Below are 288,358 nucleotides of genomic sequence, written 5' to 3'. Positions count from 1 at the left end.
GGTGTTCTGGTTGATTTAGCAAGTTTCAGTTACACTTATTAAACAAAATTAAAAACACATGGTGATTTTTTATGCAGTACAAATATGTGAAAAGATTTCTTGCCAATTTCTGAAAGCAACTGAGAATGGTTTAACTTGATTCTGGATTTTATGCATGGAATGAATGAATTCAATGTGACTTCCTCATTTTTCAAAAATGTAGCTGTATGTATCTGTCCCAGCTACCCTCCCCACAAATACTGTGGCACCTTTAAGATTTAAGAGCTTTATTCCTATTTGAGTTTTCATAGATGAAGTTTGTTCTATGAAAACTAATACTGAAGTAAACTTGTTAATCTTAAAAGTGCCACAGCACTTTTGCTGAAACTTTTTTATCTAACAGGATCAACCTTTACTTTGGAATAGTTTTTATTGGAATACTAAGACATGACAATCTGGTAACATATATGTTCTTTACACTATTTGATGTGAAGGAGATTGGAGTGAAATTTGCTGAAAACCTTTAGTAAGCAACTGTTGCTGTGCCTAAAAAGCTGTGCATCTAAACATGCATTTGCTGGAAATAGTCAACTCAAAATATTAATTCCAACTCAGATTTGTGTAGTGCTTGCCTAGCTTGATTTGTATTTGTAGTCATTATATTAAAATTTATTACATAAAACAATGATGTTTCTTTAATTGTGGAAAACATTTGAACAAAAAATAGTATAAAAATTGGGATTACTTTGTTGAATGGATTTGCCTACTCAACATCAGTAATGAAGAAATTGGAGAAGTGCATCTTCTGGTGCCTGTCTGTCAGTTGTATTGCAGTTGTTAATTACTTTTGCATGGCAGATGTATGTAATTTTTGCTGTATAGCGGCCTCTGTGAAGGCTGAAGTGTCTCTGAGTTAGCAGATGTCAGGAAATATATGATATTAATTAGTTGATCCATTTGCACAGTTTTCTGTTAAATTTAATAGCCTACTATGACACTGAACGTGGTGAAACTGGCCTTTGCCAAACAATAGCAGTGTTCAGATCATGTCATGTTGATGTGATGCCTTGATTTAATTCAAGAGACACATTATTTCAAAGTTTAAAACCTAAGATGTGGATAATATCAGCTGTTCTCACCTTTCCAGGAAACAGAGTGGGCTATGGACTAGGGAAGAAAGCTGTGATGCAAAAAAAATTTACAGATTAAGGCAAAGATGTAAAAGTTAAATGACGGTTTGAAAATGCTGCTGCCTGTTGAATTAGTTGGAGAGATGTGTGGTTGTGTGGAAATTCAGCAACTTAGCAAGAATAATTAAATTTTAAATTGGGAAAGGGTAAAGAAGAATAATGGGTAATTGACAAATGAGGAAGGGGAATACAGTATAGTTTAGCACTGCACCTAATTTATTTCTGACTTACTAGCCATGGGAATAGAGTTTGTGGATCCCTGACTGCGTTCTATATATAGAACGCATATATACACAAAGGGAAGGAGCACAGAGATAGAAATTTGCAACAAGACTCAAGTAGACGATTGAGTAAAATTTTAGAGTATATTGTGGATTTAGTTACTCCCTGAAAATAAGACCTAACCTGAAAACAAGCCCTAGTATGATTTTTCAGGATGATCGTAATATAAGTCCTACCCCCAAAATAAGCCCTAGTTAAGTGAAACTCCACCCTCCACCATTGTGCAGCAACCAGAAGATGACATGAATGTATCTGAATAAATGTAGATTGTTGTATATGACAAAAAATAGAACATCTCCTGAAAATAAGCCCTAATGCGTTTTTGGAACAAAAATTAATATAAGACCCTGTCTTATTTTCGGGGAAACACTGTACTCATTAGAAGTATACTGTTCTCTTTTTACAATGTCTAAGGTTCAGTGTAGATATTCATTATATGAGGAGAGTCAACAAATCTTCTGCACGTGGAAGTCATGTTTACCAGTTTTGTGTAGCACAGGGTTTTGGAGAAAATTTGGCAATAATAAAGTAGGAAGCAAAACACATTCAGTTTTTGTTTTGGAAAAGAAGTAGAACACTTGGAACAGCACTTTAAAAATAATCACTATCTTGATTGAGTAGAGAGTTGGCCATATTTGGTGCTTTGGCAGATTATTGAAGGATAATAGACTCCAGAACAGACTGCAAAAGACTGTAGAAAGGTTTCTCTACTTGGATGAATGGTCATGAGAGTGTCAGGTTAGATTCAGGGTTAATAAATGCAAAAGTACAGTTGGAATACTGAGCTCCTTTGTCTTCTTCATTGTTCTTCTCATAGTAGAGTTCCTGTAGGCCTCCTTGTTGTCCATAGCTCTCTTTGTTGTTCTTTGGAGTTTATAGGTAAAGCAGTTACTTTGCTCCTTTTTCTTAAACTGTGTCTGTTTCCCCCAGTTTAGGCTAAGTATAAGATTGCAACACCACTGATTTCTTCCTCCCTCCTAGCCTCCCTCCTCTTTTTCTCTGTATCCTTATATCTCTCTCCCTCTCTTTTGGAATAAGCCTTCAGTCATTAACCTTCTAATTTGCCTTTTATTTTTATCCATGAAATCCCATTTAAAACAAACTTTATGTTTTCATCGTGGTCTCTATGTATTCACACAAATAGGTTGCCTGCATAAACACTATTTTGGAAACACCCAGAGCTTCTTAGAAGGATGTTTCCCTAGGCATCTCTTGTTCATGGTCCATCCATTCTCCTCAGTACTGTATTTTTTTGTTTGCTGTGGTGATTGGTGACAATATACTTGGATTACAATCAGAGTTTTGTTTCACCTAGTAAAAAAAATAATTTCTTCTCCCACTTCCTTTCTTAACGATCTGTTATTTTTGGGAATTTATGTCCTCTGTGGTCTTAATGAAAAAGTGTGGTGTTGGTGGTAGACATGGAATATCCATATTGTATTTGTATCCCTGGTGATACAAATATGAATATTGGCACAATAGGTGCCTGGGACATCCAGCCCTTTCTCCCCTGATCTGGCAAGTCCAGTTATTGGTTGCCTCGCAGCACACACAGCCAGCATCATTCCTGCCGTGCCAATCATGAGAGAAGCCCAGCTGATGTTTCCCTGCCTCCCCACCAAGGAGGCGGGATGATGAGTCTCCCACTCACGTGTTGAGTTGTTTGGCTGTGTGGGGAGGTGGGGAAGCGCTGGCCAGGGTGCTTCTGTGATTGGCGTGATGGGAATGATGCTGAATGTGTGCACCATGCAGTGACCAGTAATTGGGCTTTCTGGCTTGGGGGGGGTATGGACTGGACATCCCAGGTACCTGTAGTGCTGATATTTGTATCCCCAGGGATATGAATATGAATATCCCATGTCTAGAGTGTGGTGCTAAAATACCACTACAGTGGACCCTCGACTTACATACGGCTCGACTTACAGACTTTTCGAGTTACAGACTTCTCTGGCTGCAAAATTTAGATTCGACTTGCAGCCGGAGAATCGACTTACAGACCAGAAAAAAACCAAAATGGAACAAAAATAGAATAAAAACCGCTGGTTATGGGATTAATTGGTTTTCAATGCACTGTAGGTCAATGGAGATTCGACCTACAGACTTTTCGACTTGCACTCACCATTCCAATACGGATTAATTCCTTAAGTAGAGGGTCCACTGTAACTGATTTGGAAAATCTTTACACTGCTTAGATATCACAATGGCATTGTCTTATTATGTATACTGGAAAATTTGCTGCCAACTCCCTAATACAGTGGTGCCTTGCTTAACGATGTTAATTGGTTAAAAAAAACATCGCTAAGCGAAACACCATTTCCCATAGGAATGCATTGAAAACCAGATAATCCGTCCCAGTGGGAACAGATTACTGTCCTTAAGCGAAAATCCCCATAGAAAACATCCCTAAGCGAAACAATGTTTCCCCCATTGGAATGCATTGAAGCCTATTCAACGCATTTTAATGGTTTTGACAGGTCCGTTTTCGCTATTTTAAAAGTGTCTTAAAATGTTCAAAAACTTTTAAATGCTTGGAATCGTTAGTGCACCTTGTAAAACCTTTGCAAACTTAATTTGGCTTTGTTCTGACTCTTCGTTAATTTTTGGTGAATCCCCCCCCCCATTGAAATGCATTGAACTGTAAGTTTGACAGCTGTCAAACCTACAGCTGTCAAACCTATTCAATGCATTCCAACGGGGGGGGGGGAATTCACCAAAAATTAACGGAGAGTTAGAACAAAGCCAAATTAATTCTGCAAAGGTTTTACAAGGTGCACTAACGATTCCAAGCATTTAAGATAGGTTTCAAACATTTTAAGACACTTTAAAAATAGCGAAAACGGACCTGTCAGAACCATTGAAATGCATTGAAACCTATTCAGTGCATTTCAATGGAGGGGGGAAATTCACCAAAAATTAACAAAGAGTCAGAACAAAGCCAAATTAAGTTTGCAAAGGTGTTACAAGGCGCACTAACGATTCCAAGCATTTAAAATAGTTTTTGAACATTTTAAGACACACTCAAAATAGCGAAAACGAACATCGTTAAGCGAAACAGGGGCCCCAAAATGCAATCGCTATGCGAAGCATGGTCCCGAAATTGCTAAGCGAAAATCACCTATAGAGAACATCGTTAAACGATGCGGAAAATTCCTCAAAAAAAACACCCATCGCTAAGTGAGTACATTGTTAAACGAAGCAATCGCTAAGCGAGGCACTACTGTATTTTTCCAGTGTCTCTCAAAATGGGCGGTCAACACCATTGAACTGGCTTATGAACTCAATTAAAAAACCCTTCCAGTTAATATTCAGGGTCTTTCAACTAGGTGTCAGATATACATAGAGGCATATGACCTGGAAAAAAACATGATAGAGGTCATAAAAGATTGATTGATTGATTGATTGATTGATTGATTGATTGATTACCTGCCTTTCAGCTTAAAGTGGCATGTATATTTTTTTCTTCCACTAACTACCTGTGAGGCAACAATTACGTCTTTATAAATTGTGTAATTAATCTTTAAGACATCAGCAAAAGTTGTAGTGACCATCAGCTTCAATTTGTTTTGGAAATAATTAGATTAGGGAAAAATGTGTAAGAGTTCCAAGCTCCAGCAACTTCCATACTAACAGTGAGGTGAATAGCATTGATTATATTGTTACAGTGGCACCTTTCAAGGGATGGGAATTTAATGTGTTGGAAGCAGGAAATATGGGCAAGTGGAATGATCTGCGTGACTTTGATAAGGGTCAAGTAGTGATGGGTAGACAACTGGGTGAGAGCATCTCCAAAACGGCAAGTCTTGTGAGGTGTTCTCTGTATGCAGTGGTTAGTACCAACCAAAAGTGGTACAAGAAAGGGCAACTGGTGAACCAGCATCAGGATTGCGGGTGCCTAAGCCTCATTAATGCACGTGGGGAGCGATGGCTAGCCTATCTGGTCTAATCACACAGAAGATGTATTGTGGCTCAGAGTGCTGAAAAACTTAATGATGGCCATGATAGAAAGGTGTTAAAACACTCAGTGCACCACAGTTTGCTGTGTATGGGGCTGTGTAGCCACAGACTGGTGAGCGTGCCCATGACCCCTGTATACCACCGAAAGCACATACAATGGGAATATGAGCATTGGAACTGGACCATGGATCAGTAAAGGAAGGTTGCCTTGTGATATGAATCACATTTTCTTTTGGATCAGGTGGCTGACCAGGTTTGTGTATGTCATTTACCTGGGGAAGAGATGACAGAAGGATGCACTATGGGAAGAAGGCAGGCTGACAGAGGCAGTGTTATGCTCTGGGCAGTGCTCTGCCCCCCCAAACCCCCTGAAAGTTGGTTATAGCCACATACTAGTGAGCATCATATATTGGAATGTATGTGCTGTCTGGTCATAAAAATGCTGTAGATGAGTTGATGGGAGAAAGATGATGTTTCATCTTTATTTTTGTAAATATGATTTTTGGTCATCAGGACTTGTAGGCATGGTAGTCATTATCATTTTCCTTAATACATGAATTGCATTGGGTGGCAGGCATACAGAGATGTTGATACAGAGCTACTGGTGTTCACTTTGTTGTGGTTGGAATTGGTGGTCATTGCAACTAATGTCAGAAGACTACTGATTCCCACTCACCCAACTAACAGGGGAAAGTAGTGGTAGTTCATTCTGCAGGGATTGGAAGCAATGTGTCTGTATAGAGATGTTGGACTGAGCCTTCCCTTAGCCCCAGCCAGCCTGCTCAGTGTGAGGCTTTGTGAAAGTTCCTTTTCCCTGTTTGGTGAAAGTGTTATGGTGAGACTGCACTTTCTCCAGTAGATACACATTTTATCCTTCCTTGAGGTTTAAAAGAGTGCTGCTTCTGGTAGTTTTAAGAACGTTATTTGACAGGAAAGGTAGACAAAGGGAATCTGGAGTGCTTAAGTTTTAAATCCCAGTGCTTGCATATTCCAGAGAAAATGTGTTATTTCTCAAAGTTAATCGCTGACAGTGTTAGGCAAACATGGTTTTCAAGTGTTTCTTTAGGAAGTATGTGTGTCACAGTATATTTTTAAATACTGATTTGTAAATGAGAGTGGGGATAAAACCACAAATCATGTAATAATCAAAAGCACTATCAGGTTATTAATTCACTTTTTAGCTCTGTAGCTTAAGTCAAAGCAAAACTAAAAATTTAGTTTGTTGAAAGTTTGCTTCACTTTCAGCAGAAATGAAAATAATGTCTCTTTCTGGAACTTGGGAGGTTGAAAGTGTAAGATAATTACAAATAAAAAAGTGAAGGGAGGAAAATCTTTGCAAATGTAAATGTTGATGGCAGGAGTTTTCTAACAACATGACAAGATTGAAGAGTGCCATTTCCCTTTAAATTTGTATTCAAAACATGTGAGACTAGGATATTTTTGTGTAGAAATCTCCACATAGCTTCCAGAATTGTATTTGTTTGAATATAATGTTTAAACCATGTTGTGCTGTATTTCCCCTCCAATAATCTCATATTTCAGTTCAATTATTTACACGTGTACAGATGCAGACAACATTTTATTTAGTGAATGTAATTCAGATAAACATTACACTGGAAAACTTTCCAAAGAGAAAAAAAATTCAGTTCAGATTTTCCTGGAAACTTGTATCACACAGATACGTGGAATGTAATTTTAAAATGTAGTGCTTTTTTGTGCTGCATATGTTAGTTCATACAGAGGACTAATATGAATGTGTTAGTAATAGAATGAGTGGTAATTTGTTACTGAAAATTTGCAGCCTGAGACTTGTTTTTGTGAAGCTGTATCATTTATTGCTCCTCAAATCTGTTTCACAAGTGAACATGCGCAACAGTCACATGTCTAAATAAAGCCTTGTCTAGTTGGTGGCAGTTTTCAACAGTGAGTTGCACAGTTTAGCTCACACATGCCTCAGTCACCAGCAGGATTCTGGCCACTGTTAACGTTCTTCATTTTTCTGATTATGTAGGTTTTATATCATATTGGATCAGTTCAGATGTAATCCATTACATGGATTTTTGTTAAAATAATTCTTTTGTGTATTTGGTTAGGACACATTTGGTTGATGGATCAGATATTCTGCAGACTAATTTAAAACACCCAGTTTACCTTGGCCTATCATCCTGCCCTGTTCTCATTTTCAGTGTGTGTGTGTGTTGTTGTTTAGTTGTTAAGTCATGTCTGACTCTTCATGACCCCATGGACCAGAGCACGCCAGGCTCTCCTGTCTTCCACTGCCTCCCGCAGTTTGGTCAAATTCATGTTGGCAACTTCGATGACACTGTCTAGTAGCCATCTCATCCTCTATCGTCCCCTTCTCCTCTTTCCTTCACACTTTCTCAACATCAGGGTCTTTTCCAGGGAGTCTTCTCTTCTCATGAGATGGCCAAAGTATTGGAGCCTCAGCTCCTCAGATCACTGGAATGACCTGTCCTTCCACTGAGCACTCAGGGTTGATTTCGTTCAAAATGGATAGGTTTTGTTCTCTTTGCAGTCCAGGGCGCTCTCTAGAGTCTCATCCAGCACCACAATTCAAAAGCATCAGTTCTTCGGCAGTCAGCTTTCTTTATGCTCCAGCTTTCACTTCCATATATCTCTACTGGAAAAAACATAGCTTTGACTATGTGGACCTTTGTTGGCAAGGTGATGTCTCTGCTTTTTAAGATGCTCTCTGGATTTGTCATCGTTTTCCTCCCAAGGAGCAGTCGTCTTTTAATTTCGTGGCTGCTGTCACCATCTGCAGTGATCATGGAGCCCAAGTAAAATCTGTCACTGCCTTCATATCTTCCCCTTCTATTTTCCAGGAGGCAATGGGACCGGTGGCCATGATCTTAGTTTTTTTGATGTTGAACTTCAGACCATTTTTGTCCCTTCCTCTTTCACCCTCATTAAGAGGTTCTTTAATTCCTCCTCACTTTCTGCCATCAGAGTGGTATCATCTGCATATCTGAGGTTGTTGATATTTCTTCTGGCAATCTTAATTCCAGTTTGGGATTCTTCCAGTCCTGCCTTTCTCATGATGCATTCTGTATATAAGTTAAATAAGCAGGGAGACAATATACACCCTTGTCGTACTCCTTTCTCAATTTTGAACCAATTAGTTGTTCCAGATCCAGTTTTAAGTGTTGCTTCATGTCCCACATATACCGTATTTTTTGCACCATAAGACGCACCTTTCCATAAGACGCACCAATTTTTTAGGAGAAGAAAACAGGAAAATATAATCTGTTTTCTTCGCTCCATAAGACGCACAGACTTTCCACCCCCCTGTTTTGTGGGGGAAAAGTGCGTCTTATGGTGTGAAAAATACGGTAGTATATTTCTCAGGAGATAGGTAGGGTGGTCAGGCACTCCCCTTTCTTTAAGAACTTGCCATAGTTTGCTGTCATCAACACAGTCAAATGCTTTTGCATAGTCAATGAAGCAGAAGTGGATGTTTTTCTGGAACTCTTTGGCTTTCTCCATAATCCAACGCATGTTAGCAATTTGGTCTCTAGTTCCTGTGCCCCATCAAAATCCAGCTTGTACTTCTGGGAGTTCTTGATCCACAGACTGCTGAAATCTACCTTGGAGGATTTCGAGCATAACCTTGCTGGCGTGTGAAATGAGTTTGTGTGCAGAGATGCATAAAACTTTCTTTTGAATTTTGGAGCAAATCACAGTTCCCCTTTGCTTCCAAAATATGGAAGGTGCTTATAAATTGTACTTGTTACTTGATGAACAGCAATTTGGAGTGTTAGTAAATTGAACCATGACAAAATGGAGTCAATTAGTGGTTCCCGATCTTGAGTCCCCAGGCGGCGACTTCCAGAAGTCCTTGCCAGCACAGCTAGTGGTGGAGGCTTCTGGGAGTTGCAGTCCAAAAATGTCTAGGGACCCAAGCTTGGGAACTACTGTTGTGGATCATTCTTGTATTTTAGAGGGTGTTGTGCTGCCTTCAAAGAGCAGATTTGGCTTTTGGGAAAAACAGAAAGAAAAGTATTATAGCACTTTTAAAAATAAATTTATTACAAATTGGAAAAAAAGTATTTGTGTGGCGCACCCATAAAAGCAGATCTCGCTTTGGTAACACCTTCATTGGACTACTAAAGAGCTATAAGGTGACTTTTTAAGTTTTTTAGTACTGTGGATCAGACAAAGATGGCACAAAATTGGGGGTTAAGGTAAGTAGTCCAAATGTGAGCCGGATATGATTCCTGAGGCACCTGAAGCCATAGTTTTTTTCTTGTTGCTGCAGCAGACTAAAAGTGCCATAGAAACTCAAAGATACAAATAGCTCTAATAGATTTGGAGTGGGCAGAGGCTTCTTCTGCTGATACAACTGGAACTGCTGGCACAACCCCTGTACTGGGTAATAATGGCCAGCAGAAGAGCTGAAAAAAGGATGGGGGAATGAAGAAGGAGCCGAGTTATATGAGATCCAAACTGCTTTCAGCCTGTACAGTAGGGCACATGTATCCGTGGAATTGGTATCTGCTGATTCACTTATCTACAGTCTGGAAATATTGAATGAAAAATCCTAGAAATATGTATTTCCAAAGATGAAGTTACTAGAACTGGCCCCAGAGGGAGGCATAGGCCATACTATGTCAAGCATTCACTATTAAAATTAAAATAGATTTGTTCTAATCTGCATTTTATAAGCATCTGCAGAGGGGGGAGCTTGGAATCAATCCTCTAGAGACAGGAATTGTACTGTAGTTGCATCCTCTGTGCTGATGCAAAGTTAGGTTAGGGTAAAGTAGTTCAAAGTAATTTCCAGCATTTGTTTCATGTTTTCAATAGTTTGGAAGTGTTTTTGTCCACATAGGAACATAGAAGCAATCTAGATAAATAGTTGTTGTAGGTTTTTCGGGCTGTTTGGCCATGTTCTGGAGGTTTTTCTTCTTAATGCTTTGCCAGTTTCTATGGCCGGCGTCTTCAGAGGACAGGAGATAGAACTCTGTCTGTGTTCTGGTGTAGTGTGTGGGATTTTTGAGTATTTGCAGTTGTGGGATCAGGTTTTTGTTCTTTTCAGGAGATTGGGGACTGGGTGTTTATCGTGATCAGGGTGTTTTATGTTATGGGTGTATTGTTGTGATAAGGGGGGAGATGATCTATCACTGTGATTGATGGGTGTCATTAGCTAGTCTTTTTTTGTGCAGTAAACACCGGATAGAGTTCATTCTTGAAATCCACAAACACCAGCACAGCTTCAACAAAAAAGAAGCAAGTCTTAAAAATCAACAAAGCCTGGCTTCCAGCACTGAAAAATACAGCCTGCAAAAAGTGCCTGTAAGCCTGTAATTGCTTTTTGTACCACAGGAGTTTAATTCTGTATTCTCAGTACCATCCCTATTTGATTAGCTATTTAAAAATGTTCTTCCTATTTTTTAAGTCTCCATCAGAGTGCTGGTACTACTTTGTGATTAAAATTTAAACACAAAAATTGTTAATATCCATTATTTACTTTAAATAATCACTTGTACATTAATAGGCTATAAAGTGATTTAAATTATATTGGGATACGTCTACACATAGTTAGTCTATATGGACTTAATTGGAAAGAAATGTCCTTGTTACCCTTATTAAATACAGTGGTGTCTCGACTTGTGACCAATTCGAGTTATGACCATCTCCGGGCGCAAAATTTTGCTTTGACTTGCGACCGGAGCTTCAAGTTATGATTGGAAAAAAGACAGGGAAAAAAAGGTTTGGAATTCAAACTGCTAATCGTTGGTGGTGAAGAGGCTGCTTCTTTGTAGCTCTTTCGCCCCAGAAGTTAAGAGAGTGTGTGTTCAGAAGAGGCTTCGGACTGCCTGGTAAGGTGCTGCTTGCTGCTTTTTAAAAACTCCCTGTTCTGGGTGGGTTTTGCAGCGTGATTTTGGCCTGGGGGGTGTTATGTTTCTGTGCTGTGATGGGTCTTGCAGTCTTTGTATGTTTTTTGCGGTTTTCTTTCTTTTTCTTTCTTTCTTTTTTTTGCGTTTCTGATGGGTCTTGCAGGGTTTGTTTTTTGGGGGGCTCCCCCCATTTCTGATGGGACTTGCAGGGTTTGTTTTCTTTTTGGTTTTCTTTTTCTTTGCATTTCCAAAGGGTCTTGCAGGGTTTGTTGGGTTTTGGGTTTTTTGTTTGTTTTTTGCATTTCAGATGGGTCTTGCAAGTTTGTTTGTTTTTTGTTTCCCCCCCCCTTCGGTTGGAACGGATTAATTGCGTTTCCAATGGGTCTTGCAGTGTTTTGTTGTTGTTGTTTTGTGATTCTTCCCCCCCACCCCCACCTGGATTGGATGAATCGCATTTCAATCCATTCCTATGGGAAATGGTGCTTCAGTTTATGACACTTTCGAGTTACAACCATCTTCTGGAACAGATTAAGTTCATAAGTCGAGGCACCACTGTGTATGGCAGTATGCCTATTTACTGGAAACTTTCAAAGTGACTGAAGAGTGTCTGAAGTTGTGTAGACTGATGGAAAAAAAACACAGTACTGTTGATGTAGGAGTGAGACAAGAGAGTTATACCTTATATCCTCTTCAAATAAGTGAAAGTTTTAGACAGTATGTTGTCACTTACAAGAAAAGTAAGCATAACACGTTTTCCCCTATCATAGTACAGTGGTGCCCCTCATAGCGACGATAATCTGTTCCGGAAAAATCATTGCTATGTGGATTTGTCGCTATACAGAACAAAAAAACCCATAGGTATGCATTAAAACACATTTAATGCGTTCCTATGGGCTGTAAACTCACTGTTATGCGAAAATCCTCCATACGGCCACCATTTTCACTGCCCGGTAAGCGAGGAATGGGCGTGAAAACACAGCGGGTGGCCATTTTAATTACCCGGCGGCCATTTTGGAACCGCCAATCAGCTGTTCCAAAAACATTGCTGTGCGAAAATCGGTAAGCGAAACAGCTTACGATCATCGCAAAGTGATTTTTTACTACCTAAATATCGCAATGCGATCGCATTTGCGATCGCAAAAAAGCCATCACTATGCGGATTCATCGTTAAACAGGGCGCCCGTTATGCGGGGCACCACTGTATTTAATATTCAGTATATTTGATGAAGTACAGCTATCCTAGAAAAGGTTATGGCCAGTAAAAGAAACGATTAAAGAAGCCTTCAGAGTTAGCTTTGATGGATCCTGCAAATCAGATGAGAGCCTTGTTTCAGTTGGAGCTCTATATACTAGAAGTAAATGTATGTCTTTTCCATGTGTTAGAAATGGTATGCACAGGAGATGGGTGTAATAAATAATAGATTTTTTAGTTTATTTCTAATGAAGAAATATTTTCACAATTATTACATCTCTTATATATTTGTCTATCCTGTATATCAGTGAGTTGGTGATTTTATTAACTGATTTATGATCAAGTTAAGGTGATCAATATGACGTTCAATCAAGATTTCATTCTAAGGAAGAATATATTCTCAAAGCAGTATGATAGGTACAGGGAGCAGATATAAGGAGTAGACTGTGAAGAAGAGCTTTAAATAATAAGTTGAGTTATACTAAGCAGTGCAACATAAATTACCCTTTTGAATGTGTGGATGACGGTATATAGATTGATATGTGAAGTTATGGATGTTGAGAATGATTGCTTCAGAAATCACACTGGAGCAACTATGAGAATAGAATATTATGGAAATAGCTTAGGTATTTCCATATAACAGTAGCTCCATATGGTGATGACTTCTGAAAGGCATTCACTATGTCTTTTGCTCCTATATGTGGAGAAGGATGTGTACTGCTGACATTGAAGCTGTTCATGTGATTTAACAGTCCATGTAGTGAGAGTTTTATTCAAATTATATCTTTGTGCTGGCTATGTCATGTAATGTATTTTCATCAAATCAGCTCCATCTGAGGCTAATCAAGCTGGACCTTCTGACAGTGACACACATATTCTTTTTCATTGTGCTAGTCCAATGTAGGACCATAGTTCAGCTCACATTTTGTAGCCTGAAGGTCATTCCCTTCCATTTCCAGTGAAAAAACAGTCAGGTAGCAGTTGATGTGTGTAACATCCTAGAGCTACTCCATTCATATCAGAAAGGAAGAATTACAGCTTCTTTCTTGTCTCCCCTTCTGGTTTTCCTAATTTCTTCAACTGGCCTCAGAAATGAAGCAGGCAGGGTTAGTGCACTCTCAGTTTGTTGAATTCCCATTCAACCTAGTCTCCTAATGGCAGAGAAAATGTCTTAAATTTCTTTTCTTTTGCTTTTTGTTACTTGCAGTATAGATGAGGAAACTTGTACAGTCTTGGAAATGTTCCCTGCCTTCAGATTGCCAGCATTTCATATTTTGAATGGAATGATGAATCAAATCCTGCTACTTCGGGGTGAGAATCCCCACTCAGATCTTGATCTGCCTTGAATTTTCATCAGACATCTTGGATTGTAAGCAGAGTTACATTTCCACTATAGAGACAATCGGACCATACCATTCCCTATCACTCACTTGTAGCTCTAGATAATTTTGTAGACCCTTTAAAAGGCTCCAGACATATTCCTACCCATATCTAGGTGTCTTCTGATTTCCTCTTGTTGCTTCATGTAGCAAGTGGACAGGATCTCCACAAGGGAGATGTGGATGTTTGAACCCTGTGGGCCCTATAAGGATGTGATCCAAGGCAATATAAATAACTTTTTCCTTGAGATTGAAAGGTCAGATTGGATACAGGATGTGTTTTCTGTGTTTCTATTAATCTATAGCCATGACTTGGACATAGTCTAACTGGTGTCACTTTATGTTCACAGTGTTTGCTGCTGGCCTCTCCCCTCCCCCCACCCCACAGGATGGTATGAAATTTGAAAGAAGACGATGCATACAGGTATGTTTCTAAGCACTCATAGAAACTTTTTGGAAATGGATGCTCTTCGTTGAATGTATTTATTTATTTGCTGTGTATTTCCAGTGTTTCCCCAAAAATAAGACAAGGTCTTATATTAAGTTTCGCTCCCAAAATGCATTAGGGCTTATTTTCAGGAGATTTTTTTTCATGTAAAACAATCTACATTTATTCAAATACAATCATGTCTTTTTCTTCTGGTTGTTGCACAATGGTGGAGGGCGGGGTTTTACCTAATTAGGGCTTTTTGAGGGCTAGGGCTTATATTATGAGCATCCTGAAAAATCATACTAGGTTAGGTCTTATTTTCAGGGAAACAGGGTATTTTGTTTAAGTCCACGTTATAACCTCTTATCTTTTTTTAATTGGGTGGAACTAACACACCAGGTGGCTAGGTTAAGAAGCTATTGTTGATCATAGATTTTTCATCGTGTTATATCCAAAATCATATTTTTCCTGTTTCTCTTTGACTTTTATCTTTTTCATTTTATTTTATACAGTGGTGCCTCGCTTAACGAGCGCCCCGTTTAACGACAAATCCGCATACTGATGCAGATTTTGCAATTGCTTTTGCGATCGCATTACGATGTTGACATAGCCCAATTTTCCCCCAGCTGTGTTCGGGGCCGAACCAACTTTACTTAAAAATAAAATGAAACAGTGATGTTATGATTGTTTTTATTTTAAACTTGTTAATCTTTACAAATACTAAAAAGGTGGGTCAGACTGCAGCGACGACTGGTGGGCTGGACAGGAGTGGCTCGTGGGCCGTATGTGGCCTTTGGCCAGGTCTGCTCAAGACACTAAGAGTTCTGTTTATGATTACTATTTTGCACTTGTTGCTCAGTTGGACAGCTTTCAGATGATGAAACATTTTCTAACAGAAACATTAGGAGCATATAATGATAGAAATCCATTTAAACACAATCCTACTAAGACTCAAACATTTCATCTGAGAAACGAGCAGGCATCTCAAGAATTTCTTCCACAAGCAGGCAAAGACCTTTCTCTTCAGGCAAGCCTTTTTTCAGTAAACCAGCTAGCTGTGTGATTTTTAGATAAGTTGTATATTATTGCTTTGACTGGATATTTAGTATTCTTTGTGTTTTCTATTTCTCAGAGTGACTTTTTTGTATATTTACTAATCTTTGCCTTAATATTGCCTGTTATTGTTGCACGATGCCTCTATTAATTGTTCATAGTTTTAAATATTCTCTTTCAATTACCGTATTTTTCATTCCATAAGACGCACTTTTTCTCTCCAAAAAGGTGGGAGAGAAAGTACATGCGTCTTATGGAGTGAATGCAAATAACCCAGGGTTCAGCCACCACCACCCAAAAGCCTCCCACTGCCATGCCAGGGGGCCTCTGAACTGGCAGCAGAGACTGCTTGCTGTTCAGACCTCAGCATTCTGCACTGCTGGCTTTCCAAGATCTGCTCCCTGCAGCTGAACTGGAAAACCAGCAAGGCAAACAGGCCTATAGCAGCAAGCAATGCAAACAGCCAAGGACCAAAGGGGAAGGAGTGATTCTATAAAAACCAGGGGAAACCAGAAACACAGTCCCCCATTTAGGCAATTGATTTTCCCACATTTGGGGAAATCACAGGGGTCAGCTCATCTGAAGTGCAATAGATGAGCCTTACCCTGGGAAAACCACTCTTATAAGAATGGTATCTTCCCTGCCAGGTCTGAGTTTGAATGGACCCTAAGCCTCCTGGCCCTTTGTGTGCCCTGCCCTCAAAAGGCATGGTGACCGCCTGGCTGCACCTCCTGATAGGAACAGGGTTGCACAGCCCCAGTGCTGAAAGAGGCCAGGAGAGCTCCTCAGTGTTTTGGGGTGCCCCACAGGACCCCCATCAGGGGCTAGATGTTCCGCCCACAATCCTCCAGTGCACATATATTAGCATACCTAATATGTGGGGAAGGCGGGGAAAGCAGGGGAAATTAAAACTTTCAGTTAGTGAAGAGGCTGCTTGTCTGCTTCCTTGCTAGTCCAAGCAGTTAGAGAGCTGCTTGTTTTTCTTTAAAAGCTTGTTTTGAGTTAAACCCTGTTTGGATTAAAAGGTGCTCCATTTGAGTTGAAACCTGCTTGCCTGGGAAGAGGCTGATCAGCTGTTAGGTGGGGAAAGGGCAGGAAGGGAGAAGTGCACAAAATGGCTGCCGTCTGCAGGCTGCCTGCTGGCATTTAGCTGTTTGTGGCTCTTTTTTGGCTGTTCTGGGGTCTACCAAGGCACTGTGAAGAGTCAGGCTCAGTCTACAGTACCTGGTAAGTGAGTTTCTTTTAGGTTTTTTAAAGTTTCTGACCTTTTTCAATGTATTTCTATGGGCAATTTGGATTCAACTGGCAAACTTTTCAACTAGTTCTGGGCATCTAATAGAGAATGTATTTCCAAAGGGTGTTGCAGCAAGGAAACTAACTGTGCCTCGTGACTTCTAACTGGATTACAGTACCTGCTTCCTGATTTCAGTTACTACAGTTTGTATTCAGTTTTTTTGGCTGGTCAAGAACATTGTTCCTGGCTTTGTGTGTTGTGCCTTGCATGCTATAAACGTTCAATTATGTCAGAAAATGGAGATTTGGTCTTATGCTGAGCATGTGCTACTGCTGGTGAATGGGATCAGGTTAAGCTTTGTGTTGCTGTTCTTTTGCATAACCTAAAGTAAATAAGGAAAACCAGCTGTTAAATAGTTTAATTCCACTATTTATCCTCCACACAACTAAAAGGGACCTCTCAATGCAGTGCCCAATCAGACAAACCATTTCTAATTTAATATAGGATTGAGCTGTAGATGGGCAGAGTTGCACAACAATCTCATCTGTCATTTCTATAAGCATGGGGAGGAGGTAGATGAAAGGAAATGTAAAATATAGGTAGCGTGGTATAGGTCTTATCACTGGCTGATAATGGTCTATATGTACTTGAATTAAATTTATGGTACATGAGTACACAAATCTTTAAGTCTCTCCATTTGTTAATGACAGTGGTAATGGTTCTTAATGCCACTGTTGACTGCTGTTCACTTTACATGGTTCAAATGTTATCCTGTTATAGTGTATTAAATATTTTATTACACTATTTGGTTCAGAATATATTTTCCCTGTTTAACCCCTCTAAAAATTATGTGCGTCTTAAGATCCGGAGCGTCTTATGGAGCAAAAAATACGTTAATCACCATTGTATACTCATTCAACTTTAAATATTGTCTTCAATTGTTAGTAAGCCCCCTTGGATCCTTTTCAAGGAGCAAGGTGAGGAATGAATGAATGAATGAATGAATGAATGAATGAATGAATGAATGAATGAATGAATGAATGAATGAATGAATGAATGAATGAATGAATGAATGGGAAAAGTGTAAGCAGATGCAATAAGAAGAGGGCAATCAGCAGAATATTGGGGGGGGGGGGGGAGAGAATGTGGCCAAACAGTTTTGACTTCATCTATGAGCAAGATACCTTTTGGGATTCATGAGACAGTCAGAAGTTTGTTTTTTTCTTTGGTTGATGGTTATACAGGTGGTGGTATGCCAGTTTTATGCCCATGGAAGGTGTAACATTGCCAGAGGCACTAGTGAAATAAACTCAACAAGGTATTTAATTGGGGTCTTCTAAAAACAAAAATGAATGCCTCTTCATTGTGATTTATTTATATTGCTTATTCTCAAAAGTCAGAAATTTTGCCACTTAGTTTGTTCTTTCTCCTACATAGAAAATTAATTTTAACCATATTAGTTGAATGAGATGTTCATGGATTCAATGTTAAGATCGTAGTGTAAGCTTTAATTAATTTGTTTTGTAGCAACAATTTCAATTAATTAAATACCTCCCCATTAGTGCAGTGCACTGTTCTAGGTGATTTGCAGTTAGTATAATTTGTTGTTGTTGTTTAGTCATTAAGTCGTGTCTGACTTTTCATGACCCCATGGACCTTCGTGGATCCATGGACCAGAGCACGCCAGGCCCTCCTGTCTTCCACTGCCTCCCGGAGTTTGGACAAATTCATGTTGGTAGCTTCGATGACAAATAAACTACAAATAAACAATAAAAATTAAAAACATTAGATAGATAAAACAAATGGCACCAAAGGCAAGTTCTCAATGAGTCAGAAGGACTAGAGGTGTAAAATTAATCAGGGTCAGTGTAGAAGGTGACCCTGAAAAGCAGTGTTTTAAGTTGCCTTCTGAATGTTAATAGGGAGGGGATCAGGCATAGCTCCACTGGGAGCTGGTGTGTTAAATGCACATACAGTGGTGCCTCGCACAACGAGCGCCTCGTAGAGCGATGAATTCGCTCTACGAGGACGCTTTTGCGATCGCTAATGCGATCGCACAGCGATGGCCCCAATAGGCAAAAATCACAGAGCGAAGGTCGGTAAGCGGTTGGCTTACCGACCTTCACTTTGCGACCTGCCGATCAGCTGTTCCGCGGCTTCAAAATGGCCGCTGGAACAGCCAAAAGGCCCGGGTGCAGCGTTTTCGCGCCCTTGGTAAGCAAGGGGAGGGCACGAAAACGCTGCCGGAACAGCCGAAATGGCTGCGCGCAGCGTTTTGCGCTCTCCCCTTGCTTACCAAGGGCGTGAAAATGCTGCGCCCGGCCATTTCGGCTGTTCCGGCGGCCATTTTGGACCCCCTGATCAGCTGATCGGCGGGTCCAAAATGGCCGCCACACCCCCCAAAACGGCCGTGCGCAGCGTTTTCGCACCCTTGGTAAGCAAGGGGAGAGCGCGAAAACGCTGCCGGAACAGCGTTTTCGCGCTCTTCCCTCGCTTACCAAGGGCGCGAAAACGCTGCGCCTGGCCCTTTCAGCTGTTCCGGCGGCCATTTTGAAGCCGCGGAACAGCTGATCGCAGCCATTTTCGTGCCCTCGTTCAGCGAGGGGAGGGCGCGAAAATGGCTGCCGGAGCTTGGAAGCATCGCTGAACGGTGAGTTTTCAGCCGATTTGGAACGCATTAAACGATGTTTAATGCATTCCAATGGGCTTTTCTGCCCCGCTCAGCGATGTTTCACACAGCGAGGGTTAATCCGGGACGGATTAACTTCGCTGTGCGAGGCACCACTGTATTATTTTAAACCTCCAGAAGAAGCACTTTCCATAACTTATGCAAAATAGGGGTGAATTTCTTTATTTTACTTTTTTTTAGGAAACATTTTTACCCACCCTTTATGCAAAACAATATCTGCACTACTGCAGGGAGAAGCAAGCCTGCACAGCTCTTTTACTTTAGTCCCGAATCTTGTGTTTCATTCCCACCAGTAAATCTAAAGATATATAATTTATTATACACTAATAATTCCAACTGTTTTATTACATATTAGTGCTTTCTGTTCTACTCTTTTGTGTGTGTGTGTGTGGATAATTTTCCTTGGATTGACCGCTGAATCATTTGCAAATCCTTAGGTAGATGAAACATTGCAGTCAGCATAGATAATTAAAGTATTTTATTAAAAAAATTAAATGTGATTTGTAATAGTTATTGGTAAGTTATTTTTGTTTTAAAAACCCTTGTGTGATGATAGTTTTGATGTGAAATCCTATAGTTCAAAGCTTTCATTATGTAACAAGGATTATAAATTCTAATTCTTTATTATGAGACCATATATTTATACAGTCTTTTGAAAAGAGTTTTGCGACTAAGTTCATGGATGGTTCATGGATACAGTCTCAATATTATGAAGATTCATAGGCTTGCATAGATACAGTGGTGCCCCGCAAGACAGAATTAATCCATTCCGTGGTTAATGCCGTCTAGCAAACATTCTGTCTTGCAAAGCGTGTTTTCCCATAGGAATGCCTTGAAATTTAATTAATGCATTCCAATGGGGAAAAAAGTCAGAAACAAAAAAAAGTCAGCAAAAAGTCACTTACCAGGTACAGTAGACTGAGCCCCGCTCCTCACAGTGCCTTTGTAGCCCTGGAACAGCCAGAAAAGAGTGCCAAACAGCTGAGAGTCAGTAACCAGCAGGGAGGCGGCAACCATTTTGTGGTCGTCTCCGCTCCTGCCCCCCCTCCCTGCCTCTCAGCTGATCGGCACTGAGTCTAAGAGGCTTCCCGAGGCTTGCCTAGCACAGAAAAAGGCAGGGGGGAAAGCGGGAAATTAAAAAATGGTGCTTTTCCCCTGCCTTTTTATGTACTGGGCAAGCCCTAGGAGGCTTCTGAAAGCATCCCAGCACCATTGGAAGACTGGTGGGGGACCTCTGAAAGCAGCACTGGCTGCGAGGTGGCAGGGGAGGTGCCCCTCCATGGCAAAGATGATTTAAGGGCTTGACTCTAGTTCGAATGCCTCTTTCAGAATCCTTTCTTCTTCATGGTCTCTGTGAATGCACACTAATGGTTAATCTGCACTTGCGCAGAGGTTTCCAGAATATTCTAGAGCTTTATCACGTGTTCACCAGGAACGCCGCCCCCCCCAGTACACGTGGTCCGCCCATTCTGGCAATTGCCTCAGTTCCTTTTTGCTGCCGCCGAGGTTTCATCTCTCAACGGGCTCTCCATTCACTTTGCTTCCGATTCTTAGTAAGAACAAAAAATTACAGAGGGAAAATAGTAAGAGACTTTCAAACTGTTTCTCCCTCTCCTGACCGCCTTCCTTTCCCCTCCCACCACAACTCTCTTCCCAACTTCGCTGGTGGGACAACCCATCCATCCTACTCATGGGTCACTCTTTCTGCCATCTGCAACCCACAATATTTATTTATTTGTTTGTTTGTTTCATTTATAACCGCCTATCTAGTCAGAGATATCACCTTGCCAACAAAAGTCCGAATAGTCAAAGCTATGGTTTTTCCTATAGTGATGTATGGAAGTGAGAGCTGGACCATAAAGAAAGCTGACCGCCGAAGAATTGATGCCTTTGAATTGTGGTGCTGGAGGAGGCTCTTGAGAGTCCCCTGGACTGCAAGGAGAACAAACCTATCCATTCTAAAGGAAATCAACCCTGAGTGCTCACTGGAAGGACAGATCCTGAAGCTGAGGCTCCAATACTTTGGCCATCTCATGGGAAGAGAGGACTCCCTGGAAAAGACCTTAATGTTGGGAAAGTGTGAAGGCAAGTGGAGAAGGGGACGACAGAGGATGAGATGGTTGGACAGTGTCACCGAAGCAACCAACATGAATCTGACCCAACTCTGGGAGGCAGTGGAAGATAGGAGGGCCTGGCGTGCTCTGGTCCATGGGGTCACGAAGAGTCGGACACGACTAAACGAAACGAATCTAGTCATATAGACTACTCTGGGCAGCTAAAAACATATCATATAACAATTTAACAATTTAAAATCATAACAATATATTACTAAGTAAACAATGATCCAAGATGGAAGAAAAGCACAAGATAACAAAAATTCAAATGGTGGGTGGAGGGAAGGCTTGCTTAAACAGCCAGGTTTTCAATTGGCATTTAAAGATAACCAGCAAAGGGGCCATGCGAATCTCAGGAGGGAGGCTATTCCAAAGACGAGGAGCCACTGCCAAGAAAGCCCTGTTTCTTGTTTTTTCTTTCCGGGCCTCCCTTGGCGTTAGACTCCTCAGCCTCACCACCTGGCTAGATCGGGTGATAGATCGGGTCAGTACAGATCATGACAGGTGCAAGTATCACCTGATGGGGTGCGCACTGCAACAGCCTATGAATCCACGACAAGTGGTCAAACACAGAAAAGATGTTTCACATCGATCTACAACTCTTGGCTATTTTCAAAGCACTCAAAGCCTTCAAACCACTTGGAACCAGCAATATTGTACAAAACACAACAGACAACACAACAGCATTGTTTTACCTAAACGAGCAGGGAGGCACTCACTCCTTCCCACTCCTTTATCTGTCGGTTCACATCTAGGAATGGTGTCTGGAATATCATATCTTTCCAACGGCAGTTCCTCGAGGTTACACCAGAACTTGCGCCCCGACTACTTTGGTGGGACACACCTATCAAACACTTTGTAGGCAGGCCCTTTGCATCCCTCCAACTCACTGTTCAGGTCACCACCGATGCCAGCCCCACCGGCTGGGGGGCTCACTGCAGTGGTCTTTCCAGATACAGTGATGCCCCGCTTAACAACTATCCCGCTCCACGACAAAATCACTTAACGATGAGTATTTTGCGGTCGCTATAGCGATCGCAAAACGATGTTTTAATAGGAGAAAATCGCTTGACGATGATCGGTTCCCTGCTTCGGGAACCGATTTTTCACTTTATGACGATCAAAACAGTTGATCGTCGGGTTTCAAAATGGCTACCCGCTGTTTCAAAATGGCTCCCCGCTATGTTTAGGAAGGCTTTTTCGCTGTATAGGCACTGGAAAATGGCCGCTCTATGGAGGATCTTTGTTGGACGCTGAGGTATTTCGCCCATTGGAACGCATTGAACCGGTTTTCAGTGCATTTCAATGGGTTTTTTACTTTCGCTTGATGACGATTTCGTTCTACAGCGATTTTGCTGGAACTGATTATCCTCATCAAGCGAGGCACCACTGTACATGCTCCATGGTCACATTCCAAATGTCAGCTCCACATCAACCACCTCGAACTGCTCGCAATTCTCAAAGCTTTTCGGGCCTTCAAATCTATGATCATAGGAACAGGCGTATAGGTAACCATGGACAACACAACTGCTCTATTTTATTTCACAAACAAGGCACTCACTCTCCTTCCTTTACATTACCATCCAACCATGGGGGTGGTGTTATGAACAATACATATATCCAGTAGCTGTCCAAGCGGATTCACTGAGCAGACTCTGTACTTAAACGCACAAATGGACTCTAGACACCTCCATGTTTATTCACCTATGCGATTTATGGGGTCACCCCCACATAGACATCTTTGCCACCTTCTGCAATGCAAAGTACACCCTCTACAGTTCCAGAGCGGGAGTCGGGCCTAACTCCTTCTGGGATGCCTTCATGATACCGTGGTCCACAGAGCTACTCTACTTCTTCCCTCCCATTCCTCTACTTTTACATACCATAATCAGACTCCGTCAGGACTACTCGAGCACCATCCTCATAGTCCCTTGGTGGCCCAGACAACCATGGTTCACCATGCTCTGATCATTCTCCAGAGACTTCCTCCATCTTCCCCTCCTCCCACACCTCTTCACTCAACATCAGGGGAAGACCTTCCATCCCGATCTTCATACTCTCTACCTCACGGCATGGAAAATCCACCCTCGGTAGCTACTATCCTTGCTAATGCTCAAAAACCTTCTACAACTCGTTTCTATGCCTAAAAGTGGTCTGCCTTTCAAAAATTTGCAGGTCATCATGGCCTACCTATATCTCCAGTGACTCTTGATGCACTTTTGGCATTTCTTTTGCACTTCTTCCATCATAATCTTTCATTGTCTACCCTCAAGGTTTACATCTCTGCCATCATTGTACATAAACCATGAGACTCTGATGCTACCATGCTTTTCCAGCACACCACTCTTAAACAATTTCTCAGAGGAATTTCCAACATGCGCCTGTCAGGTTCTCTCTGATTCTGCAGTCGTTACTCCACACTGTCTTACACTGTGTTACTTTACTTGCTTTCAAACTATCGACTACATCTGTGTGCCTGCTCTCCTTTAAAACCTTATTTCTTTTTGCTGTTACCTGCTCCCGCAGGGCAAGCAAGCTCTCTGCTCTCTGAGTAGATTAAGTAGACTCCAATTCCACCTGGAGAAGGTCACGTTGTACCCAGATGTCTCCTTTCTACCAAAGGTTGTCTCTGATTTCCACCTAAAACAACGTACAGTGGTGCCTTGCATAGCGATTGCTTCGTATAACGATGAAATCACTTTGCAATGAAGATTTTGCGATCGCTTTTGCGATCACTTTGCGATATTCCCTATGGGGGAATTTCGCTTTGCGATGATCGCTTCCCTGCTTGGGGAACCGATCATGGCAAAGCAATGCTTTTTAAACAGCTGATTGGTGCCGCACACTACCCCCCAGAGCTCCTGCATAAATAGGGGATGGGGGAGCGGGGGCGCTCCAGATTGGTGCCTCGGGAGGAGGGGCAAAGGGCCTGGCCCCGATCCCCGCGTGCACCCCTGGGGCGCCGAGCTAGAGAGCCATCGTTGCGGGAGGCGCTGCAAAGGAGGAGGTGCCCGGATCAGGGCAGCAGCAGCTGGATGGGGGGCGGCGTGCCAGAGACCCCCTCCTCACCCCAGGAGAGCCCCGCCAAGGAGACGGGCTGTCCGGGGTTGGCTGGCTGGCGGTGGGTGGCGTGCCCCTTCCCGGCTGCCTGCCTCCAAGCCCTCACTGGCTGGAGAAAGCGGCACTCCCTCTCCCTCGCTCTCGGTCCCCTCTCTCGGGACTGGGATCAGGGCGGCAGCAGCTAGACGGAGGAGGCACGCCAGAGACCCCCTCCTCGCCCCAGGAGAGCCCCGCCAAGGAGACCGGGCATCCGGGGTTGGCTGGCGGTGGGTGGCGCGCCCCTTGCCACCACGGGCGGCTGCCTGCCTCCGAGCCCTCCTCCTGCCGCTTGCAGTCCAAGGAGGACTGACATCTCCCGGGCTGACTGGCGGTCGGTGGATGGGTAGCGCGCCCCATCGCACCCCGGGCGGTTGCCTCGGAGCCCTTGCTCGCCAGAGAAAGACCCTCCAGCCCGCCCGTCTGCGCCCCGGGACAGCCCCGCCAAGGAGGCCGGGCGTCATCCGAGGCTGGCTGGCGGTGCTTTGCCATGATCGGTTCCCTGCTTGGGGAACCGATCATCGCAAAGCAATGCTTTTTTTTAACAGCTGATCGGCAGTTTCAAATTGGCCGCCTGCTGTTTTCTGGGACGGATTCCTTGCTTAACAGGCAGCGGAAATGGCCGTGCTATGGAGGATCCTTGCTGAACGGTGAAGCCCCTAGGAACACATTAATCGCGTTTTAATGCATTTCTATGGGCTTTTTATTTTCGCATTGTGACATTTTCGTTTAGCAGCGATTTCGCTGGAATGAATTAACGTCGCAATGCAAGGCACCACTGTATAATCTTGCCGCCTTTCTTCCTATCACTGTCTAATGACACTGAGCAATCCCTACACTTGCTAGACGTTCAACGGGCCCTGGCATTCTACATAGGCAGAACTTCTTCTTTCTGTAAATCTAAAAGGCTTTTTATTACTCCACATCTACCTAACAAGGGATTATATGTCTCATCTCAAACCATTTCTCGTTGGATTGTTACAACAATACGTCTTGCTTATCAACTCGCTCACAAGCTTTTACTGTCACACCTCACTGCACACTCCACCAGGGCTGTCGCTACCTCCACACCCTTTCTCAGAGGTGTACCCATTCCTGACATCTGCAAAGCTGCCACCTGGTCAACTCTGTCCACATCTGCTTCACACTACTGGCTTGCTGTCAGAGCCAAGATGGATGTGGCCTTTGGCAGAGCTGTACTTTCATCTACCCTTTCATGTCATCCCTCCTCTGGTAAGTAAGCTTATCCAATAGTGTGCATTCACAGAGACCACGAAGAAGAAAGTTAGGTTACTTACCTGTAACTCCAGTTCTTTGAGTTGTCATCTGTGAATTCACACTTCACCCTGTCCTCCCCTCTGTCCATCACATCTGTCTCATTTGCACACTGGTGGGCTGTTCTTAGGAACTGAGGCAATCGCCAGGACAGGCAGACTACGTGTACTAGGGGGATGTTACTGGTGAACGCGTGATAAAGCTCTAGAATATTCTGGAAACCTCTGCGCAAGGTTAACTCATTTGTGTGAATTCACAGATGACCACTCAAAGAACCAGAGTTACAGGTAAGTAACCTCTCTGTTTCACCTACTCCTCTTAATCCATGTTGCTAAAAATAGCCGTATCGGTGGAGGCCAAATAACAAGGAATTGGGCCTTTTTGGCGGTAGCCCCCAATATGTGAAATAGGATACCAACTGAGATACACTATATTCCTTTCTGATGTTCAAGAAACTGATGAAAACAGAATTCTACAAACCTGCCTTCAATAACTAATATTAACTTTTAATTTTTTAAAATTTCTTTATTGTTTTTTGTGAATTTTAGATCTATATCAGCGAATAGCCATATTATTGAAGGCAGTGTCAAATGGAATATTTTTTAGTTTTAAATTTGTAAACTACCCAGAGTAGTTTTTGCACAAATGGGTCAGTATGTTTGTTTATTTATTTATTACATTTATATACCGCCCATCTAGAACGTGTCTAGTCTAGGCAGTTTACATATAACATAAAAATAAACTAAGATAAAATCCAAGTTAATCACAGAGTCCAAGATGGGGAAAGGAAGAGAAGAAGAAAAGAAAGAGAAAAAAGAAAAGGGGAGATAGGCTAGGTAATAGCTGTAGGAAAGGCCTATCTGTATAGCCATATATTCAAGTTAGATTTGAAGGCCCTCAGTGAGGCAGCCAGGTGTATCTCTATCAGTAAGTTGTTCCATAGGTGAGAGGCCACTGCCAAAAAGGCCTGATTTTTAGTTTTTCCCCACCAGATCTCTCTTGGCATTAGCCCCCTCAGCTTAATCAAATTCCTCCTGTTTGGCAGATTTCAACCCCATAATTCTGTCTGGAAGTTTTCTGGTTGAATTATGGGATTAGAAGTCCTCAAATTCTGAACATCCCATCCCTAGTGAGATGCAAAGTACCTGATCAGTGACAGAAGTTATTGTGTGCCTAGACCAACCCCCACACACCCAGGGCATAGAGACAGGGACAGTTTGTACAGAACAAAGTCTTTCAGGTAGCCCTGTCCCAAGCACTTTAGGACCTTATAAATCAGGTTCACCTTTTTAAATGTGGCTTGGTGGTGAATTGGCATCCTATCCAGGGCTTTTACTCCAGGATTAAATGCACATATGAAGAACCTCTAAGAAGCAGCTTTACTAGGTAAAGTCTCTGAAGTAGCCTAAGGTCACTCCAGTAGCTTGATGTAGATGTTAATAAGCAATGTGGAAAAGATTATACTTGTGATATATTACCATATAATTGCCAAGAGGAAGAAAAATTCCCCCCATATGGAATCCTTGGAAAAATGAACCTGTTAGTGGTTTGTTTTTCCGGTACTGTAGCCTCTGTGCAAGTACTATTTTAAAAAACAAAACGTGCACATGAGAGAGAGAGAAAAGGAATGAATAGGCACTTCTGAACCAGGAGTCAACAAATCTGGTTTCTGGATACAGTGAAACCTGCTTTCTCTTCTGACAAAATACAAGTCATCACCCATCTATTTTGCATAATTCTCTACTATTTTTCTCATCACCAGCCAGTATTGAACATAGGAGCTGCCAGCTCCTTATATCTACACTTCACATTTCTAAGGAATGCCTGGAGATGGAACTATCAGCCACTTTTACTAGTGTATCTGTGCCCTTTTCAGGCTAATCTGATCTGAAATCGGTGATAGGATTCTTGTGCATGTGCAAGAATGGATAGGAGTGACAGTTTGAGTGCTGAGTAATTCCTAAAAATCGAGATATATCAGAGAGGGAGGGAGAATCTTGTTGCTGATATTAAGGGAACAAGTGGCTGTCATGGAAATGATTTGATGGAACAGAAGGGGAAACAACAGTTTTCTGCTTGCCATTTCTAAATCTTCATGGAGAATAGAGGAATATCTGCATTTTCACTTAGCTCAGTTTAGCTCTGAGAGGTGTTGGAAAAAGAGGAATAGGACACAGTTTAGGCACATGTATTTTCCAGAGCTGATCTAAGTTTGTAATGGGGACGAGGTGGTTTATTACTTCGGATTGTGGTTTGGAACATTTTTTTTGGTGCTGTTAAGTATTATGTCAGGTAAAGATGACCTGGCATTGCAGATTTTGTGCTCACTGTGAAGGCTGGAAAAATCCGTGCATTCATGTGCATTTTGACACTTTCCAGAAGCCATAATGTTTGTGAACATACTATGAAACCAGGGCTAATTGTACCTACTATTTCAGCTTGAAGGTTAATAGTCTATTCCAGATTTTACCAGTTAGAAAGGTCAAGCTGGTGATTACTAAGAGCAAGTATTGTTTTAATAATGTCACCCTGTTTCTAGATATCAGTTCAGATGCAGTGCCAGGAATGGCATCAACAGTGGCAGAGTGCTGCTGATTAAATGCTTCCTTTTGCAATTTTTATGTTTACACAGCCCATACATAGTGCATCAAACTCGCATGCACCCTGAAATTGCAATAGGAAACCTCTGATGCAGAGTCATATCCAGTGCTGATGGCTAGGGATGTGCATGGCAGACAATTATATACTTCTATTGGGAAAGGATGCAATTTTCATTTTTTAAGTACTGGTCCTAAAGAATGCTTGAACTACTAAAAAACAAACAAAAAACACAAAACCGCACAAACCAATAAGCAATACCCAGAGGCAAGGCAATAGAGAATCAGTCCTCTAAAAGCAGGCCACTCACCCAGCACAAGAGATATTCTTGGGGCCTTGGCAACACAATAGAACAAAGACAAGGAAGCAACCAGAGTTATTCACCAAAGTAGTCAACAATGCAAAATCAATAACTTTGTTTGTTTATATACTGCCCTGTTAGTCCATGTATGGTATTCTGGGCAGTTTATAGGAGTAATAAATAACACATACTATAAAATACTAACACATACTAAAAAGTTAAAACATTAAGCAAATAAAAACAAATGGCATCAACAGCAAAATTCTCAATAAAAAGTGGGACTAAAGAGCTGGTGTAGAACGCCTCCCTGAAAAGCTTTATGTAAAGATTAATTTTTTTATGCTTCTCATTTAAGATTTTCAACACATATGCATGTTGTTAAATTTAAGGGGAAAGGGTAATGAAAAATACTAATGAGTATCATGTTTCCCCAAAATAAGACAGGGTCTTATACAGTGGTGCCTTGACTTACGAACATCCCTACTTACGAACATTTCGAGTTACAGCCAGCTCCTGCCGCAAAATTTTGCTTCTACCTGCAACCGGAGCTTCCCCTTATGAACAGAAAAAGGCGGGAAATTCAAATTTCTAACTGTAGGTGGTGACGAGGTTGCTTCTTTGTAGCTCTTTCACCCCAGCAGTTAGAGAGTGTACAATCGGAGGAGGCTGCCTAGTAAGGAAAGGTGCTGTGTTCTGCTTTTTAAAAACTGTTCTGGGTGGGTTTTGTAGCGTGCTTTTGGGTTGGGGGAGTTATGTTTCTGTGCTGTGATAGGTCTTGGGGGGTTTATTTGTTTTTTGGTTCCCACCCATTTCCAATGGGTCTTGAGGGGGGGTTGCTTTTTGGAGTTTTTTTCTCATTTTCAATGGGTCTTGTATGCTTCCCTTGCTTTTCCTTTGTTCTCTTTGCATTTCGGACCTGGTCCCTTTGTTTTCTGTGCATTTCTGAACTGCGTCCTTTGTTCTCTATGCATTTCTGACCTGGTCTCTTTGTTTTCTGTGCATTTCCGAACTGCATCCTTTAATTGCATTTCTAATTAGTCTTGCAGTGATTTTGTGTGTGTGTGTGTGTGATTTTTTTCTTCGGCCGGAATGGATTAATTGCATTTCAATGCATTTCAGTGGGAAATGGTGCTTTGACTTACAACCATTTAGACTTATGCACATCTTCCTGAACTAATTAATTTTTTAAGTCGAGGCACTGCTGTATTAATTTTTGCTCCAAAAATGTATTAGGGCTTATTTTCAGGGTATTTTTTAAAATGTACAACAATCTATATTTATTCAAATACAGTCATGTCATCTTCTTCTGGTTGCTACACAATGATGGAGGGGGGTTCACTTTACTAGGGCTTATTTGTGGGATAGGGCTTATATTACGAGCATTCTGAAAAATCATACTAGGGTTTATTTTCAGGCTAAGTCTTATTTTTGGGGAAACGGTAACTGCTCACCTGAAAAATAACATGGTATGTAATTTCAAACAGTTTAACTTTGTGCCTTCAATTTCAATGGGGCACCTCTAGTTTCACTCTCACTTTAGAACACTTGCCTAATGTTATATTGGCATGCATTCTTTGTAACTAATGATTTTATGAAGCAGGTTTTTTTTAATAAGCTCTAGAGAATTTCCAGTAAATATTATTGTTGTTTTTTCCATTCAATTTTGTTTACTGTCTCTCTCATAGTACAAAAACTTGTCGTGACATAGGTTTTTTGGGGGAAAATCTGCCCCACATTTTTTAGTTTATTTTCAGTTTTTTTAAATTATGCTCATTTGGTTCTTATGGTCAGAAAATTAATGAAAACTATATTCAAGAGCTTTGAATAGTTAGATGATGGTTCTTACTATTAAATTATCTGTTATATCTGCAGTATTTAGGAAGATATTGCACAGTGATTAATTAATGCGTGGTATCTGTTGGGAGGCTACATTTAATTTAATTGAGCGATTTGGTACTCTGCATATGTTCAGGTGAGTTTTGTCTGATTAGTTAATAAAAGCACCCAACTCAGGCATTCATAAGTCTGTTTTTTCAATATGCAAGGAGATAAATGCACCAACTCTTCCCTCTCAGTTATTGCTTTCCTCGCATGAAAACAATTCTGAAGAGAAAACCTTTTATATTGCTGGAGGTTTCATGTGAGCTAGGATTCAGGAACATTAAAATTTTGGATTGTGTGGAAAACCTCCATGAGAAAAATGGTCTCTCTTCAGACCCATGGTTTTTCACATGTGGAAATCAATAACTGGGGGGGGGGGCAAATTAGAGCTGTCCCCTACTTTTGTTTTCAGTAAGTCCTGAATATTGAGAGAATCCAAGGTGGGTTTCTGTTGAAAACAGGTCTTCAGAGCACTCTCAATCTTTTTTGGGATTTTGTGAGTCAAGGTTTAGTTTCATGTAATTGTGTTTCTAAAAAGGCTCTGGAAAACATATGAGACAATAGGGAAGTTCTTTTGACATGTATGAGACTGAAGTGATATTAGTTTTCATTAGGGTGCTCTAAGGGTTCGAGTCTTTTTATCTGTACTAATCTAGCAATCATAATATCTGAGTCTCTTGTATATAAGATTTTATTCAGAGTGTGTAACAGTGTTTAGATTATAACTAATGATGGAACACTGTGTGGAATGAGTGTCCGGAATGCTGAGAATTGGACATATTGGAGCAGCTGTATGACTTTTAAGCTTCTATTTTGAAACTCAGACAGCTTAATAATACAGTGGTGCCTCGCAAGACGAATGTCTCGCAGGGAAAAAAACCTCACAAGACAAAAGAGTCTTGAAAGATTTTTGGTGCCTTGTAAGACGGGCCATCATGCAATGTTTTTCGTCTTGCGAGGCGCATTTCCCGTAGGAATGCATTGAAATTTAATTAATGCGTTCCTATGGGGGGGAAAAGTCAGAAATAAAAAAAAGTTAGCAAAAAGTCACTTACCAGGTACAGTAGACTGAGCCCCGCTCCTCACAGTGCCTTTGTAGCCCCAGAACAGCTGGTAAAAGAGCGCCAAACAGCTCAGAGCCAGCAGGGAGGCGGCAACCATTTTGTGGTCGTCTCCGCTCCTGCCCCCCCGCCTCTCAGCTGATCGGCACTGGGTCTAAGAGGCTTCCATAGGCTTGCCTAGCACCCAAAAAGCCTTTTAGACCCAGCGCCGATCAGCTGAGGGGGGGGCAGGAGCGGAGACAACCACAAAATTTCTGCCACCTCCCTGATGGTTGCCGACTCTCAGCTGTTTGGCGCTCTTTTTCCGGCTGTTTGAGGGCTACAAAGGCACTATGAGGAGCGGAGCTCAGTCTACTGTACCTGGTAAATGACTTCTTGCTGACTATTTTTGTTTTTGACTTTTTCCCCCCATAGGAACACATTAATTAAATTTCAATGCATTCCTATGAGAAAATGTGCTTTGCAAGACAAAATTTTCACTAGACGGCATTAACCACGGAACGGATTCCATCTTGCGAGGCACCACTGTAGTTGGTTATTTTGACATTGATCAAGGTATGGTGGCCAGCAGGAGGAAATATGTAATAGAATGTACAATATGTATTTCCTCCATGTTTACCTAGTAAAATGTCCTTTATTGATGTGATCTGTTTTCTGTAATATCGTTTGCATGAAAGTGGTCTTCACTAGCCACATTTGTGTCCGTAAAGCTACTGTGGTTTGTTTTGGTTACATCTAATAGGCAGACTCACTAGTTGTCGTTCAGACAAAAACACCAAATCTATGTGTTTCCTAGCTTAATCCTAGTTTGGTGTATTGCTTCACTCCTGCTGCCTGTCCTCTGCCAAAACATGATGGAAGTGCAGCATGTAATTAGCGCATGCTTCTTGCACATGTAATTATCACATACACCTTGTTTCACACATAACTTTCTCATCACTATGCCCAACAACAGATCCATTTCCTGACTATTTTTATGTTGTTAAACCTTTCCTATCCTATTTGGCTTCATAGCACTACAGCAACCTTTAAAAGAAAACCCTTTTTTGAAACACACCATAAGTATGTATATTTATCCAGTTCTTCATTAGGTAGATGTTAAAAGTGTATGTTAATGTTCATAGCAAGTTATACCAACAACTTGATAGATAGTGCAGTCATAGTTTGACCTGTCACTTCTCACCAAATTCTTTCTTTATAACAACTGATTTACCCTTTTTAAAAAATTTGTTTGTTTGTTTGTTTGTTTGTTTGTTTGTTTGTTTGTTTGTTTGTTTAATTATTTATTTATTTATTTATTTATTTATTTATTTATTTATTTATTTATTTATTTGATTTTTACCCTGCCCCTCTAGACCATGTCTACTCGGGGCATGCCATAAGAACCCCAGTTATATCAATTTTGCCGTTGTATAAATTGTTTAAAAATGTTCCATTCACACAATTCATGGCTAACATTTTATATCCATGGTTTTAAATTACTGTGAAATATTAGTTTTTCATGTCCTGTTTTTGTAGCCAACTAGTGATGGAGTGTTGTGCTAGGACTTTGTCAGTTATGTGCTGTAAAGACAGTTGCTGGGAAAAATCAAAATATTTCATATTGCATTGTTAACTTCCTACACTAGAAGCCTGAAAAAGATACTTATATAGTTCAAATATTAATTATGTTCCTTCAGTATAGTTCATTTTTTGAAATGAATAAAGTTGAGTCACAACCATGTGATCTGTTTAATGGAGTACAGGATCACTTTAAAAAGAGGTATGCTGACATATGCAGAATCATTTATTAAGTGTATCCAAATTTAAAATGTCATGGAATGATGCAGCTATTTCATCATTCCTTCCATATATATACACACTTCTACTCCAAGTAGACAGATGCCTTAGTGAGATTGACGCCAGGGAGATTTTGTCTTTTGTTACTTAAATACCATAAATAGTCTTCCACAAGGTGCTACCACCCGTGACAAAAGAACCCCAATTATATCAATTTTGCTGTTATATAGATTGTTTCAAAATGTTCCATTCACACAATTTATGGCTAACATTGATTCATTTGCCCCAGCATTTGGTCTTATTTCCTTCTTGCTGGTGAGGTTATTTTAAAATTTATCATGTGTTGATTCAATTCATTTCAATTCTGCATATGTGAATGTTCCTGTTGATTTATTTACTTTGTGAAGGTGTCACGTTTTTGGGCACTGCGGCCACTTCATGGCCTCTGTGCTTGTACCCTTTAATATTTTTAAAGGCATATCAGTCAGTCACTTGTAGCAGGAGCAGCAGCCACAAAAACAACAGGAATACAGTGGTGCCTCGCTGGACGAGGATAATCCGTTCCAGCAAAATTGCTGTAGAGCGAAATCATCGTCAAGCGAGGGAAAAAACCCCATTGAAACTCATTGAAAACTGGTTCAATGCGTTCCAATAGGCAAAATATAGTGGTGCCTCGCATAGCGATCGCTCCATATAGCGACGAAATCACTTTGCCATGGTCCCTATGGGGGAAATTCGCTTTGCGATGATCGCAGGGAAGCGATCATCACAAAGCCCCCATTTTCAGCCAGCTGATCGGCGGTTTCAGAATGGCCGCCGGGTAAACAAAATGGCCGCCCGCTGTTTTCAGGCACGAATACCTCGCTTTAGAGGCACCGAAAATGGCGGCGCTATGGAGGATCTTCGCTTAAAGGTGAGTTTTTAGCCCATAGGAACACATTAATCGTGTTTTAATGCATTTCTATGGGCTTTTATTTTCGCTTAGCGATGTTATCGCTTAGCAGTGATTTTTTCTGCATGGATTAACATCGCTAAGCGAGGCACCACTGGACCTCAACATCCAGCCAAGATCCTCCATAGGGCGGCCATTTTCCGATCCCTGTTAAGCAAAAAATCTGTCCTAAAAACAGCAGGGAGCCATTTTGCACACCGGGCGGCCATTATGAAACCCAATGATCAGCTGTTTTTAGATCCTCGTAATGCGAAGAATCAGTTCCTGAAGCAGGGAACCGCTCATTGTCAAACGAAAATCACCCTTTGAAAAACCGTTTTGCAATCGCAATAGCAATCGCAAAAACATCGTAAAGCGATTTCATCCTTTAACGAGGTAATCGTAAAGCGGGGCACCACTGTACATTACTTGGGAGGAGACAACTCTTCCCCCCTTTCCTTGTGAGTGAAGAAAGGGCTTGAGCAGAGAAAGGCACATTTCCTGCTTGGGATTGTTTGAAGGGAAAAAGAAAAATGTATCAGCATTTACAGTGGTGCCCCGCATAGCGAGGTAAATCCATTCCAGGATTAACGTCGCTATCAGGAAACATCGCTAAACGGAACAAAAACCCCCATAAGAATGCATTAAACCCTGTTTAATGCGTTCCTATGGGACAAAAACTCACAGTTCAGCGAAGATCCTCCATAGGGGCGGCCATTTTTGCCGCCTCGGTAAGCTAGGAATCCCTCCAGAAAACAGCGGGTGGCCATTTTGCCATCGTCCCCGGTCCAGCCCCTCCCCCTCCGCGCCTTACAGCTGATCCGCGGCGCTCTTTGAAACTTCCCTAGCAGCTAAATAGGCAGTGTAAATGCACTGCCAAAGCCTCTGAAAGCTGCGCTTTGCTGGGGTGAGGGTGGGTGGCTGGGTGTCAGGGACAGGCCCACCACCCCCCGCACCCCTCACGCCCCCCCACGGCAAAGCGCTGCCTTTAGAGGTGCATTTTTACTGCTGAAATAGCCCGAGGAGGCTTCCGAAAGCTGCGCTTTGCCAGGGTGGGGGTGGGTGGGGGTGTGGTAGGGGTAGGCCTGCCACCCCTCCGCCACCCTCGCGCCGCTTTTGTTTCCTTTTTGTAGATTTTCACATGTTAGAAGAAATATTTCACCAGGCCTGTCACATTTCAGAGTGCCAGTAATCACATTAAATACATATCTTCTGTTTACACCACTTGTTTCAAGTATTGAAACTGCATACATTTCCCTCAGCACTGCAGTCAATTAGGTGAGCCAGGCAGCCTCATGACTACCCATCTCCTTCTTATTATTTGTTGGCTCATCAGGAGGGCTGTCAACAACCAAAATAGTACCAAAATATAAGATTCATTACAAAATTAAGCAGAAACTTGATATGACATTTTAAAAAAGGTCAAAATATGACTTTCCAGACAAAATAAAAACAATGTAATCCTACCAGATTACGCATAAACGTGTTTAAACTTACTTATACCTTCAAATATAGTTGCAGAAAAAAATAACAAGGGTTCATTGTTGAATAAATCCAAGAGCACAGTGTCCCCTGTCCACAGTGCCTGTGATGAGGTGTTCCTTGTTTCTCTGTCTTGCTTGAAATTGACACCAGCATGAATGGGTCTGCTAGGAAAAATGTACATGAGTTTTGTCACAATCCTGTTAAATAGAGAGTAACCTGAAGAGGGTTTGAAATGAAAGAATAATGCTGTAAAACTTATGAGGGTGTAGTTGCATAGCTTTAAAAAAGTGCATAGTTAGTATGAAAGAGAAGAGTGTTTGGAAGGGAAAGAGCAAGTTGTCCAGAGAAGTATGATAGTGTATACGAGAAGGACAGAACTGGATGGTAGATAGAAAAGCAGTTGTGCAGAGTATAGTAGAAACTAAGTGAGTATCACTGACTGTTTTGCAGATCAATAGCAATAAATGACAGGCATGTGACTCACTTTCCTCATGATATATTCCTGATTAACAAGTGTCAGGATTGATTGACCAGTCATTTCCAAATTGTGTTAATTGTTCTAGAGTTGCTTTCTATCTGTTGCTTGTCTAATTGGCCAGTGGATTATTCAGCAAGCCTCCTGGGAAATCAGAAACCCACCTTTCTTTAACAGCAGAACTGTGGATTATAGATATTTCTGGTTCTCTGCTTCTGTGTTTCTGGTACCCTGCTTGATCAACCTCCTTGTCTCTGTTAGTTAAATGCCAACTAGAAACAAGATACCTGTTCAACCAACTGCTTGAAATTCCAGCAGTAGAAAGTGTTTTATATAGCTCTTCAGACATTGTTCTGAGGCATGTTGGTTGTACTGTATTTGAAAATGATAGTGTACATGGATGGCTTGTGTTTGTGGTTTTGTTCTTAGGACGAACTTCATTCTCTGTTTTCTTAAAATTCCTTGAGAAGCCCTCTCACCTCAGATTCTTCAAAACTCATAGTGCATAGTAGTTTGAAATATGTTTCCGACTATGTGCTCATAAGTTTTCATAATGACTTTCTTGTGTCTTGACTTAATTTCAATATTTCATCTGTTACAATTAACAGCAGTGAATACACAGGTGAGGGTGGACTACATTGATAGGTAGCAGAAAACATTGTATTTAGTGCCTGATGCGTGAAATACTGATGTTTCTGGCTGCTGTGCACTAAATCTGTTTTTTTCCTGCCTTTATTAGTCTGTATGGCTTGCATCTTGTTCAGAAACTGCTGCAGCAATCTAACAAGGTGCCAGCTGCATGTGACCACAGCAGCTTCTGCAATTTGAAGTTGGGTGAATAGTTATTGAATAGGATACTGAGTTATGTAGATTAATTGTAAACTGTTAGTCGTCACTAGAAGGCATTGCTAAAGTGAAAGAACCAAGAACTACCAAAAACACGAGAGTGAGTCTCGTGTTACTTCAAAAACAGCAAGCTTTATTTGATGAAGATTTTCATAGATTGTAGGCTACTTCTTTGGATGCAGATAATCAGATGAAAGGAGCTGCTCTCCATGAAAGCTTCTTCCAGGTAAAATTTAGTAGCCTTGAAGATGCATCAGTACTTCTTGGCTTTGCAGCAACATACTAATACAGTTAGCCCTGTTTCCCATCGACAGCTGCCAGGTACTTTGTCTTGATTTGAGCTGCAATTGCTTCTTGAGTTGTTTCTTGATCAAGTTTTCTATGCAATTTTTCATTACATTAGTAAACATGGTGTTGTAAAGTGCAGTCTGTTGTAGTGAGGAATGTAAGCAGTGAAAAAAAGTGTTACAGAACTCTGCCTGAAACATATTTTATCTTGGTAGAATATGTGAAAAAAATAGAATAGCAGAAGAAAATTTTTTACTGAAAGAACGTCATATGTAGTTTTGGTTCTGGGTGGAATTTCCAGGATCTTAACAGCTTTACTCCAGCCTTTTGATTTTGTGTTGCACCCTACAAAGTAATGTAGAAGGTCACAGGTGTTAGGCAATGTTTGATGGTCATTGACTTCATCATAACCTACAAATGATAACTTCATTTTTGTAATGAGTGTGGGTAGTGTGGAATCATGGGACACTTAGTTCTCATTGCCCTACCCTGCTCATACACCAGACCTTCAAGATTTCTGAGAAGCTTTAATATACAAATGGTCAATGCACACTGTTACATGCGTTTTTATATGACTCACTTCCAGCAGAATTTATGTTTGAATCTAAAAATTCCCTGGAAATTTCATCAAATTTCAGTGAAGTTTCATTGAATTTAAAAGGAATGGATTTGTCATTATAATTTCTCTGTTGAGTCATTTGTGGTTATGAACATAAGAAGAACCCTGCAGGACAAGGGCCCACCTAGTCCAGCTTCCTGTATCTCTTAGTGGCCCCACCAGATGCCTCCGGGAGCACACAAGACAACTACATACATATCTCCTGATACCACTCCCCCGCATCTGGCATTTTGAAGTACATTCCTTTAAAGCCTGGAGATTGTACATCCCCATCATGACTTGTAACCTGTGATGGACGTTTCCTCCAGAAATCCGTCCAACCCCCTTTTAAAGGCATCTAAGCCAGATGCCATCACCACATCCTATGACAAGGAGTTCCACAGACTAACAACACGCTGGGTAAATAAATATTTTCTTTGGTCTGTTCTCACTCCCCCAACACTCAGTTTGAGTGGATGTCCCCTGGTTCTAGTACTGGTTGAGAAGGAAAAGAGCTTCCCTCTATCTGCTTTATCCATCCCCTGCAGAATTTTATCAATTGCCCCCCTCAGGCACATTTTCTCTAGACTAAGGAGTCCCAAGTGCTGTAGTCTTTTCTCATAAGTGAGGTGCTGCAACCCAGGCATCATTTTAGTCGCTGTCTTCTGCACCTTTTCCAGTTCCACTATGTTGTTTTTGAGGTGCGTTGACTAGAACTGTATGTAGGACTCCAGATGCGGCCTTACCATCCTTTTGTGCAATGGCATTATAAAGTTGGCTGTTTTATTTTCAGTCCCCTTTTTAATGATACCTAGAATGGAATCTGCTATCTGCAATTATTTTAAAACTGTTTATGAAAGTAAAAATAATCACAAGAGTAATTGTATCAAAGTATATTTAAGAGATAATTGTAGTAAGTAATGCATATTTGTAACTTCTTAACAGTTTTTATTTTATTGTATTTGCATTTACCTTTTTCTGAATGGATAGATGACTGAGTAATCTAGAAATCTCTTCGTAGTCTCTTCATGTGATAGACAGCAGATGCTCTCTATCACAGAAGATCACACTTTGCACATGGGGGTTGAAGATGCAACCCAGACATACTAGTGCCTTCTCCTTCATTCTGAATTCAAGTGAAGTATTGACTATGCAGCATTGCATATACTGGAACCCAAAATGTAATTGAAATCAATAAAATAATATTTGCATTACTAAACTCAGTTAACCATGAACCAGAAGAATTATAGATTGAAACCAGAAATATTATCAGGGACTGTAATGCCACCACCAAAAAAATACTCTGTTAGAAAAAAAGAAAAGCCTAGATGGATGACAGAAGGAACAATTTAAATGGTTAAGGACAGATGAGACACAAAAGCGAAAGGTGACAGAAATATGATATGAATCCTGAATCAAGCTTTCAAGACAGCCACAAGATGAAGTGGAATTATTGGAACAATCAGTGCAGAAAAACAGAACAGCAAAATTAAAGAGTAATTTAGCTCTAGATTAGGGATGCTGGAAGATCAAGTGGAAACATAATATCTGACCAGAGTAAAATAAAGAGAAGGCAGAAACAATACACTGTATAGAAAAAAATTCAAGGGTGGCATATTTCTTTGGAAAGCAATCCCGTGATGAAGAACCTGCAGTTTTAGAAAATGAAGTGAAGGCTGATCTCAAAGCACTTGGGAGAAATAAATCATCAGGAATAGATGGGATACAGATAGCACTATTCCAAGTTACGGAGACTGAATCTTAGGAAAAAACTACATAAAATAATCAAGCGTAAAAGTATGTTACTAGGGACAGTCCAAGATAATACAAATATTGTATTGCCAGTTACTATCTACAGATGTGAAAGCTGAAAAGTGACGGAAGGCAACAGGAAAAAGATTGATTCATTCAAATTGTAATGCTGGAGGGAGACTGCAGATAGCCTGGACTTCCAGAAAGACGAACAAATGAGTCCTAGATCAAATCAAGTGTGAACTTTGTCTAAATGCAAGAATGACAAATCTGAGGCTGTCCTACTTTGGGCATGAAAAGACCAAACCTGCTAGAAAAGTCAATGATGCTAAGAAAAGTTGAAGGTAGCAGGAAACGAGGAAGACCAAATATGAAGTGGATTGACTTCGTGTAAGAAGCAGCTTTGGGTATTCAAAAGCTGAGTAGACCTGTGAATGATTTTGGAAGTCACTCATTCAGTTGCCATAGGGCAGCAATGGCGAACCTATGGCACGAATGCCACAGCTGGCATGCAGAGCCCTCTGTGCAGGCACATGACCCATAAGTCTCCAGATCGCTCCTCTCCCCCCCCCCGTAGCCAAACCTGAGGAGGTGGTGGCCACTGCAGTGCTAGCGCCTCGACAGGTGGCGGGTCAAGATCCGGAGCAACTGATGCTGGGAGTGGATCCAGAGTGCAGTCTCAAGGCACCTTTGTGCCTGGGATTCCTCCTTCCACTGCCATTTCTGGTTCTGCCACCATGGCTCACCAACCACTGTGTTTTTGTTTGTTTTGTTTTTTTGTTTTCAGTTTGGGCACGCGAGCCCAAAAAGGATCGCCACCACTGCCATAGGGCATAGGCAACTTGATGGCTCATAACGAAAGCAACAAAGTAATGAACTGGAATTAGGAGCTACTGATGACCTGGGTAAAGGCCAGCAGTTAGAAGTTTAATCCAAATAACATAGCAGTGCTTGGAGTGTCAGGGTCAAATGCATGACATTTGAACAAAGTCTTAAGAGCACTGTAAGCATATAACACTCCTTTGATAGTTTGAGTGCGTCACTGCTGGCATTTATCCCTTAAAGGGTTAATTCAAGTTTGAAATCAGATAACCATGTCAAACACATCAACATGCATTTGGGTATCAAGTATAAGTACTTTAAACCATTGTTGATATGATTCCAAGCAACACTAGCTTTCCCATAAGTAAATCAGTAAAGTGACACTGAACAACTGTTCTGCATTGAGCTTCGAATCCTAACAACTTCCAGAACTTTCAGGACATTTTCAAGTCAATGAAATAGAGTCATTTCCTTTTTGTCAAAGTTTTTTTAGAAATATTTTTAAGGGAAGCTGTTGCATCCAGCTCCTTTTAATATTTTTGATCATTTGAAATGTGATTTGTAAGGTTCAAGAGCCTTACACAAGCCAGCCATTTTCTAGTTTAAATATAAGGAAAGAAATCCATGATCTCTTTGTGTTGTCTGTGTGCTGTTGTATCCTCAGCCTGCTTCATTCTTCTTGGCTTGCTCCTTAGACTTTTCAGTTCTGTAGGCCAGTGGTCCCCAACCTTGGGTCCCCAGATGTTTTTGGATCACAACTCCCAGAAATCCTGGCCAGCAGAGGTGGTGGCAAAGACTTCTGGGAGTTGTAGTCCAAGAACATCTGAAGGCCCAAGGTTGGGGACCACTGCTGTAGGCCATGTTTTGACCCCCACCCACTTCAAAAATAGTGGGCGGACATTGACAACATGGTAGCAAGTTGTAAACTTTTTGCTTTATCTTATATACATTGTAACCAAGGTAGCAATGAGCGAAAATATGGAAAAAGAACCACCTCAGGAAGTAGTTCCTCCAATTTCATCCACACCAAACTGCCCGGTACTTAGAAAGGATGATAGAGATGTGTCTGAAGCATGGCTCATAGGTAATTTACTGCAAGATTTGACCCCAAGAAAAGGATCTCAACTGCTCACCAATGAGAATGTGCTTCACTACTTTGTTTTCTCAATTGTGGACCCATGTAGTAAGATAAAAGGGATGATGTTATAAAATTTGTTATCCTGAACCCAGAACAGTTTTGGGAGCAATCTGGCATTCTTGTGACACCTATCAGAGCAGGACATTCCAAAATAAAACTCAATAAATTAATTGTGGAATACGAAAATCTTCGGAAACAAAAAACAAGGAAGAACTTTTTGCTTTCTCATATCTCTTCTACTCTTTGACATAGCACATGACAATGCCATTGCTATTATAGAACATGACAGATGTAGGACTATAGAAATGATTTTGGAAGATGTGCAGTTCTTAGAATATCAAGGATCATGCCAAAAATGGAGTTAGGTGGTCTTGATAAGAAACACTGCAAAAGTTATGAGGACATTATCTCATAATGAAAAAGAAATTGAGTGTGCTGTGAGGGTGAAGCATCACCAAGAAGAAGCTTCAACCAAGATAAACACAAGTAATAGCCTAGAACTTGATAAATTTGGTTTAGTTGGTTACCTTGATTCAAAAGGTTCAGATGGCTTGGATGCTCAGCCTGATTCAGTTGAAGATCCAGAGTTTGTATTTCCTTCAACTAGCAGTGGTGCAACAGGTACAGATACAACACTTGAAAAAGTTCATCATTTGCTTTGACACGACCCAGAAATCCATTTACAAGCAAAACCATATCAGCCATGAGAGACAGGCTTAATCTATCAGCTGGTCAACAAATAGCATTCATGGGAGCAATTCTTACAGGAGGTGGAGTTCCACTGGAAAAAGCAACTCTTTCAATTAAAAGCACATGGACAGCAGGTAAAGAAGTTAGGAAATCAACAGCGCAAGCAAATAAAATTACTGTACATTCATAGCACTGAAGCACTCGACACTACATTGGGATAGTAAACTAGTTCCAGTCTTCAAAAAAGAAAACAAAGAAAGACTAGGGATTCTGGTATCTAGTATGCCAGACTTTGAAGAAGGCAAAGTTCTTGGTATCCCAGTAATTACAAACATAATAGGAGAAGAACAAGCAAGAGCTATGTTTGCCTTCACAAACAAGTGGGAAATTTCAGATAATGTGAGATTCCCTAAATTGGAGGTTGTTTTTGCCTGGAAAACCACTTTGACAAGAAGTTGTTTATGCTGGCTTGTCGGCATCACATATTTGAAAGAATCCTGAATTGTTTGGTGCAACATCAGGTCCTGAAAACACCAATTTCATTCAATTCAGGGACTCTGTTTGGTCAACTATTAACGCAGACGCTGATTTTAAGACCCTAGAAATCAAGCACAGGTATTTGAAACTCACTAAGGAAAATTCTATACAATCGCTGAAGAGAATACTTTCTACTCCAAATAGAATGAATGCGCTGACTATCGGGAGTGTGCTGAATTGATGTTGATACTTCTGGGTGAGACACCTGAAAGAGGAATACACTGGCTGAAACCAGGAGCAGTGCATCATGCTCGATGTTGGCTTTCAGTGCTCAAGCAGGATATGACAAAGCCATGATCAGTAAATCGGAAGCACTATGCAAATTTAATGAACTATTCTACATTGAAAACTGACTTTCTTCATCCGTTGGGGCCAATGCAGTGTATAATGATCTCAAGCTATGGCATGACTTGAACAAGTATTGCAAGTATGATCCACAAGTTGCAAATGCAGCCATAAAAGCCATGGAAAGCCACTTCTGGTACTTAACTGAAGAATGTGCTCTGTTCTCTCTGTTTTCAAACTGACTTTCCTTTTCAGAACAGCAGCAGATTGCTCGAACATTGCTCCGAATTCCTGGACTAAAAGAGTTTGAAATGGGCCATCCAACTTTTCCTATTCTGAGCCACAGTACAAAACTATCATCCCTTATTGGTCCTAAATCCTGGTTCTTGTTTCACAGCATGGGAATTCTCACCGACTGGCTAGGAAAACTTGTTAGTGAATGCCATAGTGATCCCAGTTACCAAGAAGCTGAGACATATGTGCAGCATGTCAAAGTACTGAATGATCTGTCGGAATGGGCTGTGAAACTAATCCATAACTTCTCAACTAGTGTTACCAATGATGAAACAAACAAAAAAACACCCCGGTTTTATTACAAGTGGCTGATTATCACCGTAAACAAATTCCCAAACTTCAAAAAGACATTAAAGAAATTAACATTCTCCTCCACAAGACCTTAAATCCAGTAAAGTGATTTGATATGATTTTGTGTACACTATTACCAAACTTGTTAGTTACTATATAAGTAGTTTGTCTTCTCTATATAATCGTTGTTGTCTAGTCGTTGAGTCATGTCCGACTCTTCGTAACCCCATGGACCAGAGCACGCCAGGCCCTCCTGTTTTCCACTACCTCCCGCAGTTTGGTCAAATTCATGTTGGCAGCTTCGATGACACTGTTCAACCATCTCATCCTCTGTCGTCCCCTTCTCTTGCCTTCACATTTTCCCAACATCAGGGTCTTTTCCAGGGAGTCTTCTCTTCTCATGAGATGGCCAAAGTATTGGAACCTCAGCTTCAGGATCTGTCCTTCCAGTGAGCACCCAGGGTTGATTTCCTTCAGATAGTTTTGTTCTCTTTGCAGTCCAGGGGACTCTGTAGAGTCTCCTCCGGCATCACAATTCAAAGGCATCAATTCTTCGGCGGTCAGCTTTCTTTATGGTCCAGCTCTCACTTCCATACATCACTACAGGAAAAACCATAGCTTTGACTATTTGGACCTTTGTTGGCAAGGTGAGACCCCTGCTTTTTAAGATACTGTATAGGTTTGTCATCACTTTCCTCCCAAGAAGCAGGTGTCTTTTAATTTCGGGGCTGCTGTCACTATCTGCAGTTATCATGGAGCCCAAGAAAGTAAAATCTGTCACTGCCTCCATATCTTCCCCTTCTATTTGCCAGGAGGTGACCATTTTTGCACTCTTCTCTTTCACCCTCATTAAGAGGTTCTTTAATTCCTCCTCACTTTCTGCCATCAGAGTGGTATCATCTGCATTTCGGAGGTTGTTGATATTTCTTCCAGCAATCTTAATTCCAGTTTGGGATTCCTCCAGTCCAGCCTTCCGCATGATGTATTCTACATACAAGTTAAATAAGCCAGGGGACAATATACAGCCTTGTCGTACTACTTTCCCAATTTTGAACCAATCAGTTGTTCCATATCCAGTTCTAACTGTTGCTTCCTGTCCCACATATAGATTTCTCAGGAGATAGATAAGGTGGTCAGGCACTCCCATTTCTTTAAGAACTTGCCATTGTTTGCTGTGGTCCACACAGTCAAAGGTTTTTGCAGAGTCAATGAAGCAGAAGTAGATGTTTTTCTGGAACTCTCTGGCTTTCTCCATAATCCAGCGCATGTTAGCAATTTGGTCTCTAGTTCCTCTGCCCCTTCGGAATCCAGCTTGTATTTCTGGGAGTTCAAGGCCCATCAGGAGGCAACAAATGTCATCTTCATCGCCCCATGGTGGCCTCGCCAGACGTGATTCTCTGCTGTACACCTGGACTTGGTAGACCATGTTTGGCTTCCGTTGCTGCCTCACCCCTTCATGGAGGCAGGACATTCCACCCAGACTTGGAATCCCTGCATCTGACGTCCTGGAGACTGCTCCCATGGTAGCGGATGTTGTGGGCCATGCACGTAGGTGTTCCACAACCATCACATATGCCTACAATTGGAAGGTGTTCTCTGCATTCGCCACCACGCGTCACTTTCCCGTAAGACCTACCTCCTCAGATGCAGTCCTGCAATTCGTCCTCCTTCTCTTTTGCCAAGGCCTTTCGCACTCTAACCTCAAGTGGCAGTGATAGTTGCTCATCAACCATCTTCCTCTTCAGCTTGGAGCCTTTTCCGCCATCCTACTTTTAAGCAGTTCTTAAAAGGCCTGAAGAACTTATGCCCTGCCGCTTTGAAATCCAGCTTATACTTCTGGGAGTTCTCGGTCCACATACTGCTGAAGCCTACCTTGTAGGATTTTGAGGATAACCTTGCTAGTGTGTGAAATGAGTGCAATTGTATGGTAGTTGGAGCATTCTTTGGCACTATCCTTCTTTGGGATTGGGATGTAAACTGATTTTTTTCCAGTCCTCTAGCCACTGTTGAGTTAAACTGTCTTATATTGCAAATATTTATGGCATGATTTTAGTGTAGAAAAAGGATGATTTATGAACTAAATCAGTTAATCATCTTGGGCGAGGGTCTAAACATCACCAAATGACCTGAAATTTGGTGTACATTCATATTTTGCCAGTAGAAACGACATAGGAAGGGTGCACCGTATAAGTTTTTAAAATATTTTTCCCATACCTACATGCAATGGCCTAATTCACAATCATGTGAGACTACATACTTTCTTTATAAAATTGTACTTTGTTTTGCACCTCTAGTACAAGATGATGGTGAAAAGGAAGAATAAATAAAAACATATCACGGCAGATTTACATTGTTGTCTTGTGGTATGTCTTGTCACTTTCTGGCACTTATCTAATGTGTGCTTTTTTATGGATAGAATTATATTATTCTAGTGTAGTGTTGCGTGATATCTACTGAATATGGCGCCACGACAAACCACAAAAGATCCATCTTCAAGCTTCTTGCTTATTAACCAATTCACTTAATTACCTAGTTGTAGGAACATAACTCAATCATTAAGCAAGGAGTTCCTATATAGGATGCAGAAGGGCATTGCTGACAAAAGCCAGCTTGTATTATGTTGGAAGATGGCAATTATATAAAATCTGATGCTACAGTTATGATAGCAGACTAACACTTCCTTGGCCTGATTCACCTTACAGGCTTGTTCGGGGCTAAGCTGGGGAGGAGGAGAGCATTTAGATATGTGATAATTGACTATGTAAAAAAAAAATAGTAGAAACATGCACTTGAAATTTCTTGACTGGTCTATTCCATTATTTCTTTATTTTGCAAAGAAGCAAATAGTGTGTTGGAAGACTGGTGAATACCTCCAGTAAGATAGAGAACATAGAGGAGGACAGGAAATGAGCATGAGCTCCAGATGATGTAATTAGCAGCATGGTATATAATCATGCAGTGGGGAAAAGAGAGGAGTCTTTAATTTTGTGACCATATGGCTAGAATATGACAATTGGCAATACGGAAGAACCCCTGCATCGGTATAGGAGATTTGTTCCAAGTCCCCCCCCCCCAAAAAAAAAAAAGAATGCTGGAAAACGTGGATTATGGCAATCACTATTTTAATAGCAAACTGTATAAACAAAATGGTCTCTGGTGCCTTCCAGTGGCCAGTTCTGATAACTTCATATTTAGAAATATGTATTGCTAGGATTTTTCTTTTAACTTTTTTTTATATTTACAGATAAACAAATCTCTGGATACAGGGGTTCAGTAACCTACCTTAAAAATTGGGAAACAAGTAGTTAACAAAAATCCCCATTGAATGGTCTCTTCAGTGTGGAAAGACATTTCTGTTAGATCTGTTACAAAAATCTTTACTCTTTGATTAGTACCATTTTGTACAGCATGTTATCCTTTATGGTTTGCCAAAGTTTCAAACTGTGTATAAGGCAAGTACCCATAAAAAATCAGAGTCAGAGTTGTTGGGCAGTGATCATAGTGCAAACAGTTTGATTCTTATGTAGCTCACACAGGGAGGTATTCAGAATCATTTTGTACAAATGCAAGTTATCTATTTGTATTGGGGAACTGTGATTGCTTTAGGGCAATATTTTCACAGATTACTTTGCCAGTATTGAACAGGATTCCATAGCATTTATTAATGGCCGTTAATTGAAATTGTCAATGTGGAAAAGAATTAAAAATATATAGTCTTGAGAAACGAACACTGTACTCCATAATATTAATAGTTTCAAATGATTTTATTACTGTAAAATAAATACAGTGTCTTTGTAATATGATAAAGAGGCAAGCCATATCTTCAGGATCTGAATTTTATATAGAAAGTAAGTGACCTAGTTCACACTGTTAAACCTAACTTGAGGATTAGTTATGCAGACCTCTGGCTTATGTGGTTCCCCCTCCCATTTTCTCTGGGACAACTACAAGAAGCAGATTGAAACATTCTATTTATATTTTCAATTCACTATAACTTGCTTGCTTGCTTGCTTGCTTGCTTGCTTGCTTGCTTGCTTACTTACTTACTTACTTACTTACTTACTTACTTACTTACTTACTTACTTACTTACTTACTTATTCCATTTGACTTCAGTTAACTATAACTTGCTTACTTATTGTTTTAGCTTTAAATGCTATCTTTTAATGATATAAGCTACATTGCATCTTTTTAAAGTAGATAGGCAGGATAAAATATTTATATAAAATACCATAAGTAAAATAAAATAAATGAATGAATAAGTAACTTACAGTGTGTCTGAACCAACTCAGGATAGCACTAACTATGGTTTATATAATCTTACCAGGATCCTTAATCACAGTTGAAGTTGACTTATTTAAATATTAAAATTCTAATGTGATATTACAGTTCATTGGAAAAGTAAACAAAACCTTCTGAACTCCTCACAGCCATGCCAGATAAGATAGGGGATGGAGAGTGCATGATTTGCCAAGCATGCTTGTACATTAATAATATAGACGCTTGCTGGGTTTTTTTCTGTTCAGAGGTATCTTGTGTCAGTATTTATTGTGTGTTATGTGTTGTCAAGTCAGATTCTACTTAAACTCACCCTCATGGATTTTCAAGGTACAGTATATGAGATATTTGAGGAATGGTTTTACTCTTGCTTCTTACCATGTGAGTTTCCATGGCTGAGCAGGGATTTGAAACAGTACTTCCTGAGTCCTAGTCTGTCACTCTGTCTACTACTGGTACTTGATGTCTGCACTTACAAGTGATAAGTGGTTTCAAGTAATTTTTTTAAGTTGACATTTATAATATAAAAAGTCTAATTCTCCTTGTGAGCTTAGTTTAGGGAAGTTCAAAACTATTGTAATGTCATATATAATATGAAAGACATTGGCCAGAATCCTGTTGGGTAATTCAAGCAAAATCTTAAGTTTTATTCTTGTTCCTTTCTTGTAAATAAAGAACCCCCGTTGCAATTTTGGAGGATTGTGGGATGTCTCTGTTTACCTATTAGGGATAGTGTGCATGATCTCAAGTCCCTTGTGCTATGACATCCCTCAGCCAGCTTATGCAAGAGGTTTGAAGGGCCTCTTTGGCTGGTTCTAGCTGAGAACCTTTTTGAGCCTCAACCCAGATTTCCCCTTCTCCTTTACCCTTCTCCTTTCTCCTTCTCCTCTTCCTCTCCTTTTCCTCTTCCTCCTTCCTCAGCCTCCATCCCAACTACCTTTTGCCACCAATTACCCCCTTATCTGATCTCTCCCCATCTCTTTATGCCTCTTTTTTCTAGACTCTTCTGACCCCTGCACCCTGCCCTGAGCCCTTTGAGCCTTGATGTTTCCTGAAAGTTCTTTGTCCTTTGGATTCTCAGGGCAGGTTCCTTCCAAGACCCTCCAGTCCTTCACCTCCATGAGCAACTCCGGTCTGTGTGTCTCAGTGCCATTGTCTGTTGCATCACCATCTGCTGTGGGTAAGGTGGCCCTGGGGAGATCACTCAAGAATTGTTGTGGAATGCAAGGGGTCAGCCCAACACTGAGCCCATTTGAGACACTCCCACAAACAGACAATCTTTCAACTTTGTTCACATTATGTGACAGGATTTCAGTCACTGTCTTTTGTTTGCAGTGAGTGGTATTTAAGTTAAAATTAAAATTTAGAGAAGAGTTAAAGAATTTTACTATAGTAGGTTCATGCAGCATTTATAATGTACGTTATTTACACCCTGCCTGTCAAATTTGTCCACAGTGGCCCAGGTTGAACTATCCTTCCAGGTTTCATACACAGTGATTTATGAAGCTTGGAATTAGCACCAGAAGTGAATTTGCCCACTCTCATGTTCCTCTCATATGCCACCACAGTGTATTGGTGTATAGTTTGCATGAGTTCACTGTTAGTTCTCATGCATTAGGATCTTTAAAAGTTGCATTCAATAATTTTCACAGTCGTTTCTAATCCCAGTGAGAATTCCAGTGTATTTGGGGTTAGGGCTTGGGAAAAGTGTTGGGTTTCATGCATGTTTCTGGTATTTCCCCACCCTCATGAGAATTCAAGTTTCTCCACCAGACTAAGACATCCTATTATGTCACCTGTTTTCCACATCATGGTTTATTGAAAAATGACAAGGGACTTGATTTTGCTCCAATATGCTATGTTGCCCCAAACAAAAAAACAAAATGAATGATGTCTGAACCAGGAAGGTGATTTATGGCAATTAACAAGCCAAGGTAATAATGTATGCAGAACTCTGATGTAATGTGAGTCAGAAAGAAAATGCCAAAGCAGCACAGGAATGGAGAGGAAAATGGACTTTATCATGCCATGCTGTTGCTTCATCAACTCTTGATTTCAGTTCATAATACTTATCTTGATGTTTTAAAGTCATTTATGCCCTGGAACTAGTGTACCTGAAGCACTGCCTGGCTATACACATGCTTGTCTGTCCAGCAAGACTTTAAGCAGAGGTTCTTTTCTGGGTGCGCTGCCATCTGAGGTATGATACATGGTTTTATATCAAAGCAAGGAAATAAGCCAGTTAACACACACCATACCACACCCAAATAGGAAAAAGTGCATACCATGTATTCATGCTAGCTTTTGAGGTTGCTGCTTCCACCCCAGCCTTCCAGGATGCTTTCTGTCACCTTTCCCTTCTTTCTTGATTCCTTTGCACATTTCAAAATAAAATATTGGATTCCAGCTACCCAGCATTTTTATTTTCTAAAAATGCCCCTGAGGCATATGTGGGGCACCAGCAGCCTTCCAATTTAAAAAAGGAGAATAATATGAGAATAGAGAGCCTGGAGATTACTCAGAGGTCTCTTCAGACACTGTTCTAGAAATTTCGGTGGCATAGTAGGCCTGTTAAAGAGGGCTGCCTGGCCTTTTAAAAAGGTATGCTATATATAGGTCAGTGGCTCTGGTGTCAAATAGGAGTCATTCCCTCTGTTGTAGTATTAACGTCTGGAATCATCCTCTAGGAGTTGTGAAATCTACTGTGAAACCATTCTTCGAAGTCCAATCTAAGCAGGATATCGTGGAATGTTTGGTGATACCGAAAAATTATAAGATGTCTCGCATAAGCAAAAGCGGTGTCTGATTCTCCGCATAGATTGTCCACCATGACAGTCACAACCATTTTTATCCTCAAGATCTCTTTTGAGTTTTTCATCATTCAGAAATACCTGTAGCTGAGTTTTTGTTACGTTTCAACACTTCCCTTAAGAATTGAATATCGGAGAGTGATTAGAGCTATCTAATACAGTGGGGTTCTTGGTGAGGTTTTTTGGGGGGGGGGTAAAAGTCATTATGCAGTCTTTGTTAGGCATGCTGGGCTCCATCTCTCTTAGGCATGGTGGAGTTACATCATTGTAAAATATACTTGCTAACTTCACTGTCATGTAGTCAGCCTCCATATAAGTCCTAGTTAATGTTTGCTCATAACACATTCTGTGTTTTTTGCCACCGTCAGTCTAACTGTAGCCATCCTTTCCATTCTCATCATTGTTCCTTGAAAAGCAGAAAGTATTTTGCATCTATTTAGTGCTCAGAAATTATCATGTCAACCACCTGGGGTATTTCCTGTGCCACATGTCAAGTAGAACTTTGGTAAAATTTCTGCCAGTGTGACGGAAATCTCCTGGAGCAGTCATAAAATCATTAGGATTTGTCATATTTTATGGAAGACAACCATATTTATTACCCCACCCCAACAGAGTCACTTTAATCTTGTTAAATGTAAATTCCATTCAATATTAATAGGTATGTGGGTACCTGGAAGAATTGGGCACAGGGGGAAGTTTTTTCAAAGGATGATTTTTAAAGAGGAAAAAATTGAAATATTGGAGAACCTAGAAAGCACCTTGAAAATTTTTTTTCTCTTTGGGAATGAATGAAATGCTTTTTATGAAAAGATTTTTATTCAAAATGGTCCGGTCAAAATGCCAGGAGCAGCATAATGTGAATATTTATGTAAGACAGTCTACAGAATTATAAAACAATCATCCCAGTGTGTATTGTAGATATACACAACACTCAAATTCAGGCTGCATTTCTGCCCTTGATAGATACTGCCATCTTCATGAGAATAATATATAAGGAGGTCTTAATTGGTTTTGTATTCCAGTACATTATGAGACTAGGTATGGCATATATTTCTGTTTTTATTATGGATAGGAAAACCTGTGGTTTCTTCTTCGTGGCCTCTGTGAATACACACATATGGGTTTAGTCTGCGCCTGCGCTGACATTCTCGGAGCATTCTAGAGCTAAAAGTAACAATTTTATGGGATGATCCCCCATGAGGCACAAGCTCCTCCCACCCAAGATTCCCCTCAGTTCCTTTTTTCCGCCGTGCTGTAAAGTTCTACAGAGCATAGAGCTATTTCCACAGGGGTTTTTCCCCTTAGCTTATTGATCAATTCCCTCTAAATTGGATTCTTTCCCTTCTCAATTATCTAATCTATGATCCCCCATGAGTTGTTTTCTTTTCACTTGCCAGCTATTTGGCTCCCCCCCCCACACACACACATACACACACTTCAACTGTTTGCTTCTTTCTCCTTTCCCGCCTTTTTCGGCCTACTCATTTTGACTCTCAGGCACATTAATGATTTTCTGCCTGAGTAAGCTACATCTTACCCAGATAGGTGCAGGCCGCAGTAGGGGACCTGACAATGCCAAGGAGTCCTTAAAATCTAAGTCTACATCAACAGAGGAATCCTCGCCGGAGGCTAGCGAATTTGCCTCTGAGGAGACGACGTGCCAGCTCTACCTGCACAGACTTCGGGATTGCCTGATAGCCTCTGCTCCAACTGGCCATTCAGTGACTGCGCTACCGTCCAGTCCGGCCGTGGCCCTTTTTAGCCCTACATGAGGGCGGGCATTTGACGTTCCAGAGTTGGAGCTTAAGTCTCTCTATCTCATGAGGAGAAGAGAGCGAAAAGGAGGCATGTCTCACCACACCCTCTCTATGAGCAACCATGAGAGAGACTGGTGAATCATCGATGGATGATTGTTTCAAGGGGCTTGTTCAAGGGACCCTGCAGGAGTTAGGGCTCTGTTGCCCTGTCCCTAGGAGAAGAAGGGCCTCCTGTTGCCCCAGTCACCTTCCCTGACTGTCAGTGATTCCTCCTGACATGGGAAGCGCCTCTGTGTGTGAGTGCCGCACACCAACCCTCCTTCGTGCTCCTGCTCATGTAGCTGCGACTTCTCGAGGGAGCTGCACGCCGAGGCTGTAGATGTGCCAGCAACATATGGTAAGGCTTGGGTTTTCCCTTTGGGGATACAATGGGCCCCTTCAGCTCCTGCGGCTAGCCCTGCATGTCAGTGCTTTGCCTGTCTGGGGTAATGCCCTTGGGTGTTTGGTATACTGGGCCTGATTTATCAGAGGCCTTGTTCACGTGGCTGCTATTTCCAAAACCAGGTGCTGAGGCGAAAGCTTTCTGGCAGCATTTGACAGCCCTAGTTTGTCTCTGAAAGGGGGGGGTGCAGCAACTCCCACCACTAGCCCTGCTAGTCGGTGATATTCCTGCCTGGGGTAGCACCTGCAGGTGGCTGTTAATTTGGCACAAAACAGCCCTCTTTATCAATGGGCTCGCTCACAAAGTAGTCTGCGGCCCTGTCTCAGCTGCCAGTGCCCGCATAGGCTCATAAGGAAAGGACTCACAAGGGTCCACCCGAGAACCCTGCCGCTGTCTGGTAAGTCTGGATAATTTTCCTCAGGTAGGTCCTGACACACTGACAAGGTTGCGTAGGACCAGTCCCTTTTGTTTGGGATAGGAGCTATGAGCTCTCGGCCACCATCACCATCCCGCTCTACCTGGCATCATTCTGAGCCATGGGCTATGGAGTGCTTTATGCCTCCACATGCGCTTTACAGATGTAGTGCTCCCTCGAACTCGGCATCATAATGTTTGGAGCCTTGATCAAACCTGCTGTTACCCCATTCAGGTTTGAGACTCACATGAGTCGCTGGGGGGTGGAAGAGTTTCCAGCCAATCTTCCTACACCCCTCTCGGTTGTCGCAGATGGTCACATTCCTTTACTGTCAACAGATGAGTTCTTTGGTCGGCGTTGTTATTTGTTTTTGGTCGCCGTGTAGCCACGTACTCCTCTGCCATGAGGGCTTATCACCACTTATGGAGTTTGGTTCTGCCCACCCTGCAGTTAGCTCATGTGCACGCTTACAGTTCAGGCCTTCCACATCACTGGGAGGCACTGTTGCAGGTGCATCACAAGCACACTGCTGCTCGATACGCCTGAAAACCAGTGTCTAAGCAACTGACAGGTTAGGACCTGCCATTTGTTGGTGTATGGCTTTTTAGCCAGAAAAAGGTTGTTATCCTTGATAACCTGCTCAGGCTCTAGAAGGTGACACATTCATTGTGCTGTAACATCTGCAAGAGCCTGAAGATGTTCCCATCAGCCTATGGCATTTCGGGAACGTTAAAAGCCTCAACCCCAAAGTTACCAGCCGCCGCCCCTAGACATGTGGGGAGGCAGTGCCTTGACCGGCAGAACTGCTGGTAGGACTGCAAACTGAGCGGGCTCTTTACTTCTCTGTTGTTGACCAGTCAGTCCATTTGACTTCTTTCTATCGTAGCTACCAGCTTTGCCACTATCTTCGATGTACATTGAATCCATTAGGATCGACCTCAACATGGAAAAGATTTTTGTTCTTTTTCTCTACCATACAACACTTTGGCAGGAAAAGATGCTTTCCAAATTCCAATCCATCTCGTGTCAAGGCCCATTATGATCGAGCACGACCGGTCCTGGCTTCGAATCTGCCAATTCTGGACATAAGCTCGGATCTCACTCCTTGAACGAATCTCCCTCCAATATGATGCGATCCATTATCATCCTCTGTCACCTTCAGTGTGCTTCTTTTCATTCGCACAGCTCACTTCTCTGTTCACCGCTTCCCGTCTATTGGGAATGGAGGAACCGCCTTTTCCAGACCCAGCCATCACTTAGCTGAGCACTTACACTAACTATGCTCAAGCACAGTAACTATGCTCAAGCTAATAAAGGATGCTTGCACCAAGCCACTTCCTATTAAAAATCTAGGAAGAATGTATCACAGGTACAAGGTACAAGGAAATGACATAGAAATTTTGGGATGACTCCAGTCCCATTTCTATCATTGTAGAACAAATTTATCCAAAACGAGAAATGATTTCCCTGAACCCTACTAATAAGAATACGGAAACATTGATGTCTTTGGCAGGGAGACTTATTCCCTTCATTCACTTCTGCTCCATGTGACCAACTATCAATCACAATAGACGCCTACCTGGAGCAATTTTGGTCTCAAATTCTACCTCTCTTGAAATCCATTAAAACAGAGCTTAGAAATTCTTGCTCTGAGACCACGACTCTAGCAAAGCAACACAGGATTGCTGCTTGACATGCAAAGGGCTTCAACTACTGTCGCATCCTTAGTATCTATAGAAGGCTCACCTAGACATGATCCACTGGCTCATCAAGGACACATAGGACAGAATTGAATGTCTTCCATTACATGGTACCAGTCTCTTCAGTCTTAGACTGGTGACACTAGAAATATTATTATTATTTACACAGAATAAGAAAATAACTAAATTATATATGGGCCGACAGCCCTTTCATCCCTCTTTCAGTTCTACCCATAGTCCTTTCAACCATATCTGGAGTTTCAGCCTCCCAGACATTTCGGTTCATACAAGAATGTCACCACATCTCTCAAGGTTACGTTATATAATTGTCTTTGTTCCCCTTTGAGTAACGTTAGACTCACTCTTTTTGTCTATATCCTCCAGGAAGAGACCTCTGCCTCCTGGGCAAACGTACCATAATCCAAGTTCCTACATCTGGTTTATGCATGGCTTCTACTTCTGTGCTATTATATACATAGAAAGGACGGAGGCATCCGTCCCATCCTTGGTCTCAGAAATCTTTTCATGTGTATTCTACCACAAGTTTCAGATTCCAGCCTCAACACTATTATCTAATCAGTAATTCCTAAGGTTTCACTGCCATTCAATTTTTCAACATTTGCAAGGTCTTTCAGATGGTACAGGACATCAGTTTGATAATAACCTTCCCCTGCGAGATATGGACATCTACCTGTACTGGTACTATAGCGTATGTTTTTCTAAAAAAAAATCATCTCCCCAAATTCATGACCTCCACGGCTTCAGTGCTAAAGCAATCCAGACTCAGCCTCGAACCACTCCAACAGTGGTATCTTTTCTTTTTGACCAACTAGAAGATCCCTAATCCAAGTAACTGCAAGTTCGGTTCTATCACCATTGGAAAGTATCGACCTTCAATGTATTCACTGGGGTCCGTATGCCGACTACAGGTTTTATTGCTCCTGTGCAGGTGCGGACGGAAACACTGTCGGGGACATATTCATATGGCAGTGGACAGGGAATTTGCCATAACTCTTCCCTCCGATACATTTCATTCTACGGAGAATCTTCCATCACCATCATTCCTAATCAAATGCGATCCAAATACCTCCTTGAGGTACTTGGTCCTAGTTCGCCTGTCTCAGATCGATATAGACAGACACATGTCAGTTCCCTCTGGTTCCTCACCTCCTAACTTCCATGAACTTGGCAACCTGGGAAATACTCCCACTTTGGCATCAGTGCTCGATCGAGCTCAAAAACCATGAACTCGATGTCGATGTGTAAATAAATAAATCTTTATTAAATATACTGAAACAAAGAACTACCTTACCAACTTTCTTAGAAACTGTTGCCTACTTGGCTTTCTGTTTATGCTTTAAAATGTGATACATCTGCTATTGTTGCCCATTAACCAGATTATTCTGGTATGTAGGACTTTTGTCTTACTCTAGGGTCAAACATCTTTTCACAGGACTCAGTACTACCCGTCCTCCATGTAAACATATTGTTCCTCAATGGTCTATAGATTTCTAAATTCACTCATGTGCCCGCCATTCGAGCCCCTTTTCTCTTCAAATGCCAAATTACTTACTTTGAACAGCCTTCCTAGGGGCTGTCATATCTGCCAAGGGAACACGCGAAATAGCTGGATTGTGATTTGATCCACCTGTTATTCAATTTTCCTGATAAAGTGACTTCCTACTTTAATGTCTCATTCCTGATGTATTCGACTAATTTTCATGTTTATCTATGCTTCATCTTACCATCATTCTTCAGATCACTATCATCTCCTTTAGAGCACATGCTCCACAATATTTATGTAAGACGCTCACCAGCATTTTCTCTGGACACTACCAGAGCTTCGAAACAGATGACAGGCTCTTTTGATGCTTTCATTCTTTTCATTTCAAAAGTCCAGTTTCTTCCTATCCATCTCTAGATCGATGGTCCAGGCTGTATCTGTGGCTTGCCAGCGGTCAGACGAGTCACCGTCTAATTAGCTTTAGCCTCGCTCCACGGAGTGCTGTCTACCTCGGCTGCATCCAGAGTAGAATCGAGATTCTCGACATCTACCGTGCACCCATATGATCCATGCCATCTACCTTTACAGGGCAATACTGGCTACACGTAAGTACATGCAATACCACTGGATTTGGCAGAAATGTGATGCCATCCTTCCTACCGTGACGTCCCACCTGCCAATAAGTAAGCTTGCCAGTCACCCATATGTGTGTATTCACAGAGGCCACGAAGAAGAAAGAAAGGTTACTTACCTGTAACCATGGTTCTTCGAGTGGACCTCTGTGAATTCACACTACCCACCCATCCTCCCCTCTGTCGTCACGGGTATCTTATTGTTGTATAACTCTCATGCCCGGCGGACAAATTGCAGGAACTGAGGGGAATCTTGGGTGGGAGGAGCTTGTGCCTCATGGGGAATCATCCCATAAAATTGTTACTTTTAGCTCTAGAATGCTCCAAGAATGTCAGCGCAGGCGCAGACTAAACCCATATGTGTGAATTCACAGAGGTCCACTCGAAGAACCATGGTTACAGGTAAGTGACCTTTCTTTTTTTTTCCCCATGGCCTCAGAGTATCTGAAATTTTCACACATTTAGTAGTAATCTGCTCATGAAAACTGAACTATGGGTTGTTTGTGACCATATATCCACACCCAGATCACCACATTCCCTCTAAAGATAGAAGTTCAGATCCAGTACTAAATGGGTGAGAGCAGAGACCAGTTGGGACAAACTTATGGTTGCCATGGAAGCAGTGAACACCTAAACCAATCATAGCAGGATAGCTTCAATGTGACTGATGAAGATTTCCAGCACAAGTATCAGGTGGAGGAACTCCAAAATACCTCTGAAAGGGAACGTTTTAATCAAGGCATGGACAGTGCACTGGAAGAATCGCTATTCAGTCTTTTAACACTCCCCTTCAGGTACACATGCTCAAAAGCAAATGACTGTGGAATGAAGTAAGTATCTGGTCAAGGAGATTGGAGATATCCTTCAAACTTATCCTGCCAGATCTTTATGAGATTGATGGCTATTGCATTTTCATTCACCATCCTGGCAATTAGCAGAAGTACCTTCCATTCTGGGAACTGTAACAAGGACACTTAAGACTTTCTGAAATGAGAGACAGTTCAGAAGCAGTCAGTACTCTTTTGTTCTTGCTTCCTCTTGTAATGATCTGGTTCCCTCTCCATCTACCCACAATTACAGTATTACAATGACTTCTCTTTTCTTCTCTCCATATCTCCCCATTCTCCCCCATCATGGTGCCCATATCTGTCAGACCAACAGGCTCTTGATAATAAAAATGCAAAATATAGATTGGCCATCTTTTCTAAGTTACAAATTGTTGCAGAATGTAACTTCCCTTCTGCTGTATCTCTCACAATTGGGATTGAACTCACTCATTCATTTCCAGACACCCCAGAATGTCCAGTGTGAAGAAAACAGACCTTCTATTCTCTAGTTAGAGGAAGCCAGGGTGAAGTAGTGTTAGTGACAGGAGGTTTCTCCTGGAAAATGCAAGTGCAAGAATCAGAGCTCAGTCCTGTCTGAATGAGAGGTTTTGAAGTCGCATGAGTCTTGTTGGAGCATTCACTGATAGTTGGCAAATTGCAGGATGGTAAAGCACATCCAGTTTTTATAGAAGCAAAGTGGTCTGATGTTCACCTTTATTGAGGAAGCTGGGTGATAGGAATTGTCATCAAGCAGTAGCGGAAATGGTTTTCTCCTGAGCCAGTTAGAAAGAAAGCCAGTTAGTAGACCAGATAGGCGGGGTATAAATCAAATAAATAAATAAATAAATAAATAAATAAAATAAAATAAAGAAGACTCCTAGTTTAGTTCTTTCTTTCAACGTGTGCTTCTTTCCATATGTTGTTTTGGCTTTTCATTGCTGGTATGTGGTATTTGTGTAGATTAAACAGTATAGCCAGAGTAGATAGAAGAAGCAGAACAGGGTGCAGGTCACTATATTCTAGTTTCATTCTGTCTTCCCTCCACCCTAGTACCCATCTATGTTTTCATCACCTCTGCATTCTGTTTTCTCATCCTTTTTGATGCTCTACAGCAGGGGTCTCCAAACCTTTGAGTGTGAGAGCCACATTGTATATTTTCCACATTTTTGAGGGCCAAAGGAATGTGCCCACACTCCAGCGCCCCCCATGGATACCCACACACATGAATGTCTGCCTACCTGCCTGCTCCCTCGTGCGCACGAGCTGAAGGGAATGGGCCAGATAAAATGGCAAAGTCAGCCGTAGTGTGAAGACCCCTGGTCTATAGCAGTGGTTCTTAACCTTTGTTACTCGGATGCTTTTGAACTGCAACTCCCAGAAACCCCAGTCAGGACAGCTGGTGGTGAAGGCTTCTGGGAGTTGCAGTCCAAAACTCCTGAGTAACCCAAGGTTAAGAACCAGTGGTCTATAGCATGGATTCCCAACCAATAGATCCTGACCCCAGGTGGGTCACAAAGTGTTTTCTTGGGATTAATATGATTCTTGGAGGAGGAGAACATGTCATCTTAAACCCCCTCCTTCGGCAGGCCAAGCTCTCTTCATTCCCTACCTGGGGCACTTTGGCTGTGTGCTGTCCTTCTCTAGTGGTGGTGGCAGCAACTTCTGCTTGGCTCTGGTGGCTATCTGGCTTGGACAGGGGACCAGGAAAAGGAGTTAGAGGCAGGACCCAGTTGCAGCCACTGTAAGTCAGGCTAGGCACAGCGGGGCTTGAGAGTGAGGAGGCAAACACAAGCAAGGGGAAAGGGGAGAAACGATGGTGGAGAAGGTAAAGCATGTCACCGCTGCCACCAGCACCATTGACGTGATTTCACCCCCTGCTTTCTTCAGCCATGTGCTGCTACTGCCATCTTAGGGAGGATAGTTGAGGAGGCAGCTGCAGCAGATCCCACTGCTTGAAGTGAAGACAAAAAGGGCAACAGTTCCCTTCCTGAGGGAGAACTCTACCTCCCCCAGTAAAACCCAGGTTTAATCCACTTTTGTTATCTCCACTTCTGTGAGTGGCTTGAAGCTGGTTGCCCAGATGCAAGTACTACCATTGTATTAAATATTAGGTTAGAATTATTTTTTGAAAAATCTATTTTTAATGTGTTTTCTTTACCCTATTCCTTTTCATGTAAATATGGCAGGGGGGCAGGTTACTTTGTTGCAGCTCAAAAAAGGTTGGGAAACACTGGTCTGTAGTTTTTAGAGTCTAGTCTGCATATGGGAGAAATGGGGTAGGGCTGTGACTATGCAGGTGCTCTTGCTTTATTGCTCCTTTGTATTTATTTCAGTTGGTGGGGAAAATGGGATGGAGTAGGTGTTGAAACAGAAACTCATTCCCTCAGAGGCTCAGAAGCTAATTGCTGCTTTTGGAATAACAGAATGTTCCATAGAATTATGCATATAAGGCACAAAAGTGTTTGATACTCTCCCTATATCATTTGGGGAAGCTTTCTGTATGGGTTCAAAAAAGCCGTCTGATTTTAGGACTAGAAATCAGACATAAAGCAAGAGCTAAACATCTTTGAATTCCATGTCAGTGATTAGTTGTTGTTAAAATTAATGAGGTCTTTGTGTGTATATGTGTATAAAGAATGTGACAAGTTTTGGTGTTGTAACAAATACAGATTGTAACTAGAGATGGGGGTGTTTGTATTTGTATACGAATATCCCTGCACAGCTGGAGTTAACGAGGGTCTGACTCTTGGGGCTGGACCATCCACTCACACGTCCACTTCATCCTTCCAATCACTCCTGAGTGGTGTTCTCTTCCCGGTCATCTAACCACTCCTGGCAGAGGGACGGAGGATGAGTATCCCTGCAAGGCTGCTGAGTGACTAGCTGAGCAGTGCTCCGGAGCGATTGGAAGGAAGAGAGGGGCCACCGCCAGCGGATGTTAACTCCAGCTGTGCGGGGATACTCATATATTAATACCCCATCTCTAGCGGTAACTCTCATTGAATGAAACATTGCTACGTTTATGAAGGCATGTGTGAACACCTGAGATAACAAGGAAGGGCTGAAATTCTGTTTGTGCTCATTTGGAGCATAAGGATGATGACAAGCAGCAGAGACAATTTGGGGGGGGGCAATTAAAGTAATTAAAGACTTCCTCCTTCTGTCCTGTAGCCCCCTATAGATTGTTGACAGTGCAAGAGATTACTTGTGACCCATGGGGGCCAGGGGTTGGGAGGTGGAAAGGCTTAATTTCAGCCATTATTTAAGCAAGAATTTTAGGGTATTTGTGACTTTCATTCACATGTATGCAGCATTTGCTCATACTCATTTTCTTTCTTGATTTTTACATATATTGTGGGGGTCATTAGGCAACAAAGTACATGAAAGAAGGTGAGCTGTATCACATGTCACAATAAAAACTGGTTTACGGTAAATATTGAGAGAATGCTAGTCTGTTGTGAGAACTGTATACTGCTCAATCTGTTCATCTTTTAGCTTGCTTCTGTAATTGGAAAGAGCTGAAGAATCTATAGTTCTTCCATCAATAGTGTATTATTACGTATGTGCAAACCAGGACACCAATTTCTCTCTGTCCTAATAAGCCTACGATAAGCCCTTGTTTCTTGTTGGCTGATGGCTCTAACTTGGCCTAGGGAAGAGAGAAGCCAGAGTTCTCTGTTTGCATGTGAAACCAACAATGTTTAGAGGCCATTTCAGCTGGAAACATAATCAATTGGATAGCATATATGCACATACTTAATATTGCTTCTGACTCTGGCCAGTGATTGAGTAGTATTTTGACTGCATCCCATACTGTAACATATTTATTAAAGTAACCTGAAGATGTTTTGAATTTTCAGAATGATGTGGAGCTCTGCAGCTGCATTATACTTGTTCTTGTGACAAATCTCACTTAAAAAGAAGTTTCTGTTTGTATCTTGTAATATGACTTTTGGAAACACTCTCAGGGGGAAAATATATCAATTTTTCATGGTTCATGCCAGAGTCAGAACGACTCGTAGATAACCATATTTTTAATAGTCATGTACTGGTGTGCATCTTTATAGAAATACATCTACTGTATGTTTGTAGACTGATTCAAGTTTTTACTTTCAAGTGCAAGGTTTTTTTTTTCTATTTTACATCAGAGTTGGGGTTTCTTTTGCCACTGTATAAAAAAGGGAAGCTGAAAACCTAATAATGCTGAATGATAAGATTTTAATCAGAACTTTTTGTACGAAATGATTGAAGAGTTTCTGCTATTGCTTCATATTTATAGTGTCTCAATAATTCTGGATTACATGGAGGAGGGGAGAAGAGAGATGTCTTAAAGTAGCATATAGCAAGGAGTATGTATACTTCCTGACATTTTAATTACTCTCTCCCTCCACAAAACAAGCTGCTGATCTGTATTTCTTCTTTTATCTCCTAAAGCTTAAGGGTGTCATTCATCTTAGTAATTATTAGGGAACATTTTTATACCTTTGAGAGTAATTAAATGGTCCAAAATGTCCAGCAGGATTTTTAAGCAAACCTGAAGTACAGCTGTATAGAGAAATGCAATTCCTAATGCTGTACGTGTAGTATTATTGCATTACCCTGCCTATTTTTAAGGGGTGAAAGTTGGACATTATTCTAATCCAGTGCAGTTGCAGCTAATTTTGCTTTAAACTTGAAAGTGTTAACAACAACTTGAAAATGTGACAAAGCGCAATTTCATTTCTTGTTTATTGCTTGTTTTCCTATTGGACAATGGGAAGCAGCTCTACCCTGGCAACTAAAGCTTGCTATTTGCATAACCTTCTTTGATTGGCCAGCTCTCTGACTAACTCTTCCAATCATGTGGTGTCATTTTAGTGGTAGGCTATGCTAATTAGCTGCTGTTGCTGGGGTTCAGGCTGGTTTCTGTGTGCTGTTCTGCTGCATTGTGTTGCCTGGTGAGAGACATTGATAAATGAGTTTTTAATGATCTGCAGCAGTTCCCACTCACTGCAGGCAGACACAGATTTTAGAAGTAGAAACAAGGATTTAATTTCTCTTTTCTATTTACATTGAAAATATAGATATTTTAAATCTTCATACTGGGATTTTTGTTCATAAAATGTTTACTGTTAAATGTATTTTACAGGATTTTGTGCATAGGCTTTGTAGCAAGAAGATTCTTAAGCTCTTATTGTTATTAGTATTTCCATATGTCAGATAAAGAAAGTGGCTTATTGTACAGTATTTGAAAATCTTAATGTAACATTAAAACCTGTGATATTTAAAGGATAGCAGTCAGCATACATCCATGTAAAGTAGATGTTATTTTTGTATTTTTGGACAAAGTTATGGTTGGAAAATTATTAATTCCTATAATTTCATGTATATTGATAACATATTGAGTTTTCCAATGTAGTAGGAGAACTACTGTGTTTCCCCGAAAATAAGACAGAGTCTTATATTAATTTTTGCTCCAATTATTTGGAATGCTTATTTTCAGGGGATGTTTTATTTTACAGTCATGTCATCTTCTTCTGGTTGCTGCACAATGCGGTACAATGGTGGAGGGTGGGGTTTCACTTAACTGGGACTTATTTTGGGGGTAGGGCTTATGAGCATCTTGAAAAATCATACTAGGGCTCATTTTCATGGAAACAGGGAATATGATTGTTTTCTAGCACTATAGAAGTTTCTCTAAATTTTGTTCTTCTGATACCTCCAACTACCACTTCATATGTTCCAGCAAGCACATACCACATTCTTACTTGTCTTGCCTTTGATTTACATCTGCAGTCAAAACTGTCGTCTTGTGCGAATATTTCTGGTATTATTAAACATATGTGCAACAGATTCTTAATGTATAGAATGCTAACTATTATTACTTCTTTTAACAAATGTGCAAAGTGGTTTGATTAAATGGGACAGTTAAGTCCAAAATGAGTATTTATTTTACTTTCACGGTAATTGAAGCTGCATTAGTGTAAGAAGAAAATTGTGACTATGCAGATTGCTCCAGTAAGTAATATTTGCCAGCACATCTGTTCATTTTATCAGGTCCCTCAGTTTGGGGCTTTATCACAAAATTCTCAGGGAACTAGAGAACTACTAGAAAGAAAAGAATTAATGTTTGTGTTTTACCATGGAAATGCAACCATACGTTTCCTGTGTATTGGTAAAATATGGTGCTAAGTGTTAGATGACTCCCCCAAAGTGCTCTCTTTTTTTGTTCAAGAAAATTCAGGCTCTAACAGTTGAGCACTGACACTAGCAAATGCACACTTCATATTATAAGCCAGGCTTATAAAGTCTTTTTGAGCAACTGTAGCTCAGTAGGTTGGAATTCCTTCCTGTAGAGCCAATGACTAGAAGTTTGAATCACCACTGTGCCTCCTGGGAATAGGACCAGCAAAGATTACTCAGTGTGTGCATGCCTGAAGGGGCTACATGTCCTGCCATCTGTGCAGCATTGGGTGAGTTGCATGGTCCCAGAGTGCTACCAAAAGGAGGGGCTGGTAATCTACTTCTGAATACTTTGGAGGATTGTTCCCAGTTGGAATCAGCTTGATAGCACATAGTAATTGGTATTAAAGGCCATGTGGTTATTGTGTGATTAGTAAGAATTGCTTCCTAGTAGCCATGTCAGAAAGCTTTTGTCAGTTAGAAAAGTTTTAAGCTGTCAAATATGCCACAAATGACTGACAGATGTGTGTGGGCAAGTGTGCTATAAACAGACTCAGACTAAGACATTTGTAAGTTCATTTGAATTCCACTCATCTAATCTTACTTGAAATCCATTGGGTACTCCTGTGGTTCAAGTAAGAAGTTTTTGGTGGTAACATTTTGCTGTTAGATTACTTGCAGTTTGTGGCAGCCATATGAATTAGTGACCTCCAAATTGTCCTGTTATCAGCAGCCCCACACAGTTTTTGCAAACTCCAGGCAATTGCTTCCTTGCCTGAGTTAATTCATCAGTTGTTTCATTTTCCCCCTTTCCCATCAGCTTTTCCCAGCATTATTGTCTTTTTTAGTAAGTCTTTTTTTCTCATGATGCACCCAAAATGTGATATTCTCAATTTAGTCATTTTTAGTCATATCAGTTTATTCAAATCAAACTTGAACTCTAGAGAGAGTTCAAGTTTGATTTGATTGAACAGCAACTTATTTGTCTTTCCTGGTGGTCCATGATATCTGCAAAACTCTTTTTCAACATCACATTTCAGATGATTTTGGTCGTTTTTTCATTGTCCCACTTTCAAAACATTATATAGTAACTGGGAATGTTGGAGTGTAGATGGTCTTCCGGTTGATCTCCAGTGACACATCCTTACATTTGAGGATCATTTCTAGTTCCTTCATAGCTGCCCTTCCAAGTCTCATTCTTCTGATTTCTTGGATGCAGTCTCCATCTGGATTGAAGATTGAATCAAGACATAGAAAACTTTAAACAATGGCAATATCTTCATTGTCCACATTGCATTTGTGCAATATTCAACTGCATTGCTATTTTTCCACTTTCTTTCAGTTTCATCAGGAGTCATTCACATCATTACTGCCTTTTGCCCATAATATTGTCTCATCTACATATCTTAGAGTACTGTATTGATATTTCTTCACCAGTTTCCACTCCTTCATTTGAATCTCATTTGTCTTTCTACAATGTATTCTGCATTCAGATTGAACAGATAAGATAAAAAGACATCCTTGTCTGACATCTTTGCCTATAGGAAACTTTTGTTTCTTCATATTCTGTTCTGAGAGTAGTGCTTTGTCCAGAGTAAAGATTAAACATCAAGACAATCAAGCACACCTGTTTATTTTAATGTTCCACACAGTCAAAGGCTTTGCTGTGATCTGTAAAACTTTTAGCCAACACATGTTTGCAGTATGCTGTCCTGGGCCTCTTTCTTTTCTGAATCTAGCTTGAAAATTGAGATTTTTTTTTCCATATATGGTAAGGGTATTTGTTGCGACACACAAGCTGAGTTTTGTCAGTACAGTGCAAAAGAAGGCATTTGAAAACCTGAGTATTTCTTTCCTTGAAAATCCTGTAATGAGACAACAATCCACAATAAAATATATATACGTATATGTTTGTTGCATTTCATTCACACAAAGCATAGGTGGCATTTTCTTGACATTGAAAGCAAATAAGGGTTCAAGACACTTCAAGATTAGGGTAGCTGTCTTTCTCTGATTAGATAACAAGATAGTGGAATATAAAATGACCAAAGCTTATGAAGTGGAACTTCCTTCCATATTATGAAAGAGAAATTATTAAAAGAATTATTTTATTACATAGTGTTTCAAGTTTTTCTAAAACAGCTTGAATTTTGACCTTGGCAATACTACTCTAAAATACCCTATTATACCACATTTTCTGCAACCATAGCGTTAGTCAGTGTTTCTGGTATATACAGAATTTTTATCCTGTTTTATAGGTCGAAAATTGGAGCTATGATAAATCAAAGTTTGTTATTAAAAGTAGAACTGGGCTTTTAGGAAAATGAAATTACAAAGTGTATTTGATACAGGAAGTATTTTTCAAGACACATGAAAACAACAACTTTCAGCTAAGTATAAAAAATTCAACATTTGTCCTTTCCCACTTGGATTGTTCTGTTCAAAATGTCACACATTGTTTGCTGTGTGAATTTTGTTGGGTAAACCATTGCAGCCAGTTCATTTGGTGGTTCTTAACATAGCATACATGTAGCACATTGCAGCATGATATTCTTCTCTTGTAGAAATAAGGAAGCTTTTTAAAAATGTACTGCCAGGGAGTTTTTTTCTGGTGAAAACTTGGAGAAATCAGTACATGCTAACCAAAAAGGTTAACAAAAACAAATATTTTTAATGCTGGCAGGAAACTTTAAGTCAGTTGTTTATATTGTTCTTTTTGTTTTGGTGTATGATTATCAACATTGTTTCCTGAACATTAAAGTTGTTGATGTTCTGCCAGAAAGAATCTTAATATTACCTTTTGTTATAATCATCCTATGGAACTGTGGAGAGGAAGGGCTATGCGTCTTTCAGTATATACTGTATATAAAATAATATGTTTCATTATTTTTATGATTTTAAAAATAGTGCCCCTTTAATTAAGATGGGTTTGAAAGAGGAGGAAGAGGATTCCATGATGACCCTGAAAATTAAGTTGAAATGAGGAACATCTATGATCTAGTTAAAGAAATCTACAGGTGCAGCAATTTTCACACTAAAACAATAAAAATTGCCACAAATCTAGCAAATTCAAACATTTTGAAATCTGATACATTTGCATTTTTAATCCACTTTTGCGGCTGATCATTCATGTATTTCTGTTGAACATTGGGGTATTATGACCATTGTCATTTGGATTACTGTTAGTACTTCTTCTTACTTTATTTACTTCTCTTTATTATCTGTATGTTCTTGTCAGTAAATATTTTTTTGTTTCCATTAGTATTTCTGTTAAATTATCAAAATTCTATAGTGGTGCTTGTTAGGAAGCTTTTTTTTCAAAAGAAAAAAACAACTATTTAGGTAGGCTATTTTCATTTAGGTACATTAAATTTTTTTCCAAACAGGGCAATCTTACATGAGAACAGTTGAACACAGTAGGACCTGTATATATGTAGAGTAGCAACAGAACTTTTATGAATAAATGCTTGAATTAAAAAAGAAGATGGACTGTGTATTCGCGAAGGCTTTCATGACTGGGATCTAATGGTTGTTGTGGGTTTTTCGTGCTCTTTGAAGGTTGTTTTCGTGTTCTGAAGGTTGTTCTTCCTAACGTTTCGCCAGTCTCTGTGGCCGGCATCTTCAGAGTATAGCAATTGCGATTGCAAAATGATGGTCTGAATGGGGAAATTTCGCTTTGTGATGATCAGTCCCCTGCTTCGGGAACCGATTCCTCACAAAACAACGTTTTTTGAATAGCTGATCAGCGGTTTCAAAATGGCCACCAGGTGATTATAATGGCTCCCCGCTGTGTTTAGGGACGGATTCCTCGCTATACAGGCAGCGAAAATGGCCGCCGTGTGCAGGATCTTCGCTGGACGGTGAGTTTTTACCCCATTGAAACTCATTGAACGGGTTTCAATGCGTTTCAGTTGGGTTTTTATTTTCGCTTTACGATGTTTTCGCTTAACTGTGATTTTCCTGGAGCGGATTATCAAGGCACCACTGTATTTTTGCTCATAATTTTTCAGAAGCAAGAGCTGATTGCTTCTGGGCCATAAAAGAAAACATTTTGGTTGGTATACAGAATTACAAATATTCATAAGCTGAAAACAGAATAGACCTGGTCAGTCTGAAGGCACACGAGGGAATAGGGATACAATCTGTGCTAGATGGTGTTTACATTCTCCCTGAAAAATCAGGTTTGCAGCTTGGGTATACTCCTGGGTTCATCGCTGAAACTGAATGTCAAGGTTTCAGCAGCGGCCAAGAGTACTTTTCACAATTAAAACTGGTGTGCCAGCTGCATCCATTCTTTTAGTTGTCTGATTTGGCTACAGTGGCACATGCCTTCATTGCATCCTGTTTGGATTATTGTAACACATTCGGTGTAGGACTGCCTTTGGAGATGGTTCATTTCTAGGCCCAATTCAAAATGCTGGTCATTACAGTACTTATAAAGTCGTATACAGTCAACCCTTGACTTACAAACGGCCCTAGTTACAAACATTTCGACTTACAAACTGCTCTGATAGAAAAATATTGACTCGACTTGCAAACTTAGATTCAAGTTAGGAACCAAAAAAACCACGCGGGAGGTGGGGAAAGTGCGAAATTTGAACTTTCAGTTAACCGTTGGCCCGTGAAGAGGGTACCTGTCTGCTTCCTCGCTCTTCCTGGAGTTTTGAGAGTGGATTTGGAGACAGTACCTGCCTGGTATTGCCTGGTACAGTGCTGTACGGACTGTATTTTTATTTTTTGGCTTTTTTTTTTTTTTTTAAATTGATTTTTGGATTTTTAAAAGGTGTTTCCTCCAGGGATGGTGAACCATTGGCGCTCCAGATGTTTTGGACCAGAGTTCCTAGAATCCCCAGCCAACATTGTCGACCTGGGAGTTGTAGTCTAAAACATCTGGAATGCCAAAACTTGCCAGTAGTGCATTCCTAGAGCAGCTCAGGGGAATGCCAGAGGGAGAGAAAATTTACTCTTCTGGTGATTGCCAGCTTGTCACTCAATGGACATAGCTAGATTTCACTTCAGCATTCATGTCCAATCCAGCAGTTTCAGATCGAATTTCACAAAGCTTTCTAGAGTTGATGATTCCAGAGTTTTGTAAATTGAGTGTATATCTGCTATGGAAGGAAACATTAGAAAAAAGTTATTATTCTTAATTACGAATTCTTACAATTAGGTAATGTAATTGAAACACAAATTTAGTACATGTGTGCTGAATAAAGATATCTGGGGGGAAACCCACAAACTAGAATCCAGAAAGATAGTGGCACCTTAGAGACTGGCTGAGACACCAGAGAACTGAACTTGATCCGCAAAAGTTCACATGAAAATACAATATTAATGCTGAAACTGACACAATTTTTCTTTAAACCCCCCCCACCACCACCACTTTTGTCTGATAAGCTTACATAGACTAACAGTTAGTTACTTCTTTGAAAATTGAATCAAGATGTTTGTATTTGAGAACACTGGTCTCAAATAATTTCTACTGTACTCTATTTCCAATCAGGATAGATTTGACTTAAATAAAATTGATTTAAATGAAACAATTTAATTTTTTTACACTTTAAATAAAAAAATTTAAATTTAAATCATGATTTAAATCAAGTTGATTTTTAAGATTGATTTTTATCCATCCTGCTTCCAATAAACATGAGATAGTAGCCAAAGTCCTATTGATTTAAATGGGTGTACTCTAACGGCAACATATTATGCAAGAGTATTATTTATTGATTGATTGATTGATTGATTTGATTTGATATGATATGATATGATATTTGATTTGATTTGATTTGATTTGATTTGATTTGATTTTGTACCCCGCCTATCTGGACCAATGGACCAGATGAATTCCTTAAATGTTTTTAACACACTCTGGTATCTTTGCGAGATCAGAACATCTTGCAGGCAGAACTGAGATCAGCAAATGTTCACTTGCAGTTGTTTAAATTGAGAATGTTGTTGTTGTTCAGTTGCTAAGTCATGTCCAACTCTTTGTGACCCCATGGCCCAGAGCACACCAGGCCCTCCTGTCTTCCACTGCCTCCTGGAGTTTGGTGAAATTCATGTTGGTAGCTTCGATGACACTGTCCAGCCATCTCGTCCTCTGTTGTCCCTTTCTCCTATTGCCTTCTCTCTTTCCGAACATCAGGTTCTTTTCCAGGGAGATTTCTCATGAGATGGCCAAAGTATTGGAGCCTCAGCTTCAGGATTTGTCCTTCCAGTGAGCACTCATGGTTGATTTCCTTCAGAATGGATAGGTTTGTTCTCTTTGCAGTCCAGGGGACTCTCAAGAGTCTCCTCCAGCACCACAATTCAAAAGCATCAATTCTTCGGTGGTAAACCTTCTTTGTGGTCAAGCTCTCACTTCCATACATCACTAATGGAAAAACCATAGCTTTGACTATGCAGACTTTTGTCAGCAAGGTGATGTCTCTGCTTTTTAAGGTGCTGTCTAGGTTTGTTATTGCTTTCCCCCCAAGAAGCAGTTGTCTTTTAATTTCGTGGCTGCCCTCGCCATCTGCAGTGATCATGGAGCCCAAGAAAGTAAAATCTGTCACAGCCTCCATATCTTCCAGGAGGTGATGGGGCCAGTAGCCATGATCTTAGTTTTTTTGATGTTGAGCTTCAGATCATTTTTTGCACTCTCCTCTTTCACCCTCATTAAGAGGTTCTTTAATTCCTCCTCTCTTTCTTCCATCAGAGTCGTATTGTGGCGATCACCCTGCTTTGACTCAGGTAGAAGATTATTTGCATGTACCAATGAGAGCTGTTGGGAGGCGGAGCCAGAGAAACTAGAAGAGAGGGATGAGTCAGAGTCTAGGGAGTTCAGTCAGAGAGTCAGAGTTTTGAAAGAAAAAGAGTTTGGGGGTTTGAGGCAGAGATAGTGTGTTTAATGAGTGATTTGGTCAGAGTGTGACCTGTATTAATTAAGGTAGAAGAGGTTAAAGTAAAATACTGAACCTTTGTGTAACTTTGAGAATGTGCTTAAGAACTAGCCCTAAAACAACTTGTAATCAATAAACCTGTTTCTGTTTAAAAGTTCAGTACTAAATGGACCTCAGTCTTTCATAGGAAATACTGGTTGGATAGTGTCATCGAAGCTACCAACATGAAAGTAGACTAAACAACAACAAAGAGATCAATTGGTGATAGTGTGTTAAAGGGTGTGTTGGGATACTCGGGTGAGCTCTTTGTTAGGTGAAACAAGCTTGGGCCATGTCACAGGTAAACGTCACAGGTGTCATCTGCATATCTGAGGTTGTTGATATTTCTTCCAGCAATCTTAAGTCCAGTTTGAGATTCATCAAGTCCAGCCTTTCGCATGATATGTTCTGCATATAAGTTAAATAGGCAGAGAGACAATATACAGCCTTGTTGTACACCTTTCCCAATTTTGAGAATACCATCTGTAATATCTGAATTATTTTGGCAGATACAGCAATTAATCTTGTTAGGTTTGGTGGATGTGTGAATTAGGATGGAGGGCATACACGAGAGGAGTCCAGTTACATCCAAGGTAAATTGCCCATATTTTTCTGTGTCTATGACCCCCAATGTATAAAATGACCCCCTAATTTTGGCCCTTGATGGAAGTGGAAGAGCAGTTAATGGGCAACTGCTCCTCCATCTCCTGCTGCTGCTGTCTCTGCTGCCCGCCTGATCACTTCCTCCAGTGTGACAGCCAGGGCTCACCTCCAGCTCACGTCGCCACCTTGTCCCCTGCCCAAAGGAGACGATCGCTGGAGGAGGTGATCTGGTGGTGGCAGTGACAGGAAGAGGTGCCTGAGTGCTTGTTTGCCTCCTCCTCTGCCTCCACCACTTGGGGGAACATGGCGGCGACGTGAGCTGAGCCCGTCAGTCCCACTGGAGGTGGTGATCGGGTGGGCGGGGGAGGCAGCAGCAAGAGGTGCCCGAGGACGTGTGTATGCTCCTTTGCCTCTGTGTCCATCTCCTGCTGCTGCTGCATCGGCCACCGGAAGGGACAAGCCATGAGCTCTGGAAGAGGCAATTGGGCAGCGGCAGCAAGAGGCGCCCAAGCGCATGTGTGACTGCCTCCTTCCATGTATAAACAACCCTCAATTTTTCCTCTAATTATTTTAGGAAAAAGTGTTGTTTTATAAACGGAAAAATATAATTGTGATTCTAATTTACTAAGGTTTCTTAGGTATAATCAGGAGTCAGTTTTCCTGGGATACTCTGGGACTGCACAACTTGCCATAGGCTGCATGGGTTGACTCTTCTCCCAAGAGACACAGTTCAAATTCAGATTCCTAATCTCTGGTTCTAGCTACTCCAATTCACTGAGTAATGCAGCCTATCTTCGAACTCCATCATTTTGCAGTTCTGCTTTATCCAGGAGTTTATTTCAAGAACATGCGCTGGTATGATTATATTAGTGAGTGAGCTTCAGTTTTAGGAGCTGCCAGATTGTGTGGCATGTCATCATTGTATTGAATGGCAAGATCCTGTTCATGTATGGTTACACCTTGAAGGCAGGTGATGTTCTCAGCAAAGGGAATATTTAATTTAAATGAATTGAAAGCTTCCCATTTCCTGTTTCGGGTTCTTAGGTTCCCTAGGGCTCCCTTTGCCTCCTCCTTAGAGAGGCCTTTGGGAGCCTTGGGATTAGAACCACTGCTGGTATTCTGGTGACAATTTTTTTACTAGTAAAGGCTTCTTCTCTTATCATCTGGCTTCCACACCATACCTTTACGCCAGCAGAATTTTGGGCAGTGTATCAAACAGTGTTATCATAGCAAGTACAGTCTTGCACATCTGTTATCTTTAGTTCAGTTGCATTGCATTACACTTAAATGTACCACTGGGGGTTAAGCTACAATCCGGAGGCCTCCATGAATTAATAACTGACTAGGACATTATTTTAGCATTTCTACCTTTAAATAATAGTAATCAATTTAATAATTTACATTTTGCTCTCTGCTTGTTGACTGAACGGTGCTTAGTGATCTGGAGTGCTGATGCACATTCGCTCTCATTTTTAAAGCCTTTGTTTGAATGTTTAAAGTTTCATATACGGTAGTTCTGGAATGAACTCTGAAATAATATAGAATGATTAGAATTATTATTATTTATAAAATTGTTTTCTGTGTAAGTTCCTTAAATTGGCCATCTTATTTACATGTCTAAACAGTCAAGTTAATCTATTTCTCTCTTTTGAACAAATTAGCTTTGTTAGCTATGCAGTGGAATATTGAGAAGATAAAGATGGAGAGAACACAAGCATTTTAATGCTTCTGACTAATGGGATACTGGAAGCATTTGTTTTAGTTGTTAGGCATAGGATCAATAATGCAAGTGTTGTAATAACAGTGTTATTTGTTATTAACCTTATTATTTCTTAAAATATATGTACACCCTGGCCTGTACCTAAGGATCTCAGGGAGAGCACAGTAAATTAATAAAACACCAGTCGAAACCAGGGTTCTCAAACATGTGGCCCGGGGGCCATTTGCGGCCCGCTGGACAATAGTTTGTGGGCCGCACCTTGCCTGCCCCCCCGAAGCGCCCACACGTCCTCTGCTGTCAAAAGTCAAAAAAAGCCTCACCTCCCTCGCCGGCTCTTTCCCAAGACAGCGCCTCTTGCACCCTCCATCCGGAACTGCAGCCTGCCAGCCAGCCCACCTGTCTGCTGGCTGGCGGGTTGCGGTTCCAGATGGAGGGTGCACAAGGCGCGGTCTTGGGGGAGAGCTGACGAGTGAGGCATGCTGCCAGGCCTTTTCCTTGAGCGCCCAAACTGCCACCGAGTGATGCCTGAGAGTGGAGCTCACTCCCAGCCCGTCCTCAAAGAGCGCCTCCAAGCTCCCGACAGCAACTGCCGCCGCCACCTTTTCCAGGGAAGCGGCTCTCTGGCTCTCTTTCTCCCTCAGCACCCCCAGCACCAGCCTGGCCAGCAGCTGCCACAGCACCCCGGCGGTGCTTCCTCCTCTTCCTCCTCCTCTTCTTCATCCTGCTTCAGCCAGCTCGGCTCTGGAGGCTGCCTGGGCTCGCCTCGTAAAGTTTGCTCCGCTGTCGTGGTGGGGATAGCTGCTGCTGTTGAGTGCACCTTTTTTGAGGGGGGCCCACAGAGGAAGGTTGCCGGACCTCTGTGTGTGTGTGTGTTTGTGTGTGTGTGTCATGAGTTCAGCCAAAGAAGATCCGGAATCTGAGGGGTTAATTACAGCTGAGGAGAAAGCTGGGCAGTCAGAATCGCAGGCTTGCAAGTTTGTGGAAGCAACAAGTAAAACACCTTGGCTCGCGTCCACACTCCTGCTTATCCTGGACCTTGTTCTCTGGACCCCTGGCTTTGGAATCTGACTGCTTACTACCATTTGTGTTTTGGCTTTGGTTTTTTGGTATCTGCTTTGCATCTTCTGGACTTCTGATATTGGACTAGTTTATTGGACTGTTGCCTGTTGAAACTGCCTGGGAATGTGACAGTGTGCACGTGTATGCACCTGTGGGGCCCCCCGCCCCATTGTGTTTAATTTCGCAGATACCGATGGGGGCTTTTCTCTTTTGGCAAGGTGATTCTGTGAGGGTTTTTTTAAAAAATGTGTCCCGTCCCCCTGGCTAGGCGGTCGCCGACGCTCCTTCCCTTCTCCACTTCTTCGTCCCAGAGGGGGTTGTGGCTGGCGACTAGGGCTTGCGCGCCCCTCCTCCTCTTCGGAGCCCCAGCTGGGCTAAGGAAATTCCTGGGCTGCTTCCTCAGGCTCTTGCTCCGCTTGGTGGAAAATCTGATGCGGCCCAGCCTCACCCAGACTCTGCCTCCAGCGGCCCCCAGGTAAATTGAGTTTGAAACCCCTGGTCTAACCATTAATACAGTTTAAGACCATTTAAATCTCTCTGTGTTAACTACATTAAACCCAGTCAAGCTGTGATCACTAGATCTGTTTGGTGAACAGGCAGACTGGCATGCACCAAAATGATGGTAGTGGAACTGCTGGTCAGTCCAAGGAGAGGGCATTTCACAGCTAAAGTATCACATCAGGGAAGGCCCCTCTCATACCCCCAACACAGTGTATTGCTTCTAGCAGTTGGATACAGTATAGAGCCTTCCCAGAAAATCTCAACCTATGGACTGGTATACTGTAATTAATGTTAAATATATAGAAATATATTAATTCAAGTATTGCGGCCCCAAGACATTTAGGGCCCTCATCACCAGCACCTTGAATTTAGCTCAAGTTGCAAGTGCAGTTTTTTTAGTGTCATAAATGTTCCTGTTAGCAGTCACTCTACCGCATATTACGCTAGCAGTCTCTGTATCTTCTTCAAGGCCAGCTCCATGTAGAGTGCATTTTCTAGCAGGGTAAAAGGGAAATTATCAATGCGTAGACTGCTGGCACCAGGTTATCTTTATGCATGCAACAAGATCTTTTTGCTAGGGCATCTCTCTGCCCAGTTGAGGCAGACTTAATACATGCCCAAGTTCGTATTTCTGGTAATGGGAAAAATTATTTAATGTTATTTTAACATGAGCTAAAATGTTGCTAGTAATATTCCAGCGTTGCTTTTTAGGTTAGAGGGTAGAAAGGTTTTATGTTCTATGAAATTGTGGTCACTAATTTACATGATTTAGTTATGGGATCATAGCTGGTATTATGCTTACTCTTCATGAGGTTCTGATTGGTCTGTTCTGCTGGATTTTATTCATATTGTTCTTTCTTACCACATTGTGCGAAATTTTATATATTTTTAAAAATATCTTAAATAGGTTGCTTATATGTTCATAGGGTTGGAGGTGAACAATTATTTATATATTTAAAATATCTGTATTTCATTTGTCTTACATTACAAGGAGAGTACACAAAATGTAATAAAAGCCAGAAACTATGTACCGTATTTGGTGGCGTAGAAGGCGACCGGCCATACAAGATGACCCCCCCAACATTTCCACTCAAAATATAGAGTGGACGGCTCTGCGGCAGCGGCTGCCCGGGGCTCTGCCCGGGCCCGCCCTGGAAGTTCATGGCCGGCAGGGGGGAGGGCGGGGAAGAGGCTGGGCGGGCGGCGCAGGAGGAGGAGGAGAAGGAAGAGGAAGAAGAGGGGAAGCGGGCGGGTGGCGGGCGAGCGAGCGCGCAGCTGGCTCAGCAGCGAGAGGGCAAAGAAGAGGGGAAGAGGCTTGGTGGGCAGTGCAGGAGGAGGAGGAAGAGGGGAAGCGGGTGGGTGGCGGGCGAGCGAGCGCGCAGCTGGCTGAGCGGCGTAGGGCGGCGGGCAGCCCGGCGGCGGGCTCTGGCTGCTCAGGCATGGCGGGCTCTGCTTCCCTCCCTCCATCCAGACCGACTGCCTGCCTGCCTGCCTTCCTCCCCGGCCAGCGCGGCCCTGCGTCACTCACTCAGCGGTGGCGGCTCCTTCCTGGCCCAAATGAAGTGCACCTGGCGTACAAGACGCCCTCCCCCCAGTTGGAGGCATGTTTTTTGGGCCAGAAAAGTCATCTTGTATGCCAGCAAATACAGTAAATGAGTCAGATTACACTGATCAGCTTCATAAACCACTTTAAAATATCTGGTCAAGCAACTAGGCTTTCATCTAGTGCCAAAAAGCATGTAATACCGTTTCCTTGAAAATAAAATCTAACCTGAAAATAAGCCCTAGTATGATTTTTCAGGATGCTTGTAATATAAGCCCTGCCCCCAAAATAAGCCCTAGTTAAGTTAAAGCCCGCCCTCCACCATTGTGCAGCAGTCAGAAGAAAATGACATGAGTATATTTGAATAAACGTAGATTGTTGTACATGAAAAAAATAAAACATCCCCTGAAAAATAAGCCCTAATGCATTTTTGTTTTTTGGAGCGAAAATCAATACAAGATGCTGTATTATTTTTGGGAAAACACTGTATATTGTCCAGACTTACCTCCACCTCCTAGGAAGAGTGTTCCACAGTTTGAGCACATCAGAGAAGGCTGCCTGTTTTGTCACATAATCTCGACTTCCCCTAGGGAATCTTTAAGACTCCAGTAAGCTGGTACAGTTACTGGGTGTCAAGTTTTTCAGAGCTTTAAAGGTAAGCGTCAGTACCTTGGAATGAAGTGAAAACTGAAAAGATAGCACAATATTTTTAGAATATGTGGCTGTAGTGTATACAGTATTGACTGTGGAATTTTTTACTAGCTGAAGCTTCTGTGTCATCTTCAAGGGTCAGGCCACATAGCACATTTCAATAAACTAGTTAGGTGGTTGTCAGAGCATGAATTCCTATGGCCAAGCTATCTCTGCCCAGGAACAGTTATAACAAACTGTACAGAAGTAGCAAAAGACACTCAGCCGCTGAGACTATGTGCATCTCAGGAGATAAAGTTGGATCAAGGAGAAACTCTACCTACAAACTTACTCTTTTGGTGGGAATACAAACTTGTCTGGAACAAGCTGTGTTAAAGAACATTAGAACTACTTGCACATGTTTCTGTCTTGTCAGGCTTCATCTTCTATTCACAGGCCTTCATCTATCCAGTTATCAAATCTAGACACTGGTTCAATATCTGCACAGCCTCATCTGATTCAGATGACATAGAGAAATAAAGCACAGCGCTAGTGACACCTCTGAATCCCTGATAAATGTAGCCAAGTAGATATTAAAATAAGTGCTTTATAAATACCCCAGAACACATCATGTCACTCAACATCTGGAAAAATGTTAGGCTCAAGGCCTTGACCAGTCACTTCCTGTGGCCGGAAAAGGTCTCTTCTGACCTAAAGCACCTCCATGCCTGCTGAAATTACATGAAAATTGCACAGTGTCAGAGTCTTGTGGGAGGCAGTATTTGCCATTTTTAGGAAGACGTTTTCTTGCAGGTGGAGGGGAATTAAGAGGTGGTGAGATCCCAAAAAACTGGAATGAATTTACCTTGAAATAGTTTGTTCAGTTCACATATTGCCCTCCATTTAAGTGAGCAGATTTTTAAAAAAGTTTTATTTTTTTATTTATTGAAAATTCAAGTAGTAGAAACCATTTAGAACAAAGGTTTCCTGTTCTTTCTCACACAAGAGGGAATGCTATTTCTCAGTCTTACCTGATACAGCATGGACTAGATTCATCTTAAAACACAGAGAATCCCTACTCTCACACAAATATTCTGCTCTTGTAAACCATAACTGTTGAACCAGGAAATTGTGGTCCAAGAAGTTAAGATAGGTATGTTTAAGATGTATGTGCAGAGACAGAAGAGAAGCATAGGATGACATGGAAGCATGCAGCCAAATGTTCCCTTCCTTGGCTTGTAAAGAATTGGGGTTGTTATAGCTGAGCCAGTCTAGAGAGTATGAGAGTTGAGCAAACGTATGCAATTTCTTTAATTACCGTATGAGTTAAAATTCATATGATTGCTTTACTATTTCTTTAATCAAATGCAGTCCTTTTTGACATATATTTTATTTTTATTTATTTTATTTGTTTGATTTATATCCCGCCCATCTGGTATATTCTACCACTCTGAGCGGCTACATTTCTTAAAGCTGTATATCTGTGAAGATTCTCAGTCATCCAGGTGAGATTATCTAGAAGTTGAGTCATGGCAACTAGACCTCTTTCTTACTAGGTTGAAACATTTCACTACTTCTCCAAGTAGCTTCTTCAGTCTGAGGAGAGTTGGTAGGAGACCCTTGATATATCCTCCATGTTGATTTCAGTTTCTTCTGGTCTGAATAGGCTGGTTAGATGGACAAAGGACGGGGTGGGTGAATGAAAATCCCACTTCTGCAGTCCTCCTCCACCCATTGGCATGGGTCGTTAACAGTGGTCTTTCTGGTGGGTGTGGTCCTGATCTTTTTGGAGATGGATAAATGGGAAACAGATTGTATCTAAGGCCTCCGCCCCGTTGAGTGAGGGATTTTCAATATGCACATATATGTCTCCCTGACCCTTCTCTTCTTGGTCCAAAATGAGTACATCTTGGTCATCAAGTGAGTGTTCTCTGTCCTTCAAATGAAAGAACACTGCTGATTGTGGTCCTGAGCCGTTGACCCTCCTGTGCTTGGCCATTCTTCTGTTTAGTGGTTGTTTGAACACTCCTCGTCCAATGCAATCGATAGGCAAGTTGGGGGGGAAGAGAATTTATAATAAACACAATATGTAAGAAAAAAAGGATATACTGTATGTTTACGTTATATCCTATCCAGCTATCTATAAAAGCAGCCATTCAGTACATGCATGCATATATGCAATTTTTAGTTATAGCTCATTAGATATGCATACATATACTTGTAGTATCCTTAAGTTTGGGGCAATGTTTATAAATTAGAAACTTGCAGTTTAGTCTGAGGTGACAATCCTTTGATCTATTTTGTCCCCTTTGAAAAAATGGCTTGGAACAGAAATTTCTTGTCCCACTCACTCTTCAACAGATTGTTTGATATGAAGATGGAACTCAGCTGAAAGTTAAAAAGCTGTTCTAAACTCCTGTGCTGTCACTTTCAGGAGGAGAGACTTCAGCATGCAAACCTTCATCTGTTCGGCTTGCACCGTCATTTTCATTCCATGCTGCTGGCCTTCAGATGGCTGGACAGATGTCCCATTCACATCAGCAGTACAGTGATCGTCGGCAGCAGAACATAAATGACCAACAGGTTTCTGCCTTACCATATGCTGACCAGATTCAACAGCCTCTCACCAACCAGGTATGTAACATTTCGGAAATAAATATTTGTGCTTATTTATATTAGGTTATGCCAACCTCAGTTCCAGATCTTTCATTTCAAATCAGATTCTTCTGATTTTGAGTGTTTGGGACAGTAAGTTCCATGGTAACACACAATTCTAGGTACACGTAATTTTTGTAAACATTCCAGATCTCAGAGTCAGAATCCCATGTCAGGACAGCATAAATGAGGAAACTTGATTTGCTCCCTCTGTCACACCTGGCTGCCTATCCTCCAAAGCTTGGTAGGTAGCAGAGTTGTGATGAAGTGAGCAGGACAGCATGTACACCCTTGCTCTCCCATCTAAATATCACAGATATAATGCCTGAACAAGGGTAATATGACTTGGAATTTAATCTCAGACATTAATGCTTGCACATATGATTTTCCTGATTGCTTAGCTCTCTTGCAATATTGTTTCAGATCCTGGTTAAGCACAGTCTTACTCTAAGGGTAATCACTACCAACAGTAAATGTTACCACACTTATGGGCGAAGCTGATGATAGTAGTTCTGTTTCAGGACAAGTGATGGGGGAAGTACAGTTTCACTGCTCATTTTGATTTTTCAGTCATTTGTAATTGAGAGTGTTACACTGCCATTTATGCAGCCATTTATATTTGAGAGTGTTATATATACTGCCCATCACAAGCCACTACTCTGGGCAGTTTACAACAATTAAAAACTCAATTCCGATCTACTAGGAGACAGGTATCTAGTTGACTTGCGTGCTCCCAGAGGCATCTGGTGGTGCCACTGTGAGATACAGGAAGCTGGACTGGATGGGCCCTTGGCCTGATCCAGCAGGGCTCTTATGTTCTTATGTACCATGATCAAAGGAAACAACTAATTCAACAAGGTAAAAGAAAAGTTCCCCTTGACAATTTGTCCAGTCATGTCCGACTCTAGGGGGCGGTGCTCATGCAGTGATTCAGGATTCCCTGAATTGGAGTGAGCAACTTTCACTGGGCATATTTGAGTCCAATCACCTGATATATGCAGTGCCATACGCTCATTTTGACAGCCCCAGTTACAAAGCATCCCTTAATTCTGTAGAGCCCTGCAAACTGACAGAGTAGAACTTCTCTTTTCTAAGTCCTAAATGACTTTTTAAATTTTTTTAATTTATTGTGAATTTCATTGGCACAGTTCTTCAATCAACAAGAGGTGTGGGATGAGGGATCCACAAAAATGATGGGGCAACATTTGGCTGTTGTGGCACATGTCACCACTGGGCACTAGACTATAAACTACAGTGCATCTGTAGTGCTACATTGTGTTTTTAAAGAAATCACACTATTCTGCTATGTCATCTGGATGAAAATGCTGCCAATATTACTGTAACTAGAAAAACTGTTAGACTAATTATTCAGGAGTTGTTTGTTTTTAAGGTGGTTTACTGAGCAAACTTATCAAACCTCATCACTCCTGTATTTCTTGGTCATAGAGAGTGATACTGTGAATGAGTATAGTTAAAGCCATTAGATAACTTGTTTTACAGTCTATTGGCTCCATCTACTGGTCAGATAAAATTTGCTCATATTACTGCATAGAGATTGTATTTATTACAACAGTTATACTTATTTTCTCTCCATGGAGTTTTCTTGGCAAAGATACTGGAATGGCTTGCCAGTTCCTGCGGCAGGTGGGTTGCGTTTAGTCAGAACTCTCCACTATGACCTGTCCATCTTGGATGTCCCTGCATGGCACAGCCCATAGCTTCTCTGAATTACTCAAGCCTCTTTGCCACGACAAGGCAGCAATCCGTGAAAGGGGCAGCAATCTATGAAGGGGCAATACCGAAATCAGATTGATTATGTTCTCTGCAGCCAGAGATGGAGAAATTCTATACAGTCAGCAAAAGCAAGACCTCGAGCTGATTGTGGCTCTGATCATCAGCTTCTTATAGCAAAACCCAAGCTTAAACTAAAGAAAGTAGGAAAAACCACTTGACTAGTCAGGTATAATCGAAACCAAATCCTTTCTGAATACACAGTGCAAGCGAAGAACAGATTTAAGGAACTAGATTTCATTGACAGAGTGCCTGAAGAACTATGGATGGAGGCTTGTAACATTTTACAGGAAGCAGCCAAACAAACAAACAAACAAACAAACAAACCATACCAAAGAAAAGGAAATGAAAGAAAGCAAAGTGGCTGTCCAACGAGCCTTACAAATAACAGAGAAGAGAAACAAAGTGCAAGGTAGATAGGGAAAGTTACAGAAAATTGAATGCTGACTTCCAAAGAAGTCAGTGGCATTCCAGTTGAACTATTTAAAATCTTAAAAGATGATGCTGTTAAGGTGCTATGCTCAATATGCCAGCATATTGGTAAACTCAGCAGTGGCCCGAGGATTGGAAAAGATTGGTGTACATCCCAGTCCCAAAGAAGGGTAGTGCCAAAGAATGCTCCAGTACCATACAATTGCACTCATTTCACACGCTAGCAAGGTTATGCTCAATATACTCCAAGGCAGGCTTCAGCAATAAGTGCACTGGGAACTCCCAGAAGTACAAGCTGGATTTCAAAGAGGCAGAGGAACTAGAGACCAAATTGCTAACATGCGCTGGATTATGGAGAAAGCCAAAGAGTTCCAGAAAAACATCTACTTCTGCTTCATTGACTACGCAAAAGCCTTTGACAGTGTGGACCACAGCAAACTATGGCAAGTTCTTAAAGAAATGGGAGTGCCTGACCACCTTATCTATCTCCTGAGAAATCTATATGTGGGACAGGAAGCAACAGTTAGAAGTGGATATGGAAACACTGATTGGTTCAAAATTGGGAAATGAGTACAACAAGGCTGTATATTGTCCCCCTGCTTATTTAACTTATATGCAGAATGCATCATGTGAAAGGCAGGACTGGAGGAATCCCAAACTGGAATTAAGATTGCCGGAAGAAACATCGACAACCTCCGATATGCAGATGATACCACTCAGATGGCAGAAGGGAGGGGGAATTAAAGAACCTCTTAATGAGGGTGAAAGAGGAGAGCACCAAAAATGGTCTGAAGCTCAACATCAAAAAAAATACTAAGATCATGGCCACCAGTCCCTTCACCTCCTGGCAAATAGAAGGGTAAGAGATGGAGGCAGTGACAGATTTTACTTTCTTGGGCTCCATGATCACTGCAGATGGTGACAGCAGCCACGAAATTAAAAGACATCTGTTTCTTGGGAGGAAAGCAATGCCAAATCTAGACAGTATCTTAAAAAGCAGTGGCAATGTATGGAAGTGAGAGCTGGACCATAACGAAAGCTGACCGCCAAAGAATTGATGCTTTTGAAGTGTGGTGCTGGAGGAGACTTTTGAGAGTCCCCTGGACTAGAAAGAGAACAAACCTATCCATTTTGAAGGAAATCAACCATGAGTGCTCACTGGAAGGACAAGTCTGGAAACTGAGGCTCCAATACTTTGGCCATCCCAGGAAAAGCGAAGACTCCCTTGAAAAGACCCTGATGTTGGGAAAATGTGGAGGCAAGAGGAGAAGGGGACGACAAGGATGATATGATTGGACAGTGTCATTGAAGCTATAGTGGTGCGTCACTTAACAATTTTAATTGGTGGGGAAAAAAACATCACTATGGGAAAACCTCGCTAAGCGAAACACATTTTCCCATAGAGATGCATTGAAAACCGGATAATCCGTTCCAATGGGAACGGATTGCCGTCCTTAAGCAAAAATCGCCATAGGAAACATCCCTAAGCGAAACACGGTTTCCCAATTGAAATGCATTGAAACCTATTCAATGCATTTCAATGGGGGGTGGGAATTACAACAAATTCAAAAAGAGTCAGAACAAAGTCAGATTAGTTTAACAAAGGGTTTATTAATTGCACTTATGATTTCAAGCATTCTAAACCTTTTTTAAACATTTTTAAACATTTAAAAGACAGCCAACACGAGGCTGTCAAAACCATCATTAAGCGAAACAGGGGGACCCAAACTGTCATCGCTATGCGAAGCAAGGTCCCAAACATCGCTATGCGAAAATCGCCCATAGGAAACATGGTTAACGGAGTGCAAGATCACTCCGGAAAACTAATTGTTAAGCGATTACATCATTAAACGAAGGAATCACTAAGCGAGGCACCACTGTACCAACATGAATTTGACCAAACCCCAGGAGGCAGTGGAAGACAGGAGGTCCTGTTGTGTTCTGGTCCATGGAGTCACGAAGAGTCGGACACAACTTAACGACTAAACAACAACAATATACTTATTTTCTCTGATAAATGGATATAAACCTGACTTTACAAATTTGTTTAGGACCACCAGAATCCTGTTACCTGACAAATAGATTATTTTTTAAAAGCCTGGAGAGAGGTAAGATGTTCAGTAGCTTTTTTCTCAATCCAGGTAAAGTCTTTCTGCAATAAAATTTTGATTTCTTGTACTTGAGCAATTTGACACATTAAGCTCATCAAGCTTAAAATTTACAAATATGGGTAGTCTGTAGTATTTCACTTGAGAAAAGATGAAATTGAGTGGTACTGCTCAGTGTTTTCAGTCATTGATCAGTTATTGTTCTATAGCTAAAGATGGTAGATAAGACAAGTAAATAGTGATGTTAAGAGTGTTATTCACAATCCCTCAGCACCAATGCTTATGCATTTTCTTCTTGGCAAAACAGTATTTCCTGCCTCTTGATCCTATATAAAGTTTTTATGAAATTCCCACAGTGCTTTTCCCACTGGTAATACCATCGTTCATTTCAGTTAAGCTTTACTTCCATATAAACATAGGTCATAATGGAAATGCAGAAACACAATTAAAATTAGTAACATAGTATTTATATTACTGATAATGATAATAGGCAGGCAATAGGTCTATGAATATTATTTTGATTTGGATTATAGTGGTCATACCAGTAAAATGGCATTCTATAAAAACAGTGGAAGGCTAATGTTAAGGTATAACTTGCTGACTTGGATTTTATTGCCTGAGAAAAATCTTTGGAGCTTTTCTTACCAAACTAAAGTCAGGGTAGCAATTAGTACGCCAGCTACATCCATTTCTGAAGAGATCTGATCTGGCCACTATCATACACACCCTAGTTACTTCCTGTCGGGATTACTGTAATTTGCTCTATGTGGGGCTTCCAGTGGAAAGTGTCAGGAAAATTCAGCGGGTCCAAAATATAGCAGCCAGTTTATTAACTGGGGCTAGTTACAGGGATCACATACCCCCCTGTTACAGCAGCTCCACTGGCTGCCGATGGGTTTCCGGGCACAATTTTGCTTTTAACCTATAAAGTGCTGGTTTTAACCTATAAAGCCCTACATGGTCTGTTTCCAGGCTATCTCATATATAGATAGATAGATAGATAGATAGATAGATAGATAGATAGATAGATAGATAGATAGATAGATAGATAGATAGATAGATAGATAGATAGATAGATAGATAGATAGATAGATAGATAGATAGATAGATAGATAGATAGATAGATAGTGTGTTTAAGGAGTGATTAGTCAGAGTGTGACCTGTCGTAATTAAGATAGAAGAGGTTAAAGTAAAATACTGAAGCTTTGTGTAACTTTAAGAATGTGTTTAAGAACTATTCCTAAAACAATGTGTAATCAATAAACCTGTTTCTGTTTAAAAGTTCAATACTAAATGCACCTCAGTCTTTCATAGGAAATATAGGTTGATAAAGAGATCAGCTGGTAGCAGTGTGTTAATGGGTGTATTGGGATACTTGTGTGAGCTCTGTGTTTGGTGAAACAAGCCGGGGCCATGGGGTAAACGTCACACTCCCACTATGAGCCCGCTCAGGTGTTAAGATCATCAGGTGAATCCTTTCTCTTAGTCCCCCCACCTTCACAGGTGTGCCTTCTCTGCTGTTGCTCCAGACTTTGGAACTCCCTCCTACACGAGGCTGGCCCCATCTTTGCTTTCCTTCCAAAAGCAGGACCTTTCTCTTCAGGCGAGCTTTCTTTCAGTGACTGGCTACATGGCTGGCTACACGAGTGACTTTTAGATGGATTGTTATGAATTACTGCTCTGACTGGGTCTTTACCATCTCTCAGAGTGGCATTTGTTTGTTCCTTTTTAGTATTTGCTTATTTATTGCTTTAGGTTTAATGTCTTTTCACGATGTAAGCTCCCTATTTATATCCACTGTTCTTAGTTTTAAATATAATTTTTTAATGATGTGAACCATCATTGTACAATTATTGTTTTCTGCTTTAAATAATATTTTCCAAGGATTTAAGACACCTCGGGTCCTTCTTAAGGAGAAAGATGGGGTCAAAATTAATTAATTAACCGATTGGAATGAGGATATTTAAGATAATATAATAATGATGATGTGCTCTCATGTAGTTCACCATTCCCTTCTTCTAAGGGCATCCTGGGACTGTGCAGCATGCGGGCTCTTCTGGGATGCACACAGAGGGACTAAACGTATAACTAGAGATGGTGGTATTTGTATTCAAATATCCCCGTTGCAGCTGGCCTTAATGAGGGTCCGGCCTCTGAGATTGTACCATCCATTCACACATCCTGCTGCAGTGATGGTCCCACTCATCCTGCCAATGACAGCTGGAGCTCCACTCTGTTCCTTCTCAGCTGACCACTCCAGGCAGGGGGCGAGAGGACAAGTCTCCTTGCACGGCTGCTAAATGGCCAGCCAAGAAGGAAGAGAGCGGAGCTCTAGGCGCCATTGGCAGAATGAGCGGGACTATCGCCGTGGCAGGACACGTGAGTGGACGGTCTGGTCCCGGAGGCCAGACCCTCATTAGGGCCAGCTGCGACAGGAATATTCATATACGAATATGAATATTCTCATCTTTAAGCACAATCTCTAGTTCCACAGCCAGATACCTAACTTATTCTAATTTCTTCTGTAGCACCAAAACATATATGGTGCCCAACGGAATGTAGACTAGTAAACCTTTCAAAATAGCTGTCATCAGGTTAAAGTTTCTGTAGAATAAGAATTCTTTTTCATGGGATGTAATTCATATGAATAGTATTGTCTTCTTTGGTATTTGAACATGGGAAGTTATGGTATATTGTACTATGAAAACCAAATTTTGTTGGATGGAAGTATTATAGATCTTAGACCTAAACACTGATTAGGGACAAAATAGAGAGTGTGCTTAGTACATTTTTAAAATATGTACTTCCTCAAAAGATTTTGTCATAACACATTATCTTCCTTACTTTTTGTTCTTGCTTTCTTTCATCTATGGAATTCAGTTAGTCACTGAAAGATAAACACAGGTTTCCTTTGCAAATCTGATTGTTGAAGATCATATCTTTGAGGAAACCATCTTGTGAGAAGGAACAGATTAATAACTCTCTCTCTCTCTCTCTCTCTCTCTCTCTGTGTGTGTGTGTGTGTGTGTGTGTGTGTGTGTGTGTGTGTGTGTGTGTGTGTGTGTGTGTGTGTGTGTGTGTGTCGAGTCCCTCAGTAGTTCAACATTCCTTCAAATACATGACCAATCCATCCTCATAAGTCTCTAAACAACAAAACAATAAACTCTCAATCTTATTACCACTTCTTAGAGGTGCAGAAATATATGTCTTCTATATGATATTTCCCAAAGTTAAGTATGAGGAAAGTTGTATAAATTGTTTTGGATTAGAAATGAAAAATGAGTGTTGAATTCTCTTAAGTGCCTAGCATAACAAATAGTTCTGTTTCTTTGCCATGATATCCACAGTGTGAGGTGCTAAATAGTTAAGATGTATTTTGGAGAATTTGTTTTTATTTAAACTTACATATGCAGTTTCATTCCAACATGTTGGAAACCTTTCTTCATTCTATGCTGTCACCATTCCATACACACAGAAAATATCATGTCAAGAAGGCTTGGTTGAGCCTTACTCCCTAGCCCTATTCAGTCATTATGCCAATATCCATGTATGGCTAAATGGGTGGTGAGAAATGGGGTAGGAATAGAAGTTCTACATTCCCACCAGAAAGTCCTTCATGTTTTTGCACATTTTAACACAAAGGTCTGTGAAAGGAATCTGTAAGCCGATTGAATTAAATACACCTACAGTGCTCATGTAATCAGAAATGCAGAGCCTCATGATCGCAAGTGCATTCAGTTGAACATGCTTTCATGTCTTTTGCAGATCTTTGTGCACAAAAGTCTGAATGACTTTCTGGTGACATGGAGTAGAGCTCACTCATGCCCCCACTACCCAACCTGGATTGGGCTCTTGACATAATAACATTTAGATTTTTAATGTTTGTTCAGTTGGGCCAAAGAAGGAGTATTTTACGTAACATCTTTTGTGTGACAAGTGATACAGTCACTTAAAGTGTCCCATATTTTCAGGATATTTTCAGAATGTTTAAGTTCAACAAAACTTGTGTAATGTTGTTAAAGAAAGAACCCCAGCATTGATTTGATTTTCAAAAACTCTTTACTGAATTAAGGCAAAATATAAGAAGAACGGTGTTTTGTATCTATATACAAAAAATGAACAAATCTTTCTTGGATCTACGCTAATGATTAAAATGAATTTGATAGTTTTGTGGTTAAATTAAATAATGTGTTTCTAATGTTGCTTTATGATTAGACATTGGCCAAAATTCTGCTGCAGAAAAAATTCATCCAGTTGTACAAGTGGGTTTTGGAGAATGGAGCTACCTTTTGTTAGACTGGTCACACAGTCAGTTCTCACAACCACAAGAGGTGATTAGAACGTGATGAATACCCCAGAAAAAATCTCTCATTGCTTGTGTGATTTCCCTTAAATGATTGCACAGGTCACTAGAATTTTGGCGTCTTTTTTTAGATGAAGTGCTAGTTTCTCCCTATGTGCATATTATGATAATGTCTGATCTCATCATTTTACAGAGGCGGATGCCCCAGACTTTTCGTGACCCAGCAACTGCTCCTCTGAGGAAATTGTCTGTAGATTTGATCAAAACATACAAACATATTAATGAGGTAAGATTATAAAATTGATTCATCTGAGTTTTATTTTGTCTCATACAATTTTTTTTATTGAGTAGCAATAGAAAATGTTTTGTCTTTTCTCAACTTGATGCATTTAGTCATAGTAAGGTACTAATTGACTTGTGCAGTCTTAATCCACTAAAATAGTACAGTTCTGCTAGTATTAAAAATGACTAGTAAAGAGGAAAACATGTTGTTACAAACTACTGAGTAGGTTTACCCTCTGTTCTTAGAAACAATATCAGCTATTGAAAAGTAGAAACAGCCACCCTACCAAAGAAAGGTATTTATTGAAACAAACCTAAATGTTATATTTTCAGAGGTATATACAATTTCACTGTAGATCGTTTTACTCTCATGTTTCAGCGGTAAAATTCCTGCAAAGCTAATGTTATAGTTAATTAGTGAAATTTAAAGATTGCTATGTATGAAATAAACATAACTTCAATGTTTAAATTGTACAAGAGGCATCTACAACAGAATGTTGGGCATTGTTGCATATCTTTATTGGCCTCTTCCCTGAACAGAAGGACAATGCAAAATTCTCCCTCTCTTCAGATAGATGGACCAGCAAATGCCCTACCTTGCAAGGTTCTTGGAGCCTGTGTATCAGTGAGGGAGATTGCCATATCCCCCCCCCATGTCTTGAGAGCAGAAAAATCTGTCTTGCTGGTGACCAAGCTCAAAGAGTCACCAAGCCTTTGGTAGATACTTATGTGGTATCCTCCCTCTTTGACTGTAATGTCTCTTTCTGCTTACCTTCTGGTTATGTAAGATCAGTGTTCTTCCTGAGGATCAAACTGAACATTAAGAGAATGTGTATTCCATAGAATTAATGTGTATTCCTTCCAGCAATGGGATGTCCTCAGATGTATGTGCCTCAGCATTCAGCCTTTACAAATAATTTCACATTTACCTTCCAGTGGCTAGTCACATTGCTGACTGCGTGATATGAAGCTGAGGAAAAGCACATGCTATGACAAATGGTTATTAATCACTCTTTAAGGAATTACGTACTTCTCATTACACGTTAAGCATATTGTCTTATTCAACTCAGAGACAACCTGGACAGCACTATGATTCCTCTCCAGCCTTTCTACATATTGCATGGGCTATTACAGCAAGAGCTAGGAGCTGATGCTGGAAACTGAAAATGTCTGGTTTCCAGGAGAGAACAATGGCGTAATGGAGCAAAGTGGGACTTTTGCTGCTCTCTGATTTCATCTAGCTAGGATTTCACTCATTGGCCCTCTTTTGTCTTCAGAATGTTTAAAAGAATATCATTGAAGCCATTTCCCCTTTCTTTTATGTGTGGATCCTTTTATGGCTGTGTAATGTAGTATTTTAAAACAACCACAAAACATTGATGGCAAGCTAAACAATGCAACATCTGTCTACTCTGTAATATATATTATTCAGATTGGCTTCACATTATGATTATATTTTCTAACCACAGGTTTACTATGCAAAAAAGAAGCGGCGGCATCAGCAAGGCCAAGGAGACGATTCTAGTCACAAAAAGGAGCGGAAGGTTTACAACGATGGATATGATGATGATAACTATGACTACATTGTGAAAAATGGGGAAAAGTGGATGGATCGTTATGAAATTGATTCTTTAATTGGCAAGGGTTCATTTGGACAGGTAATGCATATTAACTTGAAAAAAAATAATTTGAGGTATAGACCATATGAAGAGGGAATCTGCACAAGTTATTTTAGTCATGGCAAGTTCTCGCCACAGCACAAGCTGTTTTGCCCTTTATATGTATTCTAGATCAGTGGTTCTCAAACTGAGGTGCCTAGATGTTCTTGGACTGCAATTCCCATAAGCCTTCACCACTTGCTGTGCTGGCCAGGATTTCTGTGAGTTGCAGTCCAAGAATATCTGGGGACCCAGTTTGAGAACCACTGATCTAGGTGAACTAATTGGGGGATTTAAAAAAATCTTATTAGGCTAGCTATTGATTGATCTGCAGTTACTTACTGTGCATGTAAACCTGTCAGCCATGGTCTACAAATTATTGCTGGGCTTGATAGCTAACAATTGGTTTTTACAATCTGGCTGTGGAGTCTCATCCCAACTTTAATAGTGCAACAGTATTATATGCACTTATAGAGAAAAATATTGTCTGGTGAAATTGAGAAAATTATGCAGCTTAGTCTTATATGTACTTGCCTGGGATTAAGCCTCATTTACCTTGGTGGGGTTTGTTAGTAAGTAGGCCAATAGCATATCATCAAGAAGCTTTATTTAGGTCAGTGATGGGCAAAGTGCAGCCTGTGGGTGCAATCTTTAGTGATTAATCAGAAAACAAAATGAAAAAAGAAAAAGTATTGCCTTTTGAATTAAAGTATTACCATTGCAGTCCATGCATATCTGAAATCTGTTCCAGAGTGTTCCCCAGTCCTTACTGGGGTTTTGGGGAAACGGAAAGATGTTTCATCAGGAAGGTTCACTTTATTGGTGAAGAGATAATATTACATAAAACCTGAAAGCCGTATTACCATTTCATTCATTTGTCAGTGAAAGGAAGGTCTTTTATCATAATTATTCTGTGAAATGACTCTATAGCTATTCAGAGAATGGAAGAGGGAGTGTCATTTGGTTCTTGTACATTGTTGAAGTTTTGTTACTGTGAAGCAATATTTTTTTTTAAAAAAAAATGAAATATTGTATATTTAGTTTGCCATTTTATTTTACAGGTTGTAAAGGCATATGACCGTGTAGAACAAGAGTGGGTAGCTATTAAAATTATAAAGAACAAGAAGGCTTTCCTAAATCAAGCCCAGATTGAAGTGCGACTTCTTGAGCTAATGAACAAACATGATACAGAAATGAAATATTACATAGGTATTAAAACAATTGTTTTTCCCCATCACTTCTGAAAACCTGAGAACCTAATGATTTCATGTTGCCTCATCATCACATTGATAAACCTTTGCTTCCCCCCCCCCCCCTTTTACACTAGTTAGTTTACATTCTTTAATAGAAGTAGATCAGTTGATCTTTGCAAATGTTGATTTTATGTTTAAGGATCTGTTACATAGGTTTTAAATTTCTGGAGCTCTTGTTACCTTACATGTCAGGCCTGGATCTGTATTTGCTACATAAGGAGAAAGAAATTCTAAACTGCAAAATATCTAATTGCCAATAATAAGTGGCATTCAAGAATGGTGTTTTTATATGATTTTAGCAGCCTTATTCAGAATATCACTTTGTTGAAAGTATTGAAGGTTGTTAAGCAGTATTCCCCACTGATACTCTTGCTGCAAAAATGGAAAATTGAGAGCTTGGTGGCTACATGATATCCAGCTTTTTTGGCAGTTGTCATGCCTGTTGCAATAGACCATATCTTTTGAAAACTGCTTTTAATGATAGCTGCCAAAGTTTGCCTTTTTCAAATTTGTTACTTCGCTAACTGAACTTGCTGTCACTTAAAGCTTCTCATTGGCTGGAGCTCAAAGAGGTGAAGTTTGTGCTTCAGTTGGGAACAGCTCCCATCATTTTATAAGTTTTCTCAGCAATTCATGTCCTAAATGAGAGTAATGGAGCAGGTAAGGGTGATGGAAAGAACAGCAAGCTTAGCACAGAGTGAAGGAAATGTCCCCTTCCCCAAGTACACATAATGTTTCTCATTGGCACACAGAAAACTAGAAAATGGTACAACTGTGGTCTTAAAGGCATGACTATAGCTCCCACATATTTCTCTTGCCCCTTCACATGAATAACAACCAAATTTGTCAAGTGTTATTCTTGATTGATAGGAAGGTGTGGGGTTTGGCCTGTTTTAGAGAAGGTTGTGTTTCCTCCTGAGAATCCTGTCCTTATTTTGTGATCATACTGATTTTGCTCTTAAGTAAACGAACAGGTGCCATCTGCAGTATAAAATACCCTTTATATAGTAGTTTTTGTTAGTACACCACTCACTAGCCTTCTTAAAGAAGACATTCCTAATTTATATTTTGTTATTATTTTAGTGCAGAGCATGTTTAGAAATCTCAGTTGTATCTAAAAGTACTGTCAAGCGAGCAAGCTGTATCAATAAATACATATTTTGTCCTATTAACTATGATATGGCTAGATTAAAAGCAAACAAATATTTATTTACTGTTTAATTGAAAAGATGAGTTTGGGGATGCTAAGGGCCTAGATATGTTGGGCAGCTGTTTTTGAGCTTCTGGGAACCTACATATGGTACGTAGCCAACATGTTGCTTACCCTGTTCTAAAGCTACCCACTGTTACTGAAAAGGTTTAGTAGGTTGTGATGTTTTCTTCTTTTTGATTTTTATTATACTTTGGAACTACTGTACTGTTACTTTCTCATGCAAATCCAAATTGCAGAATCAATTGATTATATATTGGCCAGTTCCAAAGTTGTATTCAGGTTTCTGAAACTTTCCCTTATGTAACCCCAAGATTATTTTGAGATCAAAATAAAAACAACCACTCTCTAGGAATGGCAGCAATGTGGCCCTCATTCTAATTACTTCTTTCAATTCTGACATTGAGCCTAATTTGCAAGTAACTTTTAAATGGAACTGTTGTCATGTTGTATAGTTTTGAAATTGCTATTTTTAAAATAAAATAAGAACTATAATTTCCTTTGGGAAGTTCCAAGCAATTTTCTTCATTTTCAAAGATCTTTCTCTCCAGTGTACATGTTCAGTATGCTCACCATGATTTATTTGGGGAACACACACTATTTATTTGAGCACACTATTATTTAGAACCTATATTCACTTAAAATGCCAAAACTTCTTGTACATGGTATACTTCTCCAATCAATTCACAGTTTTCTTTGACAGTTGATATAAAATACAGTGCTCTGGCCAAATTCATAAGTACTATACAAACAAAGCTTGAATAAGAGAGATGAGCTTTATGCCTAAAACAGATAATTGTCTTGCACATACTGCTGCATTTTTACTCTTGGCAGTAAAATGCTTGGCAGTCAGCTGACTCATCATTCATTTTGTTCTTAGCATTATCACTGAATAATACGCACTCAACAAGTACTGGAAGTTGTAGAATAACCAAGAAATGTTTTCAGTAGTAGAAATTTCTGTCAGTAAATTGCTTTTGAAATGGACGGTTTAATACTGAAATTCCTTCTCTTAATGGGGTTAAATGCTATTGGATTTTTTCCACTTTTGAGAATAAAACTGTAATTTAGCTGCTCTTTTTTTCTTTCAGTGCATTTGAAGCGTCATTTTATGTTCCGAAATCATCTCTGTTTAGTTTTTGAAATGCTCTCCTACAACCTATATGACCTTTTGCGGAACACAAACTTCAGAGGGGTGTCACTGAACTTAACACGAAAGTTTGCACAACAGATGTGCACTGCACTGCTTTTTCTTGCAACTCCTGAACTTAGCATCATTCACTGTGACCTAAAACCTGAGAATATCTTGCTCTGTAACCCCAAACGAAGCGCTATCAAGATAGTTGATTTTGGCAGTTCTTGCCAACTTGGACAGAGGGTGCGTATTAATTAAATACTAATATTGAACTAGGGCTTCTTGGAAAACAATATCAACTCAAGGCTGTTTTCATTAAATTTTTCATGTTGATTATAATCAGTTATAGCTCAACAAATAAGACTAACTTGTACCTTTAGAACTTGCACAGAAATATATAATCAGTTCTGCTCTGCAGATCTATTCTGCAGTTCTGCTTATGTTTATTTGTGTTTCTGCTGTTTATTTGTGTTTTCCCTAGTAAAACAGTTCTGCTAATGTTTATTTGTTTTCCCTATAAAACATAAAAAAGTAACACACACATCCATTTAGCTTGAGACTTATAATATCTTAATAAAATTAGTGCCTCTAGTCTGATATACAGTGAAGATGAACTCTCTTTTGCATAGTGGCTAATATGTCAATACATAATTTCCCCCCTAAAAAGAGTAGTGAATTAGTTTTGGATATGTAAACTTAAAATTGACCTTTAGTGTTATATAGTATCTTTGTTTTTGAAATTCAGATATACCAATATATCCAGAGTCGCTTTTATCGCTCACCAGAGGTGCTATTGGGAATGCCTTATGATCTTGCAATTGACATGTGGTCCCTCGGTTGTATCTTAGTAGAAATGCACACTGGAGAACCCCTCTTCAGTGGAGCAAATGAGGTATGTAATTCCAGAAAAGATAATGACAGTTTTACTGACTTCTTTGGTGAAGTAAGGAGTTGTGGAATTGACAGTATAAATGATGAAAACAACTTTTTTTCCTATATTTGTTTATCTTAACTGAGAGTAAAGAGTAACAGTAAATGTATCTCAACACATGTCTATGTTGCACTACATAGTATTTCACTTTTGTAAATTCCTCCCTTATAAGCAATTCCTCCCTTGCTTTTGAACAGGTGGATCAAATGAATAAAATTGTAGAAGTTTTGGGTATAGCACCTGCTCACATTCTTGACCAAGCACCCAAAGCAAGAAAGTTCTTTGAGAAGTTGCCTGATGGCACTTGGAACTTAAAGAAGACCAAAGATGGGAAAAGGGTAAATAAGCATTCTGAATATCAGATTAACTCATTTTTTATAGTTCACATGGATTTAAATGAAAACTGTTTCTAAAGATGCATTCCTTTGGCTATGTACTTGGAGTAAGTCCTGTTGAATTAAATGTGACTTAAATCTCAGTAGAATTTTGTACTGTCTTAAATACAAAATCTGTACTTGTAATTGTTTTAGATATAAACCTTTTAAATTCAACAGTAAAAATAGAAAATTGTCAATAATATTTTGAGAGCTAATAATAGTCATCATGCATTGCCGGATCAGTGTATGCTAAGAACTCTCCCATTCTCCACTAATTACAGAATTTTGGTTAAAGATAAGACATTCCTTATCTCTCAACAGGAGTACAAACCACCTGGAACCCGTAAACTTCATAATATACTTGGAGTTGAAACAGGAGGACCAGGGGGTCGTCGTGCTGGGGAATCGGGTCATACTGTAGCTGACTACTTGAAGTTTAAAGACCTCATCTTAAGGATGCTTGACTATGATCCGAAAACTCGAATTCAACCTTATTATGCCCTGCAGCACAGTTTCTTTAAGAAAACAGCAGATGAAGGTACAAACACAAGTAACAGTGTATCAACTAGTCCTGCTATGGAGCAGTCACAGTCTTCGGGAACCACTTCTAGTACGTCTTCAAGCTCAGGTAACTTCTAATTGTTTCTTTAGCATTTTAAACTTTAGTTAAATATTTATAAGCATATTTATTGATGGGATGAAAATATATTTCTGAAACTTTTAACCTGCCTTCTTCCCCTTCCAAAGCTTTCAGACAGATTCCTGGTATTCCTTTTCTAGTGAAGAACAAGTTCAGAAACATTTTTAGATGTACCTTTGCTTTTTGTCTTAATTTGAAAGCTTTGGAATACTATGTTTATATAGTTTTCCATATATTTGTTTGCTTATATTTAAAAGGTGGCTCTTCTGGGACAAGCAACAGTGGAAGGGCACGGTCAGATCCTACGCATCAGCACCGACATAGTGGTGGACACTTCACTGCTGCTGTGCAAGCTATGGATTGCGAAACACACAGTCCACAGGTGAAATTCTTGAAAGGAAGTCTTTGTTAAGAAGTGCAGTGACCAAAAGGCCCAGTTCAAATGTCACAGTATGAAATTACGGTATCACTTCTGCAGCTTATCATGTGGCAGAATTATCTGATTTGAAACATAGGTCTGTCTAAACTAAAAAGCCAGCGAAACTACTAAATCAAAAGCCTGTTAAACCATACACTGTAGGAAACGTGTGAACAGTGCCCTGCTAGATTTCTGAAAGCATGTGTGCTAAGCTGAGTTAGAGCTTTTGTAAAGTGGAAGGCATTACTGAACTGTGCAATGTGTGTATAATTTTTAAATGTTAATGACAAAGTTTATTTTCATTTTTTATTTTATTTTATTTTTTAATGGAAAAATAAACTATTTATTTATTTATTTTTACATTCTGTTTAAAATATTTGTCTTGCAGTGTTTAGTTTGATGAATATAACACAAAATAACAGCTATTCCCTTTTTTGTGATAGGTTCGACAGCAGTTTCCTCCTCCACTTGGTTGGACAGGCACTGAAGCTCCTACACAAGTCACTGTTGAAACCCATCCTGTTCAAGAAACCTCCTTCCACGTAACCCCTCAGCAACAGAATGCATTACATCATCATCATGGAAACACCTCCCACCACCATCATCACCACCACCATCACCACCATCATCATGGACAGCAGGCCATGGGTAGCCGGACCAGGCCAAGAGTCTACAATTCTCCAACAAATAGCTCCTCCACCCAGGATTCTATGGAGGTGGGTCATAGTCACCACTCCATGACATCCCTGTCTTCCTCAACTACGTCTTCGTCTACATCTTCCTCCTCAACTGGTAATCAAGGCAATCAAGCCTATCAGAACCGCCCAGTGGCTGCTACTACATTGGACTTTGGACAGAATGGAGCTATGGACGTCAATTTAACGGTCTACTCTAATCCACGCCAAGAAACTGGCATAGCAGGACATCCTACATACCAGTTTTCTGCTAATACAGGTCCTGCTCATTACATGACTGAAGGACACCTTGCAATGAGGCAGGGAATTGATAGGGAAGAATCTCCCATGACAGGAGTTTGTGTTCAGCAAAGTCCTGTAGCTAGCTCGTGACTAAACTGAAACAAATTTGTTTCTTGTGTGTTTTTATAGAAGTGGTGTTTTTCCAAAAAAGAAAAAAAAGAAAAAAAAAGAAAAAGAAAAAAGTGCAAAGCTGCTTGAATCAGAAGGAGATAGACTTACTGAACCGCTGCAGGAGGGCAAAGCTGACTATTTTTTTAAACTTGAACAGATTGCAAAGGGACAGTGAAGTTTTTAGAGCCATGTCCATACCTATCCTAGATAGCTTCGAGGTGATGTCTCACCTTGTTGCCCTTATTTTAATAACAACAGCCAAGTCATAATTTCCCCCCTTATTCAACAGGGGTAAATGTTCAATTGTTGGTCTTAGTTGCAAACAGAGTTTTAAAGGCACTGCCCAGGACCATATAAATGGGCTTTTTGAAGAAGCTTTTTTTAAATAGGAGAGGGTGGGGAGAGTAATAAGAGTTTTAATTTCCCAAACATACATAAGCACGAAAAGTCAGTACTGTAAGGAAGAGGGACCTTCAGATTACAAAGTATAATGTTCAGTTTGTAAAAAGGGACGGTTGTAGTGGCGTTTATGAGGCACATTAAGCATGCTAAGTGGCGGTAATCAGGACTCTCCTTATCTGAACCTACTGAGAATCAAAGCAGCAATTATAATGGGATGTTGTGTCTCTCATATTTGAGACCACAATCAGCTAGTGTTGGAGTATGACTGGTCTTGTAACTAAGGTGCACTGAGAAGCAATCAACAGGTTGGTCTTGGCCAGTCCAGGGGAAGTCTTAAGCGGTGGTCTTTGGGGATAACCTTTGGCCTTATGGATTTGGACTCTAAGTTAGAAGAGCCTACCATTTCAGATGCAATCACTTTTGGACATGCTTTTGCAGACAGTCCTTAATGCTGAAAACACAGAGAATGGGTAATTCAAGAGGCCTTTCTTTTAAAATAGACTTTTGTGACCCACTTATTGTAAGCTATTGCAAGGTCACTTTGCGTGTGTCATAAAGTTGACTTCCTTATTGGTTGAAGGTCACAGGAGTAGTAGTTTGCTTTTGATGGAAATAGCTACAACTGTGTCCCTCCCTGCTTTTTACTTTCCTCTCCTTTCTTTCTTTCTTTTCTTTCTTTCTTTCTTTTCTTTTCTTTCTTTCCTTTCTTCCTCCTTCCCTCCTTCCTTTTTCCGGGCACGTGGTTTCTCCACCATTACTTCTGCACAAAGATGTCTTCTGTTCATCCTGAACATTTTTAAAAATGCAGAATTTTATGTGACTGCTTTTTTGCCTCACAATTATGCTGTGAATTTTACAAAAATTTATTTTCTTTTTTGATAATTTATTGTACCAAAGCTGTTTTTATAGCACATAGATGTCTGTAACCAATAATGTAGCAGTTCTGCACTTTGACACAAGGTGTACCTAGACCATTTTTAAATGTCAGTTAAAAATTATGGCTGTACTATTGCTTAAACAAAACTGGAACTGTTGTTGAATTCATAGCCAATACATTTACAGCAATCTGTGTACTGAACATGATAGATTTGACATCTAATTCAAGACTATAATAACATCTGTTACATTATAAATGTGTTCAGGCTTCTGAAAGTAAAAGGGACACTAGATCCAGAAGCTATGAAACCAGCAATTGATTCTTGTATTCCATTTTAGCATAAATGTAAACTTGAAGGCAAGACCTTGAATGCATGAACAGGTCCAAAAGTAAAGCAAAAAGCTCATGTGAGACCTGAGGTTAGCAGGCTGTACTTAACAGGTGCCTAATTATGGGGTTCTGCTGCCTTAATATAACACAGTCCCTTTGGCAGTGGCTACATTTCTGGACCCATACAAAGATTTTTAAATTATGGATAGAACACAATTAAATTGAGGAAGTGGGTTAAAGAAGTGATTATCTTTCCCAGGTTAACACTGTTTGCCCTTTACACGAACAGAAGCAGTAATCTACCTCTGCCAGTAAACCAGTTAGAAAGGTCATTTAGCAGAAAACCATGTCCTTCATACTGGTCAGTTCCATGTGGCCAACTAGGTCAGTTCTTCTGGACAAAAAAGTGTTCTTTTTTATTTTTTGTAAGCAACCCTCCAAATGGCAGCAGAGAGACTGAATACAGTGCAAATGTGAAAGAATGCTTTGGGAATTAACTGTTTTTGTAAATCAATTTTTTTTAATCAAGGGATCCATATTTCTTTTATACTAAAATGTCAAGCCTGTACATTAAAGTATTTTTGAACTTTTTTAGTTCGGAAAAGTTTGGTGAGTGAAAGGCTGTCATCTTAGAAATGGAACAGTGAGCTTAGCAATACAAAAAAGGAATCCAGTACTTACTGCTAGGAATATAAGGGTAACAAATGTGGGTAACTTTTTTTTCCTGTGCTGGTTGCCACACCTTTGCAAGCACCAAAAATAAATACTGTTTTTAAACCTACATAATGAAAAGTCATAAACTCCAATGCTTCTGCATACTGTGTTATGTTACAGTCCAGTTTTGTGTGCTTTACTACACAGTTTGGTTACAGGACTTCTGTGCATTGTAAACATAAACAGCATGGAAAAGGTTAAATACCTGTGTTCAGATTGTAAGATCTAGTCCGGACTTGCTGTGTATATTGTAACGTTAAATGAAAAGACAAGCCCTTTGTATTATAGTCATGCAGTCTTATGTATGATAAACAGTTGAATAATTTGTCCTCAGACTCTTTACTGTGCTTTAAAAAAATAATTTAAGAGAAAAATGTAAACATAGTAAAATCTTCCTATGCAATTAACCTACTCCTAGGCCTGGTGTGCTAGGTATGATTATAATCAACATGTAAATATTAGATAAATTTAACACAGATTTTAAAATATTATGGAAGTAAAAGCTAGAGACATAACAGATATCTTGAGTTTTTAATTGAAATAGTGAGGTATGTATGAAAACCAGTTAATTCTCTGCTTAAAACTAATGGGAAGATAGCTTTGTATATATTTCCACATCCATTTCTTTTCAGAAATTTATTGATATTTTCAGGTATTAACTGAATAGAAGCAACCCTGGTAGCTACACAGGTTATATAAAAAGAAAAAATGCCCATATTAAGTAAGAATCCCAAAATTACAGCAGTACACTTTGCCTTCATGTTACTTGCATTTTATTTCATTTAAATAACTGACTCCATATTTTCATAACAACAGCATTTTTATTTGTTGTCATCAATTTTCAGTTTGGCTTTCCTCTCACCACTCCTGTACTGTTGGTGGCTGTGATAAGATATTAACAAAAATGAAAAAAAGATGTATGCCTGTTCAACCTTGTGCATGACCTGTAGGGACGGTTCGGCATCATAATCTTCTATCTTGTTTTTTCTTTTCTAGTTCTTAAAGAAAACCATACATGTGTTCAGTGCTCTATGTCTCAGCATTGGGGCTAATTTAAATGCACAATTTATCTCTGTATAACAAGACTGGCAAAAGCTTGATAGTTCTCTCACCCTGCTCCGTGTTATGCTGACATGATTCCTGGCAAGCAGGAAAAATACATGAATTTCATGTATTCCCAGCAAGCTTTTCCTGTTAACCCTGGTGAGCTAGATGGGGACACTGATTTTTTTAAAAATATATATTTTTATTTATTTTTAAATTAGTGTAACAAAAACATAAATGACAAATAAAATCACAACTCAAATATACAGTGTAACCCGCCACCATCAGGAATATATATTCTCATCAATATATTTTATCTTAATTTACATAGTGTGCCCAGTCGCTTTCCAAAAATATGATTCTTGTGCTGGGGTATAATTTTAAAGTTTTATAAGTACATATGCTTTATAAGGGTTCCAATTCCCATCAAAACTATTTTCCTTCAATAATCCTTTTCTAACTTCCCATTCACAAGTTAATTTATCATTAATAGCTATAGATTCCACATCTCATTATACCATTCTTCCAACATCAATTTATTATTATTTCTCCAATTCCTTGCAAATATCAGTCTAGCTGCTGTTAACATAATAAAGGATGGGTATATTGATAGTACTTACACAATTCCCATAGACATCTGTGTGTGTCAGCCAGCAAAGGAGGGTGGAACATTGTGTTGAACCTGTTGCCAGTCTTCATGCATCTATGCCCAAACAGGAATGGATCACATCTTAGTAGCTTATAACAGTAGTATGAAATCCACCACAAATACTTCATTATCTGATTTCCCTTTGTTCTAAGCTGTTCAAATACAGTAACATATTTTTCCACTTTCATTTAAGAAATATAACAGAAGCATGATTTGTTCTGGGTTTTGGAAAATAAGTTCTGAAGTAGATTTAAAACACTTCTTAAATTCTAAACAATATTTGTTAGGTCTTCAAGCAAGCCTGTGCAGTAAGTGGCTGTATCTGCACAAACTCAGGCCTGTTGACAGATTAATTTCACCCTAATTATATATACATATTGTCTTCTACCTATTAGGTAGAGTTTGGGCATAGCAAGCCAGCTATTTTGTTTTTTGTGTCACATCCAGAATGAGGTCAAAATAAGCAGCTGCTGGATAACAGTTTGTCATCTTCCTTTGGTTTCTAGGTATTAGATGTAGGCAAAAGATGACATTAAGATATGTTTTGGTACGAATTAGGAGACCATGCTCACCGGCTTAGGATTCACTGGGGAAGACAGAAGGAATGGGGAAGTATGGAACATCACTGACAATGTAAAAAAAATTGTATTACAACATTACCTCCAATAGGAAGTAGGATAGCAGAAGAATTAAACCTAATCATTACAGCATTAGTACTGGCTACATATAAGCATTCTGAATAACATGAATGCTATATGTGGAGACAAGTACGCTTGCTGGACCTTCAATATCTTTTATGTACATCTACCCTTTTAGTTCTTGGTATGGAGGGGACGTGGTGGCGCTGTGGGCTAAACCGCAGAAGCCTGTGCTGCAGGGTCAGAAGACCAGCAGTGGTAAGATCGAATCCATGCAACAGAGTGAGCTCCCATTGCTTTGTCCCAGCTCCTCGCCAACCTAGCAGTTCGAAAGCATGCAAATGCGAGTAGATAAATAGGTACCACCTCGGTGGGAAGGTAAAATGGTGTTCCCTAGTCACGCTGGCCACGTGGCAATGGAAACTGTCTCCAGACAAGCACTGGCTCTACAGCTTGAAAATGGGATGAGCACCGTCTCCTTGAGTCGGACACGACTGGACTAAAAATGTCAAGGGGAACCTTTACCTTTATGGAGTGGCCTTAATACTCAATTCTGTGAAGTCTCAAAATGGATTGTATTCATCACTTTCCCCCATAGGAGTCAAATTCCTTTCAGAAAAGTTGGTGAATGGAGAGATTAGGCTGTAAAGAATAGCCTTGTCCCCAAACCTAACCCTTATACATTCACTGTATTGTCTGCATTATGCTATTTGGAGTTTTGTTGACAGACATGAACCTGATTTAGGCTCTGGAAGATGAGACTCAATAGAAAATGTCTATTCATGTGTTGAATATTAATCGCTACATACATTCTTTGTCCCCTGACAGTCTTAAACAAAGAAACTTTCCCCCATCTAACATCTATAGGTGATCTCTTGTATTAATTTTGCCCTTGTTTTCCCTACAGTTGTTCTCCCACTTTGAGTACAACCTGTTGAGGCCTTTATTCAAGGACCAACAATGACTTACGTTTCATGGACAGCTCTCTTCTTACCCCTTTCTCAGTTGTTCACTTAGCTAGCTTTTTAAAAAGCTCCTCAAAGTTCAATTTTCTTCCCCTTTCATCAGTTCATTGCATCTCAGGATTGTTACAGTTCTGCACTGTTACTTACCTAAGACAAGGCAGAAAATCTTTCCTTTCAAAATCTTGGCTTCTCTAAGAATTTGAGCAGTTGGTTGACATTGCACTATTGGCAAGGTACAATAAAGCGTATTTGCATTATTTTTATGTGTGCATTTAGGTAGAAATATAATGCTAATTAAAGGAGTGTGTTTCACAATCTTTTGATTAAAGTAGCATTTTAAAGCATGGCTAGAAGCATAATTAGAAGCCAGTGATGTTGTCTGAGCATAGATAACATGCTTTCTTTTTAGCCAGTTTACCAGTCAGTGCAGTAGTTATGAGCTAGGACAGTTGATGTTTTTAATCTGGAATTTACCCAAGGATATACTATACAGGATAAAATTAAAAGAGATAACGGGCCACCCCCCTTAAGTTAACTTATAACAAGGTTGCCCACCCTTTATTGCTACAGTACTATATTAGAAAGGGGGGCAAGTGTGTTCTGTCAGCCAAGCAATTCCTCGCCATTCTGTCTACCTGTGTGTTTATTGACTAAAAAGAACATGCCCCTTGTGCCCAAGTGGTTTACAGAATTGAACCAGAAAATAAAGATGCAGTTAAAAAAATATTTAAAGTAACCACAAAATAGCAAACTTTATTAAAGTAGAAGTAGCCCCTAAAATGGTGGAAGCCGCACACACAGAGATCTTTGGGACACCAAAATGTAAGACTCACTTCTTGTGTTCGTCACCTAATAGATCTTAATTCAGCTCTTCAGAAAACCCTCAAGTTTATGAACGTGGAATATTCTCCTTCTAAACCAGGAAATCAGTGGATATTGCTGCACAATGTTGTTACTGCATTCAGCATAGGCATCCTTCAGTCTCGAGAGACTTTGGTAACATGCTCTGAATGGAGGACTTAGAACAGTGTCTAGTATGGCTGAGCAGGCCAATTCGAGAGTGACAATCCCTTCCACACTGAAGACAAATACAGTCTATCCCCTGTCCAGCTCCCTGATTTTGCTGGTTTCGGGACTGCCTCTTTGCCTCGGCCTGCTGCATTGCTAGCCGGGAAAAGGACGTCAAGTTTTACAAAGCAAAGCACAATCTGAATGTTGGCAACACCAGTGACAGCAGTCAAGATGGTCTACAGGATACCCACTTCTGCTCACTATCATGCACAAAGTGACATCATGTAAGGGAAAATCTGGAAGCCAACTTATTTTTTCATCAGTAAACCACTTCTCACCCAAACACAAAGCAATTGTCAGGGTTGTTTTTCAGCAATGTGTGGTTCTTCGCCCCACATTAGAAATGACTTGATGGCAAATAGTACCTTTGGGTTTTTTTTCCTTAATTTCCAAACATTTATATAGTGACAAGATTGGTGCAATAGGCACCAAAGCTCTGTAAGACTATCCCCAGCCACAAAGCAAAATATGATAATTTCACAGCTTAATGATTGAGCTCCTGAATACTTGTTCTCTATTTTGTTAAACATATTTTTTAAATATTTTACACCAGAAACAGAATCTGTTTTTAATGTCTGTTTGTTCTGAAGTGAGTTAAAAAGTTCTCCTGAGAGTTATTTCATTTGGTTTTGACTGGCAGGGTCAAAATTTCAGATCTCCTTCCCCAACTCTCCATCTGATATCATCAATGTTTGTTTAGAACTTTGGCTCTGATAACCACATAATTACAAGAGGTTTTTCCACCTTTGAAAGGGGTTTTATCAGAGTCATTATTACATCCCCTGAAGCCTGGGTTCCTTCCAAATAGTCGGCTGGGACTAACCATTCTCTTTCAAGAGGAGCAAGTTTGATCTTTTCTATGTATTTGATCTGTTGTAAATTGGCAGACCAAAAAAAAAAAAAAAAAAAAAAAGGCCAGAGTCTACATGCAGATAAAACTGTTTTACTTTTGAAAAACCATAACCCCGAAACTGTTTGACTAAACATCCTGAGATTTGGCAGAGAGCAAGACCCAACTGTCTGTTACATCTGTGCCAGTTTTGGTGCTGATGTGAGACCCAGTTTCAAAGTTATAATTTTTTTTTTGTTTGAGATGCCTCCATTTTTAGACTTGCCTTATGGAATGCTGATTTGCTCTTTTGCACAGTATGTATTGCTGTGCTCTCGTGCAACAATAATGCTGAGCAGGTGGTTTAAGCCTTTCTGGCATATTTGGAGCCTGGGTACATTTGTGTATCTGCAGACAGCCCCTTTGAATAAGCTGACATCAAGCTATTTAGGGTCTTTACAGTGGTAAGTATTATGGAAATTAAATCATTACAAAATCTTGAATAAATCGTAGAAATGTTTCAGAGCCTACAGCTCTTCTTGATCTATGTTTTCAACATTCAATACTGCATTTAGACTCAGAAGGACTGTTGGTCATACTGTAATTTATGTTGTTACGCAGGTGTGAAAATCCTGCTGAAGAATTTGCTACAGGGCAATGAAGCTAGAATTTTACACCTCATATAGCAAATAATGTGCCCTGGCAATGTTTTTAAGGGGTTCTGCTTGCCTTTAGTGATGAATATACACGCACACACACACACACACACATATATATATACATATATATATATATATATATATATATATATATATATATATATATATATATATATATATATATATATATATATATATACATATATATATATATATATATATATATATATATATATATATATATATATATATATATATATATATATACATATATATATATATATATATATATATATATATATATACACATATATATATACATATATATATACATATATATATATATATACACACATATACATATACATATACATATATACATATATACATATATACATATACATACATATATATATATATATATATATACATATATATATACATATATATATACAAATACACACACACACATACATACACATACATATATATACACACACATATACATACATACATATATACATATATGTATATATATGCATATATATACATGCATATATATATATATACATGAATATATATATATATATATATATATATATATATATTCATGTGTGTATATATATATATATATATATATATATATATATATACACATGAATATATATATATATATATATATATATATATATATATATATATATATATATATATATATATATATATATATATATATATATATATGCATGTATATATATGCATGTATATATATGCATATATATTCATGTATATGTATATATGTATGTATGTATATGTGTGTGTATATATATGCATGTATATATATGCATATATATACATATATGTATATATGTATGTATGTATATGTGTGTGTATATATATGTATGTGTATGTATATATATATATACATACATATATATATATATGAGTGAATATATATGAATATATGAGGCTGAACCCGGACAAGACGGAAGTTCTGAGGGTGGGCGCCCTCGGGGTTGGTGGCCTGGGTGGCTCTCTCACATTTGGGGGGGGTGACCCTGGCTGCTAAGAATGGGGTTCGCAGCCTGGGGGTACACCTGGACCTGACGCTCACCATGGAAACCCAAGTGGTGTCGGTAGTTCGCACCGCCTTTTTCCACCTTTGCCGGATTGCCCGGCTGCGACCCTACCTTGACATGGGGGTGCTTACTACCTTGGTACATGCGCTCGTAATCTCAAGACTAGACCACTGTAACACACTCTACGTGGGGCTACCTTTGAGGCTGATGCGGAAACTTCAGGTGGTGCAGAATGCAGCGTCCAGACTCCTTACTGGAGTGAGAAAACACCAACATATTTCTCCTGTTCTGGCCAAACTGAACTGGCTGCCCATCCGTTTCCACATTGACTTCAAAATTCTAATGCTTACCTATAAGGCCCTAAACGGTTTAGGACCTCGATACTTGGCAGAGCACCTGCTCCCACCAAGATCTACTCGGATCACCTGCATGAGTCAGGAGGTGAGGCTGAGGAGCCTGACGCCGAGGGAGGCCCAGAGGGAAAAGACACGAAGCCGGGCCTTCTCAGTGGTGGCTCCTCGCCATTGGAACAACCTTCCTCCGGAAATTCGCGAGGCCCCAATGCTGGTATTTTCAAATGCCAACTGAAAACATGGATGTACATCCAGGCCTTCCATCCTGTCAACTACTGATTTCTTTGCTTTGCTATTTATTATTTATTTATTCCTGCACTATTTGTTATTGTTGTATGGTAATGTTTTTATGTTTTTTTAATTGTTTTTGATATTCTGTAAGCCGCCCAGAGTGGTAGAATATACCAGATGGGTGGGATATAAATTGAATAAATAAATAAATAAAATAAATATCAAGTGCCAAAAAATTAGCTTACCAGTACAGCAGAGAATTAGTGCAGGAAGAGCGCCCAAAAGGGAGACCACAGCTGCGATACAAGTATATCTGCATGTGGGATCTGAAGGCCCTAGGAATGGACCTCAACAGATGGGAAACCTTGACATTTGAGTGTTCAGCCTGGAGGCAGGTGGTGCGGCATGGCCTCTCCCATTTTGAAGAGACACTTGTCCAGCAGGCTGAGGCAAAAAGGCAGTCCCAAACCCAGCAAAATCAGGGAGTTTGACAGGGGACAGATTGTATTTGTCTTCAGTGTGGAAGGGATGGTTACTCGAATTGGCCTTCTCAGCCAACACTAGACGCTGTTCCAATACCTCTATTCAGAGCATGTTACCAAAGTTTCTCGAGACTGAAGGATGCCTGCTCTAAATGCAGTGAATTATTAGAGCTTATTTACAATTACAGTGGTGCCTCGACTTAACGGAATTAATTGTATTGGAAAGGTGGCTGTACCTTGAAATTTTCATAAGTCGAAGCACCATTTCCAATAGGAATGCACTGAAAAGCGATCAATCCGTTCCGGCAGAAGAAAAAAATCACCCAAAAAAATGACCACCGCTGTCAGGGAAGCACGGGGTGCTGGTGCTTTGGAAGCCCGGGAAGGCAGCACCCGGCGCAGCGGTTGGGGCAGCTTTGGAAGCCCGGGAAGCCGGGCTTCCAAAGTCATACCCACTGCCGCTGCCTCCCATCCCTGCTGCCTCCACCTCTGCAGGAGGCAGTGGGGACAGGAGGCAGAGGACAGTGGGGATGGCTTTGGAAGCCCGGGAAGCTGGGCTTCCAAAGCCGTCCCTGGTGCCCTCTGCCTCCCATCCCCACTGTCTCATAGCGGGGACGGGAGGCAGAGGGCAGTGGGGATGGCTTTGAATTTTCCACCCTTTCCCCCTGCCTTTCGTAGGTCAAAGCTCCAGGCCGCAAGCAGAAGCAAAATTTTGTGGCCAGAGAGTTTCGTACCTTGAAATATTTGCAACTTGGGACGTTTGTAAATCAAGGCATCGCTGTATATATGCATTATAGCAGCTCAGAAGGTTCAAGCACCTAGCTGCAGAACAGATCTAGGCATTTACATTCTTGTTTTACCTCCCCAGAGGGACTAGCCGAGATCATCCAGAGCACATGCAGCTGATGCAGTTACCTGCCTTGCCACTCATGTAGCCTCAAGCAAGCATCATATTCTTAGTCATTGTCTCCATGGGTCTGCACTTAAGGAGTCTGCACCTGCACAAAACCACCCCTTCTGAAACGTTCCAGACTAAAGCATTGACTATGCACATGCACACCCACAGTGCATGCTCCAGCACACTTTCCCCTCTGTTTTATTTTGCCCATCACAGCAGCCACATCCTTGGAGATCTCTGAAATTCTGTGAAAATTCAAGGAGGTTGTTGCTGCTTTGTTCATTTACAGTGGTGTCCTGCATAGCGACGATAATCTGTGCAGCAAAAATCGTTGCTATACTGATTCGTCGCTATGCGAAATAAAAAAGCCCATAGGAATGCATTGAAACCCCTTCAATGCATTCCTATGGCCTTAAAACTTACCTTTTAAGTGAAAATCCTCCATACGGCAGCCATTTTAGCTGCCTGGTAAGTGAGGAATCCGTCCCTGTTTTACCCGGCGGCCATTTTGGAACCGCCGATCAGCTGGGGAAAAATCGCTATGCGAAAATCGGTAAGCGAAACAGCTTACCGATCATTGCAAAGGAATTTCCCCCATAGGAAACATTGTTATGCGATCGCAAAAGTGATCGCAGAAACATTGTCGCTATGGGGATTTCTCGTTAAACGGGGCACCCATTATGCGAGGCACCACTGTATTTGGTTTTCTTATTAGGTGTTACTGGAGAGTTTTAAGTGTTGAGAACATAAAGTAAACAGTTTGTCAAGTTCCCCTCTGTGTTTATGGGCTCTGTGGTGTTTTTTTAAATATTGTGGGGAGTGTTGAGGGAAGATCGCCCTAACTGACCTCCACAAAAACTGTTTTTCTAGCATTGGGTGTTGTACTGTGGATGTTTGCATGCACCTTTCTCCACCTTGCCCTAGCATGAGCAGTATGACAATGGTGTTCTGGATCAAGGATAGATAAGACTCATGTTCTTTACTGATAGTGTTGCTGGAATTGAACTCCCAGCACAACCAGGCACGTATTGCTGGATCACTATCGCTGTGTGGCTCTCTTCTTAGATTTTGTCCTGTTATTATGAGAGGTCCATTGCCCTCTCATAATAAGACAGCATATTACAAGAGGTCCATTGACTGCAACTGGACGAGATTGTTTCAAGCACTACATTGGGCAGCTTAGAGGAAAATACCTGAAGCTCCTCTGTGACCAATCCAGGAGGGCTGGAGTATCTAATCATCCCCCCGCCATTCTTCTTCTGTTCCTTTTTCTTCTTCTTTGGTAGGCTTGATGACTCAGTCCATTTAGACTTGCTCACTTGGTACTTTGGTATTGAAGTGCATAAGAAGTGGGCCTCCTTCTGCTGAGTTGAGGCTGGTGATTTGGGCATCAACCATGAATTCGAGACCTGCTGAGTTGGTATGTATGTAGCATTAAAATTACTTTTCTACAGTGGTGACAACTCTGACAGTTGGGATTGCCATCGTCAGAACCTGCAGGACCCTGGCCATTGACAGGAGGGACTTTAGTGTGGCGCTTCTGTCTGTCCTTGTCTGTGTGGAAGCCTGTCTTGTAAGAAAAAGTATTATGAGCCTTCCCTGAACAGAACATTGCTATTGAATTGGTGATTTGATTAAGTAAAATTGCTGGATTCCATTTACTCTTTTCTGTTTGCTGGATGATGTTTACTTTTTACAGTTACAGTTACCTCATGTGTCTGAAATGATTAAGAATGAGATTAATTTTTCTGACAATGTTTTTAGTAATCTTTCTTGAATTTAATGGAATCATATTTTCTACCACAGCCTATGACTTGAGCAATAAAATTTGATTAATGGGGAAAGGAGAGGGAATCTGACAAGAAATCTAGATTTAATTTGGCCACCCTTAAGATGGCATCCATTGATGCCCAGAGTGGTGTAGTGGATAGAGTAACAGGTTGGGACTTAGGAGGGCTAGGTTCAAATTCCTGCCCAGCCATGAAAACTCACTGGGAAGGTGGAACTAATAAAACCACTCCTTGAATATTTCACTTAACCTTGAAAGCCTTATTAGGGTCGCTATAACTTGGTTCTGACTTGAAGGTACATAACAACAATAAGCATCCATTGTCAGATTTAAAGGGCTAAAACTAGTGAGTTGAGCTTCAATCCTGTTGGAATAATTGTAAAAATAAAAGTTTTGTTGTTGTCACCATTGTGGGTTTTTTTTTTTTTTAAAAACACACTAGCTTAGCCTTCTGTCTACTTAAAAATATACTCGGCTCTCTTGCTGAGATCTTAATTGTTTCCTTCAAGTGTTTCGGCATGATTAATGGGGAATGAGCTTGTTATAGATCTTGTATTTTGATTCCTGCTCAGCTATATATGAAGTGTAACCTTATACACATTCACTCAGACTTTAACACAAACTGCTACCTGCCTCTTAAGTGTGCATAGGATTGCCAACTAAACCCCAGTTTCCTGTCTATTCAGCAACTGTTTCTATGACCTAGTTACTGAGATGTTGTAAGGATGACTTGGAAAGAGCTGTCTTTTGCTCTTAAAATGGAAAATGTATTTCAGAGAAAGATTTTCCAAATGAAGCTAATTTGGATCCTTCTTGACATCTACCCCTTCCAAATAAACCAACCAGCTATTGCTCTTCTGGTGTGTTGCTCCCAGCTGCCAGATCAATTCTAAAATATGAGGCACATTAGGTACTATGATGATATTATTTGATACTACAAGATTATGTTAAGTATTTTTAGATGGCAGAGTAAATTATCTGTGCAGCACAGAAAGGTGAGTTGGTCTGATTTGTAACAAATCGTTTGGGATAATTATTTGGGAAACTAAAACAATTCCTATCCCTATTCTATTCCGTTAATCCCTTATGAATTCAATCTACTTTTAATGAAGTATTCATTGGCTGAAATCCTGTTGCTTAGTGTAACAAGTTGCAACTACAGTAGGCCAATTGAATCAGTGGAACTCACAGAAGATTTGACTCAACAAATCCTATGATTCATTAAGATTACTCTAGTGCACTGGTTCCTGACCTTGGGTCCCCAGATGTTCTTGGACTACACTATCTCAAGGACTGCATCTCCCTTTATGAGCCAGCTCAGGTGTTAAGATGATCAGGAGAGGTCTTCCTCTTGGTTCCACCACCTACACAGGTCTGTTTGGTGGGGACACAAGAGAGAGCCTTCTCTGTTGCTGCCCTCAGACTCTGAAATTTTCTCCCACAGGAGGTCAGACTGGCCCCAATCTTTGCTGTCCTTCTACAAGCAGGCAAAGAGCTTTCTCTTCAGGCAAGGTTTGCCTCTGTGACTGGCTGCCTGAATGGGGTTTTTTAACAGATTGTGCACCTTACTGCAGTGATCCCCAACCTTGGTCCTATAGATGTTCTTGGACTGCAACTCCCAGAAGCCTTTACCACCACCTCTGCTAGTCAGGATTTCTGGGAGTTGAAGTCCAAGAACATCTGGAGGCCCAAGGTTGGGGACCACTGCCTTACTGCTTTGAATGTCTTTTCAGTACTGCTTTTGCTTACTGTTTCTTAAAGTGGTACGTATTTGATCCTTTTCAGTATTTGTATTCTTACTGTTTAGCTTCTTGTAATGATCTAAACCACCTTGTGTTCTTTTTAAGGAGAAAGGCGGGGTAGAAATATTTAAAATAAATCAATCAGTAAAATAAAACTCCCAGAAGCCTTCACCACTAGCTGTGCTAGCCAAGATTTCTGGGATTCTTAATCCAAGAACATCTGGGGACCCAAGGTTGGGAACCCGTTCTCTCAACTGATTTATTATGCTAAGCAACAGGATTTTAGCCATTGTGTTACTCTTTGGGGCAGAGCAATACAACCTGTGCCTTTCAGACTTCAATTTTCATCTATCAGGATAATTGATGAGTAAACATAATAGCAATTATAGTCGAATACCCAAATATCCACAGCTTTCCCATTTCTTCTTCAGCATATGTGAGAAATCCTGCAAAAAAGGGATTTGGAGGGATGGAAGGAAGCAAGCTAGCTGAAAGTTAATTAGGCAGTTTCATTACTCTTACTCATGTCTATATTTTGCCATTCTCGTCCCTTAGGTATTTATGACACTCATTTATATCCTGCTTATAAGGATACAGATTCTTCCCAGGTGAATTATATGTAATATCAAAATACAATAATCCACTATAATAACAAAATATAAAAACACATCAGAATCCTTCTCACAGGACAACTGGGGCAAGCTGTTTTACACCTGTGCGGTCGCAGACACTCCAGATGAAACAGGAACAATGTATTCTTGAAGGCTTTCATGGCCGGGATCTGATGGTTGTTGTGGATTTTTTGGGCTCTTTGGCTGTGTTCCGAAGGTTGTTCTTCCTAACATTTTGCCAGTCTCTGTAGCCAGCATCTTCAGAGGACAGGAGTCAGATCTCTCTGTGCTCTGGTGCAGTTTATTTAGATAGTTGAGTACTGTATTTATAGCTGTGGGATCAGCTTTTGTCCTTTTCAGGAACACATTTCTGGGGTTATCTGTGTCCAGAGGCCTCCTTCCCTCTCCATGATCTTGTTGTACTGCCACTCCACATCAGTGTTCGCTGGTATAGCCAACAACAGAGAATGTCTGGGTTGTAACTCAACAACATCCAGAGCCTTGTGAAGCAGTGGTTAAACTGCAGTACTGCAGTGATCAGTATGATCACCAGATGCTGAAGTGGAGGCTAGAACCCAAGAGTTGCTCTTCCATGAGCTGAAGGGCTTTTTTTACTTCTTCTAAGTGACATGGATCCAATGGAAGCCAGAGCTGGCAAAAATAACTTATTGGAATCCAAAGAGGAGAGGCAACTGCAGGGTTTAGAGAACTGGGTGTTTTTAAGAGCCAATTAAAGACTTGGCTCTTTAGGCAGGCCTTCCCTCCTGTCAATACCTGACTCTTACTCTTACTTAGTCTTTTGTTCTATTTTCCATCTTGATCAATACTAACATTGTCGATTTAATTCATGGTTTTAATTGTTTTATGAATAATTTTATTGTGAGCCGCCCTGAGTAGACATAGTCTAGAAGGGTGGGACAAAAATCTAACAAACAAACAAACAAACAAACAAACAAACAAACAAACAAACAAACAAACAAACAAACAAACAGATGATGATGATGATGATGATGATGATGATGATGATGATGATGATGATGATGATGATAATAATAATAATAATAATAATAATAATAATAATAATAATAATAATAATAATAATAATAATAATAATAATAATAATAATAATAATAATAATAATAATAATAATAATAATAATAATTCCAACCTCTGCTCAAAGCTCCCATGAGCACAAGGGGAGAAGGAAACTTTGGCACTGATTTCCCTGATTCACCCCTCACTCCACTCCAAAGCTGCCCTGACCAGAGGAGGGAGTCTCTGGAGAAGCATAGGAGGTAGCACTGGGTACTTCTGTGGGGAGGAGAAAGAAACAAAAACTGCCTCCCTAATTTCAGCTGGTGGAAGCCTTTGCCAGATCAGAGCCCCTTCCATGGGGCACATCAGCATCCCAGCCTACGTGTATAGCTTACCGTGAGTGCCGATCATGATGGCAGGTAGAATGATAGACTTCTACTAATAACTACTAGGATAAATGTATGTATCTAGCTCTCCTTTTGATGAAAAAGAAGAAATGATAGAAAAGTTACTGACAGCATTATGAGTATGTGTCAAAATATATTCAATTTCTGTTGCCTGAAGAGAATTGATTCACTAATATAATAACAGTACCTTTGCTTTTATTTCCATATTAAATTAATGCAGAAACAGACTGAAGAGGAGGAGGAGGAAGAGGAAGAAGTGAATTCCAAAGGGGTGATCCTTTCCAGGGATTTCTAGGTAGTGAGAACTCCGAAGTGGTTGACCATTCTCTTCTTCTGGGGCCACTCTGGGACTGTGCTGGTTGCCACAGGCTGGCTCTTTGCCCAGGAACTGAAGTCCCAATCTCTGGCTCCACAGCCAGATACTTAAATCACTGAACTATATAGTCAGCTAGTTTTTAGATGCACGTGCTTTATTGCCAAGTTAGCAATTTTTGTATTAATAAAAGGTATGGGTAGGATTTGAGGTCTCTAATAAGGTATTAAATACTCCGTGTGATGATGAACTAGGACTCAGGAGACCTGAGTTGAAATACAAGCACCGTAATAGAAATTTACTGAGGGAGCGGGAGGGCAGAGGTGAAACCACTCTCTAAAAACCTCACTTACCTTGAAAGCCCTATTAGACTTGCTATAAGTCCATTGGAATTGGAATGGGATCCATTCAATTCCATTCTGACTTGACAGCACATAACAAACTCACTGGGGATAATAGTGTTTGACCCTCCTTCTACAATTGCCTTTCAGCCCAAATTAACTTTAGCTCTATTCAGGTAATGTAAATACCAGTGCTGTGAACACACTTACAGGGAAGTATCCTGTATTATTCAAGGTTTCAGTGGCAAGCCTCAAGAGGAGAATAATTCAGATGACCCCTATCCAAGCATTATTGAACCAGGAACTTAGAAAAGAATGCCTAGCTGTGCTCCCCCTTTGTTATCGAATTATTCACAGATACAGTGCCACGTGTGAAGAGAAGAGTCCTGCTCACGTGAAGTCCTTACATATAAGCAAGAATTCAGATTTCCTAGGGTTCATGCATGTGTGCTTATGCCTAAGATCCAGCAACTGTAGCCATGAAGAATGCAATGATGGATGGGGTTTGGGTAGGCACCCCCTCTAAGTATGTTCACAGCACCATTTATTGCACTTGAATAGGGCTTTTGTTAATTATTTAATGTAGTTGCTCATTTAACAACTAATGCCTCTGAGTCATTAGCATCAAGAAGTTGGAATCTGACAGGTTCATTCACCAACGGGAGCAATAATGTTGCGTTTGTTGCTAGGAGCTGCAGGCACAATTCTGAAAAGCAGAAATGATCTAAGAGCAGCATGCTAAGGGAGAGGTTGTAGTTCAGTATTACAACATCTGCTCTGTGTGCAGGCATTGCAGGTGGGGTTGGAAAGAACTTCTGCCTAAACCCCCCCGGGGGGGGCTGCCACTAGTCAGTGTTGACAACATCAACCTAGTTAGATCAGTGATCTGGCTGGAGCTTAGAAACAATTACTTTTTTGCCCTACAGTTCCCATATGCTACACTAAGTACCTTAGTGCCTATTCTGACCAGAAGCTGTAGTTGAAACAAAAACATTTCCAAGATCTTCCTACATTTCAGTGGCAATCAGAAAGCATTGGGGCCACACACACAAAGCTTGCTTGCTAGGGAATAAGTCTGAAGTCCCACAAACTAAAGCTTTGTGGCAGGGATTATGTACCTTGCTTCTATCCAATATGTAGGTAAGGAAAGATTTTGCCCCTCCTCTCCCTGTCATTGTTTTTTCCATGTGGAAAACAACACATTTACACAGATGTTTCTACTCATGTATACACTGTCCAGATAAATAAGGAACCTAGAGCATGTGGGCTCTCGCTCATGCAGAAAACCAATATGCAAGCAGAAACCACTCCATGGCAGATGTGTCAGTGTTCCTGTGGACAAAACAAAAAGCACATGCTTCTCTGCCTATCTGTAGCATGGAAGCAGCCAATGATGCCTGAACAAGGCTTTAGAAGATCTTAGTTCTGAGGAAAGATGCTGCATTAGGAAAGCATTGTAAACAAGGACATGGGCTAACTCAAGCCATGTGAAACATCCATGTGATTAAAGGTGGTGTAGACCTGGGTTATTAAGCCCAGTCCTTTGCTCTACATGTTGAGGCTGGACTTCAAAGGGTGGGTAATGTGTATACTTGGACCCCAGGTATCTGAGAGACTGCTCTCTGCTCTATAAATCCATTCACTCCTTGAGAACATCTGGAAAGATATTCCTGGTAGTGCGACATGCTTCTTAGTCCTACTCTGCAGTTGTTTGAAGCAAAAAAAATTATTTTTAGGATCATGTTGAAAATGCCTGTATTTTTGCAAGCATTCTGTAGGTAGGCTTGTTCTCATGGCCCCTGTTCTAGGACAGTCATTTAGAAGAGCTAGAAATTCTTCTGCAGACGAAGAAAGAGTGAAAACTATTGACAGAATCATCAGTAACTCAAAATATGCTGATAACTTCATAATACACAAATCGGAAATGGCATGAAACAACTGCTTAGGAAGGTTAAAGTCCAAGGCAAGATTGCAGTGAAACATTAAGACGACAAAAATGATTACAGGAGAATGCTATAGTTTTAATGTTGTCAATGGAGAGATCTAATAATTAAAGATTTTCTGTACTTTGATTCAGTCTACAACCAAGAAATCAGATGTGCAACTAAGAAAAGATAGGTAAGAATAAGGATGTGTCACAGCATGACCATTTTGTATGACTGAATGTGGCAAATTCAGATGAGATTCAGAAGAAGAAATGACACAATGAGTAACATTCATAAATATTCTTTTACTCACTCTCTGGTTATTTAAGCAGATGGTGACAGCAGCCATGAAATTAAAAGACACATGCTTCTTGGGAGGAAAGCAAAGACAAACCTAGACAGCATCTTAAAAAGCAGAGACATCACCTTGCCAACAAAAATCCACATAGTCAAAGCTATGGTTTTTCCTGTAGTGACATATGGAAGTGAAAGCTGGACCATACAGAAGGCTGATGCTTTTGAATTGTGGTGCTGGAGGAGGCTCTTGAGAGTCCCCTGGACTGCAAGGAGAACAAACCTATCCATTCTAAAGGAAATCAACCCTGAGTGCTCACTAGAAGGACAGATCCTGAAGCTGAGGCTCCAATACTTTGGCCATCTCATCAGAAGAGAAGACTCCCTAGAAAAGACCCTGATGTTGGGAAAGTGTGAAGGCAAGAGGAGAAGGGGACGACAGAGGATGAGATGGTTGGACAGTGTCATCGAAGCTACCAACATGAATTTGACCCAACTCCGGGAGGCAGTGGAAAACAGGAGGGTCTGCCGTGCACTGGTTCATGGGGTCATGAAGAGGAGGACATGACTAAACGACTAAACAACAACAACAACTGGTTATTTAATAGTTATAATTTGATAAGAGAAATATATTTTATATTATAATAATACTATTATATGGTTGCGTCTGAAATTTTTATACAACTTTTAGTATACTTTAAACTAAGTTTATAGTTCAGAAAAGGATAAATATACTCTGATTATAAATATGTTGGTGAAATACTCTTATCTTCTAAATAACAATAACTTTTTATACTCTTGGAATATTTACAGTTCTGCACTTTTCTTGCACAGCAGAGTTTGCACAAAGAAGATATAATTTTCTTTATGTAAGAAATGAACTCTAAGTCTAAGCCCTACCTGGCCTTGATTAGTTAATTGTTGTGTTACCAGAACATTGCAAGCTGAATATTGCCATGGGTTGTAATGAATTGTCAACATAAACTAAAGTCCACAGGGATTCCTTTGCACAGCATCCTGTTGGGCTTGTATTCATGCTTGTAACTTAAGAATGGAATTAGACTTCAAATAAAGGCAGCTTAAAATATCATCTTAATAAAGACTTTAGGTGCTATTCCAGGGTGTATGAAGAGAATGATTTAAACTGAACATCTTACCATTCTTTCTTTAGCATAATGGTTCGTTTACCAGTCTGAATATTTTACATATGAGACGGCAACATCAGGCACCTACACTGATTAGATCATAGTTATACAGTAGCAATTGTCAGAAATAGAATCCTTTCCAAAATGCAATATTGCTTAAAAATGAATGAAAATGGAGTATGCTGTCCGTGAAGGCAATCTTCAACATATGATTTATGGGACAGATTGGGAATGTGAGAACCTCTGATTTTTTTTAAATAAATAAATAAATAAATAAATAAAAATAAATAAATAAAATAAAATAAAATAAAATAAAATAAAATAAAATAATAATAATAATAATAATAATAATAATAATAATAATAATAATAATAATAATAATAATAATAATAATAATAATAATAATAATAATAATAATAATAATAATTATTATTATTATTATTATTATTATTATTATTATTATTATTATTATTATTATTATTATTGGACTATGGTGCCCATAATGCCAGGCCACTTTCTGTGGTAGCTGGGACTGTCTATCACAAATGGAGGGCTGTGTGGTCCTATGCAAGGTCTATGGAATTGCATGGGAACTATTCAAGACAACCAGGTGAATTTCCAGATGTTACCAAAGCTTCTTTAAAAAAGAAGGTAACACAAACAATTCCATTGGAAATGAGAGTCCCTCAGAACATATTTTGGTCCTAACTCCCCTGCTCTATTTTCTTGAATGTTGATGCAATGAAGATTCTGTCATTTAAATGCCAGCCCAAATAGCTTGAAACATAATTTTCAAGTCAGAAGTTTGATAAGCTTCAGGTTAGTCTATATCAAAGTCAGACATTTCTATCTCTTGTAGTACCGATTTTTGTTTGCAGAGGTCATCAATGAACCTTCCATATTTTCCATATCAGAAGAATCCTGAACCTTATATAATTCAAGTGGCATGAGTAGCTTTATTCCAATGGAAAAATTAGCATGTCTGAAATCCATAATGAATGTACTTGGACATGGCAGTTCAATTCTGGTTCCATTTAAATCAATAATAAACCTGGATTAGTTTTCATTTCACCTGGAGTGACAAAAAGAGGAAACTCTGCACACATATCAGAAACCATGAGCATTAAATTACAGAAGGACCAAGTTTCTCTGAAGAAGATGTGCACAAGGTGACATTGACAGGAAAGATGTACACCAGTCCTACTAGACAGATTGGTCCTTCTGTGTATTGATTGTCCTTTTGCTTTTAAAAACTGCACAGGCTGATTGCAACTCATAGTGTCCAAAACAGAAACAAAATACATTTTGAAGAAATGCACACACATCAGTTTTAAGTACTATCTTGATTCCTAAACTGAGCAATTGCATGAAGCACATGTTTTGTGTTTGTAAAATTTCGGCCACATACAGTACAAAACATATGCATGTCTGCTCAGAAGCTAGACTTGACCGCTATTGATTGCCAGGTGTGCATACTGCAGTGCAAATAATATACAGACTATTTACTCTGATGTGATTACCATTAGAACAGGACTTCCCAGCTGCTCAGAAAGTCTCTTTTTCAGCACTTGAATATGTTAGTGGGCATGTTAGCAGGAAATTTTGCTAGTTTTTCAAAAATGTAACTTTTCTAAATCATGTCATTTGCCACTTTGATTTTGTTTATTCCTGTCTCAGTTCTGTGTTTTTTAAATGTCAGGCTTCTGTCTTTTAGGTTTTTACAAAATGTTCTAGTGGATTATAAATTACGCAGTTTGAATTATGAACCATATCTGAGCCATGTGAAAGTGGGATATAAGTCTTTCCATAAATGACAATAACAATAAAAAAGTTATCACATTGTCAAGTCGATGCATATATACCGAAGAATGAAAAACGCCACTCATTGTGATCAGCTTTGAAAATCCATTGTTGATTAACAGCATTCCATTCTTTTCTGTTTTTCAACATTTCAGTGGAAATAATCAGCACAAAATACATTGTTAAACTCCTTAATCAGTCATTTGTAGAAAAATAGAAGTGTGTGGGACATTCTTAGTACAAAATGTTGACGAAGCTTCCCCACTGAAAGCACTGGAAAGTCAGATTATTTTTTAAGCTTATATTACAAAAAGTGAGATTCCATAAACTTTACATTGGATGCATCATTGATAATAACAAAGACAGTTTGAGAGACACATTAAGCTTTGTGCCTCACTTGCAACATTACAGCTTACACATGCATGTGCCAGAAGATGGAGTTTATTTTTCTGTGCTGAAGGACACAAACGAAGCTTAAGAGGGCTTTCAGATCCATTTTTCACAGCACGCTTTTAAACCCCCCCCTCCCAAAAAAATCATAGCGATCTTGCCCAGATCAATGATAGAGAAAGCACTCCCAAAATTAGAAGAGCAAAAAGCTGATTATCCCAAAGATAACTTCTTTTTGTAATTATTTCCTCCTTTCATTTTCTCATGGGTTCTCAAGAACAGAGCAAACTGTCAACAGCTATGCTGGAATTCTTAACAACAGTTTTCCTCTTCTGCTTTCTAACCTGCCCTTCCTCAAAGGCTTTCATTAAAAAGGCAAATATATGCTAATGCCCTGCCATGTAATTTTAGGAAGACACTTCATTCTCAATCTTTTTAAGTCGTGCCTGGAGGTATGGGGAGACAACAGAGTTTGGAAACATTATTCCCAAACATAAGGTGTTACTCATTCTTTCTTTCTTTCTTTTTTCTTTTTTTGTTAATACAGTATGTTACTCATAAACCTATGCCTTACTCACAAGGAATAAGTAAGGTTACATGACATTTATTTATTTATTTATTTATTTATTTATTTATTTATTTATTTATTTATTTATTTTATATGCCGCCCACACTACCCAAAGGTCTCATGACATTAACATGTTACTGTTGATGTTATTTAAAATATATACTGTATAACAAAAGTTTCACTTAAAAATGGTAAAAAGCTCCAAAGGCCCTCCCAAAACAACGTTTTGCAAAACAGTTCTTTCTTCATTTGAAACTGAAACATTTACACCATTATTGTTAAAACATTAAAAAGTAACAATATGGGCCTTCTGTCCTTCCATGGTCAGTAAAATGAGTACCCAGCTTGCTGGGGGGGGGCAATGTGTAGCCTGCATATTTAACTTGTAAACCGCCCAGAGAGTGCTTGAAGTGCTATGGGGCGGTATATAAGCAGCACGCTTTGCTTTGTTACAAAAAATAAATGCATTGGGACTAACATCCTTACTTTCAACATGTAACTTCTAAGCTCTTGACCAAAGCATTTTGCTCCAAGATGACACATTTTACGCCCCAGCCACTACTCTCTGAAATGTTTGAGACATGTGCTGTATATTCACCTCTTTGTGTTTTCTGCCCCGATCTCCTTTAAATATGAACCACTGTGGTGGCTATCACAGCTCCTTTTCTATAAATCTCTGCAACCCAAGTCTTTGTTTCAGCACCCCTTGTGGCCCCAAGCACAGCCTTTAAGACATCTACATGCACAACTGATGTAGATGTGATTGGGGCCACCATCCAGTCCCCACAGAATCTAATACAGAAGTTGGATCTCGTGGAAAATGAGACTATGAACCTCCACCTCAGGCTACTAGATGCACATAACAAAGTGCTACTAGGGGTCAGGGTGAGCGGTATAAACATAAATAATTAGCATATTTTGACACCATGACAACGTACAAAGGGCATTCAATCACTTATCAACGCATCTACAATGAAACAAGTTTTATTTCATAAACAGACATGAAAGAAATAAGCAAGGTCTATATTTTCCTGACGAAACTTGTCAAACTGATCTATAAAGACACACAACCACTCCTTGGGGAACTGTCAAGATGGCAAATGCCATATAGGGGCAGAGCTTGAAAAAGTAACTTTCAGGGATGACAGTTCCCAGATGTCACTGGCCATGCTGGCTGGGAGATTCTGGCAGCTGTAATTTTTTTAAAAAGTAACTTTCCCAAAATCTGAACAGAGTTCACTTCTTTGTGAAGTGACCAGAAAAGAAGTGACCGGTTTTACAAGCATAGGTGTAGCAGGGCTTTCTCAGACCGGCTCAGTGGTTGAGCTTTTTAGTCCAGAAGTAAGCACAGCTTCTAGTGTTTGCAAATTACATACATAGTCACTTGATAAAAATGAAATAACTGGAATTGTACTGATCAAAAATCAGCAGCACGAACATGAGATTAATATGAAAGACCTATCACAGTGCAAAATTTCTGCCTGCCTTCTAGGTTCTCCTGAGTTACATATTTTAAAACATGATTTTATACAATTTTGTACAAAAGATACTTGAGATTCTTCCCAATATACTTTTTTGTCCAGATTACAAAGACCTAAGCGCAAAAATTAAGGCTATACTAATTTGTTTTCCTGTTTGAGGGCAATGTCTCATTTTATAGGTATGGGCATTTGCGCTATGGAGTCACAAAGAGTGCTTTCTGTTTATACTGTTCTTCTGCCAACCTTACTCTGACTGAGTAGTATTTTCTTTGGACACTGAATGCTACCAAATTCAGTGGGGCAAATTCAGGATGAATGTTTCTGAGCTTGGCTGCTTTGTTTCTATGTTGAGAGATTTCCACAACCACAAATAGCCTAAGGACCTGTTGCTGTCCTTAGAAAAAGTCTCTTCTCCTTTTTACTTTACCCTAGGAGGAAATTCTTGCCTTTGGGATTATAGATGTTCTATGCCCAGTACCATGTCACGTTACATGCCATTTCTCAGATCCAGTATTTTGTGACAAGTTTGGGCTATGCATCAGTATGCTGTCACCCAACATGGCTGTTCGCAGGCACATCCTTACATTGCCGTGCAGAAATGTTCAGCAGCACAGCATTGATGAGGAGAAGGCGCAAACTCTTTCTGTGGTAAAGACAAGGTATAGTGGTCTGAATGGAGTGAATATTAATGCATGGCATCATGTTGAACTAGGAAATGGGGAGCACCAGATGTTGTTGGACTCTGACTCCTATCAACTTTCCCCATTGATGGTGCTGAACTGACATGAACTGTAATCCAACAATTTTCCTATCTTGTATAACTGAGGAGAACTAATTCCATGTGCCAGAGATGTTGACTGATTATGTTGGACCAGAGTCAACAAACAACATTTGAAGTAATCTGAACGTATTTGCATTTGGGGGATGACTTCAAAAGGTAAGCCACAAATATTACATTGAAAGAAGCCTGGTGGATGCTAGTGCTGGGGCACACTTGCTACTGATGTTTTTTTGAGGTTGAGGCGCCAAAGTATGTTTTTCTTTCTTAGTGGGAGATCAATAATAATAGATCTTGGGAATGTCTAATGATTTAATTAGCATACATGTTTATGTAGAAAGGACCTTTAAGTCTGATACTATATTGGTGGGTCATCATGGAAGGGTGTCCTCTTATCCATGAATGCTTGGGCGAGCTGCCATTTTGTTGCCATTTTCGTTCTATCAGGTGAGATCAAACACCACACAAGAGGACTTTCTCCATCCCTCCTCCCTGCGGGGCCCTTCATGGACCTTATTTCTGTCCTTGAGGGTTGAGAGACTCATTGGAGCACATGGAAGAGAAAAGCTGTTTCAGCCCTTTCCCGGCTGCACAGATGGACTTCATTTCATCAGTAGGAGAGGCTAAGTGGATATTACTCATGCATTAGTCCATGATAAATGTCTTCATTGGGGCTGAAAAAGTCTAACAGAAACATATTTGCAAGTATGCATGACCCTGGAATAGTACTATATTGAAGAAAACAGGGCAAAGTCCTATGAAAAATAGCTGATCCAGGCCAGGACAATGAAGTCATTATTTAACTCGGCATGTTGTGACTTATAGCAAGAATGGAGAATATGTGGCCTTGCAGAGGTTGTTAGCTGGCCACCCATCCCATCACCCCTAGCCAGCACAGCTAGTGGTGAGAGATAAGAGAAGCTGTAGTCATACAACATGGACAGCTGTGTGTTCTCCACCCCTGCCTTTACAAGTTCAGGGACTGGGACAGATGGTCCAGTCACAGTGTATGCACTGGTGGCAGGGTGGGCAGGATTGCCTTTAGATGGGATTGTGTCTTCTCGTTGGCAGTTGTCAACCACTGTGAAAATATGACACTGAAAATCACTTAAGGCACTACTCGTTATAAGTAAAGATGGCAGAATGAGGCCTACAAAGTGTGCTTGCTAACATCACAGGAACTACATGAGTGTGAGACTAACAAGCTGGTATCTCTTAACAGATGCTTTTCTAAGGATTGCCCTGGGGTGCAAATCTTTGGGGGAATACTCAAGACATTATGAAGTACCTATTATGATAATGAAATTCAGCAGAAATTCAACTTTTTTTTCAAACAGAATTTCAGGTGAAGACAGTCTCTGCAGGATGATGTACAACATTCAAAAGTTTCCATGGCTTATATAGGTTATCTGTCTGTCTGTCTAGTTTTTTTTCCCAACTCAACGGTTTGGAAAACCAACTTTTCCAAAGTATTGCACTTAAAGGGTAGTAGCTCAACACACATACGTCTCATATAGACAAATGCCATACAGAAACATTCTCACCTTTGACACGAATCAGCCATAACTGTAACTATAGCTGCACTGCCCAAATAACCATGGTTTTACTATGTAACATTACAAATAACAAGATCATGTTGTAAACAGTTTCACAGTATAACAGGAATCATGTTGTTAATTTCTCTACCCTCATCCCCAGACCTATGGCTTTTTAGAGTTAGCTAAATCGTCGCTTGAGAAAACAGTGAGGTACTCTAAACAGCTGCCAGTCTGGTAGAATGAGGAAAATGGCATGCATTAAACAGGCCAGATATATCACGGTGCCAAATAAACTGGTATTAGAACAAAAACACTGTTTCCATAGCGAGTTTTGGATTTTTTTTGTTTGTGTGTGGGGGTTTTTTTTGCATCCTATTATTTTCTAAATTATAGATCTAAACCTACATTAATTACACACATATATACATTATTTAGAAGTCCTTTACTACAGTACTTTTGTACATGCTGGGTTTATTACTGAACTTAAAGAGAAAGAAGAAATTACATAAGGCATATGTACAGTATATAACTGAATTGCAGATCTTTCTGCTCTTCTTGGGTCTTAAAGCTGCAATGCAGGTATCTCACTCAAGTCTATCTGGGAGAATATATAAAAAGCTGGAGTTAAAGCTCAGGACATGAACATCACTTACAGTCACGCCATTGTTTTTGGCCCAGGTTAATACACATATGCCCTTTATTGTAAAAGTGAAAACCAATCCTGAACCATATAGTTGCATACCGAAATACCACTTGTTTTTTTCCTGGTTAAAAACTGAACAATGGTAACATTGTAAAATAATGGATATTGCAGCTTTAACCCAAATCTTTGCTCATTTTATGGGCAGGCAGGCAGTTTTCCACAACTTATACAGTATATGTATCCCCTTCTTTCCTCCCCTTTAAAAAGAAAGCTTGGTGGGTTTCCATCTTATTGTCAAGGTCTACACTTTGGACTCATTCTCTAGGTTGGCTACATCACCATTCCTTTCAGTTTGTTCTTCATGGATTTTGGCGGCCTCCTCCTCCTCCTCTTCCTCCTCAGGATCCATTTCAGCATGCTGGTCTAATTGACTGGATACAGACCACGTGAGGGGCAATTCGGCTCTGCTGGCCATTTCTGCGAGTTCTTTGGCACTATAAGATGGAGTGTTGGTCTCATATGTTTCATGGAAATTATTGTAATCAACTTCATAAAATCCATCCTCTAAAGTGAGGACAGGTGTAAATCGATAACCCCAAAGAATCTCACTGGTAACATAAGAACTTCGAGCTTGACATGTCATCCCTGGGAAGAAAAGAAAAGTGAAATTAGAAGTATCAAGAGTTCCCAGCAGCAGCCAAATGTACACCTCGGAAGGACATGTAGTTGAATACCCTTGTCCTTCTTAAGCAAGTAAATGTTTGCTATATGGAAGAAATATCACTCGTGAAAATGCTGAGTGAATATATTACTTAGCAGACTAACATGACCATACCCATACTTTTATTGTGCAATGGTAACAGAGTTTTTTGCTAACTGCACTTTTGTCCAATTTGAACAATATTATCTCTTTGTTCAGTACTCCTGTTGTTTAAGGACAGAGTCTTGTAGCACCTTCACCATCAACTTAATCAAGCTTGCATGTTATTGGTTTGTTTCTTCTGTCTCAAAGTTTATCAAAGAAGACATCTGAAAAGGAATTCTTTGCTTTATGTTATTATACAATAATGTCCTAAATATTTTTTAAAAAACAGAAATTTGGGAAAGCTACTCCTGGAATCCCCTAGTGCTAGCATGAGAATGTTGGTGTTGAGGATAACAAGGGTATCATAACCATTTTTAAAAAGAAAACAACCACTGAAAATATAATGAGTAAAGTTTGTGCTAGCTTTCTTGTCACTTTTTGGAGGTAAAAAATTAAAATAAAATACAAATTTCGAGGGGCATTATTAGTAACTTCAGATCTGAACTATCCTAAATTATTGTGTGACAGCCCAATTCAGCATTCCATAAGCTAACTCAAAAAATAGGGATGCCCCAAACAGAGAGTTATAAACTTGACACAAATGTAGCAGATAGTCTGCTCTTCATCTATGCCAAATTTGCTGATGTTTGGGGAAACAGTTTTTGAGTTACAATTTTTAAAAAATAAAACTATTTTACCCCCCTGCAGACATCCTTGACTATTTTTCCTGCAGATTTAAAACAGATCAAATTCACAGAAAAGATCCAACTTGCTCATCATGAAAGAGAATGATTAGTTCTGGCTAATTTTTTTTTGGAGGGGGAAAGGAATGTATTTGATTTGATTTGATTTATATCCCACCCATCTGGTCTGGTCGACCACTCTGTATGCTTTAGGAGGGGGGTAATACTAATTTTGAAAAAAGCCATTTGAGAGACAAAAAAAACCCCCTCTGAGTCTGGTTTTCTTTTCAGCATGAAATAAAGGTAACATTCTTGCAAGTTTGGGTGGGGAGTTGAACTTCTGACCCAGTTAGAACCAAATCAGGAGACTTTTAAATTCCTTCCCAGCCAAATAGACACTAAAAAGAGTTTCTATTTCTGGTATAACAATATTTTAAAAGATACTTAAAAATAGAGAATTAATATTCTGAAGCTCACTCATTTAAGCTCCGAAAGTAATGTTTGTGTTCTACAATTCTTTTGTAACTAAGAAAACAATTCAAAGATGCTATCTGCCATCAAGTCACTTCTGGTGCATATTGACTATGGGCCCGTCCAGAGTGGCTGTTTTGGGTGTCGGGTGGGTCAGGCTACAAAGGATCTGTTGGGATGTGTGTGACAGCCCATTGGGCACATCCTGTCCCCACAGCAAACAGCCCCTTGTAGCCCAACCAGCTATAAATTACACACTTTCTCTGCTCTTCTATTGAGGGACATGGAAAGCAGATTCTCTTCTCACATGCTACAGATTGATTAAAATCAAGGCTTACCAGTTTAGTTGCAAGTAAGGAGATAGCTGCAATGTGAGGGGAGAACATAGGAGTGAAGGTTATGAAGACAGAAGGAAGGTAACTCTCCCCCCCTTTCTCAGCCACAGCTCCGCTGGGCTTGTGCTACCTTGTGTGGGGCAACATAGTCAATGGAGTCAACTGAGTTAACATAGCCCCTTTCCTTACCTTTTCTTCCAGACCTTATTCAGGTAGCTGGGGTGAATGACTTTCCTTTTTGTTTGTTTGTTTAAAAAGTAAGTGGCATTGTGAAATGCCAATGCATCAATGTGGCATGGTTGTAGAATTTCATTGCCTTTGGTAGGGAAATATTGAAAAAATAAAATATGAAAATATAGGATGGGGTTTCTCCACTCTTCCTTTCAATGCCACAACCCAACTAATACATCACAAGGTTGTCTCCTCAGTTAACACCACCCCCAGTATCTTTTTACTGAAAGTACCAATCTGTGGAAGAACTATTTTGCATCCCAATGAATCATGCCAAATAAAGTGCATACCCCAGCCCTATGCCATTTTGGTGTGGGACAGCTCTTAAAGGTGACGAATGAATCATTCTGAGTAGAAACACAAGCAGACAAGGTCTTTTTTTTTGTGCCAAAGAGTGCCATCAGCTTTCCCTATACCATAACTATATGCCAGTATGGACAGGCTCTATATGAGTTATTGACTTCCAAAATGTCCTGTAATTAACAGCTCTGCTCAGATCTTCCAAACAAAGAGCATCTCATGTTGTTTTCTTTTCCTACTGCCCCCCTCACAGCAATATTGTCTTTTCCAATAAGTTCTGCTCAGATCTTGCAAACTAACCTCTGTGGCTTCCTCTAGTGAGTAAAGCCATATCATGTTAGAGCTTTCTCTTTTCCTACTGCTTTACTTCCCTTTCCCCAGCAATATAGTCTATTCTGGTCACTTATGTATCCATTACATGTGCATGGTAGGATAGGCTTAGTTGACTCATTTTTCCTTTTGTGAGAATTCAGGCTTGACTTGTCTGGAGCACTTGACTTACTGGTAAACCTCACCATCACATCAAGTACTTTAAAAAACATGTCCCCCTAAATCTTCCTACTGCCACACACACAAAACGGGAGAGGACAGTTGTTTGCTGATAACCTTCAAGATCCATACAAGTCCTCCCCCCTCGCCACAATGAGTAGCAGGTCCTGGTGATGAGAGGAGAAGTGTTACTGAAACAACTGGTGCTCCTTCCTCTCTTCCTTCAGTCTTTTGATACTTTATCATGAATTGCCCACACACTTCCGACTCTTCGGAATCTTACAGTCTAGAAACTTGCTTTTGCATCTTTAAATGAAAGAAAAAGAAATTCCAAAAGATACTGCAGTCTGCATCTAGTATCAAACATTGTGTGGGTGGTGCGCCAGCACAAAGTCAGCACACAATGTGCTGAGGCAGAATGGATTGAGCAGCGGGAGCCCCAACTCTCCAACACATCCTTGGTGTTCTCATTCCCTGTCATTCCTAGACTGACTTTATTTTGAGGACAATATGTGAAATTATAGTGATGCCTTCCAGTCACCTCATCCCCACTGCTAGGCCTACCCAGCAAGGCTATGGCTTCCAGGATTAGGATACTTTGTTGAGATCCCTCCAACCTGAAACTCTCCCTGATGATGTCAGAGCAAAATAACAAAAGCATAGCATGCCTACAACTTTGATTGTGACAGCATAAAGACTTTCACACCTGCCGACATCTGATTGGCTACTTTATATATTTCTAGAGGGTTGACCAGTTGTGTGTGTGCCATAAGCAACCTTCGTTTCCCTTTTATATCCCCAGTGGGAGCATCATTGGGTAGGATTTTACTTTTACAACAAGTGAGATTGTGTTAGAGTGGGAAAGGGAGATCTGCTCCTCAAGATCTTGTTAAATGACAGCTCCCATTATCATAGCCATGCTGTTTGGGTCTGATGGGAATTGGAATTCATCAACATCTGGAGGACCACTGGTTTTTAGAGAAAATATTAGAGAAAAGCAAGGGAATGCAGAAATGTGGAATCTTCATTCAAACTGCAATTGAGTTAACTAAATATCAGCAGCGCTATATTTTATTCAACTGTTGTTTGGTTATGTATTAAGGACATTCAAATTAAAGAAGTGCTAGTTTTGGTTCCTAATTGACTTAACAGGTGATGAGAGAGGAAAGAATAGGGGTTGGGAACAGGTGCAGAAAAGCAGCCCTCCAGACATAAACACACTCCTAATTGCCCAATTGTCGTTGCTTGAAAAGACAGGTATGTGGCACATATGGTTTATAAATTAATCTTAAAATAGAATTTTCATCCTAAAGGTTAAAATCCTAAGCATGTCTGTTTGAAGGTGAATTCTATTAAAATGTATAGGACTTGCTCTTGAGAAAATATGTTTCTCTCATTCTTTTCTCCCCTAGTGTTTCTAATGGGAGATTTCCTTTGATGGCAACATCATGTATTGTCACAAAAGAAGGTGGACACACGAGTTCTCCAGCTTCTGTATGTATATGCTTGTGAAAGCAATTGGAAAGATAGTTGTCATTCCTTCAAATCCTAGTGAATTTTAAATTGATGGCCCCTCTTGGATCCTGTCTACCCTCTCCATCTTCCCTCTTTTTGGTCTGGGATGGCTTTTTATCATCTCTCTGGTTTTAGGCATGTTTCAGCTTCTCATCAGCAATCTGGTAGGCTATAACAATTGTCTCTTTTCAACTCAGACTCAGGCCTCCTGTTCATCTCCGTCTTCTTAATGTATCTTTTCAGAATAAGAAGGACAAGAGACCTTGAGAGGCGGCAACCACAACATGGGCCAGTCTCTTCAGAAGATGACTGGGAAATGTAAGTCTGTTGCCACTGTTGTCACCTTTCTTTTATGGGAGTTATAGATAGTAATAGAGTAAAATGGGTGGTTTAAAACCAACAGAGAATCAAGCAAATAGGTTCTTCTTGCCTGCGTAGTACTATCGAGTATTTCTGGTTGTCCTGCATTCTTTTATAGAGGACAGTCTTCTATTTGAAGGAGTGGCTGACAAAGAACAGCCTTTTTCTTTTTCTTTTGGAAGCTCAGATCAATTAAAATGATAAAGAACACTAAGGAGAGAGACCAGGATCTTGATGCTGTCTATTAACAGTGAGGAACAGGACATGGAAGGAAGGAGCCTCCCTGAAGAATGTGAGTACTGTGACCGCACATGAGCATCCTCCGTCTATGGCAGACCCCGTTAGCTGGTCCTTCCACTCTGGAAGCACCACTGGATTGCTCCTGGTATGAACAAAGAAGGTAAATAGCGAGGACCCCTACAGCAGACTCACAGCAGATTAAAGTGGGCAGACAGGTCACCCAATCGCAATTTCTCACTCAGGTGAGATGTACAGCAATGCACTTCTATTTAAATTATAAAAATGTTTTCTAAGTTTGCATTTGTTTAGATATATTTGCATGTGAAATGTTGTGCCAATTGGCCTCCTATTTTGTCTTCTTCTTCAGTGATATTTAAATGGACACCCTAATGATTAGGGTACCTCTCTCTTCCTTGGAATGGAAATTACTCCTATGTGTATGTATACTAAGCCACTTCAATACTTTCATTTTTGTAGGCCCTGCACTGTCTACAGTGACACAACTGGGGTAAAATGCTGTGGCCAGACTAAAAATCTTGGAGGAGCCACCAGCCTTCAGGAGCCAGTATGGAGAGAAGAATCTGCTTTCTGCATTGAATTTGTTTTGTACAATAATTATGGTTGTGGTTTTAGTTGCATGTTTGTTTCTGAGAAGGGGGCTATAGCTAGAGGTTACTTGTCCAACTTAAAATGTTATTTTTATTTGTCACGATAAAGTCTATTATTTGCTTTTGTTTTGTGATTGGTCATCAGGAGGTAAACATGGATTTCATTTGCAAGTCTAATTGCTCAGGCATGGAGTTTTGGAATAATTCCTGGATGTGGAGGAGAAATATAATAGCAGGAAACAAGTACTTCCCTTAACATATGATCTATTCATGTATTGATAATGTTTAGATCCCACCTTTCCTCCAGTGAGGTCAGACACAGCTCTTCACTTCCCCACTTCCTTTACTTTGGCTCTATGAAAAAAAGAGAAAACCTTGCTCTGTTCATTCTGAGTGGTGTTTTTGTAGCTGCTTTGCTTTTTCTTCGTTTTCTGTGCACTTCACCACCAAGCTCCAAATAGCATTGTTCTTAATGCCAACACAAGGCAAGGAATGACACAGTTTCTTTCTCAATGCTTTTCTCACAGTTGCCAAAGCAATGCTAATTTGGGACATGTTGATACATGGATTGACATATTCAATCCCTGGCTGAACTTGTCGATGTTTCATTATCCTGACATTATCCTGTCACCACTAGATGAAAATAATAGGGCTGCAAGATTTAATAAATTGATTGGTGTAATTAATTGATTCACACATTTCTCTTTGACTAAAAATTCCTCACTATGACTTTAAAAAGCAGCTTTGTACATTATGAGGGAGGAAACCAATAATAACGTTTATAGGTTAATTCCAGATTTATTGTTTTGATAATTTCTGTGAATGTTTGATTGTTGACAGTTCTCTTCTTAGCTGTTAGAATAATTAAGAACATTTTAAAATACCAGAATAATTGAAGGTTGCTTATAGCTAAGTAACAGAAGTTTTTCCGTGGATCCAAATGTGCCTCATATAATTTCATTTCACTGAATTTTGTGGGCACTGTGTTTGCAAGATGCCAAAATGCCCTCAGAAGCCAGCAAGAGACAGAATTATTATTTTTTTCGGTGGTGGTGGGGTGTCTCCAATTTGGGATCAACCAGATATTTGGTTTATTCCCACACTTAATGAAACAGGCTGAATTATCATAGCATGAAGATTACCTTTGACATCTAAGGGAAGGAAATGTAACTGCCAGTAGTGAGAAGATAATTAGCAGACTTTTGAGAGGCAATGGGACAGATAACACATTGTTGCAAGACAATAAGTGGGAAATGATGGATAGATTGGGTTATAATAAGCATATGGTGAAACTAAACAACAAATTGCTGTGAGGTGCTCAAGTGACTATGCTAAGATTAGATGAACAGAGTGTTGGATCAGCCTTGGAAGACATGATTGTTAGGCTGATAGAGAGCATTTCTAGGATATTCCAATAATTTTATTGGTTGACTATAGCTGCCTAAATAGCTCAGTGTCTGGCTGTGGAGCCAGAGACTGGGAGTTCAATTTCTCACTGTATCTCCTGGAGAGCCAGCCTTGAGCAAATGAAAATTGACATGACGGCACACATTTATTATTTATAATTAAACAATTAAACCAATAAGTAAGTAAGTAAGACAAATCTGACATAAGTGGTCATTATTAATTGCCAACTGTTTGTGAACTGAATACCTGGTTATTTTCCTAAGTCTTTCAGAAGTTTGTCCCTAATATAGTAATTTTATGTACCCCTTCTACTACCAGCCTACTATTAATTTTCCTTTTTTTTCCTTATGTGGTTCCTATGGTTACATTTAGAACCCCTCTTTTTCACTGCTGTTTACTTGTTTTTATTATTATTGTTTATGACTGCCTTGTCCTTCTGTTAGCTTCCCAGAGTAGCAGCCTAGCTACTAGTTGGGCAGGATAGAAATGTAAATTAAATGAATGAATGAATGAATGAATGAATGAATGAATGAATGAATGAATGAATAACATTTCTTCTTGTGTAATAACCTCTTTTAGTGGCATTACCAGCTATGCAACAGATCAGTGGCTAAAGCAGACACCAAGGTAAACGACAGCATGTTGTTGAACTACTCCATACTGGCATGTTGCATTAGACGTTCTGAGGTTAAGGACGTCATTGGGGTACCTATTTAATTTGATGTTGATAATTGAGTCAGCTTCTCTTTAAGCTGAGACACAAAAGCATACAATTAAATATAGCCCATCCTGTGAACAATTGTGCCAGAATCCAACTGAATGTCTATCAGATTCCACTGATTTCACTAGTGAAAGTGACGGTATGTGATCCCTCTCGTTCCTGCACCCCACCCCATGTACCCTAACATTTTTCTCCAGTCACCTGAGAAACCCTTGGCAGTTTTTGACACCAGGGAGGACTGCTGGAGGGAGAGAAAGCAACACCCAATTTTTCTGGTGAAAAGTACACAATTATAGGTGTGGATTCTGTAGCCCTTTAGAGGTTAGTGGACTACATTTCCCACCATTCCTGACCAGTAGCTGGATTTGAGAGAGCAGCAGTTCAAGGAGCACATGCTCTCTCGTGTTCTAAGTTTGAATAATTTGAGTGTTTTTATGGACATGGTGGCCCTGTGGATTAAACCATAGAAGCCTCTGTGCTGCAGGGTCAGAAGACCAGCAGTCGTAAGATCGAATCCATGTGACAGAGTGAGCTCCCGTCACTTGTCCCAGCTCTTGCCAGCCTGGCAGTTCGAAAACATGCAAATGCAAGTAGATAAATAGGTACTACCTTGGTGGGAAGTTAACGACATTCCATGTCTAGTCATGCTGGCCATGTGACCACGGAAACTGTCTTTGGACAAACGCTGGCTCTATGGCTTGGAAACGGGGATGAGCACTGCGCCCTAGAGTCGGACATGACTGGACTAAATGTCAAGGGGAACTTTTACTTTTACCTTTAGGGGATGATGATTTTTTAAATTTAAAAATATCTCCTTTTTAATAACAGTTTCAAAGCAGACATCAATAGCATAAAACAGCCTTTAAAAGCAACCACAGTAACAGCAGCAAGATGGAACAGAAAGACAACAGCCTTAATCCTGAGTTTCTAGGAGCAGAACTCTGTTCATGAGATGCTGCCTCTCCTCCGGAAGCTTGGAGCCCCACTTGAGCAGCAGCCATGGTTTTGCAGGCAGCAGCAGTAGTGGCGGTGGTAGCACAAGCTGATCTGCTGCCTGAGGCAGAAGGAGAAATATCATGCCTGCCCACCACTTCCAGGTTCCTTTCCTGCCCCACCCCTCCTTTTGCCATGTCTTGTTGACATTTACCTAATGGAGGACAGTGGAAGTCTGGCAAACAAGTCAAGCAGTGAGAAGAAATTGGTGCCAGTGGTGGTCATATTATCATGTCCAAGCAAGGGAAGAAGGAGAAAGGGAGGGTGGAGTAGACAGCATGGCATCAAGGTAAGGTGGCATTTGTGAAGAGAGAATAGGCAGCAGTTGTGGAATCCTCCCCATCGGGGAAGGGCAAATTTGTTACTTTTGGCAGTGTGACATTGGAGATGGCTGTCTAAATCTACCTATTGATGGGCCAATGGTGTCTGCAGGGGAAGGAGGAGTCAAAGAAAATTGCCTCCCTCATTTTCACCAGTACCCATCAATCAGAGTGGGTTGCATTCTACTTACAGATGGGCAACTCAGGAAGGATCCAGGACAGTAAAATAGGCAGATAAGGAATTTATTATTTATGTGACATTGTGATTGATAGTTTCAAAGGCTAAAAATGATTCAATTGAGCCTTTGCGCTATCAATCACATACAGCTTCCTTAACGATGCCTGCTATGTAGTAAAAGCATTTATGCAAATTTCCAGAAGTGTAGGCATACTTCTCTCTCTCTCTCTCTCTCTCTCTCTCTGTGTGTGTGTGTGCATAAAGGCAGAGGAATGTCTTCATTCCTTTGTGCCAATCTGTGCAACACCCACACACTGTTCCAAAGTATATGGAATTTAACAACGTGGTTTGAAATTTGTTCATTTTCAGTTATCATGGAAATATGTAACAGTTTCTTAAGCTGTTAGAGGAGACAGTGTCATTGAAGTCGAGCCAGTCACGTGGGTGTAAGACGATTAAGGTGGATGTGATGTAGAAGAAGAAAAAGAATACTTTTTTTTTAAATTAAAGGATTCTGTTTCTAGCGCATTTATGATTTTCTTCTAAAAAGGCTTGGTTTCTTATTACAAGGGCATAGCCAATAATAATTCTAGGACTTAATTCATTGTCACACTACAGTGGGAGCATAGTTACAGTTACTGGAAATAAAAATAGTGTTTGGAAGCTAACAAATCAGATAGAAGGCATTTCACTTACTTAATTGGCACCCATTTTGCAAAAGTGCAAATTTGTGGAGAGTCTGAAAGGCAATGGGGATTTTTCTTTTGCAAGCTGGATGGTGTAAAAATAGGTATTGCTTCTTACATCTAGATATCGCTAAAGCTTACATTCTAATGATAGACAGAGATTATTATTTTCAGTCTGTACTGACTGCAAGCTATGTGCTATTGAGTGTTGGTGACTGAAGATGCTATTGCAGCTTTCAATTGTAAAGGCATAATCATTAAAATTAATTAGTGTGTTCAGGAACATAAATAACCCCAACTGCACACTCTTGTGTTCCTTTACTATGCTTGTAAAGTTTCATGTCAACTATGGAACGGGAAAACAGCTACACACATTGCCCAGTATCTTACTCCTTCTCCAACTAGAATAAATCCATTGACTTAATAGGATTAAATATGTGTTGAATTACCATTTGTTTTAATGGGTCTCTAATCTGGCGTGCTCTGGTCCATGGGGTCACGAAGAGTCGGACACGACTAAACGACTAAACACACTAATCTAGTTGGAAGTAGCAATAAGACACTATTATTTTCTTATTTTTTATTTTTCCTATTTATAGGCTGCCCTTCTCCTGATAAGAGGAGTCAAGGTGGCTCTCAGCCTTAAAAAGAATAGAATCAAAAACGCGGTAAGTTACACATTAAAAAACAAACTATAAAACTGATTAAAATACATTGAATGACTAAAACATGTAAAACATTAAAAACTACATTAACTAAGAAATGGCATCCAGGGCCCCAGTCATGGTTTTTAAAAGCCTGCCTGAAAAGGTGGGTCTTCAGGTGTCAGCAGGATAAAAGGGAGGGGCTAAGGGAGAACATTCCACAACTTGGGGGCAGCCGCAGAGAAGGCCCTCTTTTGTCTCCCCATCAACCATGCCTGAGCTGGCATTGGGACCAAGAGGAGGGCCTCTGATGATGATCTTAAGAGGAGGCTCATACGGGGAGATACAATCCTTTAGGTATCCTGGACCAAAGCTGCACAGGGCTTTATAGGTACTGATTAGCATTTCTCATTAAGGTAAAGGAAATAAAAGAATAAACATTGGGATGGTAATGAGAAACACTGGCCTACTTTAAAAAATACTTAAGTACTTAGATGAATCTCACCCGCAATTTATCCTGACCTCTTTAAGACTATGTTTGGGTCAGCAGATATTGATACCATTGATACTGTGCATGGTAAACCACTTCTGATTACTCTCTACCTGGAAAACCCTTAAAAGGATCACCAGAATTCAAAAACTGACATGATGGCATGTGGTTATTATTAAGTGACAATGGGAAATTTATGAAATCCAAGTAATAACCAGGCCAAACCCTGCTTAGCTTCCAAGAACAGACGAGACTGGGCGTGTTCAGGGTGGTATGCTTTAAGAAATCACATTTTTCCAAAGTGATAAAATCAATGTAGCAGCAAACAGCTATCTAAAAAGACTGGTTAGTGTTTATGTGCCCACCAAAATCACCTTGATTGAAATGGAAGATTTAATTTCTAGTCCAGCTTTAAATGTCAAATTCATGAGGTTCATGGGGTGTAAACGACATAGACTAAAGAGAAAAAAAAGGGAAAGGGATTTTAACAAGGTGAAGCTAAATAAATAGATCAGTCTTTTGGAAATGGACATTTTCTTTCCATTTGTACAAACTTTAACTCAATCCCCTTCATCACATATTAGGAAAAATTCAGAGTTAAACTGATCTCACAGTTAATCACAATCTGTGTTTTTCAGTCTCTTACACACCTTAGTTGTTTTTTATGTGGAGATGAAGCTGCTTGAAAGACTTTGCCAAGCAAAATAGGTTTTGCCCACCTTTGAGATATGTTTGGAAAAAAAGAGAACACAACTTTGTTTTTATGAAGGGAAAAAAATCTTCCAGATGGTGAGTTAGAACAAGATCCCAACATGATTTAATGAGCTCGGTGGATGGCTGTGCCATATTGTAACTTCCCATTTCACTATTCTTTAAAAAAAATGGATGCGGGTAATTTCTATTTTTGAGTGTTTTGGGGACCACTGCATTTACCTACTCAGGAACAGGATTCTGACACTGAAGGAAAATGATTTGCCATCAGAAGGAGATGGGATGTGATTTGTTGTTAGTACTGGTTACACATGCTCTAGCCACTATCGACCCTGTACATAGGGTATTGTCACTTAAAAGTAATCTCAGAATTTTCACACACAAAGAGTAGAGAGTTCATTCAAAATTTGCACATATCATCTGTTTTGAATTTAAGAATACTAAGTTCAGTTATGTTTGGAAAATTCCTTCTGCATTCCTTTTGGGACTGCAAACTTGGAGGCAAAAGCATCAGGCCCAGCTTCCTCCCCTCCAGCCCATCCCCTGTTGTTTAACACCCACCCTGAGGAAACAATTTGGTGAATTCAAAAGCTAATTTGGGGATATTGACAGAACTCAGAAAAGTTACTTTGATAATTAGTTGCTTACAGGTATGATTCCAAGACTTAGAAGCAGAGATGGGCACGAATCATAAAAATGCTCTCTCTCAGGATGGTGGTGGAGGCAGAGGTTGAAGAAGAGGAGGCAACAGGACTAGGCAGGGAGGTGATGGGGGTAGTGGAAAGGATGTGGAGCATCAGGCTGTGGGGGCAGGGGAGACAAACCAGGAAGTTAATTAAAGAAAGTTTGTGGTTTGGGTCGGTTCAGGTTTGTCAGCTTTGACAAACGCAAACCAACGAACCAGCAATTGTTAACTAACTTCTTGGTTCATTTTTTAGTTGGTGCCCATCTCTACTCAGAAAGCATTTAGTTACTGTTAAGTTATACCTAAAAGTAATTATCTGCATTCTTCTTTCCTAAAAGAAACTAGGATGGTTACTTTCTAGTTATTTGAAAGCATGTGATGAAATAGCACAAGCTAGCAGTTGAACTGTGCAATATCCATCCATTCACTTTTTTAGTTACACACTCTGTGGTATATACCGTATTTTTCTGTGTATAAAATGGCACGTTTTCCTAAAATCATTAGAGCAGGGGTCTCAAACTCAATTTACCTGGGGGCCACTGGAGGCAGAGTCTGGGTGAGGCTGGGCCACATCAGATTTTCCACAAGAAAAGCTTTGTTAAAGCTTTTTGTGTCTGAACAGGGAGGCTCTGTCTGCTGACTGGCCATCGTTTATCCTCCCTCCTCCTGCTGCTGCCCCCAGCACCCTCTGGTGAGAACCCTGCCCTGCAGCAGGACAAACAGGGTTGACCCAAGGAAGCAGCTCCGTTGCCCACTCAGGACGACCCACAGCCGCCGATCTTTTGCACCCTTCCTTTGCACCCTTTTGCTTCAGAAGGGGCACCAGGGTGACCAGCCTCCAGCAGATCAGACCAGCTTGCCAAGGGAAAGTGTGCCAAAAGTCATTTGCCACAGTCATAGCCTCCCTGTTCAGAAACACTATATTTGGGTGAGCATTCAAAAGCCAAGGACAGAGGCAAGGTGGAAGGGAAAAGGTGGCTGTCTTTGGCGATGGCCCGGCTTGTGCGTTGCTCACCTGGCTGTGAGCAGAAAGAGGAAAGGGGAGGTGGGAGGGAAGAGCACAAGTCCTCCTCCTTGCAGGGAACTTGCTTTCGTAAGTGTTCCCACCTGCATGTTTTGATCCAGAAGTAAAATGAGTGCAGCAAACAAGCAAGGACGACAACCCAGAGAGAGCAAGATTTCCCCCTGTGGTCTGCTCTTGCCCACGTGTTACCGTTCTCCACATAAGAAGTGTGCCCTCTTTAGATGCAGGTTGGGGACAATGGAGGGATGCTGCAGGAAGACAAGGCACCCAAGTTCTGTGGAGGGGTGGCAGTAAACCACTGGAGTTTAAATTCCACAGATTCACACACCCTTAGCAGCTGTATGCGTCCCTTTTGCAAGGCTGGCCCCATCAGCAGAGTAATCTCTCCCCTGTACCCAAGGGCTAATGGGGCTTCCTGGGGCTTCTCGACTCCCACTCTGGCAAGATGCTGTGGTCTTGCCCAGTGTGGCTCAGCAAGACCGAGGGGAGCACGCGCAAGAAGGCTGTTCTCTCGGCAGCACCCCCTCCCATGGCACATCTGGGCAGGGAGCGGAGGAGCACCAGGCAGGGGGAAGGAGAAGTGCAGAGAGGATGAGGTGACAGCAGCAGCAGCCTCACCAGGTGACCCATGAAGAGCGGGGAGGAGAGACCTAAAAGCAGAAGCCCTGGTGGTGCCAAACCAACTGAGGAAGAAGACTGCCGGGCAGGGAGAGGGCTCCCCTTCTGGATGAGTGGGTGTTTCGGGGGAGCAGGCGGGGTCCAGCCCCTACGAGGCGGAGAGGAAGCCCCGCGCTTGCCAAGTAGGTGCTGCTGCTGCTCCCGCTCCTTTAACTTTCATATTAAGGCAGGGGCCACAAACTAATTTCCCGCAAGCCGCAATTGGCCCCTGGACCACAAGTTTGAGACCCCTGCATTAGAGGAAAAATTGAGGGTCGTTTTATACATGGAAAGAGATGGAGGCAAAGGACCCAGTGCTGGAGCTCACCTCCAGCTCACAGCACCATCTTATCCCCTGCCGGATGGGAGGAGGCGATTTGGGAGGAGGAGGCGGCAGTGGCGGTGGTGCAGCAGTCAATGGGCAGCCTCGCTAGGCCACCTCTTGTGGCTGCCCATTGACTGCCACCACCGCCACAGAGTCACAGTGAATTTACGTGGACATAGGTGAAATGCACTTTTTGTAATATTCGGAGGTCATTGTTTCTCCCTCCTGGTCTCACTCCATGTTCTTGTGAGTCAAGGTGCGGCAATGCCTGCAATGCCCAGGCAAAAGGGCACCCACACTCTGCCAGCCTCAACAAGGGAGACGCTTTTTGCTGACCACGCAAGCACCTCGCTTGTTTTCTCACCAATGGAAGCAGCGTGGGGCCTCTTTAAGAGCGGGAGAGGAGGAGATCCATTTAAAAATGGCCCTGGAGAAGGATGCTCAAGGAAGAAAGTCAGGAGATTGGGGGCTCTTTGTGGTGTGTGGGTCACATGCTGGTGGGGGAGAGAGTGTTTTGGGCTTGGTTGCAGCCCATCTAGCTGGTGGGGTGGGGGCATGTATTTTTACAAACTCTTCTAGTGTTTGCGTTCCTCCATCAGAGTAGGAGGGAACTGAGGAATGGTAACCTGTTGAGCTTCTGCCTGTAGTTCCTCCTTGGGCGTGTTATCTTGGGTGGCAATAGATGAAGTGATCTGGAGGCAGTGGCAGCAGTCAATGGGCAGCTGTGAGAGGCAGCCAAGCGCAGCTGCTCCTTTGCCTTCGCCTCTCGCGGTTGCCCATTGACTGCTCCTCCGCCTCCAGCAAGGGTAAAAATTGAGGGTCGTCTTATACATGGGGGGTCATATACAGTGGTGCCCCGCATAGCGACATTAATCTGTTCTGGATTAATCGTCGCTATCCGGAAACATCGCTATACAGATAGGAAAACCCCATAGGAACGCATTAAACTCCATTTAATGTGTTCCTATGGGGTGAAAACTCACTGTTGAGCGAAGATCCTCCATAGCGCTGCCATTTTCGCCGCCTCGGTAAGCAAGGGCAGTGCACGAAAATGCTTGCGGCAGCCATTTTGGTTACCCGGCGGCCATTTTGGAACCGCCGATCAGCTGTTCTAAAAACATTGCAATGTGAAGATCGGTAAGCGAAATGCTTACCAATCATCGCGATGCGATGTTTTCCCTATCTAAACATAGCAATGCGATCACATTAGCAATCACAAAAAATAGATCACTATGCGGATTCATCGTTAAACGGTGCGCTCGTTATGCGAGGCACCACTGTACATGCAAAAATACGGTATCCTATGCTATAGGAGCTTGCTTTATGACTTCTTGCTCCTTTGCATAACAAAAGCACAATAAATTGTGTCCATTAAAATTGTGCTTAATTTGCATAATCCATATGGTCTGGATTATTTGGCGACCTGATATAGAACATGATGGCTTTTAAAAAACACCAGGTATACACAGCTCTGAGGATAAAGAATAGATGTGGCCATTTATCAGAACAGTCAACAATCAATCAGTCAACAGGGTAATAATGAGGGGGTCAGGCTAGCATCATAAAGTGGTAATCTATCTGATTGCCTCATTTAGTATCTAAATAACATTCTGTGTACACAGTTTACTGCTTTTCAAACACATTTTCCACAGCTGGTGAGCATGCTTTTTATGTAACCATAAACCATTCTGCAAACATTACTTGGGAGCTGCTTCTTCATCAGAAACATAAATGAAACTGCACACAGATTTAAATGATTACCGCTAGATAGAAAGAGGTCAATCTATCTTTACAGTGAATCTGGGTTTTCTTTTTTCTTAACCTCACATTTAAATGTTTTGTTTTTATTCAACAAAATTATTTCTCTTATTCAGAGTTTGCAAAAGTTACAAGCCGCTCTGAACACGTGATTTTACTGGTCTGAAGAAAAGGCTGTGGTTAAACAGAAGCGATCCCTGATTCCTTGTTTCATGGAGGTTATTTTCAGCCTTTAGATTTCTGAAAAACTTCTTCAATGTAAAAGTATATCAGAATAGTGAGTTGTGTAAACAAATCCAACAAGAAGTAAGAAACTGGGCCACATTGCCCATGATGTTTTGATTTGCATGTCTGTAAATACAATCCCTTGTTATGCAGACAGATTGACTCTGCTAGGAACAAGGTTTGGGTGCACCCCCTCCTGAAGATATACTTAAAGGACTACTCATTCTTGATATTTTCTGAAGCCAGCCATACAGTCCAGCATGCCCCCCAGTTGTGAACCATTACTCTGGCATAAACTATACATTATCCATTCATATACTGTATAGGGATTTAGGCATACATTTGCAACTGAGCAGTCATACTTCCAAATGCAACTTCTTATTGTCTCCTGATGGCCAACCAAAAACATAGCAATCTGATTTGCAAACTACAGGAGGTATGAATAAGATCCTATGATAACCAGCAGACACTTTCAGCACTTAAGGAATTCTGTCTTTTAATGAAGGTCTATCTATAAAGTACAGTATAGGTTGATCCTTAATATAATAACGTAAACTGTGCAGGCAAAATAAGCTAGAATCCCAGGGACGCTTCCTAGGAAGTCACTTCTACTGGAACAGGTAGTTAAGTCACACCCAGTCCTATTCTACTGGACACTTGTTACCTCTTTGCGTGGGTTTCAGTCTAGATGATAAACAGAAACTCTGTTTCTATTCTTAGCAGAATGGAATTATTTGTAAGCAGCTCCAGCAGGTACCTTGAGATTGCCCTACTTTGGCTAAAAAAACATTTACATCCCATTTCACGTGACATCTTAGTACTGAGGCTGGGCTGTCAGTCTTTTTAGTCTCCTTTAAATATGTATGATTTAAATGGATCATAAAGCATCTTGCTGTAAACTTGATTTTGTATTCATGTCTGCTCATTGCAGTGAACCAGTTAGTTGCTCCTCTTGCTTTTGAAATCATCATGATAGTGCATCATACTAATCACTATATCTGAACTATAACACTATTATACAGGATTTTACTTGTTTTATTTCTTGCCAGCCCCTTCAAAGGATCATGTCTTGCCACAAAGCTGTCTCTATTGGCCACAAATATCAGGTCTTGCTTTGGACATTTTCACAGGTTTTTGCATCTGCCATTCTTCTTCCTATGAACACACCTGGCTTATGTCATTGTTTCACTGTGCTTTGCCTTTATGAATTTTTGATGAATTGTGCTTTGAGATACATGTTTTAATTTGGGGAAAAAACAATTTGAAGTGGCCTTTTACACACCTTCTCTTATGCAATGTCAGATCCACCTATAGGTCTGGACTAGCCTGTGCCTAAATTTGTTCTGGTCATTTTGTGTTGTGTTACTTTTTGTAATGTCTGAATTTCTACAACATAACAAGGAAGTTATGGGACCAATCAAACTTAGCTTCACTGAATGGAGTTGACTCTCTTATTCTTCAAAGGAACAACTGTGATGATCTCACAATCACTGTATTTGTACCGTGGGGCTTCTAGGCTCTGAAAGTCCTTACCTTCTGGTGGACCAAAGGTTGGCACACACTGATCTATGCCTATCTGTGTATTTGGAATGGGGTCAGCAGACAGAACAGGCCTTTCTACCTGTTGGTCTCACAGTGAACTATACCCCTTTTGAAAAATAGTATGCCACAATTGGAAACCATTTGCATGGCAGAATATCACAAAGAGCAATGCCAAATGTGGAACTCTGGCTTCTCCTATGTCACAATGCTGCTCTATGATTCACCACAGTACCATGTGTTCTGACTGGCAGAAGCTGCCAATACCATAAGAAAATATTTTTCTGAAACCTATAAAGATGGAGGTATTCATATACGAATATGAATATCCCTGCACAAGTGGACATAATGAGGGTCCACTCACCGTTCTGCCACTGCTGCGACCTCTGCGAAGCCTTCCAATGGCTCCGGAGACTGCATTTGACGAGCCACTCTTCGACCTAGCAGAGAGGCTTGTCATCCCACTTCCTGCCAGGAGTGGCGAGCCAAATGTGATCTCTGGAGCCATTGGGAGGCTCCATGGAGGTTGTGGCAGCAGCAGAATGGTGAGTGGACCATCCAGCCTCATGGGGCTGGACCCTCATTATGTCCACCTGTGTGGGGGTATTTGTATTCGTATACGAATACCCCCATCTCTAGCCTAGACTTCACTTTTGACAAAACATAGATTGAATCCAGTATCTATTGTTTAAATATTTCACTGGGGGTGAAGGAGAAACAAAATAAAAACAGATCTGACATCTTAATAAATATGGAAATTTCACAACATATATCATTTTAAAAAGAAAGTAAACCAAAAGTAACTATTGAATTGAGTCGAGCTGATGATTTAAGAGAAGTGGTTTTAGATTCTAGACCTAATCAAATCAAGTGCTTAAGTCTGCAACAACCCACCTGATTCCTGTGACAATTGGAAAAAATGTAGTTAAGTACATTTAACAGTGTGGTTACATTACTGAAATACTCCTGAATATGTGGTAGTATTATTGGAATTGATGTAAAGTCATGCGGCAGTCATATGATATTTGAACTGTGTGTTCCCTTGGGGCAATGTTTAATCCAGTGTTTTTTAAAGAGCTGTACCAATGTTGGGTACTACACTCACAATTTATATCATGTTTATTCAAATTGTTGCATTTCCAAGACATCTGTGGATCTTCACTTATTTATTTTAATATTTCAAAGTGACATAGCGCTATAACAATGCAAAGATAAACAGCAGGCTAGTGGGGCAAGGGAGCCTGCCCAATGGCTGTTTGGCAGGCAGGTGGGAAGCTCACTGAACAACTAATCAGTGCACCGTGGCTGGCTGGAAGCAGGCGGGTGGAACAGCTGCTCTGTGCACTGCTGAGGGAAGGAGCTCACACTGGCTACTGCAGAGAGAAGGTGAGAGAAGGTCATAGCAAGAATACATACATACATACATACATACATACATACATACATACATACATACATACATACATACATACATACATACATACATACATACATACATACATACATACATACATACATACATACATACATACTTTTAAGAATGTGTGTATATGAAAGAGAGAGAACACACACACACACACACATGAGGCCTGTTTATTCTAATGCAGGCTTGCGTCTGACCCCATTTTGTACAATGTAAAACATATACGATTTTATTTTTGTAATTGATGACAGGGAAACACAGTCTTCGTTTGCACATAAGAATTCTCAGGAAAATAGCTGAGGATTTGAGTGCCTGGAGGGAAAATATTGTAAGAGCAGGAAATATATGTTTCTCCTGAGTGTGATTTGGCCCCTCTTGCATTTTGCTCTAATTTTTACAATTTTTAAAAACAATGCAGTGCCTTGTGTGAAAAGTTATAACGCTTTACATTACCAAAAGCACAAGAATGAGAAACATTACCTGTTGCTTCCACCATTCCTTCTAGGATTACAACTATTTCTAATTCCTCTTTGGGTAACTGGGCTTTGGAAATCTCCCAGAAGGGACTCTGTTGGTTTATTTCATGGCTGATGATCAGTGGTGAAACCAAAAAGAGGCGATCATCCCCAGTATAATATCCCACATTGATATCTGTCTGGTTGAGTGGAATAAATTCTCCCTCTTTTGTCTGTTTAGACTTGATCAACTTAGCTCTTATTGATGCTTCCACAATGTGCGAATTCCTAAGGTCCCCAACTCGGAACATCAGACACAATTTTCCGTCTCGCATGGAAATGACAGCATTTGTAGAAAACACCAAGGTTTCTGCTCTCTTCTTAGGCTGGGATATTTTTACAAACATGCAGCCAACCATGAAAGCATTAACGATAGATCCTAAAACCGACTGAATTAAAAGTAGGATAATTCCTTCAGGACATTTGTCTGTGATGACCCGATAGCCATACCCAATGGTGGTTTCTGTCTCTATGGAGAATAAAAAGGCTGAGACAAACCCATTGAGGTTACTGACGCAGGGGGTCCATTTCTTATCCCCTATGTGCTCCATATCTCCTCGGATATATGCAATTAGCCACCATATGAATCCAAAGAACAGCCAAGTCACAGTATAAACCATGACAAATATCAACAGGTTGAATCTCCATTTGAGGTCAACCAAGGTAGTGAAGATGTCAGTCAGGTAACGATAAGTCTCTCTCACGTTTCCATGATGGACGTTGCACTTTCCATCCTTCCTAACATACCTCTGGATTCTTCTCTTAGTACATTCTTTGCTTAAGTGCTTTGGCAGATCTTCTCTGGCTTGTTTGGGCAACTTTGGTGGAAGTATTGTAACAGGGCTCTCCACGTCCTGCTCCATTGAGTCTCCTTCCAGCACATTAGCTGTTATTAAAGAACAAAGGAACATAATTACTGATAGTGCATACAGAAAATTGATTCATTAGACTCTTAATAATTCACCCTACTAGTTACAAGACACAACTGGAGTTTTTTCACAGTGCTAATAAAGCATTAATGATGAGAGGAACAATAAAAGATCCAGGAATTGGCTGTAGGAATAGTAATAGTTTATAGCATGTTACTGATAAAGTTAAAATTTTAAAGAATGATATGTATTGCTGTCATTTATTGCAATTACTTTATCACAATTTTATCTCACTCTTCCTGCAGAAACATCAGGGAGATACAGTACATGTAATTCCTGGCTCCATATTTTACAGCAGTCTTGTAAGCTAGGTTGACAGATGTTGACATACCCAAGGCCACCTATGAAGTTTTATGTGTGGATTTAAAGGTAAAGGTAAAGGTTCCCCTTGACAATTTTTGTCCAGTCGTGTTCGACTCTAGGGGGCAGTGCTCATCCCCGTTTCCAAGCCATAGAGCCAGCATTTGTCCGAAGACAATCTTCCGTGGTCAGATGGCGAGTGCGACTTAGACACGGAACGCTGTTACCTTCCCACCGAGGTGGTTCCTATTTATCTACTTGCATTTTGCATGCTTTCGAACCGCTAGGTTGGCGGGAGCCAGGACAAGCGACGGGCGCTCACTCCATCACGTGGATTCGATCTTACGACTGCTTGGTCTTCTGACCCTACAGCACAGGCTTCTGTGGTTTAGCCCGCAGGCCACCATGTCCCTATATGTGTGGATTTAGGTGAGGGTTTAATCTGCGAATAGGTAACATGGAGTCCCCAGATGTTCTGAGACTACAACTCCCAGCATTTTCAACTACCAGCTAATACTGGCAACAGATCGGAAATGCAGCTCAACAATAACCGGAGAGCCATGTTTTGTCCTTCGTTTGCCAAGTCCAACCCCTTGATCTTGATCTCACACTGGTCTCTTGGGAAATGGCAGCTGAGGAAATGAGAGAAAAAAAGATAATGTTTGGATCCCGGGCTTTCAGCACAGCAGAAACAAAGACCAGTAGTTTTGCGGATTCATGTTATTAATTTTCGATTTAAAAACATAAAGTGCTGGTTTAAACTTTTGTGGATAATTCTTCTCTTTTAGAGTTGGGAGCAGAATAAATCCACAGAGGAACACAGTGAAGTAACAATGATCACTTCTTGGTAGACAAAGAAGCATGCTTATCTACACTTGTTGTGTGCTGTCAAGTAATTTCTGACTGATGGTGACCTTACAAATTAATGAAGCTGATTGGATAGCTCAGTGCATCAGCAGCGTATTAGGTATCTTGCTCCAGAGCCAGAGTCTGACCTTTCACTGTGCCTTCCATAAGAAGAGCCATCCTATGTAGCCTTGGAACAGTTGCACAGTCCCATAGCAGCCTCAGCAGGAAGGAATGGTAAAGACTTCTGAGTACTCTAGTACCACTATAGGGTAGTGTATTCTACACCTAAAAATCCATGGGAAAGGTTATCACAATGACACATAATTATTTAATATGAATTAAAGACATCCCAAAAGCTTCTAATGAGAATTCAGGCTTGATTTTCTCTAGATCAGGGGTCTCCAAACTACAGCCCACGGGCCACATCCAGCTCGCCTTGCGTTTTTATCTGGGTTGGACATAGGAAGAGGAGGTGGGAAGCTGTTCAATGAGCTTCCCACCTGCCTGCTAATCAGCCATTGGGCAGGCTCCCTTGCCCCACTTGCCTGCTGTTTATCTTTGCAAAGACAGCAGGGGTGGGGGATCGTTTGGGTCCCTCTTCCCTCCTCTTCCTAAGCCTGAGTGGGGATAGGAAGAAGAGTGAAGCCTTATCTAAGCAATCCCCCACCCACCACTGTCTTTGCAAAGACAGTGGGGGATTGCTTGGGTCCCCCTTCTCTCCTTTGACCCTCGAAAATGTGCAAAATATATGATGTGACCCTCATATTGAAAAGTGTGGAGACCCCTGCTTTAGATGTATAGGAATAACTTCATCTATATACATAGGAATAATTTCTTTCTCTGATTTCCTCTTTTGTTGTCAATACACAGGCATACATAATGTCAGTTCCTTTATATGTGTATCCAGCCCACAAGCATTTGTACATGCAGGCATGTGCACACATGCACATACACACATACTCTATAGTCAGCCATTATTAAAGTGTGTAGAGCAAACACATTTTACTCTGCTGGTTTTAATAATGCCATAGTGGAAGGAGAAGAAAATTGAGTCCTCATAAACTGCAGATGAGAAGGCAAACTTGTTTATGAAATGTGTTGCTTCAGACTGTAGGTGAAAATCTGCAACCAACTACAAACAGATTTGGCTTATCTTTGCCATTACACTACATTTACTCACTTAAGGTATGGATAACTTTATTGGTTTTGGTTGGTTGCAGAGTATCAGATCCTGAAGGCTTTCATCCTTGAAACTTATTGAGCCATTCATCCTATCAGTACATCGCTAGACTTTAGTCCATCTTTCTTCTATTTGTGAGAGCTGCTGATTTCTCCCCTTTTGTGTCTCCCATTTACACAGACAGATACCTTAGTGTTGGAATGGAGCAGATGATAAATCTCTATCCAGGTGTTCCTGGATGAGATGGATTATCTAGTTCCATTTCAATCTGGCTTTAGACCTGGTTATGGGATGGAGACTGCTTTGGTCACCTTGGTGGATGACCTACATTCAGAACTGGACAGGAGGAGTGTGTTCCTGTTGGTTCTGTTTCAGTACCATCAGTTGTGGTATCCTTCTGGGCTTTCTCTCTGGAATGGGACTTGTTTGATGGTGGCTCCGGTCCTTCTTGGAGGAGAGGACTCAGAAGGTGGTGGTGGTGAACTCTTGTTTGACACTCTGGCCACAGTATCCGTCAGAGGTCTGTTTTGTCCCCTGTGCTATTTAACATCTACATGAAAATGCTGGGAAAGGTTGTCCAGAGTTTCTAGATTTGGTGTCACCAATATGCAGATGACAGCCAACTCTATCTCTCATTCGTATCTAAATCTGAGGAAGTTGTTTCAGATCGATGTCTGGTATCAATAATGGACTGAATGAGGATTAATAAATTGAATCTTAATCCAGACAAGACTGAGGTGCTGCTAATCACTTTAAAGACAGATCAAAGAATAAAGATTCAGCCCATGCTGGATGGGGTTGCACTCCCCCTGAGAACACAGGTGTGCAGCTTGGATGGGCTCCTGGATTCATCTCTGAGCCTGGATGCCCAGATTTCGGCAGTGTCTAAGAGTGCCTTTGAGCAGTTAAAACTGGGGTGCCAGCTGCATTTCTTGAGAGGTATGACCTGGACATGGTAACACATGCCTTGGTTACATCTTAGCTGGACTACTGTAATGTGCTCTACATGGGGCTGGTTTTGGAAAGTGTTCAGAAATGTTAGCAGGTTCAAAATGTGGCAGCCAGATTGTTAACTGGGGTTGGTTACAGGGATCACATAACCTCAATCCATTTTGGGGTGCAATTCAAAGTGCTGGTTTTAACCTATAAATCTCTAAATGGCTTGGGTCCAAGCTATCTTAAAGACCATATCTCCCTTTGTGAGCCTTCCTCAGATGTTAAGACCATCAGTGGAGCCCTCTCATTCAGTCCCAGCACTCTCACAGGTACATTGAGTGCGGACACAGAAGAGGGCCTTCTCTGTTGTTGTGCCCAGAGTTTGGAACTCCCTCCCACAGGAGGCCAGCCTGGCCCCACCTTTGCTGTCCTTCCACAAGCACGTGAAGACCTTTCTCTTCAGGTAGGCTTTCCCTCAATGGCTGTCTGTCTAAGTAGGGTCTTGAAATCACAATGAGTAGAATTTTGTTGTATTAATCTGTTTTAATAATGCTTTTATTTCACGTTTGAATATACAGTGGTCCCTCGCTTAACGAGCGCACCGTATAACAAAGAATCCGTATAGCGATCCCTTTTTGGGGATCGCTATACGGAGCTGCCCCAATCGCCGCACTCGCTTTGCGACGACTGGGGCGTCCGGTGGCCATTTTGGAGCCGCTGAACAGCTGTTCGGCAGCTCCAAAATGGCCGCCGGATGACCCGAAATGGCCCCGTCAGTGTTTTCACGACCTCGGTAAGCAAGGGGAGGGCGCGAAAACACTGACAGGGGGCCATTTCGAGTCATCCGGCGGCCATTTTGGAGCCACCGAACAGCTGTTCAGCGGCTCCAAAATGGGCACCGGACCAGCGAAAACATCGCTGGAGGGGTAAGTTTTGGCACCTATTGGAACGCATTAAACTAAGTTTAATGCGTTCCAATAGGCTTTTCCTGCCCCGTACAGCGATGTTTTCGCATAGCGAAGGTTAATCTGGAACGGATTAACCTCGCTATGCAGGGCACCACTGTAATGTATATTTAATTATTTTAAAATATTTGAATCATTTATTGTTTTTATTTATCTGTTTTAATGGTTTAAGTTGCATTGGGTCCTTTTAAAGGAAGAAGGCAGGGTAAAAATATTTTAAATAAATAAATATCCCTCTGAGCAGTTCATCTAGCAAACACTCTCCTTTTCCCTTCCTAATCCCTCTGTAATGCATTGCTTGACAAAATAGCCAAAGAAAAAAGTGGGCGTGATGACCTCATGGAAGTCATTTTCAAGGCCAGCTAATCATGTTTTCATGATATAGCCAAGTCTCTTCTGCCATCACACATCTCCATCATACCCACCAAGCCAAGAATATAAGATGAAGGCCAATGGAAAGCATTCTGCGGACAGAAGCACATCCGCAAAGACCAGAATTTCTGTGCATAGGCAAATGCCTTTCAGAAGGGCATGCTCTATTTTTTTATTTCCTCAGATCTTTTCCAGCTGTCAGGCATACCCCCCATGTCAGTCATTTATTTCAAAGCAAGGAAGAAAACTTCGGTAAGCAGTCAAATTTCTGTATGTCAGCCCCTCAGTCAAGATATATAACATTTAACAAGTATCTCATACTGTTACAACTGGAGCAGCAGCAGCTTTTGCAGTGGACACATATCAAGCAGCTGAGTGGTGGATAAATTTACCATTTTTACATAATGAAGTATTATAATAGAGTCAGTGCCTCCTGCACACACAAAGGATAATAACATAGCAGAGGAAAGGATTAAAATTTGAAATGGTGATGACTATGAACCATCAGGCCAGTTCATTATACCGTGACTTGCACCATCTTCTCCCATAGATTTTCTTCATTAAATGTTCAGCTACACTGTTTATCTCCAGACTTTTCTGAAAGTTATCAGAATACGTACTGGATTCTTTATAAACAGCGACACAAATGACTAGTATAACCATCACAGCAGGTCAATGAAATTCACAAACTTTCCCTTCCAATCGAAAAGCAGATATGAACAGTTTCTCTCTCTTTTTCTCTCTCTTTGGTAGGGAGAAGGAAACTGAATATTTTGCAATTTATATTAGAAACTTCCAACTTCAGGTGTGGAGGGGTTCAATGGTTAACTGTTCAGAGTTTAGATTCCTTTTGATGAGAGAATAAACTGAGGACTACAGGAGTATGTATCTTTTGTAACATCTATTCACACAAGTCAAGTACATGAGGAACAAACTCCTAAAACAAACTAGAGCACTTCTAATTCAACATGAGATGTTTAGAGACCAATTGCACTCCAAAATGGCTTCATTTTCTGCAAACTCAAAACTCTGCTCCTGCTATCTTTGTCTCAGCCCAAATTTAACTGTAAACATGCCTTCCAGCATTTTCCTGTTCTTTTCATGGCAAATTGCTTTGTATGGTTTTCAATACTTCAGCTCCTTTGTTGAAGTTACTGTGGTGCATACACATTATTCAGGTTGGTTGGTAAGTGGTACACAACCAGGAAAAAATTAAATCATGCCAATTTTAGTAGTCAAAGATCTGAATCACAGATTTGCTGATTCACAGACATAGCTGTTTTTTGAAATGTGTGGCCTTTGAAAGCTCTAGCCCTAATGTTTTTAATCAGAGGTTTTTGTCTAAGTTGATCATTTATGAAAAAAATATATTACATTTGTTTTTCATGGTCTACTCAGGGCTCTTCCAGACACAGCATTAGTTTATCCAAATGGACCTTGTTTGCCAATCACTGATAATATCAATGTCAACCATTCACATGGTGTAAAGTTTGTCTTGGTTCACACAGTGATAAAACCTGTGATTTTGTGAACTGTTTTTCTGCCCTGCTGAAGATATGGGGAGATGGTTGTTGTCTTGAATTGCTCTGTTTTTTTTTTTTGAGGGGTTAGGTTGAGTTTAGCACTGTGTGAGGGCTTTTTCCTTTCTTCCTCCCCTTCTGCTCCATCATCTGCACTTCCTTCCTTCCTTCCTTCCTTCCTTCCTTCCTTCCTTCCTTCCTTCCTTCCTTCCTTCCTTCCTTCCTTCCTTCCTTCCTTCCTTCCTTCCTTCCTTCCTTCCTTCCTTCCTTCCTTCCTTCCTTCCTTCCTTCTCCAATGCCCTAAGCTGATGCAGAGTGCTGCTTGACTCTCGTTGCTGGGGATAGTGTGCCTGACAAGATATGAAGGCTGGTTGAAGAAGCTGGTCTTGCTACTGCTGCCGCAACCACCTCAGCTGTCAGTGCATGGAGATGGGACAACCTGAGGTCTTGTGCTTGTGGTGAGGTGGAAGCAGCAGCAGGTTGTTTGGGAGACATGTGTATGTGTGCATGTGCACACACAATAGCTCAGGACATGGAAGAGATGAAGCCTGACAAATCCTTCTTCTTGATAAAAAAAACCTGATGAATTGGAGAAAGCAGGGCAGAGCCCTAAGTAAGTAACTTGGTATTGTGCAAGCCTTATGTAAGTTAGCTTTGACATAGCCTTCCCACTCACTTGGGAATTTGGCCCCTGGAGTATGGGTCAATCTGCAAAAATGGTGTTCAGCCCCACTGAAGTTCTCCAGCCCTGATGAAAGGAGACATTTTGTGCAGAATTAAAATTATCTCTGTCAATTCATGGCATTCAGGACAGTTATTTAAAGAAAGCTCTGTCACTTCCTAATTTGCTTGAGACTGACTGACTATAAATGAACCAAATAATTCAGTGGGCCAAAGTACCAGCAATGCCACGAGGACATGTTGCTTTCAAATTATACTTCAGTCTGATCTGAACTCTCCAGAAATAAATTTAAGATAGGGTAGTTTGTGAGGTGTAATGTTTGTATTATAACTGGCAATTTTACAGGTAATTTGCTGCATTGGCAGGGAGGATTCAAATTTAGGGATGTCAAATATTACTTCTGGCAGCAGTATAGGAACAAAGAGAGAAGAGATAAATTATACGCTTTTTCCAGCTCTGAAAAAAAATTACATTTTGGGTTAATAATTAAATACATGCTTGTCAAGTTGATTCTGATTTATGACAACCCTGTACAGTGTTTTTCTGGGTAGAGAGTATCATGGACTCCAGGTCACCACAGAGAGGACCCACTTGCCATTCAGTTACACTATCCGTTTGACACTTGGTGTGGATTCTTGCCAGGCGGGTCAATGCCCTAGTGATTGAGAAAGCTTTCTGTGAGCCTCTAAAATTGGCGAGGAGCTGGGACAAAGTGACGAGAGCTCACTCCATTGCGTGGATTCGATCTTATGACTGCTGGTCTTCTGACCCTGCAGCACAGGCTTCTGCGGTTTAGCTAGTACTTTGCTCACTCACTGTTCTATCTGACCTTTTATCCCATTATCCCCTCATGAGCTGGGTGAAACTTCCCACCAATCAGGTGAATCAATTAATTGGTTTCTGCTGCATGAGCACTCCCAGGATCTCCACAGGTGTAAACCACCCACATGCCATGAGAAGTCAGGCGTGGGCTTCTTCTCAGAAAATATTCCAAGGCCATAGAAAAGGTTTCACAGGTATTTAGGATATCCTGACTCAATTACCCAAATGTACATTCTTAATTCAGCTCAAGCAGTTTTAACATTTTACAAGAAATAGAGAGGATGATTAAGCCCATTTCTGTTGGTTTCATCACAGAAAGTACTCAGGTACCATTCCCTTCTTCTGGGGGAGGGTATCTTGCAACTGTGCAGCTTGACCAAGGCTACATAGACTGGCTCTTCTCACAGGAGGTACAATGGGGAACTGAACTCCCAACATCTGACTCTGCAACCAGATACCTAAACCTAAGTCAGCCATATCTGGGGGTATTAATTCCAAAATATTCAGTGGCCCTGCAACAGGTTCAGCAAGGGTAAAGAATACAGTCAGACTCTCGTATCCGTGAGAAACCAGTTCCAAGGCCTGTCATGGATGCTGAAAAATGCAGATTATAGTGAATGCTATACATAGCATAGTCTCTGGCTCCCTATAGTGGTCAGATCTGGTAACTTCATTGTTGAAAATACATACTCTTTGGATTTTTTTAAAAGATTAAAACATTTTCAGACCATTGATAAGTGAATCAGTGGATATTGATCTCATGGATAAGGGGTTCTATTTCAATGAATATGAGAAATTAGGGTTGGAACAAAAATTCTTCTTTTTCTGCAAAGCAGAGATATCCCTCCCATCTCAAAAAACATCCAAAAAAGCAACTTCTCAGCTCTATCATTACTCTCATGTATTACAGGTACAGGTGCATACATGCAGCAAAGGATTCCAGATAAGCCAAGCAAAGTTGAAAGCCATCTGCTGCAGGGAAAAGATCCATACCTAGTGGCACAGTGTTAAATTTGGACATGCAGGTGCTCATCATAGCAGAGTCCATTGCCAGGCCCTCCCAAACAGAGAGTACAAAAATGCAGGTAGCTGGAACAGTCCATACGGACAAATGAATATGGTGTTGTTGTTTTTTAAGCTAATGACTCTTGATACATTATTCAATACCAGGTGACCCTCAAACATTTTCTGTTACAGTGGTGATAGCTTGCAACTACTCTGTTGCAAGTGGTGATAGCTTGCAACAATATACTGTTCCTAGAAAATACACTTCCCCAGTTTCTGTTGCTGCTGAAATCAAAGGGAAGTCTGAGAGAGTGGTGGATGATGTTACAGACCTCGCAAGGTGGACCCAGTGAGCCTGGGCTCCACTATAACAGCAATCACATCAATGAGGGTTGAATATGATCAATAAGAAGGAACCTTGAGGTAAAAGTCTGGCTGTAGATTTATTTATCCACGATTTCCAAAGCAAAATGTTAATAATAAGTGAACAGACATTCTATTCCACTCTACTAGCAGGATTCAGTTTAGCCAAAGTCAGCAAAGCTGGGCAGACAATGGCTTCTTCCATATATTAATGGCCAAGTACTAGCAGCACACCAGCACTGATCTAGTTACAGTACATTCAGCGGGATCTGAAGGCCTTAGGAATGGACCTCAACAAATGGGAAAACTTGACATCTGACCGTTCAGCCTGGAGGCAGGCATTGCATCACGGCCTCTCCCAATTTGAAGAGACGTCCAGCAGGCCAAGGCAAAGAGGCAGTCCCAAAAGCAGCAAAATCAGGGAGCTGGACAGGGGACAGATTGGATTTGTCTTCAGTGTGGAAGGGATTGCCACTCTCGAATCGGCTTCCTCAGCCACACTAGACACTGTTCCAAGTCCTCTATTCAGAGCACGTTAACATAGTCTCTGGAGAATGAAGGATGCCTAATACAATAATACATTTTTATCAGAAAGGAGCCATGCATTAGTCAGTTTATGTAACTGAGATAGCTTGATACAGTATGAGCGGGTCTGAAAAAGTTACTTGTAGCCATATTGGTTGAGGATTCTGGGGGTTGTAGTACAATTACTTTCCTTGTCAAGTTCTGGTACTAGGTAGCCTTTGTTCATGTAGTCCATTTCATAATTTCAACTATACATTTCATGCAAAAGCTGTTTTACTCATTTTTTTTTGGGCGGGGTATAATTGCAATGCTAAAATATTTAACCTGCAATTATTTTCTACCATGTTTGGTTCATTTTATGAGTAACATCAAAGTACAACTCAACCCCAAACTGTTTTTTTCTTTTTAAAATTATAAACCACAACATAAAATACATAAACCAAAATATAAATCAATTGTGTTCCCTACCACCCTAGTCACAATGCAAGACAAAGCAATGCATTTATTTCTAATGGATAGCATTAAATAAATAAGCAATAGCACTAACTGAGCATTACTCCCATCTTAATGGAAAACCATATCCAGACTATTCTTAATAAATGGGAATTTTGTTTAGCACCTTGTTAAAAGGAACCTTGATTCCTGTGAAAATGTTACCTTTTGGATCAAATGAAATAACTCTGTTGTCAGGCATTCTGCCTCCATCATGACCATCCCAATATCCTCATGAAACTTAGAAGGAAGGCCTGATGATGATTCTTAGCATTTGGTACTCAGTAGATTGATTGACTGTCTGAATGATTGATCGATTGACTCATTCATAATAATAAAAATAATAATATAATTTATTGTCATTGTAAGTATATACACAGTATACCCATACAACGAAATTCACAGACACCCAGAGACCAGACACATGCACACACATAACATTCCCCAAACACTCCCCACCCACTAGAAGTCCCCCACTAAAAATACAAACATCTACACCTCAGGCCAAGTAACACAGTCCAACTAATTATTCACTACTGGTGGTCTTTAAGCTCATTATTAATTGCAATTCTAGCTCTAGGATAAAAACTATTTAGAAAATGTGTGGTCCGAGTCTTAATTGTTCTATATCTTCTGCCAGACGGTAACAGTTCAAAAAAGTTATAAGCAGGATGGGAAGAGTCTCTCAGGATGCTGTGTGACTTCCTCAGACAGCGGGATGTGAAGATGTCATCCAGGGTTGGTAGCTGGAGCCCGATGATAATCTGGGCAATTTTAATGGTTCTCTGTAGAGCTTTTTTGTCCGCTACAGAGCTACTCCCAAACCATGCCAGAATGCCATAGGTTAGGACACACTCAATGGTGCTATGATAGTAGGACAGAAGTAAATGCTGTGATAAATTTAACTTCCCAAGCATTCTCAGGAAATACAGCCTCTTCTGTGCCTTCTTTATTAGCATGTTGGCATTTATAGTCCATGAGAGGTCCTCTGAGATGTAAGTACCCAGAAATTTAAAACTACCAACTCTCTCCACTTCCTCACCGTTTATGTACAGTGGTAAATGTACATTTCTCTTCCTCCTAAAATCAATTATGAGTTCTTTAGTTTTTTTGATGTTAAGTGTGAGATGATTTTCTTTACACCATAGTATCAATCTTTGTACTTCCTTTCTATAAGCAGACTCATTGTTCTTATTTATGAGTCCCACCACTGTCGTATCATCTGCAAATTTAATAATTGCATTGGTGTTATATAGTGGGGTGCAATCATGTGTGTTCATTCATTCATTCATTCAAATTTAAATTATTTATATGCCCCCTTTTTCTCCATAGGGGACCCAAGGTGGCTCACAGCAGATAAAATGAGAAATGTAAAAACATTACAGAAATATCACATTAAAAAAACAAATAAATATGCATTAAGATTAAAACATTCAAACATAAAAATAAATGAAAAATATATGTCTCTAACAATGGAGGTTCTAATGGTTGTTGTGGGTTTTTTGAGTTCTTTGGCCATGTTCTGAAGGTTGTTCTTCCTGATGTTTTGCCAGTCTCTGTGGCTGGCATCTTCAGAGGACTGGAGTAGGAACTCTCTCCATGCTCTGTGCTCTCTACTTGGCTATCTTGGCTTGTGGTCTAATTTAATTAATTTGCCATCAATGAATTTGTCTATTACTTAAAAAAAGGACTTTTGGTATTATGGCCATCATCACAACCAGTTGACATTATAGAGTAACCCCAGGTTTTTTTTTTAGTAGTTATGTTAATCAAACTACATGTTACCTTTTCATATACAGCGTGGCAGTTCATTTTTCCCCATTCAAAAGTAAGTGTGGGAGATGCATTCCAGAACATGATCCTAAAGTGGGATGCAGTGGGCTTTAACCCTTTGACCCCCAATCCAGGTGGTCAAAGCCTGGCCTTGATCTGGATTGAGTTACTTTGTGCTTGCAGTTTGTATAGGGTAAGAAAGTTCCCATTTGTTTCAGTACCAGTGGAAAGTCTGCCACTCCACCCTCACTAAGAATCTTCTGCAATCTGGTCGTGGAATTTTTGCAGACAAAGCCTGTGCAGAAAATCCACATGGTGTTGACAAATGAATTTCATTCCCAAGAGTACAAGGAAATGCTCATTGACCTCAGCTGGCTCTTGTTAATAAGCTTTCTGAGGAATTCAGAGAGTTGTGTAGTTCCAAAGCAGAACTTTTTCAAGCACTGGTTAAATGATAGAAATTCACTATCACAAGATATGGTGATGATTGCATAACGCAGACAGCTTGACAAGGGGATTAGACAGATTCATGCATGGTTAACCTGTCTTTGAATATCTATCATTGACACCAAGAGCCAAAGAAGGCTGGCACACCCCTTTCCTAATTCTGGACTTCCCATAGGCATCTGGCTAAACAGTGCAGGAAACAGCATGCCTTCAATCTGATCCCACCTGGCTGTTTTGTTGTTGTTGTTGTTGTTGTTGTTGTTCTTGTTTGAAAATTAAGAATAGTCTTCATTCACATATAAATTGCCTTAAGTTACTTCAACTTACTTAGTTGAGGTCAGAAAAAAGCAGGAGAATGTGTCACAGAGTTCTGTGAAACCAACAATTTGTTTATCTCAAATACATGCTTCAAGCAACTGAACAGATGACTGTACACATGGACATCATTGGATGGTCAATAAAGAAATCAAACAGACTATGTAATTGCAATCAGGAGATGGAGAAGCTGAATTTTCTCTGCCAAAACAAGGCCAGGAACAGACTGTGGTGCTCATAATGAGCCGCTGATGTCAAGCATTAGAGTAAAGCTGAAGAAGAGCACTAAAAGAATTCTAATGCCAAAATATAATTTAAGAAACATTGTTGATGAATTTAAAGTCCACATAAAGAACAGGTTTGTGTTACTAAACTCAACCAATTTTGAACCACAGATAGTATTAAGTAAGAATGTAAAAAGACAACTTCTGTAGTAGAAAGAAAAGGAAACTACACAGTTCTAAGAAATACTAAGAAATACTTAGAATTGCTAAGGGCAGGAAAGAAGTAAGAGTCCTGAATAACCTTTTCAGCAACTATCACAGAGATAAAAGGAACTGTTATGGCCAGTGCAAACAAATAGCTGACAATAACAAAGGAGGAAAAAAGAAAATATCCCATCCAGAAAATCAGTGGCATCTAGATAATCCAGGTAAAACGTGGCCAGCTGGGTAATACAGCGACACTATTTTCAGGGCTCAATATGTGGCAAGCAACTCGTTGCACTACAGATACCTGTAGTATATGCACATATGTAGGAATAGATTGACCTTGTTATGACATACTTCTCAGTAGCCATTTTTATTAGTTAAGCATTTAAAAATGGCCCTTCATCCTTGCATATACCAGGGTAGTGCAAAAATAGTTTAAAAATATAGTTAAAATATAGTTAAATAGTAAAATTTTTAAATATTTTCAAAACTAAGATGGACATCAAGAAACAATCAAACAGACCGAATCAGGCAACTGAAATGTCTTGGGAAACAAACAAACAAAAAAATTATTCTGGTGCCAATCACATTTCTATGGGGAAGGTGTTCTATAATTCTCACTCTTATATCTGAGGAAGTGGGCTTGTTTCATGAAAGATTATATTAAAATATAGCAGTTAGTCTTTAAGATGCCACAATGTATTTTATTGCTTTATTTTTTGTGTATTTCTTTTTGATATGCTTGCCCAGACTAACGTGGTTACAACTTCGATAACTGCAGTGGTATACCAAAGAAGGCAATCATCCTTAATGGCCAAAATCCTTGGCTAGCATAGTAAACTACACTAAAGGAGGTCCATTGAATCAATGGAGATTTAGTCAGTCAATTCCATTGTAAGTTCCAATGATTCAAATCACAGCTTACCTGAACTGTGATTTACTTTAGCATAGTGTGTTGCAGCTGGAATAGGCCCATTTGAATCAATGGAACTTAAAGAAGACTTTACTCAATAACTCCCCAATGAGTCTACTCTAGTGTGATTTACTATATTAAGCAACAGATGTAGGCCATTCATACATAGGATACCCAAAGATGTACCGTTGAGAATTTTGGTTATAACGTGTATTCTCATAACATTAGCAGAGTAAAGAGATATTGGTTTGCATAGACACCATGACACTGAGAGAGTAAAATATCAGCTTAGTCTATTTACATATATACATAGAGAATAGACATTCATCTGGAAGCATAACATGACATGATACAACACATAGCATAGGAATAAAGTGATCTGACTTACAGCAGATAAAATGTCCCCTTTACACATGACTTATGTACAGTTCTGGGATGAATCAGAAAATACATTACTTCATTTTCAGTTACACAAAGTTTCATCATGCACCACAGCTATACAACAGTAAGTCTCACACTTTGGTAATTACACCTGAATACAACCAATACAATGACTCAGGTAAAACCAGCCATTTTACATTTAACTATACAACATTTATATTTAATACATATTCACATCAAAATCTCAACATGTACTTGGAGAAGAGCCCCCCCCCCCTTATGACATCAAGTTATGGGCAGACTGATTTAGGGAGATGTCTCTCGAGAGTGAAGGATGCCTAATCTAAATCTCCTGCAAATATCTGAACCATGCAGAGACTTGTGCTGTAAGGAGACTTCCATTGTTCTGCTTAGGTGGAAAAAGGCAGTTGTAAAGAAATGCATTATTTGCTGCCATTTGTCATCTGGACTATTGCAACAGGAGTAACGTGAGCTGGAATTGTAGCACTCTAAAATCTCTCTCTCCAGTGTTTTTATTACTGGAAGAGAACATTGTTAATCAGGACTATAGTGCATAGGGAAGAAAAAATTTAAGACTAGACTTCTCTTTACTGTCATTAAAAAAAGGAACCTGTATAGCAAATAACTCTACAAAAGGAAAGCTCCTATTGGCACCAGCGCTTGCTTTTTTCTTCTTACCATTGGCAGCACAAAAACACAGTTTTTTAAAATTGGGAGCCCGGAGTGGGATTATTTATTTATTTGTGGCATTTCTTTCCTGCATTTACTCTAAAGTGAACGTGAGTTTCTTCTTTTCAGCTTCAACAGCTACCCTGCAAAGTAGGTCAGATGGAGGCTAACTGGTCCAAAGATACCCAACAAGTCTTCTGGCAAAGTGGGGGTCTGCCACAGAACCCTCCAAAGTCCTAGCGCAACCCTAATCACAACACCACAATGGCTTCCTTTCCCATATGCTGGACTTCCATGAAAAACATGCCCCTCTTGGAATTAGTATCAATTTAAAAACAATTAAACTAACAGTAAGTCCCACCAACCAACCAATCAGTCAATCAATCAAAGGATTGACCTCATAGCAAGCAATGTCTTGACTGTATCATGTAGTTAGATCAAAACTATGGAGCATGGCTTGTGGCGATGGTTTTCTAAAAACCGCCCTTGTTCTCCCCAGAATAAATTAACCTTTTCACATATACAATTATAGCAGGCCTAGGTGAGCTGGTGTATTTTAGAATCATCCTCATTTCATATTGATGCATGATCTTTTCAACCGGCTTGCCTATACATCTTAAAATACATCCAGTACAGCTCAGCAGAAGCACAAATAATTCAAAGCTTCTATAGCTTTATGAATCTGAGGGAGAGGGAAAAATGATGAGTTCTTTTTAAAAAATATATCTTTCTACTTTGGTAAAATATGTGTTTGGTTTCCTGTCTAGAACTGAAAGCGTACAAAAAGAGAGTTCCTGTGTTTTTGACAGTCAGGTACAAATGATGGAACGTATTTGGCTTGTTCTTGTTCTTCTCATCTTTGTGCTAAGGTTGTACAAAGTCAAAAAGAGTGTGTAGTGCTGCCTTGTGGAATGCAGAGTCCCAATTCAGAGTTCCCACAGATTTTGGTACATTGGAACCCACTTTCACCTAGAGCAGGATTTTCTCCCTAACATGCTAACTATCTTTATGCAAGAAAAAAATTCTTTGTATGTGGGAGATAATCATTTTTCCACCTATATTCTATAAGCCAAATAGAAACACCAATGGACAGATGATGCAATATTGTATAGATGGTGCCACCTGCTTGTGTAATGTAAGTAGAAGATCATTAGGAAAAGCAGCCTAAGTGAGGTGTTCATTGAAATAAATGGGGCAGGGCTCCCACACCTTTAATTGTTGCATAGGAGAGTTTATTTACTTGTATGCCTCCTTTCCTCCAAGATCTCAAGGCAGAATACATGGCTCATCTCATTCCCATTTTATCCTTCCAACGACCAGGTCGGGTAGATTAGGTTGAGAAAGGATGATGGTGACCCAGTGAGTCTCATGGATTAGTGGGGACTTGAATATGGGTCTTTGAAGTCAAATTTTGTGCAAAACCTACTGAGATCCCAAAGATGCATCCTTATTTTGAACCTGTCTGCCCTAGTAAGATCAGAGATAATTATCTGCAATATAGCTAGAATACTGTGGTATTTAATAACATATATTTGATGAAGCCTGCAGTATATTGCTGAGTTGAACTGTAGTAAGATGGAAAATCATAAATAAAAAGTGAATTTGAAGATAAAAGGAGAAATAGTTCTGTTAGCTAATAGGGGACTTTTGTTACCTAGTCCATGTTTAATTTTGTGTCATTATTGCAGAAAGCTGATGCTAAGAGAATGGCTTTTCCAGAAATTTCTGGTGCCAGAAAACCTAGTAAATGCAATCTGCCGCTGGACACTGCCTTCCCAAAGATAGAGAAAGAGGCTAGGAAGATGGAGCAGATGGTGTTTAACAAAAGGGCATTTGGCACACTTTGGTTGCTTCCATATATTTACCCTTGTTTTCTGCTGCAAATACATATAAAGCTCCATCTTCAGGTTCAGCAATCAACATCTGGCAAGCCATTAACATAATAGCTGACTGTGATAAATTTCTATTAGCTGTCACTGACTTTAGCATTACATGGTTCACCTGATATTGAGCAATCAAACTTTCAGTCTCATACACATGGAAATTTCAGACACGTTCCTGTTGAAGTAGCATTGCCACAAAATAAGCAATCACATTTTGCTTTTGGTCTGTGTGATCCATTGTAACAATATCATTATATTCGACTACTTTCTATTTGCTTTTCTCACTCTCCTCCCCATTGCCTTGATTATTTATTCATGGAATCAGGGTTGCTGGTTTCTTTTTTCCGACAGTCATCATGTGTGGAGGGTTTCTCCATCACCCTGCTTCCCTGAGGGGAAAAGGCCCACCTGCTGATACTTGGATTGGCATGGACTCAGGAGGGGTGCATAAAAAGATAGGAGGCTGCTTTACACAAAGTCAGAACACTTGTCCCTCTGGCCCAGTGTTGTTGTCTCTGGCTGGCAGTGGCTCTTCATCGCATCAGGCCAAGGTCTGTTCCATCTCCTTGTGGGGAGACCTCTTTCAACCTGAGAGCAGAATTTACTTTTAGAGAAATTCCAGTGGGCTCACATTCCAGTGATCAACAGGGCCAAAGATGAAGGAAGCAGGATGAAAAATATCAGCATATTTAGCTTAACACTCTTACTGCCAATAATCGAATCTGAGGAGAAAATGTTTTAAGGTTCTAAAGCAAGGGAAACACGTACAAAAGCTGGAGAACCACCAAGTAAAAATATCATAATGAAAAGGTATGGTTATCTAGGACAGTGGTTCTTAACCTTGGGTTACTCAGGTGTTTTTGAACTGCAACTCCCAGAAACCCCAGCCAGCACAGCTGGTAGTGAAGGCTTCTGGGAGTTGCAGTCCAAAAACACCTGAATAACCCAAGGTTAAGAAACACTGATCTAGGAAACCCCCGTGAATCCCTGGTCCTGTGGTTTCACATGCTGCATTTGCACCTGGCTACTCAGGAAAGCCTTTGACTGTGTGGACCACAGCAAACTATGGCAAGTTCTTAAAGAAATGGGAGTGCCTGACCACTTTATCTGTCTCCTGAGAAACCTATATGTGGGACAGGAAGCAACAGTTAGAACTGGTCATGGAACAACTGAGTGGTTCAAAATTGGGAAAGGAGTACGGCAAGGCTGTGTACTGCCCCCCAGCTTATTTAACTTATATGCAGAATACATCATGCGGAAGGCTGGACTGGAAGAAACCCAAGCCGGAATTAAGATTGCCGGAAGAAATATCAACAACCTCCGATATGCAGATGATACCACTCTGATGGCAGAAAGTGAGGAGGAATTAAAGAACCTTGTAATGAGAGTGAAAGAGGAGAGTGCAAAAAACGGTCTGAAACTCAACATCAAAAAAACTAAGATCATGGCCACTGGTCCCATCACCTCCTGGGAAATAGAAGGGGAAGATATGGAGGCAGTGTCAAATTTTATCTTCCTGGGCTCCATGATCACTGCAGATGGAGACAGCAGCCCTGAAATTAAAAGGCGCCTTCTTCTTGGGAGGAAAGCGATGACAAATCTGGACAGCATCTTGAAAAGCAGAGACATCACCTTGCCAACAAAAGTCCGAATAGTCAAAGCTATGGTTTTTCCTGTCGTGATGTATGGAAGTGAGAGCTGGACCATAAAGAAAGCAGACCGCCGAAGAACTGATGCCTTTGAATTGTGGTGCTGGAGGAGGCTCTTGAGAATCCCCTGGACTGCAAGGAGAACAAACCTATCAGTTCTAAAGGAAATCAACCCTGAGTGCTCACTGGAAGGACAGATCCTGAAGCTGAGGCTCCAGTACTTTGGCCATCTAATGAGAAGAAAAGACTCCCTGGAAAAGACCCTGATGTTGGGAAAGTGTGATGGCAAGAGGAGAAGGGGACGACCGAGGATGAGATGGCTGGACAGTGTCTGCGAAGCAACCAACATGAATTTGACACAACTCCGGGAGGCAGTAGAAGATAGGAGGGCCTGGCGTGCTCTGGTCCATGGGGTCACGAAGAGTCGGACACGACTAAACGACTAAACACACACACACACTCAGGATACAGGGATGGACTAGGACCCAGGAGACCTGGGTTTGGTCATGGAAGGTCACTGGGGGTAAGAGTGGAATTGATAAAACTACTCCTTAAATATACCAGTTACCTTGAAAGCCCTATTAGGATCACAATAAGTGAATTCTGACTTGACAGAACACACACAAAAACAACAGACACACATACTTCACCATTGCCATTGCCGTCGCTATCATCTTAAAACTGCAGGGCTGGAAGGGATCCTATGGATCACTGAGTCCAGCCCCGGTCAAGGAAGCCAAGTGTGGAAATGAACTCCTCATCCCTGGCTCCACAGCCAGGGACCTAAACCACAGAGCTATCCCATATACCTAGAGATGCCAGGGATAGAACCTATGAAAGTATCGATGCAAGGCACATGTGCAGCTACTGAGCTGTGGCTCCTCGTCTGTTTAAAACTCTGGGTTTTAATCTGAACTTTTCTACAGGCACTGAACTCAACCTCCCAAAACAGATCCAGCACCTTCAATAGCTTTTTCCAAGTTTGGACTAAAATGTGGAGCAGGCTAGCCACCTCACTGACACTGGAGCCACAGCAGCCCCCATGGGGAGCCCTACGTCTCCCTGTCAAGCAGCTACAACTCCTGTTTCTATCCCTCCAGTTGCTGTTCTCCCTAACAACCTGCACAAAAAGACTATCTGCACATAATGTGTGATTTGGCTTTTAGAGCCACATGTAAAGCATGTTCTACTGACCACTAAAAACTGAAAACAATAGTGGAATTGTCATTGTATGCTCATTAAGTTAAACATGGAGATCAAACGGCTTCATATTTGGGTGCTGTTGGGGAGATTTCAGTTCAAAATAGCTTAACTAGATGCTACTAGAGGATTTTGTTAAAACCACTATTTGTTACCTGTTTGTGCATAGTCTGCTTTTCAGGCTTAAAATTTTATCAAATGATCCTACTCTGCCCTCCCCCTCCCATGTAGCCCTCCGAGCCACCCGCAAACCAGCTTTTTAGGGTTTTTCAGCTTTCCAGCATTTTTGAAGGGTGTGTGTGCATTGGAAGCTGAAGTGCAAATGGGAGATCAGCCTCTTCTTGTCATTAGTTTCTGTTCAGTTCCTCTGTCAGCAGAAGTCCAATATTAGAAACTGCACATTGTTCCTGCATGAACATCAAACCACAATGTGAATAATGTCTCTTTTGAGTGCTCAGAATGCACAATGTTTTATCTCTCTTTCAAATAGGCAAAATGAAATGTGGGATTATAAATTAAAGTATATCCAGAGGGGAAAGGTATAGGTGATGTTTTGTAAATGCGTGGCTATAATAATGTGCTTATACATAGCAGAAGGAAGTACTGTATGCAAGGGAATCTGAAGAGATGCCCTTTAGTAGCTTTGTTATTGCTTCTTTATTAGTCTTTCAGCTTCCAGTAAGGCTATCTTATGGGGAAGAGAAGAGTGATTAATTTCTATGTTCTCTTGGGCTACTTAACATTCCTTTAAATTATGGACCCTCTGCTATGCTTGCACCTCTTACTGCCCTTTAAAGTATATTTCATATTAAAAGAGAACAAATTCATATGATTGTCTGACTCCCTTTCATTCTTTTCTAGGAATGCTTGAAGAATTAGGCCTTTGTCAACTCTGATGTAGATTGACTAGTGGAGAAAGGGTAAACATTGAAATGCAGGTGCTCATCTTGACAGTATCCATAGCTAATACTCTTTGCCTGCAGACAATCCAAAAATTCAGAAAGCTGTATTGATTCAGTTCATCTCAAAGTCAACCAAATAATTTTACCGCTGAATTCAGTTGTAAATCCCAGGTAGACTAGACCTTGTGCATCAATGGGTTATACCTAATTGTTGACTGAAAAAGTTATTTTTATTCAATGGAGCCATTGTAGTTGGGACTAAAAATTGGGAACTGTTTCTTTTCTTTTCTCTTTTTCTCTTTTTTCTTTTGGTAAAGCTAATAGGCCTTAATTGACAGTTCAGTACTAAGACACGCCCAGATGCTTCAAGCTTCAACAGAATAGCTCACAAAAACATATTGATTTAGTCTGAAAATCCTGCCTTCCTCCCAATTACTAAAAGGGTTGCAACTAAATTCAGAGAGAAGAGGAAAGCCTGAGGGGTGTGGCAGCTGACATCTTTGTCCCTGCTAATCAGAAAGTCTTGGCATGCCAACCCTGTGAATTCTGGTTCCGCTCCAGCAAGGAAACCGACATAAGCTGCAATTCCTGGACTAATGCAGAGATCACAAAGTAGTTATTCTTTCATATCCTCCATATCTTACAACAGTGAAATACTCAGTTTTAAAAAAATATGGATGTTAGTGTAACTTTTCTTTCTTTAATGGGAAATGGGAGAATGGGGCAGAAGGAAGACAGACTCATCTGTCCATTCCCAAGGCACCTGGTGAGTGAAATGTGCCTAATTTGTCTGAGTGCTGTTTTCATGCTCCAGAAAGCCTCTCTATATTAACACAAAGAAAACAAATCCATTTGGTCTCGGCATGCTGGTTCCCTGATGGACCTTTTCTGCTTCTGAAGAGTTAAGCTGTTCTCTGCTTAAAAACAATAAATAACCTAGCAACCTTTGCTACTCAGCTTTGTGCCTTAATAGATAAGCAAAACATCTTCAGTCTCGGTTATGTGCACAGTTAATCACAGGGAGAACAGAACAGCTGGCAGGAAACAATGAGCAATAACAGCAACGGTAGTTTCCACCACATCATAATATGAAAGTCTATTTCAGTTTTGTCAGGTACGTCCTGCTATAAAGCAGCCATGCCCAATACGGTGCCTTCCAGACCAATCAAGCCCACCCAGCAGGGTCAGTGGGCAAGGATGACGGGATATATAGCCCAGAACATCTAGAGTCAAAGCTGTCATCACGTTACATTTGTCACTTGGACCTGGTAGCTGTGAAAGTCTTTTGTGGTGTCTGAAAGCCAAAGTGGTGCATAGTGAAGCTCCACTTTGTGGTTCTGTGCAAAATTAAAATGCTGGGTTGCTACACCCTCCTGCTGTTCCTACGTGAGACTACCTATGGTCCGCCATAATGTTCCAAGAACAATGTTGTGTCAGATGCTCTACGACATTATTTGTTGTTGTTATGTGCCTTCAAGTTGGAACCGACTTGAAATAACCCTAACAGAACTATTTACACAGTGGTTTTACCTGTTCCACAACCTCAGTGAATCTCAAAGATTGATGCAGATTTGAACCCAGGCCTCCTAAGTCCTCCTAGTCCATCACTCTATCCACTACACCACACTGGTTATCCTGAGACACTATGGGAAACTTAAAATGTTGGTTATACTTTCTAGGGAAATGGCATGAAGGACTCAAGACATTTGCTATTACTTGTTATTGGCTAAGAATGATTGGTAGATGTTTAGACGGGACACCAAGTTATTCCCTGGAAAAATTATTGAACCTAACCCTTCTTCTGTTGCTTAAGTGAGCGGGTTGATGTTTATATGAAATGCAAAAAGTGAAGCAGCTTTAGTTACAGGCGCAGAGAGAAGAAGTGCTGCTGAGACTTAACTGAAGGCTAGAAGTATCTGACCATGCAAGATGTTTCTCTCTGAAAACTGGATTTGACCGGGACAGATTTGCCTGTCAGGCAAGAGTGTGCTAGGGCGGCCACATTTCCTCTTTAAGGGAGGAGAGCCTTCCACCTGAAAGCCTGCCAAAGGACAATCATCTTATTGAAGGTGCCCTCAGTTTGGTGTTCTGTGCAACCCATGTCTGACTGAAAGATAAAGAACCATAAAGAGCAAGATTAGGGACCTTGAAGTTGCCTGCAAACAATTTATACTTGGACAGCAAGACTCAGAGGGCACTGGGTCCCTGAAGACTTCACTTGAATGACAGTGTAGTGCAATCATGTTTAAATTATTAAAACCATTTCTAATTATGCATCGGCTTATAAAGACCAGCACATGCCATTTTATCCTTATCAATTTCTTTCTGTTGATATATACCTTCCTTTTGAGTGATACATTGCCACTCTATTATATTTTGTTTATATTTTTTAAAAATTAACCAGATACTATAAAAAGTCTTAGTTTTGTAAAGAAAAAGTTACTTTTTGGACTACAACTCCCACAATCCCCAAGCCAGTATAGTCTCTACTGCTCAGATAGTATTTGCCCTGAACCTTTCACTATTTGGGAAAATGGTGGTGCACAGAGTAAACCCCAAGCAAGATTGTGTATTGGCAAACCCTAAAAGTCTATACATTTCATAGAGAAACAAAGAACCGGACTCTATCAGAACAGATCCAGGATCATGTGTCGCTGAGAAGAGTTGCCTTTTGGGACTACAGCTCTCAGAACTGTAAGAGTCACAATAAAAAAAAATGTTTACCATCAATGCCTTTCGATTATGCTTCAAAGACAGATTAGAGAGGGAGAGAGATATATCCAGATGGTAGAATTTATTATTGCAATACTCTGATCCTGTTCAAAATGGGACTCAGCAGATGGAACATTATGAAGAAAACAGTGATCTTCCTTAAACAATATTATCTGTCCTTCTCTGCTCCTTGGACAATTTGTTCATTTCTACAAATAGTTCATGACTGGTCCCATGGTATTAACAATGTTGTAACTGCGGATATCTTACTCATAGATTCATGAAGGATTCAATTACTAATTACTGTATGTGGTTTTTGTTAAGTACTTTATTTTGCAAATGTTCCGATTCACAGTTCAAAAGAGATTCTTTGTGACTTCTGCACATCAAGGATTTGGCAGCTCTGATATTAAATCAGAATTTAATACCTTACCAAGTCTCCAGGGGATTTCCACACTTCATCCCTAGCATTTTTCAAGTGTTACTTCTCAGCTGCTCCCATGTCCATCATAGAGCTGTAATTAAAATCTACTTCCACTCTTTCAGTTCTTCCCAGGACCTAGGTCACAGAGATGGAGCTATAAAGGTTGTGTGTGTCATAATGATGGGATATGTAGTCAGAGAAATGTAAGATGGATTCAGACAGGTTCTGTGTGAAGATGATTTGAGAGACATTTGAATGTGTTTTTCTAATGCTTTGAGAATGTTTTCCTGAAGACCATTACAGCCTGGTTAGAGATAGCGCTGAAGGCCTAACTGAGAGGCCCGTGGAAGACTAAACATTCTGAGCTAATTGGAGAAGAGATAAAACATCTGGATTCTTGTGGGAATTAAGGGAGGAGGAAGGTGGTACAGCCTCTGATTGATTGATTGATTGATTGATTGATTGATTGATTGATTGATTGGTTGGTTGGTTGATTGATTGATTGATTGGATTTTTACCCCGCCCCTCTAGACCATGTCTACTCGGGGTAGCTTACATAGATAAAACAGAATATAATATATAAAATATATAAAATTAGAATTACAATTGAACAGATAATTTGAAGAAGATTACCAAGATGGCATGGCATAAAAGGGGAGAAAAATAAGAAAGACTTAATTGAGGCTAATTGGTTAGCAACCAGAGTTGTCAAGAAGAAGGACGAGTTAGAGAGGGTAGAAAAATGGATGATGGGTTATGTGAAAGTTGTTTGTTGGTTTGTCTTGTTGTTCTGTTCTGGATTTCGGTTCCATGACGATGGAAGAGAAAAGAACTTGAACGAGAGAGGATGTAAGTAAAGGAGAAAGAAGGAGGTGGGGCTAGCCCACTACCGCCCACCTTAGCCTAGCTTAGTAGTGTTTATTATTTTAATGGTAAATAATTATTTTATTTAACTGTAATGATCTTTGAATATGTTCTTGATGCTAAAGCTTGTGCAATGTAAACTGATTCTAATGAAACTTTGTTTTTCTAATAAAAATTAATTATAAAAATTCTACACAAGAACTGGTCTCTTGAACAGCAGGAGGTGGTGGAGAGGGCCACAAACTAGCTATCTTTAAGAGTCCTACCTAACTGAGCTTTTGTGAGTTCTAAGGAATCACAAAGCCCATGTGTCTGCACTTGCAAAGTACTGAGTAAAAGTAAAGTGTTCTTTTAAGGTCAGACTTGTTCAGAAGGTTTACGCTACGCACTGCTGAGGTCCTGGGACTTGCCCCAGCTCAAAGGTTGTAGGTAAGCGGCCTGTTGAACTCTCTGACCGAGTGCCAAGTGCCCCTTAGGGGGACCTTGGGCACCACAGTGTATTTTGCTCTCCTTGATCAATTTCAAGTGGAATTAACAATGCACTCTGGCAACCAAGGTGGAAGTCAAGGATGTACAGTATAAAATGCAGAGCAGTAGAACCTCTGCTCATGCATCCATCATTTCGACTAAAGATTTGTTTTATTTTTACTGATATTAATTGAACAGACACACTCCTTCCTCCACTGTGTAATGTCTGTCCTTTTCTGTTCATCGTGTATATTTCATTTTGGCCACTGCCTACTATTTGATGAATCTTAAGTTTTTAAAATACACATACATACTATATTGGCCAGAATTCTATTCCCTTTTTACACTGGTAACATAATTGGCATAAAACTCATAGGTAAATCTGAGAATCTAACATAGGTATTTTATGTTGCATGCTATGTCATATGACCTGCAAGAGGAAATGCTTATGTGACCTCTTTAACTTTCCAAATTTACCAGTGAGGTTTATGACAAATGCATGAAATTGTTGGGCATCGCTAATATGATTTTGGCCATGCTTTCAGTCTGGGCCTTTTCTATGAAGAAACCAGAGAGCTACTAAATAAATGGCTTTGCTTCAGTAAGGAAATGGGAGGATTTTATTGTTTGTACTGCTTGCGATTTGTTCTACATTAATAAAGCAAACAACTATTTAGAATAACAAATGGAAAGGACAGTTTGGTGAAAATGTCTGGTTTTAATTTTACAGAGATGAATACCTGGTGCTGACAACATTGCTGGAGAGCCAAATGAGATTCTGACTTATTTCAAGAGAAAAATTATTATAACACTCCACGAATGTACTCAGGTATGGGTCTTCAACTATATTTCTGTGTTAAACAGCTCAGAAGAGCTTGAGAAAAACTTGATTGCTGGCATATTTTCCACTTAAGCAAACATTTTCTGGTAAAGGTGAATGAAAACCTGGACCAGAGAGGTAGAATCAGAAGGAAACCAGGTAATCAGTCCAACCTTGGTGTTAAAGCATAGATACACCATTGGTATACAGTGGGGTCTTGACTTGAGAACTTAACCCGTATTGGAAGGCGGTTCTCAAGTCAAAAAGTCTGTAAGTCAAGTCTCCATTGACCTACAGTGCACTGAAAACCGATTAATCCCGTAACAGGCCGTTTTTGTTCCATTTTGGTTTTTTTCTGGTCTGTAAGTCAATTCTCAGGCTGCAAGTCAAACCTAAATTTTGCAGCCAGAGAAGTCTGTAACTCAAAAAGTCTGTAAGTCAAGCCGTCTGTAAGTCAAGGGTCCACTGTATTGTCTTGACCTATAGTAGAATATAATTAGTTATCTTTCCCATTGGATAATATGGATTAATTCAGCTTTCTCTCACCATCCTGCTTCCTTCTAGTTACACTGGACTGCAGCTGCTGTCATCCAAGATCCTTTACAAAACCAGCCAGGACCTATGGAATTTGTAGTGAAAACATCCAGGAAGTACCAACCTTTAGTTTAGTAAGGATCTATTGTGGTGTAATGGGCACGATATCACTCAAAGAAAAGAGAAACTCTTTAGACTGCTACTCCATGGGCCTTGGGATGATGATGCTTTGATCTTGGAGAGCAGCTTCCAATTTCAGGTACTCTTTTCTACACCTTGCCCAGCCAGCACACAGGTGTTGGTGTGAGCTGCCTTCCAGAGAAAATTTTAGAAAGAGAAAAAGAAGGCGGGGGGAGATGCCAATGGGTGGGGAGGGAAACTGGTGTGTTTCACAAATGCCCCACAACTAGAGAACTTAGAAGCACCTCAGACCAGTGTAAAAGGGGGTTGTTTAAACCCATAGATGATGTCTCTTAGTGACTAAATTTTGATAGTGACCTCTCAACTCCGCTTACCTGAGGCAATATGCCAGTGAGAATGAAGTGCCGGCATATTGCTGTAGTCATGTCAGCCATTGGGGTTGCAGGGCAACAGCGCCCCATTCCCTGAGGTTTCAGTACCAAAATTGGAGACCAGGTCCTGTGTTGTCCCTGGGGCGAGTCCTTCGGATGTCACAGCGGTTATATAGGCAATTGAGAGGAAGGCAAGCACAAGGAAACCAGGATATGGGGTTACATTTCCCCTTAAAACTTGGGGCTTCAGTTTAGGCGTGCTCATAGATTCACCCATGAACCTGGATGCCCAAGTCTCAGCCAGTGTTCGGGTGCATTAGCACAATTCAAATTAGTGTGCCAGCTATTCCCATCCCTAAGAAGTCTGATTTGGTCATGGGGTCACATGACTTTGTTATATCCCAGTTAGATTATTGTAACCTGTTGTCTATGGTGTGCCGTCCAGTGTATTGATACTAGATTCCTGGCTAGAGCTGTTGACAGGGAGAATAGAAATTCATTGTTCTTGCAGCTTCACAGGCTACCAGTCCATTTCTGCCAATTATTCAAAGTGCCAGTTTACAAAGTGCTATCTACAAAGCCCTAGGCTATCTGAAAGATCTTATTTCCCCATATGAGCCTCCTTGGTTTTTAAGTTCTTAATTCTTTTTCTTAATATTGTAATTATTGTATTATCAACTGTTCTAATACTGTATTTGTTTTTCAAGTAAGGCTGTTCGGGCCACTTTGCTGGTAGAAAAAGGGGGCATGAAGAAGGGAGGGAAATGTTCTGGCTGAATGAATGAACCCCGCCACCAGCCACGATTTGTCCCCTGAGGTTTCTTAAGGATATCTCACACATAAAAATCAAACGTTCTCCTCTAGGACCAGTTGTCCTGGCTTGGAGACTTAGAGAAGACTACCATTTCCCTAAGAGTTTAGCCAGTGGTCTGAGACCGATGGTTATTGCAAGGAGAGTGTGCTGGAATTAGAAAGGTGTTCAGATTGGCCTTCTTTTCTTACGCATACTAAGAAATGTTCACAGGGCAGGCCAAGACCTTGCAAGTTTAAATTTGCTAAAGATGTTGTTGGTCATGAAATGAATGCATCTGTATTCTAGTCTTCACAAAAGACTTCACATGAAATGCCCACTTTTTCAAGGTATCTTTCAAACTATCTTAAGTTGCTCTCCACTTTGAGAAACAGAACAAAATCTTTCTGTTCAAAATGCATAGTTAGAAAGGATCAGTAGACTGGCTAATAGAGTCTAGCTGTCTGTCGTAATAAATGAGAATGTGTGTGTATGTGTGTGTGTGTGTCTCTGCTGCAATTCCAAGACCGTGAAACCTAAACATTTAAAACCTGGCGTGCATGTATATTAAGGAAACCCTGAGGCAGAGAATATTATTTTATTTTTAAAATGGACTAATTGATTTAATTAATTAAAAATTGTCTGTAGCCTGCAGTAGCTTTGGTTGAATTACTAGGTGGCTGACACTTGCTTCCTTGGAAGTAAAAAGGATCTTTGTCAAGAGTAAGAGGTTGAGTACAACAGGGGGTTTAGCTCACTATTTGGTCCACTGCAGAAATGGTCCTAAAGATGGCAATCAGACAACATCCTTGCTGGAGTAAACCAAACTTCCTCCCAATTGCCCCATCTGCATATTCCTAAGTTCCTGTCAGGGAATTCCTGGGTGTGGGTAGGACTGCTCTGTTTTGATCTGTTTCCAGCATGACTGATCCTTGAAAGCGGAGCAAAAATTAGTCTTCCTCTAATTTGGCAATATCATGAAGTGGTTTAAGAAGATAAATACTTCAGGATATTGGCAAATTAATCACTTCCTCAGCTCTGTGGAGGAGCTGAGGAAGTGATTTTTTTAAAAAAGGTGTTTAAAAAGGCAGTGAATATTTGCTGAATCATTTTTTTAAAAAAAAAGTCAAATGGAGAAAATCTGTTTGCTTTTTGTTTAAAAGTCTGGTTGAGAGCCTGCCTGATTCAGCTGTAGACAATTTTTTTTCACTTCCTCAGCCCCTCTACGGAGTTGAGGAAATTGTTAATTTGCCAATATTCTGAAGTGACCATAAGCCACTTCATGATACTGGCAAAGGCTGCAGACCAAATAGGTTGCCTGAGACCCATACGCTGGATGTGAAGACCCCCTCCAAAGGGCTGGATTCCCTAACAACCCTATTTAGCCGATCCAGCTTGCTCCTGTGTAGACAAGCCCTAAGAACGTGTAAGAGAGTTTTCAGGAGCAAGATGCCTTGGGCATTTATTTGTTCAAATTTTTACACCTGGCTTTGGGCAAGACTAAGAGAAAGAAAAGAAAAGCCTATTGAAATTTTAATAGTTTAACGAAGTCTTATTTTGCATACAAAGCACATATAGCTGGATTTGGGGAACTAATATATGGAAGTCTAGAGAGAGAACCCTGTGATTTTTAGGGTGAGGAAGAGTGAAAGGAAAAGGAGAATGGCAGGGAAAGGAGAGAAATTGCTGAGGGAAAGAAAACACTGAGGGATATGGAATTAAAGTGTACATAACAGGGGTAAAGATGATACAGGCTGAATGAGCCAAGGGTTGGAGTGAAAAAAAAGATCAGAGTTTGATTAGAAAACAGAGAGACTGAACATTGGGGGGGGGGGAGTGGAGCTAATGGCCTTTTAATCTGGGTGGTGCCAAGTACATTTACTAGCGTCCCCTTGTTTGTCAGAGAGAAAGCACCAGTTCTTTTCTTTGAAGTGCTCATTCACACATCCTATTTATTCCTGCTTAAGAGGTGGTTCTGTTGCTCATTGATTCAGATTAGTTTAATGGATCTACATGACAATTCGTGGAGACCCCAATCAATGCCCAGGTCTTTCCACTACTGGATCATTTCCCCTCACTTAGGAACTGGGTTTTTTTTGGGGGGGGTTGTAGCCCAGAGTTTCTGGGATGTTTTGATCTTTAGAGGACTGAAGAGCCACTTGGTAGTGGAGTTGTACAAATGCTTTGAAAGGCAAGAACAAGGGAGAGAAAGAAACAAGGGGTGGAGACAGGGTGGAGAATGGGAAGGACACAAGAAGGAAGGAGGGGGAGAAGGAACATGGTGTGGAAATCACAATGGAAAGAATCCAGATTACTGTAAACTAAAGGAAAGCTGACTAACTGATATGGAAGCTTAGAGTGAATGATTCCGGATCTATGGGGAAAAGGAACCACAGTTCCCACTCACATCAATGATGACACACATCTCTTGTGGATGAGCTTTTTAAGTACCCTCCCTATAAATTGCACATATTGAAGGGACTGCACTACCATTTATGCGAAAGAGCAAATGTAATAAGAACAAAAGGGAAGGAGGGAAAGCAATAAAACCTTGTTCCTTCACTGGGATCTGCCCACTTACATTTCTTTTAATCTATTTAAAATTTGATGATATTGTTGAACTCTCAGAGGGGATATTCTCACTGAATTAACATTCTGAGTGAATCTATGCAACACTACAAAAATGAGCAAATGGAAATATTCCTCTGGGCAGGCTGGTTCATGCAGACTAATTTGCAGATTAATCTGGTTCAAGGCTCGATTTAAAAAATAATAGTTAAATCCATACTCCTGATTGTAAAACAAGTGGTTTGTATTATCTCAGTCTTATGAACAAGAAAGAGGCCAGTGTTTCAAGGGGACAGGTTTATAAATGGAATTTATAAGAAAGATTTTCACTTTTTGAAGGATGGCAGTGTCTCCAGTTCCAGTTCTTTTTGCTGGTGTTGCTTTATTTGTTTATTTATAGAATTTCTGGGAAGCTTTCTAGAAATAACAACCCACAACACAATACATTTAAAAACACACTTAGTAGACATCCAGCTTGTTGAAATGTGTATCCATAGTAGAAATCACAGCTAAACCAGAATGAAAATAGAAATCATAGAATCATTCATTCTGATTCAGCATTCTGCAGCTTTTTTTTCTCCAATAGATTTTCTATGGCAAGAAAAAAAAGATGGAAGAAGCACTGGGAAAACAAAGGTGGATTAGAAACAGGGACCCCACCCCTCAAAGTTCTGTGAATATCGCAGGGTGGTTGTACACTAAAAACCTTGCCTGAAAGCACCCCAATGTTAAAGACAGATAATATTATGAGAAGGAAGGTAAGGTAAGGAGTAATTACTCAAAGTCAGAACAAGGATCCCCAATGACTTATACACACAAGATAGTGCAAAACAAACTCAGGGTTCGCAAATGATTTCCAAAAACCATGTGGGAGTAACTGTTCCCCAACCACCACCCCCCCCGGCTCCCTGATTAAGCTGCTTCATATTTTGAAAAGAACTCAACTCTCAGCCAGAACTCAAACTGCTTGTTCTTTTGGATTGTCAGAACAGTTAAGAGTGAAAAAAATGTCTTCTCCTCATGATAGCGTTATTTTGCATTGCGATTTGGAACCCAAAGCCAAGAATTTTTTTTTCAGACAGTGTTCAAAAATCCTCTGGGTAGATTTTCCTATGAAACTACCAGCATATAAAAATCTGACTAAATATAGCAAGCATATTTGCTTGTATCAAAGATTGCACCTACCCGGATATCTCAGATACTTTTATTGTCCACAGAATTGGTAATATAAACTGTATTTGGTAGATATGTAACATATATAGTGGCAAAGGTACACAATTTTGGAATGTATTGACTTATATTTTAAAATTCTGTTCCTGCTTTGGTTTGTTCAATGAACACAACATCAGTTTTAACATATTGACTGAAATCCTGTTGTTTGGCACAGTAAGCCACACTTTTTATTTGTCTTATTTATAGGCTGCCTTTCTCCTGATAAGGGAAAGTTAGAGTAGGCTCATTGATTCAGTGGGGAACTCAGATACAGAGGTTTGACACCTTAATATGTCTTCCCTCCCCATTCTCCACTCTTTTTCCACCTCTTGTCTGTTTTCCTCCCTTTACATTTTCCAATTTGATTGTAGAAATTTTCATTTTGAGAAGGGGGTGTTGGTTTCTTCCTAACATGGAGAAAAGTCTGCAGTTTGAAGGACAACTTAGGGCCATTATTTGTTCATTTGTTGTTGCTGGTTTGTGAAAGCAGCATGCTGTATTGATTGTGCCACGTATGAAGCAGAGGGCTAGAGGCAACTGTGCTGGGAGGAAATCTCCTACCCCTCTCCCTCTCCTCCATTTAAAGAAGCAGTCCTACTCTGTACTGAGGAGAACGCTCCCACAGCTGACATCCCCGTTCCTGTCAGGGAGCGTTTTAATTGCACGGCAACCATAGGACCCAGGCTTATTTAGAAGGAAGGAACAGAGAGAGATAACAGAGCTGGAAAAAAGCTGGGCTCAATTAAAAAACATAGTTCCCCAGTAAGGCAAAATAAGATGAAATGGCAGGGAAGTAAAATGAATTGATTCGAGATTCCAGTAAAATATACATTTCAAGGACCAACCAAACCCCCACTTAAACAGGAGGAAATAGGACATGTGGATTATTTCTAAGTCCCATAAACTTTTTTCCCCTACATTCTTATGCTTTTGTTCTGAAGACTGTACAATTAAAGTACCACATTGGTCATCAGACAGGTATTATAAAGCCACTAGCTTGTGAAAAGCTTAATGGCCACAGCTTGGGGTCTGAAGCAGCCCAAGTGTTGGTGTGGAGCTTTAAGGTGGAGCATTCAATAAGATCACATTTTGCCTTTTGCCTTCCAGTTGGGACTAATGATGGAATTTAGTCCCAAGTGTGTCAGTATGCTGATGATTGTCATGGAGAGAGTGCCTCTTGGCCTGGCTATCCTTTGTGGATAAAAAGAAAGCTCAGCTTCCTTCCTTGAAGAAGAGGGTCATGACCGAAGGTTAGAATTCTACAAAGCCAGGAGAGGTAAACATGCCCAGCCCCACCTGGTAACCAGGCAGGCATTATAAAGCCACTAGCTTGTGAAAAGTTTTGTGGAAACAATGTTCGTTTCTTGGGACCTGGAGCAGCCAAAGTGTTGGTTTGGTGTTCATTGATGGAGGATTCCCTCAGATTCACTTCTATTTATCTATCACCCTGCCCTCCCGAAAAAGAGTGTTGGTGCATTTATTCAACCATCTTCTGCCCCATTCACCAAAGGGCACCTTTCCTAGATGTTTCTGGTCCTGCACGGGATGCGCAAAGTCCCACCTACGTCTTATCTGAAGACCAGCAAATGTAGAATTATAAAAATGTGGTATGGCTGGGTGAAGAGAAAGATTTTTTTGCCTGATGCTGAACATGTAACCACAAGGCTACCAGGTAAGCTTCCTGATAAAGGAGCAGAAATCCTCCAACTTTGGAGTTAGACTTTGCAGCTGTTTGGATTATGGAAACAAAGTCTGAAGAACAATTAGGGAACAATTTCAAAGCAAAACCTGCTACCCCAGGCAGGCCCTTCCTTCATTATTTCTTAAAGAGCAGCTTAATCTAGATTGCCATGTGCCACTATATAAAAGCAGAATATGTGTTCTTCTAGAGGAAACAACTTCAAATTATTCATGCAGATCGGCTACATTTTGTTGATTGATTTAGCTAGAAAATTTAGTTTTATCCAGCTTTGAAGCCTTCTGTTTCAAGCGTGCCTTTATGTCAGTGATGTATGAATGTAAAATGTTGTTTTCGTATGGCGTTATATGACCTCAGAGAAGCACCATGACATGTGCTGTTACTTTAAAGCCTGGATGCCTATTGCTACCCATCCCCAGGTAGTATCAGGGTTCCTAAGTAGAGCAGAAAGGTGTTTGGATGTGTTTTGAGAGTGCACAACATTGATATAGGAAATAGGATTGAGGGGAGTGCATAGGAAGAGACTCTCCCCCCCTGCCGTGTCTGTGTCTGTCTGTCTGTCTGTCTCTCTCTCTCTCTCTGTGTGTGTCTGTCTGTCTCTCTGTCTTTCTGTCTCTCTCTGTGTCTATATACTTGGGCCCAATGTACTATTTGGAGCAGAACAGGGTGGAGAGCACAAGTCCTATGACTTGTAAGCAGAGCCATAAATAGGTTGGGCAGATTGGAGCTCTGATATAGGCTGTGAAATTTAAAGGGCTCAAACATTTGCTGCTGGAAGGACATAGACCTGCTGATGGAAAGGCACAAATGCACCAATTCTGAATACATCTACCATCTTCAGCCACTCTTTCCCAGACAGAGCTAGGTGTAGAGCCAATATAGCTATCGTCCGCTCACACTTGGGCATTCCTCCCTGTTCCACTATCCTCTCCCCACATAGGCCAATATCATGTGACCTAATAGGGCAGCAGCTCACCCACCCCACCCCCAGCACCCCCAAAACTACTAGTCACAGCTCGGCTTGTAAACCTTTTTATTACTTAAGTCCTGGCAGCTACAGTGCTAGACCTGGGGCAGGGATAACCTTCCCCAGCTCTGGATTACAATATTATCCTGTTAACAACAACAACAACAACAACAACAACAACAACAACAACAACAACAACAACAACAACAACAACAACATGTTGTCAAAGTAGTTCTGAATTTTAGTGACCCTTTACAGGGTTTTCTAAGTATTGATTATTTATAAGTGGTTTACTTCTAGGAACCCTCTAGGACTGTGCAGCTTGCCTAAGGCTTCATAGGTTGACTCTTTTTCTGGGAGACAGAGGGGGGGGATGGAACCCCCAACTTCTGTCTCTGAAGTCAGACACTACAACTACTGAGTTGCATTTTTTTTTAAATTAGCCAATTTACCCAAATTCTCCCCAGGCTCATTTCCACAATCAGGTGGCCTAAAAACAGTTCTTACCCCACCAACCTGTGCCTTCAGTGCCCCTTCAATATCATAGGGTTCAACACCAATGACATTATAATGTGTTTCTCCCTGATCTCAAGATAATGGCCCTGAAATTTCTGACAACAAGATGCTGCTGATGCGTCAATCCTAAATTAAGAGCCAATGAATATGTACAGCTCAGAAACATGAATAACTGTCAGGTTTTTTTTAATGCATATTTATACTGTATCTGGGACAAAGTGTCTCTACCTTAATCCTGGTAACAGTAGTTATAAAACCCTTACAGGAGAAGATGAAAAATTTGTTAGCCTTCTAGCAAAAGAATGTATGGGTAGCTTGTCAGCTGTAACATTGTTAATCAAGATAAGAAATGTGTTAAATTAAACAGGCTTCATTGGATTTTCTTCTTCTGGTGTTGACCCTTCCTGTCATTATTTTAAGTTACTGCTCAGTAGTGTGATCATCAAAATATAATTTAATTCTTTGCTTCCTCTGCACTGCACAGTCTGCCTAATTTATGACTATAATAATCTGCAAAGGTACGCACTGTCTAATAATGAAGCTTCCTATACAAGATCCTGAACTACTTAGAGGGTGTATGTTTAGCTGCTCTGTAGAGTTTCTGATGTGTTAACAGGAGTCTCACAATGGCAGTTTATCCATTAGCCAAGTGGGGGCTGACCCACCTAGGGCTCAGATTAGATATTCTAGTCCTGGCTGTTTCCACACCAGAGGTGCAGGGCATGCCTGGGGGGGGGGGTTTCTATATGAATGCTTGCCCCCCTCTCTCTGTGCATATAAATACCCTGCTTTGCCTACTATTGTTTATTGTGACTTCCACTCTAGCAACCACAATTGGTAGCAGCTGCCACTGACCCCAGCTCTAGATGTGATATGTGCTGGGTAGGCTGGCATCCTTCTAATTCCTTCCCTTTGGATATCCTCTTTCACCATATGCATTCTGCTTGTCATGGAATTCATTTTCCCTTGCTAATGGCTGCTGTTAATATTGGCTGCAATGTGCAAATGCCATATGCAGTTGGCCAAAACCACATGGCAGATACGCTACAAACTGAAGAGTGAAAACTTTGCCACAAAGATGCTAGTTCTCAAGCTACATGTAGCACAATGATGTTCTAATGCTGATCTCATGCATCTGCTTTATATTTTTGTGGAAATATTCACTGATTTAAAGGAGTGCAGGATGATGCCTGAAATAAACTTTTCAAGTGTACATTGACATTAGCAGGGAAAAGGGGGGGGGGGGTGAAAGGAGAAAATAACGAATCTAGAATTGTAAGAATAAACTCAGAAAACAGAGAACAGCTAAGTGAGGGGAAGTCAGCTCTCTCAAGCAAAAGTGCTGATAAATCAAACCCTTAAATTTAAATCAGTCATGCTTCCTTTTTAACACCTGAAGTACAGCCATCATCAAATTGTGTGAGAAATGATATTGTACTGAATATTCAGTCTAAAAACTAAAAACACCAGAAGGCTCCTAAGCTGTGAAAGCACAGTCCAACCCACCCTGCTTTTCATAAGATGTTCTGTGGTGCCAAAATAAATGCATAACATGATATCCCCAGGCTACTTCTGTTGCTTTATAAAGTACGTAATAGGCTATGCAATGGCTTTCAGAGAGGAAAAATTTAACTTGCAATGCACTGAGCTACAATTCCATTATTTATTTGAGCCCCTGCATTTGGAATAATAATGTACGTATATATCAAAGGTATAAAAGGGTGGAGACATTTGAAATGCATGCACAAAATATAAGCATCATTTCCTACATTTTATCAAATTAGGGAAATGAAAAAAGTGTCCCACAGCTGGCCTATTCATTTCCCCTCTTGGGTGACTGAGGTAAGGTCTGAGGTTGGAATTGGATGACTTCCCCTGATGTCTGAACTTGTAAGGCAGGGTTGGGCAGAACAGGATCCTTTTGCAGAATTCTGGGTGATTTTAACAGGAAGTATTTTCACAGCTGAATTACACAGCTGAAATGAAGGAAGCTGGTGGTAACATGGAGTCAACTTTTGTGTGAAGGAATGGTAAACTTAGTTCAGTTCTGTGACTGAAAACAAATTCCTCCACTCAGAATTGCTTCAAAGATATTCTGTCCTTAAAATTCATAATCTTTTGTAGCTAATTCTTGTTGGTTGATATGGGGCTTCTACTAATGAACAGAGTACCTCAGAGTCTGCCCGCTCAGTTATAGTTCACTCTGCCCCTATTAATAAAATGAAACCTTGACATCCTACCAACCTGTGCATCCATTTCCCTGTGGACTTCTGTAAAGCATGTTTGCATAATTTAACACTACGATCAAGCAGCTAAACTTGATTTATTTATCAATCTATTGTGCATTTGGAGCTGCACAGAACCAGCAGCACTACGAAGTTCTGACACTTAAACCAAACACTAATATCCGTATGCTCAGAAAATAACCAGATCTGCTGCACTACTCCATCATCTGTGGCCAATGAAATTAGCCAGTCATTGGTCCCAGGGAGGAATATAATGAGGGGAGTGAGGAAGGAAGGAGGGTAGCAATTTATTCAAATAAAGACATTCTGCTAATGCTTTGTGCTTCAAAACCACTAACATGGCATGATGGATATGTTTAATTTTAAAGGCTTTACAGATCTAAACCTTTAACAAAAGGACAGTAATTCATTTTCTGTCCAACAACATACAGTACTTTGTGTTGTCACTCCTGGTTCTCTTTCTACTGCACAATTTCATAAGCCAAGAGGTGTAACAACACCCCTTCAGCCTCTCTTTCAATGGAAGAGAAGCCCAGGAAGAAGTGACTAACAGCAAAACTAGAAAGATTAGTGATAGGGATGGTTTGTTCTATCCTGAACTGGAAGAGTGAGTTATGCCCACCTCACCCCTCAACATCAGAAGCCATTAATGAATAATGATGCTGTTAGATCCACACTTTGGAGCCTAAGTCTGGGATCCTGAAGTCTGGTGGAAAGTAAATGGCTGCCACAGATGGTGGCAGGGGTTGAATAGCAGGAAACTGCAGGAAATGGGATGAACTGCAGCAAATGGCAGGAAACAGGGCAAGAACCAGCAAGGATTGGGCAGGCTGCTTACATATTGTATATGACTGAGGTGCTCTGGGAAGATGGCTAGTGTTACGTTCCCACCTGTCCCTTGGCAGTGTCATCAAGGAAAGGCACAAGCTATGTGTTGTTCAGCTGTCTCCAGTTGATTACATCAACTTTATTCACTATTAATGACAGAGGTCTGGGCAACGTATCATTTAAGAACCAAGCAGAAATTGTTTATTGTTGCAAGTGATAAAAGTTCAGTCAATGTAGTTAACTCTTAACTAAACAACATTCTTTCTTCACTCTGAACCACCTACTCTCTCTTCCTCCTTCTTTTTCACCCCACCTAACTCCACCCCTCACCAACTCCTATTGGTGCATGCAAATCTCAATATAAATATTAATGAGTAAGGTGAATGCTACAGCTAGCCGGTCTGGAGCCTCAGCAGATTCCTCATTATGTTGTATTTACATTCAAGGAAACAAGGAGAACTTTTCTTCAGACCTTGCTCTCCAACAGAGGAAGGACAAAGACGGGTAAGATTGTGATCCTTCAGCTCCCCAAATCTGGACAGCCTCATACACACACTATATGCTTATTATCTGAATTTGTATTTTATGCAAATTACATCTATTCATTATGGCATTGTTTTTTCTATCCCTATGTTACAGACTTAGCACTATGTATACAGTAAGCACTGATGGAAGGGAACCAGTGGAAATGTGTTTAGATAGTTGGCCGTGAAACAGGAAAACCCAAGCTCATATTCAAGAAAGCTCACTAAACCTACTGGGTGACCTTTGGCCAGTAACCAGCAGATGGTGAAACCCATATAACAGGGCTGTTGTGGAATTAATATAGATGGGGAACCATATGCATTAGTCATGTACATTCGTGGTATAAACCATAGGTGGCATTCTCATTAGGTTACTGTTGTTTCTTACCACCACTGTTTTATTGATGGCAGGAGAATACAGATCTATGAGACGGACAGATTCTTGTCTGATTTGTAGGGACTAATGGGAGAAAAGTGAAGGCAAACAGCAAAAACTGCATGGAAAAAACAAGGTGCACTTTCTTTCTGAGATAACAGATTAATTATTTTAAAACAGCAAAATAGCCATAACAGCCAACATTGTGTAATGAACAGAATGTAAGGCTAGAACTCAGGAGACCATGTTTAAACCATCCATAATTCCTCATATAGAATAGTCACAGAGCATATTGGCTGTAGGGTTCTGAGATTGATAGTCCAAGAAACTAATGTTTTCAATCCCTGATTTCTACAAATATATTGGTGAATAAATAAATATATAAATACAACTATATCGGTCTCCTGTAAATTGTAAGATCCATTTAATTTAGTAGAACATATATTTGTGTAAGCTGTTTGAAGGGACTTGCCATATGGACAAGATGAGAGAAGTAGAATTAGTACTCCCAAAAAGGACAGAATCATTTTCTCACCATTGTTTGAATCCATTTTTCCAGATATCTAATATTCATTTTCCAGAATTCAAATATAAGCTCAGTAAACTTAAAAACAGCAGCAACAATGGCAACAACAGCGTCATCATACCTAGCCAGGGGGCCCTTTTGAAAGAGCCATCCCTTGAGGAGGTAAGAGGGACGGCTTGTAGACAAAGGGCCTTTTCGGCAGCTGCCCCCAGACTATGGAATGCCCTCCCGACTGAGATTTGTCTGGCGCCAACGCTGATGACACTCCGGTGCCAGGTCAAAACCTTCCTGTTCCAGAAGGCTTTTAACTGAAATAATATTAGCTGTGGGTCCAATGGCAATTGCTAGGAGGAATGCAGTAGCGCTATTGATGAAGGCCAGTGCCATCAGGCAAGCTCAGATGCGAGCAATTTCATCTGCCAGAAACTTGTGCTGAACCAAGACCCAAGCCACAGTTCGCCTTCAGAGCCAGGAGCTCAAAAAAAGGCCAGTCCAGAACAAGGAACAGGAATACATAAGAAAACAGCAAGGTTCAAGAAATGTATAAAAAATAATAAGGAGGTTGTGAGTCTTTTTAGTAATATTAATAATGACTGTCAAGACCTTGAAAGACTGGAACAGAGGCAAAAACTACAGACAGCTTACTTCTTGATTGATTGACTGATTGATTGACTGATTGACTGACTGATTTATTTATTTATTTATTTATTTATTTATTTATTTATTTATTTATTTATTTATTTATTTATTTATTTATTTATTTATTTATTTATTTATTCAATTTACATCCCGCCTATCTAGTCAATTAAGACCACTCTAGGCGGCTAAATAAATAGCTTAAATAAATGTGCACCAAGGACACACTTTGTCAGAAGAAAACATTGTAGACTGTAAATGCATCGCATGGAAAAAGAAGTCATGTCACTCAATTAGAAAGAGAACATTTTTAAAAATTCTCAATTTAATACACACAGCAGGCCTTAGGACCCCCCCCCCCCACACTTATTGCTTAAAAGCCTGCCTGGTAAAGAAGGCATTCGCCTGATGACAAAGAAGACAAGAGGAAGGGAGCCTCTCTGGTTCCTCTGGGCAGTATATTCCAAAGCCTGTGGGCAGCCACTGAGAAGGCTCTCAGTACCAAGAACTTCCTCAGAAAATTCTAAAGAGCTAGAATGGACATGGGGGGGGAATGTGGTATCCCAGATATTATTGGACTGCAAGTCTTAGGAGCCCTAACAAACAAAGCCTGTTATGAGGAATGTTTGGAGTTGCAGTCCAAGAACATCTGGAGGCCATACTTTGCCCACCTGTCAGAGATGGAGTTTCAGAAAGAAAGGCTGTCATACTCTAGATGGTGGAAAGATGTGAAATTCTAGAAGAGGGTCCAGTCTTACAAACAAATGGAACAATTTGTCTTTTGACACTCCATGTATCATCATTTACCCAACTGAATGCACAAACAAGATTCTGATACCACAAAATCGCACAGAATTCTTCACATGATGGCTGTTTGGAACTTAATCTCAGTTATTAGTAATCTTAGCTGACAGCTTCATTTTGGAGTCACATAGACTTTTCATGCACACATAGGTATTGATCGTGATTTCAACTATGCTGGTAATTATTTTTCCTCCTTCTGAAAATCTGAAAGTAAGTTACTATGTGATTACGAAAGTCAGTGGAGTTGTTTCATTCCTGAGCACCCCAGTTTGGAGTGTAAAGATGAAACTGGATGTAGGATTAAGTATGTCTTTTCCTTTAACATTTGGATTTTTTAAAAAATGCAAATAGCAGCCAGCAAGTGGTAGCTGCTAATTATTGGGATTATAGGAGCAGAAATTCTAGCAATAGTGGATATTCTTCCACTACAACACACAGCTTCAGAGGAAAATTTTTGCATCAGAACTGCAGTTAAGCCTGGAAAGGATTGAAATCTTCTTCCCCACCTCCTAGAGACCCATCATTTATCTACCAACTCCCCAGCAGCTGCTATTTGCATTTTATACATATTAAAAGTCTGTATGTTAAAGGAAAATACATTTTCATGTTGCTTCTTGTTTGATTCCAGCACCCAATAGACATCTCTGAAATCCTTAGTTTCGACTCCCAACACGTTAAGAGCTCTTGAGTGTTTTAATAAAGGCTGGGATAGCTTTTGCTATCTCATTCATGGCCCAGCACAACATTTGTTTTCCTTTCATTCAGGCAATGCTACCTGAATATAGCAGTAGAATGGAGTTTGCTCAGGGAGGTCTCTCACATGGTGGTGGTGCAAAATAATAATAATAATAATAATAATAATAATAATAATAATAATAATAATAATAATAATAATAATAATAATAATAATAATAATAATAATAATAATAATAATAATAATAATAATAATAATAATAATAATAATAATAATAAAACAAAAAAACAAAACAAAAGGATAGCCTTCCCTTTTCCTTCCTTTCTGTCTTTGTTGCTCTCTGGAGAATATCTGCTAGTGATTTTTTTTTCTTTTAAAGACAGCCTTAGTTTTGATTTCCTACCCACTTGCAACTGAGCAGGGACATTTTCCATAATTTCCAGTCAGATCTTTTAAGATGCTCTTTAGTTTTATTCTAAACCTTTGGTTTATTGTTTCCATTCCCCCAAATCTCCCCTGCCCCCCACCGTACAAATGCCTGTGAAATATGATTTTTTAAAGAAGTCTCATTTCACATTTGGCTAGTTAGAGCTTGTGTATAATAAGCTTATTGTAGTTTCAATCTATCGTACACTCCAGCAATACCGGCTCTACTCTTTGTTCATCAATAATATAATGGACAGTTAATAATACGTTTTCCCTAGTTACAGTGGATTCCTTCAGAGGTCTTTTGATTCAGTCTTCATGGGGGTGGGAAGTAATTTGGGAGTATTCAGTTGTTGCTCTTGTTTTTAACAAGAGATTCCTTTATATCTTCATGTTTTCATTGTCCTCCTGTTTAGTTTTCCTACTAGGCCCCCCCAGAAATCCTGAAGTCCTCCATACAGAGCACGTTACCATAGTCTTTCGAGACTGGATGCCTAACTAACTTTGAAACTGCAACCTGTCCCCCATTTCCATGGAACAATTGTCTGCAACACATTCTCTTGTATCCTTTCTCTCCTTCTTTCTCCTTCCAAGTTGGGGGAAGCCAAATAGATTCCTTTGGCTGCTCTCAGACTGCAGAGGTGCCTCGCGAGACGATGTTAATCCGTTCCATTGAAATCGCTGTCTTGTGAAACCATAATCTAGCAAAAAGCATTTCCCCATTGGAATGCATTGAAACCCATTTAATGCCTTCCAATGGGGGGAAATAGTCGTCATCCAGCTAAAATCGCCCATAGGGAAGCAATTTTTCGAAGCACCGATCAGCTGTTTAAATCACTGTCTTGTGAAGCATCCATCCAGAAAACAGCCGTTTTGCGAAGATTGCCCAAAAGCAATCCATTTTGCGAAGCCGCCAATCAGCTGTAAAAATTGTCGTCTTGCAAAAAAAGGTCTGTGAAGCACAGACCAAATCATCATCCAGCAAAATCCCCCACAGGAAAAACCGTTTTGCGAATTGCTATAGAGATCGCAAAAAGTCAACGTCTAGCAAAAAAAAACGTTTTGCAGGGTAATCGTCTTGTGAGGTACCACTGTAACTCATTCTCCCATTGCCAATGGAAAGAATTCTGGGAGTTGCAGTCCAATGACTTCTGGAAGGCTGCACTTTGCTGTCCTTGTTCAAAGGGCACTTCAACCCCAGTATGTGGCTGAGAGAAAAGAAGGGCAAACACAACCTTCATTAGGTCTGTGTCTGCTTCATGAGCTTCCATTTGCTCGCTTGCTTTGCTTAGGTGTCACCAATGTGAGCTAAATGTGTCTGATTTGCTATTTGTGGAATTATTGATTATTAAAAATGTGTAAACAAAACAATATCAAATCTGCAGATCCACACACTAACACTGATAGACATAAAAACAATTTCAAGCAGTGAAAAAATATAGAAATAGAAATTTAAATTGTCTAGGGAAATAAAAAGTTTTTAAGCTGGCACTGTAAGTAGCATGCTTGGAAGGCATTCCTCTTGATACTTAGATCGAGAAGGCCTTTTCTTTTGTGGTTGATAAAAGTACTTCTTTCACAGAAGTATAAGCTTGTTAGAGCTGATATTTAAAAGCATCTCTGTTTCTCATTAAGATGATAACCCTAATGTAACTGAAAGAAGCCCACTGAAATTTATTTCTCCACCAATGTTCCAACTATCAAATTGCCTTATTATTTGTTGAAAATAAACTGTAAAGCAAAACAGCAGATATTTGTACAGAGGTTTTACAATTCTGTAAATGCATGCAAACTGCATATTTATTACTTTTATTCACATATAATTTTATTAGTGCCAGATTAGTAAACTGCATATTTATTATCATGATTAATTTAATATGATCAGAGTTCTACAGGCGTGTGTGACTACATGTTTCTCAAAATTCCGCTTGTTTCTTTACAGCTAATTAAAAATTCTGACAGAATACAGAGCAACTGAATATACAATGGCTGAAATCCAATAGTAAGTTACAACTAAAGTAGGCCCACTAAATCAGCTGGGATTTGCTGAGTCAACAACTATGTAAACTCCATGGCTTCAATGGGCCTGCTCTACTAGTGACTTACTATTGGGTTTCAGCCAACAAGTGCCATGTGCAATAACCAACACTGCCAGATGCGTTGAATGCCGGTTCTGAGTTTGTTTCTTCTAAACAAAGTCATTCAGAAGCACTTATGTCTGGAGTCTTCTCTTTTCTTCATACATATACTAGTCCTATTCAGGCTTTACTAAATCTGCTTTCTGAACACACTCAAAGGAGAATACCTGACTCTTCCCCTACAGCCCTTCATGCTTTGACTGCTGAATCTGAATGCAAGAGGCTCTATTTGCATTGCTATTTGCGTGCGAGCTTTCCATGACAGCAGAAACCCTGGGAAAACCTAGATGTGATCAGGAATCTCTCTTGTATGAACATACTGTGCTCCACGTGGAGAAATTGCTGATGGAAGGGGCAGGGCTAGGCACTCCCTTCTAAATTTATTTGAAACTCTGGATTTGGAAACACATGAACAGGGCTTATACTCCCAAATAATTTTGCATCTTCAAGTGGCCTACTTTATGTTCTATTCCAGGCCACAATCGGCAATGTGTTGCTGTTAAAGCTTGTAAAACACTACAGCGAACGTCTATGTTCAAATCATACAACTGGATGCTAGTGGAAAGAGGCTGACGCTGAAAAAAAAAAGAACTCCGTCTTAGCATAGGAATAAGCATTTTACCCACTGACAGCCTGCAGTGGAATCAGAGTGCTCTGTTTCTCCCCCCTCTCACAAAGTGCTTAACTTTTCATTAAATGAGAAAAATCGATGCTAAATATCAAAACCCAGCAGGTAAGCTATCTTAGAGAACAGCCCCAGTCTCTCTGGCTCTTCTCACTCTCTTGCCTAATTAAACCAACACTCCTGCAGGCAGGGACGTCAGTTGCAGCAACCTTTAATGTTCTCAGGCAGTTGTACAGCCAAAAGGGAGGCAGCTCCTCACATGGTGTCCACATTAACTTCATGTGCTCACACTGCCAGAATGTTAACTTTCTCCCATCTTTGACCTTATTAAAACATCCCACCCCCTGTTCGCTCATAGACTTAAGCAAAATGGCTTTCCAGCAACTCCATTTTTCCCCTTCCAGACTGCAGAGTTGGAAGGTTCAGCACATGTAAGATGAATCTATCTGCTTGCAAAATACAGCCTGTTGGAAGAGATGGGTTTTTGCTTGCGTAGGGTTGCTGCTCTCAAAGTCATGCATCTCTTCCCCCCTCCCATAGTGTAATCTCCTTTTCAGCTTGCTCTGTAACCTGTGTTTATTAAAATTCTGCACTCTGTCTCCCTTCTGTGGGCTGTGACAGCTATGTCTTGGTGTAATAACTGTTAGGCAAGGATTGTCATGTTGCATTCCTTTATCTAGAGTGACTGGAGCCATGAAAATTCTGTGATCAAATATTTCTTTGAATGTAAGCACCCAAATCAATGGCTAGCAACCGACTAAGGCAGGCACAATAAAAACGGTAACATAATTCGATTTCCTCTTAAAACATGTACATGGAAAGTTATGTGGATGGTATGCCCTTGCAGGCAAAAGTGTCTTACCTTTGATTATCAATAACATTGTGTTCCCTCTGAACTGCTTATTATTATTTTGACTTATTAGACCAGTCAAAGACTGTGTTAAGAAATCTACAGGTACAGTGGACCCTCTACTTAAGGAATTAATCCGTATTGGAACGGTGGCTGCAAGTTGAAAAGTCTGTAGGTCGAATCTCCATTGACCTACAATGCATTGAAAACCGATTAATCCCATAACTGGCAGTTTTTATTCTATTTTTTTTCCATTTTGGTTTTTTTCTGGTCTGTAGGTCGATTCTCCGGCTGCAAGTCGAATCTAAATTTTGTGGCCAGAGAAGTCTGTAACTCGAAAAGTCTGTAAGTCGAGCCGTCTGTAAGTCGAGGGTCCACTGTAAGTCACCAGAGGTAGACTCATGCTGAAGTTGAAAGACATGTAATTAGGAGTCCAATCCTATGCAAAGTTTCTCAGGAACAGGGGTGTGGGCAACATTTGTAACTGGTAAGTAGAACCAACCTCAGTGGTACTTTCTGAATCAACATAAACCAAAGTGTGGTTAACTTTTGATACTGGCACTTTTCTCAATGTTGCAATATATTTCTCCGATTGAAAAATATGCATGCAAGAAAATTTATATAAAAGGAGAGTACACAGACAAAAGCCAATATCAGATTAAACAACATGTAAAAATATTTCATAATAAGTGAAGTTGACTGCAAATAACATGGATAGGAGGCAAAATGCATACAAAACTGTGCGTATTAGGAGAAATATGCACCAAGTTAGCATGGAAACAATGACATAATTGTTTTCTTTTTCTTGATAACATGTAACATTTCCTTAGTTAGTTTTTCTAGTTACATGTAAGGGGCATTTCAAGATTTGCAAATGACATTTTGAGTGCACTTCCAAAAAATCTCAGGGTCTCCTTTTGTCTCCTAATAATTTTCACAAGGGTTTTTGCAAGATTTTGGCAATTCGTCCTGCTTCATAATCCGTCAAAGTTGATGAAGCACGAAGCTCCTCCCCATGAACTGACAAAAAAAGCTGACCCACCCTCACAGCCTGCCCCCTGGCCCCTTCCCCTATTGCCTCCCTACCTTGGCTGCCACTGCCACTGCCACCACTGTCCATGGCAGCCTGCGCCACAGCAGTGTCTGCAGTCTCTATCCACCACCACTCACTGTGATGACTTCCGCTGCTATGACCTGCCTTAAGGGAATCTGGGCTCCTCTTTCCAAAGATGGCAGCTACAACTTCCTTGCCCTAAAAGAAGCCACAGCTGCCATTTTTGCAAAGGGCAGCCAGTGTCCCTTATGGCAGGCCTTGGCTGTGGAAGCCAGCGATGGAGGGCAGTGGCAGTGGGCGGCAGTGCGTGATGGTGGCGCCAGGCTGTGGAGGATGGTGGCAGAGGCTAAGGGAGGGAGGGAAAGGAGTGGGGTTGGCTGGCTGTGGGGCTGCCCAGCTGCCTATCAGCTCACCAATCAGCTGATTGGAGGACCCATTGGCAGAATGGGAAGGCCATAGGAAGGCCATATGGGGGAATGAATAAAAATGGACAAATATTCATCTCTTCCTATTTGTTGGGGTCTCTGGAACTCACAAATACGAAAGGATGAATATTTAATGAATCAACATTTTTAATGAATATCGCAATTTGTTTTTTTATTCATCCCCATGTCTAGTGTTTGCAGGTCATACCATAAACAATACTAGAACAAAGAGCAATACAGGATGAACAAATGGGAAATGACAACAAACAAAACAAATGCAGTAAGGAATAATGCTGTAGTCATATATACTGTGATGTGATTATAAATATACTGTCTTGGAAACTTGTTCCTAAATCAGTGACATTAGCTTCCCAAAAAATACAGCAGCACTTGCCACAACTTGTAAGGAATTTTACATATGGATGCATTCCTCAGGAGTTTCCAGTCACGGAATACAGCATCTGCTGCAGGTGTGTTTAATATATATGTCCCTCTACATGGTTCACATTGACTTTAAGCCAATTTTCACCTGCGGTTACATCACCTGAGCTGCAATCCTTTGCATGCTTAATGGCAAGACTTTGCTTCTTTGTAAAGATGCGGCAAATACTCAAAACATTTCTTACTGTTGGCAACTTTCTAGGTCCGTCCGTCCGTCCGTCCGTCCGTCCGTCCCTCCCTCCCTCCCTCCCTCCCTCCCTTCCTTCCTTCCTTCCTTCCTTCCTTCCTTCCTTCCTTCCTTCCTTCCTTCCTTCCTTCCTTCCTTCCTTCCTTCCTTCCTTCCTTCCTTCCTTCCTTCCTTCCTTCAAAAATGTTAAAAAACAATACAAACTTCCTGTAGATTAGGTGGGAGTGCATTTGTGTGTGTGTGTGTGTGTGTGTGTGTGTGTGTATTTTGACTTCAATTATTTCACAGGTATGTTGGCTAACAGGCATATACAACAACTACTCATGTATCTGAGGAGCTGACGCACTCTATTTTTTATCAAAAGAATGGGACCTTTCCGGTTCCAGCTTGAAGGCTGTGGCAAACATGAAAATTTGTTTAGCAAAGCCCTATTCAGTGACAAAAGTACAATAGATGCACATGATTCATATACTGTAGGAAGTAAGCCATCATTACTACTCTGAAAAATGCTATGTTCATCCACAGCATAATCCAGTTTCATCAACCTCAGAAACAAAACAAGAACATAGAACAGTATAGAAAATTTGAATTGTGTGCAGGACACAGAAAGAATGTAAGCTATGTTTATAACTTAAAGAATAGATGCCAGAGATCTGAGAAATTACTGTTTTGGGCTACAGCTCCCAGAATTCAGCAGTTAACACGAGTGTGAGATTCTGGGAGCTGAAGTCCAAAAATGTTATCTTTCCCCCTCCCCCAAATTTGTTACTGATATAAGGACAAGAGAAGGACTGAACACACTAATACAGGATTTCCTGGCTGGATGTTTAAGAAATCTGTTTCAATTCTGTCATAAACAGTATTCTAAAATGAAAAATTTGGAGTAGAAATTATAATAGGTAGCAGGTCTATTTAGGGATACACTTGGGAGGCCAGCAGCTTGTCCCTCTCCATGGTCCTTAGCACATCCACCAAGAGTTATACTTCTTTTCCCACCTCTCAGCCACTTTTCAATGTCTCTCTCTGGCTTCTCATTGTCAGCACAGCTGACAGTCTCCTAGGTCAATAAAATGTCTTGATCTTCAGCTCCTGATTGCAAACCTCCATAATCCACTATCAATCATACACTTGATTTTTTAACCTTCACACAGAAATGGGGCTTCTGGGCCTCTTTTGAGCTCTTTTTGTTTTATCTGCCTCATCTCCCTCCTTGAAGTATAAACACAACTCTAAGGTGGTATAGCACAATATCAAGAGCAATGAAGTTACAAAGATTTTACAATATATACATTAAAATATGCTACAAAATAGAAGGGTATCTGGAATAAAACATTTAATAATCTGGATAAGGGAGCTACCTGCTACTTTGAGAAGAATCTGGTGAATTACAACATCTACTGGAATAGTTGTTTCATTTACAAATATACAGTTGGAACATACTGTATTTGAGGTCAGATCAGACATGACAATATACACCCTTTTATACTTTGGCTCAGGCACTTACCTAGGCTGCATCTGCAGACGTATACAGACCAGACCAAGAGAAATAAAAATACCTTTTCTGCTGTGGTCACACAGGACCTGGATCACTATATCCAGTTTTGGACACCACAGTTTAGGACAGATATCGGCCAGCTGGAATGTGTCCAAAGGAGGGTGACAAAGATGATAATGAGACTGGAAACCAATCCCTATGAAGAATGGTTGAGGAGACTGGGTATGTTTAGCCTGGAAAAGAGGAGACTGACATCCATTTTCAAATATATGAAGGGTAGTCACCTGGAAGATGAAGCTAGTTTGTTTTCTGCTGTTCCAAAGGGAAGGCACAAACCAAAGGATATTTGCAAGAAAGAAAATACTAACTAAACATTTGGAGGATATTTAGTTACTTCCAACAGTGCTGGGTTTTCCTTTTCTGGCTGTTTTTTAATTGAAGTTGGATGATCATCTGCCAGGGATGTTTTAGCTGTTGATTTCCTGCATTGGTATGGGTTGGTCTGGATAGCATCTTGGTTCCCTTCCAATTCTGTGATTCTATAAAGACACACTTCTTCAGCTGGTTCTCATTCTGTTTCTATTTCTCTCCTCCATCCCCTGCTTTGTCCCTAAAATATCCTTTCTGCTGTTTCTTCTTCACACACACACACATGCCCACTCACACCTCCTTTAACAGTCCTCTGAGCTTGGATGGCTAGCACTCAGGAGAAGTCTTTAGGGAGCCAGAAGCTGCATCTTAACAGCCCATTGCTACAAAGGTAACAACATTAGCGTTCTCTGATGTTTCCATGGTGTTAAGCCATGTCCCTAATAAAGCAAAAATCACCAGTCTCAAGAGAGCAAGTACGTGCTATTTGGAAATACTGGTACGTACAGTAGCTGAGAGCTAAGGGTGGCAGGGTTGCATCCTCTTATTAAAGTCAGCACAGGTTTTACATAAATGCCCATGCTGGCCCCCAAAGATCTCACACTTATGCTGCCACTTTCCATCAAAGTTTTGGGGGGGTGAAATGAGTTCTTTGAATATGACTTCTTCTCAGATTTTGTAACCTGCACTCTTGAAAAATAACTTAAAACATTAGAGAACTCCTCCACAAGGAGTCCCGTCCATCACGATTACAGAAGGAACGTTTGCCCAATGTGGGCTGAGCCTTCCTTGTCTCTTCTCCGTCAGTACTCTGCAACCACCAGTGCCACTTACTACTTTCAACAGAGTCACTTCCAGCAACCCTAATTGCATATGTGTAAATACAGATCCAGCTGAACATCTATATCAGTCATAAAAAGATACCAAGTGCATTTAATGTTCTTTAATTTTATTTATATCCCATTTCACCCCCTTGCAATGATCTTAAGGTGGCATACATGGTTATCTTCCTCTGCTTTATCCTTATAGTAGCTTTACTTTATCTGTATAATAATCCGATGAGGTAAATCAGGCTGAGAGGCAATGATGGCCTCAAGACCATCCAGTGAGTTTTGTGGTTTTCTGGGTACTGGAACCTGGATCTTCCAAAACTCTACAGTGGACCCTTGACTTACAGACGGCTTGACTTACAGACTTTTTGAGTTACAGACTTCTCTGGCTGCAAAATTTAGGTTTGACTTGCAGACTGAGATTTGACTTACAGACCAGAAAAAAACCAAAATGGAACAAAAACGGCCTGTTACGGGATTAATTGGTTTTCAATGCACTGTAGGTCAATGGAGACTTGACTTACAGACTTTTTGACTTGAGAACCGCCTTCCAATACGGATTAAGTTCTCAAGTCAAGACCCCACTGTAATCACTTTGCCACATTATGTTTGCTTTCAGATCCATTCTATGGATGGCAAAGAAATATTTTGCTCATCTTGAATAGCTCTGCTAAATACGAACTTCTTGAATAACAGAAGGAAAATAAATGAAGTCATGAAGTTATGGGGGAAATGGTTTTACAACTGGGGAAAAGATTGGAACTACCCACGTTTATATCTGTTCTATTCATCTAGCTAGTCAATACTTCACGACCAAAGAACAATTTACATGACAGATTGCAAATTATAATGTTCCCAAATTGACAAGAACTCTAAATTGATTCCAAAGTAACAAAGTTCAATGAAGGTCACCCCTTTCTAATTGCTTTCCCTGGGCTTGTGTAATGTGTGTGTGTGGAAACCTACCTATGGTATGATATTCGTTATTCCATTTCTACATGGTGGATCTTGTAATATCATAGAATCAGAGAAAAATGAAGTTGGAAGAGGACTATGAGGCCATCAAGTCCAACCCCCTGTTCAATGCAAGAATTCAAATCAAAGTACATCTGACATATTGTTTTCTAATTTTCTTTTGAACTCCTCTAGTGATGGAGCATTCACCACCTCCTGAGATAATTGGTTCCATTGTTGTACTACCCTTAGGATGTTTTTTTCTGGTATTCAACCGAAATCTGGCTTCCAGTAACTTGAGCCCATTTTTATGTGTCCTGCAAACTGGGTTGATCGAGAACAGGTCTTGCCCCTTCTCTCTATGACAATATTTCAAGTATTTGAAAAGTGCCATCATATCTCCCCCTCAGCCTTCTATTCTCAAGGCTTAACATGCCTGGCTCTTCCAGTTTTTCCTCATAAGGTGCCCCCCCCGCAGTCGCCTGATCATCCTTTGTTGACCTCGTCTGAACTTTTCCAGTTTGTTGGCATCCTTCTAAAAGTCTGGTGTCCAGAACTGGACGCAGTACTCAAGATGAGGCCTTGGATGAAATTCATCTGGCTCTGGAGATTTAAACTTATTCATTTGTTTTTCAAAGGTTTCATTCTCCTTGAACTGGCAGTCGGTAGTAGACTCCAACTACCATATTCCTTTTGTTTTTTTGCCCCAAGCAAACTCAACCTCCTGTATTTCTTTGCAGGAATATCTATTTTTGATGCATAGTGTGACTCCACCTCCCTTTCTATTCTTTCTGTGTTCTTTGAACAATTTAATTCTTTCTGTTGCTGTGTTCCAGTCATGGGAATCATTCCACCAAGCTTCAGTTTTCTCTAGCAAGTCACATTCACTCTCCTGAACTAAGATTTCCACGTTTTCTTGTTTGTTTCTCATACTCCTGACATTCATATATAGACACCAGAGATTGTGTGATTTGTGGCTTGCTTCATACATTTTTATGGAGATTATTTGGCCCTATTAGAGGTGCTCAGTCTCTTCCACTTTTTGTACATAAGCCTTCATCTGTCTTTACCTCTGAGCATGCATCTTCCTCTCCTTCCAATATACAGTGGTGCCCCACTTGATGATTACCTCATTAGATGAGGAAATCGCTTAACAATGAGGATTTTGCGATCGCTATAGTGATCGCAAAATGATGTTTGTATGAGTATTTTTCGTTTAATGACGATCGGTTTCCTGCTTCAGGAACCGATTTTTCACTTAACAACGATCAAAACAGCTGATCGTTGGGTTTTCAAAATGGCTGCCCGCTGTGCAAAATGGCTCCCTGCTGTGTTTTAGGACGGATTCCTCACTATACAGGCACCGGAAAATGGCTGCCCTATTGAGGATTTTCGCTGGACACTGAGGTATTTCACCCATTGGAACGCATTGAACCGGTTTTCAATGAATTTCAATGGGTTTTTTACTTTCGCTTGACGACGATTTTGTTCTACAGCGATTTTGCTGGAGTGGATTATCCTCGTCAAGTGAGGCACCACTGTAGTCTGAAGTCCTCCTGATGAAGTTCTTCATGCTGTGGCCAAACACATTCTTCCGAGACCTTGTGAGGTGCAAGCCATCATTTGCCAGCAGTGCATCTTTCAAGAAGCATTGCCCATGGTCCCAAAATCCAAATGCTTCATGTCAGCACCTTTGTAGCCTGTTGTGCACCCGGGGTATTTTTCTTTACTTTTCTATTCCTCTTCCAAGTACTGGTAGGATGGATGAGAATACTATCTGAGGCCCAAAGTCCTTGAGTTTCTTTCCCAGAGCTTCAAAGTCTGATGTGATTTTTTTGGTAGTTTCTCTTGTCTGTGCCACTTGTTCTCGAATGGATGGAAAGAATGGGATTTTCATACATGGGTTTTATGAGTGTTGGCGATCCTTCTGTCACATCCTTAATCTGTCTTCCAGGAAGACTGCATACCTGGTGGGTCCATGGATCTTCCTGGCATATTTCAGCTTCAATCCCACAGAATAGGGATTCTCCTACTACAACTACTTGGCTCGTTGTAATCAGTTGTTCCTTGGGGTCTGCCTCAGTTTCATTCCTCTGCTGTGCTCTTTAGGAATCAACAAATAGAAGATGATTACTATAAGTTTCAGGAGTTCATTAGAGATAATGTTGGAATGTTGCAAGCTCATAATATATCCTCTTCCTTGATATAATGATTTTTATGTTGCATTAGGCATCCTGTCCATGAAACTCTCATTTTGTCATTAATAATGAGTGGCACATGCACATTGCTGGAATAGGTGCCCTCTCTTGCGATGCAGAGGCAGGCAGCCTCCCAATACCTGCAGGGTGAAACTGCTGTAGCAGACACTGATGCTGAAGCTGCCAAAACCTTTTCCTCTTCATCTCAGCAGACCACTGTGGACTAGGCTGCTGGGGTTCATGACATACAGCAACCACAAGGGTTGCACAGATGTTTAGGCAATGTCCTGCTATCCACTCACCCCCCATGCCACTGTTCCCAGGCAGCATCACAAGAATATGTAGGGATCAGAACATAATGAGCTACTTTAGAACTCTTGAACAGGAAGGAAAAATGTGATGCAAAGGTGTTTATAAAGCCGTAGTGATTCTTCTGTAAAGGATTGGAGTCAAGTGCTAAAGGCACTCCAGCGTTCACAACCAACGTCTGCATTAACCTGAGTAGATTCTAGCAACCTATTGACACATAGGGCCTGGAAAAACAACTCAGCCAGTGGCCTTGATGGCTGGGAGATTTGTGCAGTTTTAATCCATAACATTTCCAAACTCTGTAGATGCAGACAAACAAATAACAGACAACCTAATGTGGAAGTACACAAGAAAGATGGCATACAGGAGCTGGGTGAGGAGAAAACTGTTCACCTTTGTGCATTTACTGGCTCAATAGTCAGCCTGCAAGCTTCAACAGTTCATTAGTCTGTCCTCTTCAAAGATTTCCCAGCTGATTTCTGTACCAACCATTCCTGTATCTCTCTGTTAATATGGATATTCCATTCCACCCCTATGCATCCACAAGTTCCCTTCCTCCTCCTCAACAAACCTGTTGACCCCAATGTATCTCTGTTTCTTTAGGATGCTGATGGTGTCCCAGGTCAAAGATACAAGTCCCATCAAAAGCTGTTTCAACTCCACAGTCCCATGGTGTAGCTCTTGCCTCCAATTCCCATTCATTATGGAGGACACCTATCATGGGTGCTCCAAATACAATTTGAATAGAGAGGGAAATTACGTATCACAATGGAATGGCTAAGAGTTTAAGTTGGAGATTGGCACACTGTGCTCTGCTCAGGGGTGATTGGCAGTGCAGAGTGCTGGCATGACTTATCATGATTTGAGACCAAGTCATGTTCATGGCAGATTTAAATATGAGAATATTTTCTTACTGAAAAAAGGACAAAACAAAACACCAAAAACCATCAGTTCAGCCTCCAGGTCTCTGACTTATTCCTCTGGTCTCCCAGTAAAACTATTCCTCTGAAATGGTTTCTAGTCAAGTAACCTATGACTTCCTTCTAGGGTGGCCTCTTACAAGTAGCCGAAAGAGAGGAAAGGGATCACTGAAAAAGAGAGGCATGAGAGTAGGATCTAGTATATGTTTATGTGGCGCCTGGAGCTCTGGAACAGGAGTAGGCAATATGGGGCTCCCAAGGTCATATTTGCACCCTCTAGGGCATCCTAGAGCCCTGTATAATAAAGTGTTGAAGAGATTTGTGCATTAAACATTCCTTATTTCTATTGCTGGAAGTTTCCAGGAGCACCAGCTTTTTAAAATCAATCGTCTTGGGGGTAACCTCTAAGGTTGCCATGCTCAATTTGCACTTGCAATTTATATTTTTTTAAGTGGCCAAAACTGGATGTTTTTGGGTCCAGGGTGGCCCATGGGGGAGCAAAAGGCAAAAATTTGGATCTCAAGCCTCCTGAGATCTCTCACCCTCTGCTCTAAATGTTGCCTAACAACAACAACAACAACAACAACAACAACAACAACAAGAACATGATACCAGTCAATGTTGCAGCCTGCAAAAGGTCAACGAACTCTACCCAGCCACAAGGACCAGGAATCATTGAAAAATACCAGCTAAATACACCCATCAAGCACAGTGACAGATAATCTCTCCTCCCTTATCACAACAATACATCCACCACAAAAACAATCTGATCACCATCATCACCCTATCTCCTGAAAAGGACAAAAGCTGTTCTCACAGCTATAAATACTCAACTATCCAACAAACAGCAACAGAGCATGGACAGAGTTCCTACTCCAGTCCTCTGAAGATGCCGGCCACAGAGGCTGGTGAAACATCAGGAAGAATCACCTACAGAACACGGCCAAAGAGCCCGAAAAACCCACAACAACCATCAGATCCCGGCTGTGAAAGCCTTTGAGAATACAGTGTTCAAGCTCCTCACAGGAGTACTTACACGATCAATATATAAGTTAACTGAAAACTCCCTATAACCAACTGAACAGAAAAGGAGCTTTAAAAAGTCAAGAGACAAGAATATTATCAAACATGGAACTTGTTTTATCAATGATTAGAAGCACGTTGTATAGATTAAGAGCTTAATATATATTGTAGTTGTATTAACAAATGATTATAGGGTGAACCCAGGTGACACGATGTTAAAAAGGCATAGACTGATTTTAAATAATGATAATGTTAATGTTAATGTTAATGTTAATGATAATGATAATGATGATGATGATAATGATAATGATAATGATAATGATAATGATAATGATAATGATAATAATAATAATAATAATAATAATAATAATAATAATAATAATAATAATAATAATAATAATAATAATAATAATAATAATAATAATAATAATAATAATAATAATAATAAAAGTCAAGAGACACAAAAGATCAGCTGCTTATTGATAAAATGATACTGAAGAAGGCAAAAAGATGGAAAACAAACCTTAACATGGTCTGGATAGACTACAAAAAGGCATTTGACTCATTGACACACAGCTGGATTAACACCTGCCTAAAATGTTTAGGATTTGTGATGCTTGTTCAATCCAACTATTTTGGATCTTGCCATGGTGTATAGACAGAGCTGCCAAGAAAAAAGGTGAAACTGTGTCACACCTCATATGTGAATATCCAAAGATTGCACAAACAGATTACAAAGTTAGACTTGATAGAATGGCAAAATTAGTGCACTGGTCATTATGCAAAAAATATAACTTGCCAGCCTCCCAAAACCCATGGGAAAATCAAGTAGAGAAGGTGTCAGAAAATGAGGAAGTCAAGATCTTGTGGGATTTCCAGTTCCAAACTGATAGACACCTTGAACATAACACACCAGACGTAGTAGTAATACAATGAAGAAAGGTCTGGATCATTTACATTGCAATTCCAGGGAATGCCAGAGTTGAAAATAAAGATTTGGAAAAACTAGCAAAGTATAGAGACCTGGCAATCAAAACATCTTTCCTCTGGAAGAAACACATTTCAGTTGTCCCAGTAGTCATTAAGGCTTTAGGAACAATATCAAGAAATTTCACACAGTACTATAAGCAGTTGCAGATCTCAGAAATCACACCATCAGCGCTACGAAAATGGCAATATTAGGAACAGCATACATACTGCACCAATATTTAACAGATACAAAGGTTTTTGGATAAAACTTGTGTCTGTTATATAATATCAGTTTTTATAATGTTGACTTTGCCTGTTGTTTCTGGATAACAACAACAACATTTGCCCAGTGCAATACCACAGTGCATTCTAATAAAATCAATAATGTGCAAGCATGCAACACTCTTATGGTTCTTCATCTTGGACAGAACAGTTTGTCAAATGCCTTCATAGAGAGGGTTCTCCTGACTGCCTTTCAAATAGCAGACTGTTCCCTCTAAAGTAGGGCACATGCCTATCCTTCTACCTTGATCAAATATTTATTCCACCAACGCAGCAGATAATTCCCATTTTTGTAACAACCTGGGGAAAATACTGGTACTTCTTTGCCTCAAAAACACTTACAGTTGGCGCTAAGAAGATGCCAACATGTCACTTTATGCAAAGTGTGACTATTTTTATCTAGACCAAGGCTTTTCTCCTCACTATGAACTTTCGGCACACACGTTGGACCACCTTTTTGAAAACAACCAAATGTAAAGATGGGCAACTTTGGCAGGTGGGAAGAGCTATGTGCTCTCCCTGGACCCAATACAGGGACCACAAGGGGTATGGTGGCTCGGGGGATTCTGGGAGATACTGTTTGAAAAAATAACCTTTTCAGTCTCAGGGAAAAAAGAACCATTGAAGTTCAGGTTCCAGCTAATGTAAACATGCTGTACAACTCACATAGCAATTCCATTCGTGTCTACTCATAAATAGGTCCCACTGAATTTAGTGACTTTATTCCGAAGAAAAGTGAGATGGGATAGAAGACTATTGTCTATTTATGGTTACATACAGAAATTGGCGAAGTCTTGGCAGCAAATTTCTGTTCATTATAGGGGTGCTGGTTGCATTCCTATTACGCAGTTAAGGGCATGCACAGGAATGCAACCAGAACCTCATTATTGAGCAGCAATTTTCTGCCAATACACATATACAATTGGATTTTGGCCCTTAAAATAGGTCTGAAAAATCTCTTGGAAAGGATATGAGCTCTATGGCACAGCCTGTGCTTTGTATGCAGGAGGCTCCAGGTTCATCCTCTGGCATGTCCAGTTAGTACTGGGAAAGACTCATTACTGAGGCATTAGAGAGTCCCTGTCCACCACTGTTCACAATACTGATCCTGATGAAACAAGAATCTGACTTGATGTTAGGCCACTTTCCTCCTGCATTTCTAAGCTAGCAGGTGTCCTGGAATGAGGACTTGAGGTGCCTGAGTACCTCTCAATGACTTCGAAAGTTCAGAGAAAAAGTTGGGGTATAGGATAAATAAAATTAACGAAGGGAATTAATTACTCATAGTTAAGAGTAGCTGCCCCCATAGCCTGGCTCAAACTCCTTTTGCTCATTGCAAAAGCTGCAGTGTGTAGGGGGAACTCCAGCAGTGCTTTTCATGGACAGTTTGATTCACAGGCGTTTCTATTGTTCTTTTAGCCACTTGAAAGCTTCTTAGCTGTTAGCTTTGCTTCCAGCTATAAGCCAGTTCATCCAGAATAAACCAACAGTAGGTGTAACCCCCTCTTAGGCATAGCTGCCTTTTCTCCACTGCTGCCCTTCATTCCAGTACAGGAGAAATACTCATAAATAAATGACAGACACTGCTTTCCCTTCTTCATCCTTGTGAGCGACTCTCTTCCGAGGTGCTTTTTTCAACTCATAAATGCTAGTCTTTCACTCAGCCTCCCCCACCAGACTGCTGTTTTCAGTTTTCTAACATTTCTTGCTATATATAGCTAATGTGTCTAACTGAGAAGAGGGCAAAGAAACCCTTTACTTTCTGTAGGGAATACCAGCAAAGCAGCATATAATCTCCATGGAAACATGCTTCTCCATTTATCAGTGTCCTGCAGTACCTAATACATAATCTGTACGGTGGAGACTACTGTTTAAAATTAACATGACATATGTCATTTCCGGATTTAATGTCCATTTTGCAGGACTCTTAATTAGCTTGCCACTCCCAGACCATTAAGAAATACTGTATTTTTAAGAAAAATCTCCAGAGAAGCTAATATTCTCTCGATCCCTCATTAAAATGCATCATATGACTTTTTGCCTGCAAACATGTCACAAATGGGGGTTTCTATAGTAACACGGGATCCTGGCTTAATTTAAAATTGTAATCTTTACATACAAATGAAGATTTTTATCTATCAAAATGTGACTTATAAAAAAGAGATGATTTCACCATAGTGTTAAACTTTGCCCTGTTACAGCAGCATGCAGATGTTCCAAAAATCCAGTAAATATTATAGTAATTTAAGTCAACTTCTTCCTTTTATTAAAAAATGGATTTAACAGCAAGTCTTTGCTTTCATCACCTCAGTTATGTTAAAAGCTACTTCCTTTGTGTTTGATATCTGAACTGAATAAATTCTGCATATATCACCTGATGACAGAGGCATTATTTAAATTAATATATAATCACTCTTAGTTTTAATAATCAGAAGACAGCAAATTTGAAGCAGTCACTCAAGATTTTGATTATCTGCAACACCAGTTCTAATTATGGAAAGTTTAAGGGGGTTTCAAAATTTAATTGTATGTATTTGTGGAAAATCAAGTAGAGAAGGTGGAGAGATAGAGATAGATAATTATGCATATTACAACCAGTTTTTTTTGTCATATCTGAATATGCTTAATATAAAGTTCATATAAAAGTCTTGAAAAATGAAATTGCTTCTCAGCAACTATTTTGCTTGGTTCTATTGATAAACATGGCTTCTGTTGTTCAGTAGCTGAGGGCATCTTGCCATAAGTTACTCCTTCCATCTATGCCAGAGGCAGGGTTATACAAGTGACTTTCATACTTGGTCCCTTGCACTGAGAAGAGAACATCAGGCGACCATGGATACATGTTCCTTTAGAGAAGCTGCTTCTCTGAAGGGTGGCCAGAGGACAGCTATCTAAGGACATAGGAACGTGCTGAGTCAGATCCTTAGTCCACTTAGCCCAGTACTGGCAACTCTGTCTGGCAGCACATCTAGAGGAGCTTAAGTAGGATGCTTTCTTGGCTCTCCATGGAGATCCCTGGTATTCTTTACTGGTACTCCATTCAAGTGCTAAGCAGGGTTGGTTGGCTTCCAAACCCCCATGCAGTCAGGTTTATTTAGGGTGATGTGGTGGGTTGTAGTTGGCATCTATCTGAAGTGCTTTCCAGCTGAAGCCCAGCTTGAAGTCAAAGAGCCATGAAATGGAGTGACCTTGGACTGGTCCTTGAACAGCGTCCCTCAAAATAGCAAACTGATGTAATGTACCTGAAGATGTACATTGCACTCATTAGTTCAAAGCATCCTCAGCTACTGAAGGACAAAAGCCATGTTTATCAATAAATCCCAGCTCAATAGTTTCTGGTTATATTGGTTCAGTAAGCGCAAGGATTTCCAGGGTTTTCTAGGTGTAGAGAATTCAGAAGTGATTTGCCATTCCTTTCTTCTGGGAGCATGTTGGGATGATGCAGCTTGCCCAAGACTACACAGGCTGGCTCTTATGAGACACATTGGGGGTTTGAATTCTGATCCTTTGGCTAAACAGCTCACTGAACTATCCACCCTGTCCTTTTACCATGTCCCAAAGAATGGTCCAGTAGGAAAGGTGCTATTCAGGACATAATATTGTTCTCAGGAACATTTTTTTTAAAAAAAATGCTGTCCACTCCTCCCTCACAGATAAATGTGAAAATTGGCTTTCTTTGGGTCTTATATGATGCCGAATACTCTTCTATGATTTTAGCAAAAGGATAACACTGAAAAATATCTGAGAGTAACACTAAGGAAAAAGTATATTCATTTGAGAGGAACAGGGCAGTTGTTTTCTTCCACTTCATCCTAAAAAAATAAATATTGTCTAATAGCAAATTACAGACATGAATATTATACTTTTCAGGCTACTTAAGTCAATCACTTAAATTAATCCTCCAATAGTCTCAATAACAAAGACTTAATTCAACAATAACGTAAAGAGCACTGTCTTCTTATTAAGCTTCCTGAATTAAGTAAGAGCTTATTCATTTGAAGAAAAATTAATTATAGTATGTACTGTCCATTTGATGCATAGCAAAATTACCAAGTCCTGTTTGATATATGACATAATTCTATTATATGGAACAAAAATGTCACCTTCATATAGATGACTAATTCAACACAGCAGTGATAAACAAAAATTGCCATAACATGTCAACACTTAATTTCCTGTATTATATTGAATCAACTATGACATCATGTAGTTGTTATATGCTCCCTGTGAACTCGTAAGAAGGCAATACAAAAGAAGCAGGTGTTTAGAAGCAGTGATTAAATGTAAGACCCTCTCGCACTGTGACTGAAGTGGCATATTCAAGCTGTCCCCCAAAACGCCTTAGTTCATGTTTTCTACTGATATGGAATCTGAAAGAATGTTCTCCAAAAGAGGTTGGATACTTGATCACATGTTTGGCATTTGCAGGAAATCACACATCTCTGTGCACATGAGACTATCCAAAGAATTCAAAAGCCTGAAAATTAATTTTAATGTTCACCCAACTGGATAAAGAAACTTACATTAATTGTGAGGCATTTCTGACCCCATGAAAATTCCAATATTTTAAGGACTAGTAATAGTATTAGGCTTCTGGTTAGAGTAAGGGGGAAGATTTAAGATACATGCCTTGTATTTGTTGAACTCACTGAAAATTCCAGGCTCACCTGCCTTGGGATAATTTACTGACAACCAGAGTAAACTTATATTGCTTCTTGGCATCATGGGCCACTGAAAACAAGCATGGGACATTTTTTTGTTCCAACACATTACAGAGTCATGGACAAAAAAAAATCAGTGGCAAAATGCAACATGTAGTAATTTAATTATATATTATGGGGGAAAGGCCTAAAGAATTTATTTATTTTTGCCAAGATGCTTGCTAACTGCTGCCATAAAGTTTCCCTTTCAACTTCCTAGTGAGTCCTAAACATGATTGCCTGGGCACTAAAGGGGGAAATAAAGATGGAGAAGAAAGAGCTAGATGGAGTAAGTCACAGCCTTCTGTATAGACAAACAGTTACAAACAAGGAACAGATGCTGCAAGAAGGGAGAATTGCTGTCAGCTGAGTTTCAGAATAGTGTGACATCTTTAGCAAATAATCAGCTTGAACCTCTTGAATTTATAGAAAAACAAGGAACCACAATAGGAAGCTCTGCTTTTCCCAACATGGGCCTGCATACACTGAACTAGAAACCAACTGTTACTTAGATTATTGCATAATTATTTAGCACAACACAGTGAAAAACTCTGGAGCCGGGCTGCAGCATGTTAAAAATAACTGTTTTGGAAATAAGGCATGTGGTTTCTGAAACACCTGAGATCATTTCTGGGACTTTTGACACATCAGAGTTGTTTTCAGGAGACCTACTGCTGACAATGTGAGATAAACACCTATAATATCTTGGTGTGTGACAAAACACTCAAGTCTATCTGCTCCATATCATTTTTCCTTTGGTTCATTCTTCTAAAGAAACACATTTTAAATGAAATTAAATCTCAAAAGGGCTTGACATCATCAGGGGATGGGTTGACTCTCTTGAACCTAAGCTGATAAGTATAGTAGGAGCTCCTATTACTTCAATTCATTTAAAATAACTTTTAAAATATCTCATCCAAATTTAAAATCTGAGCAAGTTTTGTCAAAGACCCAGACATAGCTTTGCCTGCTTTTAAAAACAAAAACTGTACATGGTAAGAAGCTGAAACTTGGAGACATTGTTGACAACTATCCAGGATTATGGGACAATGCTGCAAAATACATATTCCACAGGTCTTGTTCTATATGAATTCTACAACAAAATGGTGCTCTGGAGAAAAAAAAATAATGTCCGGTTGTGGTGCATGAGTTAAAGAACAGCATTTAAACATTTCTGGTTGACAAAAGAGAATCAATAGATTCTACAATTATAGCATCTATATGCCTCAGGACCTTTGAGATATCCTGTAGAGATGGGATATTCATATTCTTTTCCCGGGGGGAGAAGAATGTGAATATTGCCACCACAGGTGTCTGGGCTGATTGGACCCTCCCCCCAAAACTGGGCTGCCCACTTACTGCATGTAGAATGCACAGCTGTCATGGTTCATGCTGTGGCAATCACAGAAGTAGCCTGGTCAGGTCTTTCCCACCTCCCTGCACTGCTGACCTCTCAGCAGCTGAGTGGAGAGATTCGTCATCTTGCCTTCTCTCTGGATTGGTTAGCAGTGCAGGGAGGTGGGGAAGCACCAGGTGAGCTACTTCTGCGACTGGCGCAGCACGAACAATGGCAGCCACATGTGCCACACCATGAACGGTAAGTGACTAGACCAATTCTAGGGAGAGTGTTCAATTGGCCTGTGGTGACAGTATTGGTATTTGTCTGTCCCGGGAGATGAATATAAATATCCCATCCCTAATATCCTGATTCATTGTTCTGTTAGACAATATCTGTTCAAGTTTATTTAAGGCTTGACTGCTCTTTCCCAAGTCCCAATCTAATAATTTTGAAGACAATATACTGTAAGTGGTTGGTCACAGGATATGAGAAGAATGTGTATTGTGTGCCCTATTTCGGTTGATATTGCAACTGAAGAATCAGTTTCTTAATAGGTTTTCAAGGAATTTGAGAATAGGCATGTAGAAGAGATCATTCAGTATAGAGCAAATTTTAAATCTATTTGGATTAGAGGTAATTCAATTCTTCCAAAAAAATATTTGGTTCATGAATGTGGAATATTGGGGTTCTGTATCCATGATTCAAAAAGGCTGAAAATAGTGTGATATTGCTGCACAATATTGTGCCCATTTATCAGCAGGAAAAAGGATGCTAAGCTTTACATAGCAAAGGGCAGCCTGAACATTGACAACACCAATGGCAGCAGTACAGATGGTCTATAGGATACCCTATTTTGTTCACTACCATTTACAAAGAGACACCAAGCAAGGAAACCCAAGAAGCAGACTCCTTTTTCCATTAGTTAACCACTTCTCACACAAACACAAAGCAATTGTCAGGGCTTTTTTCCCAACAAGTGTGAATGGTAGTGAGCATGAGGGTATCCTGAAGACCAACCTGACTGTTTGACTCTATATTTGTGACCTTTCATTGCCCTCCAAACATCTCTCTTCCCCACTCACAAAGCTGCAACAATGTACCTACTTTGCAAAGTTCTTGCAGATAAGCCTGCTCTACACATGCTCCAAGTGATAAGAAACCACTATATCTTGCATTTAAAAGGCCATTTTAAAAGATCAATATTTCACCCCTACAGCTTTGATACTTTCCAATTTAGAAAAAGTAGGTGGGATCAACCATTCTCTTTCAAGATAAGCAAGTTTGGTCTTTTTAATTTATATGAGCTAATTTAAATCTGGGGATGTTTAGATTGTTTATTTCTGAATGGGTATGTGTGTTGGGTTTGTGTGTTTAAAACAGTTTTACTTTCTAAAAGTCCTAATTCAATTTTTGCCCAAACATCCCACATAGAACAAGAGCAGATTGTTTGCTACAAGTTTACCAGATTTGATGCTGATCTGAAAACCAGCTTCAAAATGAATTTTTTTAAAAAAATTACCTTATAGAATGTAGATTTGCTCTGCCAGCACAAGATTATTGCTGCAATCTCATGCAACAGTAATTAAATCAGTGGAACAAGCTCCCTCGCTGTGAATTTTTAAGAATAAACTGAAGACCTGGCTGTTCCAGCAGGCCTTCCCTCCTGACATTACTTAATTTCTTACCCTGGTTTTTCCATCTTGGATTATGATTGCTTTTAGTTTTTTAAAAAATATTTTATTTTTAAACTATTAGGAATAGGGTAGGGAAAACAGAGACATCACCTTGTCAACAAAAGTCTGAATAGTCAAAGCTATGGTTTTTCCTGTTGTGATGTATGGAAGTGAGAGCTGGACCATAAAGAAAGCAGACCGCCGAAGAATTGATGCCTTTGAATTGTGGTGCTGGAGGAGACTCTTGAGAATCCCCTGGACTGCAAGGAGAACAAACCTATCAATTCTAAAGGAAATCAACCCTGAGTGCTCACTGGAAGGACAGATCCTGAAGCTGAGGCTCCAGTACTTTGGCCATCTAATGAGAAGAAAAGACTCCCTGGAAAAGACCCTGATGTTGGGAAAGTGTGATGGCAAGAGGAGAAGGGGACGACCGAGGATGAGATGGCTGGACAGTGTCTGCGAAGCAACCAACATGAATTTGACACAACTCCGGGAGGCAGTGGAGGATAGGAGGGCCTGGCGTGCTCTGGTCCATGGGGTCACGAAGAGTTGGACACGACTAAACGACTAAATGACGATGAGGGAAAACAAAAGGTAAAAGGAAGTGGAAGGGATGGGAAAAGGGTTTTAAGGAGAACACAAAATATGTAATCATCCAATCTATTCATATTAAGTATACAAGCATCCAATCTATTCATTTTTCAATTTAAAAATTCTACTCTTTTTTTTACTGTTTGATTACCCTCTATCTATTAGCTTACATTTATGTTTTAGTTTAAATCTAAGTTACTCCAACACTATAAGGAAACCAAGACCAATTGTAAAATACATCCCCTCTTTCAATTTCCTTCTGTCTTGGACATATGTTCAACATGCCTGAAAAAGTATCAACTTCTATCACTTCCCATATTTTCTCAGTACACTTCTCTTGTTTCCATGACTCTGTTTTCTTCCAGTTTTGGGGATATAGGGTTGAATCCAGGACAGTAATCTGATTTTTAACATCATCTTTTCTGACTATTGTAGCTAAATAACTCACAGGGTAACTCTTAATCTCATCTATGTTACCTGGCATCGCACTCAATGAAAACAGTTCTGGAGTTAGTAGTTTCCTTTAACTGTTGTTTAACATCTGATGGTTTCTCTTTCATCAGATCTTCCACCTGACTGAGACGCTCATTTACCTGTTGAAATCCTGTTATTATTGTCATTTGCATGGTAACCTGCCATTCTTTATCTGGCAAAATTCCCAACAGTTGATATTTAAAATTTTCGGAGGCCATTTCCATTTTTCCAAAACGTATGGTTTGTATAATATTTTTAATTTCCATTATTTTATCAACATACCAAACCCATCATCATATACCTCCCCTAAGTATGTCCTCCCCTCTTTGCCCAGATATTAAAATATATAGCTCGACTTTTAGCCCAACAATTTGAATTACAACCGTGGCAGTATTATCAGGATCCACACAGTCCAACCAAGAAAAGTCCAGACTAAATAGAAAACATAGGGAGCCAGTCTCTCGACTAGATATCGTTGTAATCCGTCAAAACTCCAGTCCTGATTTTCCTAGCTCCTCAGTCTATTCGGTTACGTTCGTCTCGCTGATAATTCACTGTCCGTTTTCTTAACTCCGGAATATTTTTCCTCCTTCTAAAACCGAGCAAGCTTCTGTTAGCAAAGCCCCATTTGTCAGACTGCAGTCCTGGTTTCCCCAGCTCTTCAATCTAGACGGATTTCAGTCCCTTAAAGCCTGTTCAAATATTTTCTCTGGGATTTTTCCAGAAACACAAGATTTTTCGGTCTCATTGCCTCTGTGTGACCTTGAGCCAGCCTTCTGTTTATGAGCTTACTTTTAAGAGTCAGATTCGCTTTGAAAAAGCAGGCTGACAAGCACGACTTGCTGCTCCTTTCTCTTCTTTTGGTCAAATATTTTCACTCTAGTTTATTTTGCATCTTAATGAGGTTATTCATAAATCAAAGGCTTACATTGTTATTGTATATTTTCAGCCGTATTTTTATTCTCCTCGCCTCAGGGAATGGGGGTGGAGTTACTCACAGCTATTCTGCCAAAAAATGGCTTCCCGTCTCCGAACTGTGCTCGGGTGAATTTTCAGAGGGGAGAAAAATCAGGTTGCTGCTAATCTTCTATCTTCTGGAGCCCACCAATTTCTTCAGAGAGACCTCTCCTGGTCTCCCCTTTGTTCCCCCCACTTCTAGAGGGACCCCAGACCGGGTGGTTGCAGCTTTTCCTGGGAGCTGTTCCCAGCAGCTGCTGGCTTCACTGTGACAAAGCTCCGCCTCGCTTTAGTTTATTTAATTGATGTTTTAAATTCTATTGCTTTTTGGACTGTAAACCACCCAGAGTAGATTTATTCAGGTGGGTGGTATAAAAACCAAATAAATAAATAAAATAGTTGCAACCAATCATTCATTTCAACAGCATTTAAAAGTAAAAGTATTGTTGGATTTAATCCAGAATATTGAAGTAAGGGAACTGGATTGCCAGAGTCTTAGAGCCCAACAACACTCTTAGATTTCATTGCACATCCTACCACTTCCCAGAAGTTACTGTACACATACTCTTGATACTTTAATTCTAACATATCCCTCACAATTTCCTGCATCCCCAAAGAAGCGGTCTCAGTTTCTATGGCATGTAAACATATGAAGACTTGTTTGTTTGTATATAAAATTGTTAGTTCTTTAAGATATTCATCAGCAGATCTACTCCCATTTCTAGAAGTTAGATAATAACCACTAAGAGGACCTTCTCAGTGAATGGCCTTCCCAAATATATTTAGCTCCTGCTTTTCCCATTAGGTTTTAGACACTGGTGGATTTATTTCCCCGCGCTTCCGATGCAGAATCAAAATTCCACCTTTAATGCTGCTGTGATCACCCATTGCTGTTACTTTGGTTTTCATACTGACTATGGTTTTGTTGTTTTGCGATAAGTTTAACTTTTTAAAAATTGTTGGTTGTGTGCCAACTTTTAAGTTGCATGTTAAAGCAAATATAACAAAAGAGGACTGAAATAAATACGTAATCCAGTTGCTTACCATTTATAGCGAGCGATGTAAGATTGCTGAGCACCACATCAGAGGAACAAGAACATGTAGCAACACTTTGAAAGTTTCTGGTGAATTTACATGTGATTTATGCCATCTCATCCTACTCTCCACAAAATATTTCTGAGAAACTGTGAGCATTGGCCAAAGCTAAGTGAACTTTTGTGACAGCACAGAACACCTATGTTACCGTTGCTGTGGCCCAAATGAATTTGCATCCAATAGTGACATCATCAGAAGGAGCCAAGCAGTTTCTGAGACAGTCAACAGGCATGAATTGTGTCTGTTGGTAGAGGGCATACTGCTCTCACTTTTGTGTCTCCACCTTTTGTGGAGACACTTCTCTACACTTGCCTTTACATAGAACAGCCTAGGTTAAGACAAGAATCCCTGTAGCTGCTGGCAAAGCAGAGTGGGTGTTTTGTCCTGTTTTTGCATGGCAGGAGAGGAAGCTAAACACCTTCCATATGCGTTGTCTCCGACGGATTTTTGGTATCACCTGGCAGGACAAAGTTCCAAACAGAGTAGTCCTAGAACGAGCTGGAATTTTCAGCATGAACACATTACTGAAACAGCGACGTCTACGTTGGCTTGGGCACGTCGTGAGAATGGCTGATGCTCGGATTCCAAAGGATCTCCTGTATGGAGAATTAGTGCAGGGAAACCGCCCCAGAGGGAGACCACAGCTGCGATACAAGGATATCTGCAAGCGAGATCTGAAGGCCTTAGGAATGGACCTCAACAGATGGGAAACCCTGACATCTGAGCGTTCAGCCTGGAGGCAGGCATTGCATCACGGCCTCTCCCAATTTGAAGAGACCCTTGCCCAGCAGGCTGAGGCAAAGAGGAAGTCACAAAAGCAGCAAAACCAGGGAGCTGGACAGGGGACAAACTGGATTTGTCTTCAGTGTGGAAAAGACTGTCACTCTCGAATTGGCCTCCTCAGCCACACTAGACGCTGCTCCAAGTCCTCCATACAGAGCACGATACCATAGTCTTTCGAGACTGAAGGATGCCTAATGCCATGCCATAGAGTTAAGTAAAAAAGAGAGTGCTCCCACAGTTCACTATAAAGGCATGCATGAAATTAGCTGAAAGTAATGCGCAGTTTGGGGCTAGTTTTCAGCATAAATTTGACCCCGCATTATGAAAGTAACATGTCAGTGACATTCAGAGAAATGTATTTCGACTTGCAGAACTAAAATATGAAGGCAAAACACTCAGAGTTGCAAGTGTATGAAATTTCCAGTGATACATCTCCTAGCAAAGGTGGCTTCTGACTGAAAGAGGAGGGTGCCCTACGTCCAGATTTGGGGTGAATTCCTTCTCACATTGATCAAAAGATACCTGATGGTTCAGAATTAATTTTTTTACATGCTGTTTTTCAAATCTGTTTCCACACCCCCTTCATTTATATCCCACCTTTTCTGAAAACTTATCTTGACATTTAGGAGACGGGAGAGAAGCATAAACAGAGTGAGGAGCTGCCACTATCAGCTACAAATGGGGATGCCTCCCTCTCCCAGTTGCCACCAGAAGAGTTCTTGAGGAATGGTTTCACCCTAGAGTAAATGGTGGAGGAATAAGATGAAGCCTGAATCTCTGTCTAACCCTAGTCTAAGTCTTGATGCCCCCATGGCTTTGCACTGGTATTAAAAAATCTTTCTGCTCTATCTGAGTCCCCAAGAAGAACATGTGTCATTGACATTCCTCTTGGTCATGAAAATATTATTTATATCATGCAAAAAGTATTAAAATATACACATCTATAGATGTATAATAGTCTTCCAAGGCACTAGCCTTGACTGAGCAGAGTTTTCACACTTCACTCAGTTTTGCTTGCTTGAACTGACAGAAGAGAAGCAGCTTAGCTATCCAGGCAGGCGTTTGTAATGGAAGGGCACATAATTCTAACTCAGATTATTGAAGTAAGCATGGTTTGACATTTTTATAGCATCTGTAAGATATTACAGGGGTGACTGTAAGTGATGTCCATTTTTTCTTGCCAAGAAGTACTAAATCATGCAGAACAGACAAACCCTTTCCCCCATTCATTGGGAGAATTGCTTTTCAGTCATTGATTTTTATGAGAAAGATTTTGCTGCCATTGATTCAAGAGTCTCTCAGCTCATTTTATCTCCAAGTAAAAATCTGCAAGATGATTGTACTTGTGGACTAATGCACAGTGAACAACTATTACTTGCATCTGTAGCACATTCATTTCAAAATAATTCTTCCCTGAGAAATGGTCCAAAAATCTATATAATTTGTCATGCCATATTTATCTTCTGGGACCAAAATTCACTGTTTTGGACACTGCAATAAAGACTGTGCAAGCCACACTTTTTAAAACCTGGTCAAAATATCAAATAATTATTCAACCATTTTACTACTCTTAGTGTTTCATTCTGCAAGCAATTGATCTATTTAAATCAATATCCTAATTCGGATTATTTTCTAAACTTGCCCTATTTTATTGTCTCAGATGAGTATTTATTGGACCCTGTGAACTCATATTTTTGAAATGTTAAGTCCAAAGTAGATAAAAACTATTTTGGAAACTAGTGGATTTTATGTAAAGATAAACACTTATTTGGGATTAGGTGGATTTTGATTTGTGAGACTATTACTGTTGTTTTAGATCTGCTTGCTCAAAGAGGGTAAATGTCAGCAAAACTCAGGTGAGCTTGTTTCCTTTATCTTTATTATACACAGACTTTTTCATTCACAGCTATAAGACTGCAAATAAATGAATCAATTCTACTAGAGTATACACTAGTTCTTCAGACTCTGGTTGCTCTTCCCTACCCATTGGCCCTCCTTGAGTGTCAGTTGGTAATAAGCCAGAATCAGATGTTAATGATAGCCCGTTAATTAGAGCAGAAAGCATGTTAATGGTACAAAGAGGTGACTGAGGCAATCTTTTACATGTTTGCAGAAAATCAGACTCAAAGGGATCCCAGGCTTATGTCCTGAAGACCCACCACCAAACAAAGTCAGCTAACTGACATAGTCTTGGAGGTGAGAGAATGATGTTGAGATACTCAAATGCTATCATTAGTTACAGGCAAGCTCTAAAATCCAATTTTGTCCTTAGATTCATGGTCCATTTTATAGCTTTAGATTGGTTTGCCCTCACCATAAATGGTGATGTGGGTGGGTGTTTCTCTCTTCCTTTTTAATCTTAGAACCACCACTGCATTCCACAAATGCCTTGAAGTCTTGTGACTTTCACCTACATGAGTAAGATTTTCTCCAGTGCTGCTCCCAGGTATTCCATGCATCATTGCTGTGACCAATTTGTCACATCTTTGACATCTTTCTGATGATGACCCTCTGTGTTTGTTGCTAGCTATGTCTGGGGACAACAGACACACAATCTGCTTCTGAAATTATACCCATAACCTTATTTGCTTGATCCTGCCAGAGTTATGTCTTCTTGTGTTTCCTTTGAGAATCCCGGGTCATGTCCACAACACAGTTTGCCCATGGAACAAGACTTTACATAAAGGTTCCATAAAAATGTGTTCAGAATGTTCCATTTGTTCTAAAAATAATTCTATATATTGCTTTGAGTTGCCAATGGTGTGGTTGGCTTTTAAGAAAATTGTTTGATTCACAAACAAAAATCCTGTCTGCCCCTTAATTAATTAGTTACATGTTTTTAGGCCACTAGGGGCATATATAGCAGGAAATGGTAAACACTGACACAGCAGTCGAACCAAATGAGCAGCAGTCTGAAGTATTTGAAAGCTGTCACATTGTTTGACGAGAACAGAATTAAAGATGCTGTTTTTTAAATGTCTGTTTGAAACCCTGAACTGAGGAGGGCAAGTGTAATTCATGTGAAAATGAATTCCATACAACGAGTTTTGATCAGCAAAGACAAAAGCGACCTGCACATCCAGATTACGCACTTTGGAAAACAGAGTCTGTGTATTTCAACTCCTCTTTCTATATTCATGAACCACAGAAAGAAAAACGCATCTCTTTGAGGAAAAATATAGTTTACAAATGTGTCCTGAGCGTGGCTTTGTCTGACAGTTTGTTGTTATAAGATAAGCTGGTGCACATTGTTAGGAGCATAAATGATGAAAGTGTAAAGGTAGGACAAGGACTATAATCTTTCTGTTCTTCCTCCTTTCTCATCAGATCAGATAAGCACTGATGCAGACAGGTGTGGTCTTAGGATGGAAATAGTAGATGCAGGAATCTAGCTCTGTTTTGTCTTCCCTGATGCCAAGGCAATAGACAAAGAAAAAGGAAAAAAAGCTGGAACAAGAATATATTCTGGGGGGAGGGCTCACTGATTATTTGTGTGTGTTAAGAATAGAATAGACTTTACTTTATTGTCATTGTACTTCCATACAATGAAATTAAATGCCATCTCCAGTACACATAATAAAAAAACACAAGAACATAGCATCCATAACATGAAAACATAGCACATTACACATGAAACACATCCCTCTCCTTCACATCCACATCCTTCACATTCAATGTACTTCTGTAACAGTGCTCACTGACTTTGTAGTTTTATCACCTATTTATCTGATTGTGGCCACATGATGTAATCTCATTCAGAGTAAGGGTGGGCAACATTAGCCTCACTCTGAATTCAAATAAATTTGACAATATGGCATGATATCATGAAAATGGCAAAGAGAGGCATGGTTGGCTAACACCACATTGCCAATAAAATGACAACAATATTTGAAAATAAACAAAGAAACCTAGAATAGTAGCATATGAGTCTAAAAAGACCAGCAAACTTTGACTGGAAGTAGGAGACCTGCCAGTACAATATTGGATTCAATCCTATGTCTTCAGTTGTTGCAATTTTAATTTATTTGTTGTAATTAACATTTTGTTTGTAATGTACATTTTGTTATTGCTAGCCATCTTAATTTCCCCTTCTGCTGGGAAGCTGGGATATAAAGAACACTAAGATCCTTGCTCTTAAATTTTAGGCTGGCTTGTCATGACTAGTCAGCATGATGAAGGATTTTAAAGTCCTTTGAGATTTCTTGATTTAAGTTCAAGATCAAGACAAAGAGCTCTTTTTTCTACCTCATGGTCTCTATAATTTGTGTAATTTGTTTCCAGTGTCATTTCCCTTTGAGAACCAAAACATGCATGCAGCAAGCATGGAATAACTGGATGATTGTTAAGAAAGAGGAAAGCAAACCATCTAGTGCTTCAAACTCTTAAATGCCAAAGCAATTATCAGAATCCCCTATGGGGAGAAAGTTGACGTATCCATCCACCCACCCACCCATCCGTCTATCCGTCCGTCCGTCCATCAATTTTGAGTAATGATGAATTCTTCCATGGCCTGAATAGTTCAAATTGCAGAATTTTGGCTAAAATCTAACATTTTTACATAAAATAGCATTCTTTTTTGGAAGTGAGAGGAAATTCCCCAACATTCTTGCTAATATGGATTGCAAGGATTTACATCCTGATGAACAAATGGATATGAGCAACACTTAGCTTTTACTTTGAAGGGGCATTGAGATGAGCACCTGTGATGAGAATGATTTGTTTGCAGCTCTTCTACAAATCTTCAAATTGGTAGCTTTTTGTACATTGGGAAAATATGTGTAAACCATACCATCATACTGTAGTGCTGTTATAAAGAGAGGTGAAAAGCTTAAACATAACATGCTGAAAGCAAAAGCAAGAGCAGAAGCCAACATTTCAATAGAATTATCACCTAAATGCCACTTTTTAGATAGTGGTTTTGAGTTTGCTTGCATCAGTGGAGCTGCATTAAGCAATGTGCAGCTTCACTGGCTTAAGCAGTTTTAGGACTGTTCTTGTCTTGCAAAGAAACACACACACTACCTAAATCTACTCTAGGGATTTGCTTCTCTACTTTCTTATTTGTTGTTATCTTTAAAGCACAGCCTGGCCGGTGGTCTACGAACCATCACTGTACAGCTCTCTGGAAGTTTCAGAATTACTGTATTCAGTATGAAAGAATCGAGGGCAAAAGCTATTCTTTTTAACAAAAATAGGGTCAAGTTTGAGGCTCCAATGATGGTTGGCCCCCTATTCACTAAACGGGCCCTGTTCAGAGTTGCTACATGTAAGGATGCTGGCTGAAGTCTCAGAAAATTGTTATGCTTTGCCTGGTCTTCAGATTGAGAGACAAATATCAGGATAAAGTGATGGAGGAGAAGAAAGTTTTATTTGGACATGTAGCTTTAAGATTGAGGTACATATCTCTACCCCAATAGATGTCAATGCTCACTTTCTCAGTGTGAAGGGGCTTATATATATGTTGTTCTAAATGGCATTATAGGCTTAAGTATGTGCACCCCTTGCCTCATTCTTCAGTCCCTTCCATTTACCTTTAGCTTTCTGGCATTGGCCCATCATGCTATGCCATCCCATGTAAGGCAGGGGGAGCACCAGCATCTCAACTGGTGAGCCTTCTTGTTGCATAAGTTCTGGTACATAGTGTGGGAAGAATTCTTCCTAGTTTCGCATGCCTTGCCTATGGGTTATTACAAGAGTCCACCCTAATCCCCCCCCCCCCTTAGCCAACCACAGTTTTGGTGACTATACTTGTAGTCACAATGCTTCAGAGTGCTGAGTGGCTAGGTCAGGCACATTGACTCCTGTCAGCATCAGTATTCTATTAGGAGAATTTTGTACCTTTCAACATTTTTTAAAAGTAACGAGGTACTGTGTGTATGAATATATGACCATGCTGTCAGCCTTTTTTGCGTGTGTATATGTGAGAGTTGGCATTATTCTAATGGAAGTGAGAGTGATACAGGATTTGGGTGGCAAATATCCATAGCTAGTACTCTTTTCTAAAAAAGACTGTAGGAAAAAATGAGAAATTGCTTTTCCTGTTAGTACTCACTCATTGATTCTGTCAATTTGGCCATCTCTCCCTCTTTCTCTCTTGAGCTTCTCCTAGAGGAAGAAACAAAGTAATAAAACCCCCAAATATATGTACCCCAAATGACTGCCTATACTGAGTCTGTCTATTGGTTCATCTTGCTCAACATCACTGACATTGGCTGGCAGCAACTCTCCAGACACAACCCCTGCTCTGCCCTGCACATGTAAGATGTTGAACCTGGAACCTTTTGCATGGTATGATGCAAAACGTGGGCTCTGATCCTTAACTTTGGCCCATTCCTTAAGCCACATTTGACACAAGGAGTGGCCCTATAAGAACATGTCTCTTCGTTTGCCTTCTACCTTTTTGCATTTATTTGTTACACCTATAGCCTAGAAGCTCCAGAAGTACCTAGAATGTTCTTCTCTGTGAAACAACCCTCCTTCTATGATCCTATTTTTTTTTATTTCTGGCTGTTTATTATCGTTAAAGTAGATTGGATATTAGTATAGCAGCAGTAATTGTACTGTGCTGTTAAACATAGAGGTGGGGGAGGAAGGCTTTTTCCTTTTGAAACATACTCCCCACGACAGTGCTTTGTTTACAAGGGCAATTCAATTAATATGGCTGCTTGAGTGGGTGGCTTATTATCTGAAAATATAACTAAAGTACTGAAGGGAACCAATCAAGAAACACCTTTGAAAAACAAACAAACCTAGGGCACACAATAGTGCACATACACAGTTAACCTTTCTTCTCTTTTTCTCAATTTCTTTTGTTTGCTTGTTTCTTTGCTTTCTGCTTTGAAATATAGTTCAGCTGGGGAGAAACAACAGCGATGTACACACAGAATCTGACCCCCCCGCCCCCCATGTTTCATTGTTCTCATATGGATCCCTGTTGGGTGCATGAGCTCTGGATGTTATTTGCTCCTTGTGTTTCTGACATGGAATGTGCTCAGCCTGCAAGGATATAGGCTCCCCACCATCACTGCCATACTCAACATATTAGTCCATAACTAGTGTCTGTATTTCCTACACTGAGGGAGAAATTATTCAATGGCAGGTTATTAAGAGAGGATGGAAGGAGACACAATGTCTTTTCCCTTTGTCTGTAAAAGGAACATGGTGGCGCTGCGGGTTAAACTGCTGAAGCCTCTGTGCTGCAAGGTCAGAAGACCTGCAGTCGTAAGATCGAATCCACACGACGGAGTGAGCCTCCATCGCTTGTCCCAGCTCCCGCTAACCTAGCAGTTCAAAAACATATAAAAATGCAAAAATATGAGTAGATAAATAGGTACCTCCTCAGTGGGAAGGTAAACGGCATTCCGTGTCTAGTCACGCTGGCCACGTGACCATGGAAGATTGTCTGCGGACAAACGCTAGCTCTATGGGTTGGAAATGGAGATGAGCACCGCCGCCTAGAGTCAGACACGACTGGACAAAATTGTCAAGGGGAACCTTTACCTTTTTTTTTTGTATGTAAAAGGTGGCATTTGGTGCCCAATGTTTTATCCAGTGATGCAGCACTCCAGTGGTGGGAGGAGAATACCTCTCACACTAGAAGAGAGTAGGGGTTTTCTCTCTCTCGTCATGAAGTACTTACCAAGAAATGGTGGGATCATGCTCCGTATGGTGTGCTGTGGTAGTTTTATACCTTCAGAAGAGCAGTTCTCACTTTAAAGGGGATCAACATCCCCTTTCTGGTCCCATGACCCCCAAAGGTTGCTGAAATGGAGATTCTTCCCCTGAGACAGAGAGCAGTGTATTTCACAAGAACAGCCCTCTACATTTTTGGCTTTCACAAGACAGTACTATTATGTCCAGTGGTATCCATGCGAATTTGAAGGTGAGTGGACCAGAAGAGTCATTTAAATGTAAAACTCACTGTTGAAACCCTGTTGCTAAATGTAAGAAAATCCATAACTTTCAGTCTGTTTCTAGCCAGCAGATATAATCTGTCCAGAGATTCTCAGGGGACAGGAGGGCACATGCTGGCTAAACACATGTCCCAGAAAATTGCAGTGGGGCCTTTTAATTTTCTGGTTTGAATGGACTGAAAGTTACAAATTTTCTTATACTAAGCCACAGGATTCCAGCCATTATGTACACATGTTATATTCACAAACTTGAATATATTGTGAATATATATGTGTTATATTCACAAACTTGTGAATATAACAAACATGTTGCGAACATCTGCATCTGACAGGTGCAGTAGGCAAGGAGTTGCAATTACCTTTGCATGTAGGCATCCTTCAGTCTTGAGAGACTATGGTAACGTGCTCTGAATAGAGGTCTTGGAACAGCGTCTAGTGTGGCTGAGAAGGCCAATTCGGGAGTGACAATCCCTTCCACACTGAAGACAAATACAATCTGTCCCCTGTCCAGCTCCCTGATTTTGCTGGTTTTGGGACTGCCTCTTTGCCTCTAAATTACCTTTAATTACTTTTAAATTACCTGCTTGAATACACTTTATGACAAGCCTGTCTCTTGTTTAAAATAAATACATAGATGAATCTTTACTTTTTTCATGATTACTTTTACTTTTAACCCGTATTGTAGTTTGAAATGATAAAGTCATCACAAGATAATTTGGCCCCATCAGTTTCCTGTGGTCATTATTTAGTTACAGAATTGAAGAGGTTGTTATTCTGCCAAATCCAGTCCCCCCCCCAATCTAGGAAATCCAGATCTAAAATGTCGTTAACATTCTCTAGCCCAAGGATGAACATACATTCTCTTTTCTATAGTCTATTTCCTGTCTGTGTCAGTTTGACATGTGTTCATTCCTATGTCATATCCTGTTTCTGGTTCAATCTGTAATTAAATAGGTCATGCTTCAGTATCTATTTAACTATGTATTTTTATTTATTTTTTACAAAAGTATGCATTTTTAAAGATTTACAAACACTTCAGATTGCAATAACATTTTAAAGGAGTCCTTTCTTCTCTAGCACAAGGGAACAAGTACTTCTACAATGATGTCTGTTGCAATACAGACAGAAACCATCTGAAAATGCATGAAATATACCTTTTGCTTCTGGAATAGTGTTTTTATTCGTATGGAATTTCATGGATATTTATTAGATGTGATCCTTGTCAAAGCCTGAAATGAGTAATCTGTAATTAACCCATTTTCTTTCCACAATGGAATTTCCTGCGAAATAAGTGCCTAAGCATTCAGACTTACAAATTAAATTCATGTTTACTGCTCAGTGACCAATCAGTCATAAAACAAAGGATGTTCATTGCAAGATACTTAGGTGAGAAAAATTACAGTTATCTTTCACCACTTGCATCAGTGCCTTTTGTAAAAACCTGCTAAGGATATCATTTACTAGACAGAAGTGAACCTCTGGTTTGAGGGATGGAAAATCATTTGTACAAAAGCAGACTTACAGTAGTGTGAGGAATTTCTCTCTCTATCCTATCAGCTTCTTGCAAGGGTAACTGGAATGTATGTAAGTGTTTTTTCTACACACCCATTGTCAGATGGTGTGCAAAAAATGGATTGAACCCAAACTGGCTGGCTTGGAGTCAGTTATTCCAATATTGACTCTGACCTTTCCTGTTTCCACGGGTTCTTTTATTTCCATCAGTCACAAGAATAGATCCAAATATGGTGAATGTGTTGGAATTCTTTTTTTCAACTTTATATGTTGCCTTTACGAGGGACTGTTCTTGGCTGGGGTAACTGTCAATCAGTCCAACAGTAACCAATTGTTGCCTCTCTGCTCACTGCAATGACTACCATTATGCTACAGTTCTTCACCTTGTATTCTGACTAACATCTTTTGTCTTTGGCCAATTATGCAATATGAGAGGTGAAACAGATCAATCATTCAGCATCACTGTTTCCTTTTCAGGCTTCAAATGAGGACAGATGACATTTGAGTACGTCATCAACTAACGTCTAACTACATATTACCATGAAATACCCATTGGAAAGTAAAGAAGTTGACTTGATGTCAAGAAATGATTATAACAAATCCAGCAAAGTTCGGCACCTTTTTTCAAATAATCATTTATCATCATGTTAGCTAGGCTTTTAACACTTGCAGAAGAGTTAAATTGTATTATAAGGATTGAAACAATGATAGATACTTCACAAATGGAAGATTGCATTAACCCATGTTAATCTGGACATTGGACCTGGGCCTACAGGCAGTAACATTTATGCAAGTCTTTTTTTATGATAATTTATGTTCAGACTGCTCAGACTTAGTAGTAAGAACAATACAAATACTGTAGATTCTATCAGGAGCCTAATTAATAACTCTCTTTCTAAAAGATCTTGCCACACTTATAGATTGTGATGGATAGAACTATAACTGGAAATTTTAACAGACAAATCAATGTCTTGTCTTCCATTGTGAACTAATGATGAAATCAAGACACAGAACTAAGTACTATGTCACCGGCATTCAGGTTCTAGAGAAAAAGTTGCCTGAATAAGTAATCAACAACAAATTGTAGCTGATGTTTTAAGGATATGGTTTTAAATAAGTATATAGTCCATAGATGGGCAACTATGGTTTTCAATACACTGTTGGAGCACAATTCCCATTCACCACTAGCCAGCATGATCCTTTGATAGTGAAGGATCATGGGAACTGCCGTCAGCATCTGCAGGGTCACAGACCCACAACCTAGCCTGAGTTCAGTACAAAACACATATATCTACCATAAAATAATGTACTTGGAAGCAATGGGTACTTGCACAGCTGACATAAAAAGGGGATAAAAGATGTGAAGAAAATAAATCTTGCCATGCTTGTACACCTTAACTATTGTGATGGATAGCAGTAAAAGTCTGGTGGGTTTAACTTAGAAAAATGTGACTTAAGAACCTGTTGTCAGTTGTTGAAGGTTTATAAGACTGTCAGGAAAGAAGAGAACAGTTGTTTGCTGCCCTTTGACAAAGTGGTCAAAGAACAGTGTGTTTGAATTGTGTCAGCACACGTTGCCTGACTTCCTCCACAGCCTATCTGATTGTTTTTGTTGCCTGTGTAGGTTTTCTCCGAATGTTCCAGATTTCCCTTCCTTAATATGTAGGTCGTTTTTTTATCTTTATCTCTTCCTCAAATACAACTCTTAAGAAAAGCTGAAATTCTGAGCAGGTTCTTGGTTTCTCAGATTAAATTTGTTTCCCATGTATCAGCCCCTTCAACCTGTAATGCACCTCAACTGGTGCCCATTCAAGCTGCCTCATGGTGGCCTCCCTTCCCCTTATGTGTTCCTCGAGACCACATACATATTTAGAGAGATAGTTTTTGAGAAAGAAAAGGACGCAGGCCTGGAGCTGCCATCTTAACTGTTGACCCAAAGAAACCCCATATAGGGTTGTTTATGCCTGAGTGGGAGACAATGCCAGCCAAGACATCTTGCAGCCCCCAGGAAGCTGAACCTTACATCAACACAGCCAAAGGAATAACATCCTCCATCATACCTGAGGGCAGGAAGACAGGTTAGAGGGCAGATGCTGGCCCTGACAGCACATGCCATTTTGTTCCCCAGTAGAAGAAAATGCTCAGGGAGGAGGAATGCCTGTGAAGTGGTTGCTGCTTCCTCTCACCTTCACTGTCTGCTGCCTAAGGCAGCTGCCTCATTTTGCCTAATGGTAGGGTCGGCCTTGGTGGGAGATCCAGGATGCAAATGGAGCTTCCAATACATCATAACATCCCCATTTAGTTCATTCAGAGACAACAGCCCCAGCATTTCATTCAGTTGGAAGGCTATGCTCACTGCAAGCTTTCCATCTGTGTTGGTCCCCTCCAGACACTGAAATATATTTTTTTTTCAAGCAAAAGCTGGCCCATAGCCATTTCCATATTATTTTTACTAGAACAGATGAGTGGCTAAAAATGAAAATATTGAGTATCTGGGAGTCAGTGACTTCATAAAGGACTATGTAGTTGAAATTTCATCAATTAAACAGAATGAAAGACCTGATATCCAATCAACTTTTATATGCCATTCACTCAACATTATGGAAAGTTTAATCAATGCTGTATTCAAAGATGTACAAAGTAAATCATGGTTATTGCCTATAAATGTGAGAAACAAATTGGCCATTAAGAGGTTATTCAGGTGCATTGAAATTTTGCACAGTTTTCTCCAAGTCCAAGGGTGACATCCATGGTGTGTAACTCCCAGAATGTGAGAAAGTTACTTTTTGGACAACATCTCCCAGAATTCCTCAGAGGTCATGCTGGATGGGGAATTCTAGATAATTTGTTGGGCTCTGGTAATTATTCATATAAGCAAATTTTTGTTGCAGCAAAACACATGTAACATTATGTAACCATGTAAACAGCTTGTGTCTGCATGTGATCGGGGCCAAACACTGAGCAGTTGGAAATGGGCTGAACATCCAGAAAGGCCCACTGGGAACCAGGCTACCAAACCCAAATGCTAGTTCTAGGCATACAGGCCCATAACTTCTTTTGGCACTGAACTAAGGCAGAGCAGTAACTGCCTCATAAAGCAGCAAACAAGAAGGGCAAAGAGATGTACATCAAGGTGTGCATCTTTGTTTTGCAGTATTCATAACATGTTTCATTAATTATGTTTGTTTCAATTATGTAAATTCATGGCCATCAGAATTTTGACATAGACTATTTATTCAGGCTTTATTTTGGCTTTAATGCAAATAATAAAGAAGAAAGTTAACTGTTCTACCAAGAACTGGTTTTGTACTTTGTTCTTTCTTTCTCTCAGTCATCCTTCATCTGTAATTGGCCCACAAGGCTGATTTTCTCAGCCTGACTTTACCAGTGTAATTCACACTATGTATTACTAAACAGAGTCACCTGTTTTAAGGTCAATATATGATCTTCAAACTTACTCATAATTCTGAATTGGTTTAAAAAACAGCGAAAGGCAACAGAATGTCACAACATTATATATCTGAAATTCAATTGTCATGGCTATACAGAAATGTTAAAAGGCTCTCATTCCCTGGCAGGCTTTTGATGGCTCAAGGGTAGTAAGAATTTACAGCCACCTAGAGTGGTCGCAAGACCAGATAGGAAGGATATAAATAAATAAAAAATAATAAAATTCTTGGCTGAAAATTAGATTAGGAACTGGGAATGCATAGAGTACATACGTGATAGGAAAATTTTACAACAAAGGAAAATAAAATAAGATGATGAACATTCAGACCATTGGAGTACGTGAAGTTTTTCTGACCACAAGCTGTCCAGGTACAGGTAGATATTGGGCCTACTGTGTTTTATTTGGGCCATACACCACAGTACTACAGAGTTACAACAACAATAATAAAAGATATAAGTGCAGTCTTTAACAAGATTTGGGTAATGTTTATCCACCTGAACACAACTCTTACTCACTTTGACAGCATACAAGAACATTTCCAATTGGTTGAGAAAGATGAGTAAAAATTCTATGAAGAACTCAATACAAAGAAGTACCATTCAAATTTGAATTTTTAATGCTCAGACTCGGAAAACAATCTGCAAAGATTTTGTTGGAAAACATAGACTATGAACATGAGACGAAGCATATATACATGCTTACTCTAAACTGACAGGGATATTAGTAGATGTGACCAATAACAATTTCAAAATTTGAAATGCAAATTAAAGAAAAGAAAAGAAAAGAAAAGAAAAGAAAAGAAAAGAAAGATGACAGATACAGATAACTTCTGAAAAGAGAAGGCAGAATTATGGAAGTGAAAGAAAAGTGGTGGCTTAAACAAAGTACAGAAACCAAAAAGCTTGAAAATATCCACAATTCATTCAATGTACAGGAAAATATTAAGATGTTAAGAAGCATATATTTTTTTAAAAAATCAATGCCCCCTACCACTGGATAGTATAGTAATACTCTGATACTTGATGTCAAGGAGTGGATTTATTAAAGGGCTGTTTGAAGATAAAAGATTAATATAATTTTATTGTACCAGTTGTTGACACTAGACTGGAAATAGAGAAATCTCAAATTTGAAAAGCAATACATCTTTAAATAAGGGGCGACGCTTTTGGTTTCAGTGATGGTTTTTGTAGAAAAGCTAACAGAAGATAATGATTAGCAGTGCATCTTTTCAATTGAATTTACAGAACAGGAATCATTCCTGAAATTTGGCTGAGACTGACATTTATTACATTACCAGAAAATAAAAATAGCAGAGTTAGTAGTGATTACAGAACATGGCTTGTACTGACTACTGCATGGTGTGGAATCATGTCCTTTAATCCAAGCAAAAGAGAAACATGTGAAATGTGGATTTCTCACAGGATGCTAAGAAATTCCTGGATTGAAAGGGTGATCACTATAGAAATGATAAAGCAATTGGATACAGATAAAACCATTATAAAGCTCATAATATGCAGAAAGCTAAAATGTGTTGGTAATGTAATGAGAAACAAAAAGTATATATCATTCAGGATTAAATAAAAGGGAAAAGAAATGCAGGAAGGAGGAAGACCGAATGGCTGAGGAGTCATGGAGACTTGCTTGAGTGTAAAACCATGTCAATGTTTAGAACTGCTGGGGCCAAAATCATGAGAATTATGATGATGGGCAATCTCTGATAGATGAGAAACAACAAGAAGAGGGATATAGTAGCCAGAACTAGCAATTGAATGTAGGCCTTCATGTTTCTTCTCACAGCTCACTGGCAGAGTACAGTATATGCTTTGCATCTCTAAGAAAGATCTGAAACCCTGGAAAATGGCTGCCAGTCCGTGTAGATAACGCTGACCTAGATGAACTCATATAATCATGTATCAGACATATCCTTGTGTTCTAGAGCAGACTTCAAGTTTGCTGGATCTGATCCCCCTGCCCTCAGTCCCAAGATTGTGCAATCTTTGGACATTCACAGATGGGGTGTGATACAGTTTCACCTTTTTCTTGGAAGATTCGACATTTGCTGTTAACACTAATTCCTTGAATCTTAGCTTTTATCACGTTGGTTTGGAGTGCTTGTTCTTGTGCAGGAAAAATCAAGCCTCCCGTTTCTTTCTTAAGGGTCCCCAGTTTTAGCCATGCCCATGCTGAATTATAATCATGCTTTCCATCAATATTTCTCAGGTGTTTTATATGTAGTGGTTTATTTTTCCATCTGTTTAATTTCTTTTCAAATTATTGTTTCTTATACGGAACCTTTGTTTCTGTTGTTTTCAAAATATTCTCCATTTTCACTGCCTTAAGTGATTTTTCTCTGCTTGTACTGATGTAATTACTTAGGCTTCTTTTTTCCTCTTCTACTACCTGCTGTATTTGCAGTAATCCACAGCCTCCAATGATAATGATGATGATGACAATGATGATGATATAGTAACAAACTTTCCCAGTCCCATTTAAAGATAAAATCATTTTTCACCCCTACGAACTGCTCCACCATTTATTTTTGCGAAGACTACATAAACCCTGGAAATCAATCCTGAGTGCTCACTGGAAGGACTGATCCTTAGGCTCCAATACTTTGACCATCTCGTGAGAAGACTCCCTGGAAAAGACCCTGATGTTGGGAAAGTGTGAGGGCAAGAGGAGAAGGAGACAACCAAACTCTGGGAGGCAGTGGAAGACAGGAGGGCCTGGCATGCTCTGATCCATGGGGTCACAAAGAGTAGGACACGACTTAATGACTAAACAACAACAATATAAACCCTCTTCACCATCATGATCACAATATAAAGAAGCATGTGAAATAAACAATAATTTGCAAGAACAAATTTTTTTTCTGACTTCATAGTAAGGAGTTTAGGATATTTTGTCTTTGGTTCACCCTTCAGTCTTTCAGTGAGATGTCTTGCTATTCAGGAAAAGTTGGGTGGGGAACAGCAGCTTACCTTTGAATAGATAGTATAGAATAATACCTCTGAAATGACAATAGTTTTTCAGCATTTTGGGATGCATGGAAACAGCTGCAGGTTTTCTAGCATGCCCATGGCATTAAGCCAGGCTTGCTGCTTGCCCTACCATTGAGTACAGTGCCTTAGGTGGTAGGTACTGGGAGGCAGTGCTGCTGGCAGTCTCTGGATTGAGCTCACCAGAAGTTTCCTTCTATTGACAAAACACACATATAGTCTGAAAGTACTCCTTCATTCAAAATAACTTATGAAGGCAGTAGCATCAGTGGTAAAGTGGTCTTATCACCAACTACGGTTGATACACCAACTATACCTGTTCTTGGACTAGATAATTTGGCCATAGTACCCCATGCTTTGGGGCTTTTCCTGGTCCAGAGGCTGAAGCTGTTGCAAGGCATCACTCCCTGAGCATTGGCGGGTTTAGAAAGACTTGAAATATATTGCCTCCGTTTCGGTCCTACTCAAGATTAAAGGTCAGCTATAGGAGGACAGACTTATGATGACCAGAATTCTAGAACCAAATATAACAAGGCTTTCTGGGTGGTGGCACATGGCTATGGAACTTCCCTCAATCAGAGATATGACTGTGTGTCACCAATTAAAAATCTTTGTGTTGTAAGAGCTCTTGAGGCACTGATTTATTGAGGCAAGTGTTTTATTTTTATTTTCCTGATGCTTGTTTGTCTGGCTTTTATTACATTTTAACATATGCTTGTAATTTCTGATTTTCAATACAACTCATTTGAGATATGTGTAATTTCAAAAAAGTTCGTAATAGGTAATAATTTATGTTTTTAACCATATATGTTTTATATATTACTAGCTATCCTGAACTCCTATGATGAAGGGCAAACACACAGTGGGTGAACAAATAATACTATTTAAGGGATTACACAACAATCTTGCCCTGTAAATTAGACCTCTGCCTCATGTGTGGTGAAGGAAGCCCTTTCAATAACTGCTACTCCAGTCAGCTCCTGTAGTTATTTTTTTAAAAAAGTGATTTGAAGAAGTTTGCCTCGTAATTTCCTTGATGTTCTTTTCTGGAAGTAAGAATTCAGCCACTAACTGCACATTTGATATGGTGCAGCATGAAGAAAACATTTTTTGAAATGTTAGCTCGTATGACACAGTCTTGGGATTCTTAAATTGCTTTTGCAAACTGTGTGGAAATGATGTTATGCTTGATAGGCTGTCAGGGGAGAATAACAGAGTTTCACTTTATATTGTGCCTTTCATCCTCATGGTATCTTTAAGTACTTTATTATAACAAATTGGATAGAGGTTGTTCGTTGATGGTGTGTAGGAACTTCAATATTTGTCATTATGTTCTAGTCAACAATGGTTACACACAACTGCAACACTATACAAAGCAGACAATTTTTACTAGGCTAATATCAGCCATCCACATAGATCATTTTAGCCTCTGGATTTAATGGTCTAGAGAGACACCATTTTAGATGTTAATGGCTTTACTTTCTTGAAAATACAGCAAGCTCCGAGGGACCCTGCTTTGTCATTATGGTGAGGGAGGCGCTGGTCTACAGCCTGTAGTCCCGCTTCCATGGCTATATATCTCCTGCCCTATAGCAAAAAATCTCAGGGAAGTTACAGGCAATAAAACCAATTGTTTTAAACAACGAATCATTTCAAACAACTTTAAATAGCTTAAAACAGCTTTAAACAAGGCAAACATTTTAAAATATTTTAACGCCATTTACAATGTGCCTTCCATAAAATCCAAGAAATAAAGGAAAATTCAAACCTAGATTAGGGATGCTGAAATTACACAGGAAATACGTTATGCAATCAGATGGAAGATAGAAGCAGTCTATGAAAGAATCATGCAAAATAAATGCAAGGATGATAGGTTTTTTTCCCTTAAGAAAAATATTTTAATTAATTAATTTAAAATGTTTCTACCCCACTTTTCTTCCCAAAAGGACCCAAGGTGAATTAAATCATTAAAAGACAATATTAAAGCTAATAACAGTGAATATTAATGAAAAGCCAGGGATTTTAGAAAATGAAGTGAAAGGTTATCTCAAAGCCATGCAAAATATAAATCGCTAGGAGTATACAGGATACTAAAATCTGTTTCCAGTTACAGAGACTTAGTCTACCAAAATCCTAACAAGAATACACCAACAAATATGGTAAATAGAACAATGGCCCACAGACTGGAAACATTAAGTGTACATTCCAATCCGCAAGAAAGGAGAAAGAGAAGAGTACAGTAACTATGGGCTACTGAATTAAGCAAAGCGATGCTCAAGGTTTTACAATAAAGACTTCTACTACAGTGGGGTCTTGACTTAAGAACGGCTTGAGTTAAGAACATTTTGACTTAAGAACCACTCTCATAGGAAAATATTGACTTGACTTACATACTTAGATTTGAGTTAAGAACTGAAAAAAAAACCACGTGGGAGGCAGGGAAAGTGCAAAATTTGAACTTTCAGTTAACTGTTGGCCAGTGAAAAGGGTGCCTGTCTGCTTCCTCACTCCTCCCAGCGTTTAGAGAGTGGATTGGGAGACAGTCTTCAGACTGCCTGGTACTGTACTGCCTGGACTGTATTTTCCCTGCCTTCCCTGAACCTTTCTTGACCTAAGAAAAAAAGAAACAAAATATCCCCCTCTAGTGGTCGAAGGCGGAATAGCAGCTTCCCATTAGTTTCTATGGACGGAAAAGAGCAGATACGGATCAAATGGTTTTCAATGCATTCCTATGGGAAATGCGGATTTGACCTGAGAACTTTTTGACTTGAGAACCGCCTTCCAATACGGATTAAGTTCTCAAGTCAAGACCCCACTGTATATATTAGTGTGAAACACCAGCTATTTCAGAAAAAGAAGTGGCACTATAGTGATCATGTTGCAAATGTATATTGCCTACTGGAGCATACTGAAGTATTATAAGACAAATCAGTTTGTGTGTTATAGATTAAAGTAAAGCCTTTGATTGTGTGGATCATGAAAAAACATGTATCATTCTAAAAGAAATGAGGGTGCCCCAAAATCAGATTGTCTTGATTCAAAATCTGTACACTGGACAAAAGCATAATATTAGGACAGAAGACATGGGGGGAAAATGCTTCCCATTTGTCACAGTAGTCCAATAAGGATTGTGAAAGATTTTGTACACCTCAGTTCAATCATCAATCCAAATGAAGACTGCAGCCCAGAAATCTTGTAAAGGAACAAGAAAAAAAATCACTGGAAACAAAGGCCAAGATTATAAATAGAATTGTGTTTCTAGTTATAATGTATGGATATTAAAGCTGGATGATGAAGATGGCTGTCAGGGGAAAAAATGAAATGTGGTGCTGAAGGAAAACTTTACAGATACCAGGGACCACCAGCAAGAAAAATAGGTGCGTGCTAGATCAAATTAAGCCTGAATTCTCATTAGAAGCTAAAATCACGAAACTAAAGTTATTGTACTTTGGACACATCTTGAGAAGCCAAAACTCACTGGAGAAGACAGTAATATTAGGAAAGGCAATGGGAAAAGAGGAAGAGCTAACATGAGGTGGATAGATTCTATGAAGGAACCACAGCCTTTTCTTTGCAAGACCAAAGAGGGACTGTTAATAATTGGATTATTTGGAAGTCATTAATTCATAAGGCCACCATGAGTCAAAAATTATTGATGGCACAGAACTACAGCAAAACTGCCATAAACCCCTTAGGCTAATTAAATTATGGTTCTGCTATGCTGGAATTGGGGAGGAGGAAGCCTGTGCTACAGTGTGGCTGGAGTTAAAGAAACCACGTTTCTTTACCAAAGGAAGGTGGGGGAGCCCTTCCATGTGTAGGCAATTAGTGCTTTCAAATTTATCTTTTGTTTTAATTAATATTTTTAGTGGCATGAATTCAGTTGGTAGTCCTACGCAGAGCAGGTCCACTGAATCCATGGGATTCAATTATGTAACTGATGACTCACCTGATGACTCATAACTGCTAAATGATCAACTGATTCAGTTGACCTGTGGTCATTAGGACTATCAATTAGATCGAGGTCCAAGTTTTTAAATATACTTGATTTATTTTATTTAGCTCTCTGACAAACCTTTGCCTGCTGTGGGATTTCTTCTATAAGATCATTTGAATTTATCTGCTGCTACCAGGGGACGTGGTGGCGCTGTGGGCTAAACCACAGAAGCCTGTGCTGCAGGGTCAGAAGACCAAGCAGTCGTAAGATTGAATCCACACGACGGAGTGAGCTCCCGTCGCCTGTCCCAGCTCCTGCCAACCTAGCGGTTCGAAAGCATGCAAATGCGAGTAGATAAATAGGTACCATCTCGGTGGGAAGGTAAACAGCGTTCTGTGTCTAAATCACACTGGCCATGTGACCACGGAAAGATTGTCTTCGGACAAACGCTGGCTCTATGGCTTGAAGAGCGGGATGAGCGCCGCCCCCTAGAGTCGGACACGACTGGACAAAAATTGTCAAGGGGAACCTTTACCTTTACCTTACCAGAAGAAAAACCTCATAAGACTGTTTGAAAAGGGAATAAGAGACTGTAACCCTATTTTGTATTTATGGCCACATCCACTGTTATTTATTTAAGCAGTAGGATATCTTCATGCTGTTAGTAATCTCAAGTATGGGCTGAGCCAAAACTCTTACTTTATTTCTCTTTTTTTAAAAAATTGATGTATGGAATCAGTGGCACAGTGGTTAAAACGCTGTACTGCAGCTAAAACTGTGCTCATGACCTGGGGTTCAAATCCCAGGTAGCCGGCTCAAGGTTGACTCAGCCTTCCATCCTTCCGAGGTCGGTAAAATGAGTACCCAGCTTGCTGGGGGGGCAATGTGTAGCCTGTATAATTAAAAAATTGTAAACCGCCCGGAGAGTGCTTGTAGCGCTATGGGGCGGTATATAAGTCCAATAAATAAATAAAATAAATAAATAAACTGTGTTATAACAGGAAGCTACAAACTGCAGCAGCAGCAGCAGAATAATAATAATAATAATAATAATAATAATAATAATAATAATAATAATAATAATAATAATAATAATAATAATAATAATAATAATAATAATAATAATAATAATAATAATAATAATAATAGGTTTTTTTTTTTGACAGTCACTTGCTTCCTTCCTGCCTCAGAGTGATTGTATTCAAACTGCCACAGGTTCCTGGGTAATTATATAGGTTCTCTTTCATTGCTATGTGTTTTCAAATATATTCATTTCCTGCTACCAAATTTGCAACACCAGAGGGTAAATCCTCATGTGCATTTATGAAATCAAAGCTGTGTGGGCTGTAAAACACTCCCAACTGAATTGTGGAAGCAGAGAAAATGATTATGTCCGAACAGTGATTCCTTACAACACACACCACAACTTTCCACTCCTGTGCCTTCCACAACTCCAATATAACCGTTTTGCCTGGACTTATCCTGATGCCAGGGCTAGTACCAGACCAAGATGTCTTGATTTTCCTAGGTGTTTTAACTCTTCTAATGTTTGGTGTTTGGTGCTTCTATCACTGCTGCATTTTTAAAGTTGTTTAAATTTTAAAACTCTGTCTTAAAAGTTTGCTATTTTTTGTTGTAATTAAATTTGAAAGATAGAAGGAACTTAATGTAGCAATTTTTAAACATCTTCACTGAGGCTATGGATAACTGTGCAGTTCTTATCATCCTTGTTTCCCTACCTCAATGATTATTATCCCGGCGATGATGGGAAGAATTCCCCTGGCATAGAATAATGCCCGGACATCACCTCTAATTTGTCTAGAGTAGGATGCTTGTGTCTATTAAATACAGTTTGGCTCAGTTTTGGTCATTTTTCCAATATGAATTCATCCGGAGCTTTCTTTTTAAAAGATTGCTTGAAAATTCTTTTGCATTTCTGCACACATAAATGCATTTTTGTACCCAGTTCTGTATCATACACAGGCTTCTTGCACACTCTTAAAAATATGATCATTTCCCCCCGAGCATTATTTTCATGAATATGCATGTGCTGGTGTGTACCTCTCCCTTAAGAAGGGCACTTTTTGATTGGAAAACACCACTGCAGAATTCTTAAAATTGCAAAGGGAATGAGTTTCATTTTGTATCTTCTTTTGAAAGCATGGAATTAGGCAAATTTGCATTAAAACACAAGTTATATGAATTTCTTCCCCATATTTAATACCAAGCTGAGTTTGTATAACTAGGGTTTCGGGAATCCATATAAATCTTGGACTTTCTTCAAAGATTCCCACTGTCAATGTAACAGCTTTTTGGATATCACATATATTCCTGACAACTTGACAACAAATACAGGATACTCTTTGGCAAACAAAAAGCAAAGCAAAGCAAAGCAAAGCAATGCAAAACAAAGCAAAATGCATACTGTAGTTTGAAGTGTGTAATGCTGCCTATGGATTTATAGTTTCTGTTTCAACACAGAAGAAATTGACATTTTATGGCATGATAAAACCATTATGTTTGGTGGTAATAAATGGATTATGATGTATATGGAGATTTATGACATTTACAGAGTGGAATTTCAAAGGAGAATGGAAATCAGCATGATTCACAATAGAAGATTAGCATGGTGCTTTTGCTACAGATCAACAATGGAAACTGTATAGCGTCTTGTGTATTCAAAAGTTGTCTCTTTGAGTTTAATCGGGCTTACTCCTAAGTAAGTGAGTAGAATTGCAGCCTAAGTGTTCCATTCCCTTCTGAGGATTCCAGCCCATATTCTGATGCAAAAGGCCAAAGATGTCTGAAGTATGCAGTGTAGCATCCTTTAAGTTAATTAGATTGATGAGGCTGACTCAGTATGTGAAATACTATAAGCAGGGGTCATAGGTGAATGGTCAGTACATAAAGCCAATGTCTTCTGTCACTTGTAGTCCAATTAAGTGCCAAAGCAGTAAAATATTGACAGTTATTTATTTGTGCAGTTTCTGCTTTAGTTGAACAGAAAATCAAGTGTTTTATTCCATTCCCAGCTCATCAAATGTAACCAACATGCTCAGCAACTCTGCATCAGAATGGCCACTCAAGACCTGTTTAAAGATGCATGCATTGGTAAATGTATGGCAGGGTGACAGGCAGGTCTGTCAAAACTCTAATTCAACTAATTCAAATGTGAATTCTGCCTCCCATCCAATATCAACTTTCTTCCTTGATTGGTTTAAGTACTCTGAAGAATAAGTGTCAGTTATTCAGTTTCAGTTCTAGATCAGTGTCTGGCATCAGTAATTGACTGGATGAGGGTGAATAAATTGCAACTTAATCCAGACAAGACTGGGGCTAATCACTTGAAAGACAGATCAAAGAATAAGGATTCAGCCCATGCTGGATGGGGTTGCACTCCCCCTGAGAACACAGGTGTGCAGCTTGGATGGGCTCCTGGATTCATCTCTGAGCCTGGATGCCCAGATTTCGGCAGTGTCTAAGAGTGCCTTTGAGCAGTTAAAACTGGGGTGCCAGCTGCATTTCTTGAGAGGTATGACCTGGACATGGTAACACATGCCTTGGTTGCATTTTAGCTAGACTACTGTAATGTGCTCTACATGGGGCTGGTTTTGGAAAGTGTTCAGAAATGTTAGCAGGTTCAAAATGTGGCAGCCAGATTGTTAACTGGGGTTGGTTACAGGGATCACATAACCCCATCAGGGGAGCCCTCTCATTCAGTCCCAGCACTCTCACAGGTGCATTGAGTGGGGACACAGGAGAGGGCCTTCTCTGATGTTGGGCCTAGATTCTGGAACTCCCTCCCACAGGAGGCCAGCCTGGCCCCACCTTTGCTGTCCTTCCACAAGCAGGTGAAGGCTTTTCTCTTCAGGTAGGCTTTCCCTCAATGGCTGTCTGTCTAAGTAGAGTCTTGAAATCACAATGAGTAGAATTTTGTTGTATTAATCTGTTTTAATAATGCTTTTATTAATATAATGTATATTTAATTCTTTTAAAATTGAATAATTTCGGCAGTGGCCAGGAGTGCCTTTGCACAGTTAAAACTAGTGTGCCAGCTGTGTTTCTTGAGATGTCTGATCCGGCCATGGAGACACATGGTTTAGTTACATCCTGGCCGGATTACTCTAACATACTCTATGTGAGTTTGTGTTCTAAGGTGGTCTCTTCTTTTGCTTCTTAGTGTGGTTTGCCAGCTCAATACAGACAGCAATTTCTATTGGGTGTTTCATACCTACTGAACGTTAATGATGCAGATGCTAAGCATCATGCCAGGCTTTTACTTAAAATCATAATTTGTCATCTAATGATTGGATTATGGAGCCATTATTATCATTTCGAATCATCTCACTTTTGTGTGAAACCTGCAGTACTTATTTACTGTACTTAGTCAGTTGGAGGGTTGTTTGGACTACTTTAAGACAGGACTGCGGTTTTGTTTTGATAGAGCATGAAGACACTTCAAGAAAAATGTGACAAGTTTTTTCTACTCAGGATAATAAGTCTGGATAATGTTTGGCAGCTGATGGCCCAACAATCACTTCTATCCCTAAGCCAGGTGCGATCAGTCTGGCAAACGCTGCCTGTAGTGTATCTGTCTCCTTGAGAGATGAAGCTATGGGAGATGCAAGAAAAAGGTCAAGAGAGGCTGAGGTGTACAAAATAGGAAAGGCCTTTCCACCAACTTACAGGCCCATGAGATGTATCTGCCATGTGCTCAGATGGGACACCTGAGCTTTAAGTAGCAGACACACCTTCTCACATCTGGTATATTTGACCAGGCTGATCATGATGGCCATTATATCTTTGCAGGCGATCCTAGCTCAGTAGCAAGGAGCTAACTCCTGGGACCCTTTTGACTCACTGGCATCATGAATCAAAGGGGTCAGGTAGCATATGATGTGAAAGACCCTCTGCTTTAGGCTCTGCAGAGCTGCTACCAGTCAGAATATACAATACTGATGCAATTGACCTGATATAAGGCAATCTAAAGTAACTGGTCTCTGTACACATTATGTTTCCCTCTATTTTCCCCCCCATGTGCTAGCCATGTCATTCTTGTTCAGCATATTATAGACAGAATTTTATAAAGATACCCTAAGTCATCAACATGCTTTCATTCACCAGGGATGTGATCTATGCTTATTTAAACAGACAAGTCATATTATCTACCCACTGTCAGAGACGCTAATAGAAAATCAAATCTGTGCATTAAAAGAATTGTGCACGAAGTTAGCACCACTGCTGGTGTACTGGTTTCTGCATTCATGGACCCATATCTCCCTTTGCTGAGATTGCCAGTGAGAGTAAAAATTTGTGTTGGACTGACAGTTTTCCTAATGCTGACACCTGCCTTTTTGAAACTACCAATTCATTAAATAAACTCTTTGACTATAATTGCTTTTGAGCCAGATGGCCAGATCCTATAAAACTGCTTTTTTATTTCATGGCCAATTCTTTGTGACACCCAGAATCTTAGAACTATTTTTAGTTCTTTGTCCACTGAGCGACTGTTAAAAAAAAATATTTATAGCTTTATTTCACTTTATTCCCAAGGTAGAAATGACTTCTAAAATTGCTTATGATGCATAAAAGGTGAAGTTATTATTAAATTGGCTCTCAAAATCACTTCAGCTCGATAGAATCCACAATTAGTATGGTTACAAACTAATGGAGCTATCATGCTGAAGTACCACTTCAGAGGAAGTGTTAATGTATTCTCTTCAGTCCATACGGCATATTAATATCCTTAAAAATATAATGCCCTTGAGTGTCTCTTGAATAAACGTGGCATCGATTTATGGAACATATACAATGCATAATTTCTAGAAAAGCATGCTAGGGATCATCTGTCTAAAGAAAGCAATGTGTGCCTCATCTACAAGTCCTTTTGCCTCGTGGCTGAGATTGGGATAGATTGCTTTGGTTCTTCAAGGATGTTTAGATGAGAAACTATCTTTGAAATTAGAAGGTGATAAAATGTTTGCCCTCAAAATATACAGTTCTTATTGCTATGTCTACACAATCAGTTTGTAAGTGAAGCCTGTACCCATCTTCTGATGCCCAATTAGCAAACAAAAGCAAGCTATTTTGCAATTTGAGGTCTAAGAAACTCAACCTGGGATAAACAAACAAATGAAATGGTTGTTGTGGGTTTTTCGGGCTTTTAGGCCGTGTTCTGAAGGTTGTTCTTCCTAATGTTTCACCAGTTTCTGTGGCTGGCATCTTCAGAGGACAGCACTCTATGCTCTCTGATGATGCCGGCCACAGAGACTGGCGAAATGTTAGGAAGAACAACCTTCAGAACACGGCGAAAGAGCCCAAAAAACCCACAACAACCACAACAACAAACCCAGCCATGAAAGCCTTCACGAATACAAATAAATTTAATCTCTCCAGGGAATTCTATTTCTGATGATAGTAGGCATCCTTCAGTCTCAAGAGACTATGGTATCGTGCTCTGTATGGAGGTCTTGGAACAGTGTTTTGTGTGGCTGAGAAGGCCAATTCGAGAGTGATAATCACTTCCACACTGAAGACAAATACAACCTGTCCCCTGTCCAGCTCCCTGGTTTTGCTTGTTTCGGGACTGCCTCTTTGCCTCGGTCTGCTGTACAAGTGTCTCTTCAAATTGGGAGAGGCCATGATGCACGGCCTGCCTCCAGGCTGAACGCTCAGACGTCAAGGTTTCCCATTTGTTGAGGTCCATTCCTAAGGCCTTCAGATCCCGCTTGCAGATGTCCTTGTAACGCAGCTGTGGTCTCCCTCGGGGGCGGCTTCCCTGCACTAATTCTCCATACAGGAGATCTTTTGGAATCCGACCATCAGCCATTCTCACGACATGCCCAAGCCAACGTAGACGGCGCTGTTTCAATATTGTATACGTGCTGAAAATTCCAGCTCGTTCTAGGACTACTCTATTTGGAATTTTGTCCTGCCAGGTGATACCGAAGATGCGTCGGAGACAACGCATATGGAAGGTGTTCAGCTTCCTCTCCTGCCGTGCACAAAGGGTCCAGGACTCGCTGCAGTATAGGAGTGTGCTCAGGACACAGGCTCTATAGACCTGGATTTTGGTGTATGCCGTCAACTTCTTATTCAGCCATACTCTCTTTGTGAGTCTAGAGAACATGGTAGCTGCTTTCCCAATGTGTTTATCCAGCTCGACATCTAGGGAGAGAGTGTCAGAGACTGTTGAGCCAAGGTACACAAATTCATGAACAACCTCCAGTTCTTGCATGGAGATAGTAATAGAGGGAGGTGAGTCCACGCCCTGGCACATGACTTGTGTTTTCTTCAGGCTGATAGTTAGTCCAAAGTCTTGGCAGGCCTTGCTAAAATGATTTATGAGTTGTTGGAGGTCTTCAGCAGAGTGGGCAACAATGGCTGCATCATCGGCAAAGAGGAAGTCCCGCATGCATTTCAGTTGGACTTTGGTCTTCGCTCTCAATCTAGTGAGATTAAAGAGCTTTCCGTCTGATCTAGTCCGGAGATAGACACCTTCTGTTGCAGTTCCAAAGGCCTGCTTCAGCATGACAGCAAAGAAGATCCCAAACAGGGTTGGCGCAAGGACACAGCCTTGTTTTACTCCGCTTCGGATGTCAAAGGGATCTGATGTTGAGCCATCAAAAACTACAGTGCCCTTCATTTCCTCATGAAAGGACCTGATGATATTAAGGAGTTGAGGTGGACATCCAATCTTGGGAAGTATTTTAAAAAGTCCGTCCCTGCTAACCAAGTCAAAGGCCTTTGTGAGATCTATGAAGGCCACAAAGAGTGGCTGTTGTTGTTCCCTGCATTTCTCCTGCAGCTGTCGGAGGGAGAATACCATGTCAGTGGTGGATCTATTAGCTCGAAAACCACACTGTGATTCTGGGTACACTCTGTCTGCAAGCACCTGAAGTCTCTTCAGCACAACACGGGCCAGCAGCTTCCCTACAACACTGAGAAGAGAGATACCACGGTAGTTATTGCAGTTGCCCCTGTCGCCTTTGTTCTTATACAATGTGACGATGTTTGCGTCCTTCATGTCCTGTGGTACTCCACCTTCTCTCCAGCAAAGAGAAAAGAGTTCATACAGCTCAGTGGTGATGATCTCTTTACAACACTTCAAAACTTCAACGGGGATGTTGTCCTTTCCAGGTGCCTTGCCAGAGGCAAGGGAATCCAAGGCTGCTTTTATTTCTGCTAAAGTTGGTTCACTATCCAGCTCTTCCAAGAGAGGCAGGCACTCAATGTTATTGAGTGCCTCTTTCGTTACTACATTCTCTTTAGAATATAGCTCAGAGTAGTGCTGCACCCAGTGTTCCATCTGCTGTGCTCGGTCCTGGATGATCACGCCTGTAGTAGACTTCAAGGGAGCAGATTTCTTCTGTATTGGACCTAAGGCCTGCTTGATACCATCATACATTCCCTTGATGTTACCTGTGTCTGCTGCTATCTGTATCTGAGAGCAGAGCTGAAGCCAATAATCATTGGAACATCTCCTGGCAGTCTGTTGGACTTGGCTACGAGCAGCTCGAAGAGCCTGCAAGTTGTACTCACTAGGACAGGCTTTGTATGCTGCTAGAGCTCTCCTCTTATCCTCGATGGCTGGAATCAGCTCCTCTGAATGGGCTTCGAACCAGTCAGCTGTCTTTTTGGTCTTCTTGCCAAACGTGGACAAGGCAGTGTTATAAACAGCATTCTTGAAGTGTTCCCATCGTTCAGGTGCATTCGCTTCAGCCGGGCCTGGAAGGGTTTCCTGAAGAGCTTGGGCGAATTCCTCCACTTTTTTTGATCGCGAGTCTTGTTGATGTCAATACGTTGTCTTCCTTCCTTTTTCGTGTGATACAATTTCTTTGTTCGCAGTTTTACTCTACTACACACCAGGGAATGATCAGTATCACAATCAGCACTCTGGTAACTGCGTGTGATCGTAATACTAGATAGGCTAGAACGTCTAGTGAGGATCAAATTAAGCTGATGCCAACGCTTTGATCTTGGATGTCTCCAGGAAACTTTGTGTTGAGGCTTTGTATTAAAGAACGTGTTGGTGACACAAAGACCATAATAACAGCAAAACTCCAGCAAACGTTGGCCATTTTCATTCATCTTCCCAATGCCAAAACGGCCTAGACAGCTGGGCCAAGAGTTGTGATCAGTGCCAACTCTAGCATTAAAGTCTCCGAGAATGAACAGCGGCTCTCTCTCAGGGACTTTTTTGATAGTAGCTGCCAAATCGTCATAGAATTTGTCTTTGACTTCTGTTGTGGATGACAGTGTTGGTGCATATGCACTGATGAGGGTGACCAGTCCCGCTGATGAGTGGAGCTGCAGAGAAAGGATTCTTTCACTCCCCACAGTAGGTGGAACAATGGATCTCAGGAGAGTATTTCTGACCGCAAAGCCAACACCATATTCCCTGGTCTCGTTCAATGCTTTTCCCTGCCAGAAGAATGAGAAGTGTTTTTCTTTGACAGATCCCATGTCTGGCAATCTCGTCTCTTGCAGGGCAACAATGTCCATCCGCAGTCTACTCAGTTCAAGGTCGATAACAGCTGTCTTGCGCACGTCATCTATTTCCTGCAGGTTGTCAGAAAAGCCAGGGGTCATTGTCCGAACATTCCAGGTTCCCAACTTTAGGGCAGATGTTTTCTTCTGATTGTTGCATGGTGCATGGTTATTGATTGGTCTTTCGGCTCTCCGACCATCAGAAGTAGCCCCTGGCATCATGCTCTATGCCAGTCGAGCAAAACGTATAACCAGTAACTGCTAGTTCCTGTGTTATTTCGACACTGTATGCAAAGCTGGAGTGTCCTCTCCAGAGCACGAAGCCTGGGTAGAATAATCTGGAGGATAGGCTGTTACCCAAGCAGCAAATCCCCCCTCTCCACGTCACTGAAATAGTCCAGTGGAGAGGCAAGAGCCAATACAACTGGTTCCAGCGACGTCGCAGGAGTTGGCAGAACAACATGAACTGTCTACGGGACTCCGGCTCCGGATTTTGCCTCGAGGTTATCTCCTGAAGCCTTTTCCATGAGTGGATATAGCCACAAGGCTGTGGAGGTTTGAAATCAGAGTTTTCCTTCTCCTAGATGGGCTGCCTTACATAGCTGACGAGTCCCACCTACCCGGCCTGCTCCCTAATAGCGCGGAAGTATGATCCTACTCCTGAAACATTCCTGCCCCCAGAAATACTATTTGGCTATCCTATTTAGCAGATTAGAGTAAAAAAATAGAATGAGAGGATTTCTGATGATGGGCTCACTATAATTGTGGTTTGATGATAGGTACTGAAGAAATACAGCCTAAGAATACAAGAGCTTCTGGCTGACCAGCATGGGAACATAATACAATTAAAACTCTTTCTTATCAGGTCCACCCTGAGACATGTTGTTCTTCAGGCACAGCATGAAATGGCACACCACCATTACCACATCAACATGTTTAAGACCCAAGATTAGTCAGGGCACTTTCTTACTTGAGGGACAAAAACTGACATGCATCCTTGCCCCAGAAGTAGAAATATAACAGCAATAAATGTAATCTGACACTCCAAATATGCTGCTTGAAATGGTCATATCATTGCCTAATGATAGGACTTGCACCATTTCTTATTTCGATTCCCCCCAGCCCCAAACTATCTATTTCAGCAGATTTTGCCCTATCTTCTGGTACCAGATGTCATAATTACATAATAGACCAGCATTCCTGCCTTCAGGGGTGTCTTCATCATCTGCCATCCCTCAGGCACTGAGTGAGAGACAGTGTGGCTGTGCTGCTGCCAGTTGCCAGCCTTCCTGGGGGAGTTTGGCTTGGACTCCGTCAACCTCGTGGGACTGGGCCCTCGCTGACTCTGGCTGTCCCACCCCCTCCTCAACATCAGCTACCTGGTTGAAGGGGGTTAGAAGGGCTTTTAGAAGGGTTTTCAAAGTTGTGATTATCAATTGCCATCAGGCTACATACGTAGGGACCCACAGTGGATATGAGGGAACACGAAGGGGGGAGGGTGTTGGAGGGGTTAGCCACTGAGGTGGTGCTGGGTAGAGGAAGGAATGGCAGTGGGGGTAGAACATGCCCATGTAGGAGAAGAGAGATTAGATACCTTACATCTATCCCCTCTTCTAGTCCTACTCACAACCAGATGGTATCAGGCGACCATATCAGCAAACCCTTGAGCCACATGGTGCTGTTGATGAACGCCAGGTCAGTACAAAATAAGACTGCCCTCATCCATGATGTAATTCTGGATGAGGGTGCTGACCTGCCGTGCACTACTGAGACCTGGGTGGGAGAGGAGGGTGCTGTCCCCCTCTCCTAGCTGTGTTTGCCTGGGTACTCGGTCCAGCACCAATGTCACTTGGAGGGTTGGGGAGGGGGAGGTGCTATAGTTTATAGGAGTTCTATCTCCTTGACCAGGCTTACTATCCCTTTGAGAGGAGGTCTTGAGGGCCTGTATTGTGTGTTGGGCTTATGAGACAGATTGGGGATTCTGTTGGTGTACTGCCCACTCTGCTGCACACCAACAGTCTCTCTGCCTGAGCTGATGGAGGTAGTTTTGGACCTGGTGTTGAGGACTCCCAGGCTGTTGGTGCTGGGGGACCTCAACATCCATGCCGAGGCTGCCTTGACTGGGGTGGCTCAGGACTTCATGACTGCCATGACAACCATGGGGCTGACTCAATGTGTCATTGGCCCGACACATGAGAAGGGCCATACCTTGGACCTGGTTTTCTCAACAGGACTGGAAGATGGTTGTCTGGATGTGGAGGGTTGGCTGTGACCCCATTGTCATGGTTAGACCACTTCCTGGTCAAGTTTAGTCTATTAGCTTCTTCTCCCCTCTGCAAGGGTGGGGGATCGATTAAGATGATTCGCCCCCGGAGACTAATGGATCCGGATGGTTTCCTGAATGCTCTGGGGGGTTATCTGTCTGATATGGTCGGCGCTCCTGTCAAAACTCAGGTCACCCTATGGAATAGGGAGATGACCCAGGCGGCTGACATGATTGTGCCTAAGCACCCTCTCCCTGCACGCAGAGCCCAGACAGCTCCTTGGTATACATGTGAACTGCAGGTGATGAAGCGAGAGGGGAGAAGCCTGGAGTGCAGGTGGAAGAAATCCCACTGGGAGTCTGATTGAACACGACTTAGACCCCATTATTGTGCCTTTTTTGTGGCAATACAACTGGTGAAACAGCAGTATTTCTCCAGCCATATTGCTTCCTCAGAATGTCATCCAGCAGAGTTGTTTCAGGTGGTCCTGGATCTTCTTCAACCGGGAAATCCGGTGGAGGTCCCAGACTGCTCATCAGCTCGCTGTGATGAGTTTGCCATTCATTTTGAGGGGGAAATCGCTCAGATTCGCAGTGGGTTGGACTCCACCATTACTGCAGAATCAGAGGATGTGTCTAGTGTGCCATGCTTAGGTCAAGTATTAATGGATGAGTTTCAATTGTTGCGACCTGAGGATGTGGACAGGGTGCTTGGATCTGTCCATTCTACCACCACTCCACTCGATCCTTGCCTATCTTGGCTAATTGGAAGATCTGCAGGGGGGTTCGCACCTGGGTCCAGGAGGCCGTGAATGCCTCTTTGAGAGAGCGGAGTCTCATGACATTTACACATGCACTGGTAACATTTTGTATAGATTACTGCAATGCGCTCTACGTGGGGCTGCCTTTGAAGACAGTCTGGTGACTGCAACTGGTCCAGAATCGAGTTGCGTGGCTGGTGAGTGTTGGGGCCGCTAGGGGACACATCAAGCTGATTCTGATTAAATTGCATTGGCTACCAGTTGCTGCCCGTGGCCAATTCAAAGTGCTTGTTTTGACATATAAAGCCCTAAATGGCTTGGGCACTGGATACCTGAAAGACGGCCTCCTTCCATATGAACCTACCCGGCAGTTAAGATCTAGCCAGGGCCCCTTTTGAAAGAGCTGTCCCTCAAGGAGGTAAGAGGGATGGTTTGTAGACAAAGGGCCTTTTCAACATCTGCCCCCAGACTATGGAATGCCATCCCAAGTAAGATTCGTCTGGTGCCGATGTTGATGATATTTCGGCACCAGGTCAAAACCTTCCTGTTCCAGAAGGCTTTTAATTGAAACAATATCAACTGTGGGTCCTGGTGGCAACTTTTAGAATATATAGTTTAATTTTATTTTTATTGTTTTATCTTTTTTACTGTAATTAAATTTCTGTAAGCCACCCAGAGACCTTTGGGTAGTGTAGACAGCATATAAATTAAACAAACAAATAAACAAATTAATTAATTTGATGATGATGATGATGATGATGAAGAAGAAATGTACTTGGGTTTTGTCAGATCCCCATTTAAATGCTGCTTAGAGGCAGTTTTCCTCTTCTTATGTCATCTGTTCTGAGGTTGACTGCTAGCATAGAAAACAGATGGCACCATTGGTACCTGAATGGGAGACTCTGAGGCCATGTACAAAGTCACATGGTGGTTTTCTTAGTGTGAAGAATCCATACAGCCTTGATGTGCGGTAAATGATTCATTTGTATTGTATGAAGAGATGGAGAACAAGGAGTGATATCTTTCCAGCTACTCACCTAGTTGTGTGGACATTCACTTCTTGTATAATGGGGGTTATTCTGCATTTATTTATATTTGGGGAACTTATTTTGTGAAATCAAATATGACAATTAACAAAGGATAAATAAGCAGCACACAATCAAGAAATAGAAAGACAGAGGCCAAGAGAAAAGGGCCCCTATTTGAGAGTCGGAAGGGAGGTACTCCCCACCCCTGTCCTGTGTGGATTTTAGGTGAGAGAGCCAGATTATTTCCCAATTGGTGGTCTGTGCTGTCATAGCCGATTGTAACAAACATCATTCAGGCAAGGAGTGTTCTTGAGAAGATCAAACTACAAACTAGAATAATTCAGAATTGCAAAATAATAAATTTGCAACAAAGTTACAGATTGGGGACAGCTGATACAAATCTCCCTATTAAAATGCCAAAACGGATATATTTGTATGTACAGGATAACAATGTGTTCTAAGTTCAGAATATGTTGTGGGTTTAAATCCTGGCAATATAGAATGCTACAAATTCCATCTTGTAGCGTTTGGCTGAACACTTGAGTTTAAGCCGGTTTTGTTCCTTTGACAGGAGACCTGTTTATTGAAATATAAGAAAAGAGCTACTGATGCTCATTTTGGCCTAAGCTGCTGATGTGATCATGTGCATTTTCTGCCAGTGCATGCAGGATTTGGCTTCCAAGAAATTTAAGGCATCTCTAAACATGGCTTTTGTGCCAAAAGCATAATTTCACATGATTTCTTTTTCATTGGCTTATATAGCTGGAAGATGGCACGGCGGAAGCTTGCCAGCTTCCAACCCAGATTGATTCAGAGCACAAGCAATGAATAGTTTCAGTTGTAGGTATACGATTTGACAATCAAATGAAGGTTTTACAAAACTTTTTACTTCATCATAGGCATCCTTCAGTCTTGAGAGACTATGATAACACGCTCTGTATCGAGAAGTGTCCTCTCCAGAGCATGAAGCCTGGATAAAGTAGTATGGAGGATAGGCTGTCACCCAAGCAACAACCCCCCCTCTCCACGTTGCTGAAATGGTCCAATGGAAAGGCAAGAGCCAATACAACTGGTTCCAGCAATGTAACAGGAGTTGGCAGAACGACACAAACTGTCTTCTGGACTCCAGCTCCGGATTTTGCCTCTAGGTTAACTCCTGAAGCCTTTTCCATGAGTGGATATAGCCACAAGGCAATGGAAGTTTGAAATTGGAGTTTTCCTTCTCCTAGATGGGCTGCCTTCCATGGCTGACAAGCCCCAACTTTTTACTTACAGTTTGTGGAAATGGTAGTATCAGTTTTACATGAAATCAATTTGTCTTTAATTAAAATATACCACCTTAACAGTGTTGTGGGTTGAGGTCACTGACTCTTCACTAGTTCATGAAGATGTTAGCTTTCAACAGCTTCTCCTCTGTGGAATCTGCTGGTGTATCTTCTGCAACTTTCATTTCCAAAAGGAGCTCCTTTCTAGTTTGCATATGTCCAGTGGAAGTAAATGTCATGAACCACTAGATAGAATACACAATCCTGGATACTGTCTTAGAAAAGGAATCCTAAGCCATTCAGTGCATAATGACACACAGAACCAAGTGACATTTTAAGAAAGCTGAAAATACTGCATTTGTCCTAGGACTCCTATGTGAGGGTTTGTTCCATATACAGTCAAATATAGACTCCAAGCTTGGTCCAAATTGATATATTTGTTTTCAAGTTAAGGATTACTAGGAAGGTTCTTTGCCTTCTTACATTACTGATAAAAATTCTAATCTTTATTATAAGGCTTTGTGGGAAGCTGGTTAGCTCAAATTCCTGTTGAAAGAGAAGTTGTAATTTTGTGGTTTCCAGCACTACAAATAGTCCTCCGTAGCACTACCACTGCCTCAGATCACCGAAAGGTGTCCGAAGCTATATCAAAAGTGATTTTACTTAGCAAAATGAAGTTTGCAGAACTTTCTGAGTATCTGTTGGCTTCTAATTTATTCCTTTACTTTTAAAATGTATAAGCCACATTTTGTCCACACAGGATTTCAGGATTGTGAGCATAACAATATAAAAAAATACAAAATACAAGTGCTAAATTACAGAATAAAAGGCATAAATACCATTTAGTTAAAAAAGAAGATACCAATTAATTCATTTTTTAAAAAAATCATACAAATAAGGTGGTCTGTGGAAAAAGCAGAAAGCAGATCAGCTGAGCCAACCCATAGATTTAGGATGCAGTCTTATAGTAACTAGCTGAGATGACTGAGGGCTGCTTGAGCTGATACTAAGCCAGCTAAGGCTATGCTGAAAGAATCCAAATCCTTCCAGACTAGTGACGTTGGCTGGACTATGCTGACCATAGCATACATTTGTTTTGGCATGGTGGCTCTCTCTCTCTCTCTCTCTCTCTCTCTCTCTCGTGTGTGTGTGTGTGTGTGTGTGTGTGTGTGTGTGTGTGTGTGTGTGTGTGTGTGTGTGTGTGTGTGTGTTGGAACTGGTGTAACTTATTCCCTCTCCTGCTCCTCCCCTCCACCAGCCTCTTTCTTGGCTCTACTGCCCAGCAGTCCTGATGGCAGATCCAGTTGCGCCAGAAGTTCTGAAATCAGACAGAAGACTTGGGTTGGCACAAGAGGCTTCTGCCCATTCCAAAACAACTGCACTCTGCATACCTTTGGTTATACTGCCCAACAAAATATTTCTATTCTTGTACTCTATATGGCAAAAGATAGTGGAGGCATTGTACAAAGCCAACAATGCTTTCCCACAGGGGGAAAAATTATTTCAATCTTTTTGCAAATGTGAGCTCGCAAGCAAGCAGCTATGCATATTATTGACATATAGTGCTGTGCCCAGATTTCAGAATAATTTTAAAACAATATATAATCATGGAAAAACTACACAGGGCCTTGTACTAAAGACTTTGATTCTGTATTTGGTAACTCTCCCAACCTCCTCTGGCTCTGTTCCTTGCCTCTAAATTGGCGAGTGCACAAATCAATCAATTGAGCTTTTCAGTCAATGCCACTATGTGTTCGTTTATGCCTAAATATAGATGGGTATGTTAAGATTAGAAGTGAGTGGCTAAACAAAGATGAAATAAATGCTTCCTCTCCCCAGCTATACCTATATATGAAAGCATTGTCTCCTATTCTCCCCTTTTTTGGTGATAATAACTGGGTGGATTTAAAGGAGGGAGCTCTTGTTGATTTTCCTTCCATGCACTGTCATAAATAAACACCCGCTTCCGTGTTTGGGATTGAGGAGGAGCCAGCCCCCACTTGCTCACATTTGTTTTGCTTATAGCAGATGTATATTCACAATAAGCCTATATTGAATCCAAATATGACAAGCACTGCAGGCAGAGCTATTCAAGTAAGCTGCACAACACCTTCGCTTTTTTGATGCTTGCTCAACTGAACCGTTGTTTTTCTCTTGCGAAGAACACAGGAATCTATGCATTTGATTTTATTTCTGCCTGTCTCGCTGTCGAAAGCCTGATTCCTAGAGATGGATACTTTAATAATGACTAGAAAAGATACTGCCTGTTATTTGCTAAAGTACTTATGCTTCCTTATTTGGAATGCTTGGTACATTTGCCATTGTTTTTGTCTCAGTTTTCAGTATGCCACACTGTGCCTGGGTGGGAATAAGAAAGTACATTTACCTGCCAGAATGCTGCAGTGAGTTTGTAATTGCCAGGATGTTTTGAAAAGAGATAAGGAGATGAAAAAAAGCAACCCAATAAGGGAAAGACAATAAAAAATTGCTGTTCACATGAAAAGAAACAGGAAAACAGTAAATCCAAAGAGGAAGACCTGTTATAGTCTATTGCTGAAGGACCAACAAATTTTCACTGTGCCATAAAAACTGTTTATTCTAACATCAGCTTTGTGCAATGGATATCACTTGATCTATTTCACATGAGATAGTAACATAGCATAGCTTTCCTGAGCCTGGTCCTCCAGGTATGCTGATCCACACCACCTATCGCTCCTACACACCAGGTAGCAGGTTGCTTTGATGGAAGGAGAATTCAGGGAGACTGATGCATAGTTTTGCTTCCCATGGACTGCACTGGCCATGAAAATGACTAAGAAGAAAAAATCAAAACACTTTCAGTTTTGTTTTGTTCAGGAGGGGAGCGTACTTCTGGTTTTAAAGTTTCCAGCAGCAGAAATTGACCATCATTTGGCGAGACTAAAAACCACTGTGTGGTAGAGAGTATCAGGTGCCTGAGAACTGTCTGGAGTGTGTACAGAAATCACCCTCCAAGATGCACATTGCTCACTTCTGCTTTAGTGTATAGGCATGTTGACTGTGGTTTGTGATATAGCAGGTAATAATGAATGAAACGTTCTGTCAATGCTAAATAATTTGCTAGGCTACCTCTTCTTGATGTGGCACCAGCATTCATAGTCTCCAGAACATGCATTTAATGAGGCAAGTATTTCCCTCCCAAAAAAACCCAAAACTAACAAACAAACAACACAACACAACACCCTAACTTCTATTTAGACTTTGCCAAAGGTAGGTTGAGGCAGGCTAAATCTAACTTCCATTTTAGAGATAGGGAGCCCAAGCTGACTGAGTTCGTCAGTGTCAAGCAATAGATTTCTTGCTGAGGAGAGATTTCAAACTGCCTTGCTCTGGCCAAACAAAATCCTAATTAGAGATGTGATGGTAGCAGAACTAGTGTGCCACTGACTCACTATGAAGTAGCGGCATGTGTAATTTAGAGTGTAGTGTGTGGTGCTGCTGAGGGATATTGATGGAATCAGTACAATCCACTTCATCCTTCTTAAAAGTTTTTCGGGCTGCGTTCCCCCCCTCCTCCGGGTGGGGCTGCATTATAAAAAAGAGGTCCCTCAGAGTGAAAGACTGATTCAAACTCACTGCTCAGGAGTAGATCATGTGAATGGGGGGGGGGGGGTACTGGGCTATGAGGGGAGTGTTTGGGATTTCTGTTAGTCTGAGAAGGTGTGGAGCACGGTGCCTTACAGAACAAGTCCTTCTATGAGGCAGACTGAAGTGGCCAACTGAAATCGCATGAAGTGTCCTAAAGAGAAGCAACATGTTGGTTATTTGCTTTTTTGTTTTCCTTACTGTATTTTTTTGCTAAGAACTGGTTATTCCCTTTTGTATTTTAATAGTCAGGGTTGGGGAAATTAGGTAATCAAAATAACTTGAGTACTGTGACTTGAATGGGCGAGCATATTCTCAAGTCAGCCACATGATTTTGGCTGACCTGCCACCACATGACCACCAGAAGAAATTAAGCAAGAGGATGAAAATATTTGTTGTTGCTATGGGCTGTCAAGTCAACTCTGACTTATGGCGATTCTATGAATGAGTGATCTCCAAAATGTCCTGTCCTCAACAGCTCTGCTCAGCAATTGCAAACTTAAATGCCATAATTTGCATAATTTTTAGTTAAGAAAAAAAAATCTCAAAAACATTCCCCAATGGCAAAAAGGAATATATTCTATGGAACAGGTTTAGGAGAACTTCTATGAGACTAAGTCAAAGCCCTCCCATTGCATCTTTCCATGAAGACCATAAGTTGCCAGCTGTGTGTACATTATCAAAAAAGAAAATAAAGGTATTCATTTTATATAACTTTAACAGCTGACAAATACCTCTGCTTTGATTCTGACTCCAAATAATTTCTGAGCCCAAAGCACATCCCTAGCTGTAGACATATTTTGTACTTGGACAACCCATGCATTAAATGCCTCTAACTGTCTAATACACACTCCCAACTGATTTCCCCATTGCATTTTTAATTGAAAAATGACATTTCAAGCCATAAAATTATTTGTGGGCATCTCAAGAGAAAACCACAGGATATACCTTCTGTAGATTAAAAACATTCACTCACAGAGATGCCTGTTTAGTTTCCAGGAATCCTGCTTCCTTCCTTCCTTAACCATAGCTCATGCCATTTACCAAGTACCCCGATCATTTCAAGTGGCTGGAAAGACTAAGCATAGTTGTGTCCACTAAATCTCAGTGTAGCCCATATATGAGTGTACATTTGGGCCAGGATGAGCAACGTGTGACCCTGAAGCTAGGTCCAGTTCCCAAGCCTCCTTAAACAGCATAATCAGTGGTGAAGAACACTGAGAGTCATAGTCCATTAACACCTGGAGGACCACATTTTGCTGATATTCGGTTTATTGGCATACACCACTGTGATCAGGTTCGATTTCAGCTTTTGACAACTCCTCATTTTGCGTGGGAAATATCACAGGAGACGTCTTCTTAACTTTCACAACTTCATCTTTATTGGTCACAGGCAAATCAATATTGTTCATAATCGGGTCAAAGAAGCTCAACTCAGGCAACATGCCATAACTGTCCAACACAAACTCACACCCCCACCCCCCGTCCATTGAACTCACAGGGGTGCTGGGCCAAACTTCTCCACATTGGTGGGCTTACGGAGGGGAGCGCTCCGCACTGCACAGAGGGTGCTGCAGCATGGATGCCGGGCCCAGTCTCCTTCAGGGGGAGGTGCATTGTAGCAGGAGTCAGGTTGTATCACTTGGTGTCCCCTGCCCTTATTCTTAGGGAAGACAATGACTGACCACTCCAGTGCCTCATATTTCACCTCACCTTCTCCCTTCGGTATGGGATCTGGAAGCAGCCCACCTAATTTAAAATTCGGGAAATCCCTTAACAACTCCTGCGTCTTCACCCTCTCATACTCTCTTAATCTCTCCAGCTCTCTCTTACACTTCCATAGTTCTAGTTCTACTTTGAATTGGCGTTCTCCTTGATTACTTATACCCTCCTCCCAGATTAATAGCTCCTGCTCCTCTCCCTTCTTGTTCCCGCGCTCCTCTACCAGGCTTACTTCAAATTTCCTGCCTCACTCCGTTTTCCCCTCTTCTGAAGTTCTCCCTTGGGTCCACTGGCTCTTTAGCACTTTCGGGTTTTCCGCCACTCTCCTTTCCTTCTTTCTCTTGGAATGGCACACTCTCTCCTGGACCTCCTTCACAACCACATTCAACATCCCACTAGTAATGATGCTCTACCATCAATTTACCTAGTCAAAAGCCCATGCATTCAGCTTGCATATAATTTGAGGTTAACTGTAAGGATGCAAGGATGATAAAACAATGTTCTGATGGAGCACAGCTATTGGCCGGTAGGCCTTCACATCTTCTAGATCTCATTCAAGTCTGATCAAAACTACATTGTTGGTTATGCAACACACCTGGCACATGTCTTAAACATGTTCTGAACATAGCCATCATCTCTTTGTGGGGAGATGTTTTATGTATTAATGTTGCATTGGAACAATCATTAAATTTTGAAGATGTACATATTTTGTTTAACTGTCTGCCTGTCTCACGGAAATTAACCAAGTGTCAATGGAAATAGCTTATTTGTGTTCCATAGAGGTTAAGCAATTGTTACTGAATCACAGGAAGACAAATGCCCACTGGACTGAAGATCTTATAAGTCTTTCAATGGCTGAACATGTGGCTTATAGATGACAGATGCACAGTTTTCTTTCAACATAGTTTACACATATATTATTTTTGGACATGGCTGTTTTTCCTTTCTGTTTTTAAATGTAACAGTTATTACTGTTTTTTTTTTACTCCTTCCCTCCATTAAAAACCTGGGTAATTTCTAACTAGGTTTTTTTGTATGCTTAATTTTTTCCTTCTTCTTTTATGATTTATTGTAAACAATATAGAAAATGATTTTTAAAAGCACACTAGATTTGAAAGATTTACCCATCTTCCATTCATTAAATAAAATACTCACATCTCTAATTTTTAAAATAAAATCCACAGTGAAAGCTGTCATCCTTCATTGCTTTGTGATGTATAAATCTGCAAACGCTCCCAATGTCTGTGTCTGAATTAAAGGGCAGTTATTTCAGAAAACATTGTAAAGGCTGCATTCTTGTCAAATCTCAAATACTCTCATCACCAGAGACATTCAAAGTACAGTGGTGCCTTGCATAATGGTGTTAATTGGTTCCATTAAAAACATCGTTATGTGAAAACATCATTAAGCGAAACACCATTTCCCATAGAAATGCATTGAAAACTGGCTAATCCGTTCCAATAGGAGCCTATTCAATACATTTCAATGGTGGAAAAAAAACACCAAAAATTCAAAAAGACTCAGAACGAAGCCAAATTACTTTAACGAAGGTTTTATTAGGTGCACTAACGATTCTAAGCATTTTAAACATTTTTAAACATTTTAGAATATTTTTAAAATAGCGAAAACAGGGCTGTAAAAAAAAAAACGTTAAGCGAAACAGGGGACCTAAAACTGTCATTGTTAAGTGAAGCAAGGTCCCAAACATCGTTATGCGAAAATCCCCCATAGTAGAACTCTGCAAGTCAAGCATTAGCCAAAATCCCATTTCTTAGTGTAGTAAATCCTTTTACAGTAGGCCCGTTGAACTAATGGAGACTTGGTGAGTCAACTCTTCCATAATTCAATTGATTCAAATGGGCCTGCTCTAACTACAACTTACTTTAGCATAGACTAAATCCTCAAAGGGCCTACTCTAGTGTGATTTACTGCTCTAAGTGACGGGATATTAGCCATAGATTTCTGGATTGTGTAAACAATCTGTCCATGTGTGGTATCTATAATCACTTGGTTTGATCAAGACTTCATTATTCTGAATCAGTGCCACTAAAATAAATGGAACTTCCATCAGAATCTTTTATATCATTTTTGCCATGGCTACATCCAATTTGTAGTTTGGTGAATTTTCTGTAGGCAAGAACTAGAGGTCTCAAGCAGGGATTTTTAAGGACCTCACCCAACTAATCTAAAGTGGCATCTAACTGCTTTAAACCGGTGTAGTAGTGTAGATAAACTGTAAATCATGACTAACCTGTTCCATTTATTTCAGCTGCATTCTTCTAAGAGTAACTGTTTGAAGCTATTATTTTTCTTTATCAATGTTTCATTTTGCAGCCTTCGCTAGTAGCTTATTGTGTTTCCTGTGTTCATATACTTTGTTGGCCAAAGTAGGAACCACACTTTACTTAATTTTATTGCCAGCATAACTATTGCTAATATCTACTAGAGGGTAGTCTATTGAGGCAATGAGTCTACCAGTAGGGTACTGGGCACAGATGTCTGATATTTCTAATTCCTACCTCTTACCCACAAGTGCGCAATCTATGTTATAGAAGCCTGTTCTTTTCTTATTTCTCTCCAGTTGTGCAGTTTCTTTTTTAAAATTCTGGGCTGTCATCCTTTGTTTCCTAATAGTGCTTGATGCACAAATGCAGCTTACCTTCTATGTGCAAAACATTTTAAAGATACGTAGCTCACTGAAATCCATAGGAGATTTCCCCATTGATTTCAACAAGCTCTTGATAAGGCCCTTAAGTAGCTGTACCTTCATTATTGCTCAGCATGAGTTTCTAGAAGTGGAGGCCCTTAAAATCCACCCAGTGGGCATTATGTGTCTGAAACTTCTGTCTTTTGAATGTTCCCATTACCAAAACAAGTTTCACTATACTTGCGTCAAACTTCTGTAAAGTGGATTTTATTTTATAATGATCTCTCAGGAATCTCTCCTCTCCTGTTCTAAATATTCTCAGGAGATACATATTCTTACCTGATTCTGGAAGGTAACCAAATTCACAGTTTCATTGGCAGCTACCCTAACAAGGTGAGTTTGTGATGAATTCTTGAGAAACATGTTTATGGGTTTTGTGTTCATGAAAACCTATTAAAAATTATCTGAGAATTGTCACTGTACAGTTGAAAAGCTGCTAGTTTAAAAAAAGAGTATCCTGCAAAGAAGCTAGAAACATGTTATACTTTGAGACATTCATAAGACTTACATACATTTTATGGTTTTTTAAAGCTAATAGTTGAAAAATGCTGAGGGAAAGACTAGGGATGGAAATTAATTTTAAGGGACACTGTATTTGTCTGTAAACACCTTTCTTTTGCATTCCGGAGTCTGCCAATGGAGCAAAATATATTTTGCCTCAGAAATTCAAACATTCCCAGGATTTGTGATGCATTTCTACAAAGAAAATGCATACACAAACAGTGTATATTTCAAAAAGGCACCTCAGGGTGCATGATATTTAATGTGCACAGATGAACTTCATTCAACTGGGAAACGTATACATTTCATGTACCAAATGTGTTTGTTTGTTTGTTTGTTTTTAAAAAACATATTATGCAAGTTTCTGGGCAAGCAGAAAACATTTCTTGCAGTCTGATATGGGCCTGGGATTCTGTGAAACAAAATGAAAGTGAAGGGGATAGAGTTTCATGTATTAAAAGTCATTCGTACGTTATGCATGTTCAGAGTCATTGGTAGGTAAATCGTTTAGATAGAGAGTATTGTCCGACTTTACATGGGTGCTTGAGAGAAGGCATTCCCAATATGCTAGTCTCCGAATGCATTGGATTATAAGACCCAACATCACCAGGCCAGGGATGGTGGGAAATGTAGTCCTACATATTTGGAAGGTATTATTTTTGGGGGGAAACTGCTTTAGACAGTTCTGATTCTGTGCAAAGAAAGCTGTGGCCCCGTTGAATCCAATTACAATTTTCTGGTTTTCCATTTGCCTTGAGGGTCAATATAAGGATCTAGCAATTACCAGTGACAGCAACGAGGCATTGCAAACTTCAATTGCAATCAAGGAATTGCACTGGCTGCTGATTTTATATTGCTTGTTGACGCAGATAACACCACATGCTACTGTAACTTGTCAATCACTCTTTTAGTTCTAATCCAAATACATTACATTTCTGTTTGCTTTGCTGCTTTGCCACAAATGACTTGTGATGCATTCTTAAATCCTGCATTGTACTCAGTCATAAATACATGTGTAGCAATTGTGCTGACAGAGGAGGAAGCGGAAAAGAATACCATAAAAATTTAGATTTTTATGCGAGGAGGGCTGGCATTCCTATCTAAAGGACAACGTGTTCTCATAGACCAATGCTGAGTCCTTGGTTGGAATCATGTGCTTGAAAAAGTGTGCATGGGAAGATGTAAAATGCAGTGGCAAGGTGATCACTGGAAAATGGTTTCACCTTTAAAAAAAACTGACTTCCACTTCCAAACGAGTCCCCATTAAGCAAACAACAATTTAAAAGCTATGCAGGGTGGCTGCCTACCCCAAGAGGTTGTAAGCCAGAGCACCTCCTGTGTGCATGGAAGATCCCAGGCCCAGTTCCTGGTGGCTCCTGATGGGCTGGGGGAAAACCCTTATCTGAAGCCTCAGAAAACAGCTGGCAGAAAATACAGATGAACTGGTCTGGAAGGACCAATGGCTTCACTCGATGGAGGGCAGCTTACTAAACTCCTATGTTTTTTTCAGTAAATACAGATATATACAACTCAGCACACACAGCTTTCCTTCTTTTCCACAACTGCCCCAAAACTACTTTGTGAGGCAGGTCAGGCTGAGAAAGAGTGTGTGTGACTGGTTCAAAGCCACTCACAACTGAGTGAAGAGTTGAATCTGGACATGTCAAATCCCAGTAATAGCACAATAGGTGCACATGACAGTAAGTATAGCATACTAAATCACACTAGAGGAGGTCCATTGAATCAATGGTGAGTCAATTCCTTCATAAATTCCATTAATTCAGATGGACCTACTCTAACAGCAAATTACTTGAGCATAGTAATGGACAGTACAATAAGAATGTCAAAACGTAACTGCTGAATGCTTTAGGACCTGTATTTGCATCTTTCCAAGGGCAAGGTTCTGGTGAATCACTCCCTTTTCTTTCTTGTTCTAGTCTCTAATAACAGTTGTATGTCTTACTGCTGCTTTAAATTCAACTTCCAGATCAAGGGAGAAATAGTAACATGGTTAGCAGCCTTGAAGAAGCTTCCTGCTGTCTCTGTAGGACTCTGCAAACCAATGTTAAAGTAACAATACTATAATACAACAAAACTTAAAGATGATAATTACTTAACTTCAGTGTTGCCTTCTAAAACAATGAAGAATTTATGAAGTCATCATTTTTCCAGATTGATTTAAGCCAACAAGTTCATAATGGATAATCTTGTCAGCTTAAATAGATCTGGAAAAATAACGACCTTCTTAAAAGATGACGTTGTTAAGATGCTACACTCAATATGCCAGCAAGTTTGGAAAACTCAGGAGTGGCCAGAGGACTGGAAAAGATCAGTCTACATCCCAATCCCAAAGAAGGGCAGTGCCAAAGAATGCTCCAACTACCGTACAATTGCACTCATTTCACACACTAGCAAGGTTATGCTCAAAATCCTACAAGGTAGGTTTCAGCAGTATGTGGACCGAGAACTCCCAGAAGTACAAACTGGATTTTGAAGGGGCAAAGGAACTCGAGACCAAATTGCTAAAATGCGCTGGATTATGGAGAAAGCCAGAGAGTTCCAGGAAAACATTTACTTCTGCTTCATTGACTATGCAAAAGCCTTTGACTGTTTGGACCACAGCAAATTATGGCAAGTCCTTAAAGAAATGGGAGTGCCTGACCAACTTATCTGTCTCCTGAGAAACCTATACGTGGGACAGGAAGCAACAGTTAGAACTGGATATGGAACAACTGATTGGTTTGAAATTGGGAAAGGAATATGACAAAGGAATATTGTCCCCCAGCTTATTTAACTTATATACAGAATACATCATGCAAAAGGCCGGACTGGAGGAATCCCAAGCCGGAATTAAGACTGCTGGAAGAAATATCAACAACCTCCAATATGCAGATGATATCACTCAGATGGCAGAAATTGAGGAGGAATTAAAGAACCTCCTAATGATGGTGAAAGAGGAGAGTGCAAAAATGGTCTGAAGATCAACATCAAAAAAACTAAGATCATGGCCAATGGTCCCATCACCTCCTGGCAAATAGAAGGGGGAGATCTGGAGGCAGGGGCAGATTTTACTTTCTTGGGCTCCATGATCACTGCAGATGGTGACAGCAGCCACGAAATTAAAAGATGCCTGCTTCTTGGGAGGAAGGTGATGACAAACCTCGACAGGATCTTAAAAAGCAGAGGCATCACCTTGCTGACAAAGGTCCGAATAGTCAAAGCTATGGTTTTTCCTGTCGTGATGGATGGAAGTGAGAGATGGACCATAAAGAAAGCTGACCGCCGAAGAATTGATGCTTTTGAATTGTGGTGCTGGAGGAGGCTCTTCAGAGTCCCCTGGACTGCAAGGAGAACAAACCTATCCATTCTGAAGGAAATCAACCCTGAGTACGCACTGGAAGGACAGATCCTGAAGCTGAGACTCCAGTCCTTTGGCCATCTTATGGGAAGAGAAGACTCCCAGGAAAAGACCCTGATGTTAGAAGGAAAGAGGAGAAGGGGACGACAGAGGATGAGATGGTTGGACAGTGTCACCGAAGCTACCAACATGAATTTGACCAAACTCCAGGAGGCAGTGGAAGACAGGAGGGCCTGGCGTTCTCTGGTCCAAGGGGTCACAAAGAGTCGGACACGACTAAACAACAACAACAAAAATTCATCTTTGCTCTGTATGTATTCCATGTACATCTATGCTTAGGACTGGCAGAGTCAGGGAGCTGGCTGAAGTCTCAAGGCATTGCTATGCTTGCCCAGATTTTTAGGGGGAAGACTAATCTCAAGACAAGCTGTGCTAGAGGAGGAGAATGTCGTAGACAATTGGTTCATTAGCCCATTATTGTCAACTCCAACTGATAAGAGCTCTCATGGGTTTTAGGCAAGAGTTTCTTAGCCTAATCCAGAGACCCATTCCAAAAGCTGTATCATCTCCTCCACTCTGGACTATAAAATGCCTCCTAGCAGAATGTAGATGTTATCCCCCCCAACATAGAGCTGCTAAGACTTGAGGGTACCTCTGTATTTCTTATTACTGTTGTTGTTATATGAGGAGAAAGGGTGGGAAATAGTGGATGACTCTGCTTGTCAGCCTTGATTCCCTGCAGATCTGGCTTAGCCTTCAAAATGAGTTTTAATGTAGCCCAGAGGGCAAAGTTCCTTGCTTGAGCCAGCAAATTCAATGGCTCAGTATGCACTAAATAAGATTGTGACTTCTGAATTCTAAACGTCTTCCATGCTATGGGAATAATCAGAAGGCATATCATAACATCAGATATTTACAGGTCTAGATCACTCAGTCAGGCAGCTTCTTAACCCTAAACCAGCTTTACTATCTGAATGTCTGAAGTCCTCCTCTGCCTCTGACTTAACTTGATTAACATATTTATCAAGTTCATTTATCATCTCTTTCCATATCTTAGTTGCTTTTGAATACAACCCCAGCATAATTTGCTCCTTTGGAAGGCATTTTATGTAGAGAGGCAAGGAAGTAAAGATATACCTGCCCAAACACAATGTTGTGTTAAAAACGTTCTTCTCTGTGACCGATCTGTGGGACAACTACACTATGTAGAGACTGGAGAGAGTGCCTTCTCTGATGTGGCACACCTTGGAGATCTGATTGGCATTGATGTTGGTGTCATTTCAGCACCAAGTTAAAACTTGGCTCTTTAACCAGGCTTTGAGGATGCAGTGATCATAGCTTGACAGGAGGTGGATTCCTGTTTCAGTGTACAAGGTGTTCGCTGCTCTAAATTGTCAGGTTTTTTTTAGCCTGTTCTAGATTGTTTCACACTGCCTTACTTTTAACTATGTACTGTGTATATATTTTTGACAGAAGGAGGCTGATCACAGAAATGTTCTTTTGTACATTTGAAAGGGCATAAGTTAGTATTTATTAAATATGAGTAAAGTTCTTTATTATGGAATCACTGTCTATATGCCAGGTAATGGTATATACAGTACTTTCACTTAAACGCTATGGATTTGGCTTGTTGTTTTCATGCTTAGAATCACTAGTCTTCTCTTTTAAAGGTCTTTCTGTGTAGAAAATATCAGTCTCCAATATGTCTATATGCTTGTTTAAAAGCCCATAGAAAATAAATCAAGAAGAAAATCCCCATTGATCAGAACATTAATTTATCCCTGTGAGTGACTCACAGACAGACCACTCATACTTGTGTAGGTCCATCAAAATCAGGCAGATGATCTCAGAACATGGCCTTATTCCTCTTCTGTGCTGAGATTTGGTTTTTTTATTGTTTTGTTTTAACAAAAACTGGCACATAATAGTCTGACAGCAGGATATCAGTCCTACAGAATACCAGCACCATTACTTTACAATGAGTGGAGGTCAGTGGGCGGCTTGATTTTCTTATAATTTAAAGAAACCTTCCTGCTTTGTATTGGATTGCACTAAACTAGCAAGTTCATCTTGGCTCTCCAGCCTATGCATGCAGCTTCTACACATGGCTGAATAGTTATATAAGAGTGCAGCAGCACAGCATGTAGAGGAAAGAATGAGGAGGAAGGTAGCAGCGGAACCAAAGCAGATCACACCATTTTATGAAAAGCACATTTCATCTTGGGAGCATGGTGACTGGAATGGAAGTGCCCTGTGCCAAGAATTACCTCCGCTGTGTAGAGGGCAAAGGCACGTTCCCTACTACCCCAGAGGACAAGTCTAGCTCTAAAAGGCTCATGCCGACAAAGAGTTCATTTTGGTTGAAGATTAGGAGATGCTACTAAAGGCTAAGAGCAGTTCAACAAATGACTCAGTTACTTATTGCACTGGTGATTTCTTCCTTATGGGAAGTCCTTAAGCAGAGGCTGGGCAGCCATTCCACAAAACACTGATCTAATTTGGATGGCACAACAAGCCAGTGGTCCTCAGTATTCTGGTTTATTGGTTATGAGGAGTTCCCTACTGGATCATTCAACTTCAGTGGCTGAAAATATGTGGTCTTGCTTAATGTCTCGTCCTAAAAAAGAAAAATAATAAAAACAATTCAGCATCCCCAAATAAACAGTAACAACAATAAAGACAGGAAACTGAAAACAACATCTTGAATCCTTTTCTGATGTGCTGAGGGAAAACCTGCATTCAGATTATTTATGATGTACTAAGGAAGCCCTCAGTAATAATATTTAATTTATTCATATCTCAAGTCAGGTGAGGACAGTGTGATACCAAGTGTGTAGATGAAGACAAACAGTTCAGAATGGTTAAAAATCCAAGCAGACCAGGAGAGCTCTGAAATAATTTTTCCAAAGTGGGGGAAAAGGCAACCAGATGGCACGTTAGGCTTATGATTAATCAGAAAAGCCATTTTGTGGTCATGGCAGATATCTCCATAAAATATCAACTCAGCGTGTGGTACATTTGAGAAGACCAAATCCTGTGCCAGGGGCCATTAGGAAAGAAGCTGAAAATAAAATGTATCATAATGCTTTTATACAAATTTATCATTTTTCCATTTGGAAAAATAGTGTACCATTTTTTCCTCCCCCTCCAAGTCCCAGATTCTCCAAGAATTCCCCAGGCAGAATTCAGGAAGTTACTGGAAAATTCTGGGATTTGGAGTCCAGAAAGCAAAACCAAACCTCTGAATAGTGCACCCCAAGGTTGGAATACAGCATACAGTCTTGACTGCTCTATCTCAGAAAGAATGGGCAGAATCCCACTGGTGTTCATCAAAGGTTTGTGTAACGTGCCCCAGATAATTGTGGCTAATTGACAAGAAGTAGAGTTGTGTATTGATCACAGGCCTGGTCACATGCTTGCTTGCATAACTGAGATGCACCCTGAGGCCTCAACAATTAGCCACACTATATTATGCAAAGCTTACACAAATACCAACAGGTTTTCTGCTGATATTGTAGAATTGGCAAAGGCCTAGAAAGTGTTGTACTCCAGATGTTGTTGGGCTGCAGCTACCATCAGCCCTATCCAGTATATGGTAAAGGATGCTGGAAGGATTATATGTTCCCTCCCTCTGGAGGTTTATATGTTCCCTGTCCGTCAGCTGAAGGGTTTGGGGCTCTCTATTTTTTGAGGGGGAGAAAATGAGATAAATGATAGATGGTGATAAAATCTTAAGTATTTCCTCAACACCAGAACTCTGAATTACATGAGGAAATTGATGGGCAATAGATTTAGGGATAACAAAACCATATAAACAATGGGATTTTTTTGTGGTATTGGCCACTGTTAGATGGCTTTGAAAGAGAGATTTGAGGAATATACTGTATGGAGAATTTTTTGAAACCATTTTTAATATACATTGAGCAAAAAATGCCAGTTATTGAAGCTGGATTTAGAAAAGGAAGAGGTACTCTTCGATGTATAATATTGTATAAATATTTATTTATTTACTTACTTACTTACCTACCTACCTACCTACCTACCCACCCACCCACCCACCCATCTGGCTATCAAGCCCACTCTGGGTGGTTCAAAACAAACTAGTTTGTTACAATAAAGCTCTAAACCTTCAACTGTTGATCAGGAAAAGTTGCAAATTGTTTTAGAAGAAATGTATATGCCACAACATCTGATGCGTAATTTGTACTCTATACAAGATAGGACAGATTATGAAGAACCAGAAAAATGTCTCACATTAGCAAAAAATATCAGATATGTATTCTGTTCAGTGTTTAGGGAGAACATATAATGCAGGAAGTTAGATTAAATTCAGATGAAGAGTGACAATTTGAGGAATCATAAATAATGTTATTCAGGGGATACCACATTACAGGAAGAAAATAGCAATGAGTTAGAGTGATTACTGTTGCAGGTTAACAAATAAAGCATAACACAGGCTGTTAAAAAGACAAAAATATCAACTAGAGAAGATTTACATAACTTATGTGTGGACAATGAATAAGCAGAAATTGGTAAAGATTCGTATACCTCGCTTTAATCTTTAACTGAAATGGGGATTGTAACCAAGAAAATATAAAGAGTTTAAAACTTGGAAAAGCAGTTTTGAAGCAACTAGAACAGATCCTTAAGAGTAAAGATGTGTTTCTGAAGCTCAGAGTCAAGGTAATTTGAAGTATAGTGTTCCTGATTAATATACATCCCTGTTCCCGATTATTGAATACAAACGGACAAAGAAGAAAGATGACAGAAAAACAGAATTATTATTTTGAAAGATGGTGCTGGAGGAGTTTGATAGATATGGATGGCCAAAATGACAAATTAGTGTGTTTTAGATCACAGGAAAATTTAATTCTAATTAAGGCTGTACTTTTGGCATATTATGAGAAAACAAGACTCACTGGAAAAGACAGTAACATTAGGAGAAGTTGAAGGTAATAAGAAAGAGAGAGATGAGATAAAACATGAGAGGGATTTACTCAAAAAAGAAAGCCACACCTGTCAGCCTGTCAGTATGTAATACTCTTTCTCACACAGACACATCTCAACAGCTACTCTAGCAATTCTCCTGGCCAAGAAGGAGCAGAAGTTTGAAAACATGTTCATAAGTAATTGAGTATACGCATTGCATACAGAATCATTTAGTTTTTACGGTCTTGGTTTCCTCAGCTAAGAAGAATCACAGGTGGCAAGGCTGAAAAAGAGCTTTGATTGAGGATCATGGGAATATAATTAAAGCAACAGACAATACAACCCCCAAATTAGCATTTGGCTAGACAAATAGGAAAATTCTCATGGCATTCATGATTTGACTTTAGGTGGAAGCTGACCTTTTGGTCAGATGTACAAGCTAGCCACTCACATTAGACTCTATGTGATGCTTCCTGAGATCACTATGTAGGAGTTTAAGATTGATCACTGTGAAGAAATGTACTTTCACTATATGGATGCTTCCTACTATAATAATTTCTAGAGCTGCTATCATGCATATGTTAAGGTTTACTGCTGTGTTTTGCACAATATTGATCCATGCAGTTTTCTATCTCAGGATATGCAGGAGGGATTTCATGAAGACAAACATAAGCAAGCATGAAGTTGTCAGTATGTTTTTTATAGCACTCTTGACAGAGACTACTCTGACAAAGAAATGGAGAAACTATAAAAAGAAATAAAGGTGACTACTGTAGAGGTGCTGAAATGGCTGATTTTTAAGAGATGTTCCCTCTTGAATATTAGACTGGACATAATAATTGGGTATTTTTCTTGCAGAGCTATTATAGTGTCATTATAAATCAGCAACAAGCTTTGTATCATGATAGTAAAACCACACTGGATTAGAGTTGATGCAAAGGATTTCTGTTCTTTAGAAAATCATTAGGCGATGACACTGCAGTACTAACTCATGGGGGGGGGGATCCCATCCCTTTGTTAAGGGACCATTTGTGTAACAATTCATTTGTCCTGTTTGGTAAAAGCTGAATAAGGTACCTTGCATGTTGATTGCTATTACACTGCCATAGAAAGGAAATGAAAATTTTAAAAACAGCTTCCCTTTTTAAAAAGACAGTAAAATTTGTTAATCCAGTTTATATTTTGCCTCTCTCACCGAAATGCTCAGAAATGAGAGAACTCCCTGTAAAGCATATTCCAAAACAAAACAACAACACCACAAACCCTAGTGAACCAAAACCCTTTGCCACCCCATCCGGAATAATGATGCCAGACAAGATAGTTGGATTAAACCAGGGCCACACTTTATTAAAGTATAACAAAGAAGAGGGAGCTGCTGTAGTGCAGAAAGGAATAACTGGGTCTCCCAGGACCCTTTGCCAATACGGGCGGGTTCACTGCCCCGGGTCTGCGTGGTCGCCAAGAAAGCGCAACCCCGGCCAGTTTGGCACTGACCTCACCCAGGCCTCAAGCCCCCACATGTTTGATGGCCCTTGGTCTGTGTGAGGCCCCAGCACACCCTCCCCCCGCACGCTATAATCTCTCAACCTGCAGCACTGGGAGGTCGGGTGAGCTATAACCTTCCTGTGCTCTTACTAGGACTCCCCGATCCATCTTCCTTCTGCACTACCCACCAGCATGACCAAACTTACAACAACACCCATAAAACGGCCTCACCTCAATCAGTGTGGGATAAGTGAAAAATCCCCATGACCACCGTCCAATCAAGTAGCGAGTCAAAAATTCCTATCCGGCCCCAAATGCCGACCAGAAAACTCACACTGAAAACAGGGTGGGTGGGAGGGCTAAGAGCCTTGAAAGAGGCCAAATCCGGGGCGGGGCTTTCTTTCAATGCAACTCACTTCTGCCCCCGCCCTCCCAGAGCACTCGTGGGGGCCAACTGTTTCGTGCTACTCTGGAGGGTGCGGCAAAGAGCTCCGAGTAGCGAAGGGGACCTCGCCGGCGAGGCCACCATTATTTGAGAAGCTTCTGTCCAATGGCAATGTACCCCATGGTGCCCAATAATTTGTGTATACAACATCATTCTCCCAGTTCCAACTGTTTCTGCTAAACTGGTGACCTGCCAGGAGACCAATGGAGGCCAACTGAGCCTTCAGTCTCTTTCTCCTCTAGCCTTCTAGTGTTCCCACACTGGATTTGGAGCACGATGTAGTACCATACATTTTGGAAAATGTAATGTTGCCTCAGAGGTCACTTAGTTTCCAACAGAGTTTCAGGGCATCCTGTCATTTCTCACTGAAAATGAGACTTCTCTGGACAAGCTGCCCTCTGTTATGTTAATCACACCACAGAATGAAACCTGCCCCTTGCCCAACAGCTTGGTCAGATAAAAGACAATCTGCAGGCTGAAGAAAAGGATCCTCTGTGAATTTCCAGAACAGCTGATTTTAGCTCCACAGGGAGGAAGAGAAATTTATAAATACCTGTGAAGATAGGGTAGTGGTGGAAGAAGAGGATGGAGGTCCTGTTCGGCTGTAAGAACATAAGAAGAGTTCCTATGAATTAAACATACGAACGGTTCTTATGAATTAAACCAGAAGGCTATCTGGTCTAACATTCTCTTCACAAATGCATCCCCACCTCATCTTCCCTGGCAACTCATTCAAAGAGGCATATCTGCCTTTGATACCAGTGAAGATACATAGCTATCCTGCCTAGTGGCCAGAGATGGCCCTAGTCTCTTTGAATTTATGTAACCTCCCTTTAAAACTATCCAAGTTGACAGCCACAACTGTAGTCCATGGCAGTGAATTCCAAGTGTAACTATATGCTATAGGAAGACATGTTTCCCATTATCTATCTGAATCGTCCAGTATACAGCAGCAGTGAATGAGCCAATATTTTAGCATTAGGAGATAGGGAGACATAACCGTTCCTCACTATCCACAACTGTCCAAAATTGCTGACTTTTCTAATAGCACTATTCTAGTCCTAGATATGGCAATGGAAGGAAGGCTTCAATCTTCTTCTCACCCGAAGCACCTTTTCCCTGATAATTAAAGCAGGGAATCTGTTTTCTTTGGGAACACACAGAAGATCTTCACCCCTTCTTTTCTCAGGCATTGGTATTATGGCCTTTAACCTTTAGCTAGATAGAATCACTCTTAATAGATCAAAACTAGAGATGTACAGTGACTTAGGACAAACGTTGCAAAATGGAACAAATCAGGAGCATTTCTACATTTTTTGATCAAATAACAAGATGTAGCATGACACACTCAGTTGTCCTGGATGTGGTCCAACCACCCCAACAAATCATAGAAGTTTGCTCCAACCGTATTTCGGTTAAAACAGTAGCACAAGGAAGAAGCAACATAGGAGAAGGAGAATAACAGCTGATCCACCAATGAATCCCCAGAGTAATCCAACCACTGATATTGTCAGGATACCTCCGAGTTAGTTCACCAGAGTCTATATGCTGCTGGTCAGGCAGCCATTTTGCATTTAGGAAGGGTTGAGGGGAAGCTATTGCCTTGCTTTTAGAGTAGCTGTTACTTTCTGGAATTTGCCTCTTTTCTGGAAAAAATTAATCACCTTGTGCCTTTCCAGTATACTAGCAGGTTGGCATATGTGGCAGAATGCAGATGGATAAGCGTGTTCTTTTTCGTGCGTGCTCTAATTAGATAGGACACAATCATGGTAGGGACTATCTCACCCTTTTTGGCTTTATTCCTTCTCCTCCCCCCACCCCTTGGTTCACCACCAAAAAATGCCAGTGCCTGCTGCTCTTGCAGTCTGTCGGCAGAAGTAAGTAATTCTCATGTCAAATCAGCCTTTCTATTCATGTTTAGTGCATTTTGTAGTCAATCAGACCAAAATCCTTGATGTCTTGCCTGGGCATGTTTCTGGAAGCTGGGTTACCAACTGGGAGAGTTGCCTACACAGCATGTCCTTCTCTGGATTCTCTGCCAAGCACTGCTTGCCACTTTAACATTTAGAATGGTGTAGCAGATTATACCTTTCCTAATGGAAATGGCTAATTTAGGGGCAGCTCTTCCCAATACCCAAAACGACTGTCTGAAATGGAAGCATACTGAAGCATGCTGAAATCTCGGTTTTAAGGTCCACCACATTCCCTAAATTGATGCCCCTGCATAATGTCTCCATCCCAGGTTGTAACTCTCTGTAAGTCATAATCCTTTGTTTTCCAAATGTGCATCTTACAAATCAGTTCAGGTCACTTCCAAAACATGTGACAAATCAGTTCAAATCAGTTGCATGTTACAAATCAGTTCAGGTCACTTACAAAACAACTCAAATTGGATCAGTCTCAATCTGCAGGACAAATATTTGGATACACATCAAGTTGGGAGCTACTTGCATACTCCTAACTAAAACTATGGTAGGCAGAAAATTGTATCACACACTTTCATAAGAAGCGTTAAGAGTGCATTTAAAAATATACTGTGTGAATAAGATGAACACGAGCATGCCAATGTGTCTATCATAGAAAGACATATTATGAGGCAGCCAGAAGAGAATGCAGCTGTCAGTGTAATGTGCCTCCAGTGGTAAACCCAGGTTTTCCTTTGTGGTAATGTGTGATGTGTCCCACCTCCCCTTTTCGTTCTGCAACTGAAAAAATAATTTTCCTTATGGAGAAAGAGGGAAGGAACAGCCAAAGGTGGCTTGCAGCGCTGCAGCAACAATCTGAGATGGATAAATAAATGGAAGGGTCTTCTGATTAAATACTGCAGAGCTATGTTGATGGTGACATTGAATTAACAGCTTGTTCCTTTGTCATCTTGTTTTGCTTCCAGCTTACTGGATCTTATTTTTCAATGTGTACATCATTGTTTCCTTCAGATGCATGGAAAATTCAGCAGACATGCTAGTGGTCTGGGGAGGGTGGAAGGAAGTAGCATTTGTCCACCAAATTTAGCATCTACAAACTGTTTTTCACCTAGACCCCTCCCACAATGAATATCCCCATTCATCTCCTACCCTAATCTGTTGTGCTAGAATAAACTGCCACTGGTGTTTTTCTAAACCTTCTTCCGTCATATTCCTAATGTACTACTAAAGATGGTCCCACATACCTTGTTACTAGAGGTAAAGCAGCAAACGGCAGTGTCCGCACTCAAAATCAAGGTGCATAGTATGAAAGGTCAGCCATTTTAACCTGGAATTCCAGGCACAAAATCCATGTGTCATCTCTACCTCTTTGCAGTAAATGCACAATAATAATGAGTCAGCAGCTAACAATTTGTTGCTTTTTGCCCCAGATCTGCTGCCTGAGGGGGAAGCCTCAGTAAGGCTAATCTTGCTTGTAGGCAAATTATGTAATTGTCTAGAATCATCAATATAATTTCCAAGTCTAAAGGTTAAAGAGGGATGATAGCTATCTTTTTTCCACGGAAAGGCTCTCAGAGCATGACATTCCGTGTTATACAGCTTCAGCTGTGCTATGGAGAAATGAAGGTTCCTATAAGAATTTGGTGTTTTTGTCTAACACTCAGTTTTACACAGAGAGGTCAGAACTCTGCGACCTGGTGCCCTCCAGGTATGTTGGTCTAGCGGTCAAAGTCTCCCAGCTAGCTTCATCAGCCAGCCAGTCACCTCATCTTGTGAGCTTCAGCTAGCTCATATCTCCTTGTTTAATTTACCTCACAGTTCTGCTATAGGGAGAGGACTGGGATATAAATGGAATAAACAGGCAACATTAAAATTACATTCTGAGCCATCGTGGTTTGTACCTGAGATGAGGATCCCCCTAAATGGGTGACTGAATGGGTGATCACGTTATAGACACTTGGTCTATAAATCACCCATGTTTTAAATTAAATGTCTTAGGAGCCTTAAAGATTCTAATCAGTGATAATAATTAGGTCAATTCTGATTTACAATGGCTCTTTCCAGATCTTTTTATATAGAGAGTACTTAGAGGTGATGTACCACTTCCTTCTTCTGTGTGTGCTCTGGGACTATGCATCTTGCCCAAGATTACACAGGCTGGCTCTTGTCCTATAGAACACAATGGAGAATCAACCTCCTGGCCCCCTGCTACTGAAATTCATGAAGCTATTCAGCCAGCCTCAAAGATTCTAGTTTACCAATTTGTTCTTAGCAAGTGAGCTATCATTAGAATTTAGAATACTCAATCCTCGCATGTTCTCAGTTCCAAACATTTCACCCCTCACACTCTGCGAGAGTGTCATCAGAATCTATTTTTAAAAAGTAGAAGCAAATCTGCGTTAAAAACAAGCCCCCAAATTACATATCACTTCCCACAAACCTTGTATGAACATTTATAGTGAAAACAAAATGTGTGTTACAAAGAAGGCCCAAATGATAAACCACTGCCAGTATACTGCACAGGAACATTTACTGAAAACTCTAGAAACAACCTCTGTGGCAAGAACACCTCCCCTCACCCAACAAGGTGGAATTTGCTCCCTCAGAAACCATTGTGCCCATGTGATGACACCAAAACGTACAAAATCTTTCAGGCTATAGCAACAGTAACATGGGTGTTTTATGATGTCACATGAGCTTATGTAGCTTTAGTCAACATTTTTCAGAGATATTTTGTAGATGGCACGTGGAAGGAAGAACACATACATTCTGCTGAAACCTTTGAAACAGTGCTACATATACCTGTTTCTCTCATGTAATTTCCCATAATCTTTGACCACGCATCATAAAAGGTAAGCATGTTGATTATTTCCTTTATATATCTTACTTCTTTTGCTGTTTTTGCCTTATTTTCCCTCTCATTGTTCACGGTGATACATAACAAAAACTAAAAGAAAAAGAAAAACATACTAAATAACAGTAAAATTATAAAATCAATAGAAGTAGCAAAACAATAGGAAGTGATAAGGCAGAATTGAAGTCATATTTCAAAAGCTGGGAAATATATTTTTTTCTTTAAAGCAGAGTTTACTGCTATTGTTTTTCACTTTTACTGAGAAGACATATAGCATTTACTTTTCATCTGATATGCTTAACAACCAAAATAGCAGGATAATACAGAGATAACTGTGCTATTTTAATGGCATACTGTGTGCCGTTTGACCTCTACACAAGCCTCCTACAGACATATTAATATATTTAGCTGAAGTAAATAATATATCGGATTCATCCAGTTCTCACCCAGCCAATCTTCAGATGTGAAGGCATGGTCGTATAAGACGAGAGGGAGCCCATTTCTGTTACAGTAATTTTAATTATTTTATCTTTGGAATGATTTGTCTCTACAAATGAATAGGAAATTCCCACCAAATGAATAATGTAACAAGAGTGCATTTGACAAGAGATTTAAATGTTTGTAGGGAGAAAAACCATTCCTATCATGACACATGAAGTTGGAAAAACAGCAGTGAATTCTATCTATAACAGACCTGGGCAAAGTGCGGCCCGAGGGCCACATACGGCCCGCAAGCCACTCCTGTCCAGCCCGCTGGACATCAAAACCATTCATAGCTTTTGTCTAAAGTTGATCAGTTGCTTATCTTTAACATACCGCAAAAAAACCCTCTTTAGTATTTGTGAAGATTAACAAGTTTTTAAAAAAACAATCATAACATCACTGTTTCATTTTATTTTTAAATAAAGTTGGTTCGGTCCCCAAACACTTCAGATTTTTCATGTGGCCCCATTATAGAAATTAATTGCCCACGCCTGATCTATAATCTAGTAGGGAGCCAGGATAAATGTAGCAATCTTTCTTTCACTTTTTCTCGTTTTCTCTCCCCTCCTAAACCTATTGCAACAGAGTTTAAATTATACTTGAGCAATTTTGTTAGAAGACTGATTATATTGGCTTATGTAATAATAAAAAACCCTTATATGTGCAGTAATGTCATTATCAACAGTCATAATTTTTTAGGCAGTGCTCCTTTCTAAAGTAAGCTGTATTGAACTCAATGGGATTCACTTCTCAATAGCTACAATTGCCATATTAACCAATTTTCAAAGTTCTCTGTAGAAGCAGAATACAGGAATCGTAAACTAGCCCAATATTTTTACATACTCCACTTCAACTCTTCCTTTTTAAATTCTTCACACTTGAGAACTCATGCTGTTCAGTACACATTTGTAAATGTGAGGCTTATAGGCAGGAGCTGCATGTCTTCAGTATCTTATAGGATCAAGCTGTTAGCTTGTTGTAAAGGAAGTAATAATGTTCTGGCAATGTCTGTTTCAAATTTCGAGCAACCCAATCCTGGTTCCTGTAGGAATACTAGGTGGACTAGAATGTGGTGGGTGGCAACTGGCCTAGATTTTTTGTTCACTGTGGTGTTTTGCTTTGGTTCATTATTTTTGAACAAAAGACATGGTTTGTGGAAGGAAAGCAGAGATTTACTAACTACAACTGTGGTATAAGACAAGTCCTGTCCAAATGATATGTAATGCATTGAAGGAGAAAACTAGCCAGATGGATCTAGTCTTCTGAGATCCTGTGTTGACTTCTGCTTCTTCCTTTACTGTGCACAAGTATTGCTCATTTTTTTAACCACACACACCCTTTTGAGAAACATAAAAATCTCATGTCCCCTTCCAAACCTGCCTTCTCCATTTATTTTATTTGAAATCTGACAATCACGACTAAACAGCATGTTTTATAAATGCAACACAGCTAACAGGTAAGTCATTTCAGATGATGATGATAATTTTCTGGGCAGTGAAAAAGTAATACTGTGTTTCCCTGAAAATAAGATAGGGTCTTATATTAATTTTTGCTTCAAAAAACAAATTTTTAGGGCTTATTTTCAGGGGATGTTTTATTTCTTTTCATGTACAACAATCTACATTTATTCAAATACAGTCATGTCATCTTCTGGTTGCTGCACAATGGTGGAGGGAGGGGTTTTACTTAACTGGGGCTTATTTTTGGGTTAGGGCTTATATTATGAGCATCCTGAAAAATCATACTAGGGCTTATTTTCAGGTTAGGTCTTATTTTTGGGGAAACAGGGTAGGTAACACTGTTCCTTCAGTTCCTCCAGTAATTAAAAATTATACATAACAGTCACTGAATATGTATGTGTTGTTGTTTTTTAAACATTTATCTACCAGGGACCAGCTGGAAATGTATCTGTTCGAACAATGATTTTATGAAAAAGGAAATATATGACTTGCTTTTGATTGTTGCCTGTTTGTTTTGTTTTTATTGTGCTTTTAGCAGACATTTTAATATGTGATTTTAGATACTGAGGATTTTTAAATGTCTGGAATTTGTGAGGTTGCTTTTGTGATATTAAATATTTGTAGCTTGTGATTTTATCTAGGGTTTAATGTGGATTTTTAGCTGCTCTGGGCTGTCATGAGGAAAGGTGGGATATAAACTGAACACATTGATAAATCAGTAAAATCTGTGCCTCTCTAAAATCCTTATATTCCCTGTTGCTCCACTGGTTGAAAACCATCACTGTACACATTGGGCAAGTGCAGAAGTTGATCCTGCAGTATGGGATCAATTCCTGAATGTACACATCTGGGCAATGCAGCATGTACACAGCTGCTTCAGGCGAAAAGCAGTCTTCTACGTGCAATTGATTTCAGTGGAACCCACATTTCTGACTCACATTTCTTGGTCCCCATGCAGTGTGAGATGAAGAAATGACAAGAGACTAAAAAGCATTCATTTGGGTTCCACCCTTCTGATATTACATCAGCTGTCACTAAATGTAAACTGTATTACAGAAATTATGAAGAAGCTGCTTAACAGCCATTTAACGTCAAGCATTCACCACAATGTGAGAGTGACATAAGAATTCTTCATAACATGCTGTTGGCTAAATGCTTTTTAAAATTTTAGATCATCACCTGAATCCAGCTTTCCCCAGTCTGGCACCCTCTAGCTGTGCTGGAATACAACTCTCATCATCCCCAACCAGTATGGCAATTGGCTAAGGATGATTAAATTTAAGCTCACCCCATCTGGGGAGTGTTAGATTGGGACAGGCTGAGGTTTTTGTTTTGTTTTGTTTGTTTGTTTTTGCCATTTTCTCCAAATTCCTTTATTCAAGAAAATAAATTCTGTAGCCACAACAATATGTAGCTAATACAGGAGTATATTCTCATAGAGCCGCCTAGAGTGGTCATATAGACAAGATAGGTGGGGTATAAAATAAATAAATAAATAAATAAATAAATAAATAAATAAATAAATAAATAAATAAATAAATAAATAAATAAAAATAGCAGAGTCTTGAATTTTTACTTGCAATATTTCTAAAATGCATTTATTCCTAGAAGTTTCACAGACACTTAGAAATTAGTATTGGTCTAGTGTAGATCTTTCTTTCAATTCTGATTATTTGCATTAAGATATGTGTATGATGAGATAATATAAACCAGTGAATCATAAACATTTGACATTGATTACAAATGCATATTTTCAAATGTTTATCTCTCTGTATGAAACTGTCGGTGAGACCACAGAAACCACTACAAGAAACTAAATCTGGAAAAATCAGAGGGAGGAAATTAAGAAAACACATTGGTACAGGGAACAGCATCAAAATGACTCATCTGAAGATATCTTTCCTAAATGAACACTATTATTTTCTTGTTTTCTTTTCACTTCTTGAATGTCTTATATTTCTAACAATAGTTAGAAACAACAATGGAAACAAATAGAAATAAAGAACTGGCAAAGTCAATGTGCAACAATACTTATGTGCATGACTATATTATTTATATATTTACTTGGTTGATGACCACCAGTAAATTCCATGCATGGAATTTATGTGGTTGATGATCACTGTCAAAAAGTTATGAGAAAAAACTAGGTAAAGAAAGTCAGAATTCAGAAATGTCCACCTTCTATCGGAGTTCGATTGAGAGCATATTATCCTACTGTCTCTGTGTATGGTTCACGAGCTGCACAGTGGCAGAGAAAAAGGCAATTCAAAGGGTGATTAAGACGGCCCTAAACATCATTGGCTATTCACTCCTCTCTTTGGAAGAATTGTATAAGAACAGATGCAAGAGGAAGATATCTAACATACTGAAAGACTCCTCTCATCCGGGACATCAGGTCTTTGAACTATTACCATCGAGAAGGAGATTCAGGGTATTGAAAGCAAGGACAAGCAGATTCAAGAACAGCTTCTACCCAAGTGCAGTATTGAGTTTAAATGCGGGGTCATATGTTTTTGCTGGAATTTTAATTGCTGGGAGAAACGGGGTATCTATATTTGTATGGTGAGTGTTGTGTATATTTTAACTTTTTTTGTAGTGTTGTCCAGTTTTACCTTGGGGAACAGCACCTCATTTCATTGCACCCACTTGTGAGTGCAATGACAAATAAATTTCTTATGTCTTCTTATGTCTTATGTCTCTTTTTGAGTAAAACAACATGGCCAGTCCAAAATAAGAATGTTTTCAAGCTCTGGATAAAATATTGCTAGACGTCATATTTATTAAATAGAGGAGTAAAAACCTATGAACAAAGGCCATAGGTCCATATATAATTTACTTGGTTGATGACCACAAGTAAATTCCATGCATGGAACATACGTAGTTGATGACCACCGTCATAAATTTATGAGTGGGCGGGATAACCCAATCTGATAAAGATGAGTCGTAAATAAAACCAAAGGTTTGTACAGGTTGGTAGCTCTGTAAATAAGTCTAATTTTATTTAAATATAAAAGGTATTATATAAAATGCTACTGTAGTGTATCTTTTAAATAATTTTAGGTAAAGGTTCCCCTTGACATTTAGTCAGTCGTGTTTGACTCTAGGGGGCAGTACTCATCCCCATTTCCAAGCCGTAGAGACAGCGTTTGTCCGAAGACAGTTTCCGTGGTCACATGGCCAGTGCGACTTAGACCCGGAATGCTGTTCACCTTCCCACCGAGATGGTACCTATTTATCTACTCGCATTTACATGCTTTCGAACTGCTAGGTTGGCGAGGAGCTGGGACAAAGTGACGGGAGCTCACTTCGTTGCGTGGATTCGATCTTACGACTGCTGGTCTTCTGACCCTGCAGCATACAAAAGCTTCTGCGGTTTAGCCCGCAGCGCCACCACGTCCCATTTAAATAATTTTAAATACTTTTAATTTCAAATGTTGGAAGTTATTGTTCTGGAATCTTGTTGATGATTTGTCATAGTGTTATTGATTATTTTGAGTCTGATGGCCACTGGCTAATAATCTAATCCAATCTTATCTTACCTTATCTTATCTACCTACCTACTTGCCTGCCTGCCTGCCTGCCTACCTACCTACCTAGTGGGCAGGTTTACTGGCTTCTAGTTTCCCCAATCTTCACCAAGCATTGCTGTTAAGCCACCCATTTGATCCAAATTCTATTGAAATTGTGATAGTTTCACTTTACGTACATTCAAGATATAATCTTAAATTGCTGTTGTGTCAACTGAGAGGTTTTAAGATTTGGAAGAAGCCCTGTGATGCTAGGGAAGTGGAAGGGATGCTCATGCTATGGAAAATATACATGGAATGACTGGAACAGGGCAGAATTGTGGGTGGGAAATGGATGGCACCACTGAGAAGCATGTTTGTACAATACTCCCTACTTCTTCAATCCATGGGCCCACTGATAATGCATCAACCCTATTCAGGCATTACTGAATCTGGTGTTTTGAATATGTTTTGAGGGAAGTACCTAAACTCAGCTCCTCAGACACGTTCAGCACTTAGTCTGAAGAGGGAAGGTTTCTGCTTGTGTGTAAGATCCACACATAAACAATAATTCTGGAAAATGTGCATTCATGCGCACATAGAGAACTTACTGTATGCAGGAGCAGGAACCCCCTTTTTTTCCAGATGGTGCTGAAAGCATGAAGAAAGTGATGATGGAAGGTGAGGTGGAGTTGGGTACCCCTTGTTCATATTGCTGGATTCAGTAATACCCAAACTGAGATGTTATGCTAGCTGTTATATCAGACCTCATACATAATTTCCCTCATTGATTTCAATGAGTAGGGCAATTGCACTCATAAGTAAGTTGATAGCGACCCCTCTCATTTTGCCACAGCATTAGGATATGATGTAACTCACCACTATAGATGTGCAAGGTTATTTTCTTGGACTATAACTTCCAGAATATCAAAGCTAGTAGGGCCATGTAAACTGGGTTATTCTGGGAACTGTATTCAAATATATATATATTGGGGAAATATATATATATATATATATATTGGGGAAATGCCATGTAAACTGGGTTATTCTGGGAACTGTATTCAAATATATATATATTGGGGAAATATATATATATATATATATTGGGGAATATTTCCCCCAAAAGCACTCAATCAAAGCACACACCACCAGTATCTCGACCTCACGTTGACTACAGCTGAGGTGTCATGACATATGTTACTCAGCTGTATCTTTCTGGACCCATCCTGTATATCTTTGAATCTCACAAGGGGGATGTTGGTAATGGGGATCTATAGACAAAGGGCACTGGGGTTGCCAGTGGGGCATTTTGCACAAAATGACCTGTTCTGATGACATGAGTTGATTCACTCTAGAAACATCAGAAGTACTTCACTTGCAGAATTCACAGAAATACTGAATACCAAACTCCACTCCAACAACTGCATCCACACAGTCAAACGAGGTAAGGAGTAAACAAGTTGCAATGTATATCTGCTGCACCTGTTTCCTTTGCCTTTGGTTACCTACTTGGCCAAGGCAAAAGTGATCAGAAATGATTGACACCCTCCATGCATCAGATATAGTTTATCTTCATGGCCAGCATAGTCTCACTGGTGGGTAAAAGTGGGATTTCCAGGAATGCTAAGCCAAGTTGTTGATTTTAATCCTTTATATATATACACACACACACTATGGCATTCCACTAGTTCTCATGTAACTAGAGTATAAGATTGTACTATCACTGCAGTAATTGTGTCTGGGGTTGGCTATAATCTTGGGAATAAACATGATGGATGAGAAGATGTCCACTGCTTTTGAAGTCCATCACTTCACTGCTCAGAAAATTTACTGAAATGCTTAAGGATGAAGCAAGACCCTGTATATAAATACACAATTTCTTATTCACTTTTTATTTTCTTAAGTCATACTCAGACTTTTCTATAAGCTTGAATTAGCAGTTAACAAGTTTTACTGTTGCTGTTTTTGAAAGCAGAATCCTTCAAGTGTGTGGCAGGGCATTTTCATTTCAATGATTTGGGGTTTCATTTGCTATCCTTGTTTTATAAGGATAAATCAATAACAGTTTTTCTTTGTTCAAGATCTCTAGACTATTTGTAATAAAAATTGGTAGGGACTCCTCTGTGACAGAGGTTGGGTATACGAATCTGTTGAGGCACTGAATTAAGGTCCATCCTAGCCCTGCCACAAATGTGTGCAAACATCAAGCCTGTGGGCTTGATTTTATTAGATCCTTGAGATCCATCAGCTGGAGCCTGATGCAAAACAAGTATATGTAGCATTAAAGAGTTCTGAACTCAAGAATTTGTTTCGAGGGACAGAAATTGAATGATGCTTACAGTCCTTTCACACAAAAATACATGCCTGGTTACTGCAAGGTAACCTTCCATGGTTTACCTGTATAACTTGATATGCATGCTGGGGTGTGTGCCTCTGTCACTTTGTTACTGCTTCTGTTAAATTATTGTGAGTCACGAATCCTTGGCTTTCTGCCTCAGGTTACCCAGAAATCTGCTGGCAGATCCAAATCTACTTTCTGCTTTCCTCCACCCTGGTCTGTTGTTCTCTAACTCTAAAATAATCAAATTATTGGCATTACTGTGTAACCACGCAGGAAAAATAAAGGCAAATAAGCAAGTTTTATTAGTTTATGGGGACATGGAGTTAGCTGAGCATTATCTACACCACTCCTTTAATCTTCTTGACTGGGGTAGAACTGTTCCTGCACTCTGCCTACACAGTTAGTTATTATCCTGAAAAGTTGAAGTGATCAACTAGCTAGGAGTAAATAAAGGGCTACTTTGTAAATGGCTCCAATTCCCTTCTTTCCACTATTCACCCAATCTACACTTTTCATTTGCTAGTGAGTGAGGCTGGTCTATATTTCCGTCTCCAAAGAAAAAGCTGTGTTCAGCTATTGTTGCAAAACCAACATAGAGCCCTGTGTCAATTTAACGATTAAACATTTTATGATAGCATGAGATTTTGTGGACCGTGGAATAGCAAAAGCTCATGTTATAATAAATAGGTTGTATATATTGCGCCGTTTGACTTTTGTTGTCTTTATTTCAAGTACATATGTTGGTGTTATTCTACAGCTGTGTATGAAGCTATGTGTTATTTTTAAAATGTATTGGAGCAGCATAATGTCATACACCTCCAACATGGTGTTTTTTTTGTGAATGCTAATTTTCAAAGTACCACAGTAACCGAAAAGAAAGTTTCAGAAAGAAGCACCTCAATGCTTGTCACGCAATACTGTGTTAGCTTCTTTGGCGTTGTCCATGGTGCTGATGTGTGGCTTTCCACTAGTACTGTACTTTACTCTGCTCTGTGAAGGGCGTGTTATGACAGCTTTGATAGCAAAGAATCCCAAGGCCCAGAACTTTGTCTGATAAACCATCAATGGCATATCTTTCAATACCACCCCCCCAAAAAAACTTGCTTTTGGGATAGATCTCCCTTCCCTGCATGTTCTATGGAATTGAAGTGAATATTCCCTAGGTCGCCATGGTGATAGTGAGCTCTGTTCCTTGGAGCATGACAAATTAGGCATCACCTCATTAGCCGGAAGACTTCTCTAGCTAGCTGCTCTGCCATCAGAGAACTGTTCCTCCTCGAAAGATTCAAGAAAGGTCTGCATGATTGTGTGACATTGCGTCACAGTGCCACACATCTCTAGTTCCTTTTATGTTCCCCACCACCAACTAGCACCACCAAACACTGTGTGGCCGTTGCTCAGCCATGTTCCTAAGGCTGTGTGAGATCCAAGGCCATGGAAATTAGGCAGGATTTTGCCACCAGCTTCAGCGGGGATGAGAATGGGGTTTCCAGCCCTATCTTTTCCAGTCCAAGCATCACATGAATATTCCCTCCTATCCAATGGACACTGCCGGACAAAGCCTCTTCGGGCACATTGTTTTGTTTTCTCAAAATGCTTTACACGTGGAATTAAGATCTCCAATCCATTAATCATAGAAGGGGCGTTCAAAAGGAAGGGGAGAAAAGAAGGAAAAGAAAGGGGGAATGGGTGCAAATCTGTTCTTCAAAATGTAAACAACAGCCATCTAACTTCAGCGACACGAGTCTGATTTTACACGAGTCTGATTTTAGCCCAGAGGTTTTGTCAGAGGAGTGGAGAAAGAATCACAACTTTCGAGGAGCTCAAGACGACATGCCCTTTACTGTCCAGTTATTCCTTCCTCCTCTCTTGCTCTCCCTACGCACATCTGGCTGTGGGGGCAGAAATCCGCAAGGAAAACCTTCCCTCTCTCGTCCTGGTAAACAGAATCTCCGGTACTGAGGGTTTCACGACCAGAGCACTTGATTTCTCGAATAACAAAAGAAGATACTCTCGCTCACACACAGGGAGAACCTTCCTCGCAGCTTTTACAGCCAACGCGTTGAGGTTTCCAAACAATAGGGAGAAACACCGTAGAAATAACAGTCGGCTGAATTCCTTCCCGTCATTTCGAGCCTGCCTCCCCCGCCCCCCCCAAAAAACAACCCCAGGTCCCATCGCTTCTCGTTTTCGCTCGCTAACGAAGGGAGTCTGAAATCGATCGCCTCTTTAGTTACGTAACTGCGATCTTTTTCTTCTTCTCACAAACACACACGTAACAACTTTGTGATGAGAGCCACTCCGGTGTGTAAGGGAAGGAGGCGGAGGGAGAGATAAGAAATTTGCGAGCATACACACGACCGTAAGAAACTGCAGCGACATACCTGTTCGCCGCACGGTTTCCGTTCACTCGATCATGATTTCCCGCCTTCGGAACGGAACACAATTCTGATGGAGGGTCGTTTACTCACGGATGGAGAGTTCAGACAAACAGTTGTATGGCTGGGCTTTTTTTCCCCCTCCTCTTTTGGCTGGTGTTTGGCTTTGTGGTTGTTTTGGGGAAAAAGCTGCTCCGCTTTCACATCGATCCGGCGCTCTTCTCTGGACCGTCCATGTTCCACGCGGTTCACCTCCCTCTCTAGTATGTGGTTCTTCTTCCTCCTCTTTTTCCCGACCAGAAGCACAGCCTGCCCGCCCTCTTCCTCCCCCCCCCCGCCCGCCCGCCCTCCCGCCCGCTCTCCTGGCACTCCGGTCGAGTTGAACTGGTGCTCGACTCTGCCTCGGTCCAGAGTTCAACGGGATGGAAAAGACATCAGGCACCACCAAAAAAAGAAAAGACCAGCGCGCCCGTAAGGAGGGTGGAGAACGGGAGGAGGGGGAATCGTTGGACGCTGGCAGCCAGAAAAGTGATGGACCGCTCAGGGACACGTTACGGAAGCCCCGCAGTTTCAGTGAATTCTACTCCGTTTCAGGCGAGTGGCTGCCCTGCTTCTCTGAGGCAAGGGCTGTAGCAAACAAGAGGCGAAGGGATAAAACCTCGCATAGCCCCATCTAGGGGCGCGCGGCTGAAATGCAAGACGGGGAAGTTTTTGTTTGGGGGCTGGCTTGGGGTGGTTTTTTTGTTTTTTGTTTTTTGTTTTTGGCGGGGGGGGGGAAGAGAAGCTTGTTTCTTTTCCAGCGTCTAATAGGCCACATAGAATTTTTTTACTGTCTGTGCAACCAATCGGCTTCGTTTCTGGGGAGCAGTTTTTTTTTCCCTTTAAAGCAAAACTGGGGTATTGGAGCCCATGCTCACAACATACTAGGAGTCCTGGGACTTTCTAGTTAGCAGGGTCTATGTGACATGGCTAAACGACCACAATGTGACATTTGCTGCTCACCTCAGACTTCTCTGTGCTTAGATGCAGTCTTTACAGAACTGGGAAAGGAATGCATTTCCTTGTTGTGATGCAAAGTGTTTGAGAGGGGTCTTCGTCGTCTAGTCATTTAGTTGTGTCCGACTCTTTGTGACCCCATGGACCAGAGCACGCCAGGCCCTTCTGTCTTCCACTGCCTCCCGTAGTTGTGTCAAATTCATCTTGGTTACCTCAATGACACTGTCCAACCATCTCATCCTCTGTCATCCCCTTCTCCTCTTGCCGTCAAGAGGTCTTCAGGGGGTGTTTATTAGGGTTGCTTGCTCCTAGTCAAAAGAAGCATTGCTAGAACACATTGGTTCATATTGATCAATCCAGCAACCTGCCTTTTTGGACCTTTATAGGGTTGGATGGCTAAAGGGACTGTCATGGTGAGCACTTGCTCCTTCAAATTTACTACAATACTGATATGCACTTGTAGTGTTTGGGACTCATAGTTGCTTAAAAGTTTGAGTACAACATATCCTACATAGTCAGGAAAAATAGCAACCTGCTAGAAAAGAATGCAGAAAAAGACAGAGTTTGAGAACATCCATGCTAGACAATAAAGTTTGTTCTTCTAAACCAGATGAGAAATGACACCAACAAGGGTTTGTACAGTGAAGCGTGCATGTTTTAAAAATGGGAAAGGGTGTCAAATCTCAACCATTGCTGGCTCTCTCCTCTTCTTGTTCCATACATCTATGTGATTGTATCATGTGGAACTGGGTGCAATGATTCAGCATTTCTAGCTCCTGCAGTTCAGATAAGAGAACAATTGTTGTGTTCAGTGGCCATTTATCTCTGATAATCTGTTGTTCCGGGGGATACTGTCTGATCACGATTGAAGATACACTGTTGGACCCAGAGTTGGGTCCAGGACATTCTATGGCCTGAGGTGAAGGACAAAATTGTATCCTTTGTCATTTCCATGTGCAGAAGTCTTCTGGACTGCATCTTATTTCACTTGAGAAGAATCTTCCAGTCAACCTGATGACAGAAAGCTGGAGACATGGCAAATGTTGCTTTGTCGTTTTGTACCATTTTGCTTCTTCTTACCCCTCAACATTCAGCCATTTCACTTTTCCTAATGACAGGGCCAGTCTGAGTTCTTTGATCTCATTCAGCAAGGCAGTTATTATTGAGGATCAGATAAGTGCTCCGGGCAAATTGTTTTCTCAATAGGAACCAGCAAGTGATCCCTCCCATTTATTTTTTTCACAAACCCCTGTATTATACAGCTGTGCATTTAGCCGAGATACCAAAAATAGGCTCCAACTCTGTACAACAGGTTTTCTTTTCTTTCACTCTGCCCTGACCTCTGTATATCTCCACAGCTCCACATTCATGCAGAACACCGAGTGATAGGACACCATGTTTGAATGGACAAACTCTGTGTGCTTTGCTCATGGAGATACTAGATCCCCCCCCACAACCATACATCTGAATAGAAAGAACAATGCTTCACCCATATATCACAAGATCCAGTGGCATCCTGAAAAACATGTGGAATCTCTCTTTTCATGGTCAGCTAAGAGTAATCACTTTCTTAATTACTTAATAATATGCTTTATCCATGATTGGGACTTTGCTCTCAAGATTTTCACAACCACTGAGACAAAAAGCATGAAAAAGATCCCTCTCAAATTGCTCCAAATGTTCATAGTCTACTCTCCACCCATATTAACGGGAACATCTGGCCTGGACCAAGATGTTTTGCTTTGCTGTCAGAGTGAGGGAAAGATGAGGCAAAATGGGCTGGAAGCTGAATTTTCCTTCAACACTGGCAAGGGGACAATATCTGATACTATCCTGAGGGCATCAATCCTGTTTAAAGTATAGAAGAAAACTGTATACACACACATTTTTCCTTTAGCAAAGGAAAATGGACTGGAGGGGGGCACACAATTTCCTTGTGTCTCTAACATTTGCTGCCTGAGGCAGTTGCCTTGCTCTGCCTAATGACAGGGCTGGTCCTTGACATTACTAACATCATTGGTGACATGTTTTCATAAACTATTTGTTCCACCTCATCTAGTAACCTCTAGTAATGCCATTTTTAGTTTCATTTCAGCACTGACAGGGAATTAAAAGGGTATATATATTTTCTGCTATTGTGTGGTTGAGGCAATGCTGGTGTCTTATGGAGATGATACCATCTGTTTGGAAAAATTTCAGAGCAAGCTGTACACTAAGAATGGGAGGGGAACAAAGACAGCAGTGGGTGGAAACAAACTAAATAAGCTTTGTTATTTGAGTCATACCATAGGGAAATTCCCCTTGCCCTTTCTTCAGTTTTTTTTTCAGTGACTCCGATGTTTGGCAGCTCAAATTCTGAGGCAGAGAAGTTTTAAATCAGAAATTCCATCAAGATGCTGCTCAGAATGGTTTAGGTAGCAAACAAAAATTGCATTCTAGCTGTTATTCTTCCAGACATTAATTAAGAAATGTAATGATCACAAATCCTCATCTCCCTTCCATAGCTAGCAAGAGCTCCCCATGTGGTTGCTGAATTTAGATATGAGATTACAGGGCAAACTCCCACTGGTTAACAAAAGCTTCTTCCTAATATAAGGAAGTTGTAACATTATTGCTATAATTCTGTTGCAAAAATCAACCTGGTTATTTTGAAAATCTTATTTTTTAAAAAATACAAGGATATACTTCTTTCATGTCTTTGGTTTTTTTAAAGTAAAGTCCAAGAAGTAATTTGAATATGCAAATATTTCAGTATCAAACACAATTTTCATTTTAACTTCTTTTATTATTCTTCCTGACTAGATGCTGTCTCATTCTAAACAACAGGTGTTTGGCTTAGAATCTGTATTCAGTTATGAATTTTAATCTCTTAATCTTCATTGAGATATTGTAGCAGGCTGTAGCATTCAGTAGTTGGCACCTGTCTAACATATAACAGAAAATGCCAAGTTGCCTTGATTTTAATGCCCTCATCTCTATCTCTCCACCACTATCTGGAGGCTTAGTTCATTTCTCCCATGAAGGTAAAGATTCCCCTTGACATTTAGTCCAGTCATGTCCAACTCTAGGGCATGGTGCTCATCCCTGTCTCCAAGCTGTAGAGCCAGCGTTTGTCCGTAGGCAGTTTCCGTGATCACGTGGCCAGCACGACTAGACACGGAATGCTGTTACCTTCCCACTGTGGTGGTACCTATTTATCTAATCACATTTACATGCTTTCAAACTGCTAGGTTGGCAAGAGCTGAGACAAGTAATGGAAGCTCACTCCATCGCGTGGATTCGATCTTACACTGCTGGTCATCTGACCTTGCAGCACAGAGGCTTCTGTGGTTTAAGCTGCAGTGCCACCATGTCCCACTTTCTCCCATGAAAGGCAGCTGTAAATGTTGCTACTTTGATTTAATTTACCATGCAAGTGCCTTGTGATCTTTGATAATCAGATTACAGAACTCTTCCTGTTCTCCTTAGTATATGACTTTCTTAATTTATATAGGGGATAGAAAAGTAAAAAAAAAATAAAATTCAGGAGGTTCGAAATAAATCTTAAAAGGAATTAGAAACAGTGCCAATTAAAAAAATAATAGAAACCAGCAAAATAAGTAACTGTGCTTTCAAGGTGATACCTTTTACCTTTCTATTAAACTGGTACAGCATAAATATTGGGAAATTGTTATTATATCCTTAGTATGACTCCCAGTATAATAGCGCATGAGGTAGGAAAAAAGTTTCATTTTAGAAAAAAGAAGTTTGA

At 40.4% G+C, this 288,358-nt stretch overlaps 2 protein-coding genes and 1 pseudogene across 7 annotated transcripts in view; 1 reads left to right on the top strand and 2 right to left on the bottom strand.

The window, feature by feature from the left end:
* DYRK1A (dual specificity tyrosine phosphorylation regulated kinase 1A) overlaps positions 1-100,212 on the top strand; it is a 142,668-nt gene extending 42,456 nt beyond the window's left edge. For 2 of the 5 annotated variants that reach the window (XM_078390542.1, XM_078390543.1), the window contains exons 2-13: positions 14,188-14,261; positions 49,057-49,236; positions 79,716-79,915; positions 88,764-88,856; positions 90,322-90,510; positions 91,572-91,719; positions 94,065-94,351; positions 94,854-95,000; positions 95,237-95,377; positions 95,738-96,044; positions 96,314-96,438; positions 96,918-100,212. In XM_078390542.1, the coding sequence (XP_078246668.1) occupies positions 49,101-49,236; positions 79,716-79,915; positions 88,764-88,856; positions 90,322-90,510; positions 91,572-91,719; positions 94,065-94,351; positions 94,854-95,000; positions 95,237-95,377; positions 95,738-96,044; positions 96,314-96,438; positions 96,918-97,541 (2,397 nt within the window). In that variant the 5' untranslated portion in view covers positions 14,188-14,261; positions 49,057-49,100 and the 3' untranslated portion in view covers positions 97,542-100,212. Of the gene's footprint in view, positions 1-14,187; positions 14,262-49,056; positions 49,237-63,009; positions 63,081-79,715; positions 79,916-88,763; positions 88,857-90,321; positions 90,511-91,571; positions 91,720-94,064; positions 94,352-94,853; positions 95,001-95,236; positions 95,378-95,737; positions 96,045-96,313; positions 96,439-96,917 lie in introns of those variants that run through there. The other 3 variants (XM_020789320.3, XM_072994130.2, XM_078390544.1) reach the window with 2 other exon arrangements.
* On the bottom strand, positions 15,821-15,975 carry LOC140706165 (U1 spliceosomal RNA; annotated as a pseudogene).
* Positions 100,213-124,648: 24,436 nt separating the features above from the next.
* On the bottom strand, positions 124,649-283,944 carry KCNJ6 (potassium inwardly rectifying channel subfamily J member 6). 2 transcript variants are annotated; one of them, XM_020789349.3, is made up of 4 exons: positions 283,618-283,944; positions 221,328-221,380; positions 145,887-146,807; positions 124,649-126,228 (listed from the first exon to the last, which is right to left on the bottom strand). In XM_020789349.3, the coding sequence occupies exons 2-4, from the start codon at positions 221,350-221,352 to the stop codon at positions 125,885-125,887; spliced, it is 1,290 nt and encodes a 429-aa protein (XP_020645008.1). In that variant the 5' UTR covers positions 221,353-221,380; positions 283,618-283,944; the 3' UTR covers positions 124,649-125,884. The 2 variants fall into 2 exon arrangements, with proteins under 2 accessions (XP_020645008.1, XP_020645010.1); XM_020789351.3 differs by lacking the exon at positions 221,328-221,380 and having other exon boundaries at positions 283,618-283,926.
* Positions 283,945-288,358: the final 4,414 nt, after the last annotated feature.

Source organism: Pogona vitticeps, chromosome 3, assembly GCF_051106095.1.
Source record: "Pogona vitticeps strain Pit_001003342236 chromosome 3, PviZW2.1, whole genome shotgun sequence".
Classification (NCBI taxonomy): Eukaryota; Metazoa; Chordata; class Lepidosauria; order Squamata; family Agamidae; genus Pogona; species Pogona vitticeps.
The sequence above is the reverse complement of the archived record's forward strand: the minus strand, read 5'-3'. Positions and strand labels throughout refer to the sequence as shown.

What these genes read in the sequence shown, in the direction of transcription:
- KCNJ6 (XM_020789349.3), bottom strand. Translation starts at nt 221,352, where the DNA reads ATGGCCAAATTGACAGAATCAATGA. An exon ending in CAAATTGACAGAATCAATGA is followed by an intron (nt 146,808 to 221,327) that starts GTGAGTACTAAC and finishes CTTTAATAACAG; the next exon opens with CTAATGTGCTGGAAGGAGAC. An exon ending in AGGAATGGTGGAAGCAACAG is followed by an intron (nt 126,229 to 145,886) that starts GTAATGTTTCTC and finishes TTTTCTTCCCAG; the next exon opens with GGATGACATGTCAAGCTCGA.